This window comes from Echeneis naucrates, chromosome 7 (genome assembly GCF_900963305.1).
Source record: "Echeneis naucrates chromosome 7, fEcheNa1.1, whole genome shotgun sequence".
NCBI classification, from domain to species: Eukaryota; Metazoa; Chordata; class Actinopteri; order Carangiformes; family Echeneidae; genus Echeneis; species Echeneis naucrates.
In genome coordinates, this window is record NC_042517.1 from 11,558,086 (window position 1) to 11,837,427 (window position 279,342).

A 279,342-nucleotide genomic window follows, 5' to 3' on the forward strand; every position below is an offset into this window, starting at 1 on the left:
GAGCAAATGTAGGACATGAGTATTATCAAAACTCTGCTTAGCTGGAGAATTACGTTTCACTAATGTTAGAAAACGGAGTGAATTAAGAGTCTTTGTGTGTTCTTTCTACGCCATTCAGCCAACGAGCAGCGAATCATCAAATGTTTATCGTTAAAACAGGATTATTATGTCTGATGGGCGCTGGGACTTAGCCGTCTGCTCTACATTCGCCCACAAACAACTGTGTTTACAAGGAAATAAATGACTCATTGGTGTTTCAGGGGGCTGAAAAAAGGAGTGTGCTGATGTTGTGGTGTAACTTAGTCGTTTATTTTAATTCCACAAATTTTTCAAAAAAATTACAAAATACTCAAATGGAGAGAACACAGGACTCACAATTTTTCTTATTATTTCTACTTTTTGTTTACATTGTGTCATCCCATGGCGACTACTCATATATACAATAAGCTTCAAGATACCAGTATATATATAAATCTTAGCAGTCAGAATTTACATTCTGCTATTGCCGCTTTGAAACAAGAAGCTAAACCATTGACAACACTTAACATCAAAGGTTTTGGAGACACAAAAAGAGGGAGAAAAAGGCAAGGGTACCATCAGGAAACGAGGCAAAGGAAGATGATGGTGGTGGGGATGAATATGAGTATGTTATAAGAAGAGAGACAGGAGTCAGTGGGAGATGGCAGACAGAGTGACAGACTTTTTGGAGTTTTAGAAATGGTCCGTGAACTTAATGACATTTGCAACTATTTAAATGGAAATTATAGTGCTCTAAGAGAAGACATGATCACTTTAAAAATGCAAAAGTACAGTTTCTTCATTTGGTTAAAAAAAAGCCACAGTTTTCTAAATTTCATGAGAGTTAAAACAGTCTTAGTGCTGGGAATAAATGCACACCTTTATATCATGGATTCAAAAATAAAATGACAAGAAAACAATAAAAAAAACAACGGGCTCATGTGCACTGGTATGACAGATCAACACTACGTGTAACAGTCAGTGGCACACAAACACAGCACTCCTGCGGCCCAGGAGGCTGCATACATCCCTAAGGAACCAAGGCATATGAAAACATTGTGAGGATAACACATTCACACAGACGCACACAATCATTACCCCACTACCCACTGGTGGTCAAGTGTCGGCTGGAGATATGAGCCCTGAACCAGGTGAAGAAAGGGGATACCACTAAACAAACTAGCTCCGACTCACAACCATTCACACATTCAGAACAATCTTAAAGTCCTGTTAGACTCCTGTTTTAGTGAACAATGTTAAAATTCCAGTCCCGACACTTAAAAGGGACTTGAAGCAATTATGAATTTCTTCAGTTCAGCCAAATATGTTTCTAGTTTCCACGTCTTTAAATTCATCATTAAAATCCATATCTGCAAAAACAACAAAATAATGAAGAGCCACTCCAATTTGGTGACGTAAATAATGATTTTAAACTAAAGGATAAAACCTACTGGGTGGATCCTCTTTCAGTGCAAACTTTGTTTTTCTTTTTAAGCCCTGGCTTCAGTGTCCACTCAACAGAAGTCTCAGTGAGCATGTCACCTCTTCAAGTGTATCAAATCATTAACTCAACACTGAGTTTACACATTCGGACAACCTGCTGTGTGACAAAGGTGTGTGGTGAATGGAGGCGATGGGGGTGACAGGTTTATGGTCGATGTGGGACTAAATCTAACACAGTGATGTCAGAGGAACGTCACAACTGAACCACAACTCTCTCAGAAACTTCTCATATAATGCCATGGTGCTCCCCTCTGAAACAAGGGATAATGCTTCAAAACAATTATATTGGAGGTTGAAACGACTTGGTTTGGAGTCCACACTTAGTAATAATAATAATTATAATAATAATTATATGTTTATATATACTATTTACAGACTCAAAAATGCCATGCTGTAGCTTTTCTTAAAATTATGAAAAACCTCCAACAATGTATTAAAATAAATGTTGAATTTAAGATAGCACTTGTTATTTTTGAATAAACTGCCTGACTGGTCTTGTCTTGTCTTTTTTTTTGTTGATAAGCACAGTGTCTTGTTCTAGCACCTACAAAAAAACGTCAGGGAAGCTTGTCATGCAGGAGTCTTGAAGACGTTGTCACTACTGGCTATATACCAAAGAAAGTCAATGTCTTGAAAAATAATAATAATAATAATAATCATAAAAAAAAGTCCTTGACGAGAGCAAAAACCAAATATCAGAAGAATTGTCAGATGATCCACTTTTCCATTCTTCAGAACTGAATGTGTCCTGAGGACCCTGGAGAGCCCTCGCCAGACTGCTCTGTAACTACTTCCTGTGTGCTGCACCTGTCAGCCGCCTCCTCCCTCCGCTGGTTACAGCTGCTTGTCACTCTCCTTCTTCAGCCGGCTGCAACACAAAGAACATTAAGTATCAATACTTCAAAATCAAGGTGGCATTCACCGTTTCTGAGTCTGATTTTGATCCCACCTGTAGTAGTCCTCCTGGCCTGGCAGTGGTCCCCCGTGCATGTGATGGTGGCCGTGGAGCCACTGCTGCTCCATGGCCAGCCTCTGGAGCTCAGCAGACTGGGCATGCATGGCCTGCAACTGGTGGGCTGCGGACATGGGTGGAGGCAGACCCCCCGGTAGGTCCCGTGGGTATGGAGTACCTGAAGGAGGCGCAAACAACGTTTGATCGGAGGATGTGGACTGATGGACTGATGTGGTGTGCTAGTGAAAACGAGAGCTGATGACGGCTCAAAGCTTACCGAACACTGGATGGCGCAGCATCTCGTGTTCGTGTGGCGGCTGGCCGAGGAGAGGGTTGGGGATGGCGCCGGGCGGGTAAGGGAAGCGGGCCAGGTGAGGTCCAGCTGCCAGGGGATCGACTGCCAGTGGGTGGGCCCCAGAACCTGACGGACACACAAGACATTCACCACCACCTTCTGGGTGTCAGAGTCTTAGGTTCAGGGCACACTCATCTCATGACAGTGCATGCTGCAGACATTAGTGATACACAGCTTCACATCATGTTACTCCTCTCAAGGTCAACCAAAAGAGTGCAGGGACCACTGCATATCAATTTGATCTTTATTCGCTGTACAGCGTCTGAAGATATATATAAAAAAAAAAAAAAACTTCAATCCAATCTCATCTCTGTCACCGCAGAGAGAATCAAATTTCCTATAATCTGGTAAAAAAAGTTACTGCCGTTAAAGTCCCGTTGTTCACTCTTCACTGTGATGAGGGAAGTATTATAACTGGATTTATTTATTTACAGAGAGCTTGACTCCGATTACAGCACACTGATTGATGCCCTCTGCTCTATATTATAAAAGCTAATATTGACCTCGTGAAAAATGTATTTCCATCTGCTTCAATTCCTGATAATATATAATTTAATCTGATAAAATAAACAAGTACTTTATTATCATCTTTCTAGTTTTACTTTGCCACTTTTCCCCCAACCACACAATCTTTAAATAAACTTCCTTTAATGCTAAACAACAAAGCTGGAAACAACATCCTGCAATTTTTCTTGCTGTTCCAGCTAATTAAAATATTTCTACTGAGGTCGGTATTCATTTTTTTTCACCAAAGCCTCAAGTAAACCAAAGTGTGTACTGCCTGCTGACATCAGTATAAACCACGTTTTCCTTGGTGGGCTTTTAGATTGGACATCTGCCTTACTATAAATTGATATAAAAGAGGTATTAATAGCATTCATTTGCTGCTTAATACATTAACTGTAAAAAGTTAATTAAATGGAAATAATCTATTGCTCATCAACTTCAAATCTGTTTATATTACTTTTCTAGTGATTTCGTAAACTTTGTGCTGATAATCTCCTTTCCCATTTCAAAATGTATAACAACATGATGATTCACGGTCACATCACAACAAAAAATGTACACAGTCAAGCATTAAATATTCATTTACATATTTTTCTAAGTTCATTTAAATACGTTTCCAAAGGATCAGTGTACAAACATGCTGAACATGTGAGGAAAAAACTGACTCAGTTAAGATTCACTTATCTGTTGCCCCATTTATAGATTAAATTAAAACAAATCAAGTAATGAACAATAAAAGGGTCCATTACTAGAATCATAATGATCTCTCATAAAAGAAGAACTACTGTGTTTGCTGAGAGATCAAACAGAAATGGTTTTCAATGAAAGTGTTGAAGTGGATGCTGTGCTGTGCAGTTTTAGTAGTGTAGTAGTGTGGAGGTGCAGATTTATACAGGCAGGGCTTTCTCTTACCTTGGTGAAGGGGGTCTTGCTGGTGGAGGTGGAGATGGGAGTGAATATGTGAGTGCTGGTGGTGGTGCGGCGTAACATTGAACATCTGTAGACGGGCAATGGGGTCATTTGCTACTGTGGCCATCCTCTCAGCATGGAGTCTCTCTGCAGCCAACCTTTCTGGGTAGCTCATTTCTGGCCGCAGCTGTGGCCCAGCGAGGGCCAGCCGCTCACGCTCTAATGGGTTTAGGCCAGGGTGGAAGGAGGCGAAAGGGTGAGGGCCAGCCATGGGGGGTAACGTGATGGCCCCATGCCGGGCAAAGTGCTCCATGGGGTTCGTAGAAGGGTGGAGTGTGTCCATCTCTGGAGGCTTAACCTCAAAACCAGGTTTCATCCTTTCTCTCAGCTCTCTCTCACGAATCTCCCTCTCACGCATCTCCCGCTCTCGGAGCTCTCGCTCTCGCATGGCTGGGTCAGCGTTGTACAGGCTGGGCATATGGTAGGCCAGCAGTGGGTCTGCAGGGTTGAGGGACACAAAGAAGGGGTGGTTTCGATTTGTGGGTGACATGACGTGGGGTCGGGCGTATTCACTGAGGGTGCGCAGGGCAGGAGTATCTGGGCCAATGTATGGAGGGACAGCTGCAATTGTAGTTGGGGGGCCGTCAAAGGGTGGACGCATGTGGGCGGGGCCAGCCATCTGAGGTTCACCCATTCTGCCTTCATGAGAGGAACTGGAGGCTTTCTGTGAGGGGAGACACGGCACGTTTATTATATTTTTTTTTTCAGAATGTAACCACAGTGAGGGAAACGGGAGACATTATGTAGAAACCAAGTCACTCACCGCAGCACGCTCGGCTTCTTTTTCTCGTTCTCGCTCCCTTTCTCGTTCTTTTTCTCTTTCTCTCTCTCTTTCCTTCTCCTCCCTTGCTTTTTGTTCTGCTTCCCTCTTGGCTTTCTCTAAAGCTTCCTCTCGTTTCTTGGCCAGCTTAGATGAAGCCAGGGGAGTGAAGTAGAAATCTGTCCTAGCACACGAGTTGTAACCTCGGTCCAGGTGCTTGTAAAACCTGCAGCCATAGCAGAGAATATCAAACATTTATCATATTCAACAATTACTCAGAAAAAATAAACGATGCTCCACTTGTAAAATAAGCTAAAGCTATTATTTTTATCTGCAATTCTGCATGTTGAATGGCAGGATAAGGTCCCATTAGATAAAAGACAGCTCGTATCTGAGCTTACACTGCTCCATTATTCAAAGGAAACAAACTCCCTTGCCATTCACTTCTGCTGCTACACTGAGTATGTATTAAAATCCTCATTGCTATTCATTGGTGGCCTGAGAGGCACTTAAGCACAACGCAACTGCAGATACTCATACTCAGATGCCTCTGTTCACTTGTATCTCACTGTATTTAATCTCTTTGCTCTCCATCTCTGATAATTCCTTGCCATCAGCTACTGAGTGCTCAAGGCTAATTGTGGCCTTGGATGACTGTTTTGCTGAGGACATTTGATTTATTGCTTACATCAAAGGCTTAAAACCTGAACATAGGGACTCTCCTGTTGTTCAATGTGTTGGAGTGCTAATCAGCATCCACAGAAAAGACGGTAAGCAGCTCAGCAGATTACTGATAAATAACAGCTTGCACATGTTTCTGTTTTTTTCTTAGTGTTTGGGTCAACACTGGTGACATACCGTGCCGACTGACTGGCATGGCTGGGTGTGTTGACGACGGTTGGCTCTGGCGAGGGGCTTCTCTGTGGTGGTGGGGGGCTCTCTGGCTCTTCTGACTCATCCAAAGGCTCCTCTTTGATGTGGACTGGTGGCAGTGCTGGACCCGGGCCGGCACAAGTGACCGAGGCTGGAAGTGGCATGGAGATGGAGGAGGAAGGAGCAGAGGAAGATGGAGGCTGCAAGCCAGACATGGAGTTTGATGAAGATGGTGGTGGGCCGGTTGGAGGTAGAACTGTATTGAAAGGATGGGATGAAAACGGCTGCGGTGGCCCATTGGGATGTGGGGCTGCTGCTGCGGATGGCGGCAGTGGAGGAGCTGGAGGAGGCTGGTGGCTGGCTGAAGGTGGAAGGCTCTGGGACTGGGTGAGAACTGGAGGCTGAGCTGGGGGAGGCTGAAGCTGTTGCCCTTGAGGCATGAGCTGAAGAGGAGGTGGATGTGCTGATGGAGGATGATGGGTGGATAAAGAGCTGAGCGGTTTGAGGGCAGGAGGTGGAGGCAGATTTGAAGGCATCTGAGGAAACGGAGGTGCAGACACATGGGGTGGGTGTTTGTGGGACTGTGGATTTGGTAGCTGAGGGATGGGCGTGGTTGGTGGGGGCTTGATATGAGGCATGGACAGTGGGGCAGGGGGGAGGGGCTGCTCTCTGGGAGGCTGGCCTCCACTCTGAGCAGATGACTGGGACTGAGAAGGTGGTGTGTGTGGCCTCTGCTGTGATTGGCCAGAAATTGATGGGGGTGGGACCTGAGACTGACCTACAGGGAAGCCCTGTGGGGCCATGGAGTGAGGGTGAGGCATGTGTGATGGACCAGGCTGCAGAGGATGTGGCATGGGAGGCATGGGGCCGTGGTGGGAGCTGGGTAATGACTGAGGTGGGATTGGGGGGCCAGGAGGCGGAGCCTGAGTCATTGGTGAATGTGGAGAAGGAAGCCTTTGAGGGTGGAGGGATGCTCCTGGCTGGATCAAAGACATGGGGCTTGCCTGGGGCAGAGGCTGGGGAGGTAGAGAGGTGGAGGCCACTGTTGGGGAGACTTGTTGGGGCAGTGCAGGGGCTGAGGTTGTCGGTGGAGGAGGTGCTGAAGATGCTGCTGATGTGCCCGGCTGACACTGGATGACTGGGGGGTGCTGGCTCTGCAGGAGCTGCTGCTGTTGGGCAGAGGAATCTGAGTCGCTCTCATTGTCCCGGGGGCTGGGGATGCTTGGGGAGGAACTCCGGTTGTCCTGGTCAATGTCCTTAGGATCGCTACTAAGCTCCTCATTGATGCTACGTCCATCAGAGCTCTCGCCCTCTCCCTCCCCTTCCCCTTCACACTCTGAGGGGGAATCTGGTCGACTCAGCTCCTGAGGAACAGAGGATTGAGAAGGATCAGCATCATGAAACCATGACTATGCCCTTTGAGCCAAATGACTAAGGAAAACAAAGAGACTCACTTGTGTCTTGGACTTTTTGGCACTGGCCCTCTCCGGCTCCTCTGTGTCTGAAGCTCCCTTCTCCCGCTGCCGTTTGACACTCTTCATAGGTGAAGGAGCCTCCTCCTTAATTTTCTGTGGCGCCAAAGCAGTAGAGTCATTATAGCACATTTAACAGGGAACTGCATGCAGAAAAACAAGGTTTCAGCTAGTCTATATTGTGTTTTACCTTGTTTGGCTTCTTCATTGAGTCTGTCTTGCTGTCAGTGCTGTCTGTACTTGCTGCGCTGGGTGAGGTCCGTCCACTGGAGCGCAAATCCTCGTTGGTAGGTGAGGCGCGGCCATCAGGACTGGCTGTCTGCTTCTTACGACCACTACGTAGCGTTGACATCTATTGAAACAGAGTCAACATAAATCATATGGATATTTGAAATAAAAAGTTTACATGGACATAAACCCTACCGTAAACTTTTTGAATACTTTTATGGCTCTAAATATGTGTTTTCTCTTTAATGCTCATCTAGAGCTGAGGTTATTGTTTTGTTGTCTGCCTCTGCATTACACCCAGGAAAACTCTGAGGCTGAGGATCCTGAAGGTGAAAATAGAGAGATAGATGGCAAGCAGGAGTGTGTGCGCACCGAGCCTCGATTCCGTCGGGTCCTCATGCTATGCTTCCCGCTGAGTCCATCCTCTTCCTCTTTGACAGGTTTGAACATAAATGGTGGCGGGTCCACAGGCTTCTCGATGGGGGGCAGCTCCCCGTACTTCTTGAAGTGAATGCGACAGTCTGTGCAGAGCAAGATGTTCTCTCGGCCCCCGTGGTGCCAGTCCTTGGAGGCTGAGGAAAGCCATTTACAGTTGTGAAATAATACACTTTCACTGACAACGAGAAGAACAAACAACGCACAGAACTCTCAGAAGCGTGGTAATAATGTCCAATATGGAGAATATTCTTGAATAACTTTGTAGAGCAATAGCTTAAGATTTTTCTTCCTGCAAGCTGAATGAAGAATTATGAAGTAATACTGTTTTCAGATTTCAGTACTAATAAATTTTTTTATGGGTTAATACTATGAAGCCAAAGTTTTTAGCCACCCTTGTTGTGATGGAAGTAAGTGTGATCAGATGGGAGCGTGGCACTGGGAGCCAGCTGTGTGGAAAGAGTGGAGGGATAATGAGGTGGAGAGAGTGGATGAGCTGTGGGCTCATGTCTGATTTGATCAAATTAGGTCTGACATCTTCTGATGCCCATCTGTCACACAGTGCTGCGTTGTGCAGGCTCACACTGATCACAATCAGGACAGGAATAACCAAACAAGTCCATACGACGGGTGTTGAGAATCTGTAAAGGGAACATGGTGTCTTACTGGTAGTGAAACAGTGGCGGCAGGCGTAACCCTTCAGCTCCTGTTCGCTGTCTTCACTGTCAAAGTCATCTTCACTGGCTGAGCTGAGGTCCACTGGAAAAGAACCAAAGACAAACAGTTCAGATATACATTGCTTTCACAGCAGTAGATATTAGGTCATGCCTCCCCCTTTCCATATAAGGCGTCAAATATACATACAAAACTCGCTGGAGGGGGGACGTGAGGGAGTGTTGACAGGAGTTGAAGCAGTTCGTGTCTTGATGCGGCGGAAGACAGGTTGGCGGCGGTGTCTGCGGTGGGCTCGACAACTGGCTGCCTCTGGGGTTTTCTTCCAATAGTAGTAGAAGGTAATTAGCTCTCCCTGGAAGGAAATAGGAAACGAATGCTATTAAATTGGGTGAATATATCGAAATTACACATTGGCGAGTTTGTAATGAGGTGATGGCATCATTTGACTCTAAAGAGTCTGCTGAATTAAAAAGATTTAAAGTCAATTTTGTTAAAACTTGCTGAGAATTTAGGAAATTGACACTGAAGTATCTGCAGTTGGGCTGAAGAAAATATGTGGAATATATACATTAGCAGTCAGCATTGTATTATTTATACAGTGAGGGACCATGGAGTGAGATCAGTCCATTCCAGGATTTGTAGTTGGCCGGGCATGTTTGTGCTGCGGCCCTGTCTGTCCCAGGATTAGGCGAGGAGGCTCACTGAATGCAGGGATATTAGGATCAGTACATTGGTGGCTGCCTGGGTGGCAGGAGCTTGAATGGGGACAAAAGAACATGTCAGGCAGAGCTTTGGCGCTACAAATAGGGAGTGAAATGGCTCCTCGCCCCTTCACTGGAGGAGTCAATTGAACTTTAATCAAACATTCGTAGGGGCGCGCTTGCCAGTGAGCGAGGCGGATAAATCCAGTGTTCAAAAGGCCTGCAGGAAATCGATACCCAACTGAAACATTAACACATGCAATCATGGATTAGAAAGCACTTTGCTGAGGCAGCCTGTGCATATTAACTGCTGCTTTCCGGCCACACTCATAATACACAAGCCTTAAAAATTAGCAACAGGAGTCAGGGACAATTACGCAGTTTCCTGTTTGGCTTTGCCCTTTTTTGCCCCCTCACCATAAACTCTTACTTGTTAGTGGACCCTCACAAGCTCCATAACAAATGCAATGTGCTGTGGATGTTGGGTGAGCAGTAAGTCACCTGTAATCTTTAAACCCCTGGGGATACTCATTTACTGTCGAAGATCTGTAAAAACTGTTGTTCAACAAAGCTCCCTGGTATTAATGGTGATCGACTGCTTCTCAGCTGAGAATTTCAGTGCATAGCTCAGTAAAACACATCAACAGCTTTGCAGCAATATCTTATAATCCTCCTTCAAATGGTAAAAAATGTCAGGAAATGATTTGATTAAATGATAGACTGTTTAAAATGGCTATAAAATCCTTCTCATTAAGCTCTACTCCATCAGGAACATGGTATCTAAGCAAGCACAAAGGTAATATCAGATTTATTATCTAATTTCATGCAACACAAAACTACTTCAGGCCAGTTGGCTTCTTGCTGTTTGTTGTGACAAAATGAAGGTCAGGGATTGTATAGTCGTTGTCCCTTTATCTTTGTGTTGCCTGAGTACCTGACATTAAGGAACAGGTTCTTCAACAACTCCTCAGTCACTGCTTTGATTGGCATAAAATGCTCGCCTCAGTGGGATCATGCCGGTTTAATAAGATCTCTCTTCATGTGGCTCTTAAGGGAAATTCATATCTACTAGTGCCTGTAGGACTCCATCTTATCAGGCCAAACAGTGCTGGGAACATTTACTGAGGGTGTCTGAGCTCAATGAAATCTTCTCAAATTTCAGGGTAAATTAAAGTGCTGCACTGTGTAATGGCAAAGCCACTGCTCCTGTGTTACCGTGTCCCAGGCCCAATACCTTGTGCTAGTTTTTTTTCCCCTTGAAGACCTCAGGACTTCTGGAGATGAACACATGTGGAGCTGTGGCATATAATCCACATGCAGGATCTGAGCAACGAGGAATAAGTAGGATACTTTAAAGTTAAGATGGAAACATAAACTTTTTAACTCATGGAATATTTGCAGACCTTCAAATAACCCTGAATAACCCCAAAGCAAGAATGGAGCAGTAAACGAGTATCACACCAGCTAAAAGCTCTATTAAGTTGCCATGTGTTTGTGCATCTATTTTAAGCAGTAACAGGACTTTCTAGTCATTTCCCATGTGATTCCCTCTTCAGCCTATCTGGCCAGTTGAGAAGGCAGGACGCAGGTGCTAACTGAGGGAAGGCAGGCGTCCTGATGTGAAATCTAATTGAAATGTGCAGATCAAAAGTTTTGAGTGGTGCTGAGCGCTGGCCTTGCTCTGTGCCTAATGACGATTCTCACCAGTGGCTCTCTGCCTCCTCGCTGCAGGCCGACAACTACACGGACTCAACAACAGCTTGGCAGACACAGGGAAAGGTCACCCTGCCTCTCCATCACTTACACTATGTCAAGTACCATTACATTAGGCAGGGGCCAGCGAAAACATTAACTTGGGCTTTTGAGTGGGTATTAACAGGTGCAAATGGAAAGTGGGAAACAGAAGATGCAGCTTAGCAAAATTTAATTTGTCAGTTATATTGTTACTTTGGAAAAAACACCAGGCCCCTGTTTTAAACAGAATAATGCAGAAAAAACAAAAATGAACAACTCCTTCAGAGCTCACAAACCCAATTCTGAATGAGGTCATGTTAACAAAGACAAGACTGATGGGAGAGGAGTCATACATGGTGTCTGGGTGAAATGGAGTCTAGGATGGCATTCCTGTGGTCGGGACAAGCTTTGGGCAGTAACTTAGTGTCAAAAGGAGACTTGCATTACTTCTGTGAAGGAGCAAGTGTCAAATTTGGTTTCTGTGAAGGCACACACTTTCGAATGTGTCACATCGACCGTGTACTTTTCACCGTGTGCCCACAGCAACACTTTCATTACCTCCGTTTCCCCCCCTTCAGCCAGTCTCTGTGCACCTTTTGAGTTCCCCAGTAAAGTTGTCATTTCCATGTAAAATGAAGCAACATTACACTGGAAACAAATCCATAAACCCGCAGCCAAAAACAGCTCACCTGTATCCGGTAAAAATGCACGGAAATACTTGAGACAGAAGTCTAGATTGGCCCTGGCCTCAGCACCATAATTTCCCCCTGTCCACTAAATCATTGCAGAGCGGTACAGAGTGTGCTGCCGCTCTGCAGAACATGAGATAGTGACAACATAAGCTCAGTATTATAAGGCGTTTTAGACTGCTTCCATCTGCAGGAGCTTTCTGGTTAGTGGATTATCCGACAAGGAAAGGGCTTACCCTCCTATCATGACACTCGGGGCTTCCACTCCAGTTATTGCCACTTAAAATGGTCGTCTACATACAAGTCTTTATGGGTGAAATGGATGTAGAGGTTCAATGTTTTACACAGCAATGTTCCCTTTCCCTACAAACACATCTGAGAAGCATGGCAAGGGTTTCATCCCAGTATTTTACTACTATTATTTTTGATGCAATTTTTTCCGTCGACCCATTTACTTTGACGGATAAAATTACATCAAATATAATCTGCACTCCTTAAAATTCAATGCTAAAAACACTAGAGAATAATTGAATAATAAATATATAGAAAGTATGTACCCTAATTAGAGGTAATATTTTTATTTGGTTTAATATTGTTTAGGGAAAGAGCATAAAAGTCTTGTTATGGCACGGAGATGCATTTTGATCTAAACTGTTTATATGATACATAGTCACAGTTACATTTCACACTATTTGTTACCTCATTTAAATCAAATTCTGCAAGGCCATTGCACTTAAAAAGAGAAGTCCAGGGGGCGGGTGAATGTATCCTCGATCTTTGGATACTAGGATTTTTATGGGTACTATAATTTAGAAATATCATTTCGGATAGGATTGTATTCAGGTTTAAACTCAGCTGCTGCGTTTTAAGCTCATTTCCTTGACTGTAAGATTGAGACTTAATAAGGTTAACCATGAAACCCCTGTAGACCACAGTGTAATTGCGGGTGGGAGTGCAGAATCCTCTACTGGGCTCGGTGGTCCTGTGCGCGCAGGCAGGGCTGAGGGCGAGGGCTAAACTCATGTATTTACACCCTCATCCCCTCTCAGGCCCAGTCCTGAACAGATGGTTTCTGTTTTTCTTGGCAGATTTGTGACAGAGCCACAAAAGGCCCCTGCTTTGACATGTAGCCAAACGGTTAAGGCCGTTACTGGCAAGAGCAGGGGAAGGAGGAGAAAACAGGGGAGAGCTGAGGAGGGGGAGGGAGGGTTGAATGTGGAGGAGAGCCGAGAGGGAGGAATAAAGAGCTAGCAGAGGATAACAATGGACAATCAACCTCAAATCCAACCACAACCCTTCCTAAAAATCTCTTGACAAATAAAAATCTCAGCTAAAACTGCAAAGCAATTCAGCCGCAGCTAGGGGAGCAGAGAGTACAGGGAGCATGTGATTTCTGGGCCCTGGTGGCTGATAGTGGGTTGTGTAAACATCCATTAGTGCAGCATGAACCTGTGCTCCTCCTGCTTCCTCCAGTCTGCAGTCAGTGGAGGGAGGATTGCTTCCTGATTCATTTCAGGGAGGTGAAGGGGAATGTATTTCTCTGAGCTAAATCAAACCATGGTTTAATTATGTATGTGCTCAACCCCAGGAGTTGCTATTCTTCATCGCCCATGACAGGTTGAACAGCGTATCGTTTCAGTGAGTGGTGCTTGACTTCTCTATCATCCTCACTCTGACTGAAACTGTAGGAGGTAGCATTGTAAGCGCTTTGACACCAAGACAAGCAGGCCAGAGGTGTATTTGTGATGCATAGGGCCATGTGACCTGGAGTAGAAAGATGAACATTTATGTCTTTTGACAATGTTTCTACTAAAGCATTTATCTTTAAAAGACACATGAAGTGAAAATTGCACTCCACAACTATGAGCTTGACACATACATTATGAAGCAAGTTAGAGTGATGCTAAGAGCTGGATTTGGATTCATGAATGAAATGCTCTTAAATTACAGTTTGCTTTTAAATAGATACACAAAAAATGCAACAGCAATAGGTAAAATAAATCTAAATGATCATTTATTGAAGTGTATTAAAAAAAGTGGCGGTGTCAGTGGACTTAACTGATTTTTCAATCATATTTTCTATTTGGGGGAAAGAAAAAAAAAAAACCACACACACACAAGTTTATGTTGTGTTTTCATTGTAGGGGCTTTGTGGTTCATACTTTTTATGAAATAAAATCCAGGGGTCAGATATTAAATGCATCAGCCACATGTATATAGTAGATTCAAAAATAGACCTACAGCATAGTGATGCCTTTAAGCCCAGCAGCAGATGATGGAAACTGAACAGTGAAAGGACCTTGGCTGGTGGAGCAGAGTGAATGTGAAAGGCGGTTAAATGGACAGCCATTCCCTGCTGCGTGGAGCCTTTCTGCTAGAGAATGACTGAATAAGCTCTGCTTTCACAGGTCAGGGATGCACATGCTGAAGAATCAGCACTTGTGTTTTTTCCTGCTGTAAGCGCTTTTGCCAATGAAAGCAGATTGGATGGCAACAGTGGCTTTCTGCTGGAGGGTCGATCCTGCGTGTTCTGCGTATAATCTAGTCACCAAAAAAACCACAACTTGCAGGCCACAGAAGAGCTCAATCACACGAGCAGCTCCGTGTCTCTGAGCTGCAGCTATTAGGCTGAAAAAAGATGTTGCTTACAGTCAGACTGTGCTAAATCGCCTGTGGTCTGTTAAAAGAACATCAATACATACTGGTTGAGTTCCCATCAGTCGACAGTGATTTCACTGACTAAACAAGTTATATCGTTTACCAAAACACGGAAGCTGTCCTGTCATACCACTGACAGCTGTTGCCAACTGGACTGGGCCCCTTTAGCTGGTTTAATTAGTGTTTGAACCAAAGTATTTATAATTACACTCATCCCCAAGGTTCTGGCTGCTTAGCTAAGGACAAGGCAATGAATTCAACTTGACGTTTGTACAGATTGTACCAGGGCAAACATCTGCTGTGAGGTTGTGTTGAGAACACTGTTCTCCTGTTGGCCATCCTGTAAATGACAGGGCCTGGGGGGATGAGTGCTCTCCCTTTTTTTTAAATTTTTTGAAAGAACAAGATGCTGCAAGAAACGCTCAGTACATCACCTTCTGGTTGATCTGAGTGCCGGCACAAACAAGGCATCGTTTAAAAAAAAAAAAAAAAAAAAAAAGGAAAGACAACGAACTACAGCTCAGGTCACCCATATGTCCTGAATATTTGAACATGTTTTCCTTTCACTGTGATGCCCCCCCGCTTCACTCTAAATACAATCAGAAGCTTATAATAATACAACAATAAAATATTAGTGCCGCATTGAGAGAGGAAATTACTGTGAACAAGTTATATTTTCAAACAATATGCTGCTTTTTGCACAGTTGAAATCTGACTGTCTGCCATCTGAGGACTTGTTTGACTTGTGACACGAACCCAAACCAAATACCTACTGTGGGTTCACCTGTGCCAGCTTTCCCAAAACACTGTCACTGCACCTGCTGGTCTTTTTCATCTCCATGCAGAAGTAAAACAGGAACCAGCAGAGTGAAAACAACTTCAGGCATCAGCTCAGTGGTTCATACCTGTTTTCCTAGGGTTCTGAATGTAACGTGCTGAGTGTAGTAATAAAATATAAACAAACTTGTTTTTGAAAATTTATTCCTCTATGTTAATATTTTTTATGATTTTCACAACTATATTCCAAAAATAGAAATAGACAACAATGTCACTCCTACTTTTGTGCTAAGATATGTCTGCTGTAATCTTGAAATGTGAATTAAAGCATTGTGGCCACAAGAGAGGATGCAGAAGAACTGAAATGATAGGCAGACACAGACACCATGCTTAAATTCTATCCATGTATAGTCTGACATTGCTACATTAAGGGTTATTACATTATGGTTTTCCTGAGTTATATTACAGTGTTTTTATTATGTATAATATATAACATAATATACTGATATGAGAACGTACAGTTATTATTTTCATGCAATTTATAATCTGCTAGACATAAGCTGTGCTCAATCAAATTTTTGGCATCAGTTTATTTTTGCAGTAATTTTTTCTTTTTTTGCATTTTATCCACTATACACAATAGTTCGCACTCTGTCCTGTGTGAAAATATCTTTTTAAATTGATCAACTATGCCACTGTAAATGCCCCTGTTTAGCTGGACAACAAACAGGGGAACTGGCAAATTTTTATCAGCTGTGGCTGATACAAATCAGTTCTGAAAATAGTGTTATAGAGTATTGATATCCCATTTTCATGAAAACCTCTCCAGTAAAAAAAAATATCAGGTGCAGCATTATCAGCGATCTGCCATTTCAGCATATTTATTTGTTTAAACACTGGGAGTAGCAAGCTCAGGATCTGTGACGTCCTCTCTGGGCTGAAGGAAATGGTGGCTGCAAAGAGAGTTGCAGACTGCCCAACGACACACCCACTTCCCCCTCTGGGCCTTTATGTGACTTTATATAAAACATTCCTGAGTGCTAGTCAGGCCTGGTGTGTTTACACAGCGCTGGGTGCTTACCCTTGGCACTAGCAGCTCGAGCCGTGCTGGCGCTTCAGGGACAGTTCAGCTAATAGGGGCTAGTGGGAGGAACACAGAGGGACGCCACACTGTGTACTGCAACCTCTGGATATAAGCCCAAAGGCTTTATGGCCTGCACTCGGGCTCAACAACAGAGGTCTGGCCAGGACTTGAGGCAGGAACACTGGCATTTCTGCAACATGCCTCTTATTCTGATGGTTTGTCATGCTCTTGGAGACACACAAATGCGTCTGTGACTGGAAATAATGGAAAAAATTTCTGTGCTTTACCAGAGATTACATATTGTTGTGTTCGTGTTCGTGACAGAATTTGGAGATGAGCAGGGAGAAAATACATTGAGCTTTCTTTAGGTATAGACAAGCTCTCACACAGTCTTACAGAAATAAAAACAAGTTCCATCTTAAGCAGAGCTTTTTTTCCTGGTGCGACAACGCAGGCTTTTCAGTGTCTATATTGAGCTAACGCCCCACCTTACCCCTTCTCCTGCGATCACTGCTACACTGCTCATGCTCCTCCAGCCATTTTCTCCTCTTTTCGTATGTTTAAAGGGCAGTTTATTTTCCATTTGCAGAGGGAAAATTAATCTTTTTCTCCTCTGTGGTGGTGGCAGGCCGAGATCCTGGAGGAGGTCTATTACCTCTCCTGCCAAGTACACTCCCCCTCCGGGTTGAATTGCATTAATACCTCCTTTATAGCCAATCAACTGGACTAGTCATATATTTCAAAACCAGTAAAAATAATTGCAGAACCCTCTATGAGGAAACTGTATTCACATACTTTAATTTCTTATTCAAAAGGATGAGACTGGTTTGTAGAAAAAAATGTAGCACAAAAGGGGTGACACTAAAGGGTTCTGGAGTAAAAATGTTACATGATATGTAGAGCTGTTTGAGAAACAGGGTTGACGTATCCTTAGCTCACAGAAGACAAGCAAATGAAGCGGGTGAGAAATATGACTAACACCTTTGATTTTCTTTTGATGTCTGTGTCAGCATTGCAAAGGCACTCTTCCAGCAAGAGCATCCTCAAAGAAATGGCAATGTCTGCACTGTTTTATGAATCAAAATGCATATCTAAGAATAAATTGTTAAGTCAAAGGTGTGGGGGACTTGAAAGCAATACATACGTGTACAGCTGTTCCTTTCAATGACAGTTAAAGTTATATACTTCTCTTAATAGTCTTCCCAGATAATGATTTTCGGAAGATATTTTATATCAGCTCAAAGAACAACACCACAAAGAGTATGTGTTGCTGATTTTTGTTTTCAACATAATCAGGTTTAACAGGCTTAACTGTTGTTAATTATTACTCAGCCTACATTTGACCCATTTGTACAGTGAAACAGGTCACACAGTTGTTGAACGATGATTAAACACATTGACGCATGCGCATGTTTACACTCACACAGAGGAGGGAAGCTCAGACAAGACAAACATCCCTCAGCTTGAGCATAAAAAACACAATATCAGGAGATCCTTCAAGCAAAGGCAGTTTGAATCACTATATTTATTTTCATCAAAAGCTTTGTCAGAGACCCCCCCTACAACTCCAACTATCGTAAAATAATCTGTCTCAAATGTAATCAAAAGAATTCATCCTGCACCAAAATTCTAAATTAAATTGTGAGGATTCAGACGTGACAGCAACAATTAAAGTTTGACATTTTGTTTAAGGATGTCTTCCTTAACAATCCTTTACACTTAAGCAGTAAAGTGTAAAGGATTCAAGCTGGTAAAAAAAAAAAAAACCAAAACAACAACAAAAAACAAACAAACAAAAACCCAAAACAAACCAGGACTATCAATTTAACATTAGCTGGATAGAAAAGAGACTTCTCCTTCGACTTGCTATAAATATTGTCTCACATCACTACATGACATCTGCACAACTTCTTTACTGCTTATGAACAGAGGGCGCTAATCAATGTTCAGTGCCACTTGTTAAGTTTCAGTGACTGACTGCAAAGAAAATTTTGCCTGTTCTGTTTTAGGTGTAACACTTGTTTTTTCGGACTGCCTGAGTAGAGAACTGATGATACTGCAGCACCGCTGTGACAGGCTGCACTTACTCCTTACCAATAAGGCCACTGTTTAACACTTCTATCATTCACACACAAACCACATACACCTTCTTTTTGTTTCAATATTACAAAACAAAAAGACACACGCGCACAAGCAAAGTTCAACAATATGTAGAGAGAAATAAATCTTACCGTTTCTTTGTTGGGCAGCAGCTCTTTCCGGATCCTGAAGAAGTTTTTGCCAAACTGTCTCAACCCTTTAATGAAGCGCTTCTGTAATTTTTCAGAAAGAGAAAGAGAGAGAAAAAAGGTCACTTACTACCTGTGAAGTCAGCTAGACTGCTACAGCTTTAAGTTACTGGCTAACACCATGACAAAAAAACATTGTTTTCATTTCACTAATTTGTGGTCGGAGAGGTTAGGTATGTGTCTAGAAACCTCTGTAGCCGTTTAAACTCCGGAGCAAACGCAGCCATGTCAGGGCAAAACGAGAGAGGAAATGACAAGTAAGGTAGGGAGAGACGCTGAGATTAAGCTTGTCTTTTCATGTGGAGACAAAATACAGTAAGATAAATAAATTAAATCTAAATAAAAAGATAAAACAGTAGACTAAGGGAACATGCAGTTCATCTCGCAATTGAAAAGTTTAAAGTCAGAAGCCAAACTCGGAAGTTCAAAAGCAAGAAAATGCCTTATTTTGCATAATGGACAGTTTTTCTTCTGTCTGTTAAAATTCACCATTTGAAAAGCATGGAGACAATAAAATGCAAAATTGACAACTATACTTTGACAAGAGAGAAAACAGCACGATGAAACAAAATGCAACTTCACAACATAGGATCATATCTGACATGAAAACGGAGGGTGTAAATACCTCCTAATCTCAACAAGCACAAAAACATCAGAATGAATAAATACAAAAAAAGCTGAACAACCTAAATATATTTCTTTTCCTTTAAGAGCCACAGGCTGAGAGCCATAAAAAGCGGAGGCTGAAAACATTCATAGCCAGCGAAGCAGACAACCAACAGATTTACTTTCTTGTTCCAGAGGCGAGCCCTGTTCCTCAGTGATCTCAGTCAACCGTTTCCACCAAGTAACTCCAGCAAAAAGCAGGGAAAAGTCCTCAGGGAGCACAGCACAAATCTCTACCCCCAGCCACAGGTAAAGGAAAAATTAATGGGCAAATCCACAACGTCTCCAATGGTACATAGTTGTTTTTTTTAATCCTTTTTCTTCCTCTTCTTGTTATTTTTTTTTTTTTTTTTTTTTTTTTACAAGCAAGAAATAGCTTGTCACTCTCTGCTCTTCCACTACAAAGGGGAAGGCTTTACATGTGATCTTTCTGCAAGAGAGCCTCTGGTTCGCAGCAGGCTGGAAAACCCGGAGTGGAGTCCCGTGCTGCATGCTGATATCTGGCCCACCACTCATGTCAGCCTGTTGTCAATTGTCTTGCACACTGTGTGAGCAGGCGTCATGTCTCTAACCCCACACAGGAAAAACCCAAGCCCCTGCTTGTTATGAAAACTACTCCAAAGCTGTCCATTTCCCACAGAGGAAACTGAAGCGGTCCTTTAAATTCATTCAGAGCTTGGGATGAACGTGCACACAGAGGCACAAACTCAACTCGCTGCCAGGCTGAGAGGGGAGGCTGGCTGATACAGTTTATGTTGAGAAAGGTCTTGGATATGGTAGAAGGAGACAAGTGAGAGGGAAAACCAGACATGGATTCGCTCATGTGTCAGGACTCCATTTTCCATGCCATGTACAGTACATTATGTAACCACAGATTGTTTACATACTGAGCTTTGGTGGAGAACACAAGGGCAAAATTTACAGAAGTAACACAGCCAGCTGCAAAATGCAGCTTTCAAGGGGGAAAAAAAATGCAAGAAAGAAAGAGACTCCTATTTCAGTACCACAAATGAATGACTATATTTACCTCAATTATACAAATAAACACTACAGTCTCAAGTTTTAGAGTTTTCGTGGTAATTGTGAGGACCAAAGTAGACAAGTATAAGCCTAAGTTAAACCAGACTGAACAAGCAAACCTGCAGACCATAAAGTGAGATGTAAAGGAGTTGACAGCCCGAGACAAGGCCTGTCCTCTCAGTTTCGCGCAAGACAGCAGTTAATTTGCATTAATCAAGCTGAAGGAGCAGCAGTTTATTAACCAGTAGGGGGTGCTGTCTCCAATGCAAGTAGCACCCACGGCCAGCCACAGGAAGGGTTAAGAGCAGATTACAATTTGGACTGTCAAACTTCCACGGGGCTGCAGATAACAGGTGGAACATTATTGCACAGATACAGGGGGTCAGCATTACAAGAGGTTAGGACTAAACTAGGCATAACGTTCAAGTGAAACATTAACTTCCAGCTTGTGTGGATGTAAAAATCAGCCTGAGTCAGTCAAGGGGGAAAAAACCCACGTGTTTCATGTTTCTTTAACAGTTGTTAAGTCAAAGTAGTGTATCTGTACCTAAGTTTGAAGACTAGCTATGAATAAAATCAATTAGACCAGCCCACGCAGCCTGTGTGTCTGTCCTAATTATGTCACCTCCATTATTTTTTCCAACTGTACTATCTACTCAGTCTGTCCGTCCGTCTCCACAGAGCAGCTCTGTGCGTGCTCCCTCTCCCACCTTCCTCCTCCCCTCTGTTTTCTTTCTCTCGGTGGCTCCCTCCTCCCTCCTCTACATGTCGGCTCCAGTTTAAGGCTCCATTTCAGTTGCCTGGGCTCACTGCTCTCCAGACCAGCTAATAAATCATCCGCCAATCTGCTCCCTGAATCGCTCTGCCCCAGCTCTGATTGCTCAGGCCCTCCATTGCTAGGCAACACAGCAACGGAGGAGGGGCTGAGAAAGCCAGAAGCTCTACCAAATGGCCATCCACTGTGCAGAAACAACAGGCTTCTCTCTGAGTTAAGAGCTTGCGCTTTTCGCCCGCCCCAAGTTTCCCCTCACAGCCAAACAGTGCACTATTGTGAGGCTGGAGAGGAGACATAAAAAAGGAGGAGCAGAACGTGGAAAAAAAATTATTCAAAAGGCTATTGTTTTGTGCACACACTTCCCGCTTGATAGTTGATTGTTTGGAGTTGTAAAACTGGTTAAGATAATGCAGACTTATGCAAAGCGATGGTATCATGATGACAAACAGGCCAGCTCTTGCATGAAACGTCATTCCTGCTGAATGTCACTCCATGACAACACTGACACAGGGCTGTCCAACAGCAAACAAAGCTACTTTCACTCAATATGGAGTCATTATACTTGACTTGTTGTTAAAAGCTGACCTTTCCATGCCTGCTGTGTATAAACCCAGCGGGCTTAGGACCATTAGTCAAGCAGCCAAAAGCAATGGGGAAAAAACACTGCTGTCTGTGCTGTCTATGACATATCAGCTTGTAATACGTTTGGCCACAGCATGGAGTGAAGAAATCAAAACAACTCAAAGAAAAAAAAATGTTCAAAGGGCCTTGACACATGGGAGACTTGCCACATCCTTTTCATAGTGATGCCATACATAAAAAAATGTTCACATAAATGAAAAATTGTGCAGGTGATTAATTCTTCCTCCATTCCACCGTTGTTTAACTTTAAGTCTGTAAAGACTTTCTGTAGTTTTATTTCTAAATACAGACCAAAACTCCTGTTTTTAAACGTACCCAATGATAAACAAGGAGATATGAATGACAAACACAAAGACATGTTACTGTGGCAAGCAAAGTAACATCCTCTGCTTCCTTCAGCTTGTATGGATACAAAAGGTGACAGGAAATTCCAGCACACACCCATCCTGGCTGCTATTTAGTTACTAAACAACACTACAAAGCGTTGTGGGCGATGCCCCATAATGGTAATAAAATGCACTGTTGACAGAAAAACTTCAGTGTGGCAAACTGAGCTCCCTCTGTAGATGACAACCACTTAATCTCATCTAATTTAAAAATAATCAACAGCCTGAAGCAAGAGATGCTGGGTGACTTAAAAAAAATAAAAAATAAAAAATCTGCTTGTGTTGTTTTTGCTTAGACATTGTGGCTCAGGATGGTAGGTTTGTGTTTTACCATTGGGGGGTGGGCTTTAACCCCCACCTCTGTACCCATCACAGTGTTGTCGGGGGCCTGCTCCACTCATCCATCAGCTGAAGACACAGCTGAAGATAAGCCGCAGCCCACTGCAGCTGGCTGAGGAATAGACCTCCTGCTCCACAGCAGTCATAGATCAGCCTCCGTTTCTCTGACATGGCGAGACACAGCCCGACTGCTGCGGCGGCTCTTTCTGATTGTTTATATGGCACCTCCTGTTGGCCAACATATTACTAGCACCACTAATTTACAGTAGAGACAATTCAATCATATTAAGTTTGACAGAGGTGGAATTATTTAACCTGTCCAATTTACAACTAGACCAAAACTGGAGGTTGGGCAGCTAAGGATCAAAATACTGATATAGAGTATAACGCACCCACATAAATACCGTTTAGAATAAAATCTATTAAAATGTTCCCTCTTAAGATCAAGGAGTATTAAGAGGAATATGATGGGATTTCCAACAACTTAAACTTGAACACACCGAATAAAGCTTTGTTTGAATTGAATACTGCAGCAAAAGCATAGTTTTTTTCCCCCAATACTATATGATCCCATAATGAATATTAACAACTGTCTAAACCAGATCTCAGTAACTCGACTTTGTTTCACCCATTAAAAACCCTTGGAAACATTTTGATGAGAAACATTTGCACTTGCCCAGAAATAATCAGTTATTTCAGTGTTGTATTAATACAACACAAGATTGAGTCGTCGAACCTGCTCATTTAGTTTCAAGTTGTAACAGGATTTTCGGACCTGAAAAGCAGAAGTTGTTCTCACAGTTGATAATCGTATCCGGTCTGCTAAATGTGGTTTTGTGCTTTGCAGTAAGTACTCACTTACATAGGAGAAATGACAGTGTTGTCACATTTATTGCCACTTTGAAATCCAGCCTCAATGTAGAAACATTTAATATCAAGAAAAATAAATAATCTGTGTCATTCATTAAGTGTTCTCTGATTCTAGTATAAACGAGTTTATTTTTGTCATTAAGAATATTGCACCTTCAAGAGAACGGCTCTGTGTGGGCAGTAAGCATTGATTTTGTATCTGATAAAACATGTACACACAAAGGTGGTGTAGTGAGACTGCCTCTCTCAGCAAACAAAGAGAAAACAGGGTTGTTCCAAGTTTCATTGCCGGTTTCACACATCCATAATAACAGATCAACAGATTTTTTTTTTTTTTCTTTTCTTGGTGGTTGCCCCACTCCTTAAACTCAGAACACCCTGTTGACAACACAACAGCTACAGAGGCTGTGTTTAAGAGCATTCTGATTAAATGTTTTTACTTATTTTGTTTTATTTGATTTAGTTTTCTGTAATCTTTAGTGATCCCCTTTCTGGTTTAAGTGGCACTCACATCAAGTTGATGGATTTTCAATTTCTGAAAGTTGTACTAATAATCTCACAGGGAAAGATGCCTGCCTGTCAGGAGACAATAAAAATAAAACAAACTGTCAGTTTCTTCATAGCTGTAATAAAACAGCTCCCAAGTGATCATGGCACAGGTGTTATCTTTCTGTGGGGTCTGTGTATATTGTGGAGAAGGGTTTATAAATATTTCTATTGCGTTACAGAGTTGAGATGAGGTACAGGATTATGTGCTGCAGCTGCAGGCATAGAGGAAAGAGGTGCGATGGGGTGGGGGCCTGGATAAATCAAAGGGGGGAGGGGAGAGTGACAAGTGACCCTGCAGACAGGCTGATTCTGTCATTTCAGTCGCCCCCGCTGTCACTTTTATTCACACCTCTAAAAGAATGGAGGGCTGGGTTGGAAAAAAAAAAAAAGAGCAGGCAGGAATAATGAAGCCGGTCCTGGAGGGGACAAGATAGAAGAGGGAGAGAGGAGGCAGAACAAGGGTGATGAATAAATGAAGAGCAGCGGGGCTGGTTTCTGTGACTGAGTCAAGGTTGGTGCTGCATTTACACCTGTCCCTCAAGGCTGCAGGGCTGAAAAGGCACAGCTGGTGGTCAAATCAGCGGGAGCTGTGTCCTTGGTTGGCCAGAGTCAAGATGCTGCTCCTCCAGGCTGAAGACAGTGAGAGGCAGGTGGGGCACAGCCAGCCTACTGCCTGCCTCATCCTGGCCCTAACCGTGGCTCACATGGAGTAATCCCCGACAGATCTTCCACTTCTGTTACACAATGCTGTTAGAACATGATGAAACCACTCTGTGCAAGAGTGAATTAAGTCATATTGCCCCATGTTACAAAAAAGATAAATTGCCTGCATGTCTGGGAAACAATTCCAATATTACTGAAGGCCATTTTTCTGTGGAATTGTAATAATATAATTATTTTCATGTACAAAAAATAAATAATAATAATAAAAAAAATCTATCCAAAATCTGAGAAAAAAGGCATTCAACTTAAAATTTCAAACTTAATGAATTGAACATTTTAAAATTAAAATTATGCTTATTTAACATGTATGCATTGTTTTGTCTGGTGTAATATAACAGTGGAACACAGGCCCAGTGAACCTTAATTTGATGATGCTATTAGCATTTTTGCAAAATGATTCATGCCATATAAAATATAAACTAATAATAACAACATAAAATAATGAAGTGATATGTTAAATCAAATCACATAGTACAAATTAAAGTACAGGGCTAGACTGAACCTTCAGGCCAGTATTTCATCTTTTATTAGCTTACTGCAAATGTACTAGTGTTGGTGTAGATATAACAAAAAACTAAATTTAAACTAGGTTTCAGGAAATTTACAAACATGTTTCAGTTGTTGTGAATCAGAAAGCACGGATAAGTGAAGTTTTGCTCTGTTAAATGGCTTTGTCATCATGCATATTGATTGCCATTCCCAAAAACAACAAATAAATAAATCAAAAAGGACTCCTAATGTTATGTCCTTTTGTTAAAAGGCGATCAGGGACTTCTTTAACAGGTTGCTATCTGTTTAAAAAAAATACAAAAATAAATAATAATAATAATAACAATAATTTCAGCTTGGCAACAACTGGACACTGGCAGTTTCTGTCCTCCTGCAAGAGAAGAGATTGTCTGCCTTTTTTCCAGTCTCAATAATACTTCAACACTCAGGGTCTGTCATTGCAGATAAAAACCAGTGCTGCCACAGAAAAAAAGCCATGGTGAATTACTACAATGATCACCTTATTGTCTGAATTGAGTTATTTACAAATTTTACTGTTGAGTCCCTACTTTGTTTCTTAGACAAATGGTCTGTGGTAGACCTGCGGTGGCGCAGCCTGGCAATTAAAGTTCCTGTCAATGTGGTTGTCCCTCACTCTGTTCATCTCTGTGCAGGAGTTAAACTTGGCGCCAGGAAGCATGCATAAATAAAGGCAAATGGATAACTAGTCCACAAAAGGATGGCTGACTTAATTTGTTGTGATTTGCTGTGGTCCTGCCGAGGGCTCTGGCTTTATTCAAATGTGCCCATCATGTTCAATTACAGGACAAATAAGCCAATTCCCTTCCACTGGAACTAAGCGGGTGAGTTCCATGGTCAAGAAAAAACTGCCAAGTTTGAGCATTACAAAACAATATCAAAGTGGAAAAGGGGAGGATGAAAAGCTAACCAGTCTGTGGTGGTGGAGCTTGTGTTGCTCTAAGATCTGCTGTCAGATCAGTCAGCAGTGTTATCGTTAAAAGGGTGTGGGTATACAAACATGCAGTGCAGTATGTCATAAAACACCAAGGCCAAATCCACAGCTCTCAGCCGTTTTGACATGGTATTATCCAGCACTTTCATTCCCCTGCTACCCTCCCTGTTTGATCATTGAGAAGGGCTGCCATTTTCTGATTCCAGTCCTTCAACAGCTGTGGTGAAATTCACATCTAAATTCAAATGGAGGCTAACATTACCAGCCCTCAATCTTTTCCCTTTCCAGACCTCCACACTAAAGATTTATTCTGTGAGTGATAAACAGGATGCAGCTGCTTTTGAGCCTTGAAAGAGCTGGAAACTGACAAGTTTTTACTTATGTCTTCTGAGCCCCGGCCAAGATCCCTGCTCGGTTTTAATGTTCCCAACAGCTCCCTCTAAAGACACAACGCCAGCTGTGACAGACAGCAGGTATCCAGAAAAGGGCCAAGAAAAAATTCACAATATACCCCAAATAATTGGTCATTTATGGACTTGAAATTATTATTTTTTATATCCATGGTAACACATTTCCAAATGAAAAAAGAAGTTCTCTTACCACTTCATCCTCAGACCAGCACTTCTCTATCAGCTTGGGTACTGGTTTCTTCACCAGGCGCTGGAGAGCCTTGCCCGCATCATAGCTACTCTCATGAAGCTGTGGACAATAATACACACAAAACAACATGAATATACCATGATCATTATAAAATACCGCATGCATATATTAAAAGGTGTCGTGTTTATTAAAATGACGAAGGACTTCTGTATCGGCACATTTTATTTTGCGTTGATATAGCATGTTTTATTTTTATGAGAAATCTCAGAACATGAAATGAAATGCTGTGCAAACTACCAGGTTGGAAATGACAGTTACAAAGGAAATTGCTGTGCAGCTTTAAGACCTGTGTCACATTCAGTTGAGTGAAACAGGGAGCTGTGAAGGTCTTCCTCTGAGATTATACAAGGATTGCCAATTGGAATTGCAAATGTGGAAGGTCGAGAGACAATGACTTGCCCGCTATGTTAATATTCCAGTTTATACAGACAGAATATAAATGCCCTGTTTATGATGATTCTAATCTCTTTCTTGTGCTTGATTCCTCTGCATTCATTGTCAATGTGATGGACGAATCTCTAATTATGCCTGATGTATTGTAGGCTTCTCAGGCTGGGTTTGCTTCAGGGGGTAACTTCACAGGCTCTGGGGCTTTATCATTGCCCAACACTGCACATCTGCAGGTTAGCTAAAATACCACAAATTCAAACAAGATTAAACTAAAATTTGATTATTTTTCTGTCCAACAACAGATTCCTAACTATACGAAATGCCACATGGCTACTTACAGTGTTAAGTGCGTTTAAAGTAGTGTCATCTCGAGAGGCTGCTAGGCACCCGTCTTCTGTTGAGCCTCCATCACACATCCCTGCAAAGGCAGCCATGCTCCTGTGAACACAATGTAGATGAAAATATAAAAAAGGGCCACTAACAACTTACAAGAGTTGTCATATCACTTCACTGACTTTAATATCCTTTGATAAATCTCAATAGAGACAACAACCAGGCGTCACATGTGTCACCTGCATGGCTACTCACATAAACTGGAAAAGCTCAAACTGTTTCATTACGTTAAATTTGGTAATGAGTGGGGCAAATCTTATTTCTCATAAACTTGTGCTGCTACTACTTTTATCATACTTAAAAATTTGTATGCACGTTTGATGTTCCTTGTGTGGACATTAGTGTTGTGTTTGTCAGACAAGAATAGATTAAAAAAAAAAAAAAAAAAAAAAAAAAATTCTCAAGTTTTTTTCATGGCTAAAATGAGATGACGCCAAGGTCCTGAAACACAGACTGTGACAAAAGGAACACACTATTTTGTTGTTGAAAAAAGATGAGACTGAATCTACTTCATTATAAACTAAAACAAACAAATAAATACTTAAGTAAAAAGCATAGCATACGCTGCTGTGGTCATGCCAGGGGGACGGATGTGACACTGTTATGAAAAACGTTACGCCACAAATGCACCGTAGAGAAGCTCACAGCAATACATTCTCTATGCAAAACTGTGGCTGCCACACTTCACCACGACTGTCACGGTCTGCAGTAAAAACCTGCAGCCCAATAGACAGTCATCTGACATGTCAACTCATGTTTCAATAGATGTATTCCTGCCTTAGACACATTTCAAAATGGAAGATACATTTATTATGACATGACATGTGTATGTACTTTAATGACAAATCTTATGAGATGAGTTAGAGAAAAGGCTTACATGACATCTGTTGGTTAGATTAGATTGACTGTAAAATTAATTAAAATTAATCTGCTTTCAAAGATCAAAAAATTTAATTTGTTGTATAGAATAAATCTAGACTAAAATATTTTTGGTATTTTTTTTGACTAAAAAGCAAACTTAGATGCTTAGACTTTTAGTTTACTAAAATGTGACAAAAATAAAATAGTGTACACTGTACTAAATGTGACAAACACTAATAAGGTCATTTGATACATGACTAAGGCTAGCCCTAACCTTAAATTAAAAAAAAAAAAAAGTTGACAAAATGAAAAAGAAATACTTGGAACATTTTTACTGGGCAGGGCTTTAAGATTAAACTTTGTTTAACAATCCATTCATATACCAATGAAGTGGACTACAGGTCTGTGAAATTCTACTAAGAATGAAAACAAATATGGTGGATAAAAAAAAGACCCCAGGAGAATTTCTACAACACCGTCACAGTGACAGATTGTGATTAATTACACTGCAGCGCCAAACTACAACATAGAGCTGAAAGCTGTTAACACATGTCACTTCTACTGCAACAACATCTCAGTGAGAGCTGATGAATGATTTCCTCTCATCAAAATGACACTTGATGAAGTGTTATACTAATAAGCAGCATCATAATACAAGTGCATAGGAAATCAGAGAAGTTTTGTCTGGGCTAATCATGACAGTATAGCAGGCTACCGGTGTCAAACTGCTGTTGTGTAGATTCTTAACCATAAGTTTATGGAGGTCTTTATACTTTTTAAGGACTGTGACCACACAGGACAGTTTGGGGATTAGACATTTAATCTTTTTAATCTCTTAAGAAGCTGGCATCTCCATTTGTCTTGGCTCACCTTGCAGCTCTGAGGTACATGAGAAGGTCACAGTCATTGACCCCTGGCATCCAGACCAGCTCCTCATTCTCAGTCACTGCCTGGCCACCAGGAGAGGGGAAAGGCTGCAGCTCTGGGAGCTTGGCCTAATAAGTTCAGGGCAAAAGAGAGTGAGAGATTGTGTCACACTACAAATAGCATGTAGGCCTGAAGAAAATATCAAATTTCACTTTGGTGACTTTCTGTCATCTGCTTTTCACTCTGCGGCTGAGTGGTGGCAGCGTGGAACAGAGACAAGTTACAGCCACAATAATTCAATATTTTATCACAACATAGGATTGGACTACCCAGATCACTTTCTGTTCTTGCCGCAGGTCAGGGTGACAAGAAAATTACTACATTACATTATATTTTGTCAGCCAAACTTGAGACTGATACGTTGTGTTTCCTAATTCCACCAGTGGTTAAGGGTTATAATTCGCACTGGCATCACTGAATGAAGAAATTACCGATGCATCTCTTTTTTTTTTTATTTAGTATTTCCTTTTAAAAATGGTTTTTGTGCATTTGATCATCTAAAACGGAAAGCAACACAATGATTGAGACTAAACCTATAGGTAAGAGAACAGTTTCAGCTTATTTTGTCCTGTTGCTGACATGGAAAGCAACTTAAACCAACACTGGAACACTCCCTCTACTTATTCTGCTTGGTGATGTGTGTGTTGTCTGGTGACTTACTTGGTGACTCGGTCCAACACGGATTTCCCCTTGTGTGCTATTTAGTCGTCTGAGAAAAAGAGAAAGAGAGCACATTGAAACCAAATAGTTATCTGGGAACATTTCAAAGCTAGCTCAAATAAATCTCTCTGTATTGTGCCTGTTGAATCATCTTAACAGCTGCACAAACTCTAAAGACACAACTGTGGATAATAACTGATTGAGGCGTCAAAGCCTGGTAGCAAAGAACATGTCTGACAATCTGATCAATTTATGACCAGGGCAAGATAACATACATGCATATATTCAGAGAGGGAAAGGGTTACAATTTCTATTATGGAAATTGTTGAGGTGAAGTCACATGTAAGCAAAGTGCACAAGGTTTTTTTGTGGAAAACAAATGAGAATTTCAGCAGGATATTCCTGGGCGACTACTGAGCTGAGCAGAGCACATTTGCACGCCTGATATTGCAGATGCAGCAATAAAACAGAATCCCCTAAAAGGAGGAAGGAGGGGGGGCTGGCTCTGGATATGCAGGGCAAAAGCCTCGGAAACGGCTGCTGGTACAAACGTTTGGTAGCCATAGCAACTGCAATTTAATAATAGTGCTCTGAATCTCCAGCTGCAAAGGATTAAAGAAAATGACAAGACGTTCCTTTTGAAAAGCCTTTCCCTCTGTTGCCTAGGTAACAGCGGTGATTTTCATACAGCAGAGCACAGGGCGGCCCAGAATCTGTCAGTGTGATTTGCACCCTGGGAAGCTTGCACTCCATCATGTAGACCTGGAGGAAACCTAAGAGGCCACAGCCCTCTGGTCTCTTTACAGACCTCCAACCACAAAACCCTATGACGGATATGTATTTGACCTAACTCCCCTTTTTTCACAGACCTCCTCCACCTCCTCTCAGACAGGAGAGAGTGATTAGAGGGGTAATCCATATGGCAATGAACTACGGCTGACAGGAGCACTGGCACGGACAATATCAGCACATGCCAAAATGTGAATTTCAGCTGAACAGAATGACCCTCTGCCTGTCAGAACAGACTATTGCTCCAGAACATGTTGAAATACTTCATGGTGTTTTAAAGCAAACATTCTCAGCAGATAGACAAACCAAATTCAAAGCAAATGAAGAGCTGATTCAGATAAAATATCTGAATCATCAGCACTTAAATAAGATTTCATAACACTTCTCCATTTTTTAGCCAGGTTTCTTGTGTTACTTAAACAAAAACAGAAGATTTACTGATTGCAACTGAGTTAAGGGGCAAAAATGGCTAATGGCAAACAATTACTTGGATTTATTAGTGATGAATGAAACCAAAAATGAAAATCTGTTATCTTTGTTTTCATAAATCCACAGTGTTTCATAGCCTTCTGTTAAATATACACTTTTGCTTCTACAATGACAGATGGTTAGAACAAAGACAACATATGTATAATGTAATGAGCAAATATGAGTCTAGTCTGACAGAAAGTTCAACAAACATTTTTGACAACTGGCCAGGTCAACTGTACATTTGGCAGACGGCTGTAAGGATAACAAGTATGGACCCGCAAATCCGAATTAGAACAGGGTGTTTGAAGATGGATGTGTTTTACTCAGAGAAACTGTGAGAGCAGACAGCGACTGTTCAGATGCATTCTGACGAGAGACACATTATGGTTTTATAGTGGAAAGAATATCTCATGAGATTCCATAAAGACTGCTGGCAGAGACAATGTGATGAACAAGCAAAGTTTTAACAAGCATATGATAAAATGTATCCTTTGTTAACCATACTGACACAACCTGCAAAAAAGCCCTAACATTATTATTTTCTTCTAGACATATATATGACTCAGAAGATTGGATGTAAGTTTTTCAGACAGTAATACAGATATGAAAGGTATAAATCTTACCCATCAGTTTTAATCAGTTATAATCCTGTGGCTGGTAATGTTTCATTTTTTTCTCTAATAAACTGCTGGAAGCCAGTGGCCCTCTCAACAAACAACAAAAAACATCTCAATTTGATGCACACAACTGCAAGCACTAATATTAATTTGATGCTCACTCAGCATTAACACACGATCCTATCAAGTAATTGCAGGCTTACTTATTAAACCAAAACAACATGACACTGATCAACTTTGTGTGTCTGTGTGTGCAATCAAGGATAACCCCACCCCCTCCATCAATTTCAGCCAATCAGAGAGCGCGTCTGTGGCACACTGACATAATTGCAACAGAGCAAAAACAGACCCAACTTCATGCTATTTAAGTGCCATAACAAGCAGCTTGTGCACATCACAGCTGGCGACGGAGCCGGCAGAGCTTTGTGTGCAGCCCTCTAACGCTCCATGCGCCATGTCATCCCGACTGTAAACAGGAGCTGCAAAATGGAGCCAGGGCTCGTCGCTCCTGGTGTTATTACCGCCATATAACCGCACCGGGCTCACGGTTATCGCCATTATACGAGCGGGTGTGTCGTAAACACCGGGCACTCATCGGGATGCGGCGGCTGTGTGTTCTTATGGCAGCGCGGACGCGTAACGGTATGCGATCTGCAGTGACAGCCGGAGTGCCCGGTGGCGTCCGCTCCGACAGACAGGATGAGCACTCTGGTCTTTTTTTTTTTTCCTTTCGCTATCACGGCAGGGCAACACAATGACAGTGATGCAGTCAGCTTCACAACAACAACAACACACAGGTTTGTCAGGCGGCAGAAATGAACGAGTCGTGAAAAGCAGACGAGCAGACAGTAATATCGGCAGCAGAAAGCGGCGGAGAGGATCGCAGACCTACCTCCGGGGACTGAACAGATCGTCCATTTCTGACATCGAGCCCTAAGGTTGGGTGGTGACACTGTGTGTGTGCTGCTCGGACGATTTAACTCCCCTCTCCCACCTATTTCTAGGTGCTCAAAATGGAGAACCACGCATTCGCTCCGGAGAGGTGTTCACTGAGCTTGTGCTGTGACCTCAGCCCGCACGTACGGCGTCGCAGGCTCGGCTCGCTCCTCCGCGGACACTACTGAGCATGTGCTGCGACCTCGCCGCGGCGCGCGCGCGCACACACGCACGGGGGGCGCACAGACACGCGTGCAGGATACGGAATTCATCTCTGCTCGTATGTCAGCGCCATAATAAACAAGAGTGAAATTGCGAGGCTGCAGACACCCCGCTCTGAATACCAAGCGATCAGAGCAGGGAGGGAGGGAGGGAGGGAGACTGAGCAGGGCCCTGGAGGAGGGGGCTCCCAACTGGCAGCCCAATAACAAGGCCAGCTGTCACTGCTACACGTGAGACTATTTACCACAGCGTGAAAAAACCCCAAACATCAATAAAATGAATAAATAAAATGCAGAGTTTCATTTGCTCATCGTGCAAGAACCAGACAGCATGTGCCACAAGTGCTTTAGACAAATACTGTGTTAAAGTCCGCGTGTGAGCCCACTGGGGTGACAAACTGTGGGGACAAGGTGTTATTATGAATGTCTCATCGAATCTCAGGAACGTGCACAAAAGAGCAAACATTTTCAAAACATCAGTAATAGTACTACACCCAGGGCAAACTGAACTCATAATCTCAACCCAGTGTATCATCACTCATAATACTGCATGAGAAATATTCAAATTTTGCAAAAAGGACCAAGAATCATTGATGACCTAATGCAGCAGTAATTAGTATTTTGCTTTTCACTCATGCTTTGAATAGTCATTGAAACAAAAGCATAACATTTACTAATAATAAAAACATTCCCAGTAAACTTTGATATTGAGCCCCAAATTCTCATATTCCATTATCCTTATTTTTATTATCCACAACCACACTTTTATCTACTGCGAGCAAAGGCCCTGATCAAACACATGCCTTCAAATACAACTGAGGAGCTACTCATAGATTTTCCATTCCAATCAGATTTTAATGTAAAAGATCAGTCATTCAAAGTTGACATGCAAATTGACAAACAACCAACAAAAGAAAAAAAATGTAAAGCCATGGGGGTTTCCCCTGCTCATTCCCACAATTACAGCACATGAGGACCATTTCTTGTGCACTTATAACATTTTCAGTAATAGTGAGCAGATGGTGTCATCAGACGTACCACTTTGTAACTAAAGCAAAAGCAGAGTGATCATGAGCAATGAAAACATATTTCTATATTTGTCTCCTGTGTTAGAAGAATATTTTTCATTCAGTTTTAATAACATTTTGCTCCTTTGAGTGATATCAAATATCAACAATTTGATGAAACTGAGGCTGTGTATATTGGTGCCAACTAACAGTTAATTTATTTGTGGGTGTTTTATGTTTATTTGTCTCATCTAATTACATTAGCTGTCGCATTAGTTCAGTATGCAGGAACTTGTATAACAATCAGGAAATAAAAAGGACCTTGAAAACATGTTGCATTGTGATAGGCATTTTTCAGCACCTTTGAAAAACAAAATGTTTTGCAGCTGTGTTTTAATTGTAATTATTTCAGTGTTGTATCAGTGGAAGTGGCTCACCTGGTCTCTGGGTTATATCCAAGGATATAGAAGAAGGAGTCAATGCGGGCTTTGAACTCCCTGGCAGCAAAAATGTCAGAGAAGTGGGAAATATTGCATTTCCCCCTGTGAGAGGAGAAAAAAACCAAAAACAAACAAAAAAAAAAACAGGCTTCATTACACAGAAACAACTATGTGATACAATGGGGGTTCATCTGGTGAAGGTGACAAATACAGCAGCAGGGATGTAGTGCCTGCTGACTTTTCTGCTAGATATCACAGTCTGGCCACTGAACTTGTGAACAGCAGCTGAACACGTCAGCTCTGCCTCATCTGCTGCAGCACAGGTTTTGGGAGACAGATGCCACAGACATCTGGAGAGGAATTTCACCTGCATGTCTATCCTCCTAACATGACTCCCCCCCAGGAGCTGCGAGGACAGAGTCTCTGACCACATCTCAATACCATTTCCTGTTTCCAGCACCCCAGTGTCTGGCTTTATCACAACAACAGACATCACAGGCATATGGGGCTAGGCTGCTTTGCAAAGAAACTGCTCCTTCCTCTAAAAAGATTAACGGTGCTAAGGAGGGCCGTCTTCAGAGAGCTGTGGCATTACAGCATCCCACTGGAATTCCCTCCCGTTTATCTAAAGCTTGGAGAGTAAGTCAAATCAAAATGTGCCCTTTGTAGGAGAAATTGCAGCTAATTTGCCCTGAAATCAGTGGTTTCTGTAAGAAATGGCTTTGACTGTCTGCTGCTGTGCTGCTCACAGATGGTTTTGGTTTAAGAGAAAGGGAAGTGGTAGAGGAGGAAAGGGTGGTCAGCCAGGAATGGATGAGGAGACGGGCAGGGAAATGGAACATATGATTTCAGAGAAAGAACATTTTCAAGCCTGTGTGCTTTCCTTCTGACATTATGCACAGAGTGAGTGCTAGCAGCCCTCATATTCTGACAGGTGTGTGTATAGAGGGAATGGGAAGAGTCACTTTCATTAGCCTTTCAGTGCAAGTTGTATATCTTTGCCTATCTAGTATTTTTTGGCTGCACCTTCTCAGAGGAGTTAAACACAGTACATTTTTTACTTTTTACTTTTGAATTAATATGGCTGTGACACTGTGGTTCATATTAAACACAACTGCATCAGAGTAGAGTCTGACAAAGTAGGTAGGTGTTATGCAGTAATCAATATAAATAAAGGAAAGTGATCTAGACAGCACTTGTCTGTGCTGGAATTTCTATTATAAGAATCTTTCAACAAGTATTTCCATTTTCCTGTAATTGACTGAATACATAGCAAAATCTACTCTCGGAGCACAAATATGACTGCAATGCTTTTTAGAATTGCTTCATGGAGAACCGATAGAAAGACAGGAATAATATTTTGCTACTACTGTCTTGCACCTGTTCAGAAAAATACATCAGGATAAAAACAAGACAGTTTTGTTCTTCTATTTCCTCAGACTGGCTTACATGACCCAGGTATTTCATTATAGTTGTATAAGCAATAAAAGACAGATGGTGCTGATCACTGGATTGAGTTTATAACAGTATTTATTCTAAGTATCAGTTATAACTAATGTTCCACTTGAGAGAAAATTTAGAACCCAAATAAAAAAATAACTGTTGGACCCATCAAAAGGCTAGAGAAATGAAACATCATTTTCAAAAAATTAATGAATGCTTATTATTTTCATAGCCACCAAGCTAGGATTGTTTTCAGTTTAGTCAACAACCAATAACTTGATACACAAATGACAACAGAATAACACAAATAGAAGCTGAGTAGAGGAAAAGCCGCAGTCTACTATAAATAGTAGCACTTAATTGGAGCAGCTCTAATATGTGACAACCCTGTGAGAAATTTTGTCCTTCTTCGAGGTGCATTTTCTCTCTTCCACCACTATCAGTAAGAAGCTGCCATTGTCTGTGCGTGCATGTAGATTTATGTGTGTACTTGTATTTGTTTACCTGAGAGCAGCAGCATGATAAGTATCCACATAATCAGAGATAAAGAGTTCTCGACTCCTGACCACTGGGTCTGTGATAACCAGCTCCCGGCCTGAGTCTGGGGGAAGGAACACACAAGTACAGTGAACATATAAGTCTCCATTACATATATAATGCAAAAGACTACCAAACTCATTTATCTATGACAACGAGGGTACAGAGATAAAGTAGCATAGGTATCTCAGCCCACTAATAAAATCATGAGCACAGTTGTGCGTACACTGAAAGTAACAAGTACCTCTGTGGAGGTCAATCTTATGCCAAATAATTCAATAAAGCCCATAAAGTGTGGTTCTCCAAGGAGAGGACATAATGTTCAGTTCTCTAGTGAAATGACCCTTGCGGGGGTTAAGACACATCAGCAGCGAGAGCCAGGACTCGTCATTGACAAATGACCTGAGTTGTTGCGTGCTGTGGCCGCTGTACTGCGGCCTTATGACATCAATTCTTATATTCCCGAGTCCCAGCTGCAAGGATCGACTGCCGATAGAGTGTCAAGTTGCACTAAAACAGCTTCTGGAGGGAACAGCATATGAGGTGTTTGTCTTATAGCCTGAATGATGAGCCTTTTCTCAGACACAGGAGATGCAAGGATTATAGTAGAATGGAAAAAAGCATAGTCTGGTGAGTTGTAATGTGAGTACATATGAATCTGTTCCCTGGTTTCTCAGCTGTTTTTAGTCAGTATATATTTAGACTTGACTGATTCTGTGGGGCAAACTGAGTAAAAGCTCAACCTGTGACAAGAACTGCCAGCTGCTAACAGGATCTGTCAACAGGTGAATGTGTGTTGTTGAAATGAGTACACAGTCTGATGATCTGTCTCAAAACTGAGCTTGAAACAAATCCCTCTTAGGAAGAGTAAAGGTCTTTATCTTTGGAATACAAACAAAAGTTCAAATTAAATTTAGAGCATATACAATCTGTACACATACAAGCTGTTCATAGTGAGAACATTGATTACTGACAGCTACATCAGCCAAATACAACAAAGAAGTACAAAGTAGTTGTCCCTAAGGTAACAACTTAGGGACAACTCTTTAAGGAACTGAGAAAATATGAATAAAGGATGTGAACTGACTGCTCAAACTATTACAAATAAATATCAAATCCAATTTCCCTCTGTGACATTTCCTTTTTGTCACAAGGATTTGATATTTAACTGCTAAAAAGTGTCAGTGCTTATATTCCTGTAGATATGTATGTGTTGGAGTGTGATGAAACCATTAGCACTGATGGTGTTGAGATTATCTGCTCAAGGGCCACATGACACTGCAGGTTATTAACACTTGACAGTGCTGCTCTCTGGCATGAAGGAGTGTTACTGGGGGAACAACACAGCCACAGGATTGGCTTGGTTCCCCAGGACACTGTCTTCTGGTTCCTGAGAGAAATACACTTTGCAGCTACCTCTTATATCTTTTAACAGTCTGGAGAGCAGAGGCAGGTGTGTTTCCTTGTGAAGGAAAGAATCTGAGTGTTGTGTTACAGAGTGAGTCAGTGTGTGCACAGTATATGTGCACAAGTGTGGCCATGATTCAGTGCATACAAGGAAGTCTCACCATTCTCATTGTTACGATCCTGCACTAGGTGCTGGTAGACAGAGTCAGGCACCTCTGACTGGCGGTAGTACCATTTCACATTCATCAACAGATGGTCCCGTTTACTCTGCAACACAGAAAGAGAAAGAGCGAATAAGCTTGATGCAAAAAAGGGGAGATTCCATGCACAGATAAAAAGAAATAATTTAGTTTGATAGTGACATCACAGACCAGCCTCTTGGCAAACATTGACATTGTGCAGATGCACTGTTTGTGCCTCACACTGGCTGGTGCCAAGAAGCATGCAGTGACCATTCAATTAAAAAGGGATTGCAGAGCATTTAGAGCTTTAATAAAGTAAACAATGGGATGGTCGTTACTGGAGTGTTGGGAGAGAACAAACCACGAGGGGCATGGATAAGCATTCAATTTTAGCCATCTCTAACCCTAACCCTAACCCTAACCCTTAACTTTTCTTCACTTTATAAAAATACTCTAATGAACATTTAAATGATCTGATCATAGTATTAATTCACTCATCCACATGGATGAGCATTTTTTTTTTTTTACAATGCTTTCCACATCTACGACTAACATGCTGCCACCTACTGGCCTTGTAATAAACTGTTAGTCAGCAAAAGTCTGCAACTCTCTAGATGACCAGCAAGTGGCAGCACTGGGGTGAGAAGAGAGCTTTTCTATGATCAGTCACAGGAAAAAATAGAGAGCAAAAGGATATGGATGGGGGATGGGGAGGAGGGAGAGGGAGAGAGAAAAAGAGAGAGAAAATGGTAGAAACTGAGGCCAGCACTAAGGTGAGAGATGAAAAGGGCAAAATACAGTTTTCATTTCATGTTATAAAATATTTATTGTGCCTTCATATAAGCCCAACTGACCGTCACAGTGGTTTGAAAAGAACATTAGGGAGACTGCCGACTGGGTGCTGGACTGCGACACAATCCTTTTGGCCCCAGCCATTTTTATTATTAGGGACAAGGTAGCACTGCACAACACTGAACTAACCAAGTGAGACACCTGCACCACCACTGATACCACCCACAGCGTAGAGAAGAAATGAGCATATGGGGGAAAAATGGGGGGGGGGGGGGTTCTATGGTAATCCAAGACAGACAGTTAAATATCTGCTCTTTCCAGGTTCTTAACTGTATCTGTGTGTGTGCGTGCGTGCAAGAACATGAGGTCAGGGTAAAGATATTTAAAGCCTTTACAGTACATTGTTCTGTTATGTCACTGGGGAGGAGACTGAGCACATGCAGCCAAGCAAATCATCACCTCCCTAAACCCTCAAGCCCACCTCTGGTTTTTCAATTCTCTCCATTCCTTCCTTCTAATCTTCCCTTCCTCCTCATTCCAGCCCTTGTCTTTACTACCTCTCCACCATTTTCTCCTCTTCCTTTCCCCTTTCTCCAACCTTGAACAGGGAGGAGGAACGAGTGAATAAGTGAGCCTGGACGTGTTAAACAGCAGCTGGCATACAGTCAGTCAGCTTCATTTACTGCTCTGGGTGACTGTGCGAGTGTGCATGCAACATCACACAACCACACACTTTGCTTGTGATTAAACAAAGAGCTATATTGATGGACTGAGACACCATGAGAATGTAGATATACTGTGTGTGAAGAAATGTGTGCAATGACGTCACGTCCCTCCCCCTCCCAGCAGTTAGCCCACCCATCCCCACCTCTTGTCTATCCAGTGTACAGACACTGTTGCCTTCTAGATTAACAGGCTGCCTGCTACAGCAGTACAAGTAGTTATCTGGTGCTTATACATAATTAATACTTTAAGGAGACCGTAAAAGCTGCCAGTGTGAAACCTGTACATTTCATTTTCTGCCTGTAAAAACCACAGAATCAAACGGGTTTCTGAGAGCTGCCACATCGAGTCTGATGCAAAGAAAAAAAGCAGAGACAGGCAAAAAGATGCACACACACACACGTTTAACACCTTATTCATGAGCCTGCATTATTTTAGACCAACCAAACGAACAAACGCAGAGAGTGATTGTTATTTCAACTATCATCAGTATCCTTGTCGCTGTAGAGTAGCTGCTGCTCTCCAGAGCAGATTGCTGTTTAGAAGCTCACAGCGGCGTTAAGCCCTCTCAGGCAAAAGAGGGGGGCAGATAGAGAGGAAGACTGAGAGTGCAACATATGGAGCACGTAGTGGGAGTGAAGCATAGCTTTCAATTATCACAATTCTATGAACATGCAGGGTGGAAAAATGAGTAGATAACGCAAGGAGAAAATGAAGGGGGATGACAGACAGCTCAGACTCGCCACACGAACTACTAGTTGTATTGTCTGGGTTTAGCTAAGCCTGCTATAGAAAATGACAGAGAAAGAACATATGAGGGGGAACCACAATGCTGAATTGATTAGAGACATTCCACGCTGCCTGTAGAGAGCTGAGCCCCGGACAATGTCAGCCATCTTTGTCTGTCCTGCCAGAGGCTAAACATGGCCCTGCCCTCCCTCCTCCTGAGCCCTAAACCCTGGGAATGCTGTTCACTGCGGAAAGGCCAAAAGACTTACTAACCCACTACTGAGAGAATGAAATGAAACGGGAGCACAAAAAAAAAGAAAGAAAGAAAGAAAGAAAGAACGAAAGGAAAGAAAAGCGCAAGGAAACAGTAAGGGAGTTTGAGGGAGGAAAAGGAGGACAGAGACGGTTGGATTAAGGTAGGAGGAGCAAGACCCTCTCTGTGGTCCCCGTTTCCTCTGACTTAAAATTACAGCTATCCTTCTCCTGCTTAAATAAAACCCCCAGGGTACAAGGCTACCCCTTTATCCACTGAGGAGATATAAATCTGAGAGTCATGCTTTGGGGCGAAACACAATGGTACCTCCCCTCCCTCCAGTGGCATTCTTGGGCACATGCATCACAAAAGGGTTCAATTATACAAAGGCCAGCACTTAAGTTGGAAAATATTACAAGGTTTTAAAATATAAATTTTTTTACAGTGATCTCTGTTAATAAAGAGTAAATGAATGTTTTAAAAGCAGCCAAGACAAACCAGGCATTGTGCGAGTCAGTTAATTCTTTCTTTTGACTAACTAAATGTGGCTGGCCCCTTGGATCCATAATGGCTGTGGAGTTTTCTTTGTGTGGCTGCATGTGTGCAGTCAACTCTGGAGCTGGGGCCTCTGTGTATGACCACACCACTACAAAGGCAAGGGGGGAAGAGCAAAATACAGAGGGCAGACTATCCCTTTTACAAGCCAAGTCTTTAAATCTGAAAAGAAACCAGCTCCTATTTAAGGAAGGAAATCTGTAAAGGTATACACTTGAAGAGATTAAAAAGAATGAGTGTAGGATTAATTCTGTGTTTTCAAGTAGAGAGTGTGAAATCAACAAAGTGCTCTCCAATACAGAACCAACACTTCAAAGCTCAACTACTCCTGTCGATCTTTCGATATTTGAGTGTACAGCAGAAGTAGCAGCAGCAGCAAGCCCCTGATCTCAGTGGCCTTTACAATATACTCATTGCTTTGCAGCCAAACTGACAAAACTAAGGGAACGTTGTTACAACCTGTAACCCTGAGAGCTAAGGCCCTATTCTTCCTCCTCCCTGCACTGCAACACTAGAGCGTTGCTTTAAACAAAACCAGACTCTCCCGCTCCCACATGACAGGCCCCCAGTGCACCTCGTTAACAGGAAACCTCTGTTTATTTTCTCTGCTTTTCAAACACTCTCCTCTTCCTCTGCTAACCCCCCCACACACAAGTGACATCAGCAACCAGGATCTATGACTTCCTTCAGAAGGTGGCAGCCAGAAGTAAGGAAGGAAAGATATATCCCAAAAACCCAGACAAAGGAGACAGTGAGAGGGAGGGAGTGCGGGAGGAAAGAGGGGGAGGTCAAAGAGAGCAGCAGCAGCAGCTCAGTGTTAGCCAGGAATGTCAAGCAGTTCAGCTAGGCTAGGAGGCTGCTGAGCTAACAGCTTAGTTAGCCAACACCCCAGGGGCAGGGGAGGCTCAGGTACGGCAGATCAGGGCTAGTAGCTGTGTGGCATTGACAAGTGGAAGCTCAAAATGGTATGGAAAGTGGATTGTTGGAGTATTCACCTTGTCTGCTGCCAGGGGAGAGTAGGCACAACCAAAGAACAAAAGAGTGATTGTGGCATTTGGAAGCAGAGATGAGATCTTGGAGGACTAATCTGCTGCTCTGACATGATAAGATTAGAGAGGGGAGGCAGGCAGGAAGAGCTGGCTGGGAAGATCACTCAAACACCGCGTAAACACACATACACACACAGACACAAAGATGATGGATCTGATTGGAAGGGTTTTCCACTCTGCTTTCTCTCTTCCTCATTTTGCTTCTTTCTCTAACTTATTTTCTCCCGCTCTCTCTGAGACAGAGAGATCTGCCAGCACACCAGCATTCAATAAGCACTTCCATCTGGACGACACAACACACACACACACACAAACTGAATGTGTGTGAACATACACTGGTGAGGTACAAGAGATCTGCTGTGCTCACGCAATCTTTGACATCTCAGTGACTGACAAAGGAGGTTGTTAAAAAGAAATGCCAGCATGCAGTGTGAGCAAACATACAAGAAAATGCTCTCGCTCGCTCGCTCTCACACACACACACACACAAATAACAGACTTTCAGGATAAGCACAACTATTCTTCTGCCAGCCCTGCAGTACAGCAGGGCAGGCTGGGAATCTGTGTCAGAGGTAAGAGAAAGCACCTCTAAATCAGGCTGTCAGAGCCAGCAGCAGCAGGATTCCACTCTGAAATCCTCCTTTCCTTATGGGCTTCACTGTGAGCACTTGGCTACTTGGAGGAAGGAAGGACAACCTGCCCCTCAAGCCTCCCTCTCTTAGGCACATATAATAACACTAAACGAACATTGATTACAGCGTTTTGGGATAGGAACTGTGCAGTCTGCTTCCCCTGGCAACAAGAACAAATGAAGAGCGTGTGGGAGGTAGAGGGAGGAGGTGAGGTGAGTCCCAGCTGTGGTGGCGGAGCTGGCAGGACCTTTGCACCATGCCTACACAGGGGTGTCTCTCTCTTTGGCTTGACCTGTTTCGATATTAAATCGGCGCCCTCTGCTTTGAACACACTGGGCCCATCTGTCAGCCCGGCTCCATATTGGATTGGATGAGCATTAGCTGTTTCAAAGTGGGCAGATTTGCTCTTGTTGCTCTTATTGTGTGTGTGTATGTGCGTGCGCCTTTGAACATGAGCGCCCATGCCTGCCTTAAATTTAAAACCCCCTCTCAAGGAATCAAGCAGACGCGCCTTAATCACTTTATGACAGATGTGTGTCACTGTACTGTTCGTCAGCATACGCCAATACATCTAGAAGTTCCTCCTGTCATCTAGACAAAAGGAATGATGGTGGCAGAAAGAAAACAGATAGAGGGACTGAGTCACGTGGCGCTCACAGATGATACTAATTAAGACTTGAGGGCTGAGGGCCACAAATGGTGGATCATACTGGCAACCACAGGCATACTTTATACACTAAAGAGTCACAGGCATCACACATGACTGTCACATCTGAGGTCTGCTCATCCAACACATTGTTTCACTCCATGCTGGTAACAAACGGGGCTAATTACAACAGTCTTTGCTTCTCTAACCTTATTTCAGATGCCTAGTGGGAGAGAAAATCAGTTAATGGCAGAAATATTAAGAAAATATATGATGTTGACCACATTGCCCTCTTTCTAGATGGAGAGAATTGAGCTGCTCTCTCTGTAAAATAGCCAGGCAGTTTCCAACTTAAATATTTGTCTTAGCCTCCAACACACTTCTGCTGCACGGTATTTTAGCCAAGAAATTTAAGACAAGTTAAGTGATGGCACAGAGAGAGCAGGACTGTGAAGTCAAAAGGAAACAGGATATAAAGAATAAAGAACATAATTAACGAATAAATATAAAGAATAATTATGATCTTTAACTGCATAACACACACACACACACACACACAGGTACAACCAGGGACCTGAAAATGTGTGTTCAGTGACTTAGGCTACTCCCAAATACAGCCACTACATTCTATTTTTTTATATTGTGAACACAGACAGAAATCCTTGCAGAACTAGCAGGGTGTAGACTAGACTGCAGATCCAAGTGAGACTTCAAACGCAGGCTGTGCAAGGACAGATGGAGGCGGTTAGGAGAGCTCATATCTGGGTGTTCAGATCATAATAGTGACTTTATTTTCTGAGATCTCCCTCTCAACCAGATACACAGCTATAGCCTGCCAGAAAAAATTGTCATTTCTGCCTACAGCCTTTCATTTAGCCACTTCAAAGCCACCTCACTTTGATACCTGGCTATGTGTGTATTAGTGTGTTTGCCAGTGCATGTGTGTTTGTGCGTAGCCCTGGATGTTCTCTTGAGAGCAGAGGCTTGCCTGGTCTCAAAGTAATACCCATGAGTCAGGAGTTAGACACACAAACACAAAGACTGAGGAATGCTGACGTTTTTGGACAGCAAAGGCTTCCTTTGTTTTGCACCAAGTGTTTAAACGGTCTGATGTTTTGTTTGGAACCATGTTTGCCTGTGATCCATTATGCTAGCTTTGCCTTGTTAGAATAGCCTATTGAGCTAATAAGACATCTTACTAAAACTGACTGGACTACTGCTGATGAGGGAGAGAGGGGGACTGCTCTCAGAGAGGGGTGTGCAGAAAGGATATGAATATCAAGCTGTGTGTGTGTGTGGACTTATTGGTCATATTGGATGTGTGCCAAGACAGCTAATCCAGACCCTGTGTCCATGTGCGTACAACTGCCAGTGGTAGCCTCCAGAGCAAGGCAAGAAGGACTTGTGTGGTGATTGAACGCTGTAATGGAAGACAGGAAATAGGAAGGCTGGCTGAAGCCAATGCTAATCGATCTCCAGCCTGGTTATAATTCACACAGGCACACACATACATGGGAGTATTTCACTTTCAGGTGAAAGTATGGGTTAATACAGTAGTAATAAATGTAAAAAGCAAATACAATTTGGCCAGGACGAAGATATGTATGCGTGACGGGTAACGTGGGAGTATCATAACTCCTCAACAGCTCACATGGGAGACAGTAAGGTGTGTGCTCAGATATATGCCACTTTAGAGACTGATGGGGGTGTGTGATTTGAGTGGGATGATTGAGAGCCGTTAAAGAGGAACAATATGTGAATTCTTTAAGGTGTCTCTATATAAGAGCAGCTGTCAGGTCATAGAGGACTTTCTATAGGATATGTGCGTGTCATAAACAGAATAGTCAAAAAGCTCTGTGTGTGTGGTCTATGTAGTCACCTCACATTGACAGACTGATAATAGGATTATATCTGAGCTCACTCAAATAAATTGCCTATAAACACACACACATTTACAACAGTTTCCGTGTAAGAACACAAACACACAGAGAGGAGAAAGAATGGTGGCAATTCTCAGCCGGAGATGGAGGCAAACAAGCAGAGAATAATGGCACAAGCACCCAAAATCAGATCTTAATGCTGTGTGTAGAAATGGACAGAAAATAGAAAAGAGCTCACATCATCACAAGCTTAAGCAGGTTTGATCATATTGTTTTATCTGGCCACTGCTTCTGAAGATATACATCTTTCCGTCTAACCCCCTCTATCTCTGTGTCTGAAGGTGACCTTGCCTGTCTTTCAGTCTCTAGTGATGACACTGGCCCTATCAGTAATACATCATGTAAGCTGTGTATCAGCCAGATGCCACACTAGCTGAACAGTGGGTGGTCTGTCAGGCATGCTTACTTTGTACAATATGCAAATAATCACATGCAAATTACCTACCCATGTGTGTTTCAAAATATCAGTGTGGATGCAAATGAAAGTGGCTGTATTAGTATGAGTGTGAACAAAAGACACTACACTTATAGGACTTTTGCCAAAATATGGTTATAGCTCACCAAATCAAAAGGCTTTTTGCAGTCTGAACATTGTGAAAGAATGTGATTATAACATGTGCACACACACAGGCCAGAAGCTCTGGGCAGCCTCCTGCTGTGCTGCAACAAGAGATGTATTGTAGACAACACAGCTGCAAAAACAAGGCAGGCCTGTTAGAAGGAGCTGTACTGCATGACTCTCAGTCTGGACCAGCAATGACAGCCACCATATTGTAACATTGTTAAAGACTGACTTTTTGATGAGGACACATTTCTGTCTAGTTGTTGCGTAAAAAAAACAAAAAAAAAAACAACCCCCCCCCCAAAAAAAACAAAAACAAAAACAAAAACAAAAACAAAAAAAAAAAACAGTCCCAGAGGATGTTTTCGACTTTAATTTGATGATTACAGACCATATCTAACACACACTGAAAGGCTGAATTGTGATACAAAGCTGTGATGGTGTCATTGGCATAAGTTTTCATAGATACTTCCTACACAACTTAGTCATCGTTAGTTTGCAAGGGATGTTTTGCCTTTTGTTTATCTTTAACTGTCAAATGAGTTAAGGTGGAATGAGTTAATGAGCAAAAAATGTAAATTAAGAAGGTAACAAAATAATAGCAAAACCATGGCTTTAATTGGATATAAATAATTAATGTTTGAAAATATTAAAATGCTTGCGTAAGAGGCAGGATTAAAATGTGTAGGAAGCTATAAATTATTTAATTCAGTAAGGCAGAAACAATGGAAACCCATGCACATACTGTGCTATAATAGCACAGCAGAAAAACTGTGAATGCAACTGCTGTCGTCAAGTGTAAAAATATACCTGAAGACATTTTTGCACAGATTTAACACATTTGTGAGACTGTAAGTGTCTGCATACTCTACACTGACTTAATCACATGCAAAATAAAAATAATTCAGATTAAAGTCCAAAGGAAGATGGAACTGTAAAACTGATATATTAAAATCTTTGAGTTTAAAGTCCAAAGTTCTTTTTTAAATTTGCTTCAGTTGATGTTTATCCTTCATAAAACAATGGCAATGGACCAAGAGAACATTTAGCACAGTATGGTATCAGCGGGAGACTGTTCAGAAAGGATGAGAGAAAATATCATGTCCTGATTTTTTTAAAACATATTTTAATTCCTACTGACCTCACAAACTACTCCACTATGAAATACGCATGGTTACTCAGTAATGCAGTACATGGGAAAAAAACCTTTCAGTGTTGATGAGAATAGTGTCAAACATATTGGTTATTGTTCTCACACACACACACACACACAAACAGCGCACCCACTGAGATATAGCATGAGACAAAGAGGTTGAACAACACACCAACATCTCCACTCTCTGCAACCCAGGCACATCAAAGCCTTCTCCGCCCATTTATCCGTGTGTGCCTGTAAATCAAAAGGCATACTCTGAACATGCACACAAACACACACATACACACAGAGGCTCAGACTACATTTGCTTTGTGCAGCAGCGTCCAGGGCTGGGTATGAGAGGCGAAGGATTTTGCTATAGATGGGGGAATTACTTGCCTCGGCTCACTCTGCCAGGGAGGAGAGGGAGATGACTGTTTACCCGCAATGAGTGAGAGAAAGGGAAAGCAAAAAGAGATGGAACAAAAAGACAGAGGTCTGTCTGAGGCGGTGCTTTCTTCCTGCCAAATCACCTATTGCCTCACATTCACCCTTCACTTTACCCTGCCACCATCACTGAGAGGTGACTCACACATACATATATCCAGCTGTCTTGTTAGATAAGAGCCCAGGTCAATGTAATTAGTTGTAACAGCGTGTTTGGGGTAAGATACAATACTTGGGAAAGGGAGAAGAGTAAATGCACCAACAAATTCAGAAACTAACCGGGTAGAGAAACCAAAGATCCCCCCCGACATGCACACACAAAAAGATCTGTGCATCCCAGTGTGACCATATGGTTTGGTGGGGACTTCCTACCCACCGCAGAGGAAGTGTCCGTTTACAGTGTACAGTTCAGTTGTCCGCCATCACATCCTGTCTCCCAGCTCTAAACAGCCATGTGAAGCCTGCCCAGCTCAGAGCAGCCACGGCTTTGAAGTTAAATCAAGCAGAAAGGATACACAGTTCACCATACCATGCAATCAGCATCAGCATGAGATCTGGTATGGTACACGCAACCTCAAACAAAAAGCAGCAGCAGCATAAAGGGAGAGCTTTATGTACTGTAGCTGCTGGCTTCAGCCTGCCCACTTTCAACTCGTTTTGTTGGCAAATTCTCACAATTTTTCCCCACTCTGCCATGGTGGTGTGATTGACATCCACCTGCCCTTGGGTGGAGGGTGATTAGGTGTTCTTACAGGTAGCCATTTGTAACAGAGTGGATACTGGTAATAGATTGTGTGTGTGTATAGTGATATGATGATGGGATGATCCAGTAGACATTGACTAACAGTCTGTGGAAGACAACAGGGTGGGGGTTATTGATGACTCTTAAACAGTGGATATCATTGCTATGACAGCCCATACATTACTGCTGTGCAGCCACACCTCGTCACTAGAATGGACCAATTGGCAGGCAGCTGCCAAGCAACCCCCCCATCAGTGTTGGAATGGTTGAGGCAGAGAGGGGAATGCTAAATGTGCCACTTTGGCTGGTGATTGACACAAAGCCTCTTGTTTACCGGCGCCACTGAGATTTGCATCTTCTTACTGTTGCCCCTCCCTCTCTTCTTCTCTCTTATTTCTGTTCTTCTCCTCTGCGTCCCCCAATTCATTCCCACACTCCTCCCTGTTTGTGGTGGCGCTGCATGAAGTGGGTATTACCCCACCCTGCTGCTATGATATTGATCAGCCTCCTCCCCCTCTCTCTTCCTTTCTCCCTCCTCTCTTCATAGCCCACTGCATTGATTCCCCCTCTCCCTCTGAGCCCGCCAGCTAGGAGTGATTACACAGGCTACTCACACAGACGGATGCAAGCACACCCACAGACATTAGAACCTTTGCTAGGGATGTGGGGATGTGTAGCCTTGCTTTACTTAAAAGACTATAAAGCTCAGCGGTTGCTGCACCAGTCTAGAGAAAACAGTCTCCTTCTTCAAAGCAAGCCAATGATTTCCAGCTTAACATGATTTATTACAATAATACATATTGTTGCTGTAGCACATAGCATAAGATTTCAGCAGGTTGGCATAGAGCTGGCTGTGCTCTGGTGGTTTTTGTCAGAGCAATGCTAAAGATGGCTGTGGTGGGGCTTGGCAGGTGGGCTCAAGACACCTTGTGATTCTGTGCAGAGCCCTCACACAGCTGATCTACACTCCTTTTAAGGATCTGCAGTGCAGTGCTAAAGTCAAAGCAGTTAAGAGAAACAGCTGAGAGTGGGACTCTGACCAGCATAGACAAAGGATTTTTTAGCAAGAGCCAAAGTCAGCTATGTTCAGTTGTCAGAGATAAGAAGTTTAGGGGATGGCTCCCCTAATTGTGTGCATAGCTACATTGCTTTCATGAATTTCCTCACCAAAAGCTGAGCTTGTCTAAACTGTGCAAGCAGCAGGAGCTTTTGGCTCATTGATCAACATTTCTCCTTTAATTGGTTAAATACCAGCTCTCTCCTGGTTATGAGACAGCATCTCTGCTTACAATAACTGGTAGAGTGCAAAAGGTATTGGATGGGGAGTCCTAGCTGACAAGCTAACAAGGGCAGTGTGGGCCGATGCCACATGAACAACCACTTATCTCTGAGTAACCTCTTTCTGGCAGCAGCAACAATCCAGCAGAGTCTAAAGCAACAGGCCAGAGATTCCACATATTATACACATCCTCACTGCCATTTGGCATTTAACTGGCGTTTTGGTGTGGCAGCAAACAGTTTGCACCTTATTACAGCCAGTTGCTGCTGTGTCCTGAATTAAGCTGGAGATTCACAGCTATCCACTCAAGACCACAGTTGTTAAATCTATTCTGAAGTACATGCAACACCTCCGCCTTTTCAACACAATACTGCATTGGACTGGATGAGAGAGCTCATATGTAAAATTTTGACAAGTGAGCAGAGCCCAAACAAAGATAAAGACAAGGGCAAAGAGCAAGGACAGAGTGTGATCAATGGCAACAATCAATATTCCCTGTGTCTACCTATCACTGTTCAAATTTGTTCTTGTATTGCACTGCAATATAACCTCTTAGAATGGCCCAATGTCACTTTATTTCAGTTGTGTGATGTGAAACTAAAAGAACTGAATTAACTTGCAAGTAACACTCAGTTAGCATCATCCAAAAAGGAAAAGCAGGACTTTGTAAAATAAACAACATTATGTCTCATTATCACTGAAAGTAGGCTCATCTAAAAACCCCTCCAATGACCCAGGGAGGCATCTTTGGAGATCAATTTTTTGGGCCAAAAAACACACCAAAAGACAGTTTGCCATCTGTTAACAGCAAGCTCCATCAGTCACCTATGGGTCCTGTCACAAGTCTACAGCAAGAAGCACTCGTTCCAGAGGTTTCACTGTGGTGCACCCGCTGGGAAAATTAGTTGTATGTTTTACATAAAAGTGTGTATCTTGGCTCTGCAGGGAAGAGAGGACGATAGGTCACTGTCTATAGATCTAGCACAACTCCAACATTCCTCAACATCATCGACTTGGTAATAGGGAGAGCCCCTTACATTCATTTGCCAACTCCATTGCCCACCCCTACAGGGCTGCATATTAAATCTTTCCATTTCACCTGGAGAGGAAGGTGCAGGTAAGAGGCAGAGAAGTGGGAGGTAATCGGGAGAGAGCTGATCTACCCCCCCCCCCCCCACTCTGTCCCCTCTTCCTGGTGTGTGAATGGATTTGGACAAGCCCACGTGCTGGGCCACCATCAGTAATGGGCCAAAATCAGCCCTGCATCTCACAATGCCTTGAGGCACGAGATTCATCACAAGGACCAGACAGTAGAGGAGAGCAAGAGAGGAGAAGTCAGAGAGATGTAGCAGTGGAATAAGGTAGAAAATGCCATAAGATATGAAATTGCAAATGAGGGGAGCCTATAAAGAGTTATTGACCTCAAATGGACCGGGCATTATCTCAATGTACAAATGGGCTTTTAAGCTCAATAGCCCAAGGTTAGCTTGGTATGACATAGTCAAAATCTATATAACTGAGTGCATTAGTCCAACCATAAACTCACAGGCAGCCCCATCAAGATTGAAAAAAGTATTTAAAATGCTCTGGTTATTTCAATTAGCTCCAATGCAAGTGAAGAATAAAACAGCATGCCAGATAAAGCTCCCAACACAGATTGCCATGCAGGACAGTCGCTTGCCTTTACAACTGCATCAGACAGAGGAGAAATGGCTGATAAAAGACATGAGGATTTGAGGACCATGCAAAAAAGAAAAAGAAAGAGACTTAGGGGAGGTCTGTAGTTTCTTAATCATTTCATTAAGATAGTGCTTAGGCTACTTTAACAGTAGGCTTAATAACGAAGGCTTCCCTGCCTCTGCTCTGTACACAAATGTTAACTGTCTACTGAAACAACGACAGCTCTGTTCACAAACACAACACTGCCAAACTGTTAAGTACATTCCTATAAAGAGAAGAACAAAGAGCGTTTGAGCGTGGCGGGAGGAGAAATGAATACAGCTACTGAGGGAATAGAGCAGCTCGGCCCTTTGATGAAAGGAAATGGCTTTACCGTCGCGGATGGTGTTTATATTTTTTCATGGCATACTCTTTCAGATCGCAGCAACAATAAAATCAATTGGTAGTAGCTTGAATCTCAGTGGAAATGATGCTTGGGAGTGAATGAAGCCAAGAAGAAGAGAGATTGGGGCTGAAGTAAATGCTGCAAAACAGCAGATGAGCAGAGGGGATGGCAGAGAATTTATCGGTTTGGAGCAGATGGCTTTTGGTGAGCAAAACTAAGGATTTAGGGTTTCACAAGTCAGAATAATAATGGGTGCAATGCTTTGCGTGTAAACACAATTCACAAAAATGCACAAACATCTAAGTGCAGAATAAATGAAGAGTGTGAGCAAGTGTGGTGAAGTGTCTCCAGGCCATAGCAGCTGTGGTTCACTCAGTCCATGTGATCCATTGGCAGTGACAGACAGGCAAACATAATTTAGACTCGCCCATCAAAGCAAATGCAACACCAGTCGCAGACATTATGGGCGGAAACGTGACGCACTGAATGGAAAACACACAATCCTGTTTCTGTGTCCAAGGAAAGACCTGTGCAGCTAAAATCCAGCAGAAGCCCTCTGTGGGGCTGTTCTGCTCTTTTCCCGTTCATATTTTTTTTTTTACTGTAAACACTACCAAAGACAATCGGCCTTTTTGTAAGGCAGAATGCGAGGTTATGCACAGTCAATCTGTGTGGATATTGGTACATTTTATGGTTCGAAGCATTTTACCATGCCTACTAAAAGGTCTCATTCGAGTGGAGAAGCTCAAGTTGTGAATGGCTCAAGGCTTTTATTTGTTAGTTATGGGGCAGATCCAGTGTTTATATCTCGATGACATGACTGATAAGTCCTTTGGTCCTCTGGGTTCTAAGTTTAGAACAGGCGTTTTCTTGTACATGAACACTGACTAGACTGCATTGTTGTAGAGAAATGACTCTTTAACAGCCATAGTCCCCCTTTCACGATCAAAGTGTTAACATATATGAGCCAGTTGTTCTGCATTAGATTGATAAATATTCAGAGATGGAAGATGGATAAAGTTAGCGGTGAGGCAAGCTGTAACAAATGTCAGAGGGTCTATATGATATTGCAGTACTGCTGCAGGGGAGCTGCTTGAGATGGCAGCCTGTGGCGATGTTGCTGTTGTTTTAAAGGCTGTGTGAGGAAGCCAACTCAAAGGTACGAAATGTAGACATTCCAAAGACCACACAGAAATCCCTGAAATTTCCTCCTCTCCTGCCTGCTCCTCACTCTGACCGATGTCCTTGCTGTTCTCCCCCCTTTCCTTCCTCTTTGCTCTCTCTACCAACAAGAGTTAATTTGCACCATGTGTTCTTTAATGGACAAAGAGGGAGGAAAAAATAGGGCTCTAGTGGAAGCGTGTGAACCCAATACCACTGTAAATCTGCACTTACACAGCACCACCCCCCCCCACACCACCACCACCCTCTCTCATTCTTTTTTTATTGGCACATCACACATTGGACAAGCTGGAAATTACACTGAGCTGAGCTGAGAACCAGTGGTGAGGCACGCCAGATACCCACTTAAGCTGGTGGGAGGGTGGGGCGTGGGGGAGTTGACAGGAGGGAGAAGTGGAAATGTAAAGTGGTAAAGGGCAAGGAGGTGGGGTAAAATTAGCCATCCATTTTCTGAACAGAGGCCAATCCAATTAAAGCTTGACCAATCCACGCAAAAGTGTTTAGTGTCTGGTTACTACACTCAGCTCTGGGTGGCCAGACAAAGCCAAGAGATTCTTTCTGAAAGCAATATTAATGGAGAAAAGTGAAAGGAAATGTATCTCCTATGATATGTACTGTGGAAATCATAAAGCCCCAATGAGAAGTGAGACACACTATGAACATTAACCTACTTCAAATAGACCTTTAGCCCGTAATTTAGTGTGCTGCCCAGCACAGCACAGGAGGAGTCAAGTTTTCCTTTCAGCAGGAAGTCCCGGTCAGGTAATTAAACAGGCTGTCATTATTTTCATAGATGCCATCTAGATAGGGAATTCTGCAGACTTTAACAGTATCCAATCTACCTGCCTTTTTTGTCACCACTGCTACATTTGTTTTCCCACTTGCTCATCAAAGACAGTGCCAAAAAAGATAGCACTCTGTTTGCTCTGCTGCTTTAAAGATAAAATGTAGTGCTCCATGCCGGAGTGCAGCGAATTTGCTTCAGATGTTAGTGAAGACATCAGAGGAGACATTTTCACTTGTGATGTGCCAGAAAAAAAGAAAGTGTCTGAGGCACCACTGAATATTTCAACAACTCAGCAACAAGGGGTGGAATTAGCACTTGGATATATATGCAAGGCTCAAATGTCATCTGTCACTGAAAAATGACATGACAAATTTGCAAGCATTTGTGTTTGTGTGTGAGATATGTAACCAAGCCGGTGAAAGTAAACTCAACTAATGAAACTCTGAGGGGGAAAAGCGGGAGAAAGGGCCTCTCTGCTGAATAATTTAACAGTGGTGGGTCAAAGAGGCGGCTATTGATTGAGCTTTTTAAGAGACTTATGAAAATACTAAGGCTGCTTGCCTGATCCTTGAGCCCGACCAACCCCCACTGTCCGTAGGCTGCACCCTCTCTGTCTAAAAAAAAAAAAAAAAAAAAAAAAAAAACACACACACACACGAAACCCTATTTTGATTTTACTGTGTATCTAACCCCCCCATCCCCCCTCTTCTATCCTAGAGAAAGAGATAATCCTATTGGCTGAACAACTAGTTTCCATAGCAGCATTTAGCTAATGCACGAGGAGGGCAGTGAGGGTGAGAGGAAAAAGTGTTATCTTTCCACAAAGATGAAAAGAGGGGAATGCAAGGGAGAGTGGAAGCAAGGAGCCAAGAAGAGGGTTGGCTTTGCTTTATACCTACAAAGAGTGCTGAACACAGCCTCCACTTGCTGCATCTGATCTGTGTTGTTATTTCAACCTTGCCATTTGTATTGCTTTATTTATTCAATGCTGTGCTTGTGTAGACAATCAATCTAACCTGCCTCCCTAAAGAGAGACAAAGCTCTTTTGCTGTCTGAGAGATGCATGCCTGTCGCCATCTGATTTGAGAAATCCACTAAGCTTGCAAACTGACAACAGTCTTGCAGATTAGGAACACACTTGCATAGAACCAGCAGCTGCTGCAGCTATTGACCCCAACACCTCAGCTAAATGACCCTATGTTTTTACAAAGAATGGCCTTAATGGCTTCACCTCAATGAAATTTCAAAGTGTGCAGAGACAGGGTAAGAGGGAGGATGTGAGGAGAGAGCAGGATTGGTGGGTGAATACCTCAAAGAGGAGCATTAATCAAAATGCTCATAATGGGGAAAGTCACCTGATACTGCCAAAGTAGCAGTAGAAAAAATTCTCTGCTGTGGGGGCAGGAAAGAGAGGAGGCTATTTGTCAAATAAAGGCACGTAATCTTAGCTGAATTAATTTGTTCAAATAAAAAAATCCACTTCATGTGTTAACCTGCTCCAGTCTACCTGATATAAAAAGTATAATGTCAGAAACCATTTCTGGTCCATTTTCCCTTTGAAGGTAAGTGACAATGAATGGCCATTCACTGTTTAGTGGCTGTTGTGCTCTGGTTCTATTGCTTTAAGGCAGCGACTCAATGGGGAACATTACAGGCAGAAGGCTTCAATCAAACAGCTTGCAGCAGGCTCGGCTGACCAGCCGTGTCTATAGACGCCTAGATGCCCTTGTCAAAGCTGCTTCCTCACAGAGAGCACCGAGACAAGCAGACACTTAAGATGGCCCCATACACAATAGTGAAAGCCTGCACCTCCACATGTTCATGCCTACGAAATGTAACTCTGTGCTTACAGCAGCTGAGTGGACCTTGGAATGAAAGGAAGAACTGAACACATACACACACACACACAAAATTGCCCCTAATGACCGTAGCACCCCTCACTCTCAAGAGATGGCAGTGGCTGCTGCTCCACTCGATAAATATTAACAAGAAGAGCGACTGATGGCAGTGCTCACTGATCCATAATTGCATTTCAAAATGTTCGGGGGGGATGGGGTGGAGGGTGGTCACAGGGTGAGAAAAGAAAAGATAAAAAGAGTTCTCAGCCTTCTAGTCAGTTACAAGAGACAAGTGATGCCTGCCTAGCCAACCTTCTACCACAACTTCAATGGCAAGATTTAAATGAGAGAGTTTGGTGCAGCAAATACAATGTTGTTGACTACAGCCTGATGTTTTTTCTCTTATTGAATCACTGTGGCGTGCACCATGGGATACTTTGAAACCACTGCTAGATAAAGGTAGAAATCTGGAGATGGCTCAAAGGGATGGAGGGAAATTCCATGTTCCAGGGCCAAATTGTACATTAAGTGATATTTTTGCATATATCTGAATATGTGCAGACAAGCTAGCCGCAAGCTAATTAGCCAGTGGATCTTCTTGTTAAGCTAATTCGCAGCACTTTGGATTCCATTAGGGCCATACTCAGGATCAACAGAAAAATTAATAACTGCTCATGTTAAGCATGCGTATTTATGCACATATATTTGCATCTTTATCAAACATTTTCAATTTTGGACTTTGAAGAGGTGGCTGTTTCTGAGGCTGTATGAGTACTGACTAAAACCATTGGGATACAAATAACATTTGGTGTGTATTTGAGTAGGGGAGGTGTCCACACATTGTTTACATGACTACTGGGAAACCTATGCTATCATATCCATCCAAGACAAACATGCATTTTAAACACATGTACAGTGGATTTGTCCTAATGACACACCTAAAAACAGGGGCATCAGTAAATAATGTTGAAAGTTTTAGTCTGTCTGCTCATTAAAAGATCACATCTTGTATAAAAAATATTTCTGAAAAACAAGTGTGATAAAATACTGCAGGAACATTTTATGTTGCATTAAAAAAAAGATCTAAAATGACATTGACTAAAAGGAAACAGCCAATTCACAGTTCTCTTTCTTATACACCTCCAAAAACAACTGTGTCACACTACAATGTTAAGTGTTAACCACAGCAAATTGTGAATAGCTTTTTGGTAAGGTATCTAGTAAGTAGTGTTAGTGTTAGTGCTTTCCAATCTATCATTTGAAACTCCTTCAGAACACCAAGGAGATAAAATCTTTTTATAAACACCAGAGAAATTCACTAAGCTCAAAGGAAGAATTCAGTTTATAAATGTAGTTAGTGTTTACATGCCTCTGGAATTACAAACGCTATTAATTCAGTTATCTCAAAAAAATTTATTACAAGATTTAATGGGAGTCTAAATAGATTTGACATATGCAGAGCAGAAACAAATTTTGAAATGTAATATTTCTGCTTTTTTTTGAGAGTCTGCAGTTAAAAGAATAAACATGGGAGAGTGAAAATATAAAAATTCCAGTACAACAGGATGACCCTGATTTCTTAGAAATAGGTTAAACAATTTACTGCGTCTTCTTAATGATTAGACATCCAGGGTACAAGCAAACCTTGAACACAAGATGTCAGGCCACATACCATTCAATAGGGGTTAGCATTTATTGGCAGCTCGTTTTATTTTCAAAACAGCTTTTATTTCAACATCTCATTAATTAGATTGAGACACATCAATTATGTCCAATTACAACCACATGTGTATTGTACATCTGTGGATGTATCATTTCATTTTGATGAGTTTGAAGCCTGAACAAACACTATCACAGTGTGTTTTCACTGGACATGTGTGAATGCACAACATATAACAGATTCACTTGCACACATTTCAGAGAGCAAGCAGAGCACACTCAACCTTGAGATGGCTATAAAGTGATGCTCAGCTAAGGGGCACAAAAAGAAAAACCAGCGCACAGAGTTCATTCTGTATACTGGTTATATCACAAAGAAAACCCATCAGTCTTTTAAGCTCATCAGGCCGGCAACATTTGAGCTGGACTCCTGGCAAGATAATTGCATTGTACATGGCATCTAATTAAATGTCCATAATCAGGGAGATCCACAACTGTGTGTGTGTATGTGTGTGTAAGACTAACAGCAAGAGTGAGGCTCTGTGTGGATGTCTGTTGGTGTACTGGGCTCCTCAATCCCTCATTGCCGGAGGGAGAAAACGCTGCAATCACTCCATTAGCGAACAAGGGAGGGAGACAGGGATGCTGAGAGAAGGCAGAGAAAGAAAGAGAAGCTGATATAGGGAAGGGAGGGAGGATGAAACACAGCTGACTTGGCCAATAACAGCAAATGAGGTTAGATATGAGCAAAGAGGGAAGTTGTGGGAGGGGAGGGGGGTCAATGAGCGTCGAGGACATGGACACAATGACCAGAACATGGGATGGGAGGAGGGAGGGAGGTGAGAGACAGCAAATAAAGAGGACTGGGGATGAGGGGAGAATGACGTGAAGAAACAGACGAATGAGAAAGTGAAAGGGAGAGAAATGGAGACAGAGGAGAAATCCAGGGTGGGAAAAGCAGGATGGATTGGTGAAGTCGGGGTCAATGGGCAGGTATAGCTGCTCTGCCCAGCAGCTGTCAGGAGGCTTATTGTCTTAGGTTACCACTCAAAAAAAAAAAAAACCAAACAAAAAAACAAAAACAAACAATGAATGTTGCATGATCACACAACTTGCATATCATGAATATAAATGACATTGCAAAGACACAGATGTATACACACACATCTACTGCAGGATCACAGTGTTGCTATCATCAAATATAGATTGTAATCACATTACAGGATTGTACACCCAGTGTAAACGGAGACTAGTTCTTTTGGGAAATCATTGATTGTTGGCCCTTACACGACCTAAACAATGACATCAGAGTCAAACAGACACTTTATTACACGTCTTCATACAGGTTTTCTACATACTTATAGTAACACAAGCAAATGGAGTATCCTGAATATATTCAATAATATTTTTATTCACTGCTTCAAACTTCTTTCCTGTCCAGTGAATTCTGCATTGTGTTGTAATGAATTCTTTTCTTAACTCAGTTAGACAACTTAACATTTTAATAACTACTGTTAATTAATTTTTGCCCTTTTCAAATGATTTCATTCTTTAGCATGGAGAGGAGAATTATTCTAATGATGAAGAGTATTCACTTCCGTCTTCCAAATACTGCTGATTTTGGTAACAGTTAAAATGGCCTCCTACTGGTCACCCCTGTATCTGGGCAGACATTTTAGGAGAAAGGCAGAAGACTAAAATCTATATGGCTGGATCAATATGTCACATAGGTGACAGTAGGCACTCCAACTGCCACTGTTGCTTAAACAAATAAAGGGAAATGATTATCCTTAGCCCAGAATGGCTTAATAATACCACAGAATGGATTTTTTTTAAAGTTATTGCTTAATGGCTGTACTATGTGTGTTTCTAAGTAATGGCACTTGGCTTAGAGTCAACCCAACTCAGATACACAGAGAGAAATATATACAGAGACAAAGAGGTGGGCTTCAATCCTTGTTCTTCCCCATGCAAGAGAGATTGATGGTTGCATTCAGGATTTCTACACAGCACTAATTAGATTTGCAGGTCATTAGATAAAGCACAGAGTGAGACTGTTACAGCCTAAAGACTGAGGGAGGAGAGAGAGAGGAAAGACAAGAAGGGTGCAAGAGGGGCAATACTGATGAGGTTGTTGGATTCTGGACCAATAAAATTTCACCCCCTCTGCTGTGCCTCTAACATCCCCCTCCACCATCACCACCATACACACAGAGGGGCCCGATCAATAATTTGCACTGCAAGAAAAAGCAGGAGTCGGAGACAGATGCAGGGAGGGATGAGAGGATAGGAAATAAAGAGAATGAGTTGATGGCTAATGCACGGTTCACTTACATGGGTCTCTAGTTTGTGCTGCCTCTCCTTTCCAATATATTGTAGTGAGAGAAGGAAATGTGATTACACCAAGCACTATGTTCGACAAAAGAGCAGAATGAGTGGATGAGCATTTTTTTTCTGCTAGTGGCACAAGTCTGTGTCCCAGTTTTTAGTGCAGGGTGACTGAGTAGATTTGAGTTTGGCTGGCTTGATGGTAGTTTCTACCAACATTCATCAATTACAACCTAATTCAGCTATCATCCTAAAAGAGGATTTTGTGCTGCTGGTCTAGTAAATAGAGATTAGGAGTTTCAATGTAACAAGCACAATGCCAATCTTTGTGATGTGTAGCCTGGCGACAAAGTGAGCTCATTGACTTGTACACTGTACTTGTTTCGAGAGCCAGCGGGGCTTGTTGTTTTAACATAGGATGACAAGGGTACAGTCTGCTCAAACACATACAGGCATGCAGATGGCTGTTCATTAATTACAGATGGATTGGGGGGGGAGTAACAGAAAGTGAGAGAGACAGAGAGACAAGGAGGGAGAAAGAGAGAGAGGGGACCAACTAATGGAGCCTGTATTCTCTCTCTCTCCCTGGACAATTACCTCTGTTTGCCCCAGACCTCTTCTGACGCTCTTAATCAACGTGCAGGTGCATGCGTTTTTGTGTGAGTGTGTATGCCTGCATGTCTGAGCTCAGGGAGGGGTTTCCTGCCGTCCTCAGCACTCTCTGGTAGCAATCCGATTAAAGCCCTGCTGCTGTGGGGCCAGGCTGCCCTCCCTTCTGCAAGACTCACCTTAAAACCCCTTTTCACACAACTATCCGTCACACACACGTACACAAATATTCACACAAGAAACCCAAGTGCCAACATCCTTAACTGTAATGTACACAGAAAAAATGTATATACATGTATGATTCCCCCTTTACCAAAAGTGATGTATGTGGCCCCTGAGCTGACCTCCAGTCATCACCCTGGCTATTGGCAGCCATTACTCTGGCCCCCTGGGGCCTGACCACCCCTCACTGAGTCCTCTGCATGCTGCTTTCACAACCAATCTGTTAAAGACAAGCAATCTTAACTCTAGCCAGCTGAGGTGTTATTTCAAATGGTACCATAAACCCACTGATTATGTATTTTTGTCATCTTTACCTGCTAAATTGCAGTCACATTAACACAAACCTGCACAATGTTTTCCACTCCCCATTTTATAGCAGTTGGAAGCCATACAAGGGACGAAAAAAAACTGTGATGTTAACAGTGCAGTGGCTACAATTAGCCTGCCACCCTTCGAAGGTCAGTAAAAGGTATGCCACACCAGAAAATGGGGCTCCCTGAAAGCCCCTCTGTAATTTAAACCACGAATACAACAACATTTCACAAATCCATCGGTGGAGGACAGTATTTCCTGTTAGACACTCCATGAGCCACTCAACTCAAAGTGTAAAAAAGTGTGTGCACAAGAGACTGAGCTGCTGTCTGTATCTTTTAGTTGTTTTTATTTATTGATTTGTGATTTATTTGGACAAATCTCTGTAATACTTGTTCACGTTACAGGCCTAGGGCATTAGAAAGTTGCAGAAATTATAACTGGCAGTTATAACGGCCCTCCAGATCAATCCTGTCGTCATGAATACATATAAGCTGACGTCACTTCCCAGTTGGGCATATAGACAGTCAGCTGAGGCCACTTCTGATTGGACATCATGAAGGAGCGCTCACTCTGTTGCTTAATCTGACTCTTACAAAGAGGAAGTGTTTGCTCTGGGTCTGATTACTGCATAAAGTATTTTTTAAATCACAGATTTTTGTGATTTGCTAATCACATCTCAAATTATGAATTCAATTAATCATTCAGCCCTAGTGTGAACACACTTAGTTTAATAGCACAGCACCTTAACAATATATATTGCATGTAAAATGTATCAAACAGTTTGAAACTAGCTGTGATTCATTCATAATTTCCAAAACCATGCTACATGTCATTAGTCGATCAGAAAAAAAAAAGACGAATCCTTTGAATTGATTGCCATTTCCTCTACATAGAATACTAACTAACTAAACTGACCAATTCTGATGAATCAGCTATCCTCAGGAGCAAATTAAAAACTAATTTCTTTCTTCATTCAGCAAAAGAGGCAATTTGGTCACATTGGGTTGTTTAAAAAAAACAAAATAAAATAAAAAAATCAATTGAAAACTGGTGAAGGTCTCCTTCATTAAATCAATTAAGTGCATCGACAAACATCTTTATTTCCATGACGAGCCTTATTACACTGCCAATGATTTGCAAAGGTGTTAATATTCAAGCCTTATTCTTCCAGGGATTTTTTTTTATCTTTCCACATAACCCTTTGAAAACAAATTTCTAGACAGAAACTGATTTTAAATCATCTTCGCTATGATTTTTATTCATTTCTTGACACTATTCCAGAGCGTAACAGAAAACTTGCACATGAATCTCCTAATTATGGTGAACACGTCATTGTGGCACAAATTCTGTTGGAATCTGTTCTCCTTGTGAAACAGTGGTTTGTATTTTCAGCAGGGACATGAGTGGGTGAGTTGGTGCTGAACCACAGGCCAGGACGAGGACAAAGGGAAATAAAACGGGTCAGATATGAAGAAAAAAAGAAAGAAAAACTCACCAGCTTGAAATCCTGAATGCTACAAATGAAGTAGGGAGTGTTGGGCCGCCGACTCTCTATGTACACGCAATCTGCAAGTAAGGAAAGAGAAAAAAACAGTTCGTATTTGAAAGGTGATGTTCGCATTTCCCAAAGCTTTCATGTTTTTTCTGCAGTTAGTCTCAGCAATATATTATTTTGTGTGTTGATACCGCTGCTGAAAAGACATTTTTCTCCTTGAGTCAAATTCAATTGGAATGCGAGTAATAGGATTAAGGACTTTTGGAACACTACAAGGTTGCCTTTCCAAAGCAAACACTACACCCAAGGGGAATTGTGTTATTGTTCCACTCCTTTTATACCCCACTGAGCAATACTAGCTTTAACCCCAACCCACCCTGCAGTGATCACTGTAACCTGTTTCTATAAAATGACTACTTGCCGCAATTGTTTGTATATATGTCCAGTTAGCTTTGGGTTAGTTAAGTAGGAACACAACACATACAAAAGAAAGGGGTAAAAAAAAAAAAGGAATTCATCCTGTGCCTCATTCACATTTTAAAATGTTACCAAATTACATAAGCCTCATAAGTATTAAAAGCAACCCTCTCTTGTGTGAGGAGGTGGCCCTGACCAGCTGTGCAGTTGAATTGAATGTGACTGGTGGTATGGCCAGGTCATGAACCCTCATCCCTTCAATAAAAACATTCACGCTGTAGAGGATAAAAAAAAAACAGAAAAAAAAAAAACACTTCTGTTAAGAAGAGGGGGAGGTGCTGGTGTGAGATATGGTTAATGGCTACTACTGAGCCTGGTACCACATTTTCCAGAAACTGCCAAGGGTTTAGAAATATTATAGAAAAGACAATCTACATTCACAGAAGTCAACTTAGCATAATAGTCCCACAATCACCTTAGCTCTTAGCTAAAATACAAAACCATAAGTATGATCAAACAAAGAAAAAAATATTTCTTTCAATAACAATCTGTAAAATAGAGTTGTTTCCCAACAATATTACACACAGTTCTATTCAGCTGGCAGCAATGCAACAAGCTATTTGAATGCTGCCTGGGTTTGCCTACATTTTAGTACAACAGCGTATGGAGTGCTTCTGGTAATGTTCACACATGCGTAAGGCTGCTGTGCTCCACTACCTCACAGCTCTGCAAAGTTAGATTGTCAAAAGGCAAAGAAAAGCCAACATAGGTGAGACTTTCACCGACATCACAATAAGCTAGTGCTCATTTCACACATGCTGAGCTGTTCTGCACAGAAGGATGGCGCAACCCTTTACCTGACAAGATGTGCAGCTAGCTTTTTTCCCGTGACGGACAATGCCATCATCTGTTATTTATTTGTTTGTGTCAACAGAGTTATCGATCTGGCTGTGGTTTATCTTACCACTTGCAGAGGAAAAGAGCGGTAGCAAAGATATTAAATGGCTCTGACACCCAAGATACCATTTGTAGAGGGGCTGGTATGTACGAGTGCACCCGTGACATCATGGGCTTTGTTTTCTGAGTGGCTGTGAGAGTGTGCGGGTGTGTGTGTGTGTGTGTGTATGAGGAACCCCAGGGTGGGCTTGTTATCTGCTGTAGGCTGAATGAGCTGTTCTAAAGGAGGGGGGTGGTTGGTTGTGGGGTTTATCACCCTTGCTGGCTCTGAGTGACGCATTATATCTCTCTCACTACTGCCCTCTTCTCGCTTGAACCCTCTCTCTCCCCTTTTCTCCCTCCTCTACACCATCCCTGGAAGTCATTTACAAGATAACATGAATGAAAATATCCATCAGTGCTATTGTGTGATCTGTGAGCGACACAGTTGTGTGCGTGTGTGTGTGTGCGCGTGTGTGGTTAGAGAAGCCTGTAGAAGAGGAGGAGGGAGCAGGAGGGAGTGGGGGAGTGGGGGAAGGCAGAGAACAAAAGAGACTAATCTGTATGAGATGACATGTTTTGGAGGAGTCAAATCGGGGGAATTAAGGTTTAGTGTCCCTTCACCCCGTCCGCACGTTCATTTAGAGGCCAGATCTCCGTGTCTACATCAACAGGCATAAAGAACATTCAGTGAAAGCGAGAAAGATAGGTGGTGGGAAAAAAGAGACAGGGATCTAGTTTAATCATTCACAGACAGTGAGCGAGTCTATTCCTTGAACGTCAAAAGCACATTTTAAATTCACCCTGGGCACTAAAAGTCTACTACCTCAAGGGCATTTCTCTGAAAGCAACTATAACACAAATCTCACTGAATGCGAAAGTTAAAAATCAAGTTGACGCTTGAGAATCTGCCCTTTGAACAAAAAGGAGGCAACAGAGCTGGGGGGGGGCTGGTTGGCTTGTCGAAGCGGGGCCACACAGTTCCTCCAGGGTCTGCCTAGCTTGTTAAACATTCCTGCCATTTTGTGCATTTGGAAATGGGTCTCCTCGCTCAAGTGGAGAAGTGGAAAGGGGAGGGACTTAAGATTTGGCTGCGGTGGGGGTCTGAGTGGGGGGATGGGTCTCCCTTAAAAAAAAAAAAAAAAAAAAGGGTTGACGTGTGTGTTAGCTCAACGGATGCATCAGTGCAGCAGGACCTTTGTAGATGAGTGCTCACATTCCGCCAGCGGCCATAAGTTTAATGTCTACTCCCCTCTGCCCTGAAATCCACTGTCGACTGCCACGCCACCCAGACCAATTGAGAACAAGAGAAAGTTCAACACTCTGACACCGGGAGATAATCACCAAACTACTATGCACAGTTTCTCAGACCTGAGCACATCAGTGGAAAACCTGATCCTGACAGTCATTGTTTCCCCAATGACATTGTCACTGCTGCATTCAAGCAACAGAATATTCATCATTATAACCTTGTGACTCACACACACATATACATAGCAATTTTCTCAGCTTCTCATTGTTAAGCCAGCTAGTCTCTGGTGACTGCCAAGCATGTCTAATCTAAAACACACCTAGGCTCAGCAAAAGAGCAGTTCCTACACTCTCTGTATCAGGCAAATAAGATGCTGTTTAATTTGCTGCAGCATTCCAGCAGAAGGGAGGGGGTGAGGTCTTCGCTAATATCATCTTGGCTTTCTTTTACAAGCCAGCAACAACGGAAAAGTCAGATTGAGAACACAGCCATATATGCTGGTGTTTTGTAAACAGTGATGGGGTGTGCTATGGAATGAAATCAACTAAACACAGAAAGAATATGAGTTTATTTTCGGACACAAGACAGATGTATTAAGTCAAGCGAAGTATTTGTTTAAGCCATGCTTGCAAGTTGGGAGTGTTAGCTATGAGGCAGGATGCACCTGCATTGTTAAAAGTGGTGCTCAGCTCAAACTGGCAGAGCTCACACAGCAGAGCAGTGCTCAGCTTTAAGAGAGCTGCTCCCCTTGAGTACACTGATCCTAAAATTAAATAGCACAAAGAATGCAATAATAGAACCACAGGGGTGTGAGGAGGCTAGAGGGCCAAAAAAGACAGCAAGGTTGGGGAAAAGAGGGAAACTAGTGTTATTACTGATCCACCATCAACTGTAGCAGCTCCGTGAGGGAGACCTGCTGATGACCAGGGCTGCCTTGTGCCATTTCCTGCTGGGTCAACCCCTGTGGGGTGGAGTAATAAGCAATCACGCCCCAGAGGCGCATGGACACTTGATTCTTTCCCAAATTTACTTCCCCTCTCCTCATCTTTCAGCCCAACAGATCTCCCTTCTTCTCACTGGAGAGCAGAGGGAAATACCTGGCAAGTGATACTATCAACTCTCTACAATAGGGCAGGCCTACAGCTGACTGAGCTCCTAGGGGAGAACAGAGGCTCTTTGACAACACAACCCCCTCCTCCTCTCCTTTCCCTCTCGGCTAGCCCACGCTTTCTCATTTAGCAGTCGGCAGGTGGTTGGATTTCACTAAAAAGCCCTTCTCCCAGAGTCTCAAGCGTGGGGAGGGATGGGAGAGCAGAGAGACCCTTTTAAAAATAGATCTGTTCAGTTAGCGACAGGCTACAGATTCACAGTGCTATGTTTCTATAAGAGATTACTCCAAAGGCTTGTCCCTCATGTTAGCTTGACTGGAAAGAGCAAACCAATCGACAGCTAGCCTTTGTAGCAGAAGGGATGCGCTATGCTAATCTAGCTGTGGCCTACGGTGTCTTGGCTCTGGAATAACCAGTCCAACACTTGCTCAACTATATTATACCAACTTCTGAAGAGGGTAAATGCTCAAAACAGAATTCAAATATACTGCATTTCAATGAGCTACAATTTTCTTTGCACGGAATTCAATATCTATCTGTGAAAGTAAAAAAGTAAAAAAGGCACTTTAAGTTGCATGAAAATGGTTGGCAGTGCACATTTAAAAAGATGATGGAATTGGTGCAGTTCACATTAAAAGGTAATGAAGTTTGGGTCTTTTATTTTTTTTTCTTAGCTTTTGCATTTAAGACTTGTTGCAAAGGAGTAGGGGATTAAATCAGATAGTCAGCTATGCTGTACACTTGCCTTTCTGGTTATCTTACCTTTCTTTAGAATTCTACTAGTATTGGTAAGTTAAACATTTATAATAGGGCTGTAATTAAACATTGATAGCATCATTAATGAATGTCAGTACTTGCCAGTGAGGATCCTGTACATCATTAGCAATGATGATGGTACATATAACATTTTTAACTTGAAAGAAATGAAAGCTGACAGAGGTGGTAGCTAGTTTGAACAAATGACAGAAGGAGCGTGACCCTTGTTATCCAGCTGCGCAACATTCTGTGTGTACATGACACTTGCAATGCAACATACACATAAACTCACTAGGTTTGTGCAGCAAGCACATGATCAGCTGCGTCACATTCACACTGTGTCTTTCTCTGCGCAATAAACGCTGCGTACACTATACAAACCAACTGCTTTCTCATAAGAAATTACTGAATTAATGCTCATCTCTTCTTTATCAAGGTGATACTCAGGGGGATAGCTGTAGAGGCTATGTTCTGTAATATACACTGAGCTAGAAGGGCAGAAGGAGATGAGGGTGGGGGTGGACAGGTGGTTTCCATTAGCTTGCTCCATTTTAAACAGAAGAGCCAGCCAGTCAGTTAGGAAGGAAGGAGACATGCTATGGCAGCCAGCCACCTGCAGCGCAAAGTAGCGTCCTGCTGCAGTGGAGAGGGGGATGAGCAAATGGATAGTGCTGTTTGTGTGTATTACACTTGCATGAGCTTGGGTGTGTTGCAGCACTTTGCTGGTCATAGAGAGGGGCCATGTCTGTAAGTTTATAGATAAACAATATATAATGGTGTTAGTGTGTGCATGTATATGCATTACACTTGTGAGTGAGCACAAATGCTCGTTATCAGTGTACTGACAAGTTTTTTGTTTGTCTTTGTCCTTCTAAGGTGTCTCCTATTGAACCCCCATGGCAGCGTGTATAATTTCCCAGAGAGACGATCTATAATCTGGGGGTGGGGATGGGGGTGGAGGCTGGCGAGAACAGGCTCTGGAGGTGTCTGACTGGGCCTGGGGAAGTGGTGAGAGCTCAGCCACAAGGCACGGATCGATTTGGCATGTCTGCGTGCACAGCATCGGACTGTTCACCCTAGCAGCCAACCATACAAATGGCCTGGGACACAGTCCTCTGGCCACCACCGCAGACACACTACTCCATCCTTTTTAAAGAGCAGCAGAACTAGATTTAGCTGCAGGTCCACCTATTGGCTGAATATACTTCTCCTTCCACCTTTTCCCATCAAATCGATGTGCATTAAGCCGCCTGAACCCATCTTCAAGGGATATAAAGGCTAAGAAGAGATTGGTGGGTGGCTGGGGATTGGGAGTGAGGAGACAGATTCGATAGTAGCTTACCTGTTATTTGTTACATGATGACATGGGCCTGTATGCCTCTAAAGCTCCCTATGACAAAAGCAATCAAAACAATATTTTCTTTCAATTTTTGCATTGCTTTCTGTTACAATGTGCTTTCTCTCTTTCCCCCTCTTTAGGGCAGTGTAAAACCCTCTCAGAGGGTGGTCAGTTTTACATATTGTCTGTCACTAGTCGGATATAAAGGGATTTAATATTTAGTAAAACATAATCCATAGCAGGCTTTTTGCCTGACTCAACTGCACAAATCAAATCTGATTGCAAGACAGTTGCTGCCAATGGCCAAGTGGGAGGAGGAAAACATGCATTGTGAATGCACATGCATCACTGCAACAATAAGCTGATGAGACAGCAAGAGGTTGGTTACTGAGGTGGAGGATCTTCCAATTTGACAGTAGGAAGTAAATTATAAAATAGTATACCAACGCTGGGGCCCCCACTAGCCAATCTACCTCATCCCTAATCTAAAGCAATCTAACAGCCCCAGTTAACTTTGTGGGAGCAGGCCACAACACTAAAGTCAATCTAGACTTGTCAAACTTATTGAAGAGAAAGACAGGAAACATAAATATTCTCCATCAACTCAACAGTGGTTATGCGGTTCACTTGGATGTGGTAATATAAATATTTGGCAGGGCTAATCCACTGAGACAGTTGAGTTTGTTTATATGCCTTTTGAATGTTTCATTGATGTGACTGACTGCTTCCTTTTCTTCACTCACCTCTCTCTCCACCTCTTTTTTCTGTACTCCCCCTTTCTGCATGGTTGACTATGAGACAAAGCGTTGGTGCTCTGTCTATTAAACATGAAATGCAGAGCAAAAAAGGTTTCAAAAAAAAAAAAAAGGAGTCCATCCCAGCGCGTAAGATGGACAGAAATAGAGTGAACAACAACAACGCTTTAGTTCAGTTTGACCATAGCATACCTCCTCTGATACCTGCACAGAGATACTTAAATCAACCAGATTATGCAGCTAGATGAAAGGAACAAAGGTGGGGAGATCTGGCTGTTTCACCTACTTGAAGGAGTCTATTTGGTAGCAGCGGGGTAAAAGTGGAGGGCTGTGTGTTTGTGTAGGCAGCTGGAAAAGAAAAAACCAACACACCGACAGTAATTTCCTACATCTTCCCATTAAGTACCCAAGCAATGGGCCCCCCTACTCCCCTTTATCACCTGACCTTTTGCTAGCTGCTACATAAATGAAAAGGCATGCCGACAATGATTTAGTTGCAAGGCGGATGGCACTAAGCAGCAGGAGAGAGAGAGAGTGGTTTACACACACATGACCAGCTAGCCCTGCTTCCTACTGACAGTGAGTGTTGACACCACCTCTCTCTAACACAGCCAATTTATAAACAGTAGGTGAAAGACGGGCCATGTTTACAGCTGTAGAAAAGGTTGGTTCTCTTTTTAGCCTCATTCATCCAATATAGAAGATATTATACTGCAGACAGGACATTGCTTCAAGGAACCAGAGCACCTTTTGGCCCGGGAGAGATAGCATACTTTCAGTGAGTCAAATAGTGTTGGGATGAAATCATTATCATGGCTGTCATCACATCACATCATATCACATCATATAGTGAAGCACCAATTTGCTTTATTGACTCAGCCCAAGACAAAGCATAGAGTGGGTCAGGCTGGAATTGATTGTATGATGCATTGGCCTCTTGCCTGAGGGAACACTGCTGTTAGAGTTGTTACTTTGGAGAATGTGCAATCCCTCAGCAGCTTATTGCAATACATGGCTGTCTCCTTAAGAGCCAAAAAAAGCAAAAATCAATCATTAATCAATTAAAAATGAGTCTTGTCTATCTGTAATTCCTCACATAAGCTTATTGAGAATACAGTGGAATAAAGTCAACAAATGAATGATGTTTATCAGGTGGTCCAACATTATTATCAAAAACCTGTTGTGGAGATTGCTGTCTACTCACTGCAATTAGTGACCATACCAATGAAAGTGGTTCACCTGCTGATACATTTAGATTAGACAAGGACTTACCTCCGGGTCTGTAAATAACATCGTCTTCTGTGATGAAGGATGTAATTTCTCCGTTCTCTGTGCGCTCATAGCGTGACTTTTTCTTGGGCGTCTTCTTCTTGCCCTTCTTGCCGGCCTCCTCGGCCGTACCACTACCTCCACCTGTGCTGCCATTGTCGTTGTCCTCATCCTCACTGTGCTCGCTCTCTGCATAGTTCTTGGCCCCACCTTCCAGCGTGCAGCTGCGCCGGGGCCTGGAGCTCTCACTCTCACGGTCTCCCCGGTCCCCGTCCTGCCGGCGGGACTTACTGGCCTCCCTCTTGTCCCTATCCCTGTCTCTGTCCCTGTCCCGCTCTTTCTCCCTCTCCTTCTCTTTGTCGGCCGTCATGATCCGCCACGTGCCTTCCTCAGTCCTCTCACGGCTGGGCCTCCGTGAAAGGTAAACTGTGAGCCTGGGCTTCAGTCTTCTGAATTTACCAGTCAAATCCAGGGAAAATTTGGCCACACCAACAACCCCAGTGTTTCAGAAAAGCTGTGAATAAAAGAAGGATTATTAGCATGAGGCTGTGTCAATATCCTTACTGTACAAAGCTACACATCATAAATAGAATTGTTTTGTGCTGGAGGAGATCTTTTGTGGGTGAGAAATACAGGCAGCTGTGCTAACTCTTCTGAACATCACAGCAATTGTTGGCGCTCCCCTCACAACCCTGTATACTCAGGAGAGTGCTGAGCAGCTTTATCAAAGAACAGAACCTTCTAGCTTCCTCAAACATTACCATTCTTTCAGATAAGCATGAAAACAGAGTTATTAAAATGTAAAAGAATAAAAAAATAAATAAAATACAGTGAGTAAAGCACAAAAGATTGCAGTGTGTAGAGTGTTTGTACCACAATAAGGTCTTGAAAGCGCAAAAAGTTAGCTCTGAATTGGGGATGCAGCCAACAGAATTCCTCAGAGATAATGCATCAAGGGGTTTTTTAGCACAAGACGCAGCTTGTAGCTCACAATGCCACAGGAGAGACGCAGCATAAAGCTCAATGACAGAGTTAACTGGCTAGCTTTTCTGCAGACCATCTGTGATGATACCAGGCTCAATTTTACTTGTGTGTGGTTATGTGTATATGTGTGTGTGTGTGTGTGTGTGTGTGTACGCGCACGTGTGCCTATGTGTACTCTGGCTTACTGGACTTCACCCAACCCAGCTCTCTGCCCTGGCTGACAGTCACCACTGTGTTAATGTAAAGTGACAGCTCTGGAGGGAGGAACACAGCAATCCACTGGCTAAGGAAAGGGAGAGGGGAGCTAGTCATTTGCCATGTTCAGTCCACCTCCATTCTCAGCTATCGTCGTTTAACTCAAAAGAGCTCAGTGACCACTTTCTCATGCCATAATGAAATCCTCCATGAACAGTGAAGTGGGTAAAGCTGAAACAGCATGCTGTCTGCACTGCACTACCTCGACACAATGTGCCTACAAAGGAGGCGCCTCATTTACTGCCAGTGTTTGCCCCCCCACTCCACCCCCACTGCAACAAATTAAGTAGAAATACTTATTTCAGCCCCCAGAGGGATCAGACCAGGCAATCACCACCCGCGTTACCATGGTTGTGATAGGGCGGAGGAGAGAGAGAGAGAGAGAGAGAGAGAGAGAGTCAATAAGGAGGGAGGGATAAAGATTAAGCCAGGTAAAGAAAGCAAAACCAGTAGGTAGTGAAAATGATACAGAATGTCTGAAAGAGGATGTGCACTTATTGAGACAGCTAGAAAGAATACAAGGTGAAGAATAGAAGCAAAGGGCCAAGGTAGAAGAAGATTTTTTGGTAGACATGCACACACACACACACACACACACACACACACACACACACACACACACACACACACACACAAAATGGAGCACGTTTGACTATGGCACTCCTCAGCAGCGGGTGCTGTCATCTCGTGAGCAGACACCAACTGACAGGGCAGCTGCTCTTGTCGTCGGCTTCAACACAAACACCAGGCCTGATTAAACCGCAGCCTCGTCACAGCCCCATTAATCACCTAATGATGAGTTACCACGGCGACCACTGGGCTGCCAACGTATACACACAAGAACACATTAGAGCACACAGCAGACGCAAGGGCTCAAAGGAGCTCTAACTTGCATGTGTCTGCAAGGACACACATCAACAGCGGATACACAACTCGACTGGTCTGCCAAAATATACATTGCACCCACCCCCCAATCCATATCCAGCAGCCTGAGTTGGAGGTGTGAGGAACATGAAAACATTGATGAAGGTACCATTTAATAGCTCAGCTATAATCCTGATGACTGCCAGACTGTGTATGAGCTAAGCAGCTCTTCTCTCCTCTAATCAGTAACATAAGCCTCTTGCACTGAAACCAACAAGGGCTGAACTGAAACAAATGGAGGGTTGGCCCGATCTCCTTTGATGTTGTGTGGGCAGCACCAAGCCTCCATAAGTATCTTTAAAATCTAGGTGCTATTACTTTGCATCTGGATACGCTTTACATAACTGTGCCAATCCAAGTTTTCTATCTCCAATTACCTCGCTGACGTTAACATTGTGTTCATTAACCCTCACGTAACAAAAACTCCTCATACACATATGCCCTTGCTAGTGCTTTATTGTGTTAACACTTTTACTGGTCAATTAACATTATGTTCAAGTGTCTATGGCTAATGTGTTATACAACAGTAGCCATAGCTTGATACAGATAAAAGAGCAATTTGAAGCTGAACAAATTGAGTGAGTCAGTGTGAAGTGAAGTAGTAACACTGTGGCAATGAAAAGTCATAATGCATTGATGGCTGAGAGGGAAGAGAACGAGACAGAAAGTGGAGACAGAGAGAGAAAGCGAGGGAGAAGGCTCTCCACCCACAATCGGGGAAACAAAGTGCTTAGTAGAAGGCAGTGCTGGCTGCCTGGCCGATGAATAACACTGTGAGGGGGCAGGTGAGGCTTGGAACTATTACACATCAATCACTAGGCCAGGAGCCTTTGAGAGATACCAGCTGTCTTAATGGAAAACAGAAGGAGGGGGCAGTGGCTGGAGAGGGGTTGAGGGGTTCCCAGCCAATGGCACCTAATCCACCATTTACATTACTGCTATGGAGTCAAGGGCTAGCAGCCAGTGGGGCCCTGCTCAAATGCATTTCTCTTTTCCGTGCTGGTTTAAATGAGACCTCTGGCCTGAGAAACCACACAGTTTGTGGCTCGATTAACACATCATCCCCCACAATGGCCACACAGCAGGTTTCTGTTACTAAACACTGTTTCTCTCTCTCTCTCTCTCTCGCTCTCCCTCTCTCCACTGAACAGCCTTTTAAAAAGCCATGTTTTATTCATTCCAATCACTCCCACATTTACCCAAATCCATGCTCGTCTCCGTAGTTATAATCAAAACCTGTCCAAGGATAAACATCCAAATTATCACACTTGAATTGATGTATATGGTGATAAAGCGGTAGGATTTTTTTTTCCCCCTCCTGCCAAATTTTAGTAATTGATTATCCTGGATTATGAATTTACCAATTCTGGACATTTGTTCATATAACATTTTGTAGAACAAATAATACAGAGACTAAGAATTTCTAGATCTAAATGCAAAATGGACTCAACTACAATAAAAACTAGCACAGTGATCCACTAAGTTCTTGGAATAGAGTGAAAAGTCATTCATAGCATATTCAATTGTAGAATTATGAAGTAGCAACATATGATTGGCAAGGATTTAGGGCCGGCTTTGCAAAGGGATTGAATGAAATACTCACATGAATACAGATTAAGAGAACAATTTTAGCGTTAATATACACAGGGTTATTAACAACAAGGGCAACTCAAATTGATCAGAATAAACCAGCAAGATCCTCAGCAGTGCAAGGATCCTAGCTGTGGTGATGTTGAGCTGTTGCAGGTTTTCGTCAGCTCAAGTCCATTACTCAGTGCGATCCAATCTAAGCTGCCATTCAAGCCCCATAGAAACAACAGCACAATGAAAGGCTCAGCTGGAGGCAAGGGGCAGGCCACTTCATAAGAGATTCTCTGTGGTTTGCACCCTGCCTGCTTTGTTTTACCTGCTGCAATCACGGCTTACTTTATACTCTGAGGCCTTCTCTGTTTTAGCTCACATAGGCAGGGCAAAGACACTTGTCTGCTCCACTTGTTTTTCAATTCACTGATTAGTAACCACATCTTTCTTCCCTCTGCTAAAGCTGTGCTCACAAAGATTCTATTTTTAGCTGGCATCCGGGGTTAGTTTAGTAGGTAGAAGCCATGCTTGAGAGAAGATAGCTTGGGGCTTTCCAACATCAACATTTAAACCTGCCTTGAGACTGCCATGGTAAAAAGCAAAACACTGCTACAGAAGAACAAATTCTCCCGTAGAATGACACTGTGGGCAACAGTAAACTGTCAGTGTCTACAAAGATAAACTATAAAATATCCACATGTCCCTCGGCTAAAATTGCTTTTAATTTGTTCTTTGTGTAATACAAAGGGCTATTCTGCAAGTCAAAAATATTTTCTGTCCAACAGTCCACAGGTACTTGCAAGCACAGACAGAGGTATCAGACTGCATGCTCTACAGGGTCTAAGCCTCTACTCCATCTCTAAAAGAAGGCAAAATCCCCCCATAGTCCCTGTTTGTGTGCTTTCCACAAGAGCTCCAAATTACCCCGAGGGGGCCGCTCCACAACCCAAGATGTCCATTAAGTACAGTGTCTGTAAGAAGGACCTCATTTCACAGCCTAATACCAGCTACTTCAAGACACAGTACCTCTCGGTCTGGCACGTTTGTCAGGCTAGAGCAGAGCTGAAGGCCATTTCAGCAGCTCTGACTGCTTCACGAGGCATCATGTTTTGACATGGCTCCTGAGGGAAACACCAGGGTTATCCATTGTCACCCTTCCCCTATCTACTAAATGAGGTGCTTTTGAGAAATGTAATTGTGAGACTGCTCACAGTCACTGTAAAGGAGCTCTCCCAGGGTGTAGCAGGAGAATGTGAAATATGCAGTGGCAGACAGCGTTATCATGATTATGGCTCTTAATTTCCTGTACATTTGTTGATCGCTTCCTTTTTTCTTTCTTTTTTTTTTGACATACAAGAAAGGTGCCTAATTGGAAAGGATTTCTAGTGTCTCTCACATTTGGAGATGTACTGACAATTCAATTTTTTGGTGAATTATGCTGTTGTAATGGAAATTTACGCAGAGGTAAAAGTGGAGTCAGGAAAGGCACAAATATACACTAGGGAATCATTCAAAGTTGACTTAAACTAAGAATATATCTGATTCATACGCTGCTTCAAATATTTATCTGTATAATATGAAATAAAGCTCTGGGTGGGCGGTTGGTTACGTGACATTTCCTCAATCTGATGTATATAGTGAAAGGCTTCTGAGAAAGAAAAATGTGATTTTGTCTTGTGATAAAATGAAAGGGCTCTTGAGATTTTAATATTTAAGCACTAAATCATGTACCACTTCCACTGATACTCTGCAATCAAATATCCCTACTTCCTCCTAGACCTGCCAAATGGTAGTCAAAATGAGTGTGGGAGAGCAGGAAATGTATAATGTGGCTGCTCTACATCCTCCAGCTAGTCCAACCACTATGCCATACAGAGTGACATACCAACAACGAGAAAAAAAAATTAACTAAATCTAATAGATAGGGCAACCCTGAAGTTTCACACTGACAACACAAGCCAGCAGGGGCGTTGAAGGATGCCTTCAAGAACAGCTCCCAAAAACAAGGCCATTAGGTCAGTACATAAAACCAACTCTCTGTCTAAATTATTTAGATGTGTGGTGGCAAAGTCGACTCAGTCCTTGAGCAGATGGTCGTGAGAGGAAGAGGTGGGGAGCATGGGAGCATGGGAGCAGGGGGCAATCCCTCCATTCAATATCTTATAATGATCTGAGCCAAAAAATACCTCCACCTCTAGATACCATAGGATGGTATTAACTCTAATTAGGGAGGGCTATTGAATCATATGCCAATGCCTCTCCTTTAGCCACCAACCGTCACCCATCCTACCAACATGACTTACCATCGTAGCAAAATGAGAAAAAAAAAAGGGGTTTTACAACACATTACATCCTTGCATCTTTGTTATCCTCTGTGCTAATTTCAGAATTTTTGCAGAGCTATAACTCACAAGTCAATATGCAAAGTCTGCAAATAGACAGCGACAGTGAATGTTTGGCAATTGGAGATGTGTTTGTTCAAGGAAAAGTACAGGTTTAGAAAGGAGTCAACAGGGGAGGTGATTATAGGAGTGGAATATTCAGTCTCGTCATCCACCATCTCAGTTGCGCAGGCCAGTGATCCTAGGCAGACGGGAAAGCTCTCTGTAGTGTGCATGAGGAGAATATTATGAATCATGAGTCTGCGAGGCCTCTGTGCAGCTAGCCATGCGTTTTAAACTACAGCCACAGACAGGGCTGGGTAGTAAACACTGCCTGAATTTGCATGCATTTTCTCTATCCTCATCAGGGGGGGAAAAAAAAAAGTTAACCTAGGGCTAACATGCAGTGGCTGGGACTGGGCCACTGGGCATACAGCTGCGGAAAATTAGTGCACACTGCCACAAACACAAAGGCCACACACAGGTAGGCTGAAAATACACATAATTAATTTTTAAGAGTCTGAAGAAATCAGACCTGTATAGTTTACTGCCTGGACCACAAGGAAATGCCTCGATCCTCACTTAAAAATACACATCAGCTGGAAAAGACAACTAGCATTAGCAAGCAGGAGCCTAGAACAATGGGCTTTTGGGAAAATATGAGTGTCGGGATAATACACAGTGTACAGTGGTGATCCACAGATTAACTCAGCCTCTTCATGTGTGAAATGGAGACTTGATCCCTAACTGATAGTGCGTTATGCCTCCAGCAAACACAAGCAGCATATTTTTCATTGTTCCAAATACCTAACAACTGCAATATATTGGATTACACATTGCATCCTTTGCTGTACAACAACAATGGAATATTAATACTACCAAAACAACACTGCTCCAGTTGACGATATGCCTGCTGTTGTCTTCTTTAAACCAAAAGGTGAACTGAGCTGGCTGCGTGCCTGACTGGCTATGAAGTAGTCTCACATATTCTAGGAATGTTAATGTCAGGCTTTGACCATGGCCAACTCACCGACATCTGCTCTAATCACTGGCGCATTAATGGCAATAGAAACATTTACAGTCTTTAAAAGCACAGACAAAATCACCACAACCATTTGTTTCCTTAATATTTAAACAAATTGCAGATGCAGAAAAAATAACCCCTAAAGTGCACTTAATTATCACAATGTTATGAGAGACTATTCTTTACTAGCCTCATGTTTTCACTGTGTTTAAGCACGCCATGTGCTGTGCTCATGCATAGGAAATAAGCCTCTAGTGCTTCTGCCGTTGCAATCGGTGGAAATCTAGGAGGGCAGGTTTGTGGTGTTACAGCCTTGTTAAAATAGCTTCCCACTGCATCTGCAAGCTTATAAAAAGTCACTGAGAGCATATTCACTACAGTGCCGCATTCATCTGTGTATATACACGTGTCAATCTAAAATGTGTAGGCCATTGACACGCACTCATACACACACACACATGTATATAAACAAAAAACAAAAAAAAAAAAAACCAACATGCTGCTACTGAGCAACTGTATTTGCAGTTTAGGTCATGCTATGTGCTCAGCCAATAAATGGCTAGAGTGTAATGTGCCTTGACCTTCTATCTTTCTTTCAGCAGCTCCTTACATATATTGCTGTCTCTCCTCATATATCACTCAGGCAAATGGCGCCCTTCACCCTGCTCCCTCCTGTCCCCTCCTTAAAAGGCCGAGGGGACATCTTTGCCTGCTGTACTCAATTGACAGCCTTGGCAGCTTCCTCACCAAGCATAAGGGGAGGGGAGCAAGGCTCATTGGGGGGAAATGGTGCAATGAATAATTATGTTTCATAACACCCCCCCCCCCTTTATTAGCATCAAACAATAATTAATGGGGAACAAGGGGCACACTGAAGAGTCTGCTTTTCACTTTCCAGAACAAGTGGGTCAATATGCCCTTCAACCCTTTTTCTCTGCTCAACGTCAAAGCAGAAGACACTTCCTCGTCCCTCTAAAAACATGGCCTTAGTTTATTTATGATGGTAGTTGCTTCGCTAGAAAAAAAGCATTTCTGCTACACTCAGCAAAACTGGCCAGATCACTTTACACAGCAGTTCACTTCCATCACCACACCTCTTCTCAGCAGGTCGACCAAACAATTCAATAATGAATATGAAATGCCTCCTAATTTATGTCTATGGGAGTTAGAGTGGCTGAAAATATGGGCTATTGGACATGGACTTGACTTGATTAAGTTTTTGTTTCACGTCAAATTAAAAAAAAAAAAAAAATCTCTGATCAGCAGTAGCAAAGCCAGTCCTGATCAAATTAGCTTTGCACTAAGAGCTCCATTGATCTTGGCACTCATCTGTGCAGATGAGGCCCGGAAAGGCAGCTGGTAATCCAATAGCTGGAATGGGAAGTACTTCAAGGACTCTGCTGTGTTTACCCACCTATCCTCTACACAGAGAGGCAAGATGTTAGTGCATGCCACTCACTGGACTGATTGGAAGCCACAGGGCCTTGGGAGCTCTAGTGAAATGAATAAGAGTTGCACTGTGACTCGAAAGTGAGGTACTTGAAAGCTGAAAGTAATTGCTTTCACCGCAGCTATCGTGCAATGAGTAAATAGGATAAATCAAGCAAAGACGAGATCAACGTTTAAATGAGGTGGCAGTGACTTACAAGTTCTAATACAGGATTCAATTCATAACTGCAGCCAAAAATCTAAAAGCAAAACTAATATCAATTTAAAGATGCTATTAACTGAAGTGCGAAAGTGTAAGGTTAGGGGAGTCTGTGTCAGAAAAAAATCTGTCTAAACACTCGCTGCAGCAAGCGTTGATGCAAGTCTTGGAGATCTATCTGGCATTAAACCAAGCACATTCAACAAGAACTCAGAAGACAGGTAGCATGTGAAATGAAACAGAAAGACGATGGTGGTAAAGGGTAAAATGTACAGCTGTTTTGCTTTTAGAAATAGTTGAAGCGAAGTGCACCTCAACATTGCTGCCGCGCATCAACCATAGTAATGCTGCTGCCATAACAGCTCTCTCTCTCACACACCCCCCAATCCATCAAGGATTCATAAGTGAATGCTCAATAACAGACTGAGTGCATTTCTCTCCTTTATATCACTGCAGTGAGAAAAGAGTTAGAACTCTTCAGTAAACCACAGACACACCACAAACACACACTACTCTCAAACAACACTAATAACCTTGGGCTGCCTACCAATGCCATGACTTTATGGAACAGTAAGGGCTCTAAATAGAAGCTCAATTTCTCACCAGCAGTCTTTAACAGCTCTATTTCAGCCACCCTGTGATTAAATATTTATGTTAGCAGAGCGGCAGATCATAGCAAGGTGATAACCATTTAAAAATCCCAATCTGGGGCTTTTTCTGCCCATCACACCCCACCTCACTCCACCGCTGCCACAACAAAGACCTATTTTTAAAAAGATTACCTACAAGTGTCCCTTTAATCAGTGCATGGAAGAGCTGTAGAAATCCCTCAACAACAGTCCCAAAGGAATACCTTTCTCTGAAGCCCTATCAGGAAGAGGATCTCCTTCACCGACAGCAGACTGAGTGGGAGTGTGTACGTGTGTTTGAGGATCAAAAGATGTGCTGCTACCTTGCTATGATGTCCTCTCCAACAATCTCAGAACAAAGGCCTCCATTTTGAAGTGGAGTTATGATGGCACAGGGCTCTTAAGGTCCTCTGTTGCTGTTGTGTGTCCCATTGCTGTCTATCCTCTTTGTTAGCACGCTGTTTGTTATGCTAGCGAGATAAGCCACTGTTGTGGGTGGCTGGGTGTAATACAGCAACCGGTGTACTACTTGAGTGCCAAAGCCGACAGTCTGTGGGAGGGATTGTCGGCATTATAGATCACTAGGAGGCAGATGTCCAGCCTTGCCCTGACGCTGACTCAAACACGAACCCTAAAAACCGTGTGTTTGCAAACTGGACTGCTTCCTGGTGGGTCTCAAGTTGATCTTTATCAGACCAATAGAGACAGCTCACTTATCGTAAGAACCTTCATCTTTTACTGCTGAGCAGCTTTGTTATTTATGAAACATAAGAGGTGGAAGTCTCCCCTGCTACAGTGTGATAAACATTACAAGATGTCTTGTGCAGACAAAGCAACAACCTGATTCCAAGTGTGTAGAAATTACATCAGGCAAGACCAAGTGAAGAAATGTGAGGTTTGTATAAATGCATAAATGAATGGTGCAAATGCCTCTGGAGAGTAGATAACTGGCAGGGCACTGGCAAGCCACGGCATCATTACCTACTATAAAAGCATTGAGAATCTCCATTACACAATTAAGTGCCATGCACCAATAAGCAAAATCAAGCCCTTTAAACATCTGCTGTCTGTAACTCTGCCTCTCTTCTCTATGATGCACTGTCACAGTTAATGATTTCTTCAAGAACTTGGATTTCCACATATGATTTACATGTTCGAGGTGCTTAGTTGAGCAGTTGTAGGTTTATAAAAGCAGCCATTACTGTTGAGCTGAATCCAAAGAGTGTGTGGGCAAATCTTAGAAATTGCATTTCAAAAGCTAGGTTGATCAAGAGGAAACAGACAAGGTATCAGCATACCGCTTTTCAGTTTCATGTTGTTTACATATCTGGATTGTGCAGTCATTCGTTCCAGTGAGAATCATCGCCAGCAAAAACAATTACACTTCCCCCACCCAAGCTCAAGTCTCTCTCTGACTGCATCGACTCAGCTTGACAATCAAGCCCATTAGACCTTTGTGTGAATTAATGCCTGTTAACTTAAAGCACTGACACCATCAAGAATAGTCATTATCTCGTCTTTTTAGCATAAAAAACAGGAATGATTTGCCGGTTCAGAGAGATCATCTCCCTACATGCAGCCCGGGGCAGCCCTTTCTGTCTAACTCATTATTTTTGGTGGAACAAGGCCACTGATGAATCCTGCTGGATTAAATTTAAGGTTCTCTCATTATGACCTGGCTTACACACAGCAGCAGACTGCTTTAAGCTGCTCTTCTCACAGACAAAGGAAATTCAGTAACTCTGAACACTGTAAATATACGGCTGAATCTCACTCAACTGAACTGTAAAATCAAAGTGGGATTGTTGGAGTACATCACTCCCACGCAGCTGCACATTCAGCAGTGAGAAAAGCTGTCAAATGTTGGCTTTTGGTGGATACTAGTTGAACTGACAAGGGCCAGTGATACACCATGAGTGATAAAGACATTCATTTCTGCTTAGAAAGGTTTTCCAGATGTGATCATCCGCAATGCTCCAGTGCTTAATTTCTGGATAAAAAGAGGCTGTTGCTGTGTTTTCCCCATTTATGTTGCCTGGGTGACAAATTAAAAGCAGAATTGCCCACACAACTAGTCAAATGAGTGAGTGACAACAAGTCAATATTTTCTCATTGTGTGGACAGCAATATATCTGCACAGTAACGGGCTGTGCTTCAAGGCTTAGGCAGTGTTACACTCAGAGCATTATACGGATAATGTGTCAATAATCTGGCTCGCTGCAGCTGTTAAGAGTAGTGCCAATAAAGACGCAGTATCAAAAGACAACCTTCACAAAGTATGGGCTAAATTACCAGCTCAACAGACATCGTCTAGACACTGTACTTCAGACAAACACACGGTTGTGTAAAGACTACAAGGCAACACAGTAATTGGACATTGATCTGTCGAGGTCTAAGGATAAACCACTCATCCTAGGAGCAGCCGTGAAGGGAAAAATATGTAAACACACCAGCTTCACCGAGAAATGACAGAAAATGAATGAATTGAGCTCTGTCAACTGCTGAGTAGTGTGCTCAAAATTCTGATTCCTCTCCATTTTCCTGTAGTTCTTTGGGAGTCACTTTGGGTCACAATTATCTTGTTTCTGATTATATGACAAAAAAAAACCTGCTAAAAGCTAAATTCAGAAGCAGCAAACACCTTGACAAGCCTGGTTAAACAACGGCAAGATCAATGGGAAAGTTTATCAGCAAATATCACCATTGGCTGCCTGGCAAGTAATCATTAAGGAATGGCAGTGTTGCATTATTCATCAGCTAATGTATAATTCAGACTTAACAGCAGATTCTATGCATAAATAAAGATGTGATACATTTAAACACATTAAATGTTTACTCGCTAAAATAGGATATGAATGTGCCACATGAATGCTTCAGCCCACTGCTGTCACTTTATTACTGTAGGGACACAAGGTGGATACTGAAATATAGACTGACAGTCCACTCATCATATCACACACAACACCGGCTGTTGATTTCAAATACATGGTGGTGTGTGTGTGTGTGTGGGGGGGGTGCTGTTTGGGTTTAAAGATCTATAAAGATCTCAGAGAGCATTTTTATTTTTTCCCCATTCTGTTTTACTGAGTGAATGATAAGTAAAATAGCACATTTTGGCTTTACAGTAACACAAATTGATTTTTGGCACATAAAGATTTCCTGTCTTCCCTTGACAATTGCACCTAGGCTTGAACATTGTGCAGATATTGCGAGGACATTCTTGTTTAAGTGTCAAAGCTGGTGTTGGGGGGTTAGAGGACAGTCAACAGGGCGGACAAGGAAGCGCTGAGGACACACAGGCTCCATCTGACGGCGTTCAGAGCAGGCGGCCCTGTGGGGAATCGCCATTCCACTTTATGACCATGCACTGAATTAACGAGGCCAGATGTCCACCCACTTAACATGTGTGAAAGTGCCCTCCGATGGGCTCAGCTGCTTTAAGATGTACAGAGAGGGGGGAAAAGAGATAGGGCCTATTTTCAATTATACCAATTTCTCACTCATCGTTGACTCCAGAGGTTTGTGTTAATTAAAGATATCGGTGCTTTCTCTATGCACACAACAAACTAGAAGACATTTTCTCTGAACAATCAAAGCACCTCTCCATTCCTTCATCTCTATTTCAGTAGTCACCCACCAGAGGGTACTGCATCCTTAGCACTGCTGCAACAATTTCATGTGTACTACGTCAATCTGCGGGTAATGGATTCTAATTGAGTCACTGGTACATCACTTAATGCAAGGATAACAGGTCAAGAAATGCCCAACTAACTTATTCCATTCAGAGATAAACCCCTTACGACAAATCAACAAAATCTGATTCATCATCGTTACACAAAATCATTAGTCTTGTTCTATGTTGGGGATTGGAACTGACACCAACAATCGTATGGAAGCCATGACTTCTCATTGATTCACTGTCCGGCTTTATGACAAGGCAGCTCCTGCATTTCTGTATAGTTACGACCAAAAGTGTGAGGGTAACTGCAAGCAGTACCTTTTATCCGGCTGGAATTGATGCAATCAATCCACATCTAGAGCTAGAGCTGTAATCTACCTAAATTTACCCGATCAGCAATTTACAGTTTATGTTTAATGGGTCAACCATCACATTTGTTTTCATTCATGTAGGTCATTATCATAACAATAGGGTCATTCCATTGCAATTACAATAGTAAACAGTTGAGTCATTTTGACTATTACCAAAATGGAAACAGTAAGACCCCAGCAGACACACTCATTAGAAAGAAAATTAGCAGCATGCATAACATTACATCAGTTACAAATAATCTTTCTCTGATTATTTCTGCATTACATCATACTGTAAAAGAAAGGAAAATAAACAAACAAACAAAAACTACAGACAGTATTTTTCTGCCAGCCAGCAATTGACATCATCCTGACACAGTGAATAAAAAAAGGGGCAGAGACACAGCATGGTGCGATCCCGGTGAGGGCCATCGTGCAAGCAGATTAAATAACGTTTTTCCAATGGCCTGTCAAACATTCAGCTGCCTCTGAGCAGCTAGACAGCCGTTACAACCTCACTCTATGAAGCATCACTCTCTCTCTATGGTCAGAAACAGTCTCTTTGATCTGGATATCGCCCCTCAGATTCCTCAGAGGTGACAGTCATACATGCGCCTGTGTGTGAGCTGAATGTTTACTAGCTCTCTGTACCTTGTCAGCAGTGAGTCTTGTGTTTGTGAAGGGGGGTGACTCACACTGTTACTATGCTTCCTCGAGTTAACATGAATCAACAACAGACTGCGGACTCAGATCCAGATCAAATTGCACATCAGATTTAATTTCCCACAAACACTGGTATGAGCACTGCAAATAGAGCTGATGTGAAATGATACTGGCAGCAGTATAGCTATGTGTAGATAATTAAGATTTAGGCTGCTATGTTCTCATCTGATAGCAGTGTTACTGTTAAACACTCACTGCTCTCTTCTCATAGAAATCCCACACTGCAGACGAGCCCAAGCTCTTGTGTACAACTCCATTAAGAGGGCTGACGACCACTTCCCCTTTCATTCAATCCACAAGTAGTGAAACTAAATTGATATCATAACCTTGTGGAAAGTGAGGAGGATGCCATTTAACAAAATTTGTTCAGAAAATACAAGCTATGCAATTTTTCCCACATGACAGTGTAAGCTAGGCTCATGATTTCATGTTGGGACTGGTGAGCATTGCACAAATAGGCCAATTGCTCTGATAGAAGACTATTGTACTTGAAATACCTCTAGTGTGTGACATGGTCAGATTTATGTAAAAAGCCCCGGTGTTACCTATAATCAAACTTTGCATTACAAAAACTTTAATTTTAATTTCACAATGTGACAAGTGATAAGTGGAAACACCTGAAAATCACCAGTGAAAAGGCTTGTTGACTATAAACTATTAACACCTCATATGTTGATACTAAAATCAAAGATCATTCCCATTTCAGAGAAGAAAGCACTAACTGATAAATTAGTATTCATTGTTGAGAGTGACAGGAGCATCATGAATGCCAACCACTGTTACATTTTTAATTGCAATTAGACCTCATGACTTTTACGAACAGTGACTGCACCTCAAACATTCAAACCGTTTTAAGGTGGAGTAAATATCCTTTATGTTCCAGCAATGGTCCATTATCCGTTCTGCTTGTGTCACACATTAGCCTGTGCAGTGTCGGCACACTCAAGTGGATTAATCACATCTGAATCATTAGGCTAGAGGTCACTTCTTAACTCTAGCAAGGGGACTAAAAAAAAGGCACAGGAAGGTGGGCATGGGGGAGATTAGCTCCTCATAATTAGCAATGCAATATCTGAGTCTATGTAATAGCTCAGTGAAAAACCCACCAGTAGGGGATGGAATTGTTTTTATATGGCACACTGACACCCCCCTATCCTTCACAAGTTCTCTATTTCGGGGGGTGAAGCTTTTTCTTTCTTTGTGCTTATGTGGCCACAACCCTGTGGATTCCACTTCTGACTTGAGTCACATGAAGAAGACTGGATGACCAGTGTTCTAGCAATCTAAGTAACCCCCCCCCCACACACACACACACAACTGGAAAACATTAGATAAGCTGCCTTTCAGACAAATAACTGTAGTCTGCTTACTAAGCTGCCCTCTCATTAACACACACACACACAACAAGCACAGGGACAGCCCCCCCCCCAGCCACAGTGAGGGCTGCATGTGCTTGGGCCAGAGTTCATAGCCTCTGGAGTGCTGAAGGGGGGGGGGGGGTCAAGTTAATTTGGTGATCCTTCAACAGTTTGCAACTGGTGCACATGATCCCCCGTCTTTCTTTAAAATAAATAAATAAATAAATAAATACAACACTCAGGCACTTTCCATCACTCCAGTCCAATAATCAATTTGTGACTGAGCCAGGCCAAAAATCCTTCCTTTGAATGGAGCTTTGGGGAAATCCCCCCCCCCCCCAAAAAAAATCTATGCGTCACTGACTCATCAAGATTTATTTCAACTTTTCCTTCTTCTCTTTCTTTAAAAACTGACTGATAGCTCACGTACACAGACATGTGGCTTCCCAGCTTTGATGCTTGCTGGGTAGCAACGTTGCCATCGGATCCTTCCTTGTCTTTACTTCATTACTGCTCTCACTTTAAAACCATTAGCTGCTGGAGCTGAGTTTCGGGCTGCCCAGGTCATGGAGGGTCTGCTGCTCAGTCCTCAGAGGAGCCAAGTTGTACAACAAAGCAGCCAACTTTCAGCTCTCACAAAACATTTGACTGGAGGTCACACGCGCTTCCTGCTCCGGATATAAAAAACAAAACAAAAAAAAAATTGAAGGCAAAGAAAGTGTAAGCAGCTTGCGTCCACCGGTCCAGCCTGAATTCCACTCCTTTATCTCCCACACGTTGCTCTCCCCGTCTGCGCCCTCCTCCGCCAACCACAACCATCCTGCAATCTTTTTTTGTATTCAACTACTCACCCGCCAGTCTGCTGATTCTCGGAGTCCCGGCGCCTCCTGCAAACAAGTTGAAACGCGAGTTTTGCCCGAGATGACCCACCGAACTTATCAAAAACAAACAAACAAACAAACAAAAAAAAAACACAACACAAAAGGGACTAATCCAACAGAGCGAGGAGACGGACACTTCTATCGCCTGTGTGTGTGTCTGTGTGTGTGTTGGTTTTTTTTAAACCCCGCTGCCAGCACGGAGAGACTCAGCCGAGCACTTGCTTCAACAAAAGACTGTTTCACTTTACTGACAGAGTCGAAATCGCGGAGGAAAAGGACTCTACCGATCAGCCAGGACACCCCCCCCCTCCCCTCTTCTGGAAAATGCTCCTGTTCCCTTTGGCCGTGTTGTTGTCGATGATAGTGTCCACATGAAAAGTAACACAGCGCTGTAATAGTTATTTCGAGGGGTAGGAAACCAGTGAGTTCGCCGTTTACAGGCTCCGCTTCCTTTTTCCACACACACACACACACACGCTTAACCCCCCCCCCCCCCCCAAACACACACACACACACACACACACACACACACACACTCTCTCTCTCTCTTCCCTGCAAACACACACACAGAGACTATCCACACTCTTCCTATCTCCGTCTCTGTAAACTCCCCCCGCCCCCCTTCAGCTGTTCAACAGACGCATCCACATGGCTGACCTAGTCTTTCTTTATCCAGACACTAGTGAAGGAGAATTACTCCGACCACACTGAGAAAAGGAAAAAAAAACACTGCGAGCGAAACAAAAACATGGACTGGATTCAAATAATCATCAGGGACAAAGGGGTGGGGGAGGTGGGGTGGTGGCGGGGGGTTGCAATGGGGCTCATGATTGATGGTGGCCCCGTTGGGACACACTTCGTGCACCGTGCGTGTCAGCCAAAGTGGCCCGAGCGACCATCGCCACCAAATCAATGACAACGCTTATGGGAATGTGACAAACACTGAGGCAGGACAATAACAGCAGGTAGTAGTAGTAGTAGTGCTGCCTTGTAAATAATGGCGTTCAAGCCCTTTTTCCTCAATATAAATCCACAGCAATGATGGCACGTTTCAATGGCTAAATAGATGATCACCAAACATTAGTGTATATGCATCTGCTGGAAAATACACAAGAGGGAGGGGCTGAATGCTGCCCAGGGTTGTGGAGCTCATTTACATTTTTGGATAATTAATTAATTAGTCACCCCACCCATTAAAAAGGCAGAAACAAGCAGGGTTGATAATGTGAACAGTCCATTAGCAGTATTTGGAAAACTGACTTTAATGGTTAGCCTGCACATCACGTCAAATGTGATCCTGGTTATTTTCCAAGGTGTCAATAGTATGTCCTACTGCAATAGGACATACCTGACACACAGTTTGTGTTCACTTAGAAGGGGGGGGGGGTAAACAAATAAATAAATCAGATAACACCCCACACATATGTAAGAAACATAAGATGGAAAGTAAGTTATAAATGAATAGGGTGATTTTCATTTTGGTGAAACCGCAGTGACATTTTTTCATTGTCTTAAACATGATATTGGATCAAATCCAAGTAAGTACATCAAAACAGCAGTAGTCTGTGCGTTGGGTTCTTTTTGCACTACAGCCAAGCATGGGCAGCAGGAGAGACAGACAGTAAGGAAACTGAGTTGAGGATGGTGTGCAGGGGGTCCTTCATTGTGCTCCAAACCATGTTTGTTGTCTTCTTTTCAGAAACAGAGGGGGTGCAGGCTCTGCACTGCAACAAAGTGCTGCTAGAAACCATTTCCAGCTCCTGAGGCAACTGTCCTGAGAAGTTGTGCCTCCCACCCCCACATAGGAACCTAATACCTCAGCAGCCTCAGCCCGTCCCTTATCACTGTATGTATACATTTGCCAAGGTCAATATTTATGATATACACACTCACACAGTCTGTGTCCTTTCCTAAGTGATGCAAACATTCAGAGGATGCAGGGCTGATAAAGAAGCAGGAATGCAAGTCTCTTTGTACAATCCTGGTTTAAAAGGAATACAAAGGCTGCAAAAAATATTCAATCGTGTTCAGAGAAGAAACCAGTCAAATGCCAACATTTCTCATTCGGTTTGTCAGGCATATGTTGGCCTAAGAAAGCAGTGAAGGTTGAGAGCAGTGAATCCTGTCTGAAGGCAGTGCAATGCAAAGCTGGATTTGCTGGCAGGGCAGGCTCCCCTCTCTGGCAGATGAGATCCCATTATCAGGCAGACGAGAACTCCACCTCCAGGATTTCACAGCTCCTCTGTTTATCACATGGCTCTGTCAAGTTGGGCACCATTAACCGATAATGAAAGGAGACAACCGGTGCAGTTACAAGCAAAGCACTCCACATTCTACAGGCCTAAGCATGTATCTGGGAAGCTGACTGTGTCTATTCAATTCTGTTCAGCATTCAACTGGCCCATCACAATACCTTTTCCCTAAGCACCCTCTTCTACAGCTACAGTGCCTTCGATCCAGGCAGAACAAAAACTTGTTACTTGGTGCGTCTTTGTGAATTCAGAGGAAATAAAATCTCACAGAGCTGCACGCTGCTCAAAAGAGAAAAATGGCACTTTTGTGACACTTTTTCCTGAAGATTATTAAAAGAGAACAATATTTTCTCAGAGCTAACAGAACCAGTGCAGTCGTTTGAGGGAGGGGAAAATTTTACAATAATCTGACACTAACTATCATTTTAGCATGTTTTCTTCCCCATTCACATTCCACAAACATAATTAGTACAAGTGTTACTAAACAAAAAGACTGCAAGGGTGCCACTGAATCAAAGGCCAACATGGCCCCTCCCCTCCCCAGCCTGACTAGTCCATTTATGGTTTATAGGATTCTGTAGCCACTTACGCTCATTAAAAATGAATACTTAACAAAAGCTGCGGCTGACACACACTGTTTTCTTTAGCCTGATTTCTCCACGCCAGTGAAAAACAAGCCACTCAGAGGCGGCAAACACTGAGCAAGTGAGGGAAAGAAAGTGCTCAGCAATACAAATAAGTCAGCCAGTAGCTGAAACAACAGAAAAAAAGTGACATGGATGACTGAGCCAAGCCTGTGAGAGACTTGGCAAGCCTCAGAGGCCCTGGCCTCTTAAGCACTCATATCTAGTAACTTCATTTAATACACTCACAAGGGATGAGAGGACAAGTTGAAGGAAAAGGGGATAGAGAGAAGAAAACAGACTTGTAAACCAAGGGGAGGGTTAGGTTGTGGTGGTAGTGGGGGTGTACTTCAGAAGCTCAATTTTAACACGCGACTAAATCTCTGCAATGTAACAAGCTAACTTCCCTGCTGCCAAAACATAATACAGTGAGGAAGAACAGATGTGCTAGATTGAACCTTGAGACCATTTTGCCGTTCTCAGGCAGGTATTATCTACAGGAGATGTTCTTCACATATTAGAAACTTCAACAGTGCTATTCCAGATGGGGCTTTAAAGCAGTGACTCTCATTTCACCACATGTACTATATCCATAAAGAACAAAGACTCTGTGTGACTGCTGCTTGAAGTTACTGTTCCTCATTCTGACGGCAAGTGCTGATAAACCCCCCCTTCCCTCCCCTCCCCTCCCACCCTGTTGGCAATGGGGTGGGGGGCAACTTCAAATCATTCATTGTCCCTTTTAGCCTTCATGGATTCTTAAGAGAGCATTTTACAAGTTGGGGAATCCAAAGGGAAAACAGGGTCTTACATGACTAATTAAAACACAGACTTTGCCTGGAGGGTGTTGGGGAGAAGGGGAAGCAATAAAACAATCCTATCCAATCTCCCAACAAAGTAACTCAAGGAAATTACTCAGCTAAATATGGTTTAACTACACGCTTGTGGATGTGAAGATTCAATGTTTTCAAGGACTATTGCTTTAGCTAAAAAGAACATTGCTCAACAGGATAAGCTTTCATTCATGAAAGAAAAGAAAATGGACCTTTAAACAATAGACACTAGACTTTTCTCTATACAACAAGCCCTATCAAGGTGACAAAAGACTAAGTGAAAATAAAAATGTCCTTTGGAGACAATCCAAAAAGACCGAGTAATTAAGCTGCTACCTAGCAAGGCTTTGTTTGTGATCATTAACACTGTTGTAAAAATGTGAAGGAAGCCAAAGCATGGTATTTCACTTTAGGCAATCAGTACAAGGTCTAGCCTCACATAGCTATCTTGTTTACATAGCTATTTGCAGTTACATTTGGCAGCCTTGTAACACTCTGAAAACCAAGACACTTGTAGGCTACATATGTCTAATCTCTTTGCCAAGCTACACAAGCCAATCAAGAGAGTGGAACTTGCTTGCAACAGCCATTCGGTAAAACTATTGCGTTTAAAAAAAATTGTGTAGGTAAATCTTTTTCCAGATGGAGATATCTGCTACCTGGCAAAAATTTCAACATTAGTGAGTGAAAGTGCATTTTTTACAGAAAATCTTGGTAGCTCAGTTGGAAATGTTGCTATCTATGAAGAAAAGGAAAAAACTAAATCTTACACTATACCTACATTCATACAGAGGTCTATCTTTTCCATTACATCACATGTTACTGAAATGAGGAGAGAAGCTAAAAACTGGTTTGTGAAAGCTTTAAGAACCAGAAAGTATATATGGGTATAAAATCAAATATATAGACAATGAAAACAGACACAACGAAATGTACACGTGTAATACCTTAGATGATATTTCACAAAATCACTGATTTTCCACAGACATTCTTCAAGCCCTCACATGGACTGCCTGTGTCTGTCTGATTCTTCAGGCAAAACAGGGCCTCATTCATCTGAATAAAAGAGTGCTTGAGACTGCCATGGCTGTACTGAGAACAGGCTCTGAGGAATGAGACTGTATTTCCAAGAGGGCCACGGAAAGACAGAGTACAGGCTGTGGTGCAAAAGAGGAAGTTTACATTTCAGGCAAATCCTTTTGTGAATAAAGACACGGCAAGATAAACAAACAGTACATGTGTCTCGCGCTCAGCTCTGGATCCAGTTAGGAAAATCCTATTCAAGTAAAGTGAAACTGTGTTTAAAAGCAATCAGCAGTCCTGGAAAGGCAACAGGGTCCATGATCGTGAGAGTAAAAGAGAGCGGCGGTTGGGGTGTGTGATCCCCATGTGGTTACTGTCTCTGGGCTCATCTGCTCTGATAGCCAGTGACTGCTCTATTGCAAGCAGAGCACATGGCTGTCTCACCTCCTTACACTGCCACCCTATGGACAGTGAGCTGAGGTGCAGCTTGACGCTGTTGCTGTGCTGGAAAGATGGGGTGGGGGTGGGGGTACTGGGGCTCATATCGTGTAAAATGAAAATTAACTCCACACATGATAATTCATGACATGCGTATTAAGATGCTCAATATGGCGCAGTGGCCCACAAAGCTGTACCCTTTTTCCCCCTCCAGTACCAGTGCTTATTCAGAAATCAATTATTATCCTCTGGTCATGCATGGCCGCTCCCAGTGTGTAAGCTAATGATTCAGCCATCTAGTTTACAGATAGATAGCGATAACTAGAATAAGCACATCTATTGTAGGTCACTCGAATGAGATTCTCCAGCCCTTCAAGATAATTTTTCACATGTTGGATTATTCCAGCCAACTCCCTTCACATTCTTTTTTTTTTATTATCATTTGGCATGAATAATAGCTGAGAGGTAATCTCAAAGGCAAATGTACGGTCAGTATGCGAGCACTGGGTGTGGTGAGAAGAGGATATGTGTGTTATTCAAAGAGACAGCACACACAGAGGGTGTCGAGGCTGTGTTACGAGATTAGGCTGTTTTGTGGGAGCGAATGGGTAAAAATCAGTCTGTGTGCAGTCAGAGCAGACCGTTTGGAGATCACTGCTGAGGTCAAGAGGAGCCACTTAGCTGTGCTTTGGCCTTCCAACCCCTGCAGCGTTCAGAATCAACCGTTCCACTGTGGGAGTAGATAAAAAGCTTGGCAGCAGACTCGCAACTGGAGACAGCTACATTTACTAATGCATGAAGGCTTTATTTATGGAATTTTAAAGGTACAAAATGGAAATTAATGGGAATAGGCAAGAAGGTGGGAAGCTCACTCATTAGCCAGAATATATATTCAGATCCCCAAAGGCATACAACCTTTCGTATAGACAAACATGGTAAACAATCCAGACTAAAAAAAAACATACCTCCATCTATCAAAATTTTTTTTGAAGGTGCTTTTAAAATTTTCAATTTTTCTGTCCAACTATTATCACTATAATTTAAACATTTGGGCTAAGGGGATTTACACCAGATGTGATACTGCCTTTTTTTCTCCTCACTACGCATTATATTATATTACAACAGCAGTAAGACATGCAGAATGACTGTCCCTTTGATGTCTCTGCTGAGGAGATAATGTGCTGAAATCTGAGAATGATACGTAAAGTGTCATTTACGATTACATGGCAAGCCTGCTACACTTTGTCTTTATTGTTTGGACTTATAAATCAACTGAGCATGGAAATGTGTTTCTCATTATGCTGTTGTGGATACACAGAGAAATATTACTTTTTTTATTTTTCCAATTTGTTCATTTTCGATCCACATATTCTGCATATCACAAGAAGCATCTAACATATACTAGATGCGTGTGTGTGTAAATAGTTTTTGTGTATACGGGAGAAAGAGTGTGTGTGTGTGTGTGTGTGTATGTATAAGAGATAGCAACCGAGTGGGATAGACTGGTGGAATGAGAGATAGAATAACACTGATGATATTCGATATGGAGCAGAATGGAAACCCAACATGCAGAATACAAACTGTTTTCATAATAGGAACAGGAGGGAATAGAGAGAGGAGGCTTGATGCAGCATTTGCTCCTTAAGTCAACTTGCTGAAGAGGGATGGGAGGAGGGAAAGATGGATGGCTCAAGAGAAGGAAGGAACGACAGAGCAAGGGTGGGGAGCACTATCCGTAGCTCTCTCTATTCCTGCACACGTCAGCAGCAGGAGGGCAGGGATGCGCGGAGGCCAAAGCAAGCCAATTACCAAACTCATTAAGTAACCTGCTAGTCGGCTTTGAACTGCAGCCCTCTCCATACCGTGTTTGGCTTTTTTGCCGCTATTGTGAATGTTCTCTCGCACCTTTTTTAGGTTACAGAGGGGAGTACAAATGGCATAACAGTAATCACATTGATTTGATATGCGCTAATTAGAATCAAAAGTGCAGCACAGAATCACCAGCGACAGTGCAGAAAAGCAGAATTGGTATCGGTGGCTTGTCATACCATTGCCAAAATAAATGTATTACACCGGATGGAAAGGAAAGAGAATGGCCTGCACATAAAATGGGAAAATAATGCATCAAGACACAAACACAAGAGTGGGTTAGCATGAGTTAGCAGTTAAAGGACAAATGAGCAGTGACAGGCTTGAGCTGCTCTCTCCAGTAGAACAGAACATATCAGGAGTGATGGCTGAGAGGGGAAGGAGGAGGCTGGTGCCGAAGACAAAGCACAACAAGGGGAAAGGATGATGATGGAGACGCATTAGCCAAACAGCAAAGCAGAGCAGGTAGAGAACATGATCCCAGTCCACTGGGTGGGGCAGGAGTAGAAAAATTTTGGGGGAAGGCGAGGGGGTTAGGGCATAAAAAAATGCTGCATTAGTCAGCGCTCCAGTGTCATAAAACATTGTTGACTAACCTTGACTGCATTCACCTCCTAGTTCACTGCCACACTGCCTCTCAACAAGTATTGACAGAACGACAGTCTGCAAGAGAAAAGCTGAAGGGAAAAAAAAAAAACACAGAGGAGAAGGGAAAAAACATGAATGATGTGTAAATGGAACAAATGAGGTGATAACAGCTTGACAGTAGAGGTGTATGCATGGGTGAAGACGGCTGCCATATTTGGCATCATGTAGAACACATGGCGAATGTAACCACTGAAAGACATGAGGGTGAACAAAAAAATAATACCATGCACAGTGCAGTTAACATTTTGAATGAGGAGATTTAGAGCATTTATTCTAAGCCAGTATTCATTTCCTTCTTCTCAATAAACCCTGGAATAAACTCTGGATACACACAGACTCATACCTGCTACACACGGTAAAAAAAAAACAAAAAAAAAAAAAACACAGACACACACACGCAAATGCACAAAGAAGCACACTCACAGTCCCCCCCACCCCCAAACCTCCCCCATTATCCCATGAGCCCTCTCTTCTCTGCCTCACTCGACAAGAGCTTGGAAATAAAAACATCACAGCTCTGCCTCGCAGCACCTGTTCAATAACATTGACATTTCACATTCAGCACTGAGAGATTCCCTGCATTTACTCTCTTTAACACCCAGAAATGCAACACACAAGCACACACACTACAATCTGCTACACTTCAATGTAAGTATTTGAATACTACATAGACCAGGAATGTGTTTTTGTGCACTTCTATTTTGTGCGTGTGTCTAATCAAGGCCGAGATACAACAATCAAATTAATTGTTTTTCAGATTTAGGCAGATAATTTGTCCTTCTTGGACAGCTGCCAAAGTATTTTCATGACTACTGCACATTGAACCCATATCACATCAATCTATTATTTTACTGTTATATTACTCAATTCATTTGTGCAAGACAGAGTTACAAACAAAACAAAAAAATATTCTGAAAATCAAACCAGTTAGTTTAATAATAACAGCGAATATGTTATGTGTTCATGATATATAACATGTATGTCTATTTATTATGAGTGTCAGAAAATGAAGGACTGAAAATGAAGGCAAGATGAATATATAGGGCACTGTGATGAATGTGTTGGATTTGTCTGTTATTTCCATCTAAAAAGGAGGGTGTGGCTGATGTCTTAACCAAATATATCTATTAGCAGCAAGGATTGTACCAAGAAAAGCAACATCCAGAGATATTTGCCAGATGTACATAATTATATCTGCATTATTCATTCCCTGCCTCTGATGCAGTACATCTCCTGAATTCAGCCTGCATTGGAAAGTGAAATGGTTTGGCTTTGAATTTGAAAATAACACCTGGTGTGCAGTGAATAAAATCAAAGTATTTCCATCCATGCAAACTCAGCACTGTTTGATGGCACAGCAAGCAGGTTATATTGTTGTCTGACATTTGGAGGAAAGAAGTACAACAAATAAACACAGCAACCATCCAGATAATGGTGGAATATTTATATCAGCTCCATGATCAAAGACGACTTTGAGGTTGAAGATGTTTGATTTATACATATGGCTTGATTTTGATTTTTTAGATGCGCCTCGAAACTATAATGCATGTATTTATACAATAGATGCTACCTGACAACGAGATGAAATGTTCAGCTGGCCACCAAGTGCCAGGGGCTCAATGGCGTCACCAGGTGGAGCCTAACCTGGGCGGCTGAGCAGGGACATCTGTATGACTGCATTAGAGCCATCAGAGAACCGACATAACTACAGATTAAATGGTGGTAATGCTGAGGATTAGATTCATGTATGAATAGCTCACATTGATTTTACAGTCCCCTCAGTAACTCTGGGATTACCACAGTGACCGACAATATGGCCATCAAATGCAGACATACAGGGACTCATCTCCCACTTTTTTTATTTTTTAACCCTCTGAAATCAGTCTGTGACTACCTTATCTGCATTTTAATCTTCTTATATCCTGACCTACAGGCTGTATCCAAACAGCACAAGCCATACAACATAATTCCTTTAGCTTCCTGCCTGTTCAGTCTCTCCAAGAATAGCAAGTACAACAAGTTCAACAGGCCGAGGAATGTCCGCAAGATCATATATGTGCCCTAAGAGTTGAAAGTCATTACATGTGATCACCCTGGGCTTGATGTGGAAGATGACAAACTAGCAAAGCTTCCCTACTTTAGCTGCTCACTCACTTTGTGAATAAGCATGTACTATTGCTAAAATGTTTTTTAATATATATATCTATATATATCTATATAGATATATATATAAAATTTAAAAAAGCAATCGCTTTCCCTAAATGACAGTTTGTTGACAAGACTATCCTAAAATCCTGTGCTGAAACCACAATCCCCGATGACTACTGGGGCCCTTTGGAAGCTTGATGACAGGGATGAGCGCCTTTACTTTCATGAATTTTGTCCATCTATCAGTCAGTGTCTCTCCCTGTCCGCTACCTTAACACATGGCTCACACTAACTACTTCAGACACCTCCGCAACACAACACACAACAAAGATAACTTGTTCTGGATCTTTACTATTGCCACACTAAGAGGTGGGTGTCGACTGAGTTGGAATATCAGCAATTTACAAAACAGGTTTCCACCAAGAAGACAGACTGCTGACTGCTGCAAGAGGTTTAGTCCAACGTAATAAAAAAAATTACCACTTGGTAATTATTTATGTCACCATATATACCAAGTGGTATTTATGTGTGTGTGTGTATATATATATATATATATATATATATATATATATATATATATATATATATATATATATATATATATATATATATAGATGAGAATTGTCCTTTTTTATACATATACACACATTTCCCATCTCAAGTTAACCTGGTAACTTGGACAGCATTAGCAACCTGACTCCATCATCCAAAATGGCTGCATTGGTCGTCATGGCTGACCTTAGCCACCTATCAAGCCAAACAAAGTGATTACCTTGTGATTAGTGTGAATTGTGAGGCAGCTCCATTAACCTTTGACAAACAGTATGGAGGCTGCAGTGGCAAGCCAAGTGGAACGCTCTCCTGACTACCTCTGAAAAAGACATGAGTGAGGTGAGTGAGAGAGAAAGAGACAGAGAAACTCAGTGTGACAACAGAGCAGCTCCTATTAGGTAAGCACATTGAGCCGTCAGGCCGGCACATTCATCAATACACACAACCCCAGTCAGCAGCACCAGCAGGCTTGCCTGCTTTTCTACCGTGCTACTGTTACCGTGGTGAGATCGGGAGGGTGGAGTGATAGAGAGGCATTTGTGAAAAAGACTTGGAGCACTATTTGCAGCATTCGGCAATGCAAATATTTCTATGCATGGTTTGGGTGGTTTTTAGTAGCATTTTGTCTACCCTAATAGATCAGTCATGGGATAGAGATATCATTATCATACATGCACTGCAATTGCCTGGACCCAGGGTGTGCCAAGATCAATGGACAGTGAAATTTGGATCAATTGATTAGTATGCTGCTGTTAAGCTGCTGAAACATATTTTGCAAACAGTCAATGTGTTGGATGGGCTATGAATGGATTGGGTCTTTGGCTGCTTTCAGAGTGCAGCATCCAGGCATGGGGTTAGGCAAGGGGATCTGAGCCATATGAGAAGTGAGCTGTATTGGCAGAGCTGACGAGCTTCCTCTGCTCATCTTAATGTCAACTACCAGCAAACAGAGCTCAAATTAGGACTTGCTATTTAACATTCCTTTCACAATCAAAGCAAATGAGTACTTCTATATTTATATTGTCCCTTTATCGTTGTGAGGAGTTAGTTCACCACCATGGAGGTTTTAATTTAAAAACTGTATGACCCGCATTGAGCCAAACTTGCATTTGGTGCAAAGGCAGATTGGTTTTATTCAAAGTGCATGGTGCAATTTAAATACAAACCATCCTCATAGCAAGACAGAAATGAACCATCATAGTAAATTTGACTCCAACAGCACTGTATTAATGATAGTCTTAGAAATGTAGGACATGGTATTATATTCACATTTAAATTATTAGGCTCAAGTATTGAACTACAGTGGTGGACAAAAAAATATCTACAACACAACTATGATGCAGCTTAATGTACTTAAACTAAACCTTTAAGAGTTTAGATTATAATAATAGATAGATAGATTAATTGATTGCATCAGACTAAAATCATTATGGCATTTTGTCAATTAAAACTAGAAAGAAATTAAAGCATTTGAGAGGACTTACATTTGACTAAAACTAAAAGGCATTTTCGTCACAAGACTAAAGATTAATGAAAATTGTCTGTCAAAATCAACTTTGGATACAATATTAACTGCAATAACAAACAAACAAGCAATGCCAAATATATATATTTAAGTATAAAATTCCTTTGAAATTATTTTCCTAATTGGTTAATTAATTAATTAATAATTAAGTGAATGACTAAGCAACTGAAAAATAGATACTTGTATTAGCTTCTCAATTATGAAACCTTGTAGTTTCGTCATTTTGATATGATGCTGTGCTACGACTCTGTAGTTATGCTGTGCCAGCAAAACACATTTTTTCGTTTCAATAAATATGTTTATAAACATCCTCAAGGGCTCTGGGAAGGTGTTCGAGGACATTTTCCAATTTCCTAAGAATCAGTGACCAAAGAATTTAATGATTACTCAAAAACACGACTTGAGTTGCAGCTCTGGTTCAATTAATGCCATTGTTGTTGTTAGCGGAGAAAATACCAAAACCGGCTGACTACGTCATAATAAATAATATAACAAAACAGGAAACAAACACAAAATTGACACAGAATTAAATCACTGTCTCTGATAAAAATGCATACAAAGGTTTCATTTATTGTAGGGTTACTGCCTCCAATTGCATTATATTTCCCAAATACTAATTTATCACGTCACCTTCTGAACAGCATTCATGCTTGAATCATAAGCCCCCTCTTTTCTTTTCCTGCCACTGACTTGGTCTCAATCATGACTGTAATTTGAGAGCAGCATGATTGTGTTAGGAGTAGCTGATTGCTCTGATGAGCAGAGAGCGGCTGAAGAGAAGAAAGTGGGCCATCTCTGTCGAACAAATAATGACACCAATAACAACCAGGGTGATATGAGGTTGTCAAAGAGACTGTGTCTCTCTTAAATGAAAAACCTGTCACTCATACAAAATGCAAACTCGCCAAAAACAATCCTGTATGAATTTACAAAAACTTGAGCCTTTCAAACAGTTATATTTTTGAAGTACAGCAGCAGCAGCTTCTAATCATTTTAGTTAACACATTCTATCCACATGCTTAACCCTGCTTGTAGCTTTGCACTATCATCATCCTTTAGGCAGCATGTTGTACCTTATTCGGGTATACAAAGGCTAATGCATCTAAATCACACCTAGTGGACTTGAATGCTTGACACTAAGCTTCCTGGCCTACTGTAGCTAGCTTGAGTGGGCGAGAAATGAACCTTGTTATATGTCTTGACACTGGGCCCTGCTCCCTGGCAAATAAAAACATGCCTCTCACTTACTGGCTGCCTGCGCCCACAGCCCCATACATCAGCATTATAAAGGAGCTCAGCAGCCTCAAGGTCAGCTCAATTTCCTCCTGCCGTTATGAAGTATCAGAATCACAGCGAGAGGGGGCACCCACACACATGTAAAGAAATGATTTAGGAAGCAGAGAAGGGGAGGGAGGGAAAGAAGAAGGGGGGTGGGAGAATGAGAGAGAAACAGTGTGTAATACATTAGGGAACTGTGACAAACCACTGGGAGAGAGCCTGCCTCTACACGAAAGATGTGAGTGTGGGCATTTGTGAGAAAACCTAGAGAACATTAAGCATACTTGCTCATTCCACACACACCAAGCGAATATACTAGTCTGCAGTATAAGTAATTGGATTGAACAGTTTTTGTTTAACAAGCTGATTCCACTTGTGTAATTGCTCAAGTGTACTCTGTAAAACTACAAAGCAATTAGACCTACTGAATTATTGTTTCAGAAAATGTGAATACAATGTTTACCATTCACTGTAATTAAATTCTCAGCTGTTACATGGGCATAGCAGCGACCTAATGCAAACCTAATGCCTTTGTTCCTTTTGCGATCTGGGCCCATTCATCACATGCTCAAGCAATTTGATAAATTACACAGGAGCATGAAAGCTGATCATGTGCAGAGCAGAGAGTGTGGTGCCTGTGTGTTTGCCTCTGACTGAGTCGGCAGTCATCCTTGGCTGCCTCACTGGCTGAGGTTTGACATCTTCAGCTGAGAGCCTGGGGAAATAACAGCAAATTCACTTAATGGCACCACCTCATCTATTCCTCATACAGGGAGAGGAGGGAGAGAAGAGGGAGAGTTCCTTGAGGTGTCACAAAATGGCTGTATGCTCTCGGCCGGGTTGCTGTCTGTCCCATCTGTGGGGGTGCAGGTGTGTTGGTAAACACTGAGTGCATTGAGATCCATCACTGGCCTTGGTTGGCCACCAGCTGTAATTTGCAGTCAACTCTGACCCTTCACAGAAAGCCAGCCTGCCTATGCTACCAATGTAAAGCTTTTTGTGGTGACAGTGCAATCTGGTTTGATGAGTGTGTGATTGTGTGGTTACATATGGGCATATGTGTGATGACCTGTGCGTGCGAAGACAAGCATGTACAGCCTGAGTCACGACACACATGGCTGGTGGTAGGTGGATGTGGCTGTGTAAGTGTTAAGTAAGTGCAAGCGAGTATGTTTGTGTGTCCACAGGAAGTGCTACAGAGTGAGAGGTATAATGGTCCCACTCCATCTTTCTGTGAGGTATTCCAGAAGAATCCAGAGCAGAGCACAGTAGCTGGGGAGAAAGACTGGACTGGCTTGCCTTTGGATAAGATCTCAGGGTAACGGCAGGTATGCATCACAGCACAGCCCCAATCCCCTGAAAGCTATTTTCAGAGCCTCTGACCCCAACATGACTGGCTGGATGACATCTCTGTGCCAGCAACACAGGAAGAGCAAGACCCAAAACCACACTGCTTTCTCTCAACACTCACAATATTCCATTCCTGTAGCCTTGAACAGCTGTTACTCTTCATATGTTTTACTAAAAAGGACTCAATAACTATGTATACAAGAGTGCACTTCCTCAATAATTTACCTAACTGAAACAATATTATGAATAATAAATTGCCATGTAAAAATTGTTTTCCAATTACCCAAACCTGAATACGGTCATATTCGGAGAAAGCATTAGCACATTAGACACTTACTCCAATTGCCCTTTTAAACTGCATTTTGGATATGCCTACACTCACAGAGCATCAACAGAATGCTTTAAGAATAATTTATAGTCATATGACTTCTTGATATAAGGCATCAACTGATTCATTTAGTTTTCATGTGGGTGCAAAGATGTACAATATAGTGTTATTACAGAGTCTGTACAAAGGTTGTAACACTGATGTAAAATCACGGAGAAATGGTAGGAGGCAGATTACTGAAAGGAACATAAACATGGGAAATAGTAACCTACATTGACAGAAATATATATAGGATAATGTCAGTAGACGAATGCAGTTGACTACACAAATGCATCTCGGACTTCAACCGCTTGATCATCTCAATTGATCAAATATTGAATCAATTATTTCATTACCTAAAACCCAAAGAGACACTTTCAAGCTAGAATGCTTAGCTGTTTTGCTTAAAAATTTGTTAAATGATTCACGGATTATCAGAAGACTTGGTAATTAATTTTCAGTTGCTTGATTATCAAAACATGCAATCACATGCAGAGCTTGGAGATTATAATTTAAAATGTGACACAGAGAGGCTGTTTTGGCTAGCAGACGTGTCATCATTGGAGGAAGTGTTGAATAAACTTGACAAAGGGAAAGCAACACACTCTTCTGCAGTTAGGTGAGCCTTTTTTCTGGATCAAAAGGCAGAGGATATCATCAGCTCGAGCAAAAATCAATCACTCTTGTATCACTAAGACCACACTGTGCTCTTTGCATACATTTCCAGGAGTGATGTCTGTTAATAGACTGGCTGATAACAGCTGCATAATATTTATCAGTGAGTTCAGTGGTGCTGGAGAAGGGAGACGGATGCCTTCTGTGTGCATTCTTCTTACATAAAGCTCCCTCCTATCCCATCTGAATGAATTGCTTCCCACTACTTGGCTCCCCATGGTTACCTTGTCAGCCTCCTCTCCATCTCAGTTCTACACACCTGCACCTGACACTGTGAGCGTTCTGTCACCCACCTCTCATCATCTCCCTGGAGAAAATGTTCAGCCCCGCCCTGCAAGCTCCCAGCAGCTCCTGGGGCATGGGACAATTAAAAACAAGGCAGGAGCTCAGTCGAGCTGTCAGGCTGAGTCTCAGATGGGACCTCTCCCGTATCGCTGCAAAAGTGGGGAGGGGAATTTGGGGTTGGAGCCCAAAGAAAGTAATATACTATGTCTGTTGTACTTGAGATCAACATTCAGTCCAGTGAAAGGTGATGGCAGCATATCAACACCCTGAAAGCAATGCAGCCTGGCTGGAGCGATATATTTGGCCTTAGAGTATTCAGACATTGCTTGACTACAGGCGGAGACACACACACACACACACACACACACACACACACACACAGATATAGTCTAGTGTCAGCCAATTACAAGCCTGCCCTGACTGCCCTTGACAACACTCCCTAACCTCCCTCTACAATCCATGTCAAAACCCTGTGCTCCGATTTTTTTATTTTTTATTTTTTGCACCCCTTGCTCCCCTTTTTTGCTTCTTCTTCTTCTTTTACTCAGAGTCTCTGTCTTTAGGGTATGAAATATTTAGCAGCCCCATCTAACTACACCTTCAGGCACCGAGTCAGAGCTGTCTCCCTCCCCAGGTAAGGAGTAACGAGAGAAAAAGACAGAGGAAGACGGGTTAGTGTAATATCTCATCAACATTATTAAATCATTTCTCCCCTTGGCAGTCCCTGGGTGGTCTCGGGTTGTGTTATTTCTCAGTCAGGGTTCAGTGGCCTCAGCTCCTAGGGTCGAGTTTGGCCGTGCTGCGAGGCGAGTGCTGTGCTAAGCGGGTGTCAGGGGAGTTTCCCCTCAATTAAGCAAAGGTAAAGTAATGCCTCTCACCACGGTAGCGCCTTGAATACATTAGTCTTGCTGTCACCACAGGCTAAAGCATCAAAATGCACAAAGAAGACAGACAGCTGGTCGCCTCAACACAACTGAAGCAGGTTAAGCAAACCACCATCAGGATTGCACTGTATTAAAAAAAAAAAAAAAGGGTTTGTTCTACGTTTGACACCAGGCACATGAAATGGCCTGCAGGATGTGATCTGAAAAAAATTATTTATATTAGTGAATACATGCATATAATCAATTATATTGTACACCAAAAGAGTAAACAGTGCAAGATCATTTTGTTTTAGAGTTACTGGGAGTTAGGCTAATGAGTTTGTATTAGCTGTCTGAGTGGATGACACTGGAGGACAGAATCATTGTTGTGTTAATTAAACCTGAATGAAATGATGCTGATGAAAAATTAGCATGACCCATAGCCTCAGATAGCCCGGGATACTGCCAGGAAATAAGCCTCACAGCAAGCACACTTTTTAGAATCAAAGCAAATCATTTGAACCAATTCTCTGATTAAGTAAAAGTGGACATCTGAGGAATCAATTACAATTACAGAGAGTGAACTGTGTTTGTTGCAAGATGAATTAATCACAAAAATCCAAGCACTGTCAACATTCATGTGAACCTACTTGTCTCACTTCAAAATAAAAAAATAAATAAATTTTGACACAATCACCCCACTGGATCCAAACGAACTAAGGGGGTTAATAAATATGTCAACTGCAATAATGCCTTCTTTTGTTGCTCTTTCTGTGAGCATTACAGTATACTGGACAGATGTATTGAAAAGGGCTGACTGATGGCTTTACTGTAGACTGTCTGTCCACCTCTTTCCCTTATGAGACATGTCAATGTAAAGAAACATGAATGCAGCAGACTGTCCTCCATTTTCTCCTCCTGTCTTCCTCCTCCCTTGTCAGAGGCAGGGAGAATGACGCAGTAAATACAGATGCTGTGCACACCGTAATTCAGGGGCCCAATGTCTTTTATCTGCCATGACAGCTTCTGCTGCTGTCGAAATCAAACGCCCGGGCGCGAGGAAAAAGCTAGTATTCCCTTTAATAAACTGCCAGGAAGAGCAGAGTGGGGCTAGAAAGGGAGGCAGTCAGCTCTGCTTTGCACTGGCCAGGCTTCGCTAAGCAGCAGCTGAGGGGAGAGGAAAGACAGAAATGGGGAGAGCGCTCCTTCAGGCATTAGTCGGTATTATGCCACTCAGGCATCCAGTATCATACACTTACCAAGAGCCGTCTGAGCCGATTGGTCAACGGGGAGTGCTGTGCGCGGCAGAGATATGCACACCGACATGAGGACTAGAGTAAGAGATGGTGGGCAGCACAGTCAGCACCTGCTCCCGGACTCATCCACAGCCCCTTTGAGCTGCCAGGGTCAATTAATTACATCCCTCCCTTAACGCTCTCCATTAGGATAAACAGAAATAAATGAAGAGCAGGCTGACAACAAGGAGGGTTCAGAAATGCCCCCAAGTATCATCAGTGAACAGGTTCTAAAATCTTCAATCGATCTTCAGTCTATACTAGTTTCACATAAATTGATAAACTGAATACTTTTGTTACTGTGTTTACTGTACAAAATAACAGATACATTACTTTGAGCATATTCAATTACTTACTGATTAATTGGAAAAACAATTAGAGATAAATCAAAAATAATCTCTCATAGATACAAAAATAATCAAATGATCAAATTAAGGGTTGCCAGTATCTTTGTTTGTCAGTAAATAGGACAGACAGATCCTATCTCACCAAATTCTCCCACTGATTCATTCTGTGCCTGCCTGTGTGCGTGTGTGAGTGTGCGAGTGCCTATGTGTGTGTTGGACAGAAGGATGAGGAGGGCTGCTGCTTTGGAAATAGACAGCTTTTTGTTCTGACCCCACAGCTGTCACTTGCATAAGAGAGCCAGTCACTGGCAGCACACATAAGCATTTTCCTCACTCACTGTCTCTCACACACACACACACACACACACACACACACACACACACACACACACACACACACACACACACACACACACACACACACACACACACACACACACACACACACACACACACACACACACACACACACACACACACACACACACCCCTTGACATTGCAGCAAGCTTGAGCTTTAGGTGCCAAGACCCCTGAGGATACTGTTATGATGCACAACTGCATAAGATGAGGAGGCAGGAGGGGTAAATCACTAAATACCTGGTCAGTGTTTAGAGTCCCACTCTGCCTCGGTGGCCCTAACACCATTAATATCCTTCCTTTAAATCCAATTATGAGCCATGTGTGTCCACATCAATCAGCCATTTTCATTTGAGCCTGTGGTCTTCTTTATCACCATTACTGCTGCAGTAATTGAGGCGGCGCTATGGAGAGGCTGTGCAGTTTACCTCCATCTGGGAGGTCAAGAGGAATGCAATTGGTTGACAATGATTATGCTCTAGCTGATTAGACTATGGGCTACCACTGAATATTTAGCACTGATTACACTAAGCCCTGTAGAGAGCCATGTGGCTCACTAACAAAAGAGACAAGCCACAGGGCAGGGAGAAAATGCTAACAATCCGCATTTGGTAGTTTAAACAGGCCACCTACTACTTTTAGTGGCTGGATCAATGTGATCAGCACATTTTGTGTTGTGGTTAATAACATTGTTTTTGTTTTAATATTGAGCCTTTTGTCATGAAAACAAACTATGCTGAGCAAAATAATTAGTTTTTACCAACCATCATGGCATAAATCAGCTGAAATCTTCTGAAAAATAATCAGCAGGGAAACAAAAATAATCAGTGTGTAGAGACATTTATCATTGAGGAAATCCCATTGCTGAATCTTCCAATAATTATGGAGGTATATTTCTGCCCACATGACAGGAAACAATGTCTACAACTTATGGAGAGACAAATCAAAACATTTTAAAATATGTAGACATATTAACAAATTATACACAAAATTGCTCCTATTGCCCTGGGGGTATTGTAGCATTTTTTTCAAATGTAAGTTATTGTGATATTTACACCGAAACATACGTGTGACTGATGTGAAGATTAAAGAGGAAACATGGCAAAGATGTGAAGCGAGAGAATGACAAGCATGGTAAAAATAAGAGAAAAATAACCAGGAGAAATGAGAAAAAAGGAGGGAGAGGCAAAAACAGATGGAAGAAGGCAGGAGGACATGCACTTATTTTCAGAGCTTTAACTGTCTTGATCCTTAATAAAGAGGTGAAACTGATAAGGTTTATGTCACACAGCTGCCTGTCCCTGAGAGCACAAATCACAGTCAAGTCAGGTTTCCTTTTTTCCCCCCATTTAAGAGAGCCAGTTCTCTCCTCACTTGTCTTTCACTCTCTCCTTTATTCAACACTGCGCAGCCTCCTAGAGCGCCTGCTTGTCAGAGTGACAGATGCAGACACGACCACTGACCTAAATCACTCTTTTCCAGCACATTAACCCCTGTGCCCCTACACCTTTAACGCAAAACACAAAACACCAACATAGGGAAAGGCTCCAATACAGTCCTTACAACACTGGCCAATTAGAAATACCTACAAAATCCACCTACTTTATTATCAACTCCCTCTCTGAATGCATCTTATTCTTGAAATGCCTAAACAGGACAAGGGGGGAAAAAAATCCCATCAGGCTAATAAATCAGCTTCTGTTTTTCCTGGAGGGATTTTTTTTCCATCCACTATGGTGATAAAAAAGATGTGTGGGGAGTAGGGCAAATAACATACTTGTCCACCAACATGGAATGGATCAATAATACTTTAATTATTAGAGCCCATGTTTATGAATTGCAATAATCATTCATTAAAGATGCCGGCAGCGGCAACCAAGCGGCCAGCCGGGCGTCAGGGCTGCGTGCAATCGTAGGAGAAGGGAGGGGAGCGGAGGACTAGCGTAAATGATTCATGGTTTGATATCTCTCCTGTATAATGGGTTCCTCCGGGGAGTTGCAGGGGCTCCACTGCAGTGACTGACTGCCTGGTTCGCTCTGGCTCTACCCAGGCTGGTCCTGCAACCGCTGCCTGCTGCCTGAGATTAAAAAAGCCTTGCCTACCACAAAAAGCAGCTCAGTGAAAACAGAGAGCCGGGATGTGCTCATACACACATAAAAGGAAGCAACATGATTCAATTTTGTCTCACAAAGTATCTGGGTGCCTGCAGGAGTGAAGGATGGAAGACAAGAAAATATCAAAACCCTTCCAGAGTGAACACGCTGCCCGGAGAAATACTGGGGATACTAACATCTAACGGGAATACACTAGCATTCCCAACAATTGGACTGCCTTCACAAGCCAACACCCCCACCCTACCTTACACCCTGTCCTCACCAATGGAAAGAGAGAGGGAAAAAAATTAAGAGATTAAGGTTGTAACGTGTTGGGCTAATCATAACATAGACAGTTTAGTGCCATCTCACATAATTAAATGCTTTGCACTTACCACCTAATGCATACTAATTTGGAACAATCCACTCCTGGAGTTGGCAGACCATGAAGCTCCCTGCAAAGGAGGTGCTCATTTCTCTCTCTTACCCTGTGCGTGTATGTGTGTGAGAGACATGCACACACACACGCATTGATTTGCACAGGAGTAAGGTGCTAAAGGTCAGGCCGTGGACTTGAAAGAAAAGGTCAAGCATTATTACAACATGACTAAATAAACAGGCTGTACACAGCCCCCAGCCAAGCCGCTGTGCTTGCCGGACATCTCTATATACACGCCATACTACCTGTCTGTCTGGCTGGTTGGGATTCAGCTTCATCCCTTGTCTTTATCCACATATCCCTCCAGCTCTAAGACAGCTGACATGGGGACTGTCATATCCTGCCTAGATTCTTATCCCCTGCTGGCTTTTTTGCTCTCTTCCTCCTCAGTCACAAGCACACACAAATATGCACACAAAGCAGAGAGAAGGAAGCAGGGCTGCTGGGGCGTGCTTTAAAGTACATTAATATTAATTGCACTAGCTGGAGTGATTACACAGACAAGATGCCCCTGTGAGGGAGCTGGGTGCAGGCAGCCCCTGCTTTTTGTTAGCAGCATCGAATTGAATCACTTGTTTTATATTAGATGGGGTCTAGCCTCGCCGGCAAGAGGAATTTGTGTTTGTGAGTAGTAACTGTGTGTAGGTGTTTGTGTGTGCATGCGCATGAGCGTGGGTGTGCGCTGAGTGATAAAAACTAGGCAAGATGAATTATTAGGCTAGTGGCAACATCAACAGCAGCAGAAATGTGCTCCAAATAACACAGAGTGCTTAAGCGATCCTTCTTTTATCTCTCCTACTACTCCCAGCTTGGCTACCTTTTATGTCCTCCACACAGAACTCAATATTCTGTGAGCAATGAGCTTTGCTAAAGATGTAAATAATCTGCTGTCCTGAGGAGAATACTTGCTTTTTCAGTACAGTGGTGTAAAAATACAAGCCTGGGATGCAGAAGCCCATCGCCACCTCTAAGCTTCTTTCTCCCCCTGTAGGAAAGGCAGGTGGCTGTAGGCATCAACAGATGACAGCTATATCTACAGTTCTCCATTTTTACCTCTCTCTCTTTCTTCCTCTTTTGTCAACTGCTATTGAGAAGCCTGACACTGTCATTACTGCTGCCTCACAGTAGAAGGATTTTGCTGTATAGTTTTTCACTCCTTTTCCCATTTCCCCCAAGACTCATCAATGCCCCATTACCAAGTCAAATCATGTGGTGCTGCAGAGATTTGTTGAAAACCAAGCTTGGAAGCAGACACACACACACACACGAGGATTCTTTCAGGAGCCCTGGGAGGTTTTCCACCAGCAGCTCCACAGGATCACATAGAGGGCGAGGAGGTGAACAGAGGAGAAATCACTGCTGGCTAAATGCTTGTGAGTGGTTTATGGCTCAAAGGGGCAGAGAGGTAGATAGAGATGTGGTAATGCATCTCCCTGACGCGCCTTTAAGCAGACGACCAGACTGTAATCTCCAGGGCCCACTAGTCACACATTATTGTTTCTCATTTCATGTGTCACAAACAATTACAACATGCCTGTCATTTTCTATTCCCCATTCACTATTTGCTTATAAACTAAATATACAGAAATCTACCAAAATATTGTCCACTTATGTGACCTCCATCCTCCCTAGACAACCACACATTTGTCCCCTAAGCTAAATTCCCAGACAAGGACACATAGTTCTCACTTTCATTGTCTTGATTTCTCAGTGGTGGACAGCAACATTGGGATAGCGGGGATAGGTAGGAAGTATGATTGAGAAAGAGCAAAAAAATCTGTGTGTGTGTGTGTGTCCTTTTAGCCTTTTAGTTTTCTAAGCTTATTTTCATCCTCTTTACAACAGCCACTTCACAGGAAAGAAAAATGACCAAAAAAAAACTATTGGGAAGAGTCAGGCAGAGAAAAAAGAAATAAAGAAATAAAGCAGCATTGTGCATTGTTTCATGTACAGGGTTACACAAACCTGTTGTTGATTAGAGGAAAAGACTGAGTGCTAAATACAGAGGAAAAAGACAGAGATGACTGCTGGTTCTCCTAAGAAACTTAGGAGGGCTGCCAGGGGTGGTGGTGAATTTCTTCCTTGTGATAGAGCCATCACACTGAGGAGTGAAATTTAAACTCCTGCTGTCAGGAGAATTTTTTTTTTTTTATTACACTACATGCATATTCTCCATGTGCTTGTGCATGAGTGTGATGTAAGGCCAGACAACACCTTCCTCTACTTACTACATTTGGTGTTTGCAGTGAGATCTGGCTTTGTGCCAAGCAGATAGTTTGCTTTGTGCCAGAAATAAAAGAAAGGAGTGAAAGACAGTACTCTCCATGCGCTCAATCATAATCATTGAATCTGTGCATAAACAAAACATACCCAATCTTGATGAGGGAATTGCACTATAGCACCGCACAATTTCATCTGCCATTTGTGTTGTTTAGAAACAAACAAGAGAAAATCAACACGAAACATTTTTCACTGGATCCATCCTGTTGGAATAATCTGAAAATTGACAAGCACTTTATCGAATCATCCTTAGTGGCACCCCACTAATTTCTAAGTGAGGAGGCAACGAAGGAACTTTTGGGGGGTTAGACAGGAATAAGCTCAGATGACCAGGCTTTAGCAATGGCATGCCAAATAGCTTTTTCCTCATATGAGAAGGTGCAGAAATATAGAGAGGAGGAGGAGGAGGTTTTGGCCTCCTAGTGTGCTGCTATGCCCCAGCTCAGCTAAGTGACAGTGAATCCTACAGTGAGTCGATTTGCTGCTTTTGAGTGCCCCGAAACTTGTCTGGCAGAGTGCTCGCAAGGGAGAAAGATAGATGGGTGAATGTGGGGACTGAATTTCACCTCTCGCTGTCTTCTATTTGTCCGTTCATCCCTGGAGGCTTTTGGGCTGCTTAGTGCAACAAAAGGAGGGAGGAGGGGTGGGGGGGGGTCTTTGCAGCAATACACAGACTAAGCAACAGTAGAAAGGACAAGTTTGCAGGTAAATAGTGAGGAGCAGCTGGCTGGGAGCTGAGGCAAGCTTAGGTTTCAAGGGAAAAAAAACAAAAAAACATCAATCATCACTGACTTCTCCGGAACAACAAAGATGCAGCTTATAGCAACGGTATTCAACTTACAGATTCATCTTATTTTGTATAACAGCTACTTTACAGGCCTACACAAGCTTTAGTTAGCATGAAAACAGTAATACATAACCAGTGTATTCCCCCAATGTCACATTCAAAGAATAGTTGTGTTACTTCACAGACACACACAAACAGGTGTGCAAAGCAAGATTTAACCTGACTTTTAACTCCACAAATAACCAAACAATGCTGTTTGAATATGGGCAGTTGATGACAGGAGTAATTTGCCACATCACTAGTTTGAAAAGGAGCACTTGAAGATGACAAAGAAAGACAACTTTATTGTCATCTTAAAGAGGATCTATGAAATCAACGGGAGGAGATCAATGCTGTCTCTCCCTCTCTCTTCCTCTCCCAGCACTTTACATAGGCAGCAATAACCATCACAGAGGCTATCATCTAGCTCACCGATTTCCTGTGCAGGACTCCCAGACACCTCAAGGCAACAAAGCTTCTCTCACTCCATCAGTGCATCGGTCACATCCACAACCTCACACACAAAGGAGGAGGAGGTAGAGAAGGAGAGAAGCTGAGGGGGAGAAAATACCTCAGGCAAGCCAGATCCAGATAGAGAGAGCTAGAAGGGAAGAAGGAGGAGGAGGAGGAGGGGGTAGAGTAGGATGGAGGGTGGGGGTGGGGAGCAGACTAGCAGTGTCTTCATTAGAGTAGAGCAGCTAGTTCTGGAGTCGACTAGCCAAGACTAGTATTCAGAGCTGGCCATCCTCTCAGTTAATTAGGATTTCTGCTGCTTCATTTTCGGGCGAGGGACAGGATGTTGGAGTTTTGATTGCCTTTTATTTCCCAGTCTAGCAGCTCAGCTGCCTCTGCTTTATTAATGGGAGATCGAGCAGATTTACAGCTCCGCAGCAAACATCAGTTTCAATAATTACAAGAAAACTGTTAGCGGAAACACAATGAAACACACATTGCCACCATCACCACTCCAACCCCCTCCCCTCCTTCAGAGGATCTAATTTCCATAGATGTGCCCTTTTCATGATTGTATATTATTGAGATGTTAAAACACACATTGATTTGACTCAGTCACACTTAACTCTTCAAACACTTAACGGCTAATCCCTGGCCTGAAGGGCAAAGCAAATGTTGTGAATGTTACATTTACATTCAATGTTCAAATCTCAAAATTATTGTTGTAACAAAACAACACACATTAAAGATGATTTACAGCTTGTTAAATAGACTGGTCAGAATCCGAATATATTTAAAAAAAAATCATCAAGTTAATTGATGGGATAAAACATATTTAGAGATATATATGGGATTACAAGAATAAGTCCTTTTATTAGCTATATCTTTGCACTCTGCCTAGAATCATGCCTAGAAAAAGATTTTAATGGTTGACAAGATAGGCTACATGCATTTTTGTGACCAAACTGAATGCTGGCCTCAAACAGCTACAACTGGGAAAGTGAATAGACATCATGTTTTTAAGGCAACCAACAGCATATTCAGAACAGAGAAGCACAGATTTCATTTGAATGAAATCAATAATTGTGTTGACTTGCAGTGTATTGCTTTCTTGTCTTCTCATCTTGCTTGCTAATGTTTCTTTCATGAGCCAACCCACTGCTGGTGACATTATAGCTACAGCACTTCCACAAGTCCCCAATGGATCAGTGAAAATGGTTGGCGTAAAACACAATTAGCACGGTCCATATGGCTGCTAGTGGAGGAGGAGCAGGAGAGGTCCCACGTGGTCTTCATAGAGGCTCGCTCTTTTGTTACCTTTAAGATCAAACTGTTGTCATAATAATGGGGCCATTTCAATTTTTTGCTGCTTGGTTGTTTTTTGTGAAGCAGCACTACTCCAACAGATCCTCAGATTGTGGAATGATTCTTGGCAAATAAATCGACCAACCTTGGCTGATAACCCAATCAATAGCTCCTTCATTATGATTAATGGCTCATATTGGACAATGGGGAAATTTAATGTGAGGGGAGCGTTACTTCCTCATTTCAGTGCTCAGCCCTATTGATTGGTTATAACCTCCCTTTTTGACCAATGGAATGTGCTGATAAGAGAAAAATGTGTTCGACCTATGTAAAGTGCGCACAGAGAAAATGATTTACTGTGCTCTGGGCGCGTCTCATTCACTGATAGCTCTGTATGCTCGGCCTGACAAGCATTTTCTTGCCTGAGAAACGCAGACACCTTTTACTGAGTAGAAGCGAACAACAACAGCTTGAGGCAACAGATTTATTACAAATTGATCTATTAGATAGCACTGCTGTGCTTCACTGTTTTCTCTCTCTCTCTCTCTCTCTCTCTCTCTCTCTGACAACCTTCCCCTGATGGTAGCTACAGCGTATCAAGAGTGGAAGTGCTACAGTGGCAAATCTAAACCCAATCCTCAGAACTCATTTTCTCTGTGCTGGCTGCAGAAACAGTGGTACAGAGACAAGATGTCCATGCTTAAACCTAGTCGATCCTGTTCTAAGTCCCAGCATCTAAACTGAGTCTCAGCAGGCTCAATAGGTCTGTCTGACCTGCAAGGGCAAGCAAGGACACAGTTTACCGGAGGCATCTCGTGAAAAGGAGAGTGGATAGAGGCCCAATGTCACCGTAGTCATTTCCTTATGGTTATGTGAACCCAGAGCTCAGCGCTGGCTGCTGCGTCTCCATTAAAACTTCAGTCACACGTCTGTGCTCTGCAAACAAACTGCCTCATGTGCACCTTCACAACATCAGCACAGCACCCATATTAGTCACAGGGGCCACAGAGCTCAACCAGCAGATTGTAAAGAGATGTATGAATGATTTGTCTCATCAACAGTGTTGAAAATCAATGTCCTATTGCACAGGAAAAACACATCAACAGGACAACACTGAAGACACTTTCAATAAAGACAAGTTGTCTGGATAATAGACAGTTGTTATTGACACACCTCCCTGTAAAACAATCAATTAAACCAACTGCATCTTTCAGACTTGCTAATCAAGTTGGCTCTGTAATAATTAGAATATAATGGCTTTTTACCCTAATCACGGCATCAGTGTACAGATCAACTGTGCTCCCTAAGCTTCAACACTATAGAGTCCAACCTGAGACTGGTCTATTATTAACCAAATGTGAAAACTCAGTCACCATTGCTGTTTATAATTGGTCCAATAGATCGATGGAAACCTCAAACATCACAAGCCTGAACAGAATATGACATGCTCCTTTAGCTGAAGGTTCGGTGCACAGAGCAGAGGGTATGGCATGTTACGTGGCCTGTTTAACAATACATGTGTGTGCTGAAAAATACTGCTGTCAATAGTAACAATGAGTGCTGACAGAAAGCTGCACAGACTCCATTGTGCTCCTTTGCTTTAATCACCTCCATCTTTCATCTGTGCTATGCAAGAAAAAGAGTGCACAGAGAAAAGGGCTATTGGCTTCTGAATGGTGTAAATTTGTGTATCATGGAGGGGAAAAAAAAGCACCATCTAAGGATGCTGAAATATTCCAGAGAGAGTATATACATCTATATAAACATCTCCAGGCAGGCAGCTGCAGGGGGGTGTGCACAGTAAAACACTGGCATGCATTGTTTGTGTTTCTGCACCACTAGCGCCATGCCGTGTCATTACATGAGGCAATCTCTTACCTAATCAGCACTGACACACACAGCGGCAAAGCACTCCTCCTCATCTCTCTCCCCCTTTCTCTCCCTCTCCTCAGGGGCCAGCCAGCTGATCCTACACCATTTCATTTTCCTCTTTCACTGAGATGGCAAATGGCTGACTGTTATTTTTGAACGTTTTCAATTCATGCTTTTTGGCACTGTAATTGACTAGGTTCTATTATTAGCCCAATGTGCTCAAATAGTGAAAAAAATGGGCTATCGTGTGCAGGCTAAGGTGTCCTTTAACTAATAATTAATGAGATGCATGAACACTCTAGTGAAATGTGGAAAAACTACCAGATACTGATGACGAGAGTTAAAAGCAAAATATATCAGCCACCATGTGGCCACGCAAAACATTCATTGTCTAACATTTTCTGTTGCTTCATAGGTCCTACAAACTGTAGCTTTGCCCCATTTCCAGCTAATACACTCCATTCTACAATCATAAATGCACATAAATCACAGAAAACACTAAAATGTGGTGAGTTGCAACACTTAATAGTTTCATGGCCATGAACCGGCATACAAAACTGAGCAAAGCAAATATGTGAACTACAAAAACTTTTGCTTTCATTCTTTCTTTCTTTTTTATGTTGTACCTGCTGACAGGCAAGGCAGCAACACAAAATACAATGTGTCTGATTAGTTGAGATGTGAATGCAATGCCAAGCTGATCCAATAAGACAAGAAGGCATATGCAGGATGAAGTGAGACCGACTTCACCATGACTGAAATCACAGAGGGGGCAGATTTGATCACATCTAGTACATCAAATACCACCAGCAATATGTAGCTAGACAGCTCACAATTGTTAACACAGATAGCGTTTGCCGATTGTATCTCCTTGGCACAATTGTGGAACTGCAGAGCTAGGTCCGAATCAAACAAAGATGAGATATGATGCAGCATGCTTGGATCTACTCTTATGAGAGGTGAAGGGAAGCTGTCAAAGAACACAAAACACATTCAGCATCTTGCCTCCTCTGGGTTGCTGGGATAAGCCAGGAAAAGGAAAAAGGTGGTGGTGGGGGCTGCCTCATTTCTGCCACGGTGCCCTGTGCGTGTCAGTCCAATATCTTAAAACAACACATGCAAGGCTTTGCTACAGCCAATTACCCGGCACTTGGCACAGGAACTGAAAAACATCTTTGGAGAACAATAAAGAGAGCTTGGCTCACTTTGCGTGCTGTCAGTAAGTGCTGACAGATTGTTATTTTTAATGAATATACAGCACTTGAATGGCCCATCAAGAGGTCTTTGAGTGAACATTGCTCCTTTGTTCAAAGCATTAATTTTCTGTGTAACAGTCAGATATCTTGCAATGAAATTGATACCTAGCACTGTAAAAGAAAAAGCCAAATCAGTTTATCTGCTTCCTAGCTTATTGTCAACTGCCTCCTCCTTGCAACACTGATGTATACTCATTAGGATACAAATACAAGGTAAAACTCTTTCTTGATGTCACCTGATATCGAAGGGTGAATGATTTCACATGATCTCCTGCGTTGGTTCTGAAAATTAGACTTTTCACTGTTTATCTGCCAACATAATTTCATACTGTATGTTAAGTCCCTGAGCAAAACTGTTTCAAACAGAACAGAGCATTAGCCTTATCAGCTGTCTTTCAAAAACAATAGGGTAAAATGTTTTGTGTTTTTTTGTTGTTGCTCAGCCCCTGCTGTAAATCACAATCTTGTGCACTATGGTAATGCAATGCCGCACTGCCTTAGTATACACTATGAGGGAGCACTGAGACTAGGCACGAGCATAATAACAGGGAAATCATCCTTCATGACAATTCATGATGAAAAAAATGTAGTGATGGCATCTTGGTGAAAAACAGCAAGGTGCCATTCAAGCACAGCATGTAAACATTGAATTCCTGAGCATGTGTATTGACAAATCACCCAACAAAGAGGTGTCAGGGCACAGTGAAAAGGGATTTTCTTCAACATTGTGCAGCCTTCCATTTTCCTCATATTACTCACAGAGCACTGCCATTGCTCAAACACACATTAGTCATTAAAGGAAAATAGCAGGGTTATTACACTTATCATTGCTCTGCTGCTCCTACAGCCACTGAGCTAGATTAACTTCTCATGGACATGGGCGTGTCAGTGGATATATGATTCAAGAGCCACTCTTAAGATTCAAACTGAAAATACTATAAAACATCCTGACTTCCTCTGAACTCCCAAACAAATGTGGAGTAAAATTAACTTGAACAAATGTACAAAAAATAAAGGAGATCAGAATAACACAGAGAAAACAAACACCACAAATGGGGTCTTGGCTGAAAATAAAGAATTCTCCTTTAACAAAAACCATAAAGCTAACAATGAGGCGTTTCTCAAGAGACTTGCACTAAAACAGTAATCAACATATAGCCTGTAATGGCAGACCTCTGTAACCTAGCCAGCATGTTTACAGTCTAAGTGGCAGGTGAAGAAAATTTAAATCATAACCACTAAGCTACTGGCAGACATAAAAGCAATGCAAACATCAGATGTGCCATGATGCAAGACGTATGGAGCTAAAAACTTTGATCGAGGTGATGCTTTGGACTGGAAATGCAATGAACTGATTGAGGGGATTAACAAGTGTATTTTTTGAGAAGAAAAAGACAAAAACAACACTGCACTATTCCTGATTTCTGACCATATGGGAGTATGTGGGTGTGTGTTTTCCTGCCTAACCCTCTGCTACTAAACCCTTGCATGTAAAAGACATTACAAGCATGAAGTAACATGTGTACGAACTTTGTTTTTCAGCTAAGTGACATGTCATTATCAGGAGCCCTGAACAGATGGCAACGATAAAAAAGGGATACAATAACAAAACCTCTCCGTGTTAAGATTGTTTACATAATGTTTAAAAAGACAGTGTGGGGCTAAGAATATCCATGTTTTACAATGCAGCTCTGTCAAGATCTCAGATAATTCATTAAAGATTTCTTTCAGATTCATGTTTTAACATTTTGACAAGTTAGGGAAAAACAAGCTTTGTTGTCAACATTTAATTTGAGTCCTTCAATATATCTTGGCATTAATGTAGCAATACAACATTTTCTCATTCCTTTAATCACTGAACTTAGTGTATTTTTATTAGATGTGGTCAGGTGAACAATTGTGCATGGCTATTTAGTCTGCAAGGCACAAGACAAGGAAAGCAGTCAGAAGTTAGCCATATACCTTCATTAAAAATAAGCTACTTACTTGTATTTGCTCTCCCCTTAGGGCTGGAGATATTAAAATGTACACGGCCAATCGACTTTTCAAAAGGACAGAGTATGCATGGCTAAGAAAATGAATGCATCTCCTTTTTGTTTACTATTCTCGAAACTCATAAGTCATGATAACTTTGACTAACCGCATGCAAAATTTCCACCTCGCTGCTGAGAGCACAAATCCAGCAAACTACGCCTTACAGAGTCCCAACTATAATACTGCTGCTACTACTTTCAAACTACACAGCCTGCCAGAGGTGAAAAGTGTTAATGCCAATTCTGCTACTTGTGTTTGTTGACAGATTCCTCCCATGAGGGTTTTTACAAGACTTGAATCTTTGTTTTCAAAAGTCAACACTGCTGAGACGCTGACGGGGTTTATATCTTTGATTAAAACCACTCCAGCAAACACTCAAACTGTACGCTGGGTAACAATAATTGAGCACAAGTCAAACACACAAAGACAGCAAGTTAGCTTCGCCAGCTAACGTTTCCGTGAGCTAATGACAATAGCTGAATGGGCTCAGACTACTCCCCGCAACAATGATCCAACCCTGGGTAATTCAAAATGGGGAAAACGCTCTCTTTGGTGCATTTTAAGGAAACAAACTCATTAAAACCACAAAGCGCTCATTAAAGATGAAACCACGCTGTGTGCATTGCACGGTGTGTGTGCTAACCAGTGTGAATGACTGTTTGTGTCCAGCCATTACTCTGCTCCTGACAGCCCCAATCAGTGCTAGCTAACGGTAGCTCATGGTAACCAGCAACAGAGAGAAGTCTGCCAGCTAACGAGCTAGCTGATGCTAATGGGCAAATTAGCCAAATAGCTAGCAAGCAAGAGTGTACGCTCACAGTCCAGCGTTTACAAAAAGTAATTCGCTATTTCTCCCTCGTTTGCTGGTGGACGTGAAATGCAAAGAACACGACTGGATGAAGCTCACAGCACTTACCTTCAAGAGCTTGATCTACAACATCTGTGATTTGTTTGATGAGACTGCAACAACAAACAATGGCAGCGGCGGCGGCAGCAGCGGCAGCAGCAGCAGCAGCAGCGGCGGCGGCGGCGGCAGCAGCAGCAGCAGCAGCAGCGGGGGCAATTAGCCAACGTTAGTTAGCCAAGTCGCCACTACAGAGAGTAGCAGAGCAGCTGCAATGCCACCTGTGTATCTGTTCTGGTGCAGCTACAGCCGACCGGAGCACGTTTGGTGTGATGCTGTCATAAATACATAAATGATGGACTTTAGAATAAAGAGGGAGTAATCGCTGCCGGGATGCTCAGACTAGTGTGTGTGAGAGGTACTCAGCATGACAGCATCCTTCTTCATCTTGGGGCGAGAACAGTTGGGGGGCTCTCAAAGTTCAACCGGTAAAATATCGTCACCCACTGGTCAAAGCTGGGAACATCCACCCAGAGACTCCTCGGAGCAACACTTGGTCCATCCTCATCCCTGGAAAAAGCCTGGGACAATGTCAGACTGTTCGGAGTGTCAGTGACGAGAAAACAAAAAATTAAGAAGAAGAAAAAAGAAAACCAATGTTTAAAACTTCGTACACGAAGTCTATGTATAGTATATATTCAATTCGTTTTATTTGTCATATGCATTAAAAGTACCATTTACAGGAAGTGCAATGAAATGCATTTTGCCAGACATCTCTTCAACCGTAAGATAGAAATAAAAAAGAAATAAATAATAAACACGAATATTTGTATGCGTGTATACATACATACAAACACTTACTTTATTCATTGCATTGAGGACTAGAGTAATTCATTATTTTTCATTCATTTTCACCACTTCACATTACACAATAGAATAGTTTGATGAGGAAAGAGCAGCAGCTGAATACTGGGGTTTAGTATGGGTACAGGATATTCACATGCATAAACCACTGACCTTCATTTGGAATATTTGTTTACTTCGATTCTGATTAAGGACAACAATAGCTCCTGTCATTTACCCTGTAACCTTAACCCTCTATAACAGATGTAACTGGACATAATCTGCTCAACCAGAGTGTACTGTACTGTGGAATGTACAATTGAAGTTCAAGGCTATTGCTATTCGGTCGTTGTTGTTGTGGCACGTGTAAATCTTATCAGCATACAGTCAAGTTAACTTTCAGATGTCAAGTGGTGAAACACTTGGACCTCAAGATGCTTTTTTTCTTGAGCTCAAGGGACATGCGACGCACATTTACTACACGGATTTGACCACTAGATGGAGCAGATCTCAAAGAAAAGAAATTCAGCATTGCAGTCAGAAATCCTGGATGACTGCAACAATCCACACTGGTACCTTTAAGAAGTTACACACATTTTCTTTCTAAGGGGCTTAAAGGGATGCGAAACCATTTAATTCTTCTAGGTGTTAGAGATTTCACTCACTGATTTGTTGCTGAATGACATTTACAACAGCTGATTGAGGAGTTTCCAGTTTCTGTGATATGTAATAGGTTGTGTCTTTGTACCAGTGATTTGTAATACATCTGCTTGGTGATGGGTAAGCAATGAAAACAGGTTCAGACAGAGCGCACACAAAGTGAAGTGGTATGGCACAGACCCAGCTGGCAAACCCCTTTGCTACCATACTACTGGTGAATAGACCTTCATTTATCTTGGTGAGGCTCAGCATAAAAAGAGCTTGCACAGAGCTCCTGGATTCCTTTACCCAAGGGAAGGACAGAAATGGCATCCCAGATTGCAGAGCTCATGTTTCTGCCTCTCCGTGGCACTCAGATTACATCACACACTTCACATAGACAGGAGAAGGAACTGAGGAGCCCTTTACTGATAGATATTTACCTACAGGGCAGATTTAAATGATTCGTAATGCATTCTGAAAATTCAAGACCAACAATGAGAAAATTGTCATGTGAAATTAGATTTATTTATTAATTTTTTTTCCTTTGTTTTGACCCTTCGATCTTAAACTGATTACTTCAGTTTTAAATTGACATTTAACCTGATTTGGGAATACCAGCATTATACAAATGAAAGCACACATAATTGTAGTTTTAGCATTAGACCAAGGATGGGAGAAAATAAATAAATCACCAAACACTTCAAACTATATTGTTTATTACATATTTCTGCCAGTGCTTACAGCAACACAAGACCTTGACAGATTGGACATATTGCAAGTACAGTACTCTTACCACTTCTGGCAGAGCCATACTAAAGTTACAGTAGCTCACTAATCAGTAGAGAACAGAGTATCACAACAACTTACGTGACGCTAAAGAAAAAAACTCTTACAGTTATACTGACACAAACATCAGGACAGACACTATTCAGGGGCTAAAGCATAGTTTTATGACCTGAACTGTGGTTGTATCAACCACAGACTTGGACCTCAGATTTCCGTGGTGTTCTCTTCATCTTCCCTCCAGGCAGGACAGAAGACCAAACTTGGCGCATATGTGTGGGGGTTACTTATGAGCAATGAACACACAGAGGCCCAACGAAGACCTGTTTAGATGGGGTGCCTGAAGTTCTGGCCAGCAAAACGGGCCTTATCCCCGAGCTCCTCTTCAATCCTGAGTAAGAGAGATGACAGTTTGTTAAGGTGGATTGATCTACAGAACCAATAAAGTATGCATGTGTTTCTGGACTGGACTTACCTAAGCAGCTGATTGTACTTGGCTAATCGCTCAGATCGGCAGGGTGCGCCTGTCTTGATCTGATGGGACAATTAATGACATAAAACCAAATCTGAGATGTAAAAACTAAACTGGTGGTAAGATTTGGATCATCATCTTAATCTTTTGTCAGTTAAGACTTTACCTGGCCAGTGCAGAGCCCGACCACCAGGTCAGCAATGAAGGTGTCCTCTGTCTCTCCAGAGCGATGGCTAACCATCACACCCCAGCCATTGCTCTGGGCCAGCTTGCAGCTAAAAGAGAAGACATACATGACCCCTGTAAGTCAGCTGACACTTTATTTACTTTTTTATATTTTGGCAACAAATAGGATCCCACAATTGTGAACACTCACGCCTGCAGGGACTCTGTGACAGAGCCAATCTGGTTGACTTTAAGCAGCAGGCAGTTGCAGGCCTTGTCAGCCACACCCTTGGCAATGCGCTTGGGGTTGGTCACAGTAAGGTCATCACCCACCACTTGGATACTGGTGCTAGCTGTGAATTTGGACCATGCCTCCCAGTCATCCTGGTCAAAGGGGTCCTCAATAGACACGACTGTTAGAGATAAACAGAAGCAAAGAGAAATGTCAACCACAACAGATACAACAAAACACCAGAGCTACTGAAAGAGACTCAAAGAAGGATAAAATCTGGAATGGTTTCTTTTCCTGACCACTTGAGGTCGGTAGAAACAAGCTGTGAAGTGCTCTTTTATTCACACTAGGTATGTGCTAATTGAGACAGTAGTGCAGAGAACATTTTTAGAAGAAAAAAAATGCTCATGACCTTGATGAGAGAACAGTACCTTTTCATGCATGCATGATTCTATTCATATTATACTGCATATATACTACCCTACAGTCTGCTAGATCAAAATTTGTGTAAAATCAAGTAGCTTCATATCATTCCAATCTAATTATCTAAGTTATCCTGCAGTACTATATACATGTCTACCCACCAGGGTAATCTTTGACAAAGCTCTTGTAGAGGTCTGCCAGTTTGTCAGATGAAATGTAGCGGTTGGGGTCATCAGGAGACTTGAAGTCCAGGTCGTACTTTCCACCCTTGTAGAATTCAGAGGCAGCCACATCCATGCCAATCACAATCTTATCAGTGTAGCCAGCCTTGGCGATTGCATTCTTCAGCAGCTCCAGAGCTGAAAGATGGGGAAAAAAAAAAAAACATACTACAGTAAAAATGTGCCCAGAGATGTTGCTGAGAAAATTAAAACATTTGCTTTTTACAAATGAGTCACCTCTGAAGACTGCCCCACTGGGGCATTTGCCATTTCAGCACCATGACCTGATACTGGAGTCAAAGGCTGACAGTCAAGGCACTCAGTACTGAACTGAGGCCTTAATTTAGAAAGCATATGTCAGCCCAAGAGTGAAATGATAAGTGAAGTACTTTTCCTGGGAAGGTCTAAGAATGTGCTCCTTTTGGAATTGTCAAAGAGTGCAGCAATAACGTTTGTTGATCAGCAACTAAATGTTTCTTAAAATAAATAAAACATTCAGTTGGACCTTTAATCGGTTGCTTGGAATGAAATGCTTACTAAAAAACAGCTGTTATAACTTTCTGTTTGCTCTGACCTTCCTTGTTTTCCAGGATATTGGGGGCGAAGCCTCCTTCATCTCCTACATTGGTAGCATCCTTGCCATATTTCTCCTTGATGACATTCTTCAGGTTGTGGTATACCTCAGCACCAATACGCATGGCCTCTTTGAAGCTGCTGGCTCCCACAGGGAGGATCATGAACTCCTGCATGGCCAGCTTGTTTCCTGCGTGAGAGCCCCCGTTGATGACATTGAAAGCCTGAAGGGGAAACGGAGAGGATCCACTTTCAGCCTAATAGATTCTCAACTGGATAGACTTTTAAAGAGAATTTAAGAAACACGACTTAAGCGCTTCAACTAATATACTCACAGGGACTGGCAGGATGACTTCAGGGTGGCCAGCCAGGTCAGCAATGTGGCGGTAGAGAGGAACGCCCTTCTCTGCTGCACCAGCCTTGCACACAGCCAGGGAGACCCCCAGGATGGCATTAGCACCGAACTTAGCTAAAGGAGAACAGACACAAATATTTAAATACAGGGTCTTTCATGACTACATTCATGAATTATTCTTGTTCTCTGGTGTCTATATTGATCATTGTTTGAGCAGTGAGTATTTTCATGCATGTTGTAAGTATTCACTTAAAAAATGGTTTCTGCTGTCATAATCTTATAAAAAAAACATCTTATTCACTGCTCCCTGTGTAGCAGACATTCAGTAATTTACTCTGGAGTGAGCAGTGAACTGGCCTTTATGACAACTGATCAACATCATTTTGGGAAAGGACAAGTTTCCATAAGATATTGGAGGAATTTCATAATAAAGCCATAAAATAGCTAACTTTGAAGTGAGAAAATGCTGAGATATTATGAATGAACATGAGGCATAGTTGCATACTATATTTATGTTATATTTATGTTAAGTGGATAGAATTTTATTTCAAATCTCTAAAGTTTACAAAACTGTGCACTAATATTGCCAACTTAATTTGAGAACACATGTTATCAGCCTACATTTGTTTTCTGTTCCATCCATGTCTAGCATCAGCTTGTCGATCTTCTCCTGCTCCACAACACTCACATCCTGTATTAGACATAATACAATATGTTACACCATACATTTAGGAGTAAGAATACAAAGATTAAACTCTCACACATTAGTTCAGAACACACTCCAATAATGTTAGATTAATCACAGCATATCAGAATTATACCACCCACACTCTGCTAATACAATGGTGAATTGTGAATTTAGGTGTGTTATGTTTAAAAATGCAAGGATTAATAGCAATCAGCTTCTCAACATGTTGGTTTTCTGTAGTTTCTTACCACTTGTCATTGAGACTGTGTGTTGCTGCCAACGTTACTAATATGCTCACATAATTTTTTAGATGAAATTAGTAATTTAACAATAATATTAATCAAACAATAAATGGTCCTACCTTGCTAACCAGTGCAGGTGCAATTGTTTTATTGATATGCTCAACAGCTTTTGAGACACCTGCAAGGGACAAGCACACTATGACTGACCCAGACAGAGCAGGATCATGCAGCTCAGGCAAACAGATGACCACAGTGCATCCCATCCAATCTTATGACTATGCAGAGTTAACAGAAAATATTATCTTGCAACCATGACCAAGACTGTGATGTTATCTGGTATCATCTATGATTGTGATCTTTATTATTTTTTTCTTTTTAGATCTGTGAACATCTGTTAATGCCTGCAAAGGTTATATTTCAAAGGCAAAACCATTCTTCATGCCGCTGTGCACAGCAATGCATAAGTCAGTCTGTTATTCCACTCTTTATTTACCTGGTTACACAATGCAGGGGCCAAGAATTCATTTACATATTTAACTGCTCTTTTGACTCCTATCAAGAGGGGGAAAAAAATGGAGGAACCCGGAAATGAAGCAGCGAAAAATTAGAATAGACAACAGAATGATATAGTATTTCTAAAGAAGAGCAGAACAGAAGCAACCAGACAGATAAAGGAGTCAGGAAAGGCACTTTACCTTTGCCCATATAGCGGGTTTTGTCATTGTCACGGAGCTCCAGAGCCTCATAGATACCTGTGGATGCACCACTAGGCACTGCAGCTCTAAAAAGACCTTGGAGAAAACAGAGAATGTTTTACTTTTGCTGTGCCATTTGCAGGACAGAAAGAAAGACAGACTGCAGTTTGATAAATTATGTAATTTTAAACATATGAGCCTTTATCATTGCATCTGACTGACTTTGATGCGTATAAATAAGACGTGGAATTCATGCAGCTCAGGTTCTATTTACAAGAACATGTTGGTCAGGACATTGAGTGTAGGAGGGGATGCTTAGTATTCACAAAATCACCACCAAGTGAAACGCAGTGGAGGCTCAGCTGTTGCCCTGCCTCAGTAATGCTGTCCATTGTTTTATGTTCAAAAGAGTGGGGAGGAAGTTGTACTGGCTGTGTTAAAGAGGGCTAAGATGTAACAAGAAAAGACAGGCTGCCAGTGCAGCTGTGGGAGTATGCGAAGCCATGGCCATTTAAAAAGACTAATTTTGGTTTCAACCAATCAAATGGAAATTTGGGATGAGCACAAATGTATTTAGTTTGTCCAGTAGACCAGCATGGATGGTCTGCTGGACCAGTCTGAGGCGATAAAGGACAGGAGGATAGAGCTGCTGTCTCGACTGTGAGCTCAGGCTTAACGCATCTTCTGTACTGAGAAGTGGAGCAAAGAGATGCTGGGAACGGCCCATCAGGCTCTGAGCTGAAATGTTATAGCCTGTCAGGCTTTCACATCATGTCTGCATTGAATTTACCAGGTCAAATTCAATCATAAGATTCATCAGTAGAATAAATGTAATGGTTTGAGTGAGATTGACTTTACATTGATGAAATTCAAAAGCATATTTACAAATAAATACATTTAAATATATATTCTATTTCAGAGAAATTACAACTGAGACATTACAATTCAAATGAGAATAAATGTCTCTCTGGATTTCTGGAGCTACTGAAATTACATCATTCTTACAACAAGCATTTTCTCGTATGCCTTTGATCTTGAGGCAAGCTGGTTTGTGAGGAAAGCTGGTTACATAATACAGCAGAGCACATTTATTATGACAGACACACTCTGGGTGCTGCACTCACTGAGCCGTTTATGCCAAATCATGCCTGCTGGCCTTAAAAGAGTGGGCTGTGTCCAAAAAAGGGAATAAAAAGGTGCTATTTACAGTAAACTGGAGCACATAGCAAGGGTTAGGGTTAAAACTGGGGCTGCAGAATATGGCTGTCGATTTCCTGCCACTGCGTTAAGGCCTGTCAGTCTGCTCCATTCTCTTCCACGTCAATGGTCATTCAGGTTGCTTCATCAACATTCTCGGGACATTTAATTGGGTTGAGTTGTCCTTTTGTTTTATCTCACAGAGCAGAATGGATTGCCAAAAAACCTCCAATCCAGCCATTAGTTAATTAAATAAACAAATCCCAGCCTTTGGTCACAGTACAGGTTTTAAGTGTTTCAGGTTCATTATGTAATGTATCTATGTATCTATGTACTCTAAATTATAGTACAGCAATACAGTGAATTTTATTAATCTGTCATCAATACCTTCTATGCAATATTCCAACTCATGGGTTTGCTAGTGGTGCCTAATGTATAAACTATTAGTGGTCCAAAACATAAACTCTTACAGTAACAAAAAGCAGTACAGGCAGTGTGGTATTACAGGAGCTATTTTCAAACATTCATCATCTGATCTGCCCACTATGGTCCTGGAGCTCACACCAGAACACTGATACTCACTCAACCATCACTGTCTAGTCTTCACCAGCTTTATAACTTGATTAGATACAAAAAGAATTTTACGAAGAAACAAATATGTTATAATTGCATCTTTCACACATATTCAGCAGTAATTGCAAGTTTTATGGTTTTATACAAAATTATGGTTGACCTTGAAAAACCTGTTGTACATCGCATTAAGGATGTACAGAGGTCTTCCCCAGGTGGCTGGGTACATGTGCCAACATTGGTCACAATGTTAAATTGAATGTAAAAATCACAAGTATTGGCCATACAATACCTTTCTTGGTGTACAGATCAACCTCCACGGTGGGGTTGCCACGGGAGTCAAAAATCTCACGGGCGTGGATCTTCAGGATGGACATGGTTCTGGATCTGCAGATGAGACAGCAGAAAACAGAGTTTGGTATAGCGCAGTCTCATGGTCCAAGCAGACAGACAGTGGCTATGCTGCAGTGCTACTGTCTGCATTTAAGCTTTGAGCCAAATCAGTGAAAACTGTAATACCAACTAGAAAATTCCAGGGAAATTTTGAAGTGCCACGGGACCCGGGGCCCGTCGTCCGTCGCCCGTCGTTTGTTGCCCTTCGCCCGTCGCCCGTCGCCCCTCGACTGGACGAGCAACCCGCGTACCGTCATGCTGTCGAAAGCCTTCCTGCTGAAATTTCCGCTCGGAGAACCGATTGAGCTCGATTCAATGAGTGTGTCTGTATATCTGTCTCTGTGTATGTCTGTGTAAATGTGTGAGTGCGTGTCTATATCTGTCTCTATTTGTGTCTGTGTATATGTGGGAGTACGTCTGTATATCTGTCTCTGTGTGCGTCTGTATATCTGTCTGTATCTGGCATCTCTATATCTCTGTGTGTGTCTTTGAGAAGAAATTGAAAGTGATGGCCATAGGCCACAGACAGAGTGAGATGAGACCAGCATGACAATTGATCTGTGATTGTGTAGTAAGCGTAGGAGCTATCATAAAGCCTGTCGTCACAAACAGAGGTCAAAGTCTCGTGACCTTTTTAAACTTTGAACGGAGTTTCTGTGACAAAGCATGACGAAGCAGTGAGGCTCCAAAGTGGGGTGGGTTTGATCCACAGACCTGATCTGTATATCTGTCTCTGTGTATGTCTGTGTAAATGTGTGAGTGCATATGTCTATCTGACTGTATGTATGTCTGTGTATATGTGTGAGTGCGTCTGGATATTTGTCTCTGTGTGTGTCTGTGTACATGTGCGAGTGCGTCTGGATATCTGTCTCTGTGTGCGTCTGTATATCTGTCTGTGTCTGCATCTCTATATCTCTGTGTCTGTCTCTGAGAAGAAATCATTCAAAGTGATGGCCATAGCCAACAGACAGAGTGAGATGAGACCAGCATGACAATTGATCTGTGATTGTGGAGGAAGCGTAGGAGCTATCATAAAGCCTGTCGTCACAAATAGAGGTCAAAGTCTCATGACCTTTTTAAACTTTGAACGGACTTTCTGTGACAAAGCATGACGAAGCATTGAGGCTCCAAAGTGGGGTGGGTTTGATCCACAGCAACAGCTTCACATAGACCTGAGCTGGGAGAGCTGCGGTCATCACGGTGATTTGAGAATTCGCTCAGGTCAGAGCTCAGACTCTCCCATGGCTTTTGACAATGCGCGTGTCTGTATATCTGTCTCTGTGTATGTCTGTGTAAATGTGTGAGTGCGTGTCTATATCTGCCTCTATTTCTGTCTGTGTATATGTGTGATTGCGTCTGTATATCTGTCTCTGTTTGCGTCTGTGTATATGTGTGAGTGCGTCTGGATATTTGTCTCTGTGTGTGTCTGTGTACATGTGTGAGTGCGTCTGGATATCTGTCTCTGTGTGCGTCTGGATATCTATCTGTGTCTACATCTCTATATCTCTGTGTGTCTTTGAGAAGAAATCATTCAAAGTGATGGCCATAGGCCACAGACAGAGTGAGATGAGACCAGCATGACAATTGATCTGTGATTGTGTAGTAAGCGTAGGAGCTATCATAAAGCCTTTTGTCACAAACAGAGGTCAAAGTCTCGTGACCTTTTTAAACTTTGAACGGACTTTCTGTGACAAAGCATGACGAAGCAGTGAGGCTCCAAAGTGAAGTGGGTTTGATCCACAGACCTGAGCTGTATATCTGTCTCTGTGGATGTCTGTGTAAAGTGTGAGTGCATCTGTATATCTGTCTCTTTGTATGTCTGTGTAAATGTGTGAGTGCGTCTGTATATCTGTCTCTGTTTGCATCTGTGTACATGTGTGAGTGCGTCTGGATATCTATCTGTGTCTACATCTCTATATCTCTGTGTGTGTCTTTGAGAAGAAATCATTCAAAGTGATGGCCATAGGCCACAGACAGAGTGAGATGAGACCAGCCTGACAATTGATCTGTGATTGCGTAGTAAGCGTAGGAGCTATCATAAAGCCTTTTCTCACGAACAGAGTTCAAAGTCTTCTGACCCGTTTAAACTTTGAACGGCGTTTCTGTGACAAAGTGTGACGAAGCAGTGAGGCTCCAAAGTGAAGTGGGTTTGATCCACAGACCTGAGCTGAGAGAGATGCGGTCGTCACGGTGATTTGAGAATTCGTTCGGGTCAGAGCTCAGACTCTCCCGAAAACGCTCCGAAAAGTGGCTTTTGACCACGTCCCGAACTACTTCGAATTGCGAGCAAACCGTAGCTCCGGTCCGAAAAACGAAAACACCGTGAAAGACAGAAGAGTCTGGGGATTCTGACAGTCTTATTTGAAAGGAAAACTCCTTAAAATGAGCGTGTAGGGACAGTGCAAAGACAGAGTGAAATTGTTTTTAGCGAAACCTTGATTTGCATTACAGTCAATTGGGCCAAAACCAGGTGTTGCTGACGCTCTGAGCCCTCCAGTTTAAATTTGGTGAGGAGTAGAGCTCTCAAACTTAGATTTTATGAACCCCAAGACCCGTGTCTACGTTTTGACAAAAAATCTTTTGTCTCCCTTTCACGGTTTGGCCGTGAGCTCGAGTTAAACATGAAAATGTCGGTTACTTTTTCACAGTGCTCTCACTCTACTTAACGAGCGGTTACACTCTAACTTTGAGGAAAAAGTGATTCGGACTGCTCCTTTGAGAGCTCGTAGTTTGAAAAGTGGACTGTTTAGGAGAAAAAGGTTTGATTTTGTGGAAAGAGCACAAGATTTCCTCCGTTTTAAAGTTTGAATGATATTTTTAGGTGCACGTATGACTGAGCTATGCGGATGAGAAAAAAGGTGAATTTTTGAGGCGATTTTTCGTCGTCTCCAATGCATTCTCTATGGAAAATTTCGGCTGGTTTTTTTGGGAATAACTTTGGGAAAAATCGGAATATCGACTACCCAGAACTTAGCACGCTATTCCCAATCGAGCCGCACGTTTTGATATATATATTGTTGGGGTTCGTTCAGTGGTACGACCCGCATTAACGGACGAAAAAGTGACGGAATAATAAGAATAATATTAATAAGTATGGAGAAGATTAAGTAGTGCCTCGTGCTATGCACAGAGGCCACTACGAAGTAGTGTCCTCTGTGCTTATAGCCCGTGGCACTAATTAACGTCAGAACAAAATGTAATCTAATTTATAGCCGGACTTTGGAGACAGACTGCAGAGACATTAGTCACAGAAATATGTGGCCCATGCACCAAAAAAAAAAAAAAAAAAAAAACCTCTGCGGTTCCTTCAGTTTACTCAATTTATCTGATTGCAAAACAGCGTTGAGTGCACTACTGCCAAACACTTCAGCAATAACTCCTGATAACATGAATGAAAAGTCACAATAAGAAATGATAAATGAGTTGCCATTCACAATGCATGTTGGTTAAAGGATTTGGTTGTGGTCTAATCTCTTGAATCCCTTGTTATTTTTCAAATTCCAGCAGTGGAGGTCAGAGAAGGATTTGAGCCAGACAGACCATGATGTCTGCTGCTCTATTGATTTACATTTTTTTTATCCAACTTGCCCTGAATCTATGGATCCACTCACTCATCTAATCACTTTAAATGCAATGTCCAAAGCTGAACTAGAGAGTATCTACATTATGACTAATGGAAAATTCTTTGTCCTTCAAATTTAATGTGGAAACTTGCCCCTGGTTACAAGAGACAAAAATACTAAAACACAGTGGAAGTATTCTACGGTTTACTTGGGATGGGTATCGAATGTCATTAGTTTTGTTGGTACCAACCAAAATGTATCTCTGGCACAGTCATCAACCGCAAAATTTGCATTTAAAGTCTGGTGAAAATTGCTCACTTTACATACTCTGTGATCATATCGCAAAATAAACATTTGTTAAGATGTATTATACTTCATTCATATGTTAACAGTTTAGTGAATTTGACTTCAGAAACTTAAACTGAACCAGTCCTAATGAACATAAATGTAAACATTTGGTCCATTAACCCATCAACAGGCAAATATTTGACAATATACAAATATTTGGGGAGACTGCTCTGAATTTCTCACTATTTCCTGAAATCTTTTCGAGAAAACAAGACATGTCGTGGGTGTCCTCAGCACATAGTCGAGAAGATTTCTACAGAATTGAAGTTGTTTTTGCAGTCAGGTTGCTGTATAGCTGGTGAGCAGCAAGGAGGCAGCCTGGCAGCACAAAATGGCACCTACAGATAAATAAATAATGAAGGGTTGATACCTGATATGTTTTATAAGCAGCTAAATTAGAATGACCTCTGGTTGGACTGCACGAATATAGCCATAAGACATAGTAGTGTTTTGCTAGTGAGATTAAATTCAACGCATAAGCGCAGGAACACCTTTAACCAACAACGTGCCCATTCAGCCTGTGCAGGTCTGCAGGGCAGAGACGAACACCGGGTCTCCGGCGGTAATCTTCCCGTGTTCGTCGGACACACCCCCGTTTCTGCCGCAAGCAACATGTGGCGGTGTCCGACATCCATCACCTCCCTTCTGCCTTCAGAACGGGAAAAAGACCGTGTGCTGGAAGTAGAGTTTGGAACTTGACGCCCACCCACCCCTCCACACAGGCTGCAGCTCTAAATGGACAGACATGTCGCCAGCTGACGGTCAAGTTAAAAATAGACCGGGGGACTACAAACTGACCACTATCAGCCATCAACTGGCGGTCGACCCGCGGCGGATAAAAAGCAGAAAAAAAATGTCTGAGAAGGACGACACTTCGAGGTCACCGTCGAGAAGGAAGAGCAGCACGCACATATTTTGAGAAGAAGACAAAACGGTTAGTTTGAGCAGAGAGTGTTTTAGGAGTGGCTCTGTGGGCTGAGCAGCCACAGGAGGTAAAAAAGCAGAAGAAACGGAGGCGGCGTTACCTTTCCGACCTAACTGTGTGCAGCGACGGAGATGCGTCTCGCTCGTGCGGACTGGCAGGCAGAGAAGGCGCTCGTGACGTCCCGGGGTCGGTGATAAGTGGACGTAATCAGGAAGGAACGGGCTGCGGAGCGACGTGATTGGCCGGCGCTCCGGCTCGTGCGGACGTTACGCGGTGGGCTGCACGTTCACCACCGCGAGGAGTCACACGGTTCGGAGGAAGAGGATGTGGATTTGGTGTCTTGGCAGGAGCATCACTTATAATAAAGACGGCATTCAAACGTACAGGGAGCCAAATGTGTGTGTGTGTGTGGGGGGGGGGAGGGGTCTAATTTGGGGGTGGATTATGGGGAATGTATTTTATCCGGAAGGATGACGCAGAGATGTGTACGTGCGGAGCATCAGGCAGTCATCCCCGATGCGGTAGTTCGTGCCTGGTCACATGGTACGTTTTCTGGTACTGACTTGTCTTTTCCTATTTGACATTCACTAAAATGTCAAAAAAGGAGAGACTCACTTAAACATCATAATCATGAATACATCTATAAGAGTGTAACTCAGAGGGGCAACTGGACATCATTTGTACATTTGGAGTTGAAACAGTCACAGTTCAGTCCAGCACTTGGAGATTTCATACATTTCATACTAAGCTAAGTATGAAAAGGGAATTGAGGGATTGTTCACAAAAGATATAACCTTGACCTTCAAATCCCCTATCTGTTTTAAGATGCAGTAATGCACTTTGTAATGTTTTTTTTTACTTTTTTTTTTTTGTCTATATCAACACATGATTTATTCTTCCATCAAAATGGTGGTATGGGCATAGCAGTTTACCATTCAGAGGAACACAAAACTAAAAAGTTTCGATATGCATTAGGACGTGCAACTGTCATGTCTTAAAACCAGGGACTGCACCAGTAATTCATTTAGAGACTTTTCTGCAATGAATCACAGAGTTTCCAACAGAAGTCTGACATCTCATCAGCACAAGACAGCGGTTTCATGCAGCTGCGCAGTGCAGTGCAACATCCACAGCAGATCAGAGATGCTGGAGTTCCTGTCAATGGCGTGCTGAAATCCTGCTGCAGTGACCTTGAGACTGACAGTATGACACCCAACTGCACCATCTGCTGGCTGAATGCTCTCACTAAAAATGCCCCCCGGCATATAGTTTACTAGTATTACCAGGATAAGAGAGATTACTGGCCCCAAATTATTCAGTTGTATTCCTAATCACAGTAAAAAAATGTACTTGACATTTTTATATCTTAAAATGACACACTTAAAGAGTTACTGTATCTTTTAAATGAGCCTTACACTTATGGAAGCAGTAATGGACGAACACCTTAAAAACAGCCAAACTTCACACAGTGGTTGAATAAATGTTCAAATGACCACACCAAAAGTAACAACGTGTGCTTTAACATTTAAATTTATATACAAGTACAGAAATGTGACAGACAAAATGCTCTTGAGAGGATAGAACAGGACAGGTAACACAAAACAACGAGCCAAAATATTCTTGGACCAAATGCATTTGGGTCAGTGCCACATAGCCTTATTTGGGAGGCATTTGATTATTTTAGAGTGCCTGGAGTAGTTGTTAATTTAGTAAGAGCATATTTCCAGGATATCAGACTATGCTTAAGTACAGCAGGCTTTACAACAGGTTGGCAGAGGCTAGAAATAGATATTATGGCAGGGTGTACAATTTCTCCTTTAGCATTCACAATGGCAATGGAGGTAATAATTAGGGCTTCTAGGTGGAGAGAGGTGACAGGATGGGATGTGCCTTACATTAATTAGGGCATGCATGGATGATATGACGTTGATAATTACAACAGTGCCATGTATGAAAAGAATACTTGAGAGACTTAGTAAAAACTTAAATTGGGCTAGTATGAAAATCAAGCCTAGTAAGTCTAGAAGTATCTCAATAAGTAGAAGGAGATTAAGTGATCGAAAGTTTGTAATAGATGAAGAGGAAATTCCAATAATTAAGGAAAACCCAGTAAAGAGTCTCGGTCGGTGGTACAAGACAGATTTGCATGACGGAGAACAGGTAGTGCAGTTTCGGAAGGATATTGCTGAGGGACTGGATAGAATAGACAAATTAGGGCTTCCAGGAAAGTTGAAGCTGTGGTGTTTGCAGTTTGGATTATTTCCCAGGTTGATATGGTAACTGCCAGTATATGAGATTCCAATATCTCCTGCAGAGAAAATGGAAAGACAAGTAAGTTTTTACATTAGGAAGTGGCTAGGTGTTCTGAGATGTTTAAACACTGAGGCACTTAATGGGAAAGGCATACAGCTCCCAGTATCTAGTCTAGTGGAGTTTAAATGTACTAAGGTTGGGACAGAGCTCCTGTTCTCCTGATCTGGGAGTAAAGACGTGGTAGTTAGTAAGGTGGTTCCAAACCCAACCAAGGGGAGCAAATGGAAAGCAAAAATGGCAGTGCAGGAAGTGAAAGCAACTCTTAGGCATACGGAGATTGTGGGTAATGTACAGATAGGCCGGGGAGGTTTGGCACTTGGTCCAGGCAAACCGGTGTGGAGCAGAGCAGGTCCCAAAGAGAAGAGGAAGCTGGTTGGAGAGCGGGTGCGCAGACAGGAGGAAATATTAAGGAGTGCGTGGGCAGTGGCTCAGGCTAAGCAGGGACAGTGGTTGAACTGGGAAGGTGTAGAGAAGAAAAAGCTTAGTTGGAAAGAGCTGTGGAGCATGGAGGAAAGTAGTATTAGATTTTTGATAGGTATGATGTATGATGTAACATATAATGTATTGCCAACTCCCCAGAACCTAAAACTCTGGAGACACGCTATGTTCATTGTGTTCAGGTACTGCACACCTAAAGCACATTTTGTCATGTTGTAAAGGTTTGCAGCATGATCTGCTGTTGCTTTGCTGAGGGAGTTAGGAGGAAGGGGAAAGAGGTGAGATAAATAGTGAAGGAAATGTCAGATGAGGCAGTAAGATCCAGTTGGTGGATTTGGATTAGAAGAAGTAATAGTAGCTGGGGGCCCAGCAGGGGGAGCTCTTAAGCTAGACAGACTCTAGGGAGAAGCAGAGGAAGAAATCCAGGAAGAGGAAGTGTATTTAAGTGGAGGGTGTGGCCTGCTTGAGCCTCTTTGAGACCATGCGGTTAGTCCAGGTGAGTTGGCTTGTATTGGTTTGATTATAGGACTGTTCAGGTGAGTTTGTTGGCTGAATCTGCCAGTGTAGCTTGTCCTCCACCTCCTGCACCCTCTACACTTTCATGTCCCCTACCTGAACCAGGGTCTGTATCCCCACCCCGCTTTCTAGTTGACGGTAGTGTTGTTTGAGATAGTTGTCTTGATATGAGGAGTGGTGATGGCTGGCATCAAGGGGTGACTCTGGGACACCAGTGATCACTGTTTAGCCTCCTGGAGGTGTCGTGGGACTAACTAGACGAAACACCGGTGAAAGGAGGTTCCCACCTGATGGCCCCAAGGACATGTTAGCTATAACTGCTCACTGGCCTAGTTAGATATTATCTTTGGGGCACATAGGGCAGGGTGGAAGTTAGTTGTTAGGGAGTCTGAGTCTGGTCCATTTTATGTCACAAGTTTCTTGTTTACTCAAAAATCAAAATTCATATAAATGTCTAATCTGCAAGTTAAGTTCATTATTAATTTTAACTAAAAGGCATTTTTAGGCTTCACAGCAGAAATTTGAATTCATTTTAGAGAAGCATGTGTTGTTCACACGGTCAATTTTTTTTTTTTTTTTTTATTCAAATGTACCAGCAAAATCTGACATGTTGGAAGCCATGAACAAGAAATTATTTAGGTAACTCTGCTCTGTACATCAAATTTTCAAGAGGGTACATTTTTGGAAACACTTGCAGAAATCTACAGAAACCACAGATTCACAAACAAACTTATTTGAGCAAGAATCAGGCCTATGTGGAGCACTTTAAACCAATATGCCAATATGAGTGCCACCATTCATTTGAAAATGTCTGTCCTGAGGAAAAAAGAAAAGGTATTCTTGGTCCCAGACAAGCTTTGTTCAAAATTAACAATGGTTACCATCAGGATTCATGAATAATTCATTAATACTTGACTAACTAGATTTATCTAATCCAATCATTACAACAACTGTAGATTTGTTAAATTGTGGAAAATCTCCCTGGCGCGCGCGTCCGTGCATGTCCCCTCCCTTGCACTCACAATGCAAGAATGTACAGTGTGGTTCATAAGTCAGAGAGCACTTTGTCACTGTCAGAAATGTGAATGTGGTCTTGGGAACTTGGGAAAAATTGGGAAATTGGGAAAAATTAGCTAATAAACAAGAAGCACAAAGTACTGTTGGAATTCTTCCACTAGAGACCGTAAATATGTCAATAAGATTCCATGCCTTTGCGAGACACTTCCCTCTGAGCCAAAAATCAAACTTTGGGGGACACTGGAGAAAGAACACCAACAGGCCATTCAATGAAGCTCTGATTGAAGTTTCAGGGCAATCAATCTGTGGGATTTCAGTCTGGACCAACCAAAAGGCGAGAGGAAACTCTATCACACGGGGGACAAAAGCTCTTCTTGTTGATATGATACCAAGTTATCTTAGCTTATCACAAAACTGGAAACGGAGCATATCTATGTCTGCATTAAAGAATATCACCATGACCACGCATCACTCTTAACCAGAGACACTAATTTCCTCCAGTATTTTGCCCGATTGCCTTGTTACAACTGAGAACCAATCATATTTCTCAAGATGAGTAATTCCTGAGAAGTGTATTTCTCAAAAAGATGAACTTCATTTACTTTGGTTACATATCTACTCAGTTATTCTGTTAGTGGTAACCCAAGTGTCTGCCACCTCACTGTACCCCCCTCCTCTTCCAACTAGCTGTGAAATGCTTGGTCACAACTGCACTGGCCAAGACGAAAAAGAGACACATTGATCTGCTGCATGTTGCTGTGAGTGAACAAAGGAGGTTTCCCATGAGCAAAGTCTCTGCACTCTTTAACACTTCTAAAACTTTAACTTTTAAAATGAGGCAGACTGGGTGAATGAGGTGTGAACGCTGGTTTATCTTCCTCACCCCAGCTTCAAATTTCTGAGTAATATTCTAAACAGGACCTCCAACTCCTTTAACCCCCAACACAGATCTTAAGGTCAAGAAAATTTTTAAGTAAAGCAAAGCAGGAATTTCTCCTTTTTATTCTTACAGTTTGACCCATTTCCCCCAGTGCAGCTGCTCAGTGAGTCAGACTGTGGTTTCACTGGGCAGCTTCCAGGTGTGAATGTGTGGAACTGTGTGAGCTGGGCGTTTCTGGAAAGATCCTTCATGCTCAGTGGAGCCTGGTTGAAAAGGTAAAAGGATCTAAAAGCCATCAAGTCTCTCTCTGCAGTGGTATTCCATGATATAGAGGATGGATCTAACAGTCAGCATGCTTTCATGTATATAACACTTTTAATAAAACTTGGTTGACTGTGACATAAAGTTTTTCCACACATATCTTTGGCCCCCAGTATGAAGCACAACTTCCTAGAAATTTGACATTAATCAGAAAGCACTTTGACAAAAGTTCAGAAAAAGTTAAGTCACACGATGAAAAGCCACTTAACAGATACACAGAAATAAACATAGTTTTTCCGTCCAGCTATCTTGAGAACCTTTTTGGTACAGTTCAGAAAAAGAGGCTGCACTGACACGCACACAAGTAATTTAAAAGAATAAACCAGCAATCTAGCTCTATCACTCAATTTTCACAACAGCATGTTTAAGAGGAAGTGAATTTGTTTCATCAGATCAAAGTTTGTGAACGCCCAGTGTGCACACAAACTTGACTTCCCTTTATGCTGTCAACAATTTTTTTTTTTTAATTATTTTTTTTTTTATGAATTTTAATGACCCGTTTCAGGTGGTCAATAATATTCTTAAATTTTCATTGCATACTTTGCTTGAACGAGGTCCTCCTGTTTAAAAAAAAAAGAAATGTTTTAATTTGTCTGTGCAACAAGTCATTATGACCCATAGTTCGCTGTGGTAATTACCACAGGAGTTTAGTGATGTAGCATCTTAAGCAGCAAAACAGTCACACAGTTGAGTGTTCAGCCAGTGTTCATCAGTCAATATGGCACCTAAGATTTTTATCAATATTTGTCCCCAATGTGAAATTTTGCTGACCAGGTTTGTTGACAGGCAATCATGGTGCCCTCTCTAAGTAGAGCTCAATTTTTTTTAAAAGACTATTGCCAAAAACCTAAAACACTTTACCAATATTTAAGTTCTAGCCATTTTCCTGCTAAACCCCGTCTTGGGTGACTTGTTTTGTTTTGAGAGGATAGATCTTTCCCATGTTTAATACTATTGTGTATCTCAGTCTTTTTCATTTAGTCAATTTCATGCTTTTTGTTCCTTGGGGGGGAAACAAAAAAAATGTCTTCCTATCCAAAGGTCCCTGCTGGGAAGATGGAACTGCAGTCATGCAACAATTACTTTTACACATGTTTGTGGAAGCCTGTGGCTGAAACAGTCATATGATTTGCATTGGTCTGTTAACTGCATTGCCATGACACATCAACAATCTACCCTTTTTTGAACACTTTTGGTTTAGCAAATTTTCATCTGGCCGTTAAAAAAGGAAGACAACGCTGGAAAGGACAAATTTAGGATCCCCTGTAGGGACTGTCCTAGTTAGGGAACTTGGGCACTCACCTATTATTTATTGTATACTAACCAGTTGTTAGTTGATGTATGTTGTTTTGTTAAATTCATATGATGACAGGATCTGGCTGTTATGCTCTTTTTGTTTATTATTTTTCTGATACCATTGCATGACACTGTACATACACTCCGTGGCTGAGTCATATATGTCAGCCTCACTGTATGTGACTTTTAAATTACTGGGCTTGGCTGGGAGAATTACATTGTTAAAGTTCCTAAGACTTTAAAAACTATGATTGACCTCAGGGTAAAGATGAACCTGGTGATTTGCTAACATCTTAGGATCATTTCTGCAACAGTTACAGCAAGTTAATCGCGTATGGCACTCGAACATCAGCCCCCTAATGGTCTCATACTTTGTGTATGTAGAAAACGCTCACCACCACCATCATCATCATAATCTCATCATGTTTTCTGCCTCTGGTTTATTTCACTTTTTAAAAGAATTTGTATTTTGGCACAAACAAAAACCAACTGGTATTGATTAAGTGCAGATTGCAGAAAGGCTTCAAACTCCAGTACAGAAAGGAAAGAACAATGAGAGAGAGAGAGAGAGATAGCGATAGATTATAGAGATATAGAGATATATAGATAGATCGATCTATCTATATATAGAGACCAGATTTGAGAATATTTGTCTTCTCACTAACTCTCAGCAAGAAAAAGCAAATATGCATATTACCAAAATGTTGAACTCATCTTTGTTTTCACTTTCTCTGTCTCTGTGAGGACATGTTCTCCTCCAAGGCCAACCTGCCAATTGTGTGCTCACACACCTCTGAGATTGACAGCGCTGGCACTTGAAGACAAAGTGTTGGACATGTTATAACTGGTGTGCATCAACAGGTGATACTCCTCATATAATCCTATTGGTTACAACTGGCTCCATTGCCAACTGTTTTATCAGCAGCTGTGTGCATTTTCTCAGAATAACTCAGCTTTACCAACTTAGTGCAACGTTTTAATGGGAAATAAACTTTCTCCATCAAGAGTTAGTCAACCCAAGCTGAAATACTTTGATTGCCAAAGAGGCTGCACGCAGAGGATTCAGCAAGGTAACAAGTTGTTTATGTCTTGTCTCTACACAAACACAATATTAAATCTGAATATAGTCATAGTTGTCTAGAAGTGACAGCCTTTTTCCCACAAGGGAATATAATTTCCCTCTAGGTATTTACCAGACATGATACCTGCAGTCCTGGCTGGCATGACAACAGAACAACATGTAAACAGATTTATTTGTTCAAACTAAGATACATTTTAATGTCAAGGTCTATTTCTTAAATTGTTGGATAATCAAGAGTGTGATTTTTTTTTTTTTTTTTTAATGTGATTTTTATTTAATTTTATTTAATTCTTTTTTTTAACTATTATTATTTACTTTTATTTTTAAAAAATGAAACCTTTTAGAAGTGCTGTGGGCGTTCACAGCAGAGGTTGGAGCGCCTCCCTTCACTTTAAATCCAGGACTGAAGCCTGGCTGAGGTGCCAGAGTCCTGCAGCTCAGCCATGGAGCTCCTCGCTGCGTTGGTCTCCGCTGTTTTGGTCTGTGTCGTCAGAGCTGGGATTCCTCATGATGGGATCCACTGGACATACACAGGTAGGTTTGCTTTTTTCCCTCTCACCAAACTAATGATAAAGTGACCAAACTGGGTTGAATGAATGCGTAAAACCTGCGTAACAACGTCCCCAATGCGTTTTTGTTTTGGCGTGTAAGCAGAAAATGCACCTCTTCAAAATGAGCTGTTATTTCTAGTAGTTATAATTATAATCCGACATTTAGTCAGCGGCTTTTCTTGCCGACAAACTAAGGAGGTGACGCTGTCACACTCGGGCGGGCAGAGGACACTTTATGAGGCGTTTACTGCTGCTGTATGACATTATTCTGGGTGAATATTACGAGAAAACGCACATCAGCTGCAGAAATATTCAGGTGAACGTGTCTTATCGCATCGCAAACAGGAGCGACAGCCAACATAATGTCATTTTTCGCTCAGACACTTTTTTTTCCAAACTGGGTGATTTTTACTGTGCCAATGGTTTTTCGGGATCTGTGTTTTCTTGGAATAGAGGGAGCTTTGGATCAGATGCACTGGCCAACCAAGTACCCTGCCTGTGGCGGGAAAAAGCAGTCTCCTATTGATATCCAGCGGCGCAACGTGAGACACAACCCAGACATATTACAGCTGGAGCTGAGCGGGTACGATGCCCAGAGAGGGAACTTCCTCATGTCCAACAACGGCCACTCAGGTAAGACAAGCCAGAGAAGTCACAGCATATCACAATCTCATTATTTACTTTGTCAATGCACCATGAAGAAAATTACATTTAGTTGGAGAATTTCATTTTTTTTTTCTGCCCAACTTAAGTTTGTTGTTGGAGAAAGTCAGTGCAACTCTCACCCAGCCTTAAAAAAAAAAAAAATGCAAATCCATTGTCATTAAAACCAATGACTGCCCTGAGGACATGGACATAAAAATCTGAAATACTACAATAGTAATGTAAAGAATTTGTGATTTGTGTTGCCTTTGGTAAAACGCATGCACAAAAACAAAACAAATCGACATCATGTGTTTCCACCAGTTCAAATCGACCTGCCTCCTTCTATGAAGATCACCAAAGGCCTCCCAGGAACATACACAGCCGTCCAGATGCACCTGCACTGGGGAGGCTGGGACCTGGAGGCCAGCGGGGCAGAACACACCATAGACGGCATCCGTTACATGGCAGAGGTTGGCTTCAGAAAACACGATGATGAACTAATATAGGCTATAGATCAGCCGCACAGGACAAGCCTTCAATGCACAATACGAACACCCTCCTTACATTAAAGCCTGAAATGAAGCAAACCAAGTTTGTTTAGTGTGTATGAAGGTTGACTGGAACGTGAGTCACAGTGTGAAAATCAAATTTGCACAGAATTATAACAGTGTTGAGCAATAAGTTAAGTAATAAGTAATGAATTTATAGTGTTTTATTATTAGACCTTTTATATATATTTTCACTTGTTAAATAGTCTTCTGAACCTTAATTTCACAGGAACTTAATTTAAAGTTAGTTACTATTTTTTCCTTTGTGTTTGAATGTCGGGTTATCAGGTATAGTTTGGTATCTAATCTGTTCTGCATTGTCTTCCAGCTCCATGTTGTTCATTACAATTCTGACAAGTACAAGAGCTTTACTGAAGCCAGAGATAAACCAGACGGGTTGGCAGTACTCGCCTTTTTCTATGATGTACGTAAGCCGCAAGCCACCATGTTTGCCCCCCCCTCCTTTATTTTCTTCTTTGTCTGACTTCAACATTCAGAACCAGACGGCCAACACTTTCAGAGATGTGACTGCCCGTTCTTAAAAGTATTTTAGTAGTAGTAGCATCTAATGCCCTTTGAAGTATGTGATCCTGTGTTTGGGTCATCAGAGGTCAGCCAGGGAAAAGGCTCTATTGGCATCTTGAATGGGCACTTGTTTCCAGAGGAATGCTCTGGATCCCCACTCTGTGCTGCTGTGGGAGTTTAGCTGCAGCTATCAGTCAGTGCTCAAACTCATTTAATGATATTAAAGAAAAATGATGTGTTACCTTATCCGGTCTTTATGCTTCTTCTGTTAATGAGATAAGATTAAAGCTGATGCCTGTTATCTGACATTGGAGAAACATTGTACAAAGTCTAACAGCACAGAAAACTTAAGTAGCAGAGTGGCATTAACTTCCTCCTGCTGCTTTGTACATGTGGTAACCTGTTGTGCGTTTACTGAGAATCTGTTACTCATGTTGTATTCTAGTAGTCATTGCTGTTTGATTTTTCCTTTTTATTGATTTTTTTTTTATCCATTTTAGCTAACACTAAAACCGTCAGAAACATAACATCAATGAGAATGTGCGTACTTCTTTTTTGAAATCTCTTCGGATCATCTAACCTGCTCTGTCTGTCTTTGTTGTAGAGATGCTGCCATGTTCTCAAAGGTTAAAAGTACTTTGTCAAATAGAACATGTGGTCATTACATATTCAAATGACGGTTAAGCCAAAATAATGTGAAGTTATAATGCAGCAGAATCTGTCCGTTAAAGCTAAAAGAAGAGACAATGATTCAAGTTAAATGTTTCTATTTTCATGAACTCTTAAGTTTGACGTGGTTCTGGTTCATTTACAGGATGGGCATTTTGAGAACACCTACTACAGCGATTTCATCTCCAACCTGGACAGAATTAAATATGCGGGCAAGTTATACTAAACCACAGAGGTTTCTTTTTCTTAAGGACTTCTTTTGTAAGCAATCAAAAGTTTATATTCAGTGTTGCTCACCAAAATTTACTGTGTATCCTCAAGGTGGAAACAGACAAACAGACCTCAAGCCACTTTTTGAACAGTTCAAAACCTAAATTGTTTACATCTGTGTTTACTTGGTAGCAGTCTTCATCTGCGCTGCATTTGTTTTGTCTGTTGGCACTTGTGCAATAGCGGGTCAGCCTCCACGTATGTACGCATGAGGACACACAAGCCAACGTCTCCATGTGACACTAGTCACACATTTGACACGTCTCCTTTAACTGACCTTGAGTTAAGAAGCATATTGTGACCCCAACAATTTGACCCTGACAGGTCAGTCCATGAATATATCGAATATCGATGTGCGCTCCATGCTCCCTGAGAACCTGAACCATTTCTTCAGATACCAGGGCTCCCTCACCACTCCACCCTGCTATGAGAGCATCCTCTGGACTGTGTTCGATACCCCCATCACGCTTTCACATAACCAGGTGTGGCAGAGTTTATGAAGGATCATGACATACTACTTCGTCATGTTTGAAACCAGAAAGTCTCACTTTGAAAGACGTCTTGCTATTTCATACGTTTGCTTTTTTTCTCTGCCATCTGTTTAGATCAGGAAACTGGAAAGTACTCTGATGGACATTGACAATAAGACCCTGTGGAATGACTACCGCATAGCTCAGCCACTCAACGACCGTATTGTGGAGTCATCCTTCCTCCCACGCCTTGGCAAAGGAAGTATGTAACATGTTCATCAGTGAGATTACACAAAATGAAAATATCTTTTTTTGTTGCTCTTTATTCCCTGTTTTTCTGTTGGGCATGACCAAACGCCGGTACATAATTATTCACCTTTGATTTTCAGCATTTTGTCGACAAGATGAAATTGAATCTAGGCTCTTGAGGATCGAGGGTCTGATAACATCTCTTGGAAAGCACATACATTCAGGTAACTCACCTTTTAGCCATCAAAACAGCTAGATGACTAAATGTGTCTTGGAAAATCAATATTTCTCCTGTATTGTCTCTAGGTATATACAGAAACTCGAGACCTTCTAAGTATGGTGAGTGCTTTTTTTATTAATTTTTTTATTTATTTATTTTTTTTTTATCTTTTAACTTAATTTGAGATGAAACCGTTTTGTTTAAATGTGGCTCTGTGAAGATGGTTAATTCTTGGTTTCTAGCCTGATTACACAATTTCTGTTTCCCTCAGAGCCTAGTGGTCTGTTTCCTCTGGTGCTGAACTTCCCAGAAAAAGATTCTGGAAGTTATGCTTTGGTTCAGGTCAGCCATCCCATGGAGCTCAACTCCTTCACTGTTTGCATGCATGTCAAGCCTCGGGTTGACAGCGTCCACACTGTCATCTCCTACTCCAGCAATGGCAACGACAATGAGCTGATGATTTCAATTGGTGAAGACAGAGATACGAGAGAGGTGGGTTTCTGGATTGGCAATGAGTTTGTAAACCTGCCGCACAACTTCCAGTCCCACGACTGGGCCAACTACTGCATCACCTGGTCGTCCCACACTGGTGGTGTGGAGCTGTGGATCAACGGCATGGTGGGGGAGCAGCGCTACCTTAAACGTGGTTACACAGTAAGCCCTGGTGGTGTCTTCATCCTGGGCAAAGACCAGGATGGATTACTGGGGATCTCTAATGCTGATGCCTTTGTGGGTAAGATGACCGATGTCAACATGTGGGACTATGTGCTGACCACAGCAGATATCCGGGACCAGATGTCATGTGAGAGGAACACCACAACAGTGGGAAATGTGTTCAGCTGGGGAACCACTAGACTTAGTCTGTATGGGGGGGTACAGCTGGATAGTGAGTACAGATGCTCTTGAGCCGCAGCTGCTTCGTTTTGTATGAGCTTTCAAATATTGCAGTAAACTAAAATATCACTGCAGATGGTGGGAGTGTCACCAGATTGCTGCATATGTCATTAAATATAAATGTCTTTTAGACACCTGTGAGTCAACATTTAATTCAAGCATTATTTCATAACCTCCTCTGTGTATTGTATTGATACCATGAATAAAGACTTACAAGTGACTTGTTGATTTGTTTAATGGCTCACACTAAAATTTACACTTCAGTAGTATTCCTGCCCAGAGGTCAGCCTTTCTTTCTCCAGCATGCACAGAAAGGAAACTGTGTAAATGTTCTTTGTGAAATAAAAATAATAAAAAAAAAAGCAGAAATGTTAAATGAAACATTTCCAGTGCATTACAAGCCCCCCACAGAGTGAGGACTTCCTCTCCTCTGAATGCTATGATTTTTCTTCAGAAGGCCGCGACCCTGATAATATCCTCTGGGCCTTTGTCGCTCTCTTTCATGGACAGATCCCCATCTCCCAGTTTAATCACTACTTTGTTCCTCTTGGCGAACATCTGGCAGACCTCCAGGAAGGTCTTATTCTTGGTCTCTGGGACCACCAGCCAGATGTAGACCAGTGTGAGCAGACAGATGAAGGAAAAAATGATAAAGCTGTAAGGGCCAAGGCCTCTCTGTGGGAGAGGGAGGAAAGGAAACACGATCAGTGTTTATATTCAGGTGGAACATATTGTAAATGCAATTACATAGCAGTTTATTAGGAGCATTCAAAACTAATGCAGTCTGGCACAAAAAGCAGTAAAACCTTCATGAACATTGTTATGTTCAGTTTCGTACTGTTTAATGGTTTAAAAGAATCACGATTCAGCTTCATGAGCATTTTGGAGGTTTCAATTTGTGGTGCTATATTGTTCTGCACGACCCAGAGTTTCTATTATTTGCGCTATTCAGGGTCTGCTCGAACAGCAGTGGTGAAGTGAAATGAGGTGACATGAGATTTACAGGCCACTTTTATTGGAATGCTCTGTTTTGGTTTCCTTTTCTCAGACACATTTCCTCCTTGTTTGCTCTTTGGTCTGAAGATGTATTCATGAAAGGAAGTAAATAAGACACAAGAGTCATGTTTTTGTGTATCTCTTGAGACAACCACACAAAGCAAACTGGAACAGACGCAGTGACAAACTGCTCCCAATAAACGGCCATGATCATTACCCTGAAAGAATCAGTGCGACTGTAGACTCTCCTCTGCACAGACAAGACTCAGCAGACTTCCAGGTGAAGTTAAAGGAAGTAAAATGTGTTTTTGAGAACAGTGAGACTACAATATGCAATTGTAATATGATAACATGGGGAAAAAGTCTCTTACAAAATATGTTTAAACGCTATTAAGGATATTTAGCTTGTTATGGAAAACAAAGTTTCTTTTGTTAGGTAAAATGAAAAGTTTATATACAAACCTATAGTTATTCCCAACACTTTGCCAATGATAATAGTGCAAAAAGGATATTGACTAATTTAGGGAATTGACTTCTTACACATCTGTAATTACGCTTGAGATGATTCACGTAAATTTCAATTCTTGTGAAATTGTGTAACTGACCTCAAGGAAGGGGAAGACAAGGCCAACGGTGAAGTTGGAAAACCAGTGGACTGATCCTGCGACCATGAAAGCAGCTGGCCTGGCCGACTGCCTGAACATCTCAGTGGTCACTACGTAAGGAATGGGACCTGCGGAGCACAGATTAGGTCAACTAAACCACAACCAAAACACTGGAGACACACTACCACTCGTCTGGGCGGAGGATGCTGATGTCCAAAATAACTGATTTACATCATGTCTCATACATCTGGTCACATCCAAACAACACTTCAGCTAATGGAGGACCCTGCTGTAATCAGTGTGGGTGCGTCAATGACCACTGGTGGGGTCCGACTCACTGGGTCCTATGGCATGTCCTATGACGTAGATGATGACACAGCTGATGCTGATGTATGGCATCCACGTCACTGTCTCCTGTCAACACAATCAAGCAGCTGCTGTTATCATTATCCAGATGTATTGACATTTTTCTGCCTTGTTTACGTTCAACGTTTGAATAGATAGTTAAAGTCCCTGCTCTCTGCTGTTTTGTTAACTTGTGTTTTTTTTGTTGTTTAAAACGATGGGGGTCTGGGAGAGCAGCACCAGTTTTGTGGTTCTATCTAATGGTCAGTCTCTTATATTTCAGTGGTGAGTAATTTTTAAGTGTATAATATGTACCATTATATAATTGTAATGTAACAATGGAGACACGTTGTCTGATGTCTTGGTTTTTTACCACTGATGTCATAATATTATCCCTGTTTGTCCTGCCTGGGTTAGCGTCTGCTTTGGACTGCTTGGTCTTGTCAGCATGTTGCTGATGTCTGCCTCGGTCTTTAACAAATGTTTACTTTTCCTTTGGCTTTGCTTTAATCGTTCTTCCTGTGAGTCAGTGTTTAATCCAAGCTATTGCATGTTTTATCAAACTATTACACACTCACATTACAAGAAGCAATCAACAGTAACATTTAAAGGTGTTTTCCTCCATATGTGTTGAGTCAAGCTTGAACATTTATATGATGTCATAGTTTCTTCTCTGGATCTGGCACAAATGGCACGGACAGAGCCGGTGGAGACGAAGTCATTCCAACCCTCTGAAACATTATGGATGCTTTAAGGCGTTGGATGTCAACCCGAATTTGAGCCCTGTGGTCTCCCCATGGCCAGTTCCATGGGGAGTTGTGGTCTTATATCACTTTCTTTTTATTTATTTTTTGGTGTCTCTGGGTTTTCTACTCACAAAAGTTCTTTAAGGATGCTTTTATACTGCTGCTGGCAGAACATCACCTGGGTGAATGTGGGCTGCAGACTCAAACATTATATCCAACACTGTGACTTTATTGAAGGTTATTAATATTTTGTTGGCTCATTAAAATTGTGGGATCATGAATTAAAAAAGCTCTAGGCCCAACACTTGTAATTTAATGTATATTTGACTTACTTTGACACGCAAACTGCATTCTTGCTATAATACCATTGTACAGATCAATGTTCTATTTACAAAAAATAGACAAACCAGCGACAAATCTGTTTTGCAAATCTTCTGTGACTCAAGACCCCACAACAAGTCACCTAACCTCAGGGCTCTGAATATATTTTCTTCTGTGTACAGAGCCACTAGAGAGCAGCAGAGTAACGTGTTGGAGGCACATTTGTTACGGTACCTGGAGGTTGAGAGCCACAGTGAGCAGCACACAGCCTCCACAGCAGATCCCAAAACCACAGAGGAGGAGCAGCCGTCGCCCTGACGCCTCCACGATGAAAACCTGGTGGAACAAATTCTGTGTTTAAAACCTGTTGTCTCCCGCGAATGCGATCAAACACAACAGACTTCAACTCCCCTCCTCAAATGCTATTACTGAGTTGTTATGAACAGGGTGCCTACAGCAGCGATGGTCATGAAGACATTCACTGCTCCTGTTCCCACTGTGACGTACTGGATGTCATTCTGCTCAACTCCTGCGGTGGCATATATGCTGTCTGCATAGTAATAGATCTAAGAAGGGAGACAGAAATGCATGGTGGCTATCGTATGCTGTTTCAACAACTCATCTGGTGTTGAGTTTCAAAGAGACAAGAAAGGACAACTGGATGGGCACTCCTCACCGCATTCACCCCAGACAGCTGCTGGCCCATGTTCATGATGATGATGGAGGCCAGCTGCCATCGGAGAGAGCGCTGGGACAGCAGGCTGAGCACAGACAGGTGTCCCTCTGCCTTCTCCGACCGGTCCTCCAAATGCATTTCCAAAATCTCTGCATCCACGTTGTCCCAGCCTCGCAGACGCTGCAGCGCTAAGGTAGATGACACATGCAGAATAGTGTAACATGCATTTTCTGCCTCTAGATTTCACTTACCATCTTAGCATCATGTCTCTTAACCATTCAAACGCACTTTTCACACATTATACATCACCTTTCCTTGCTGTCCTCTCATCTCCCCTCTGAATCAGCATGTACCTGGGGCTCTCTGGGAAGAAAGGCAGCAGCAGTAGCTCTATCAGGGCCGGGATACCAGTCAAACCTAGCATGAGGGGCCAACCTTGGTACAGAGGGAAGCGAGACATGCATTTAAACCGACAGACCAAACCAAACAGCTCTGTCGAGTCTCATAAATCAGCTGTGTTGGATTTACTTCTGCAGCTAACTGAGAGGGCGAGGATGATCATTTAGTACTACAGCAGTCAGTACCTGTGCTATTGCCCAGTATGTTTCTGATTCCCAGCACTTGTGCACTGAGGATGCCGATGGTGATGAAGAGCTGGGGTACGATGCCAAGGGCTCCCCTCAAGTTTTTGGGAGCGAGTTCACCCAGATACATGGGTACTACATTGGAGGATAGACCTACCGGTTGTGAAAAGGCGAGTAAATGAAATCTGGTGACATTTTGGTGTTGAAGAGTTTCATAGTTTAAAAAGAATATCTAACCTGCACAGATGCCCACTATAAACCGAGCCACAATGATGATCTCGTAAGACTTGACGATCTCACTGACACCCATCATCACCGCAGGGACAATGGAGAAAAGGTTGTTGAAAAGGAGGGTTCCCTTCCTGCCACAGGATGAGAACATTTTAGAAAAACATGAATGCAGTTTTACACCATGCTTTGTAAATGTGATATATCGCTGTGATGGGACAAAAGTTGCCATGTTACCTCCCTAGTTTGTTTACCAGAGGAGCCACCATCAGGGAGCCAAAGAAACCTCCGAGCGGATACATGGACACAGACAGAGACCAGAGCAGAGTCAGGAAATTCTCCTCCAATGGCTGACCATAACGCTCCACGTAGGTTCTGTTATAGAACTGCTGCATGAACTGAAGGGAGCAGAATAATATTGATAGAAACTCATCACTAAGACTGGACTCAGTCTTGGCTCAGCTGTATGTCACACTTCAGGTTTTGATTCTTTGCCCAGGTTACCAGTGATGGGGAGTTGATCACGGCAACATTATATCCATACTGGAAGGATGAACCAAACGCAGATATGAGTGTTGCCAGTGCCAGGACTGCAGTCATTCTCTGTAAGGGAACATCAGTGCACTGTGTGAAACCTCTGCAGACAATACATCACCTGAAATATTACCTGGATTGTAAACTCACCCCTCTTCTTTCCACAGGCTTTTTCCATTCCTCATCCACTGCCATGGCTGTGCTTGGACGTGTTTACAGGTTCAGCAATAATAACAGCACACTTAGTAAATACTGCACCACTGCATTCTGCCTGCCCTTTGGACACAAGATCAGAGAGCTTATCAGCGGTTTACAGCTTCGTCCAAGTTATCGGTTCTTATGCTGCTGACTCTTCTCTCAGGTTCAGGAGGTTTTGTATGCAGTGCACTGCTGTTATTAAATGAGGCCTTGAGCTATGTGTTGATATGTGGTGCTTTTATGGCACAGCTTCTTCCTCTTGGTTGGTTCCATTAATATCATTTACAGCTGTCTTTAAAAGTTTAGTCATATTATCATCAAACATATAAAATCAGATGAGCATCTACTGACAAGCTGGATTGCACAACAGGTTTTGATTACAAAATGACACAATGCTGAGATCACAAAGAGCTGGAACAGCCCTCAGTCTTGATCCTAGTATAATTGGAAGGATTTATCTGTTGTCACACTCAAAACAAGCCATCTCAAGATGATAACGTAATAGTCCAGTTTCCTGCAACAGCTCCACAGCTGCAAATCTGTTCTTGTGTTTGCTTTTGTCCTCAATTTGTCACACGCTGCTTTGCCTCTTATCTCTAAAGCGGATTTTGTTTGTCAATGCAACGGCCCCCAGGCTGTTTCAGTGTTAAACTGGTTGTTATTGACTTCGGAAAACGAAATACAGCCAAATGTTTCTGTGAGTAGATACTGTGGGTATAACTACAGCTCATATCTCTGCACTCAGAGCACACTGCCATGTGCTGTTAAGTAACAAACAAATGTATCAACTGGAATATACACTATATGAAAGACAGTAAGATCACAAATGGTGGTGTTTTGTTGTGGCACCTGGACGGTTGCCTACCTCCCTGTCCCTTCATCATTTTTTCCAGGTCTGCTTTTAGGTCCACTTACCTCTTTATGTCACTCTTTAGTGTGAATGTGTTAGTGTTGGAGGGGGGGCAGCAATTGATTATGAAAACAGGACTGCGACAAGCTCAAACTAAAATGATTTAATTGTTATTCTCAAGGGAAAGCATCGAACATTGTGATACAGAATGACTATATGGTTTGTTATAGCCTGGTGGTCTCTAATATCTCTCATGACGATATAACCCCCCAATTAGTCTCTTATTGTTGGATTCAGTTTGGAAAAACTTTTTTTTTTTTTTTGCCGACAAAATTTGTTCCATTAGTTTTTTTTCCAAATAGTTCAAGAGAGATGACAAATGAGCAATGTTGTGAAAACTGATGGAGTTTTAAATGTTTTGTACCTCTCCAGTCTGTATTTATTACTATTAGTTTGAATCCCTAAAATTTAATGATTAAAGGTTTGCCATGAATTTAGTCATGGATTATTAACATTTAAAATATTCAGAATACATTTTTGAAATTTGAAAGTGTCTTTCAGTTAAAAATGTAATAAATTTAATAAAGATGGTACAGTACTTTGTTTTACATGTTTTGTTTTGTTTTTTTCAGCCTTTGCAGTGGTTAGGGGCTACTTGGCTGAAAAAAGATTTCACAGAGGGGAAAACAATGAAGGTTAACAATCACTGGTCTCGACCAAGTCAACTCCTGTTGAGGGCTCATGTGACCACCAGAGGGCCCCTTAGAGCACTTAAAATGTCCCTCATGAGACCTTACATTTTATATGTGGGCATAACGTTATGACCATCCATCTGATATTGTGTTGGTCCCACTTTAGCTGCCAAAACAGCCCTGACACACTGAGGCCTGGACTCCACTAGACCCCAGATGGTGTGCTGCGGTATCTGGTTCCAAGATGTTAGCAGCATGTCCCGTAAGTCCTCTAAGTTGTGAGTTTGGGCCTCCATGGATCGGATTTTTTGTCAAGCACATCCCACAGATGTTCAATTGGACTGAGAAGTTATTACCTTAAATTCGTTGTTCTGTCTTGAAATAATTCCTGAACCATTTTTGCTTCGTGGCACGGCGCACTAACCTGCTGCTGAGTCCACAGCCATCACAGAATATCGCATATTGTTCTAACATCAACTTTGAGGACAAAATGTAACTAATACATCACACCCACTAACAGGAGCTATGATAAAGTTATAATCAGTGCTCTTACTTCACCTGTCAGTAGTCAGAATATTATGCTTGATCGGTGTTTATATCAATAGAGGTTGCACCAAAATGCTAACCTACGTAATAATAAGGAATCAAACTCGGACATGGTTTAACATGTCTACAGTTGGCACACAAGGGCTGAAAACTCCAAGTGGAAGAACAACCCCTTTGCAATTTAAAGGCTGAGAATAAAGATGAATGGACACACTAAAATAAGGAAATGATAAATAAACATGAATGTGAAAACAGAAAGCATAACCTGAGAGATTACAAGCTGCCGATACTACTGGTTTAATCAACCAGCTGCCTCTCAACGTGTACATTTGATTATTCAGATTAATCAGATTATTTATTATTATTATTATTATTTTAATTCCACCTACAGCCCCCTGAAAGTCTCAGGCCCATTTTAGATCATGTTATAGGGGGACCGTTGATTATTTGCAGTGGGAGCAGATATGCCAGGAAACAGCTGTTGGAGTTAATATTGTGGTTAGTGTTATCTTACTGTTGTGCAGGCAGTTTTGATAACACTCAGAAACATCTTCCTCAGTTCTTTAAGTGTTTAAGTGTAAAAATTATTCTGTCAATGTGCTTAGGAAATGGCTGCTTGGACCAATGGGTGGGTGAATGGTCACCTCATGCACTGTGGTATAGTCCTGTACTCTATGACTTAATGGATTAAGTGGGCAGAGAGCCAGCAGAGGAGAGAACAGAAGCCCTCAAGTGTTCATATCGGCTCCAGTTACTTCAATGTCAGCCAAATATCTGAACCAACACAATGGACTGATTTGTGCAGGAAATATGGACCTACAGCAGCCTCAAGGACAAAAAACTGTTCAATGACTGTTTTTGCTGCCATCAGCATTACCAGGACTCCCCTCCTCCATTTTTCCCAGACATGGTATCTGGACTGATGTCACTGTTACTGATGGTCCTGAGAGAATGAACTCTGCACTTTGTCCCATTACTTTAGGCCAGAGGTAAAATTAGACTGATGGAAAACTGTTTATCTCAAAGAAAACTTTTTTTGTGTGGGGGGGTATATTTTCAGTATAAACACTGAAAAGTCCCCACCCTCTGGAAATGATATGTGGGAACTTAATGCTCTCCGTGCTATTATGGACAGAGTTGATGGGCCTCTGGGCATGGAAAATCCCCCCACACCTCTTGCAGTGACTTTAAAAGAAGATATTACAAACAGTCCTAAAACGAATCTGCATCACTTTGTACTTGTTTTGTCTCTCCTTATGGTCAGTCAGCATCTCTGTATATTTACTTTGATTTGCTTAATGGCTGTTTTGTACTTTTTTGATGCCTTTTTTTTCCTTGTTAATTTCCAATTTCTGTGAAAGAACAGGAAATAGTCGCTTCAGTTAAAAGGTTTGGCTCAGGTAATCCTCCCATGGCGTAATGACAAGTCTGCCCTGTGGGTTATAGAGTTTTGTTACAAATATATAATCCACTTCTGCCCTGACTTATTCAACAGAGACCCTTTAATAAACATAAATCCACCTGCCATGTTGCCATAAACATAAGACCTCCTAAATAAGCTTTACCCTCGTAGTCAAACAAACTATTGTGTGTAGTACAAGATTCACTGTCAAAAAAGCAGAAATTGTCCTTCCTCACTTTTGGCAACAGCCACTGCGGGAACGAATCTTCTCTTGATGTACCTCATCATCTCATGGACAGGCTCATTAAACCGCAATGCATCTTGAGATAATATTTAAAAGAGCTGAATGAATTAAAGGAGGTGGCATTATGGTTGTAGATTGGGCTCATTATGAGCCCCGGGGGGGTTCAGTGGGTTCATACGCTCCCTGTTTATGTATTCAGCCTGTAGCTAAGTCCAGCAAACTGGAGCCAAAAACAGCAGGGGTCAAAAGAGAAGTGAGGCTCATGAGAGAAGCTCGGGTTTCAAGGAGGAAGGATGGCATGTGATGACGCTTCATGCAACCTCCTGACCACAATGACTACAACAATGATGTGTTCATGTTAGTGATGCATCGCATCACGATAACCTTATGCAATTGCTTCATGGAAGAAAGAGAGAAAGAAAAAAAAAATTCCGATTAGGCAAGAAATAATTGGTCAAAAATAGATTACTATATGTATTAAAGTAAATTAAGACTGAGACTTGTTCTAATTCAAACTTCACTGAATATTTTGAAAATGCACTGGAAAATATTTAAATCGCACACTATACTGATAATCTGTCCAAAAAAGACATTCGTGGAACATGATGATTTTAACAGAGCGGTTTCCTCACTAACAGAACTGCAGCTGTGTTTATTTTGAATCTATGCCACTTGAAACAGACTTTATGGTGAGATATTCTCACCAGAAATTTTTTTTTTTTTTTTTTTTTTTTTACTTCTCTTCATTTGTAGATTTCAAACACTCATCGATTTGCAAAAATCTTACTTATATACTCAGAGGACCAAGACGAAAACCTAAATATTAATTCACAGTGATGATGACAGAATGTGAGTGAGTTCAGGGCAAAATAAAGTGAAGCAGTGAAACTGTCCTTTGTGTGCCATTTTCCAAAAAAGCAGACCAAAGATCATATTAAAGTGAAATTTCATTTTATAGTTTGAAGGACAGCACATTTATACAACTACAGTACGAGGTGATGTGAGTGCAATTTATGTAACATTCAAAACTCTTCACATGCTGATTTACTACATCACCCACAGTGCCTGACTTTCCTGTAACACAAATGTCTACCTGCAGATCCTAAAGCCCTCCACAGGCGCCCACTATGATGAGGTTCAGTGTGAGGTGGAGGCCATCTGCTCCCTTCACATCAGCCTCTGTCTCTCTTTTCATTCAAACACTCAAGTATCATCTGTCGGTCCTAGCTTGACTGGTGCCTTCCTCTTCTCTCTGTGAGGAAGTGTCCTGTGCCAGCAGCTGCCTGTGAGGGGCGCTGTGTGAGTCCTGTGCCTCTGCCCGACACTTGCTGCAGCAGCAGCAGCAGCAGCAGAAGAGTGCGTTGCACAGCCGTGTGCGCAGCGGCTGGGTGAACAATACAAACATGATGCAGTTGGCTGCTCCCTGTGAGGTGTTGCCAATACCCTGTTGAGTCAAAACAGAGCTATTGAATACAAACATTATTTTTTATTGCCAAATGGATTATATTCACTTATAATTATCAATTGCTGTATTATTAAATAAAAGATATTTTAAATACACTTAAATTCTCTGAGGTAATAAACTGTTTGGGAGCTTTTACATCAAAGTTTGTTTGTTTGTTTTTTTTAAATTTCCACCCATGTAAAGGAATAGTTTTTACGGTGCACTATAGAAAAGCCAATGTTAGATTTTTTTTATTATGAACTTGTGATGATTTACAGGCCAGGTCACTCCTCCATATTACATTAACCCATGATAAAGCTGTCATAAAGACAGAACACACACATAAACATCTAATAGAAGAAGCAGCAAATCAGAGGAAATGTAAACTGTACAATAAGAGTTAATATCTACAGGGTCAGCTAGCTTCATGTACACTCACATGCAGGGTGACCAGAACTGGGCTCTGTCTTGCTGAAGAGTCTGCAAGCAGCAATATGAAGCGCACTGTGCTCCAAATACGCAAGGCGATGAAAATGACAGGAATGAGTGTTAGCTTCCTATCAGCCATGGAGGAGAACGAATGGGCCAGAGGCCTCTGGGCCAAAATGGGCCGGTACTCAGACAGAGCTGCATGCTGCATCAGAACCAGAGCACAGTGTTAGACCAGGGGTTATTATCAAAGTCAAATATTTGGATGGAAAATATGTCAGAGAAGCACAAATGCAAATCAATAAATATGATGTATAATTAAGAGCAACATGTCCCAGTCCTTTGTCACCATGGCTGCAGCAGAACTGTAGCTTTGAGATCGAAACAATAAAAATAGAAAAATAAAACGCATCTGAATCTGCAGATTAGACTTTTCCTTTCAGTGCTCTTTCTTAACCTGGTTTTAAAATTTCTAAACTTTTTTATTTAAATCGATTAAAACATAAACATTCAGAGGGTTGTGCAGCTCTTGCCAAGGGCCTGCAAAATACTAAGGCATTGTATACATATTTAATATTTCTCATTAAATATGGAGAATTAAACATGAGTACCTTCAGGTTTCTTGTGGGTGGGGAACCGAATTATGTTCATGAGAAGACATGAACATGGAGGGAGGAAAACATGTACATGATTCTGTTGTTGATGCAAATGACTACTGGTCTCATTAGAGCGAGCAGTACATTTTCTCCACAGGTCTGACTCAGCCCTCACCGCTTTGTGGATGTGCCTCTTGATCAGGACGTAAAGGACAGGGAGGATGAGATAAGCCAGGAACTCCCAGATCTTTCCTGTCAGCAGCATCCATAGGACCCGGTCCGTTTCATGGATCCTGACCCAGCACCAGCCCACCGACACCTCTGATGCGTCGTAGCCAATCTTGTTCAGGGATACGGCTGCAACAGTGACGATCAGAGGAACGCCCCAGCTGGACAAAAAGAGGATGTTTGGAAGACTGACTACAACTTCCTCAAAAGGTCAGCTTTCTATTTTTAACATCTCAACTTAGTTTGTATGCAAATGTTTGGTGAAATGAACAGCTACAATTATTGCAAAGACATGTGACATCATGTGATAGATTATCCTGTGCTTAAGGCTTTTGTGCCTTACATAGTGCAGGCTGTCAGGTCAGTTTTAAAAATAACAATCTGATTTCAGCACTTTAAGAGCCAGTGTTTGCTGTTTTCCCTGAAGCAATACATCTCCTCTTACAACACAAAATAAAGTAAGTTTGTACAGAAATAGGTGGATGATTATGAATACCATTTTGCTGGAGGTTTTTCTGCCTGTATAAATGAGCAGCTATGAATGGCTCTGCTGTGTGAGCTTCATTTCAATTGAGCATTTGAGAATTCATAAAAACAAAATGAAGATGACAGCCACAGACATTGTTGTGAGGTGCACCCAGAGGGAGAAATGTTCTGTGTCCAAAAATAGATCAATTATACAGTGCAAAACCACTGTGACTAAACTCTTAGCATCCTCACAATCAACATGGACGGTTCAATAATGTGCAGAAGGGTAACAGATTCAGAACATTCAAAGAAAGGTGAAGGAAACAAGTGATTATCTTAACCTTTGGCAACCTTCATATATATATTTGACCCAGAGCTGGGCCCTCATTAAATTATGGATTAATTTTCAAAATTTCTCAAAATAAGCCAATTTGTGGCCAAACCAACAAATGGTTTGGCTACTGAGCCTTCGTTAAGCCCCGCCCCCCTTGGTTACTGTTGCTATGCCAGGCTGTTCTGTTGTTTGAAGTTCGGTAGGAAAATGTCCGTCAGCATCAGTCCGCTGATCAGAAAGGAAAGGAAAGGAGAATAAGAAAATAAAGGGTGAAGACACTTTCTCAACAAATATTTTTAAAAAGGTGGTGACGGTGAAGCTGGGATGAGAAACGAAGAGCAAGGTATAAAAACGGGGCCGTTAGCTTGTAAGCTTATAACGTAAGCTAACTGGCCAGCTCCAATGCTAACGTCCATTAGCCTAGCTTGTATTAAAGCCCGACACAAAACGTTATCTTAAACAGAAACAGCTGAGTTTGGGAGCTCCAGTAGAAAGTAACAGAGAAAGTGACATGGGGGGCAGAGGAATTTATTTAAGTTGTTAGCGTCATTTCTGCACAAAGATAGTGACCTCAAACTGAGAAGAAATACTCCACCGATGATGAGGAGTTGGACCGTGTTGTGAGTGATGTCCACAGAAGACATCCAAACTCTGGATACAAGCTAATGTGTGATCCAGGTAATAATACGGCCACGATGTATGAGGAAGAATGAGCCGATCGTTATGGAGAAATAATCCAGGTAGGATGAGGATTATACAGAGGTCTGCCTGTTACAAAAACAATGAACGAGTAATGTTAGACAAGCACAAAACTACTGAGTAACGAGAGCATCAATAGAAATGTAGTGGAGTAAAAAGCACAATATGTCCTTCAAATGTAGTGAAGTGAAAGTAAAAGTATCCCTCAAAAATAATACTCAAGTAAATCACAGAAACTCAGAAACTGTACTGAAATAAATGTACATCGTTGCTGTCCACCCCTGCTGAAGACATATATAACTGATCAGCTCATAAGTACTGGGTGAAAATAGTATAAAAATTTGTAATTTTTCATTTTTGGCTTTTTGTCCAATAGAGTTCTGCCTAACTCCATGTGGGACATCAGCAACAATTCAATGTGTTTAAATTTGACACATGTAAACAAAAAATTGCAACATATTCTTAATAGCTACATTTCTGTTCCTTTTAAAAATGTTTGCTGTAATCATGTGTTTCCACTGAAGGTCATAATGTGACTGAATGAATGGGGTCATCTCAAAACTCCACCAGAAGTGTAACAAACACAAGAGCGAAGTTTATGAAAATATGTTTTATGTCCCTGATTTAAAAATTTTGTGGTAAGTTCTCTTACAACCTGCAGACAATTACTATTTTTATTTTGCTGGTTAATTTATTCAAGGCAAAAAATAAACTAAAGGTCAGCATTATTTAGATGTGAAATAGAGTAGAAAATGTGTATCGCAGGGCCCACAAGTCACACTGCATGTCAGGAGCAAAAAGCCTTAAAGTCACAAAACTCTCTGCAGACCTCTGTGATAAAACTGTGACCAGCTGAAAGCCTTGAGTGTTCTCTGGAGCACAGCAGCCTCCATAAATTGTGAAATGGAAAAAGTACGAGTTTGCTGTCCAGCTAAACTGACTGCCCTGGCTGGAAGGGAGACCAAGGACCCAACAGCTCTGAAATCTTCAGCAGAGCTGACAGAATCTGGAGAGGCCGAAAATCTCAGCAGCACGTCATCAATGAGGTCTTTATGAAAAGAAATGGACTGAAAGGAAACCACGGAGAAAAAGGCTGCCTGTCTGAGAGCATGATGAATATAAAATAAGAAAATCAGTGGTCTGCTGAAAAGAAATTCAAGCAACTGAAAGAAAACTTACAAAGCTGCTAAAACGTTCAGAGAGAATATGAAGAATTAAAAAAGGGTTATGAATTCTTATTATCTGATATTGAATCATTAAAATAATATACAGAGTGTGTGTGTAACACGGGCGGACCGTTGCAGACACTTTACAGACGGTCCCTAACTTCAGTTTATCGCTCCTGTTTTAGAGAGGACGACCTACCTGACCAGGTGGAAGAGCGGCTCCAGGCTGTCGGCCCCCCTCTGGCTGCACCTCACGATGAGGACGTAAAGGTAGACAGCGATGGACACGGTCCAGAAGAAGGAGCTGGTGTTGGCGAAGGTGGACACGGATCCCTGGACCACACAGTCCACGGAGTCCGTCTGGAAAACTTTCCAAACTCCGAAGGCGTAGGAGGCGGCCGACAGCCAGTCCGACAGCGACAGGTAGACCAGCAGCCGGCGGGGGGTCGTCCTCAGGTCGGACCACAGCAGGAAGGTGACGATGATGAGGGACGAGCCGGCCAGGGACAGCCCGCAGGACACCAACACCACCACCTGCTCGGCCAAGTAAACAACGGTCCGGTTTCCCTCCTCCATGTCCCCGGTGAGATCGGACAGAGTCCGTCACGTCATCCCGGCACCAACAACAACAGCACGCGTGTCCCAGCTGGATTTCACCGTCCCGTTCCCGCTTTGAACCCGTCCAGCCCTCAGACTTGGACTCAGATCTCTGAGGCGTCCAGACCAAACTTTACTGGGAGAACTTAACCCCTCCCTCCCCGGAACAACCCGGACCAACCCGGAACCTGAAGCAGAAGTGAGTGACCGAGCTGCAGACGGCCGGACTCATGGAGCTCTAAATTTGGCTTTAATGAACTTCACTAGTGTGACCTGAGAGGAAATGTTACATCAGGGTCTGTCACATGACAGCCTCTTTAAACATCTGCCCCCCCCCAGACACACACGGTGAGAAGATCCTGACATGACACATGAGCACAGTCAGACTACTTCACACTCATTATCCCTGCTGGTATTTACATTTGATATATCTCAAATAATCTTTGTGAAAACTCATTGTTCCAGCCTGGCAATACAGAGAGATGAGCTAAGGTAAGAAAATTATCCACAAGCACATTTGACATCTAAGACGGTGAATGGACAGATTTTATGTGTTTATTTGTTCAGTAAAAATGCTGTAAGCTTGACTTTAGGGCTGTAGTCAGGCTCTATATATTATCATGAGGGCCACAGTTCACATCTAACTATTTTTGATCAGGAAATTTGTCTGCTCAATAAAATGTCACAACTTTTTACAAATGTCAAGGAGCCCCAGGTTTTATTTTGGTCAATCAATGCTCAAAATCTCAAGGTAAAAATTGCTAGTTAGGCAAATATTTCAGTCAGCGATCTGGAGGCTGTGCCTGATTTGAGGTGTTACTCAAGCACTAAAATGTTGTCTGTAAATTGTGAATTCATTGAACTATTAATTTAACACAAAGCCATCTATAGTTTAATCAACACTGAGATATTACTGTCCCAGGTCTGAGTTGCTCTGCAAACTGGTGAACATGCAGAAACACCATGTTTAAACGTTTGGAAAGAAAGTAGCCTGTAATTGAACTTTAGAAGTTAGCTCACAGAAACACATTGCATTATCCATCCAACATGTAGTTTTCTATTGTCGGATTGGAACGGTCACCCTCAACAAACTGGAAACAGCTCAGCCTTCTTGAATAATAAAACAAATTTTAAATGGAAAAATTACAATGAATAGAAATTTTCAGCTGACGGTGACATTTTGCTTCAAAGTACATTTCCTCATTATCACATAGTTCATTGGGTCCTAGGTTGCCATTAATTGTTGGGACATTATTGATTAATGAGAATGGTCTGCCTTCCTTTGTGAAAAGAAGCTGATTAATTCTTTGCTGGTTTTTGTTATTGTGGTTTGCCAAAGTGCTGAAGTGCAGGAAGAGTTAAAGCCATAAAGTGGTGACCTTGTGAGAGTTACTGCTTCTGCTTCGCTGCAGCTTGGAGGAACTGCAACCCCCTATTTTTGTGTTTACAGCAATGCAGTGGCAAGCTGGTCTTTTTCCAACAGCCTGCTGCAGACACATTTGCATCTGCATCCAGCAGAAGCATCAGTTACCCAACAAAACTATTTTACACAAAGCAAGTGTGAAACAGCGAATGTACAAAATATTGTGTTAGCAAGGTATGATGTCTGAATCAGGAGCAAACTGTACTTTGATCTGTTTGTTCTCGTTCCCTGTCTGTCTTGCTCCCTCTCTGTGTTAAAACCTAAATTAGTGTGCACTTGGCATCCAGGTCATCCTCATCTACACTCATTAGGTCTGCTGTGTTTGCATTGCTGTGTCTTTTCAAGGGTCTCACAGAGATTGTAAAAAGTGCAGGGTGGTTTATGCAACACCTTTCCATAATATATAGGAATGTCCTTACATGAAAACAAACAAGGCCAATTAATGAAAAAGTCTTTCAGTAACTTTTATTTGCTATATTTATTATTACTGTTTTATTTTCTTTTGTTTGTTTGTTTTTTTTTACAGCTTTGATCTATGAGTAGAAAAACTTTTAGGCTGAAACTAATAAATTAGAAAATAACCACATTCACAGCTTATGTGTCAGCAAATAGAGAGCAAAATAAATGTGAACAAAATGCATTTGCAACAAATAGCTAATCACAAATTCAGTAAACCAAGATATATTTTGTGAATTAAATAAATTCTAAACTTCTTCAAACAGTGCAGGTTTTAGAAATTGCTGCAGTGTTTGATGAACAAAAGCGTGATTGGAAGTTATGCTTTGAGTCACAAGATGGCAGCAGTGGGACATAATAGGACAAAACAAAAAGGAGAAGTTGGAAGCTTTGTTCACTTGTGAATATGAAAAGGGTTTAATACACAAAGGCCATGCTCTTAGTAGATCTATCTTCCATGAATTCTCAATCAGGTCCTCAGCTCTGGATCACGTCTACAGTGTCAGCAAACATGTAAAAAAAACTTACAGCCGCAGCAGGCTCCTTGTCTGCTACAGTGCTTATTTATGCTCATCCATCCTCTGGGTTTCCTCCCTGTGCGGGCTGCAATCCCAGGGCCTCTTATTGCGAAGAATTTCTGCGGCAGTATACTTGCTGATTGCTTCGTTCTCACTCCTCACAACAACCAGCTAAGACACTGCCAGAGAAACACCCACAGCACCTGCGTCTGACTGCTCCGTCTCTCCGCCTGCCTCTCCCCGGGCAGGAATCCCGATTCTTTGTTCCTCACTCTTCACCGTGCACTTCCCACTTGAGGGTCTGGTATTCTGGACTCTCCTGCCTCTCATGCCCCACCTGCATTGTGGAGGTTGTTGGAAGGCCTCACACCGAAGCCCCCTGGGGATGGTGGTGTGGTGCTGCGCCAACATCCAGCGGCTCTATAAGGGAAGTAGGAAATGACAGTTGAGAAACAACTGGTTCATATAGTCACTCTAAATTTCTTAAAATCCCAGAAATCTTGAATGATGGTTTAAGGAGACACTCCTGCCCCACCTTCTCCAGCCTTATGTAACTGTGATGATTGAAGTGACCCAAAGCTTACTCCCAAACAGATCTTTGACACTCTTCTAGCCTTTTGTGCAGCATCACTTTAAGTGTACACAACTTGGGCAAACACAAACACCCCCAAACTCAGAATAGACTTGCCATGACTCATGATTTTGCAACAAAAAGCTCAGTTTGATTTAGCTCTTGTCTATTTGTGTGTATCTCTTAGTTCACATGGATGCCATATAGCGTGTGTGTGTGTGTGTGTGTGTGTGTGTGTGTGTGTGTGTGTGTGTGTGTGTGTGTGTGTGTGTGTGTGTGTGTGTGTGTGTGTGTGTGTGTGTGTGTGTGTGTGTGTGTGTGTGTGTGTGTGTGTATGTATGTGCTCCTAAGGGACAACAACTAAAATCCCCCCACGCTATCACTTGTGTTTGCTCGCTGCAGTGCTATTTTGAGCTGGCTGACCGTTCCATACTGTCCTCTCCCTGTGGACTCTGCTTTGCTGACAGGACAACATGGGTACTAGAGAGCAATCTGCAGTCACTAGCAAGAGAGGGAAGAGGGGGAATCATGATTGAGACAGAGAGGTGTCAGGAGGGATGCTTGGAAAACACATTTGGCTGAGCGTCTTTTTACGGGTGTAGCTTCAGCCTTGAGTTCTGCAGTGAGGCTATTTGTGGCCCTCCATGTCTGCTTTTTGCTGTATTTTATGACGCATTTTTCTTTGGTTGTATAACTGGAAATTCATCACTTGATTGGTGGTTGGAGCATTTTGACCACATTTAATTTCGAAGAAAAAAAACAAATGTTTCTAAGAAAGATGTTTGTGATAGTCCAAGTTTAAGTTTTGACACAAGAGGCCCACTGATATTAACACCAAACCTTTATTTCTCTGCCCTTTTCTAACACACATGAAAAACGAAGAGACGCCTCTTAACCAGCTTCAGCTGGCAAAGAGCTGTTTCCATGTCTCTTTCTGTCTTTGTGGCAGGCCAGACACTGCTGCCACTGAGCACATGATGACAGGAATTCCTTCCTGCTCAGGGCTTGATGTAATCCCTAACACAGGATTGAGGAATGCCAGTGAAAACACACTGCTTGCTAAATGAATGAGTGACTGCCTCACTGCTTCACACTGCTAACAGCAGCAGCAGGAGCAGTGATGAGCCTCGACTTACAAACCTGTCCACAAATTTGTTTCAGGCCTCAGGCTGGGTTTACTTCTGCAGAAAAATTGTTGTCTTCCTGTTTCACTGGCCAAAAAAATTGTTATGGGACATTTAACTGCACATATGTATATTGCATTTTTTATTTCAGTAGGGGCTCAAAGAGAATATATTTTAAGACAAAAGCAGTGTTAATTAAATATAGGGTGAAATTATAGACATTAGTTAGAGCTTGAGGCACATATGGATGCTATAACTGCATCAGGACCATTTTTTTGGTTTAATTGCTGTATCATATCACAAAAACCCAAATATTACAAAGTGAACACACACAGTGAAATCCTCAAATTGAAAAAACTCAAACTGGGAAATGTTTTATATTTTTGTTGAAAAATGTCATCAATAATTACTCAAACATTAGAATAATTTCAAATTCAATTCCAGTTGATCTACAAATCAAACAGCTGTTTGTACTCAAACGATGATCAAAATGACAGTATATTCAGGTTTTACTTTTCGGCCTCTTCAGCAGAACAAAATATTATTAGGCTCAATTACTTAATTTTTTTTTTATGATGTAGTTCCTATTGAAATTTTAATGTATCTGTGTGTGTGTGTGTGTGTGTGTGTATACACAATTACGCACCCTCCTTCAGTCTTGTCTGCTTTCATCTTTATGATGTGTGGGTGCTCAGGCCCACAAAAAGTTTATATAAATATTTTTTAATGAATTAATTTGTTTTTTTGTGCACTACAATGGCAGTGAACACAAGCAAATTTAGAGATTTTACTTTATCAGATTATTTGTAAAAGATCAAAGGTGTAATTTCAATTACTGGACCGTACAGGATCGTTGTGCAGCTACTAAAATCTTCATTCTTTACAGGCCTGCAGATGATTCTTATTAGCCTTTAACTAAAGATTATTACAATCATCAATTAAAGTGCTGAATATTTTTCGTTTAGCCTGCAACAAAAATCCATCACAATTTAGCAGAACTGAACTTGACACCAACTATTTTGTTTTGTTTATTCAGTTAAAAAAGCCCAAATTTTAAACCAAAAAAGGAGAGGAATCAGGCAAATGTTCATTCATTCATTCATTCATTCATCTTCTACTGCTTATCCGTTTCTGGGTTGCAGTGGGTGCCTGAGCTAATCCCAGCTCACCCTGGGTGAGGGCAGGGTCACCCTGGACAGGTCTGTAGTCCATCACATGGCCAACACACAGAGACAGACAGAGACCAACAACCTACAGACAGTTTAGAGTCACCAATTAACCTAAACATGATGTCTTTGGATGGTGGGAGGAAACTGGAAACGCACAACCTTCCTACTGTAGGGCAACAGTGCTAACCACTACTGTGCTGTCCTTGACAAATATTGATTGGAAAAATAACTGAGACAATGAGTTGGTCAAGAAAATAGCGGAAGATTATTTGGGAAGATCAATGAATCAAATTTCAGCTGTGAAATGTTCATACCGTGCAAGTGTTGGCTTCTGGTGTTATAACAACACATCTCATTCATAAATCTACAGTTCATGGCATGAACTCCTCAGCAACCATTTCCCTTCACATAACCAAAACACACACACACACACACACACACACAAACAGTATACACCTCAATCCCAGACCCACCTACACTTCCTGAACATGCTGGATTCCTGCTGTCAGGCCTCAGATGGTAACAAAAAAATCACCAACCCTGCACACTGTCCTTTACATCCTCGCTCCTCTGCGCTCTGCGTGTCTTGGTTGCTCTTGTGTCAGCCAACAGCCAACAGTCACGCTTTCCTGCCCCCCTTCCATTGCGCAGACCTAATCATCTTATGTCATCTTAAGTATTTTCACACACTACACATGGCACACACTCGGTGATGACATGCATGTTGCTGGAGCTTAGTGTCTTGTGACATTAATATACAATTGTGAATATAAATTTTTTTGGTGTTTAAAATCAGTTATTCAAAATTAACACTGGAAGCATTTGTACTTTGTACATAATAATGAATATAAATTAAAATGATTCCAGAGTGGACCGGGCAGGTACCATCACTGCAGACACCCAAAGTGTTCAGACTGCTTCCCTCTGGTAGGCGCTACAGAGTTCTGTTCAACAAAACTGCCAGACTTAAAAACAGTTTCTTCCCGCAGGCTCTCTCCCAGATCTCCCCACAAGCCAACTGACAACCTGAACATTTGCACATTACTGCACAATTGCACCATATTCCGCTACAATTACTTCTAATTTCAGTGTATGTATGTATATATATTTATACAGTACAGGCCAAAAGTTTGGACACAATTTTCCTATTCATTTGTATAAGAAGGTTTGTCCAAACATTTGGCCTGTACTGTATACACGTATATTTCTTCATAATTTTTTATTTCTTTTGTCTCTCCCATATCATCTCCAAGATAGAAACACCGGAGTCAAATTTCTAGTATGCGTACACATATCTGGCAATAAAACTATCTCTGATTCTGATGAAGTATAGAATGATTAGCGGTACTAAAACTAAGGTTGTGACATTTATTTTCCACACTCACTTTTTTAAATTGTGTTGCCGTATTGGTATATATGACTATTGTTTGTCGAATTGCTGTGAGTTGTGAGTAATAATTCAATGGTTCGAAGTCCCACACACACTGTGCACTATCCCTGGTTACCGGAAAACAGAGTTGCCCCAGTAACTATCTGCTTGCTTGGCCACAGCCAGGTAAAATATACAGTTTATACTGTACAGGAATCTAAATCATCTGACACGCCTGAATGATTAATGTATTTGAGTTTTGACGAGCCCACATGAGTTTCTAGTGTGGAGCTAATCAGTAACGTGTTGCCAACATTTAGTGTGGGACAATTAAGGTTGTCTTTTGCTTTTCAGTACACAGTGTGTGTAATCTAATGACACTTCCTGCCGCAAACGCTTCTCTTTTCAATCTACTGCACCATCAGCCATTACAAATTGTCACTGTGTGACCGGAAACTCAAATCGCTCGTTCTCTGTCTTGTATTCAACCACATGAGCATCAGTTAAAAGAAATGAGAAAGACTAAATTCTTTATCTCTGTGGTCTCTGCTTTTCAGGAAGCCTGCTGCGTGTCCTGATGGAAATGGGCCTTTATTCAGAAAACAATAGCAAAATCAGGATCAGACTCTGGTGAGAGAATGATCGCTGGGTCTCTGCAGACTCATGGAGGGGTCACTGGTGGTGCTCTGTCTCTGCGGAGGTTACTGGGCCACTGTGACTGGAAACTGTTAGATCATAACCTTTTCTGTAGTTACCATGGCATCATGTTAGCATCAAGACTCAGCTTGGACGCTGAGCTGTAAACTTCAAATTACAATTTACTCATTCAACCAACATCATTATTAATTATCTTATTAAGATGATTTGAAGGCCCCATTTTAGCATCTTTCCAAATTAATTAGTGTTTCTGGGTTAAAGGTGTCCCGTGCTGTAACAATTCATCTAGACATTTATGCTCAGTTGTTCTATCATAGGGCTGTGCCTTTTTATTAACACACACTTCTGACACTCACCAAGTAGCAAAGAAGCAGTTGTGCTCCTTTCATGCTCGTCTCCAGCGGGTGTCGACATCCACATGGCTCTGTCGGCCGGTGCTGCAGAGCTGTCCCAAGCGTGTGGGTCACCTCTCTCTGGCAAACTGGTGACCAGGAGTGTCTTCTCTCTTTCCCTCTCAGTGGCTGCCTGTCTCTGCTTCACTCAGTCAGCACAACAAGTCAAGGCATGTTCCCACACGCCACCAACAGCCGGACCTGGTGTATGAGCCTGATCCTAGACCAGAGGGGGAGGAGCAGAGAATCAGAGAGGGGGGAAACCCAGAAAAGACCCAGCATGACTCAGCCTGCTTCATTCGGTTAGCATGCACAGCTTCTGATTTGAACACTTTAAACACATGAAGAGTAGATTTTTTGTACAAAAGCAGAGTTGTTGAGATGAAGTGAGGGCCGATAGCAACTGCCCGTAAAATTGAAAAAGAAGAGTATTTGTGAATTGCACTGTCTCGCCAGAGTCCTTGTTGTTATGTCATAGATCATGAAAAAATCTAGCTCCCTCGCAGCCACTGACTTCTTTCCCCTTTTCACACTGCCTGTTCAGCTGGTGGAAACACTGCTCTCTGTCTGTCTTAGTTAATGCTAAAACTTCCCTCTTTTTCTGATTGCAGCTGAAAAGGTTAAATCCAATTTAATATCTAAAATCCAACCACAGTGTTGCAGTTCATTCATACTCCTATTAGTAAGCAGTCCTACTTAATCTTCAACACAGCAGAATGAATAGTTCATAAAGGCTGTAACTGGGTACCAGCACAGCATACTAATGAAAGCTGCTGATTCATCAAATCGTCATGTACAGTACCCGCAGCAGGTCACATCTATTAGCCTATATATAAAATGTGAATTATGTGGATGTGAAGGTCTGGAAAGGAAATGCATGAGCAAAGGTGCTGAAATTTGTAAAATTTTCATATTTTCCTGGAGCAGTGGCGTTTAATGTCACATCAGAGGTGTATCTACAAATGGAAGGTGTTCAGCTAGACGTGTTAAATTGTATCAAATGTGCAGAATCATCACCATCGAGAAGGGCTAATTATGCAGAGCTGCTCGATGAGAGCTGTTTTTTTTTTCTCTTTTACTAGAGGAGGGGTGATGCCAGTTCATCCCTGCTGTAGTGGAAGTTGATCACTAGGCAGATTCTGGGTGCAGCGGCAGGAACCAGCTCAGCAAATCTCACCTGCTACAATATGGTCTGAGTCTGGCTGCCTGAGTATCTCTGCCCTGTACAGTGCATCACTGGTGCTGCACTCCACTGCAGCCTATCATCACACTGATGAACTTATTAATGAAAGAGCAAAATCACCATGATGTTATGATCACAAAGAACTTTGAGATTTGGTTTTTCTCTTCTGACAGCAAGCAGAAAAGCAGAGCAACTTAAAAAAAAAGAAAAAAAAAAAGCAGTGAGGTGCATTACCTGCAGACAGTTGCTGTAATTTATTGGAAGTGATGATGCGGCATTGCGCTGCACAGCAGCTATAGGACAAAGAGCCGGCAGTAGTTTCGCCAACTGACTTGGTTCTTTATATGTGGAAGAACGAACTATCTGAGTGAAATATAGACGATGAACTCGCTGCCTTGTGCTTTGCACTTTAAGAGCAAAATCATTACATAAAACTGTAATTTATTTGTCTTCCTACCTGGGACGGAGACTGAAGCTGAGGCCTCACACTTGCATCTGTGTCAATCGAGGTGGGGTGGGGGTTGCAGGAGGTGGAGGAGGACCCCCTAGCCCAGCAAGTTCAAAGCTTGCTGCATTGATTACATCATCGGAACTGGAGTGCTGGAACGGGACAATGCACCATCAGAGTGGGGGGTGGGACAAACGGCTAATCTCACCATTGCCTCCCTGTGGAGCTCCATGGTCAGAGTGTGTGTGTGTGTGTGTCTCTGTCTCTCTCTGTCTCCAAACTCAGCTTCGTCTGGCCCAGAGTGAGACAGCCTGCTCTCCCTCATTTCACCACTGTGTGTCACGTGACTGAAAGGCTGTCTGTGTCTGAGGAAGAATGGTCATCTTCATGTGCATACCCATGTTTATCTGTGTGCCTCATTGTGTGTGTCTGTGTGTGTGTGTGTGTGTGTGTGTGTGTGTGTGTGTGTGTGTGTGTACACTTGTGCACGTGTGCCATTAGAGGCCAGCACTGCAGGAACTCAGCTGCTGCAGGACACTGCAGGATTGCTGTTCTGCTGCTGGCTCACTGGCTCTTCCTTTTTTTTTTTCCTCTCTCTGTCTCTCCTCTCTCTATTCACTCAGGCAAATTGCTCAAGGAGGATGGTGAGAGCATGTGCTGCATACTTTTTCAGCAGGGGAGAGGAGGGCTGAGAGGAGGAGAATGGAGGGGGGTGCAGAATCACAGAGGTGCAAAGCATGCCGGTGGGGCGCTGTGCTGGGCAACTGTACCTCTGAGAGACACTACAGTAGAGAAATTGGAGACGACGAAGAAGAGGAGGAGAGAAGGTGGGAGGTGTGGGAGGTGGGGGAGGGCAGAAATGAGGTGCAAGGAACATCAGGTGAGTGCGGCAATTTCCTTTGCTGGCAGTGCAGCACCCACCCTGAGTGAGAGTGTCAGCAGGAGAACTGCAGATGTTCAGAGATGATGTCAGGCTCCGGATGTGGCACGGACCTTTAGTGCCGCTATCACTCTTCTCCCTCACACCCGCCTGCCTGCAATGGGGAGAAATTCAAAGGCCAGAAAGATGCTCTGGACTTTAGCCTCACAAAGCGCCAGATGACAACGCAGAGCCACCTTTTTCAAGGTCTTAGCACAGTTACCTGAGGTGAACTCAGCGCTGACCAGGCTAACACACAGGAAAGCCTACCCGTCTGGTTTCACCACTCAAATCTCCCAGATTGGTCTCAGATTCAGATTTTGAATACTTTTAGATCACGCCTTTTTAGCCTACTCTCATATGGCCTTTGAGAAGGCATAACAGGCAAAAGTAGCAATATTGACTTTTAGGCCAGAGAGATACTGCTGCCGCTGCTGCAGTATTATTCAGTGAATGAGTAGATGTGCTGAGAGAGACCTTTTCCTTTCCCTTTAAAAAAAAAAAGTTTCTTAAAAATGCAAACACGAACAGCCTAATGCTCCTTCTCTCATACAATTTGTGCCATATCCGCCGATTAAAAAAATAAAGCTGCACTCTGCCCTGGTATCCTCTTATAGGACAGCAGAAAAAGTCCTAGCAGCTAGAGCACAACTTCACGACTGCAGCACAGCTTCCCTGTCCCATGCAGGCCACTGTAGCCTCATTCTCATTTCCTCATTTCAGCACTCAGACACTGACAGAAACAGACCGCTGATATATATCTTTCCCACCACTTTCCAGAATCATATTCACAACTAAGACATGCTGCTAAATAAAAACCCTCCACTGGATGAGAAAAGTAAAGAGCTTGGGACTATCTGTACTCTCCTAACAGCAAAGTCAGCAGGTAAAAGTCTCCTTTAGTGGAGGGAACTCTGTGCATCCTGGTTAGGTTTTTTTGTCCTGTGTCAAATAGTCTCTTAAGCAGCCGCTATCTGACACGCCGGCTGCTATTTCCAGCCTGTACCATGTGTTAAACATGGATGAGGGAGCAGAGGAGCCTGACTGCTAACTGACTGGCTGTCTGGCTGGCTGCTGCCTGGTTATTACTGGTGCAGAGGAGGCTGAAACTGATGAGACACAAGCAGCCTGGCGCTACAACACTGACATACATATATCAACTCCTGTAAGGCTGACAACTGTACTATCATTTGCAAAGAGGAAGACATATGAGGAGACAACATAGAAGGTAAATAAGATTAGATAGGAAATAAATGTATACCTGCTGATGAGTCCCGGAGCACATCACACACCGGCAGGAGAGGATGAAAACTTCTCTGCACTCACTCTGAGCCTCTTGGTCACTGGTGATGTGCTTTCATGGCGCGGCAAAGTTGACTGCAGCATTGCCTCCTGAACAGAATGACATTGTTTGCACTCTCTCTCTCCTTCTCCCTCTCTCTCCCTCCGTCCTTCTCCTCCTCCTCCTCCTGTGTGCGCTCACTCCCCCTCCTCTTCTTTGCACGCTTGCTGGCAGCATAAACTGCACAGCTCAGCAGTGTTCCCCCATTGCCGCAGCAGATCCTGCATGAGCTCTGCGTATCTGAGTGGGATGGGACTTTTAAAGGGGAACGCAACCTCCAGGGTCAGTGTGTGCACATCCTCGGTCCGCCCTCCTCTCCTCCCTGTCCTCCTCAGCAGACCCCCCCACCCCTACCCCAGCCCCACCCCCAGCCCTGCTAATACCACTGAGAATCATCAATGTAAAGGACTCCTCACGAGAAAGCCCCCCTCTATGCACTCATAACCCTCCATGCCATTTTAATAATTTTCACACTTCAGCAAAAGCTGCTTTGAGAGGTGAGCATACTCAGACCTCCATGAGGAATAATTTGCTCCTTAGAGAGGCCATCTCCTCTGGTGTCCTCTGAAAAGTGTCCCAATATCTTTGAAATATTTCCAATGAAAATGTTTGGATATGTCCAGGAATGAGTCGCAAAAAGGTCACACTTGAACTATTGACTTCATGTGCGCAGGGTGTGACACTGTGTCAAGACTTGGTCACCGTATCTATAACGAAGATGGGAAATTATCACCCATCCAGGTTATATAACATCATCTTTCGTGTTGATTTATGAAACTGTGAAGCAGTTCTTAAAAACACATTTCAAGCTAAATATATTAAGAAAGTGCACAACATAAGACTCACCACACTGATGTTCATTGCGCACACAATCATTTCACATTATGATCAATAATCATGCGATCAGTGAGTCGACGTCACTAACTCAAAGCTGCCTCATAAAGTAAATGCCCTTAATCTGCCTACATTTCATTACCCAAGGTGCACTGCTCTACTGGTGCTATTCTGCAGTGCGCTAAAATGTAGAAATATCTTGACCAACCAAATTTGTCTTTTGCTATTGCACAACTCTTGTTGAAAGTGAGATCATCCATCATTTAGTCAGCCAATAGGGGTGAACTTCTTTTCCTGCAACAGCTTTACTTCACAAAAACGCACAAGGCGTCCACTGCATGGGCTTTCTGTGGATAATGGTTTCTCCATTTGAAATTCAGTGTGTTTGAGGTATCAGCGCCTTGACTGTTCTCTGCAGCAGTGCAGCGCTCTCTGCGTCTCACTGCAGGAGCAAGGCTTTTTTTTTTTTTTAACATGACTTTCCGATGCCTGGGCCCCCACTTGAACCTTGGGATCTCTTTGTCCTGTGGTGCTAAATCGAGACCTGGATGCTTCTCACATTAATCCTGAATCCATCCAGATAAGGTATACGCTTACCTGCTGTCGGCAAATTGGACTTTGTGGATTATATCAGGGGTTTTTCCCTAATTAGCTTGTATCTCTGCTCTTATGAGATACGCCACTGCTGGTACAGATCACTGAATCAGCAAACTCACATAATGGAACATCTCTGACTATTGGGGATCAGCTACACGAGGCTTTGTATGAGCGAGTGTCAGCATAAATCATAGGTTGTATATCATGCAAAAATTGTAATCAGCTGAGAGTGAAGCATCACTCCCTGCACAAAAGATCTGCATGCAGTGCTGCGACTGCATCACTGTGCCGAGCCTCACAGCAGCTGTCCTCTCCCCCGTACTCCGAGACACCAGGGAAAATGCCCCCACCAGCATATCCCTCACATAACCCATGGCATTCTCAGTAATGGCATCCCTTGTGATGAATAAGCCATGAGTAGGGTCCCTTTTACATGTCCTATTACATTACCTGCCCATGCTTTACCTGGCTGCTGTCACCTCATCGCCTCCCACTCTCCACTCCTCTTAATATCTTCTCTTGTTAGCCAAGCCAAGGGCAAAACCTATAAATGTGTGTTAAAGCTCATAGATCATCTGAGTGTAAAGATTAGCAGTTGAGTTGTCTGTGCAGCTCATTGAACATGTACGTACACGGCCCGTCACTCATGTTTATGAGTCACATTATGGTCCAGGAAAACTACGGGAAGTGTTTACTTGACGATGTGGGCTTTTTTCTGCACCTGGTGTCATAACAGGGCATCATTGACTTATACCTTATCACACGAGCCACAACAAAAGTGATGCAATGCTCGTCTGAGGTGAAAAAGGGTTATCCGTCAGTCTTGATGCACGCAGATAATGCAGTTAACTCTAAACATTGGCAGGTGAGTTTGCATGTCTTTTTTTTTGCCATTCACAGCCAATTCCTCGGCTCCATTGATCTGTCCAGAAAAGATAATAGACACATTGATTCACATGCTCAGCAGCTTGCTTGGTTTACACATCAATTCAAAGTAATTCTCAATAGTCCTTAGTCAAGGGGGAGAATTGCCTCAACTGATGACTGACTCCTGGGTCTTTGAAAACGTAGACTTAAAAGCTAAGCTGTGAAGATGCATTGTCTCTTTTGGGTGCACAGAACGGAAGAATTTATTCCTGAAAATATGACGACATACAAAACATTTTGACCAAGCCTCTGGGGGAGCTGGGATTTCAGATGAAAATTGGAGTCAGAAGGGGGATATTTGAAGCTAGTTGGTAATAAATTAACTCTTAGATTTGTCGCGCTCAGTTCAGTCTCTCGGACACAGAGACGGAGTAAATGATGAGCTCCTGACTTGTAGAAGACGGGACGTGGTGTGTTTCACTGCGCCACAGCTTCTTTGCTGACCTCATTTTGTAAAGCTGAGCAGATTCCTCCCAAGGCCAAGTGGAGTGAAAAAGACAAACTGTCAACTCAAAAACAGGTCAAATGTGTTTGTACAGGAATGATTCTCAGCGCACAGAAGTACAGTTTACAATTTTTATTCACAACAGATGAAATAGCCAGGATATGGCTTATTTCACTGACAAGGATGCTCTCTTTTTATCAAAGATTCACTTATGACATTGCTCGGCGTGACATTAAAGACCCCATTCTGAAAGGCAGAGCTGGCTCCAGCAAACATGAAGTGCAAGGAGTCATCAGTTTCTTCCTTAGTATGAAAGAGATACTAGTGTGAGGTCTGTGATGGACTGACATTAGGGTGAGTAGCTCAACTTCTGACAGCTGGCTGCTCTGTTGTGTTGAAGGAGCTGCAGCTCTGTCTGCTGTCTGCTTTCTATATTAGTGCTGTAGCAGAGCAAAACACACAGATCAGCCTGAACTGAGAGAAACTTCAGCAGGGAAGCCGTGATTAAGATCATAGGGACAAGATGTCATATCTATTTCAACCCTCTATAAAAAATATTTGAAAAAACACACAAACAAACTGACTATAAAAATCCTAAAATGCATTTTGTACATTTTTCTTGACTGCAGTGAAATGTCCTTTTTCAGGGGCGGGTAAATATTTATTGTATGGGGAATAAAGACTATTATCTGATGACATTAGTGTGCAGATGCTGTAAACCAGCCAAATTACACCTGTAAATATTACGTTTCACGTCTTCACTCCAGACTGTGGCCATTTCACACTGAAAAAGCCAAAATGACCATCTTGTAAACAGTCAAGGACCTCATTTTTATGAAAAATTTTCTTTACAGGGAACTGCCACAGTCCATCCCGGTAATGCTGCTGTTTTCTGAATGAAACATTCATGATTGTCAGTTGATGAACAGATTCCATCCAGACGAATTCGGTCTCCAGTGATATTTGTGTGCTGTTTTCATCTGCAGAGATGGCGAGTCACCTGCTATTTTGGTCCTTCTCCTTGCTCCCTTGTGTTTTGCATTGCAGGTTCTTGTAGATGTGTTTTATATCCTGCACAATAACTCGCGTCACCTGGAGATGTGTGTTGACTCTTGGCCTACATTCACTACTACCATTTATTAACGTCAAAAGCAGGTATCGTATAAGGCACAAAGGTTTCAGCAGCAGCAGCAGCAGCAACTCTGGTGAGGTTCACGACATGTGCGCCGTTTTTACCAAGAACCCAGAACCACGGAGAAGTGTGCTCCTTCACAACAGGGTCACAGACTCAGAGGTAGGTGGAAAAAAATGAAGGTATGACATTTACTTAATGGGTGTGTTAGCATACATTAGGGCTGCATTTTGCTAATTTCTTTAGTAGTCAAAACAAGTGCATTTTGTTTTCATCTATAAGGTTTGTCTTCGCTCATACTGGATACAAATATCCAACAAGACTACCTAACTGTCAACTGTCATTTGAAGGATAACTGTTTTTGTTATTGTCAACCAAATCCATGCAAAGCAGGAATCAAATTCTCCAGCCTGCGTGTAGCTGTCTGCTCTGGGTTACTAATGAAGATCAAAATCTGCACTGATGGATCACAAATATAAAATGTTATTTTCAAAAGGTCCATTGGTTTCCATTGGAAAAAAATTCCGTTGGTCCAAAGGTCCACTGGAGGCTTTTCTTTACATTCAGCAAATCTTACTGAATCTTTTACTAACCCCTGTTTCACCTGAAGGATAAAACGTTTGTGACGTAGTGAGTATTTCTGCCGTTTGTGAGATCAACTCTACATGAACTAGAGTGTGTTGATGATGGAAAATATCACCCAACAGTGTAGTTCAGTTAAGTGTTTAATGCTGTCTAAGAATGGAGATTTACAGCACAGAGGAAAAACTTCACAGAATATATTTGTTAGTTGGATCAAGTCTGCCTTGTTTCGGTCTTTTCACTGAATTTGTTGACAATAACAAAAAAGTGAAATATGATCAGACTGATCCTTTAAAAATTAAACATTAAAAGTCATAAGTCATTCCTTTTTGCATGCTCTTTTCAAACATATTTGTGTTAGAAAAAGCTGTTTACTGAAACAAAATGCAGAATCAAAAATCAAAGCCAATGCATTCATATATTTCAAAGCAATTGTTGCAGATAGTAAAACATATAACATATAACATGTGCCTGTGCCCCGATTGGGCCACTGATGTGTTGAAATAACATCATCATCGTGACTGACTTTGTTCAGCAGATCACAGCCACTATGTGACTGATCTCCTGACCTGTGTGTCTTTGTGAAAAATTTGTGCCTCTGCTATCAGGCACATTTATTCAGTCATGAAGGTCCCCTGACTCAGCTTTTAAATCCCTGGCTTTATATTACCTTGTGTACACTGAAAATCCTTCCACAGATTTTCGTACAATACACTACAGTAGAACTATTTAATTTGGGAAAAGAAAGTGCTGCTGTTTGACTGGCATGTGCAGCGTTGGATACCAGGAGTCAAGGTACCTGAATTATGTTGGGAAGGAAAAAAGTCAGTTAATGATGATGAAGGCAAATTAAAACACATTTACTTTAATGCGTGTGATTAATACCAAGCTCACGCTGTGATCTCATCAAAGAACAGTGGGCTGGGCATCAAACGTGTGTTTCTTTACACCTTCATCCACCACAGCCAACAGGAAATGGACCAGCAAGAGGGACCTTGTTTCTGGACAACTCTGTGACGTTCTGAGGTCGATGAGTGAAATTAGAAGTTATGATGTACATTCACTGATTTCTGTTCAAATTTTTTCTGCTCTATAGGAAAGTGTCGCCACTGCCAGTTACCATTCTGGATGAGCCCAACACTGAGCACATGGACACACATTTGCCTTATGGAGGAAACCAGGAGAGCCTCAACCACGTGAGAGTCTGTATCTGTCATCTGCCAAACCACTGGGTGACGGATGAAAAGGCCTGGCCTGCGTCCTGGATGCTGTCTGATGAGCTGAGGATGACCTACACCCTACCAGAGTACAGACGTGGCGGCCCTCTCCTGGCTCTGTCTGTGGATCAGGGTGAGCTCTCTGGGTCTGCCCGTCTACTGGCACATCAACCAGCACAACCAGGCTGTCAGTGACGCTGTGAATATACTTGGCTTCCCTGCATGTCCCAGTATGGAGAAGGTGTCATTGCTACTCATATGCAAGGACAGTCTGAGTAGGTCAAACTAAGGACACTTAAATCTGTCAGATGATTAAAACCACACTGGGAAACTGATGATTTATTGGAAACGTGGAAAATGTAACCCACACTATCTTTGTTCTGTGACTTGTTTCTGTGAAGTGTTCAAAATATGCTGCATAGTGTGGTCAAGTTCTCATTTAAATAAAAAAAAAGGTCAAAATTTTGTGTGGTGTAGATTTTAATGAATGTGTCAGCTATAGTGTCTTTTGTTCCCTGCAAAAAAAAAAAAAGAAAAAGGTATACGAATGTCTCCCTCGTGAAAATTCTACAAGGACAATAGAAATCTGCCTTGGTCCTCTGGTGTCTGCTGAGAGGCTATTCTTGAGGCAAAGACCCCCCTAATCTGCGGATCATCCAAGGAGACGCTCATCCACCTGGGACCCCTCCCTGGAGGTGTGTTGTTCCACTGCTGATTGCCTCTGTGTTTTAGCAGCAATGCACCATTCAAGTCTGCAGGCAACTTGACAAATGAGCAGCGGTCTGAGCAGAGGGGATGCTCGTACTGCACCACACATCCTGTCCCATCCACTTCCCCCTGTCCCGCAGTGGTGCACCTCTCTTAACGGACACCTTTTCCCTACTCCAAACCAGCAGGTGCCCTTCTCAAAGTCAAAGGGCAGCACAGGCTAAATATATGTTTGCTGACATATGAACCTACTGCAGATTTAAACCAAGTCGATCAAATAAATCAAATATATCATACACCACATTACAGCATTTTAATATGTAAAATAATTATTGGAAGTTTTAGGTTTAATATTAAAATGCTATAAAGAGAAATGAATGAATGAATGAATGACTTAATAGATTTTTGATTGATAATAAGGTTACTGCTTAAGTTTACTCTTTTGATCACATATTGTAAGTTGCTTTTGAAGCAAAATGCCAAACAAAATGGTTTGTTTCAGCTTGTGAGGATTTGGTGATTTTCTCAGCCTTTATATCAGTATACAGTGAATATCTTCTGCTTCTGGATTTTAAGTTGATTAAAAAAAAAAAAAAAAAAAAAGAAATTTTAATTTAAATAAACACCTGATTGATGAATTATGAAAATTTTGTGAACCAATACCATTTCAAAAATTAGAATTTGTGTCAGCCTTATTAGTTGGTTTTGTGTGAATTGCTGTCAAAACAATGTGATTCTCTAATCTCTCAATATATTCTCTCACAGAAAAGATGTAAATATTACAAAATGAAATAGAGTGGGCAATAATAAATTAAAAGAACAGCGTGCTGTGTTTCCTCACTGGACTACTTGAACAATATAAACAATGTTATTATAAATAACCAAGCAGATCTCTGTGTCCCTGAAGTGAATGAATTTTAAAATCTCACTGTCCATGCAGACAACTCTAATAACCGGTAAAGATTATTTTTATCACGCCTAAGAATTTCTGATATACGGGTCTGGACTGCGTCGGTCTTATATTGCAAGCCAGCCACTGAAACATGGGATGTCTTCTCACCTACAGCATGAATCTATTTGAGTGCTCAACCTCCAAACTGTCAAAGGGGTGTAGGAAGATTAAAAAAAAAGGCATCAGGAGGGTTTTATGCAACCTGCAGCAGCTGCAGAGTTGTACTCTTCCAAAAGCACGTTTGTGAGTCAGACATAAGAAAAAAAAAAAAAAACTCAGAACATGAAGTACCTGACAACTGAACTAGTTCACAGGCATTTATCAGTATGGAGCCTTCAACTGCAGCCACTGCTTGAGGACAGCATCCACCAACTGGTCCTCCCCACAAACTGCATCTGATAGCGAGTGAGGAGCAGAGTGTCTGACGCAGCATACGATCATTCACCTTGGCTGCCTGTGCTGCTCGGACCTGCCTTGGTGCAGCTGTGCACACACATACCCCCCCCCCCCCATCCTCTGTAGAGGCAGTGCACTCTGCCAGCCATGGAGTGGGACGCACTATTGATCCTGCTGAAATGATTGTTTCTAAAAGGGAAGCAGTAAGCATGTCTGCACTCCCCTCCTCCAATGTGGAGGGGCCCTGAGATATCACCAGGCTCAGCACATTGCACCATCACAGCTTGGGAAAATGGGATTTTCACTGCGAGATGAGCTGAGGGGAAGGTAATTCAAGTCGCCAAGCTATGTTCCCGAGCAAGGTTGTAAAATGAGCCATATTACCTTCAAACGTCTAACACACTGGACAAATAAGGTCATTTTAAATCTCCCATTAATCCCAGCCTTTGTCATAAAGAAATCAGACACCAAACTGGAAAATATGCATGAATTTAAGAGTTAAGAGGGAAGATGTGTACTGTTCACTCAGACATTCACTTTTGCATCTCATGCCATGAGAAACAAATGCAACTTGTAAGATGTCTTTCAACAATGAGTTAAATTCTAAAAGAAAATGATAAATGAATGAATGTGTCAGTTTTTGCAGACTGGGCTTTAAAGCTGTGAACCAGGAGGTGTCTCCTCCAGTGAAACCACTAGATGGCAATCGTGTCTTTTCACTGACTCCGTTGAAATATGGTGCATATGTCCGTGCTAGCTCACACAAGGCTGCAGATCTGGAGGAAATTCTGAGCAGCATTCACAATAATCTGTGTCTGGCAAAGTAAAACAAACAAACTGGGGTTTTGTATTCACTGAGAAACGGATAACTGTGTTTGACTTATATTTATAAATGGGCCATGTTGTTGTATTGGAGCTCCCGTTACTGAGAATGCTTGTTGGAAAGATTAGAAGTGACTGCATCAGACGTCCAGGACATGAAGGTCGTCACAATGTTTGTCATCTCGCAGGCTTCAGTGTGTCAATCAGTGAAGTGTGATGCTGACCTACTGAGCAGCCACCGATGTCAAGTCAACGTCAATCTTACTTAAAAAAAAAGTTGTCAGTGCTCGCCTGACATGGACTGAGTACTGAGGTGTAACAACAAGGTAAAGTATTTCAGTGAGTGAGTAATCATTGTCGTCTGGTGCTATGAAGTCAGTCACAAGCTGTGTGTGTGTGTGTGTGTGTACTTGACAGTGTTGATTATCAATTATGATTCCAGTCATTGTCATATATTATATGCACACCATAATAACACAATCCTATCCAGGGATACATTGCAGGAGGATATAAAATCACAGCAGAACACTGTGTAAACACACAAATATACCCATGTCACAGAACAAGACAAAGTATAAACCCAAAGCAGCTTCTTATGGTCTAACTATATACAGATTTGATATATCTTATTATAAAAGTGACAGCCATGTGAATGAGCACTGGCTTCGGGATGTCCTACCTGACTTATACAGCATGTACTGTAGCGCAGTGTCTGCAGTTTCGGTTACACACTGAAAGATCCTGTTGTGTTGATCACGTGAAGTTAGTTTTATATTGAGAAGCGCAGGCGTGTGGTGTTTTTTTTTAAACTTTCTCCATTTTTGTTAAAAGCATTTAATTTATAGATGAGGAAATTGAAACCATGGTTGTCTTTTTAAAATGGATGTGCGTGTGTCTATTAGCTGAGAAGGTAAAGCTGTTTGTGAAGTTAGTCAATCTATTTAGTTAAAACATTTTTCAATAATAAATTTTTTAAAATTCGAAACTGAATAACTAATACCAGATTCCCTTTTAGTACTACTACTAACACAGGGTTAGTTTTTTTTGTTGTTGTTGTTTTTTGTGTTGTTTTAGGTACTTCACACATAAGCACCATGTACAGTGGGGTTTAATTTTGTAACAACATTTTGTTATCAATCACAGCCATCAATGAAATATAACCCTAACAAGACAGTGTGTGCTAAGAAGAAAGTGTGAAAAACAAAATTTCAAAAATTCAGTTTCTAAGTACAACATATACATGATTTGTAGTGTTTTGCTCGTTGGTGACAAAATTGTGAAATATAACACAAATTAAAGCAAAATTTTCCACAGATGATTGATTCTGTTGATTGTGTTAATGAAACATTTAATTTCAGTAGAAAGTGTTGAGAACAGTTCCTTACTCCCAGCAGATGCTGTTAAATGTCTCATTTTGTCCTCCCAACTGTCAAAGAAACTCAATTTTCTGTCATGTGTTTCAAAGAAAAGCACATTATTTTTCGACAGAAACGTTTAGAAATTTTGAATAAATAACAACCTGGTGTAACTGTGTGTCTCGGTGCGGTTGCATTATTATATGAAAATCAAATTAAATAACGACAAAAAGCCGCATAAACTTCAACTCCAACGTGGAACCAACTTTGCTGCTGGCTGCCGACCGTCAGCAGGGAGGTCCTAATCTAGCTCAGCAGCTGGGAGCGTTTGACCACGTGATCCGAGGGATGTTAGCGAGCAGCCATCATTCACCGAATCCATGTCCTGCCTCTTATGGCCAAAGCTCAGACGACGAGGACGCGAAAGGCACGATGGAGTGAGTGAAGCGTGTGCCGCCTCTCCGGGTCCGTCCTCCGCATCGCTCAGGTTTGTTTGCGGTCTGTTTTCCGTCTCCTTCCTCCCCGCTGCTCTCCGTTCACGCGGTGCTGCCGAAGAGCTTGTTTCGGTTTCAGTGTTTGTCTTTCCAGCTCGTTTCCACGTTTCGCATTAAAACGGGCCCCCGGACCCACCGGACCTCCGGCCCCCCGTTCCCCCGGTCCTCCGGGTGCTGACGGATCTCCCGGTCTGGCTGGTGTTGGCCGCCGGTGAAGCGCCAGCCGTTCGCAGTCGCAGCTCGTGCTAAAGCTGACGCTTTCTTGTTGTGTAACAGCCGCTCGCGCTCCAGGTAAACACAAACAGCGGCTCCTCGAGGCTTGCTGGAACGCTTGTGGTCGCGCGTGGACCTTCCTCGAGCCCCCCGTCCCACCAGAGCGCGTGCGAAGATTAGGCTGCTCCTACACGAGCTAGCACGACGAGCTATTGTGGTTAAAGTGTCCACAAGGCCACGTCCACTCAGCTGCGTCTTCATTAGGGACAAGTGCACCGGCGTTACGGAGGACACACTCTGCCAGGACAGAAGTGACGAGTTCAGACTGTTGGTCCATCTTCATGCTAACTCTGGAGCTCTGCAGGTAGACTGCCTTTAGCCGGACATTGTCCCGTTCGTCCCAGTAAAGCTGCAGCAAATGTTAGAAGTGCCTCTGTCTCTTACGTGTCACTGCTCAACGGCATCAAGTCATATCAACCAAAACTGACCTCTGTAGCCTCGATGATGTTGGGATTTCTTGTAGAAACGTTTTATTGGATTGTATCTGTTCCATGTGAACCTAAAAAACGGGCACACTCCTAATTGGTGAAAGTACATACTGAACAAGTGTCAAAACAAAAACATCTTAATGTGCACTTCATCATGTGATAAGTCATGGCATATTGTTAGACTATATAATACTCAAGCCTGTAGTACATGACACATTCAGGCATTTTGGTACACAATGCATGATGTTGTCTTCAGTAAATTATGAGCTTTATGGCCTCAGCAGGTCAACAAACAGGCTAATACTTAGGTTCAGGTGGGCCCAGTCTAAATTGGGCCTCACAATAGACAAGTGTTTCCTTGGCCCAGCAAATCCAAGGAGCCCTTCCTCCTGCATTTAAATCAGCTCCAAACCAACCCAGGGGCCCAGGACCCCCAAACAGCCCAGGCCAGCGTCCCAGCTCAAATATTTCCTCCACAAGCCACCTTTTATGCTACTAATGGATATGTTTGCTTTAAAGTCCAAGGCAAATGTGAGAAGACCTTTCATTGTTCTTAGTTTTGATTTGCATATTTTGTACGTTGTAAGGTGGCCCTTTGCCTCAGGGAGAGGAAATGGTAAACTGCTGGCTCAAAGGCTGTGCAAATTAACATGTTTCATTCTCCCTCAAAGCTGGACAGGCATTGAAAACAAGATTGTTTACATTCAGATGCTGGCCACCCGCTGCCTGCTTTTTCTTCCCTCCTGTTTTCCAATCACTGAAGAGACATGACCCATTTAAATGGTTGTTTACTTGCATTAGAAGAAGCGCCAAAGCACTTCTCAATGAACTCTTGTCTACAATTCAATTAGACTGGCCTTCCCAGCAGCAGTTTTCCACATTACACAATGCTCTCTACAGCCTCACTACAGCACAGGCCAAAACATGAAGACCAAAGAGCAGCAGTAATCACACCTGCAACCACAAAAAGTCACGTCATGTCTTTGGGTTACTGATCCTTAATGTGGAGTGAGGTATATGAGGCAAAATAGGGTTTTCACCATGACTCAATTGACCTAGCACTATACTGATGTTGAAGATATCATTCAATTGACTTCGCTAATATACTTGAAGTGCGCTGTCACGGCCATGGTCTATTGTAAGGCAGTCAGAGAAGGAAAGTGCAGCAAATATTTGTCAGGCTTTTATCTAAGTTTCTGCCTTCTTGGAAATCTGTCTGCCAAATACGACTGAACTGGCTCTTTTTTTTTTTTTTTTTTTTTTGTTTAAGCCAGACATTTTATTACCACTTTTCCTGCTTCCCCCTGACTAGGCAACCATATAATAGGAACTGGCTGGAGCTTTCCCCCTTCTTCTTTCCTATTTTTGGAGTTTGTGGCAATATTTAACTTTGAGAATAGCTGAGTAATGTTTCATCTCATTGCGAGTAATAGGGCCACTTTCTTTTGCTGCATCTTTAGGTTTTCTGAAAGCCAACACTGAGAATTAAAACGGCCACAATCCCACAATGAAGATGTTGTTTTTTTTTTTCCATCATAATAGTTTTCACCTGAATTATCATAACCCACATATGGATGTTTTCAGGCAGTGAAAGAGTTGCCCCCATATCTAGTTGTCAGACTTTTTCTGTTATAGCTGCTTAATAAGTATCCAAATTGGCAACATCCTTACGTCACACATTCTTGGATTGCTTCTGGTTTATCAAGAAAATCTGGGGACATTATGCATGAAATTGAGAGCAGCTAATCAAATAAGGTCTCACTGTTGTTTTCATGTTTGTGCCCTAATCCTGAATGAGTCACCTCGCAAAAAGGAGCACATAACACCAGTGTCTGCCAGTTTAGACAAGCACTTCTCTGTGCATTTTATGGATCTGAATGTTTTCCAAACTTCATGGAAACTCCTGAATCAAGAGAGACTGTTGATCTTTTATAGATCAGGTAACTTAATAATGTAGAAACTTGTAATGTTTCACTGACATGTTTTCTGTTTTTATGTCCGGCCTCAGTTCTTGTGTAATGATCAGGCCATGGTGGAGTTGTGATGTACTACATTCTACATACACAAATGTTTACGAGTACAGTCACAAGACGTAAATAAAATATTTTTCTAATCCAGCGATTTCAATGAAAAGCAAGGTACTTAACAATACAGATTCAGTAAAAATGTTTTTTTATTCAAGCTGTTCAGTTTATTGATGTGCAGTCTACAATCAACCAATGTAACCAGACATTTTTTAAGTGATCGCTGTCATGGAAAAGGGTGTATATAAAAATCTGACAGTTGACAAATGTTGTCTCACATATGCTGTCACACTGCCCAACCCCAGTTAGTCGTTTGTCAAGAAAGACTTTGTACATGGCAGCCAAACCCTGCAAGTTATTAAATCTTTAGCTGCAACTTTTCAATCTAGCCCAGTGTATGATGTTAATATTCCCGTCCAGTATACAGGGATTTCTGCTGTTCTACATGGATGTAAATAACTTGAGCATTTTTTGTGCTTCATTAGAATTTTTGGCTTTAATAAAGACAATGCCAGTGTCTACTGCATATCCACATAAGTAGTTCAAACACATGTGCCTTCCCATTTAACCTAAGGTGTTGAATGCAGACAAATATCTTAAAATGGCAAACAAGTGGTATATAATAATAATAATAATAATAATATTCTGAACTCATCAAGGGCTTGAAATTCAATAGGTCATAACTTGTACATCTTGTGGTGATGTCATTAATCAGAGTAAACGAGGAAACCATGTCTCTCCCTTCAAAGAAATTTTTTAATACACCCATATTCAATTAACTGCTCTATGAAAGCAAATGACTAGTAATTAAAGAACATGACTGTGTACAACTTGTCTGATCCCCACAGGTAGAACTTAATGTCAGAGAGCTATTGGGGAACTTGGTACTTTCGGTCAATGTACTCACTGTATCATTTGTATATTAACTGGATTTGTGTGCATTGCTTGACGGTTTTGTGTATTACTGTAACTATACATGTGCTGCTTGCTAAAACAATTCTCAATGACACTTGACTGATTTAAAAAAAAAAAAAAAAAACGGATTTAATACAAAGGCTATTCAATCTGAAGAATAAATTTATGAGTAAGTGGCAGAAACTTGTTGGTCTCGTCTGTCGTGTTGACTCAACATCATAATGAACTGGTTGGGAAGAAAAACAACATGGGTAACTGGGCCTTGGTGAGCCGATACTGTTTTGTAATGATAATGTTATCAGTGTAAGTTTAGATGTCAGATTTCTTAGGTCATGGGACACTGCCCTCTATGTGTGTCACATGAAAACAAAGCCACTTTTGAGGCCACTTAACTGCAGTAATGTCAGCTACTGTCTTCTGATAATCAGATAGGCAGAGTTAAAACATTGAGTGAATTTTGTGTTTAAATGTAAACATGGACTGTTACATTGATATCCATGTCTGTATGATGTCATTATGGTCGATGTACCATTTTGTTGTCAGAAGGCATCGTGGCATGATAAGGCTGGTCCTACATTGTGTTGTATCTCTTGTTTGTCTTGTATGGGATCTGATATTTCCTGACATTCCCTTGATTAGTGAATAATCCACTGTTGTATTTTTCTTCATCTCCTCTGATCTCTGCACGTAGGGTTGATACAATACCTGGTTTGACTTTCGCTGTCTTCGACTATTGGCAGACGGAACTTGAACCTGTTCCCTGGGGTTGCAGGAGCAAAGTGGAGGAGAAGGTTTGAGGCTGAGCACTCCCCCCATTAGCATTTCAGGAGGAGGGGGGAGGAGGCAGCAGAGGAGGAGGTGGAAGAAGGAGCTGATAAAACGACCCCGAGCATGGGGCAAAAAGTCCCAGGTGGCATCAAAACAATTGATATGCGGGATCCGGCATTCAGCCCCCTGAAGCTGGAGCTCCAGGCCTTGAGTCACACCAAACCGTCTCGACTGGATCTGCTGCTGGACATGCCACCGGCCAGCGTTGATGTCCAGGTGCAGCACTCATGGAATAATGATGACCGGTCTCTCAACATCTTTGTCAAGGACGATAACAAGCTGGTGTTTCACAGACACCCTGTGGCACAGAGCACGGACGCCATCCGGGGCCGTGTTGGATACACAAGGGGACTGCATGTGTGGGAGATCAGCTGGGCCATGCGTCAGAGAGGCACACACGCTGTGGTTGGAGTGGCTACAAGTGATGCCCCGCTACACTCTGTGGGGTACACAGCTTTAGTAGGAAGCAATGCTGAGTCGTGGGGCTGGGACCTGTGCAGGAGTAAACTCTACCACGATGGCAAGAACCACCCAGGAAAAACCTATCCAGCCTTCCTGGAGCCAGACGATACCTTCATTATACCAGATTCCCTTTTAGTAGTCTTGGACATGGACGAGGGGACTCTGGGTTACATAGTGGATGGACATTATTTAGGGGTGGCATTCAGAGGACTTAAGGGCAGGAAGCTATACCCAGTGGTGAGCGCTGTGTGGGGACACTGTGAAATTCGAATCCGGTACATGAATGGTCTTGATCGTAAGTACAAACTTTTAACCTTTTGGAATCATTCTTGGTTAATCCTTTCTCTCATGAGCGGCAGTGTTTCTTGCATAATCAGACATTTATGGAGGCAATAAACAAAGGTGTGCCAGCTGAAGATTTGTCATATTAAACAAGACATTACTGCAGATTGCTTGCTTTGCCATTCGTTTTACATGCAAATTAATATTTCATTGTATTGCTTCCCTGTTCTTTCTCATGAGGATGTGTCTGTATCCTGTTTTTAGGAAGAACTTCAGATATTTCATAGTGAGGAAAGTGTCATAAACTGTTAACTTTATCCATTACCTCCATTTTTTTTCCTTTGTTTTTGAGTTAGGATGCTTTGCCTCCTTTTATTAGTGTTAATTTATGTCAGTTAGGGGTTAGGGTTAGGATTATAATATTATTAATATTAATCCTATTTATTCCACTGTAAAAGGGCCATGAGCTTCCAATGAGGAAATGTAGGTTCTTATCAAAACATGGTGTCTTACCCACATGTCCCAAGTGCTCTGTGCTCATTAGATTTTTATGTTCAGCTAAGATCCCTCGACCTACTTTAGGTCTTTTGGCGGACAGGGGTGGGCTACAGATGGAGTGGCAGGCCTTAACAAAAACAAAACTTAAATTTTCATACAACATTGTTAATAATGTTGGATGTGCAGTGGGGAAATCCCTTTATATTGAAAACTAATAAAAGAAGTTGATTTTAATATATTGATGACTTGGCTACAGTACACTGTATTATTTATTTATAAATAATATATATATTTAAAAAAAAAAAAAAAGTATGAAGGGAAAATACTGTTCCCTATTCACATTTCCATTACACACAGCCACACAGATTAGCATTAAGATAGCAAGTGTGCAAACTCAGTCACATTCTGCCTTTGTAAATGCAACAACAACAAAAAAAAGCTCCTCCTCACACCTTCTCTCGTTTCCTTTCAGCCGAACCACTCTCTCTGATGGACCTGTGTAGGCGGTCGGTGAGGGTGGCATTAGGAAGAGACCGTCTGAGTGAAATCCATAGACTGCCGCTGCCGGCCTCTCTCAAGAACTACCTGCTCTACCAATGATGGCGCTGACAGTCACAACTTGCAGCACACCCTCGTCTATTTCTGTTTCTCTGGGATCCTTCTTGGGTTAAACCTGTTTGACAACATTGTTCAAACCTCCAGGACTGACTAGGCCTCTTGAATGATTTAACAATTATGCTTTCTCTGTCATTGGGTGGACTTGTTGAGTTTCTTATCTTTTTTTTTTTTTTTTTTTTTTTTTTTAAATAATGACTCTTTGCAGTCGTATTCTCTAACTTTATAAAATCAGGAATCATTGAGCACTATGCACATGCTGATCCAGATAATGCCATGACAGTCACCATATTGGTGTACCACCTCCAGTTTGTAAGTTGATGTGGCATATGTATAGTGAGTACTTCTGCTGTGGCCTCCAGGCTTTGATTATGAATTTCTATCTTGTAACCTTTTTTAAATTTAGATGTTATTGTGCATAAACAAAATTGTATCATGGAAATTGAGCATGGCACTGAGGTGCTCTGTTAGTATCCAACCACAAGGTGGCATCACAATCATGTCAACTTGTTTGTCCCATCAAATTGAGAATGATAGCATGAAATCTGAATTGTTTTTAGAAAATTTAGTTTTTAAAAATGATTTTCTGTTCAAGATAGAAATGAGATGCTAACCCCTCCGTTGTGAGAATGAAATGCATTGTCATTGAATGCACTGTGAGTAAATCCCACCACTTGCTGTGTGTGTGTGCGCGCGCCATTGCTTACCATCAGGCATCTTACAGGAACATTATCAACTGAAATTTTAATGGAGAGAAAATGCCACTGTGACTATTTGTAGCATGCACCTGCAGGAATTTTCTCGTAATACAAGCTGTCATTTTTTTTTTTTTTTTTTTTTTTTAATCTTTTGTCACACCTCCTTTTTGTAGTTCAGTAGTTTTCAACCACAAGCTGTTGAGACCCAAGATATTTGTTTTTATTAATTCAACCAGACTCATCGGCTGATTTCACTGATTTGCGCACATGAAGCCAGAGAATGGAGACCAACTAGTGAAACTGGAAACTTCTGTAGAGTAGTGGTTGACAGTAATGAAAACCTGTCATGAAGGGTCTCACTGCCACATAGCTGAGAACCATTGATGTAGTATTTGTGTTTTATGAGATTTAAAGGGTGGTGGGAGGGTCGGGTGGGAACACTCTACATTTGAATGGCATTGTACTTGACTCAATAGATTTAAGGCAACTTAATGACAAAAAGACAATCCACAAAGTGCTGCACAAATGTAAAAAGGTTTGCCAACATATTGTCAAATGCCATATCATAGACCTATTGACTGTAGTATTTTATATATATTTTTTCCTTTCTTTTAATGTGCAGATATGGTACAGATTCAGCATCAGCTGGATATGGACAAACTGTGCCACACCTTACTTCTCCTTGCTTGCAGCTTCCATTTTATTTGTATTCTTTGTTGTAGATTTGTTTGTAAGTATATATTAAAGATTATTTCAAATTATCCATTGTGCTCTGTACAAGAGTTTAATGTAGAGGAATCATATTAACAAGATTTCCAATTTATCTAAATGTTTCAAATGGTGACCTCAAAAGCAGAAATGGAGTAAACTCAACACTTGAACCTTATAAATCAATTTGTGATGCTTCTTACTAAAGTAGAATATATTTTGCGTTTTGTTTTTACATTAATTGTTCATCCTCTTGTAATCTACAGGGACAGACCTTGTACTCATGCTTAATTAATCTCCTAGGGGAAACTAGTTTTTTTTTTTTTTTTTTTTTTACTCTGGTACTGAAATAAATTAAAACTGAAATATTACAAGAAAATGTAAACAAGTTATAGATTAAATAGGCAAAAAGGCCTAATCATATGAAGTACGAAGTGAGAGCTAATTACGGTGAGGGACCTATGAGAAGTAAAACATTATAAATATTAACAATATTGCAGTATATATTGAGGACTTTCAAGTCAATGAAGATGCAGCAGAGATGCTTGGTTCCACAATAATTCACAATCACAATGGTGATTATCAGTGTTGGATTATTATTAGCCCATATGACGACTTCGACATACGCCATGAACTGAAGGGAATATCCAGATGTGATTGTTGTCAGATCCGGGTCTACCTGATGGACCGCTCAGATATTAAAAGCTTCTACAATTGATGTTTGATACTATATGCATTTATACGGTCGGCATTTTTTGCAGGCTTTCCGTCATATGGAAGCTGCAGTCTGTAAAAGTCTATTGAAGCAGTTTTGTTTTCAATGTTTATAATGTACTTAAACTCTTCAAACGTCATAATATTTTCATTAGTGAGGCAAGCCGTCCTGTCCTCACTCGTCCTTGTTTCCTATTGGTCGGATGCTGGTGACTCCGCCCCTTTATGCACATGCGCTGACAACCAGAATGGACCGACCTGGGTTGATTTTGGGTTGATTTACTGAGCTGATAACCAGGAAGACGGGACCGAAAATCGTGATTGAGGATGTCAGATTAGCTGAATCTGAATGGGCCAAACAGTGAAACCATCAGTGAGGGGTTCCTGCCTGTTTCTGCTTCATCAGTCTCTGACCACTGTAAAGGTTTCACTGATACAGAAACGGAGACAGCTTAATGCCTGCAATTATTCTCAGCTTTCTACTTGGACTGCATATCAGTCTAAACGGGAGTGAGAGAAACCCAGGCAGATTTAGAAAAGCACCAAATCCTCAGTGGGATCCAAGCCACAAGTTCAAAAACACAGAGGTGAGATGACACAACGATTGAAACAGAAACGGCTCTTTAAAAATTTTTAATGAAAAATAAATAAATAAACATTTTGGAATCTCAATTTTGGGAGAAAATGCCCTGAAGCTGCAGGTTTCATATTTGGTCACTTGGTGTCAGTGTTTCACAAAGCTATACAACTATTAAGGCAAGCTGTAAAAACACACCATTGAAAGTATGCTGAGTCCAGATTCCTTTTGAGTACGATAGAAGTACTATTTACCAAAGAGTCAAAAGAGGAAAATGTACACATTCTGCAGAAATATAGCCCCTAAACTATCATCACATATTAAGACATTTTTATTATGGTTAATAGTGTTTGAAAGCTCATAAAACTCATATGCAACATTTTACTACATACAACTGCTCAATCTAATTAGTTGTGAGATGATTCATGGAGCAGGGTTGAAGAAGAACATATTGCTGTAAGATAAATATTAATGAAATTATTGGACAATGCTTTGCTAAAATTTCACAGCTCAGAAAGGCTGAGAAAATTGAACCAATGTATGATTTACATTGTGCTTGTGTAACATTTCTTTTTAGAAGGTAACCAGTAACCAACAATCTGAAATAAATGAAGTAATTTAAAAAAGACTCAAGTATACAATTGCAAATGCTCAACTATAGCACATGTATCCTCACTGTTGCCCTTGAGTCGATCAATAATAATGTGCAGTTACTCAACTTCTGTTGCTAGAACTAAAATACAGTATAATTTGTGTGTGTTCATTACCTTACCCACATTAGGGGTTTATTCATTGAAAGACACTTGAATCAGGCCGTTAATGCTGACTAGACTGATAGAGAGAAAACTATTGCAACACTGAAGGGATGAAAACATTGGAATAATGTCAGTGTTTCCAGGAGAAACAAGATAATTATACATGAAGTATAACTTGAAAACAAGGTGAACAACATGTTGTGAAATTGATTGAAGTCAAGTACAACTGGTTTGACGGCAGAGGTGTTTTTGTGTCGACATATAAAAGAGTATGTTATCAAGGTGATTGCGTACCTTATTTTTCTGCAGCTAAGATACCCTCAGGGTCACAACTGTCTACATTCCAACTTTTACTACACAGTGTTCATTGGTGGGCAGCACGCACCATAACATCATGCATCATGTGCTCATGATGGCAAGGCTAACCCTCAGAGTGTCATATTTCCCCAAGGTCAAGTTCTTTGTTGTCTTGTGGTGTTCTTGTTGGCGAGAATGTGTTTTTTGATCATAGTTTTTCTTTTTTTTGTTTGCTTTCCCTTATTTTTGTTTCATATCAGAACTGGAAGAGGCCCTTTATGAGTAATAAGGCAGGGGGGCACAAGTGTTATATAACTTTGAGATAAGGATGCAGATCTAAATGTACCATTTTAGTATATGATCACCTTTGCATCAGCTACCAGACATGCAAAGTCGTTCAATTTGCATTGACTACCTTAACATGAAATCAAAATGATTAAATTGATAGTTATGATGTAATGCGTCAAAGATTAGTCATGCTGTAACCATCCATATATAAATGTATTTGGATTGTGTTTTCCTGTTGAGCTGCAGTGAATAGTAACATGGATATTTGTGGATACTATGGAAGACGACTTGTTTAGTTCAAACAGCTGGAGTCTTATATAACATGGAAAAAATGAGATCCTTTACTTAAAATCCCAGCAAGATAAAGTCATTTGTAAGAATTTGGGTTAAAAATTTGTGATGGGCGCTTTTCTTGGTTTGCGAACCTTTTATACATTCACCTCACAAAGTTATTGAATAATCTAAATGGTTAATAATGAAAATACTTGTCGATCGTTGGAAACAGCCCGAAAGTGCTTTTGTGATACAAGCTAAAACAATGAGTCTTTTTTAGGCCCATGGTCCCTCTATGGCACAAAGAAACGACATGAAGAATGGGGGACCAGTTACAGTTTAAAATATCCTCCAAATGAAGTGAATGTATTACTAATCTGCAGTTAATCGGATCATGCAGAGATATGCCCGAAATCACACTTTATTCAGGCTGCGGGTGAACATGTCTGTAAGTTATTAAATGTTCCGATCCATACAGACACTCGTGAAGGTCAGGAGAGATTCGGGAGTTCGAAGTGTTGTTTTTAAAAGACAAGTGTTTGTTGTGGGTATCAGTTGTGCAACACTTGGAATTGGCCAAAGACACAAGGTAGCGAGCACATGTGCCAACGTCACGGACAACACCCCCGTTCGTCCCTCTGACGTCAGAACGAGCCATCTTCAGGCCACCTTGTCGCCCCGCCCCACGCTGACAGCTTCGCCGAGCCGCTCCGGGCACACGCACGGACTACCGCGGGAACACGGGGGACACAGCACGTTTTCTTTAACTCAGGGACGATTTAACATAAACACAGTAAGATTATGGTGGCTATTTGAAGAAAAGATGGCGCAGAAAGACACGTTGCTGCATCTCTTCGCGGGGGGGTAAGTCCTGTTGACTGCACCGCATCCAACCGGAGAAACGAGATGTAGAGCTGAGATATGAACGTAACATTCAGCGGCAGCTGTGTTTTTGGCCAGTCGATGATAAAGTGAGTGAGAAGCCGGCGTGAGAGTCTACATTTTCAGCCTTCAGCGACTTGCCGCATCCCGAGCTAAACTACATAAAGGCGAGCTAGCTTGTATTAGCCTAATACAACGTTTAGCCTTTCAGCGTGCTTCTTTCACCATTTTCTTCGACAGCGGATAAAACTCTCATGCCAAACTATTTGTGGTCACCTTTTACGTTTATTTTACCCACTTATAACCATTAAGCCAGCTAACGTCGTCTCGGACAATAAGCCGGCCGGCGAAGTGTCTTTGTCAGTCCAAGCAGGTCACATCCGCGCGGAAGTTTGCTGCCGCTTCATAGCTACCGTTAGCAACAAGATTATTCAAACATGGCTGCTTTTATGTCCTGGGAGTCGTTTTCAAATTGCGCGTTAGGTCCAGATGTTTTAGATAAAACATTTGTGATAAATTGCAGCTGTGATGTGTAACCCGACGCCGTGAGGTGGCGGGGAGTGAAGCTGGCTATGTGCGCCGCAATGGCTGGATCCGGAGCAGCAGTCACGGGAGTCGGACCTCCAGAGCTGAGGGATGCTGTTACGTAACATTTATCCCGCAACCAGCTGCACGTACGGATGCCAAGAACCGCCTGAAGACCACCGTTTCATGGCATCACCGCAGTCATGCCGTGCGGGTCTGTGCGGTACCGTCCAGCTGGGAGTTTACAGTGAGCGTTAAGGTCACATTAAAACAACTCCGGCTCGTTAAAATGACGCCATTTTACCCTTGAAATGTTATGACCAGCCCAATTTAGCTTCGCACGGGAAACATGCGACGCGAACATGTGACATTTGAAGTTCAAAATCTGATCTAAACATAATAATGCAACGGAGTGAGTATAAACGGCCTTCTGACAATTCACTTGACTTCAGTCAAAGTTTTATTCCACTTTGGGATTTTAGGGATTTTATGTGATAGGGTGAATTAATGGTTGAACTCCAGAGTTAGGTTGTCACTAACTCTAGTGTGAACGCTATTTAATAAAAAACTGTTCTTCTATGGGAGTATGTGGATGTGTGTGATAATATAAACAACACTGAGCACACAATGGATTTTTTTCACGCATACATTTCCTTGTTCTTGTTTTTTTTTTTTTCTTAATTTTAAGCAAAATTCAATGCTTTTCTGGTCAAACTGGAGGCGTTTAGTGCGTGTGTTCTGTAACAATAGTTAGTGGTGGATAGGTGTGACTGAATTAATGAACAATTAGGTCAGGTATTACTTTGGTAGGATGTTTGACTCTCTCCTTCAGGCATGACACAGTATAGAGGCTTAGTCTAATCTGCTACACACTTCTAAGATTGTCACCGACAAGGTTGTAGACAAAGTTAATAAGGGATGTACCTGTGTGATATTAAAGGAACTAAGCAAATTCACTTCTTTGTGCTTAAAGATCTTTCCCCAGCCAAAGAAGTCTCTCCAGGGGGAATAAGAAAATCTGAGCTGGAAGACACTTGGCTAAAAGAATTGCCACTTTCACCAGAATTGTTATTTGCACTTGGCCAGTGGTTCCTCAGCTGTGTTATGACTGAAAAGTATCCTACTAATCAAGACTCATTGAATTAATAAATAATCTTGAAAATAATAGCAACACAACTTTAGAAACTTTTCTTTTTAAAAATACATGTATTGAGCAATAGGATATTGTTTACATCCCTTTTTATTGCGCAAAACCTTAATATTTGGGAATATCAATTTTCAGGTGTAGTGGTACGGTGGGAGCCATCGTGACCTGTCCCCTGGAGGTGTTGAAGACCCGGTTGCAGTCCTCAGGCCTCACCCTCCGGCCCATATTCCAAGTCCAGTTGGGCACCCTAAGTGGCACTGGAGTTATTCGACCGGGGGCTGTTACACCTGGACTGCTGCAGGTTCTACGGTAAGATATCTGTGTTTTTGGACAAAAAGAACAACAGCATGCTGTCTCGGTTGTTCTGTTAGACATGTGTTATATCTGCGAACAAAGTGTTCCCTTCCCACAGTGGGTATGCTGTGTTGTTTACTCAACCTAACATAGGGACACACATAATTATTACCTGCTGACTTTGTCAGTTGCTGCATGGCAACCGATGGAGTTTTACCTTGTAGAGACTGTATAGGTCTCAGGCTTGTCTAATGTTTTTATATACATGTATTAGCACATTTGTCAAAAAAAAAACAAGCTTGGTGTGTTGTTGTTGTTGTTGTTTTGGTTTAGTTTGTAGAAACTTTGAAAGAAGAAAGCAAATGACAGCTTTACTGTATACTATATAATAAATACTTTATATATTCCCAGGGGAAATTTGGTAACAGAAAGCCTCTAATCCTGTCCTACATAAATTTATTAGAATATTTAGTGCCTTGAGCCAGCTGTTGTGGTTGTCAAAACATGCTTCCATGAGGCCTTAAAATGTGATTATGATGGAATAGTTTTTTGATGTGCATATCTTTAGGTCTTGTACGAGCTGCCAAGGGGTGGTGAAATTTAGGAAGGGGCCCAGTGGGCCAAGAGAAAGGAGGGAGGATTTTAAGTAGGGTGCTGCCTCAGTGTTATATTACACGGAAGATTAAAGCCACAGAACCAGTCTGAACTAGTGTCTACTGAGGCCATTAAAAATTGTATACATCTAATAACAAGTTTTTCACATAAGGCAGCAAATACTTTTCCTTGTCATTTCAGGGCTTGTTCTTGATTCTCAACTTTAGCCGATACAGATTTATCTTTCAGGTGTATTGGGTTGTCTTTGAAATCTCATGCCTGAGTTTATGTAAAATCCCCAGAGCTCAATTACGGGTTAAACTCCTTGTGAAGCTTCTCAGACCTTGTGACAGAAGAATTTCTCTGTTTGGGATCTATTGCTGGATGGTAGCGTGAGAGAGACACAAATGCCCTGTTGCTTGGCGAAAGGGAGACCTTGTCATCTGGAGAATGAAGGTCACTGCCTTTGAAGAGTTAAGTACTTTGGGGATGTGGCTGACGTGACAAACCAGGCCCCTGGAGGGGGGGGTTGACGGCGGTGGCGGTGACTGGGTTCAGTTTAGGAACTTAAGCAAAACCAGCTCAAGTGACCAAGACTGATGTAACATTTAAGATTGTTGCAGGCTTCACATATTGTATTCAAACCTTCGGTAGAGCCTGCAGTTATCCTACTGACTTTTGCTGTAGCAAATGTCGACAGTTCAATATTTACGGTCACTGTGTATTTTAAAAAAGTTCAGTCAGTTATATCTGCTTATTTTATTTTTCATGGTTTGATTCTTTTATTTCAGGTCAATTCTTGAAAAAGAGGGCCCTAGATCACTTTTCCGTGGTCTGGGACCAAACCTTGTTGGTGTGGCTCCCTCAAGGTACAGTGAAAACAGTATCTACACACTATATACACTATATTTGCTCTAATGTGTCATTGCTATCCATCACTTCCATCCATCACTTTTCTTTTTCACTGCAGATTTGTCTGAGTTAATTATACCACTGAATGGCAATACTGGTCAATAATGAAACGCAATTGGAAAAAGAACTGCTAACAACACCAAAGCAAAGCCTTGGCTGCAGTGTCTCCCTGACAGACTTATTTCTGCATATCAGTACACTCCAGAATGTATCATTCCCTAGCAGCTAACAAAAAAGAAGGAAGCAGTTTTGTCTTTTTTTTCTGAAATGGCTGAAAGCCTTAACTGAGTGTATAAAAATAAAGATGTTTATGACTTCTAGGCCCCTCTGCATCCCTCAAAGTTTTTGCAAATCAGCTGGTTACTTTGTTTAGCTTTGTACCTGATGACATAAATCTCAGTTTTGGGAATTGCTTGGGAACACGTTATCAAGTTTCAGTTTCACCCTTGTTTTATTTTGAGTGAAACAGATAGAACTTTTCCACATGGACCTGTGACTGATACTCTTGGAAGCAATGTAAAATGCATCAGCCATGAAATGCTGAGACTTTGGTAAAGTGAAAGGGGTCATGGGTCACCTATTCTTTAACCATGGTTAATGAGTAGCTACAGCATCAGCCTTTGCTCAGTAATTCCACTGTGTCTCTTTGGCCAACTTGGGCAAGCTTAGATCCAGGACAGCTCTGTCGTGCCCAGTGCTTATTCAGCCTATTCTGGTGCAGTGACAGTTTGTTCCAGAAGGGAAGCAGAGGGCAGGCGCTGGGAAACAGACTGCTCTGGATATATTCTGTCAAAGGCTCATGTCAGCCCAACTGAACTGTCATACACCACATTCACATGCATTCATATTTAAGCTCTATGTGTACATTTTTACAGCTGTGTTTGTGTAGAGTTGTCACCAGTATGTTCTCTGTTTCAGAGCCATTTACTTCGCAGCATACTCAAAATCAAAAGAAATGTTCAATGGGCTGTTCGTACCCAATAGTGGAGCAGTGCACATGTCCTCTGCTGGTGTTGCCGGTGAGTCATTTGTATGTTCCCCTTTATTCCATAAAATATCAAACAAAACAAATCTTTTTGAATTTTGTAAAAAGAGCATTAATAGCTTTAAAAAAGCTTTCATTTATTATGTGGTGTTTGACTACAGTTCATTTTGTATATGTTTATTTTGTTGCTCCCTGCACATGCTGTTATTTCACCTAATTAAACTATATTTCCTTATTTTGTGCTGTGTACTCAGCTTTTGTTACCAACTCTCTGATGAATCCCATCTGGATGGTCAAGACAAGGATGCAGCTGGAGAAAAAGTGTGTAACTTTTTCACTTCCACTGTTTGTACTCTGACTCATTTAGATGACACATGAAGGTATTTCATATAATGTGACCTTTTGACAGAAACATTTCACTGAGCCAGTTTTTGTGACTTTGTCCTTGGGTTACACGGTCTATGGGACAGAGCGTGTGACTTGGCGCCATAAATACACAGTGCTGACGCACTGTACTGTGTCCAGAGGAAGGGTCTATATTTACATTATAAAGTACAGGGCAGTAGTATCATGTGAGGTCACTGGAACAAGGTTTTTGAAGATCATCTGTCTTGTAACACAAAATGTTGGCCGTAAGAATTAAGGGTCTCAAGGAGTGACAGATTTTACTCATTTAACCACATATGATGTTTGTGATTGAGATGTTAGAAATTCAACAGCTTTTGTCATCCTTCAAGTATAAAATGCTAAAACAATAGTGAAAACCCCCTTCTTGTCTTAATTTTTCTGAGGGCTTCAGCCAGTGTCTGACTTATTCGGGTCTCTCTTGTGATAATTGACAAATTTGGCATTAATGAGTCTGGCCTGTCTGATCTTTCAGAGCCAGAGGAGAGAAAAAGATGAATGCACTACAGTGTGCCCGCTATGTTTACAAAACGGAAGGGGTCCGGGGCTTCTATCGAGGCCTGACTGCATCTTATGCTGGCATCTCAGAGACTATGATCTGCTTCCTCATCTATGAGACACTGAAGAAACACCTTGCCAACAACCAGTTCACCTCTCCAAACAATGAGAAAGAGAAAGGAGCATCAGACTTCCTCAGTTTAATGATGGCAGCTGCTTTTTCAAAGGGTTGCGCGTCCTGCATTGCCTACCCTCACGGTAAACACAAGCATTGTTTTCTTTTCACAACAACCTAATTTTAGGTAGAGGTGTTTATATTAACTTGTGCAACTAATCATTTTTTCTGGTTTGTCTTCAGAGGTCATACGGACAAGGCTGCGTGAGGAGGGATGCAAGTACAAGTATTTCTTTCAGACAGGGAGGTTAATAGCAGTGGAGGAAGGCTATGCAGCTTTTTATAGAGGACTTGTCCCACAGCTAATTAGACAAATCCCCAACACAGCCATCGTCCTCTCCACGTATGAACTCATTGTCCACCTGCTGGGAGAGTCCAAGTGAAGATGCATTTAAAGTTTGGCTTTTTGCCAACAAAGCCTGGGACATGCCTGGGAGGAGACTATTGGAAATGCAGCACACACTGTACATATTTTGATGTGGTGCTACAGAGACTTTAATGGTGGAGCTGAAGTAGGTTGTACTTTCATCCAAAGAGCTAATTAGACATGTTTATTGAAAGCTTGCCATTAGGAGTTTATCAAAATGTTAAGTTAACTAAGTTATTTTATGTTTTGTTATTGTATGGAAGTGTTTGTTCCTTTTTGTCAGTGGTATATGCTCCATCACACATGACTGTACAGGTTCATTTAGTTAACAAAGTTATTCAGATGACATGCAAGTAATACAGTCATTACACTGTTGCAGTGTAATAACCACAGACTGTTTTGATTTTTTTTTTCACAAAAAATTAATAGCTGGTTTTGAAGTTGAAGTTATTTTCATTAATATAAATATATACATATACAGTTTTATCTGTATTTTTTTTCTTTGTGAAAAAGACTAAACTTTTACAATATGACATCGATGCTGTTTTGACCAGTGGCTCAATAAACTGCATCTAGAAACCACATCAGTTGGTTTTTGACCTTCATACTGGCATCATTCAATAATCTTCCTTTAGCTTGTAGCAAGCAGAATGGTACAGCTGTTTTACTGTCAATATGGCTGTTTCTGAACTGAAATTCAGGTTTTGTGCTTAATTTAATTGACGTCCTGCAGTTATTGCAAGATGCAGGGGCACTGCAAGATACATAAAATCTTTATTCCAGAAACAATTAAGGAGCACAGGAAGGAATTGTTTGTGTATGCAAGTATACATGAAGGTGTGGCAGAAATCTGTAATGGCTTATAGAGTATGAGGAACAACACCCAGAAGACACTGTATTGTAGGACAGAATCAACTTTCAGGAATTCAATACAATTCTACTTTTAGGGTTCTCACATGCCTCTAGCGACAAGTACAATGTCTTAATGTTGAGTAAAAGAACTTGTTTGCTTGCTACTATTAATACTACTATAGAAGGATTGCCAAGGAGTTTTATAACCGTTTCTTTCTGCATACCACTGTTTCCTAAAGATATGTCACTGTTGCCCCCCCCCCCACTCAGATCTGAAAAAATGCCATTTATATGCCTACACAAATATTTTTTGTAGGCAAAAAAAACATTTTTCATGTTTCAATTATTTATGACAGTTTACAATTTTTTAGACATGATGTACACAGCCAAAATTAAATATTTGTCAAAAGCGCTCATCTTTGCAGAACTGCTCTGTTCAGCTGTCTGACTTCGTATTTTTTTTCTTCCCTTTTTTTTTTTTTTTTTTTTTTTTTTTTTTTCCCCAATTTCCGATTTTTACCAGAACCCATTAACATGAAATCATATTTACAAGAGAGACTTAACCAAGTTGGCAACCACACAAACACACCACATATTAAAATGCAGGACAAAACAAAATACCACATGTATGACATGACAGCAGTTGAGCTCAATGACCTCATAGGAAAAACCACAATCTTTAAAGTGGAATTTTTTGACTGGAATAATGGAGGGAGTGACTTGGACGCTGATGTTGTTGGGAGAGACTCCTGCTGTTTTGGCATTATGTTTTGCAGTAATGTCTCAGTTGGAAAATATATCTCCAGAACTGCAACTCATTTTTCAAACTTGAGCTGGGTTTCTCAAATGCACTAGTATGTGATCATATTACAGGAAATGGGAAAAAAAAAACAACAAAACAGCTACCCTGACAATGGAAAAGCCTGTCCTGTGTTACAGGAAAGTTGTGCCAAATTTATGTTCCACTAGACAGTTGTAGAATGAGTCACTTAATGTGTTAAACCATTTGAGCAGTCAGACATAAGTCAGCAAAAATTCTTCTTACCTTGTGGAAATCTGTTCATTGATTTCCCAACATTGCCATCTGAAAACCACAAGAAAAGTTTCATGACCTCAAAAGGTTTTCAGCAGAAGGGTCGCACCTTGTGCTGGTGTTAAATTTCTGATTGGGAAATGTATTCAGGTATCAGTGATTTCTGTCGACAGCATAATATGTTATAACCTTGATTAGCATGAAAAATAATATTTTGAGTGAAAGCAAACCTTAGCTCATGGACCTAAGTGAAGCACACATATAAGCAGAATTGTTACATGTTATCTATTTTGCAGAATGATACAAATGGACTTGAGAATATGTTTTGCACAAATCATGATTTTGTACCCTGTGACTGAGAGTGACATACAAAAGGAATAATTAAAGTGACCAGTGATGTTTTCATCCAACACAAATCATGTTGGGTGAAAACATTGTCAGCATGTCAGTGTGAAGCCTGAAAAACTTCCCACCTTCCCAATCAACTTTTTAAGTACTGGTACATGATTTATTAGGCACCAGTTAAAACATATTATAAAGAAACTGTTTTCCCAAGATCTGTGGACATGAAAGGAGCAAAAAAGATACAACTCCAGACAGTCAGGGTTTTTAGATGAAATAAAGCCCTTTTTTTTATTAGATGGCAGAGACCAGGCCATGTAACAACCTCTATGCTCTTCCATCGGTCCATTTTCGTTACTTTCCCAGTTTAGCCGGGGATTTAACAGTTTTGGCCGTGGCCGGTGGGCTTCGTGCCGACAGTCTCTGCTGCGCAGTGACCTCCGTCTGCCGCAGAGCGAGTGACCGGGACTGGTGACGTAGTACGGCGGCCGGGCGGCGCGTAGCGTAACAGTCCCTCTCCAGGACGTCTCGCAGGTATGGGAGTCGCGAACAGCCCCAAATTATTACGAGGCGAGCATTAGTTTCTATCGGACCACCGTGTCCATCATGCCTCTACTAAACTTAAACCCGCACCGCTGAGTGTTAGTGGATGAAAACAGATTAGCTCCCGGCCCAGTTAGCGAGTCCCCGTCTGTCCCGGTGTGTTAACCGATTAGGTTCCCCCCAAATTCCTGTTCCCCTTTACGCCGATTTACTGCTGAGTCGTGCGTAGTTGCTATGTTACCGTGCGTACTTAAGGAAGAAACGCAAATAGAAACACAACTGGGTGTACGGAAAGCTAAATGTGACAAACCAATGTGTAGGTTACTGGTATGTTATTAATTATATAAAAAAAAAATTTAGATTTGCATTTATTCGGCCATTCAAATGGACTGCTAGCTAACGAGTTAGCATGCTCGACTGAGTTGATGACATTATTTTTGACGTATAACGTTCATTTGGAAACGGGCGGAGCACCTGTGAATGACATATTTCTGCTCCTTGGAAACGCCTACTCACTTTAGCATATACACAACAAAAATTCAGCGACAAAGCATGGTATTTATTTATTCATAAAAATTATATACGATTAACAGGCGTGGACTCGGAGCTAGGAAGAAGACGTCACGTGGGGTGCTGGAGCCAATCCCAGCTCACGCTGGGTGGGCACGTCATCACGGTTAGGTGACGTAAATTTGAAGCGGCGATATAGCGCAAATATGTACACGGCAATTCGAGCAGCGCTGTGGCACAGTGGTAACGCTGCCGCCCCGCACCAAGCGCCCCGCGCTGTAATGCAATGTTGTAGTGATGTAATGGCCTGTAAATATCTGTACATGGTGTAAATGTAACAAGTAATGTCTGTAAATGTAATGTAGAGTATGTATGTTATGTAATGTAATGTCACGCTTCGATTCCCGGTGTGGGCACCTGAACAGCTGACGGCACCCCTCCAGGGACTGAACAGACTAGACAGTACGAGATCACAGACTAGACCAGTAAAAGAGCGATGAGATGGTTTGTTTATGGAGGAAAAAGGTACACAACTATTTTAGTGAAACATTATGTAATATTTGAGTTACATAAGCTTCTTACTTGTTTTCATCCTAATTGTAACCCCCCCTCCAACAAATGGTTTGGCCGCCTATCCTTCGCTAAGCCCCGCCCCCATTGGTTACTGTTGCTATGCTGTTGCCTGTTCTCTGTTGTCTGAAGTTCGGTAGCAAAATGTCCAGCCAGCATCAGTCCGGTGATCAGAAAGGAAAAGAAAGGAGAATAAGAAAATAAAGGGTTAAGAAATTTTCTATACAAACACTTTTTTAAAAGGTGGTGACGGTGAATTTGGGACGAGAAACGGGGCCGTTAGCTTGTAACGTAAGCTAACTGGCCAGCTCTAATGCTAACGTCCATTAGCCTAGCTGTTAAAGCCCGACACAAAACGTGATCTTAGACAGAAACAGCTGAGATTGGTAGCTCCATCAGAAATGAAAAGACAGAGAGGAGAGGGCTGCAGCTGCAGTCAGGTAACTATTGGTTATCGTTCATTTGGAAACGGGCGGAGCGCCTGCGAATGACATACTCTTTGGAAACACCCACCGGATAGTGTCCATATTTTTCATAATTCACGAACTTTACCCTTATGGAGGAAAAAAGGACATGTACACAACTATTTTAATGAAAGATTATGTACATAATTGTCATTGTGATGATCAGCCAGTTAAACAATGACTGACAATACCGAATGTAATAACATGATCAAACCAACAGGTTTTCGCTGCAATCTCGCGCACATTGCCATTAATTTTGTACCACTTCGCTTTCCGTAAAACCAGTTGTTCCGGGTTGGTCCTGTGGGCGGTGCCAGTTAACACGGCTTTTCGAGGGGAACAGGAATGCCAACGGGGAAACAAATCGGTTGACACACCGGTCTCTAGTCCCGGGCTCGACACCAGCCGGCTCATGTGTGGTACGGTGGATGTCTTTGGCCGGCTGTTAGCACCGTCTTCGGGACAGCAGCGGGCATCCTTCTCTCCGGGCCGTCCGGAGGAGAGGTGAGGAGGGGGACGATGCTGGGATTCCTCCACATCTTCCTCACAGGTGAGCCCAGGAAGCTAACACTTAGCCGACCAGCTAGCTCGCTAAAATCTTGACAACTGTAACAGATACTACGTTACATCTAGCTCAGAAACAAACTGCGGTTCACGAGATTGTATCCTTCACTAACTGTAATAGGAAATCGGGTTTATAACGTTAAGTAGCCGCTCCCCCTCCGTTATCTGAAACATTGACCTGTTGTTTACATGGACACATGAAATATCCAGCAGACCACCTGAAATGACTTCATTATGATACGGCTGTTCTGGTCTGTCGAAGCAGGCGCTCCTTCAACTGTTCAGTCATTTTGAATAGAGAGGTGATATAGGTTAGTGAGTTATGAATAACAGGGAGCGATCTATTTAAATATCTCAGTTTCATGCAGCGCATCTGATCACAGCTAAAACCCAGTAACTCATAGTAATTCTCGTTCAGGAAAAAGGTTTTTGTGCTTGTGTTTTGCCAGTGTTTTTCTCCTTCATATTGCGGCCTGATGTCCTGGACAGATTAGACGACATGTTGAAAAATAAACCTCCAGTTCGGTAGGTGGTGGTAGGGAGACAACGACGGCCTAAGCATGAATGCTGAGCCAAGTTAAGACCCTGAAGGTCCAGTGTTCATATTTTCTTTTTCCATTTTGAAGCAAAAATTCTCGGTAACAGAAAGGAATCACGATGTGAAAGTAGTAAGGACTGACTGTGAGAGCCACACTGACGGTGGAAATGGAGATTTCAAGAATAAAGCCATAAAGTTGTCATATTGTAAGACTATTTATATTTTTATGAACCGTTATGAGAATAGGGTCACAATTTCAGTGGCTTATTTGTGAAGAAAATGAGCAGTCATCAGCGGTAACATGAGGATCGCTCTTTGTTAAACTTGATTTAAGTAAAGGATTCGCAGATCTCTTGACTGATCAGCACCATATTATCAACACCGTCAGAATTTTAAAAATGACTTTACTTTCGTCCCAGGTATTTTAAAAAAGTTGCCACAGGTACTGCAAAATAATATCCTTTTACCTATAAAATCTCAACTTCATGCTCTTGATATTTTAACTTTTTTCTCATAAAATCACGACCTTACATTCAAAGTCTCAGGAATTACATACCGTATTTTTCACACTATAAGGCGAACTTAAAATCGTAAAATTTTCTCAAAAAACGGCAGTGCGCCTTATGTGTGAATTCTTGTTGTGCTTACTGACCTCGAACCAATGTTATGTGGTTCACTGTGCTCAAAAATCTGTCAAAATGTTTTAGTGCGACTTTGGTAAATGACGAAGCCGCTCCTCTTGATGTATTGTGGGAGCATTCCCAGCTGACACAGGGACGTTGTGTTAACGTTGGTCCTTGGTTGGATATGGGCTGCAACGTCAGACAGCGTTAGATAAGTAATTATGTAGTGCAAATTCGACTTGCCTTACTGTTTTGTTTCGCTTTATATAGGTTTTATCATGTGCCTTATGTATGAAAATAGACCCGCTCATTGTTATTGTGCCTTATGGTAGCAAAATACAGTATATAGATTTTCCTGATAATAATTTCATGATTTTGATGTCCACGCAGGTGTGTTAGGCGCTCTATGGGATGGAGTTAATGCCTTTGGTAAGTCAGGTATTGAGATAAACCTGCTACATCCTCTACCATTCCCACACTTTCTCTCTAAGTAATTTCTCTTTGGCCCACAGGTGGGATCAGACTAATAGATGGGGAGAACAAGTGCTCTGGGAGAGTTGAGATACTCCACCATAATCAGTGGGGGACAGTGTGCGACCATGGGTGGGACCTGCGGGAGGCGGATGTGGTGTGTCTGGAGCTGGGCTGTGGTTTAGCTGAATCTGCCCTTCATGGTTCAGCATTTGGTTCAGGCAGAGGCGAGATCTTGCTGCGGCATGTCCAGTGCACGGGCCATGAGACCAGTTTGACACGTTGTGCTGTTGTCCTCCACAGTAACTCTCACTGCACTCATGAGAATGATGCAGGGGTGAAATGCTCAGGTGAGGCTTAGGTCAGATGATGCATTTTATCTACCAAGTAGTTCACAGAGTGATTTCTATTGTGCTGATTCATAGAAGCTATGAAATGCCTACCTTAGTACATAGTAGACATAGTAGCTGGAGGTAACATCGACTCCTATTAACTCGATATTAAATTAAATATTTTCTTATAATGGATATTCAAGTGGCATATGGAGAAGATAATACTTGTAAGCATAATCTTGCACAGAGTAAAAAAACAAATACCTGGAATACAGACATGATGCAGAGCATTAAGGTAACATACATTTTTAGAGTAACTGTATCCATACATCCATACACACGCAATCCCACAAATCACTGTCATGAAGTCAAGATGGAAACATCATTCTCTCTCACTATGATATATAGATTATTCCTGTCATCAGAAATCTCAATCAAGCCTCTGTGACTGCTTGATCTGTGGTGCTTTAGAGTTATTAGATTATAGAGTATTATTTATTTGTCAGTTTAAAAAAAGTGACTCCACTCATACAAAATTATTACATACAATTTCACCTTCTCTATTCCATATGGTTGCCAGATAGATTTTTTTTTTTAAGAAACAAGGAAACACCAAAGAGCAATTGGGTGATTATACATTGAGATTATATGTGGAACTAATTTGTACGTCGTAACCTCTCTTTGCTCACAGGTACCCTTTTAATGCCCACACTCTCCCTGCTGTCACCTCATACTGTGTTCTCACCTGGAGAGGCTGTACGCTTCAGCTGCAGTGTTCTGCTGGGTCACCACCTCAGTGACTTCCATCTATACAAGGCAGGAGTCTCCACACCGCTGGTCACACAGAGGGCAGACCAAAGCCAGACCAGAGTGGAGCTGACACTGTCCGATATAGAGACTTTCCACCAGGGCAGTTACAGTTGTCGGTACAGGATCAAGGGTGGTTTTCCCACTCAGTTGCTCAGTTCTCCACCCAGCAACTCCATTAAGATCACTGTGGGTGAGTCATAACCAGATCTAATGTGAAATGTGGAAAAAAACTACTCCACTCTTCTTAGGCTGAGAGACCCGTTGGTGACATGTTACTGTGACAAACTCAGTCACAATAACACTCTCCATGTAATTGCCAGCGTTCTAACAGTGGAAACAGTAATCAGATAAATGACCCGCTCCCGAAAAAAGTAACGTGATTTATTTTAATAAATTATTCAAAATCTATTCCCATCACTGCTTCTCAATTTTCAGAAATCTATGATTTGTAGAATATTTTGTAATAAAAAAAATCTGAGGTAGGAGGGAAGTTCTGGTTGTAATATTGTAATGTTGTTGTTAGTTTCAAAGGAGTCTTTTCAGAATGACCTCGAATAACATATTTCTTTATATGTATGATTATAGTGGAACTATTAACCCCCCAACACTGGTACAACACATCCACTGAGGCCCCGGCTGGTTCCGTCATTAAAGGCCACAGTTTTAATATCACCTGCTCCACCGCGCAGCAGTACCCTGGAGGCTCCTTCCAGCTGCGTCTGATCCGCTCCAATGGCACAGTGCGCCAGTCCCTCCCTGCCCTCACCCCATCTGTCACTTTCACCTTTCCCAATGCCCAAAGCTCGAATGAGGGTTACTACTACTGTCTGTATCGGGTGCAGCTGGGGGGACGCACCTTTGTGTCCAGAGAAAGCCAGCCCCTGCCTATAGCCATAAGAGGTGAGGAGTGATTTGATAGGCTAGATAGATTATGTATATTTTAGAGATAGAGGAAGGTATTATGTGTTGTGTGCTGTAAATCTGAGTGGCTAAAAACCTGAATGATGCAATAATATAACTTTAAATGAGTTAAATTCTATCTAGATATCCCTGGCACTTCTTCTCTGTATTGATTTAATGTTTTACTTGATCACAAATGTACCTCAGCTTTACAGTAAGTTGCAACATTTGATGAAATTCCATTTATGAAAACACACCTGGATATTACTCACGGATCATTCCTCTGACCCCCAGACCCAGATCCAGTCCTGAGTCCAATGGTGATTAGCTGGCTTGTGTCTGGGCTGACGTTTGTTATAGCTGTCATTGTTATCGTGATTGTGGCCAAGGTACTGTGTAACAAGGAGAAGAAGCCCTCTGAACTGGAGCGAGAGACTAGAACTTGTAAGTTATTTTTTCTACCATAAGATGTTTGTGCAGAATCCTCTATGTGTACTCATATTATTAAAGCTGAGCATTCACTATATGATTTATGGAACATTCTTGTTTTTACAGGTGTGGACAACACTTATGTTGCCTTAACAATCAACAAGCTATGATGGGATATGCAGGCAACAAATAACTAAAGGTAATGGAGTTTATGATGAAAGGGTGTATTTCCCACCTTAGAAGTTTACATAAAGCAAAGGGTATTTAATATTTTCTTGTATCTATCTCCTGCCTGGACTTAGTGTCTTCGTTGTGTTTTGCAAAATCAAATGAAACCCTTGACCAAACACAAATCTATATGTCCATTTCACTAATGCCTTAAAAAAAAAAGCCCCATCACATTTGATCTAATATTCAAAGCAGGAGTAATTTGATGCACATATTTATTTTCATAGAGAATGAACGAGTAGCAAATTAAACTAAGATTATTTTGTGTTTCTCCTTTTTAGCAAAATCACTAATGAGTGGAAAGCCGACAGCCTCACACTGTGTCCTAAATGGATTAAGACGGCAGGAGACGTCATACAGAACCAAACGGCCTGGTTGGTCCGGCACACCTCTGGAAAAGGCAGCAGCTGGAGCCAGAGCAGGACAGTCTGGATGAGGCACAGCTTTCACTGGATACTAACACAGACCCAACACTGTCCTGCAGTTTGGGTCTTTCTTAACCAAACTTCAGGTTAGTGTTCTGGGGTCCGATTCAGAAAGGAGGTTCAACAAACTCTGACTGTAACCCTGAACTCTGAATTGGGAAACTCTTGAGTTCAACTATAAAAAGCAAGGGCCCAGAAACTATGATTCACCATGGCAACAGGTGAAAACGAGACTTTTTTCCTCTCTGGATTTAGAAATAATCAATGAATTTACGGCGAGTTTGAACAGACATTTCCCAAAAAAAAGAGAGAAAAAAAAAGAAAGACGGCTTCAGCAGCTAAAGCGAGAATTGACGTAGGAGAAAATGCTGCTTGAGTCAAAGTGTTATTTTTAATGTAGTCTATTTATTTAATATTTAATTACACTTATAGGTGAAAACTGGTGGAACTGTATTGAACATAAAATTCATTTTCATTTAGGTCCAATCTCTTGGGATTCGGAAGCATCTTAAAATTAAATATAAGAACATAATTCAAACAGGTAAGACTCAGGTGTTATAGTCTCGTCGGAGTCACGTACCCCCCAGGATAGTGCTTTCATAAGATATAATGGGCCGAGGTCTATATATTTTCTTTTATATATTTTTTATAGATTATTTTATTTAGCTTTCATGGGTTTTTCCATTTGTCCCAACAGATTCTGATGGTAATATCTGCCTTGTGGAACCTCATGCCACAACAGAACTCCTTGCAGCTGTAAGTAGGCTACACAATGCTCTCGAGATTATGCCCAATAGTAGTCTTAAGGTATACTGAAGCATAATGCTCATCCTCACAGGATGATGAAGACACATTGTCTGCAGTCACAGAGAGGGATGCATTGAAATGGAACATGCAGAACTTGAACTGCCAGATTAAGAAGGCAGGTCTGGAAAATGAAATACTGAAATACAAGTTATTGGTGGGTGCATGGTCGCAGGTGACCTGGTTTAATTATTGGAAAAAACAAACAAACAAACAAAAAAACGGCAGCGGTGTAGTGGCCTGGGGCCTTTTTTCGTGGAGTTTGCATGTTCTCCCCGTGCCTGTGTGGGTCTCCTCCCACCATGGAAGACATCATGTTTGGGTTAATTAGTGACTCTAAATTGTCCATAGGTCTGAGTGTGTGTTTGCCCTGTGATGAACTGGCGACCTGTCCAGGGTGACCCTGCCCTCACGCAGGGTGAGCTGGGAATGGCTCCAGCACCGCCCGTGACCCAGAAACGGCTAAAGGGGTGGAAGATGAATGAATAAATAAATAAATAAATAAATAAATAAATATGTAAGCACTGGAACAAATTTAAATCATCTCCACCCAAGCTTGTCCTACACTGGGCCACATTAAGTTGGGTCAGGGGTCAAATGAGTGGGAATCCCCTTTTAACCATAGAACTCCTCTGTACGTAACATTAATTTATATCACAAGTTTATATCACAAAGTGCTTTACAGAGGCATATAAGAGCAAGTGTACTGTAGACACATGAGTGTATTGAAGGAGGGACACAAGTGACTTGTTTTGTACCAAGCTGTGGACTGCTGACCCCATCCCAGTCTTTTCAGGGTAGACTCACCATTTCTCTGGACCACTTTGCCTGCACATTAGTAGTAAAATGTGGAGGATGGCATAATCTTGACAGTGGAGTGAATGAGACATATTACCTGTATGACATTTTGAGACAGTGGTCAACATACCTGAACATTGATACTGTGGATGGACTTCACATTCACATAATCAGCTTCATTATGTGAAGGAGTGGAGATGCTAATGTTAGTGCCATCGATGCAGCCAATCACATTTGGAAACTTGGGAGTTATTGAATAGAACCTGATCCCGACCTGGTTAGGTGCACAGAGTTAGTTGCTGTTGTAACCGATGTCCCTTTCTGAAATAGAAAAGTTTTCCTCAGTTCAGGTTTAACAAATTCAGAGTTTTCCCTAAACCTGCTTTGTGAAACGGGCCCCTTGCAAAGACACAAGAGATATTAGACTATTCGATCATTTTGTTATGAGGTGTCAGCTGGTGGCCATAGACAACAGACAGACAATGGAAGCTATGTGTGGTTCAAAGTCAGTAGTGGTTCAGTGGTCTATTCCTGAAACCAGCTTTAACTAACTCTGAGTTGATGAACTCTAAAAGGGGGCTTTCTGTTCCAGAGCAGCTGATGTGAGTTCAATTGACTCTGAATATCAGAGATGACCCACTGACCTCTTCACTGATGGATCTTAAAAGGTCATGTTCTTAAATCGTGAATAGCAATCATCTAATGAGAATCTTCTGTCAAAGTAATGATTTTAAAGTGAACCTGCTTTGATCTGCACTTTGATGTGGACAGCGCAAACGAGTATTTGGGGGATTGCGTCGTCCTATGTAGAGGCAGAGATGTGATGAAGCTCAGGGTTTGTTGAAGTGAAATAGCTTTGCATAGTAAGTTACCAAAGTCAATGAGTCAGATTCAAAGTGACGTCTGTTTCTGGAACAGAAACCCCAACGTGCTCTCTGGATTAGACCCCAGATGGATTTCTGAGTTACTCCAGTATAGCAGGAGCTCTGACCCCAGATGTGCAAAGTGGACCGCTACAAAAAGCTAAACTGGGGAAACTGACATGACTTCTTTAGATGTCTGTGTATCGCCTGTTCAAAAACATTGTTTTCTACTTATTAACAATTAACACTACTTACAGGCTTACTATCTTATATTATTGCTTCCATAGATCAATGATCCTCATGGATTGTTTTTGTATGTTAAGTGTTACTCGAATATGCATCTTATGCCATTAACTACATGTACTGCACTTATTGTGTATGTAGAAACTAGAGTTGATTAAAATGTTGCTATTGGAGTTTGTTTCATTTGCTTTTTGTTTAACGTACATCTATAACATCAGATCAAAATACATTCAGTAGAATCACAAAGCTTAAAAATAGTGCATCCACCAGTTTATTTTTGTATACCAACCATTTAAACATTAGTTTTGTTTGAACACCCTGAATAAATGACTATTTTTAACCTTCATATTTGGTATTATAGAATGAAAATTCAAAACATCAATGCATTGAGCACTGCAGGATATATGTTTGGATTTCACAATACAAAAGAGTAATATATCAAAGGAGCATAAACATTACAGCGTGGATAAACAGACAAAAACCCTGCTATTTTTACTAAAAACTTTCCCCCAACCCCTTGTTAAACACTGACAAAAATGTACATTTCTTCTATATTTCTCCTCTAAACCAATGGAGGCACTTGTATTCGAGCTGGTCTGAAGCATGAATATAATTATAGAACTGCCAAGGAGGCAGTTTGTTGCCCCCAAGAACATAAACCACAAAGATTTGTTCTTATTAACTGTATACAAAAATTCAGATACACCACAACAGTAAAGAAGGGACATTTTTGGATCTTTAAAAAAAAAACTGCCACAGTATCTGACAATAAAATGCAACATGACAGAGAAAATTAATGGAATTTAAAAGGTAGAGTTTTTTCTCTTCATGGCATCTGAAATTTGCAATAAATTTTAAATTTTAAATTTAAGAGCGGCTTCTTATCTAAATAGAGTTTTACATTTTTCTTTAAGATCAATAAACCAAACTATACTAAATGCAATGTGCTTGACGGAAACTGGTTGATCATCCATCCATGATATGTGAATGAATGAAAGAACATATCACTCTATTCCTTTGAGGGATTCATTGGTCTCCATATTGGAAAACACTAAGTAGAGGAAGATTGCCACAGCGAGGAAGAACACAAACTGGACCCACAGTGGGATGAGGCGAGAGGACTTTGGTGCCTTCGGAGCTGCTTGAGCAGATTTCTTGGGTGTAGATCTCAAATGGGCACTTTCATAAATTGACGCGTTGTACGTGGAAGGCCTGGTGAATAATTAGAGGAATTATCAAATACAACCCATATTAAGTATAAATTAATTAGCTAATTAATTAGCAGTGAATATGTCAGCCTGTCCTCCACTGAACCCAAACAGGTACTTACTCGAGTTTGAGCCTTGTAATGTTGGCAAAGAGGTGTAGTGTTAAGACTTAACATGAACTCAAATGCTGCCCCCCTCAGGCAAATCAGTGCATCAAACATCTGAAAGTTAAGTTTAATATCCAGACACAGGGCTTAAAGTAAGAAAAAATCCTGAGCCTGAATTTTTTTCCTGGGGGGTGCAATAGTAAACTATTTAATTCTTATTCTGAATACAAAATAGGAAACAACCTAAGTTGGGCAGCTAAACTGTAGTTGGCCTCACATCAAGAAGGACTACTCAAATCCTCAGCCTGGGGCTTTTCTGTGTGTAGTTCCGTGGCATCCTCTCACAGTCCAAACACACGGCTGTTTAGATTTATGACTAAATTTTCTGATGCAACTGTGATAAATTTGTTTGTTTTTTGCCTCTCCTTTTCGTCACGCCCCATTTTTAAGAGTTGGTGGAATCTAAATGTCTAATGGTGCGAAGTAACTTTGTGAAAGTGAACTTACTTTTCAACAAAACTCCTTTCTCTGTATTCAGGCTTTGACCTTATGCAGGCTGAGTAGGACATCCTGCAGAGAGCAGAATGAAGCGTGTCTGTGTGAAGGTTTTGTATTTGTATCAACTTTGATGACAACAATTGGTATAACTGCAACTTACTCAGGTTCAAATTCTCTCTCAGTCCATCCTGGTCTTGAGCTCATAAAAGACCTACTAGACAGGTAAAAAATATAAAATGAAGTAATCTTATTGATACAAACTGATTTGGATTTGATTAATTACCTTAAATATATTAGTAATTCAGTGTTTGGATGTAAAAGGAGCTGATGAGGAAAAAACAGACCTGTCTTCATAGTCTCCTGCACCCTCGCTCCGAACCTGCCAAATTTGAAAAAATTATACATTAAATTTGTGTTGCTATAGACAACACATATATACAAGACCAATAGCTTTAACTGTTAACTGCAATTAACATGTACATGTGCATCTCTGGCTCTTTTTGTGGGATACCCTCCTCAATGAAATGACTAACTATTAACTTCCATTTTACCTCAGACACATATGAGTCCAATAAATATCATTGACTGGACTGCTCTGCTTATATATTCTCTCCTCTCAGAAGTCGGACCACTGAAACCATAAGGTGATGCACCCAAAGTGTATTTTTAATCTGAGGGGTTAACAGAGAACTTCAGTCATGTCTGCCAGTGATGGAGAGGACAGGTTTATAGATCTGGAGGATACTCACTGGAGTCCTGTAGACGTAGGTAACTTCCTCTTCTGAAATAAAAACATATCACACTGTGTGTCAAATAATGTGCAACATTTTCTCCACTCAGTAGTTGCCGCGTTTATCTTATGATGGAAAACTACTGAGTTGATCTGTAATATTTGTTATTATAGTTAGATATTAAATATGGACTACTGGGTGAATGTCTGAGCTCAAGTCCAGCTCTGTCAGCTGCAGTTCATCTGTCACCAAGGAGCTGTTGTGTTAGTGTTCACACTGCTGTGTGTGAAATGATCAGTATTTCAGCTGACAGACACAGTCAGTCGGTGAGATCACATTTTGCCCCCCACAGCAGCAGGTTTACAGCAGGGCGGGACTGTTGATCCCTGCACCGGGACCGGGACCGGGGCCGGGACCGGGGCGGGACACTCACCCTCCTCCCTGTAGTAGGTCTTGTCACTTGACGGTTTCCCTTTGGCCATGGCCTCCTTCAGCTTCTTCTCGTACAGTCTCCTGGTGGACTCTGAGGACAGAAACAGACAACAGACAGTTGTGGAGCCGATCCTGGCGGCACGGTGCTGAGTGAAAACGGGCAGAGGGGCTCACCGACCACCGGTCCGTGTTTGATCCCGTACTCATCCAGCAGCTCGCTGAGCTCCTGCTCGGACTTTCCGCTGAGCGACATCGTCGGTCGTCCTTTCACTTGTTAATGTGGAATTAGCTTTTTCTGTCGTTTCGGTTGATCTGCAGTTTCACTTCTCTAACTGAAGCTCGTCTCTCTCCGCCCACCGACACACGGCGGGAGCTCGGTTTGTTGCGCGAGCGCCAGCGACCGACTTCAGACCGGCGCGGATCTTTAGCGCCGCCCCCGTTTGTCTGGCCAGGTCAAAAAAACAATCGTACCATTAGGGTCGTACGTCACTTCCGTTTGTCGAATTCTTCTTCGTGTTTTTCCCCTCTCGTTATTTGTTTTTCTCCAACAAAGCTCCACCGCCTGCAGGAGGACATTAAAACTTTACTGATATAAAGTCACCACCACCTTACTAATGCTGCTGCGTTATTCTGCATTTTTTACATTGATGAATGTTTTATCCACTATCTATAAATTACTATGATCAAAGAAGACCTTTACATTTTAGTTTACTTTTTATTTTAATTATTATCACAGGACATTAATCAACCTTATCTCCAGTTGCCGCAGATGCAATCGTGAAACCTATATTCATAATAAAGTTCGAAAAATAATAGATTTTTGTTTTTGATGCATTATAATGCAGCAGCATCAAATTGTTTTTCCTGATTACCATGGGCTTCGTTTTAGCCATTTTACATAGTCAAACAATAAAATTTCTTGGAAGTTAATTACACGTTTTTTGTCTATGAAAATTTTAAATAAAATCAAAATTTTCAAAGTTACTTGTTTGTTTAACTTATATAACTTATATATTAATTTTATATTGGCAACAGAGTGAAAAGGATGATTTTATGTTGACATGAAGAGTTACTTTATACCTCAAATAACAGGGACGTAATAAATGTCAACATTCTTATTAATAAAAATATTGCAGAAGTTTTAGTTTCTGTCTAAGTTTTAGCCCTGGTGTAAAGGGAAACAACTTAGCTGAAGTTCATTCAAACATACCAACATCATTTCACACAATAGTTTTTTATTAACCAAAATTTTTCATATTACAGTTGCAATAAGTTGCACTTCAGCTTTTTTTTTTTTTTTGTCTTTTTTTATTTACATACATTGTCATTTTGTATATTTCTTTCATCATTTGTGACCATGTTTAACCATTGAAAAAGGATTCTAGGCTGAGCCAGTCTGGTTGTCCACTGCCCATCCAGAACATCAGCAGTCCCATCACTGTCACCAGACCCATCTTCAGCATCAGCTTCAGCAGATCTAGACACTGCAGGGAACAAAACAGGTCAGTGGTTGAAAAATGTACTAACCATTAAAGCATCTACCTGTTCCAACCATTAAGTGAAAAAAGAAATGGGCTCCACCGGAGTCTTTTGGTTCCAGTCAGGCAGTTCCTGCACACAGAAAGAAACAGCTGAGACAATATGTTCATCTGTGCATCTGTTTTCATGTGTGACCAAATGCAAATAATTCTTTTCTCACTTTAGGTGTTTCTGCAGAGCTAGGATCCTTCCTCTCACTGTGAAAATAAGAGAAAGAAAATAAAGTTTCTGGGTAGATCTGTCAATCTCAGCCTGTTACTGCTATTGTTCAAGATGCAATGTTTAATCCAGGCAAAGACTTCTGCTTACCAGTCAGGTTCAAAGTTAAAAACTTCAGAAACTGGATCTGTACCAAACTGAACTTTTATCTGCCTCGCTAAAAATTCACAAATGGAAGCACATTACTCATACAACACTTAAAATGATTCTGTAATGTAGACGACATCACGTGCACTGACCTTCCCTTTCATTCACCCCATCGCTGTCATTGTAAAACTTGTCAAAAGCCTCAATTCTCTCTTTTCTTTCTTCTTCTCTTTTTTTCAGCTCCAACTCATCATCTGGGTGTGACAACAGCTGTCCTAGCTCAGCCGCCTCTGAGGCCTCAAGCTCAGTGTTGAAGAAGAAGTTGTCATCCAGGGAGCCCTGGAAAAGGGGGCTTGTGGTTTTGCTGTCGTCCCTCTGTACCACTGAAACATTGTCCATATCTTCTGCAGGATGCTGACTCACATCTGAAACAGGTAGCTCTGCCGTGTCTGTGTCTTCTGGGGTTAACAGGTCCTCAGACACGATGGAAGCAATTTTAGACACATCAAAAACAAAGCCTTTGTTGGGATGTGATGGATGCGCTCTGTCGTTTGAGATGTGATGATCATCAAAGTCCTGTTCATTTAACTTATCCAAAACTGTAGCAAATGTCCAATGGAAATCGTCATCACTGGAGCTGTAGGAGTCATCCTGACTCATCTCCCCTTCATCATCACACCCTCGTACAACAGCATCGCTCCACACATACTCACATTTTCTTCTGTCTTGTTCTCCAGCTGCCACATCAAAACTGCTGAACCACTCTGCATTCATCTCCAGGTCTCCGCTGTACAGATACTCGTCTCCCTCCTCACTTGTGTCTTCATCTCTTGCTTGGTCTGTCACCTCTCCGTCCGGGAAGATCTCCTGCTTTGTAATTGAACTGCTCTTGGACGTATGAGGCATGGCATTTGGCTGGGTTTTACTTTCTTGATTTTTGGCTTCATTGTCTACATATTCACACGAAGAAAAGTCTGAGGGATAATCTGCAAAGCTCTCACCAGCCTCTTGATGTTCCTCTCCTGAGAAATCTTTCATTTTCTCTCCATATTCTTCCATATCAACTTCATCTATGAGGAGCTGGAGATTTTGAACTAATATTTCTGGAAAATCCAAAGTGGCCGTTGCAGGCTCACCTCTGTAAGGATGTTCAACCTCCAGCTCAACGCACAGAGCAAGAACATCTTCTTCTTGTTCTACTTTCATACCCGCACAATCAGACGAGTCTTCTTGCTTGTCTTCCTCTCTTCCTTTTTCATCTCTCTCAACCCCATCACCTTTTACCATCATCTCATCGCCACGTTCAGGGATTCGCCCAAAATAGGACGCCTCCTGATCGCTCTCGCTCTCACCTCGGTCCTCGTTTCTAACTTGAAGTTTTTCAGCATCCACCAGGGATGAGGGTTGTCCCTTAGCAAAGATCCTGTCCTCTTTATTACCACAGTAGACCTTTTTGTAGCAGAAAACTGACCCCAACAAATCACCTTGTTTTCCTGCGCTTACATCACTTTCTTCATCTTCTCCATCTTCTCTGGAGACTGAGCCTTCTCCATCTGGGCTTGTGTAATCTTCCCCTGGTGCCGTGCATGTGTTCATGACACTGACCCCAATACCTTGAAAATCCTCCTCCTCATCATCATCATCATCACTATTGTCCAACTGCTCTAATTCAACATTTTCAGCCATGTAGAGTTCTTTGGGTTCTTTACTAGACAAAGCTGTCGCTTCAGCAGTTGCTTCATGGTCTTTGTTTGTTGGTAAATTTTCATGAGGATTACCTTCTTTCTCCTCCTCATCATCATCACTATGATCCAACTGCTCTAATTCAACATTTTCAGCCATGTAGAGTTCTTTGGGTTCTTTGCTAGACAAAGCTGTCGCTTCAGCAGTTGCTTCCTGGTCTTTGTTTGTTGGTAAATTTTCATGAGCATTACCTTCTTTCTCTTCCTCATCCTTTTCATCGGACGTCAAATTCTCAAAGTCCAAATCTTCATTATGAAATGATGAAAAAGATGTTTCTGTAACAACATCATTATTTGAAATTAAATTTTGGAAATAGTAAAACACAACAAAATATTGAAACAGGATTCTTACCAAAAAATTCATCACTAAGTTGATCAGAAAAAAAGGGTTCCATCTTTGCAAATAGACAAGTTTAGAGCTTAATAAGAGTCATAGCTAGACAAAAATTATGCATTGCCATCGATAATCTTCCTCAGAAAGGAAGAGAGCTCAAGCAACTCATCTTTTGTTGCTTCGAGCAGCTTCCTGTTAAGCAGACGCTATAAAGTTTGCATGTTAAAACTCAAGTATTTGATTTAATCTATGACAATTAATGTCCTCATTTGGTGCGTATGCCCTAGGAAAATGAAGATATAAAATTGTATGTGATAAATTTGTTGATCAAAAGTAAATCAAAAAAGTAATGTTTTATGTTCCCATTTGAACGTACCTTCATGAGCTCATGAAACGATGACAGCTTTGATGTGGTTTTGGTTTCAGATGCACAACATAAACTCCAGCAGCCAAACATGCAGATAGTTTTTGCCGAAACAGTTAATGTTTATTGTTACCTTGTGTAACTGAGACGGGTGTAGTGACACTATGAAGATTATTTGAAGTCATAAAAGAGCAGTGCCTATCTTCCAAAAAGTCAGTATGATACTTTGATTTACATTGATACTTTGATATACTTTGTTGATGGTTGATTATAGCTCATGACGGAGGAGGTATCGGTGGTTGGGCTTGAGGTCAACTTCTACTGGAAAATGGTCACTCACCTCAAGAGCCTAAACAGAGCCACCAGGAGATCACAATTAATGTTCATGTCGGCATTAAACTGAACCAAAAGAAACGTTTACAAGGCAACAGGTTCACCTCCTCCTCAGTGAGATGGAAACTCTCTTTAAAATTGAAGGGTTGAGCTGAACCGGGCACAATACTGAAAATAATTTCGCGTCCATGGACAATTATCCTGTTTGAAAAAGTGAAAAAATTATCAGAAGAAACTATTTTGTTTAATCTGCCTCGTGCCTGCAGGACCTCTCCATTTTTGTAATCGTGTTTTCAGGCATCACCGACCTGTCATAGGCGCAGTGTGTCTTCTGCCGGACAGTGGTGTCTTGTTCATCTCCAATTAACCAATGAAATTTGGGGTCACTCCTCAAGCGCACAGCTCTCCAGCCCTTCATAGTAACGTAGCTGCAGCCAGCGTTGAGGTCGCCAAGGATCATCACATTCTGATGTGAATGAAACACAGGTCGAACTCATGATTTCATCCAGTGCGAAAGATTAGACCAATGTGGCCAAGATGAGGCGCTCTGACCAAGATATCATCCATCCATCCAAGAGGCTGCAGCCAATCCCAGCTGACAGCGGGAGAGAGAGGAAAGAAGCAAATAAAAAAAGCCATAATGATCACAGTAATATGGCTTGACCTACATTGACCTTCCACTTCTTGTAAATCCCGTTGAAGACAGTGTACAGTTCATCCATCTCCTTCATGGCAGTTTTTGGACAGGTGTGTTGGCCAATCAGGACAAAATCCTTTAACACTGGGAAAACACAAATCACATTTACCACACTTCAGTCCAGAGAAGTCAACATAAACTGATGAACCTAGTTTGGTCTCTAACTGGCAGAACTTGAACCATTCTGCTTCATTTACTCATCACTGATGGAAGATGAGGACGACTCAACTCATAAAAGTATTCATCCACAGAAAAACTTAAAATTATTCATTCATTTTAACATTATTTATCATCATGTCCTTTTTTTACTGACTGTCTTCTTTTGGGCTCACTTGTACACACGGCAGACATGACCTAGATAAATATCTCTAATCCAGTGTATCCAGGTTTCTGAAACCAGTATATAATGCTTATATTTGCAAAACAAATCAAGGACTCTCCAGAAACACTGTGTTACTTGAGTGCAACGTGGTGCCATTTTTCTTGCATGAATTTCATTTAATCTTACATGTTGTGGGAGAGTGAAAGCGGACGATGAAAGGCTCTCTGGAGAAAGCATCAGTTTCCCTGGTCCCTTCCTCTAGTTTATGATACTGATATTGCTCTTTGACTGTCAACACATTGCTCCTGGAAGAAAAGAGAGGAAACAGAGGAGGTTATGTGACATTGGCTGTCAACAGTGCTGGCTCATGTTTGACTGACAGCATGTGTTACCTGTAAATGTAGACATACTGCTCCTTGTAGGTGTTCCTCCCCAGCCTTTCACTCTCCACAAAGGAGTATGAATTGGAATAGTCAAATCTGCAGATAGCAACACCAGCCACATAAAAAAAAAATAAATTTGTCATAGCTGCACGTTTTAGACCTGTAAATGATTGTACCTGTTAAGCTCCTTAACCAAAGTTTGTATTGCTTCTCCTTTAGAGTCTCGGACCTCCTGAATAAGACACAAGTCACATCGAGAGAGGATCTTGGGAGCAAAGACAAAGAGAAAAAGGTGAGTCAGCAATGTCGATGTATTTGGATGTTGCTCTAAGCATTGTACACATACAGTAGATTACCTTCAGTAGGATCCCCATAACCTTCTTGTTGTTTGCCTTTGCTTCACCAAAACTCTGAATGTTGAAAGCGCATATTTTCAGTGAAGATGTAACGTTCAACGCACACAACCCCGAGACAAACAAAAGAAGTGCGGTCCTCATGTTGTTGTTATTGGATGATGATCACTCTGTAAGTAAAAGAGAGTTTGCTGAGATCCTCTTTGTCGTGTTGTGAAAGATGTTACAAAAAAGTGCAGCCACACTACCGACGCCACAGGCCCTCACCTCCGGTGCCAGTTTTAGCAGGGGACTGACCTCAGTCAAGCAAAGAGCCATCCCTTCAATGCTGGTGTATTTGGGGAAAATGCAGGTAAACGTGGGTGAAAGGACAGGAGCTTCAGATCTGTGTGGTGGATGTGCTGTGTCAGTGCCTGTGGAGAATGGCGCTTTATCTGGAAAAGTTAAAACCACTGAATACAAAGGACAATGGCTCCATCCACTCAGCTATGAGCCTGTTTTGTCTCTAAGTTTGAGTGTGATCAGACAATAGACCATGTGTCATGCCTGCCAGCTTCATGAACATTTGTGCAGAATTTAGAAGTTGAGCAGCTAGTTGGTGCCGCACAATGAGCAGGCACCGCTGAGACCACACAGTCCCAGTTTTAACTGTGACACCGTGGCTCTCCATCACAACGACATGAATGCGAGAGGTGCTGTGTATCTCGTTTGCTCTTCGTCAGAATATAATGTATGTATAATGTAACATATGTAACATATAATGTATAAAATACATTATTTTAAAAATTAGATTGTGTTGCATTCAACTCTTCTTCTACAGCATCTCTGCTCATTATCAATGCACTAATGGCTTCAGTAAAACTCAACACTTCACGCACAATAGCTTGTTGCACTTAAGTGTAAACGCAGAAACGTTTTATGAGACTGTGCATCTGTGTGGTGAAATACTTCATTTGAACATTGACATTTTTAGATCATTTATCTTTCACTCATCATATTGTATATAATCACCTGACAGCTAGAGTCAGATTTTAAACATTAAAAGAAAGAAGTTCTGAGTGTATAATTGACTATTAAAGATTAAAACCACCTCAGTTTCCAATTTGTTGTCAATCAACCAGCTAAGATGATAACAAGCTGCTTAGTACAACAATAATAATGACCCAGTATTACATTATGACAGGATTAATTTTATTATATAACAAATATGTACTTTCTGGTTACTGGTTGCTTATTTCTAACAGCTTTTACTTCTAGCTGAATATTTCCAAGGTGGATGTATTACAACTACTACTTCAGTACATTATCCAAATGTAAACTCTCAACTCAATTTGCAACATAAATGTTGATTCTTGTTTTTTTTTGTTCATTTGAATATATTTATGTAAAAGTGGCACAACATGGAGAATTTTGAACAGTTCTGGTTGTTGTAATGATTATGTATTGATGTATCCAAACAAAAATATAATAAGATTACAAACAGCACACACATATTGACAAAGTACTTTTAATGTAGTTGTTGGGTGTAACTAGTTTTATATCAATTCAAAGCTCCATGATATAATAAAAAATATGGTTTCTGCTTTGTTGACTGGGTATCTGTTTACAGTACAATGGATGCTTCCAATTTTTCCTACTCATTATTCTATTGATACGATCGGCTCAAAATGTCTTGTACCGTACATCCTCCACATGTCAACACACCCTGTTACACACTGTCAATGAAATATAAAATGGAAACATATCAAAGGACCGAGGCCAATATAAATCTTATTTTAAAGCTACAATAATATTGGTGAGCACTGACATAATCATGTTGGTCTGAAACAGCCTGAGTGTCGAGGAGAAGCCATTTCCAAAAGGTAGTCTTCTACACGTGTCTCTATGTCTGAGTACAGGTCTTCCACTTGCTCCCTGAAAGGTGGATGCCATAGCCACAACATAACAACCCCCGCCACAGCGAAGAGGAGGAGGAGGAAGAACACATGCACCTTCCACCGGGAGTCAGATGATGCCTAAGCAGAGGATGGAGAAAATATCGGAGTTATGCTTTGTTGTAGATACTCTGAGAGATACCGCAGCAAAGATCAGGCAAATTTTCAGAAAGTTTCAGAGACATTTTGGTGCAGTATAGTGTATAGCAAGTATAAAATTCTTAAAACTAGTTGTCTGAGAACTGAAGGCCAAATGACAGCATTTGAGTTCGACAAGGAAATTAGGTCTCAAATTCTCCTACCACACACCCGCATACACTCACCGGTCTCCTGCGTCGCTGGCTGAGTTGCCGGAGTTCATCCCTGCACTGCGACAGCCGGGCCTGGCTGGATTGACACTCCTGCTCCATGGTATGCAGCTCAGACTGCAGCTCCTCACACTACACACACACACACACACACCATATGGAATAATGTAGATTTGTATTTGTTCCCTATCCATTTAAAATGTGCTATAAAAGTTTATTTGTGGCACACACAAGAAAAAGCTTGTGAGGGAAAGTTGACTCAAGTATTGACGTTCATTGTTTTTTTGTTTTTTTGTTTCATAATATGCTCAAGATAAAAATGATTCAATTACACTATATTACCACTTTATAGAATTATTATAAAACATCTTTATCGTGTTTTGTTAATATAAATGTTCTTTCATCAAAGGGCATTATGAGTCACTTCCTTCACAGCAAAATGTAATGATGCCTACAGTCTTTTTGACTCATTTACTGTGGATTCATCAATATCCACAATATAATTCCCTGTGTGGATTAAAGAAAGCAGGGAGGTTTTGAATGTGCTACATTAAACTTCGCTATCCCCACGTTACCTCTCTCTCCTTGAGCTGGAGTTTCTCCTTAATGTGACGGAGCTGCTCCTCCACCTGACTGTCTCTCCTCTGTGTCATTTGTGTCTCTGCTTCCTCTGATGTCACACAATCCTGCATCACAAAGTCCTGGCTCTCCGTGTTGCCATCTACCAGGAAGCAGGAAGCAGTTTAAAATGAGAAATCCCCATTATCTCTGCAGCATTTGAGAACTGCTGTGTCGATTCAGGATAAATAAAAAAAAAATATATATATATATATGTATATAGTAGCTCTAAATCTAAGCTTTGTACCTCTAAGCTGCTCGATTTCCTCTCGTAAAATCTGGTTGTCCTCCTCCAGAAGGCAAATGTTGTACTGTAGCTCCTTCTTCTCTTGTTGTAATAACGTCACTTCCTCCCTCAGCTCGTCCTCTCTGGTCCTGGATAGCTGTGCAGGACACACACACAGAGTTTTCACAACAGCTGATTCTAACTTCTGACCATGCACATTTCTAGAGTAAACCATACCTCCACTTGGCTGTGTAGCTGCTGCAGCTGCTCATTACTGAGGTGCTGCTTCTCTCTGAGCTGTCCAGAGCTCAGTTTCAGCTCCTCGTACAGGTTCTTCCACTTCATGGCCTCGGCCTTGGCTGTAATTAGCAACCCCTGGCCAAAAATACACAGTGCCTTCAAGATTCAGCCACAATACTGACAATGACTTTCTGATGTGTGAACACAAACTTATATCACCGAAAAATAAAAAGTCTGTGTCATCGATGTTATGTCAAACTGAATGTGTTCCATTTCTTACCTGCAGCGTCTCGGCCTTGCTGAGTGCCTCAGTTTTCTCTTGAGTGGCCTTCTGCAGGACGACCAGGGCTTTCTCTTCGTATATCAGCTTCTGCTTCTCCATCTGTACTACTAGTTTCTTTAGTCCATCTTTAGGAAACTTCTGTAAGGACACAAAACTACTGAGTTAGAGTGACAGCGCAGAGCCAGAGTGGCTGTTTTACAAAGGACCAATCGTTTGCTGTGTGACACCCATTAGGTGATAAAAAAAGAAAAACCAAATTCTCTGGTTACATATTTTACCACAAGCTGCTGTTCTTACCTGCAAGGAGATCTGCAGCTGTGACTCCAGAGCCTTGATCTTGTTTCTCAGTAGATCTTCATTGCAGCGAGCCTGTGTGGGTTAGAAAGGAAGTGAATGAGTGTCAGATAGAACATCAATATTGATGAACTAAAATCTGTGGTAGGTTACTCTGTCACAGCGTGTCCTCACTGATGCAACTTGCTTTGTGCACCAGGGATCACAAGATTGTCTACATATGCTACAACGACACAGTGTTGCAGTAAATAAAAGGTAATGAGCTATTTAATAAGAGAGAGAGAAAAAAAATACAGCTCACAAACAAGGATTTGAAGCGAAATACCTTCTTCTCAACTGTTCAAAGCCAAATTTAAAAAAGGAAAGCACTAATAATTCCTTCTGATTCACTGCAGCCAGAGTAGTGTAGATACAAGAAAGCTGATGATGATGGATGACACCTACAACAGCTAGCAGCTGGCTGCCCTTTCTGTAAAAGACTGACAGCTGGCTCTCCTCCTCTGCAGTATTGACTAGAGCGGAAGCAGGAAGCTTCAAACCACAGGCTGCATAGGCACTTCCTGAGGCAGCCATTGACAAACGGTGTGCAACGCTGGCAAGAAAGGCTCAGTATCAACCAAAGAAGAAAAGTCCAAATGAACAGCAATGCTAACATGATGAAATGCCAATACTGACATCTGTTTGGTCTGTGTGTTAGACTGAATTAAATGGCCTGCTTTTGGAGACAGAGTCTTACTGTCCAAATTGTGTTAGAGGAGTTCAGAAGGTTCTCTGTGCTCTCCTGGAGCGCTGCCAGCTTCTTCTTCACGCTCTCTTCCCTCCACAGAGCCTCCTGATAGAAAACAGACACACACATACTTATTGCAGCTACAGACTGCGAGCAGCCGGTCAGACCTTAGTGTTTCACCAGATGCTCAACATCAGAGATGAGAGCTGAGGGTTTAATTCCACAACAATGATGCTGATCAAGCTCATGATGTTATACAAAAAAAAAAAAAAAAAAACTACTCTAATGAGGCTGAAAAGATTTGTGCATTAAAGCATCATTGTTTCATTGAGGAGGATGTTATTTCTTCTTTAAGAAGTCACAAATTCTGCCTTTAAGAATGAACACTTGGGAAGATTTGGTTGGCTTACCTGCAGGTAGTCAGCTAACCGCTGCACATCCTGTTGTGAAACAAGAATAAGTTAAATTGGGTAATTATTTTTTATGTATATAATTTGCAGATTATGCCTTTAAAATAGCAGCGTGAAACTCACTGATTCTTTGACAGTGATGAGGCCAGACCTATGAAAGAGAAAATGCCACATTACAGACACATAAAAACACTGATCACAGATTTTTGTGGGGTCATACTCACTCTGTCTGCACACTGGCCTCTCCAAATTTATTTTTTGGGAGATATTTCTCGCCTTGGCGGAAGAACTTCTCGTGAGTTTTTTCTGTTCGAGTTCTTGTTTTGGAGCTTGTCTTTTGAGCTTTAAGAGGGAAAAAAGAAATTTTCCTTCACTGGTATGAATGATCCTGAATGATTGTCTCTATTTTATGTGACAGCCCATACTTTTGTCTGTCAATTTCCCCTGCTGACTTGACTCCATCATCATTTGTGTGGAGGTAGATGGTTGATTCTTTGAATGGCCTTTCTCTTGTCTCGTCAGTGTTTCATGCACTGACCATAAAGAAGCCTGAGAAAATGAGAGGAGAGAGGAGAAGATGCAGGAATTATTACGATGGACAAATGTGTAAAATACTCCAAATAATGATTTTTTTATCTACCCATGAATAGCTGCTTGGACTATCAGTTTGGCTGCTGCCTGATGTTGAAATCATCACCTTTGAATGTCCATTTGCTATGTGCATTGTTTGGATATTTGTATGAAACATCTTCAACTGGCTGCTGGAGCTATGATGTTTTGGTGAGAGTGTCGGTGCTGAAGGTTTCGTTCTTGGCGACAGACCACACAGCTCTGGGCTCACCGATCTCCTCCTCAGAAATTCTAGATGCCTCTTTTCTTTCAGTTCGTTTTTTATCATTCGTGTGTCAAACTCTCTTGTTGGGCTGCGACATGAAGTCACATTGTTACGTCCTCGCAGGTATTCGTGTTTCTGTGCTCGGACCTCTGCAATTCGATCAAAGTCTTTCACTGGGGAGAGTTTGAATCCAGCCAGGGCAGCCATGACAGCAACTCTGGCTGTTACAGGGCCTTGAACCTTTAATGATAATATACAAGAAAATTAATTATGAATCTCTACAACAATCAAATATACAACATATTAACAACTGGTGTGAAACCATAGCATTTGCTGATAAACTATGTTGTTATGTAAATATGATTTTCAAAAGCTACATGTGCTGTATGATGAATCATATGTTATCGCTTAAGAAACTACCTAAGAGTTGTAAACTATACGTTTCTGAAGCTGTTAAAATTACTATTGAAGTTAAAAAAAAAAACATTTGTCAGACACCATCATACATTTACATTTATCAGGTCCAGACATTTTTTTTATCTCAAGTCTTTTACCCGCTACACCAAACAAGAGAATTAATGAGCTCGATCATGAGGTTGTAAATAAAAAAAATAAAAGTAAAGGACACTTTGTGTAGCTTAGTAATTACCATGACCGTTGAGAGTGTGTTGGAGTAGAAGTAGCTACATGAGTAGCTCTAGATATAGTAGTGTGCCATTCCAGTAACCATGGTTAAAATGCAGGTTATGGCAGCTGTTGCTGCGGTTTCATTGCATTGTTGGTATATTTTTTGAGTAAGTTCCTTTAATTATATGAGTATCATTTCAAAAAGATAGACTAAACCCAGGCACCAGTTGTTTGAGGCTTTGGAGGAAAAAATGTACAAGATAATGCAAAAACAAAATACTTCCAAATAAGCTGAAATAAATGAATCACATAGCTCACCCACTACGCCATTCATTTGGTGAAAATTCTTTAAGTGCTGCCCGAAAATTCATCAATTTTCTGCCTTTTCTGAAATAATGTCCGGGGGATCTGTCTGTGTTTCACATGTAGCTGTTTCAGTTGAGCATAAGTTTACAGGAAGTGAAGTGAACCACAGCGTCATATGTTCCTCTATCTCACCAGCCACTTGCACCAAACTGATGCTATGAACGGGTGTGCCCCAAGATTACAGACAGACCTAATCAATTCCTCTGCCATGCAGTCTTGGATAAAAGGCACCACCAGGGACACGGTTCTGAGCTGAATGTGGCTGGATCCTAAATATTTAAATTTTTTATAAGAGCAGTGTTGTTTCTCATTGATGTAGGTTAAGGTCTTAGATATGAAAAAGGTGTAAATGACCTGAGAGTGGTACAACTGTAAATAGAAAACTGTGTGATGGACACATGCATTAAACTGTACCTTATTTTTATGTCTTTTATGGTGTTTATTGTGAATTGTGACAGAGCTAATATGAAATAAAAAAAAAGCATTTATAGAAACAAAAGTGTACCGACAATTTAAAAGGTGAAGGGAAAAAACAGTTTCTCCCAGATCTCAGTACAACCATGAGCTGATGTGGACTTTGGCTTAATAGTTTTCCTGAGACTGATCTAACTTTATAATCTTCTTCAGCCGTCATAAAAAAGTCCATCTGTTCTTTACACCGTCTCGTTACCCCCAAAAAGTGCATTAAACTTTGTGAGGTCCTGGTTTGGTGAGACAAAGACGCCCGTGTTGATCCCGACTCTCCCTTGGGTGCGCCCTCTTCTGGCTCCCGTTAAAACAGGTGCGCCTTTATACTCTCGCGAGATTTCAGAGAGCTTTCTCGCGTGTCCGCCATCCTTGGGCTTCCTTGCAGAAGGGCACAGAGAGGCCGAAAGCAGGCTGCCCGGTGGAGCTACAACTCGGCACTTTCTTCTTCAAACATGCTGTCCAGGCTCGTATTAGTTTCAGGTACGGACCAATCTAGGTTTTGAAACGCTAACAAATCTAATCCAGATGCGATTCAACCAAACAGTCAAGCAGGAGAAGTAAAAGTTTAAGTGAACGTGAAGGGTAAAGTGAAGGCCGCACATTGAATGAGATGCATGCTAATGCTAACTGTAGGCAACAAGGGAGGCATCTGCTCTTAAACATTTGTTCTGAAACTGGAGCAGCAAAAAACAACAAGCTTTCCTGTTCTGTCCAGACACCAGGCCCGGCGTGCTGAAGCCATAGTTAAAGGGTAAACATAAACATAAACATAAATATAACGTTATCTCTGCACGCCTGCAAATGTCACCTTATTGACAGCTAGCCTTGTCCGGCTTTGAGCTCTTTACCTTTCTTGTCGGGCGAAACACCGCCGACCTAATCTGTCCTGTCCAAAAGGTTTAACTTGCCATTTAGTAGGTTTTGGTGAGGCCGATCTGACATTAACAGGGTTTTGCTGGCTTTTACAGTAAAGGTACATAAACGCTGTTTTGTATGATCAGCTGTGCTATTAGTCCTGTCCTTATGAAAGTTACAGTTCTAGATGTTTGCTGAAACAGTTTTTGAGGCAAAATTAATAAACTGGAAATAGAATCAACACATTAAGTTACTAAAAAAGTCGCACTCGTTGCAGCCGTTTTCTTTAAGTCATTGTTCTATTATTCAATTTTATGCAGCCAATTCCCTGAAGGGCAGTGGGCCTCTTGGAGCTGGGTAAGTATCTTCAGAAATTTTTGTATTTATTAATTCTACTATTATTATATACTACTGATTTTGGCACCAATGAAACATGTATTCCTGAAAACTAGTTCTTTTTTCCACGACAGCCTGATCCAGGCATCCCGTTCCCTGAAGACATCATCTCAGAGTCTGGCCCCACTGCCCCCTCTGCCAGAGAAAGGAGGCAAAGTCCGCCATGGCATCTTCCCAGAGGAGTTGTTCCAGCTCCTCTACCCCAAAACTGGAGTCACAGGTCTGTAGAAGAGATGGCCTCAGTAGATCAGCCACCTGTTGTTCGAACACAGGCAACAGTGCTAACCAACCACACCACTGTGCTAGCCTACACTACAACATTTAATGAGCAGATAAACATACCATTTAATAGAAAAGTTTGATCCAACTGAAAACCAAAACCTTTATCAAGAAAGGGCAAACAGAAAAGATATAAGCTTTTATTTAAGTATGTTTTGTAAGCAGACCTTGAGTTTTCTGGGAGTTTATAACCGATACATTGCCCAGGAACACTCACTGCTGCTTGTCCATTTTATGCCAAGTTAGCCTTAGATATGCTACAAAGTAAGGTGCAGTTGCACTAGAGAAAGAATGGGCTGTAGTCACTGACCCGCTGTATGAATTTGTCAGGGATTGTGTGTTTTTTGAAACTTCAGCCTGCAGCTTACTGTGTTATCCCTCTGTGCAGTGTAGCTGCAGTGTTTCTCTGTAACATCACTATATTGGACAGGGGACTGGTATGTTTACAGTGTCTTTGCTCTCAGTGATGTGACATGAACAGTAATCATAAAATTTGCTGCAAATTTACTTTTGCCAAACCCAGTACACTGATCCTACAGGACCATTTCCCTTGTCTGTTAAATATTTAGCATTCATTTGATAAAACAATTTTAGGTTGTGTGTCATTGTCTTAGTGAACCTTTTGAATGCATTTTAACAGAATTGTGATAATACTGACTAGTGATAGATAATGATGGTTGTACGTTAGTTTTTTTTTTTATATACTAGAATTGTGTTTAGCGTTCTACTGAATATATTATTGCAGATAGTAGAAGTGTAATGTTAGGGTTAGGCTAACCCTAACCCTTAAGTTAGGTAAAAATTTAACGCAACCTTGGTTGCATTCATGGTTGACACAGGCTGCCTTTTTTTTTTTTTTTTTTTTATAAATATTCCCATTTAAAAACCCAGGGTCAGAGAAGTTTATTGCAGATGTGTTTTTCATGCTTTCAGAATTTTTTTTATCATCTCACTGAATGTCCAGATATCTTTCCTTTTGCAACCAGGACCTTACATGCTAGGTACTGGCCTCCTCCTCTACATGCTGTCCAAGGAAATCTACGTCATCAACCACGAGACCTTTGTTGCTGCCTCAATTTGCGGTGTCATCATTTTGGGTATCAAGAAATTCGGTCCCAGTGTTGCAGCTTATGCTGACAAACTGAATGAGGTACACAGTCAACCGTGTGTGTCTGTGTGTGTCTCTATCTATGGTTAATGTGTGGTACGTGTGGAAAACATGACTTGCTTTCAACAGGCTGCGGAGTTTCAATAGAAAGTTGTTGGTCCTCTTTAAACCTTTTGTATTTGTGTGTGTTTTTTCAGGAGAAAGTGGCTAAATTTCAGGAGGTGAAGGACGTTGCCATGTCCAGTCTGACTCAGGCCATTGAGGATGAGAAGAAGGAACAGTGGAGAGTAGAGGGAAGATCAATGCTCTTTGATGCTAAGAGGGTAGATATTTGCCCAGTATCTTATTGTTATACAAGACATACACAAGACAGCATGTTTAAATGACACCTAAAAAAAAAGTGGCCTTTTAAAGTACATGTAAACATGTTAGCTGAGTTGAAATTCAACTGAAAATTGTCGGACTAACACACCCAGATAATGCGATTGAAGGCAGATGTACTGCTGCATGTCTACGGACAATCGGACTGGAATCGGAGGAGGTCATTTACGCATGTGCCTAAGTTTCGTGCCAAGCTATGACCCGGAAGTCGACTGGCATTTAAAATGTAAATGCAAACATAGGAGGTCACACAAAAGCAGCCGGCTAACGTGGTGAAGTTGTGTACAAATTTACAAGGTGACTGACTGTCAGTCATCGTGCCAGTTTACCTCTGATTTGCTAACTTGCTAGCTCACTGGTGTTTGTTTCTTTCCACCCCTGTTGTGGTCTGTGATGTCAAAGGTCAATCAGAAGTGACCCATTACCTACAAGTCGAAAGAGTGCATATCGCCACCTATCATAGCGGAAGTGACATGATTTCACTCCTGTGCATATATACTGGCACAAGGGCAGAAGTCCGATGAGATGGCTTTATCGAGCTATAACCATAGCTCAGTTTAACTGCATGTAAACGTGCTTATCGTGACACCAGGTATTTGCCCTGGATCTCTTGACTCAGACTTCCAGGAGTTTAAGAGGTGTCATCTTCTAAACTTTGGCATTCACTGACCTCTAGTGGCAACAAGTTGAAATTGCATCATCACCACAGAGAAGCCAAAAAGCCAGCTATGATGTGAGGAGCTGGTACAAAATGATCTCTAGAGAAAAGCAAGAAGCCATAAATAAATAAATCCTTATTCAGATTTTGCCATTAAAAAATGTATCGTTGGCTCACGCTGTTGAATTTACTTATCTTTGTCAAAGAGCCTATTGGACAGAAACTGCGAATCAGCATATGACCTGTTTTGTTGCATTCTGATTCCACGTCCAGGTTTAATTGGTATTTGTTAATTGAATGTAAATATCTAATTTAACTTGCTTAAAAATAATATTTAAACCACCTAAATCTAGATGGCATTGACCCCTCCTCTCTCTTAGAACAATGCAGCCATGCTGTTGGAGACCAACTACAGAGAGAGACTACACATGGTGACCAATGAGGTGAAGAGGCGCTTGGACTACCAGATCGCCCTGCAGCATCTCCACCGCAGGATGGAGCAGGAGCACATGGTCAACTGGGTCGAGAAGAGCGTTGTTGGCAGCATCACTCCACAGCAGGTTAGTTTGTAATTTCTGCCTCCAGCTCAGTGAAGTTTGTCAATGTGGATATGGAATCTCTGTTTTTCCAGAAAATTTAGTTTTGAATTTTTCATCCCAGGCTTGATTTTGAATAAATACTTTCATCAGGGTCAACAAATTTTGATTGTACATAGGCCAATCTTTCTGAGTACTAACTACAGACAGTAACCAAGTGAAGAAAAAGCTATCAAAGTGTCTCATTGTGTAATTTCCACGTGGACCAAGTTTTCTCTGGCAGCAAGTTTCTTTTAATCTTTTTCAGCTACTCATCTGTGCCTCTTGGCTGCTGAACAGATTACTCAGGAGGTGTTTCTGTTTCAGTGATGGGAGAGACTTTGGCTTACGTTTTACACTTCATGAATTTATATTTCCTCTCTGGCAGCAAAGCATGTTATTTCACCCAGCTGTCAGCTGTTAAAATATCTCTTGGGCTGACTAACTCTCAAAGACAGACTCTGCAGCCAACCAGAATAAAGATTATGCTTTAATTTCTTATCTATATTTGAAAACGCACAGGTTTACTTATATTCAATTACATGACAGCTATTGCATTATGAGTTGTAAAAAAATTGAAGCTTTTGTAGGAGGTAAAGAAATAGATTCACAATAGTAAAATTATATTCATCATGCCATTCACTGACCTTTGACCCTGCTTTCCTCCAGATGAGACTTCAGGGCTTCACATCTCTTTTTCTGCTTTTCAGGAGAAGGAGAGCATTGCCAAGTGCATCACAGACCTGAAGGCTCTGGCCAAGGCCACTCAGGCTAAAGCGACAGCCTAAACTGCCCAGTCTTCAGAGAAGGCTTTAACCTCTAACCCCAACACACTGAGCTAAGACCAGACATTCTTTTTCTTCAGACAATAAACTATTGTCTCTGTCAATGTTATGGGTGTGTACAGTATTTACACGTCAGCTGATAGTAAAATAAATGATTGTCTTATTCAAACCCCCTGACTGTTTGCATGTTTACTTGCTTTGGACACACTAAACTTATATAAGCTGTTATAGTTTCTTGGTGACGTTTTGTTTGCGGAACAAACCTATAAAGTCAACATTTTACAATCATGATAGGTTATATTTAAACCAGATTTCCTAGCTAAGACCTTTGATCCCTCTAAAGGAGATGTTGTAAAGCTTTTCTAAACCTTTGGACTCAGTGAGCCACAGAATTGCTGCCTGCCGTCATTCCTCAAATAATAACCTTCAAATTACAAGTGAACCCATCCCTGTGTCTCTGTACCTCCCATCACATCATTGAACTTTGAACCTGATGGCTCCAAGCAGGAAGTTGGAGGACATTTTTTTTTTTCACTACAGCCTCTGTGAAGACTAAATGCTTTCTGCTGTCAGAGGTGTTACTGGATCTATTTGAAAGGAAGGAATGACAACACTGGAGTAGAGCTAACACTGACAGGTGACAACTGAATTGATCAGTTTCGTGCAGGTGAGATGATCATAGTTTTTAGTAAGGCGGTTTGAGGTTCTGACAGGTGGTGGTGTGTAATTTACGAAGGGAAATGTTTGCTCTTTTATAGAATGGGTGGTTTTTGTCGATAGATCACAAATGCTACGTTGTGTATAAAAAAAAAAAAGATACATTTTTAAACTTTACTAATGTGATTTGCTGCTCCATTTTTCTACGATAGGCTCGATTTACTTAATAATCTATTCATAAATGATCAACTAAAAATCAAAAGTCATAATGGTTTTCCAGATCCAAGTTCAGTCAGATGGTAAAGTTATAAAGACTGTTAGTGGTTTTTTGTCAGTTTAAATCTTGATTTTATTATATAATAAAGGTCTCGTTGTGTAATAACTGAACTTCTTCATATAAAGGGTTTATTGTTGATTTTATTCCATAAAACAAGTTTGTTCAAAATGTAGTTGAACAGTAGCACAAGTAGGAAACACACCTGTTCAATTGCAGAAAGTTTGAACTTTTAAACACTGGCCACACCAGAACGGCTATCATTGAAGCAGTAAAACGGACAAAGTTTTTTACCAATACTGAATTTTATCGCCTTTAAATCAAAATATTAATTTATAAGAGAAAGAATGTTTTTTTTTTTTTAAATAAAGGATAAGAATCTGCTAATATCTGAAATAAATACTTCACCATAGTAGTGATAATACGAACACAGGTTCTACAACACCAAGTCTCCACATTAAATGTGTAATTGGATATCATGTATTGTGTCATAGAGAATAATCTTTTCTTTCAGAACGGAGCTTCTGAGATGCTGAATGATCTGAAGGTTTAGTTCATCGAAAAAAAAAAAAAAAAAAGTCAGACACTGTTTGAAAATGTATGGAAACAGTGGCCCCTTCACCTACTCCCCAAGGTTAGTGAAACATAACTAGCAGTTTCGTTGGTCTTTTGTTAATAATGTCACTGTTGTAAATTCATTAAGCCACTTGAGGACAATGTCTTCACAGTACTCTATACACCTGTTAACACCCTTTCACATAAAACAGGGCTGTGATGTAACTGCTGTTCCTTTGGCTTGTGTACTGTGGGTCACTTATCTTCAAGTTGCTATAACAACAGTTTAGAAATATGCAAGCCTTCGAGGCTGGACACAGCTATGAATGTGTCCCACCTAGTATGATAAGTTATCTTTTATTGCCCCTCAGGGGTTTCTCACAGGAGGACCTCCCTCAGCAGAGGCGACCTTTCCAACAAGAAGAGCTCAAAGGTGCGCCGCTACAGAGAAATGGCATGACCAGACCCAGTGGAAGACACATATACAGTATGTCAATAAAGAAAATGACATCACACTTTTGTCTGACTGTATTAAAATTGTACTTTTTGACATTATCATTGACATTTGACAAACCACACTGTTCTTAACATCAGTGCAGAGGAAGGAGTACTCTGAGTTGCTAAACAAAAAACAAGAAAACTTTCATGCCAGAGTGGAGGTAAGTGAAACATTGGTACCAATAAATGTATATGAATACATTCAGCTCTGTTCATGACCTCACATCGACCCCACAGCATCTGTTCACCTGTGAGCTGGACGGCCGGGAGCTGAAGACAGTGGACAACTGTGTGGCCAAGCTCAAGAGGCTGCATGCCAAAAGTCGTCTGTGGCCCCAGGAGATGATCATGGACATCCAAGGAGGATACTTACTGCTCAGCGACATTGAGACCAAGGTATTTTCCAGAAAAATGATTTAGAAAGTCTTCCAAGAGGCCCTAAGTCAGATATTAGACCTGTCCACCACTGATATGTCAGGGTCAGTGGTTTTAAGTTCACTAATATCAGAAGTATAAATTTTAATTGAATAAATAATTAAGAAAAATATTCTGAGACTAAAATATGCATAAGTATCAGTGCACAACTGTTCTAACTAGGGCTAAAATGTCTGCATTCATATGCTCTTAACTGATAAAGATAAAACCTATGAAGAGCTACAATGGATGAAAGAAACCTGACATCAATGAACCCAATCTTATTTAGGTCTAGGTCTTTCTCTCACTATTGTATTTTTTAAAATTTATTTTGTTGTTTTTTTCCATGTCAGTTAAATTCACAGGGCAATTTTTCTAAATGCCTTTTTACTGTACACTGAGTCTTTTTCTATTGATCGTTAACTTCTTATACTCACTTTTCATTTCCTTGTGGATCAAATGTTTCTTCGTTTCAATCTGATTTTCAAGACAGAGCTGGAGGCACTGCCTTTGAGTGGCATTAAGCAAACCAAAGCTGTACTGGACAGCTGTGCCTACAATTCCCTGCTGACAATAACTGTACAGACGCACAACAAACCTGGCCCTCAGGTTTTCATGTTCCAGTGTGAGGAGACCGGGGTGAGTCACATGTCACCGCAACCATCAGCGAACTTAACTTTAGCCTCCTGACAGGATCCAGAGACTTGAGGTAGTGTTGGCCATGTTGGAGAGTGGGATCACTTATCATGGACACAGCTATTTGGTTTTGTTGTTTTGTTTTGTTTTTTAAATGAGTTTGATGTAAATCAGGTCTGTTTTACCAGGCGCCGATCATCAAGGGTGATCTGGATCAAGCAGTTCGGAGAGCAGATGGTGCTGTGGAGCTGGGCCAAGCGAAAAATGACACAAGGTGGAGCAGCACGTCTGAATTTCAATAAACCTAAAATCTCATTTATGAGAGAGCGGACATTTAGAAAAAAAAAACAAAAACAAAGCTACATCCATTGACTGCTGCCTGTTGATGATTTCAGGGCTAGTTTCTGGCAGGCTGGGCCTCGACCTGTACTTCGAGAAAATACCCCTCCACCACATGATCCCCTGCCCCCACAGTGGGGCAGCAGAGAGCAAGGTATATTTGAAAACACTGGAAACTCCCCTCAATTTGAACAGCTGTGCTCACCAACAGCTGATGTTCTTAGTTTCCTCAAACATCTCACCAGTCCAAGGTAGTGATGTGTGAAGATAAGAGAAGTTGAAAACTAACCTCCAGGGCTGAGGTTATATCAATGCTTACCGACCAACTCTTTTCTCCATTTGACTCAGAGAGTATGCCTATCCCACGGGTGAGCGTCCCACCTGATTTTCATAACTCGCAGAGCAGCCCCAATGTCCTTCCTGAGCAAAGAGATACAGAGAGGAACCTGGTCAGTGCTGTTGCTATTTACATAAAATGGTGAACTACATCATCACTTAATAGTCACAAACACCAACCACTGTTTTCGCAGCAAGGGAAACATGATGGTTTTTAAAAAGGTCTGCTCATATTTTATTTCTTGCATCTATCTGTCGACAGGACATATTAAACCATGTTGTTGATGATTTGGAGATCTTCCTGGCCAAAGTGTATGAGGCAGCAAATACAACTCCACCTCAAAGGCAAACGAGTGCAAAGAAAAATATGTTCAGGAAGAAAAAATCAAATAAAAGTGGTAATATTCCCAGTTTATGAAAAAGAAGTACAACAACCTCTTACTGGTACAGAAATGAATATAAACATTAAAGCTGTCTTAAATGTATCTCTCCAGCAGCAACACCTCCCAGTCTGCCACCTTGGGAGGAATATACATCCTGTCTCCAGAAAATCAAATACGGATTGAATCTGCTGGTAAACTCAACTTCAACTCTTTAAATGTCTCCACACAGGACATGTTGTCCTTGGTGGTTATAGGAGGAATAGTGTTGATGGATGGTGTGATTGGCTGAAATGCTCTTTTGTACATCCCAGGGCCAGCTGAATGGGTCTGAGATCTACCCCAGTGTTACAGATTACGTCCACATCTTCTTCAACATTTTACAAACGGTGAGCTCCTGCAGCTGTGGTTCTTTTATTTTTATTTGATATTCTCATCTTTGACAGTAAATGTCAAGTTTCTGAAAAATACTGTCAGAATGCCGATTTCACAGACGTGATGGACGCTGTAGGGGTGGGGTCAGGCACAATGAGACACCAACAAAGAATCCATCTCAGTTTGATTTATTTGCACTCCTCTTCTTAAAGGTATTGTGTGTATAGAGCAACCAAGTGGAGGCTGACAACAATCAATGCTGGTTACTTATCAAAACAGAGTTAGAAATAAAGTTCTACATTAATCAATTAAAGCAAACATATTGGCATCATAACTGTAGCAGTACACAAATCATACTAGTCAAATTCCAAAAAAAGTTCCAACATCAAGTTAGTAAATGTCAAATTAATAAGGAACAAAGAAACTTTAAATCTACAAAGTCAAACAATTAATGTCAGAGAAGCCCAGCAATCTGCTGCAAGACGCACACCTGAACTCACTCAACTATTTATCAGCTCAGAGGGAGCTCCTCCTCTTCCTGATCCCAACCTGCTCTTCACAACATTTTGTTTCACAGATCGTGCCTCAGTATCCTGAAGACATGCCTCTCACTGTGGTCTCTCCCCTGCTGATTGAGTCAGCCATCCAGCTGCTCAGCCAAGTTGTCAGCCCAGAAGAGGACCGCCTGTGGATTTCTCTGGGAGACCCCTGGAACATCCCCAGGTAGGACAACCTTTAGAAGCCTCACACAGCTGGTTACCTTCCTACACACAGCACAGCTGACAGGCCTCAACTGGTCATAGTTCACCCTGCATTCAGAGAAATGGTAGATAATTGTAAATTTACAATATAGCTGATAATAATTTGATGAATTTCTTAGTTTGGAATAATGTAGTGGATGAATTATACTTTCATCCCATAATTATCAAAACATGAAAACGACAAATCCAGCTTCACTTTCTAATAACTTCTCCAAGGGACTTCTTTTCTTCTGCATTTGTGGGAGGGAGTCGCTGAACCAAAAGTCCATTTATCATCTTGATTAATATTCCTAGCTGCAGTTTAATGGGAAATACATTTGTTGATGTATTACTGTAGCTGCACCACAGAACACTGAAACATTAATCATTACAACCCAAGAAGTGTTTTAGTCATTGAGGCCCTCATTCAAGATCCACTTAGAGAACAACTTGACACTCTGGGAGGAACACTTGTTCCCTGAGTTAGACTAGAAGATATCAACGTCATTTTAATGTCAGTCTGTAAAACATCAAATCACTAACCTCCCTCAGTCTGGTGAATGTGTCTGGCCCACAGACATGCATATATGGCCCAAATTCCCAATTTCCCACTTTGTATGCAAATTAATTAAAAACATGAGACACAATGTTTTATTCATGAGATTTTGTGGTACTTGCGGATTGATTTTATTTATTTATTTTTGGCCTTTTGGACAGAGCATGGCTTGCGGTTTCTTTTTGTTAGCTAGGTTTAGGCTAAGCTAAGCAAACCAGATGTCAGTTTTATATTTACCACGCAGACATGAGTGAATTTTCATATCTAACACTTGGCAAGAAAACAGTAAACACGCCTTCCCTAAATCATTGCTGATATGTTGTCACCTAACCCTCAAACTAGCGACTGCTGCTCCCCCCGGACTGATACAGGAAATGCATCATGAACTCAACTTCAGCTGAGTGTGGTTTTGTATTTACCTGACAGTTTCCTGCACTCTTGTGATGTCACAGGTCTAACTGGGTGCATGGTGATGTGCCACCTTACATCCCTGTCTTCTATAATGGCTGGCAGCCGCCTCCCCCATCACAGACCCCTCCTAACAGCGGTCCACCGAGCAGGAGCAACAGTCAGCGCTTCCCGTCTGGCAGACCCAATGGACAAATAAATGAGGTTGAACTGTACCCATACATCTACTCACCTTCAGGGTTTCTGTAACCTTGACCAAGAATGATGAAACCACTATGGCATCAAAGTCTCCTGACCAGAGATATACCCACTACATTGCCCATAACTGAGAAAGAGTGTCCACAAAAAGGGCTGAGCAGCTGCTGCAACCATAGCGCTTCTCTTTCAACACCATTTGAACACATCTACAGGTTTTACCTGACCTGCAGATAGCCCAAATTAAACTGTGGTGTTCGCAGCTTTCAGCTTTAGCAATGTTTGGCGATGTCTCGATGGTTCCTGAGCAGGAAGTGCAGCTCATGCACTCACACTCATGCAGCTGTTGTTTTTCCACATTTGATTTTCAGGACCTCAGTAGCTATTGTTCAGCAACTGCACACACTCTCTCCCTGCCTGATGAGTTTGGAATAGTTGAACTCTTAGAACCATTATGCATCAAAAAGGATTTGCCATGCCTGTTATAAATATAATCACTGTTAAAATTAGAAAATCAGTCTTCAATAAATTTCAATATAACTTGAAACATCCAATTTCTCCTATGAAACTATAACACAACTGTTGTACTCACTCAACATTGTCATGTATTTTCTGCCGTTTACAGCCTGTGACCAACAGTCCATGGGCTTCACCAGCACCATCACGGTAGGTGTTATTACTCAGCAGTAAACAGAGCTTCACGATCAGTTGTGGAAACATTTGATGACTGAGAACTCATTATCCTTTGTTTTGGTCAAAATGTATGTCCGCTGCTGTCTCAGCTCCAATGAGGCTCCACTACACATGCGCGTCATATACAACTTCATGGCCAGAAACAACCAGGAGCTGAGTGTTATGAAGGGTGACACAGTTCAGGTAAGACAAGGGGGGAATAAAATCATCAAAAATAGAAATATTCTTCTATTGCTGCAGTGCAAACAGGTGGAGCCAACGTCTGGGTTGTTTAAATCTTCACATGCTGCACTGTTCTGGTACACATGTCCATGTTGCCTTTTCTTTTTACAGGTAATTCAGAAATCCAAGCAATGGTGGCTTGTTCGTAATGCCCGTCAGGAGGAAGGAAACGTTCCTCAGAATGTTTTGGAGCCAATTACAAGTGCTGGGCCAACAGAAGAGCCAATGGTGAGCCAAGTGACTGATGAATCTGCTACTTAACCTAATTGTCAGACTTCATAAACAGCAGTTTATTCCTTTTCAAACGCAGTGGGAGACACGAGGCTCAGGGACTTTGGACATGTCCTCCACCTCTGCAGAAGTCAAAGCCTGGCTCCAGTCCAAAGGTTTCTCCAAAATGTGAGTTACATGAGCTAAAGCACAAAGACTTCCAAGTTGTCCTTAGTGTGAAAGGCAATGAATTGCGATATTCTGTTTTATGATTTCACATGAGCAGAACAGTTGCCAGTCTCGGAGTGTTGAATGGCAAACTGCTCCTGGGGATGTCTAAGGATGAGATAAGGGCTGTGTGTCCAGAGGAAGCAGGCAAGGTCTTCTTCCAGCTTCAGGCCATCAAATCAGCCATTGCAGTAAGTAACACTTCACCTGATCCACAAACACGCTCATAACCAACTGCAACACGAGTTATATTTATTTCTGTTCTCTCCTTTCAGCTCGCCAGTGAACCATCAGGCATGTACAATGGACACTACTGACAACCGATTTAACGGCACTTTCACTTTCCATCCACAGATTATAGTGAGTGTAATAGAGAGTAGTGGGGTGAAATTTCATTGTCATAAATTTAACATGAATGGCTTCTTTCAGCATGAATGAACTTGCATTACATACTGTTAGTGTTTTTAGGGAATGAAAGTTATTTTGACATGTATGACCAGAAACAATTACCTGGAATTTCTTTTACTCATTTTAGTAATTTCTAAACTGTTCAAATGATAAAAATGAAATGTATGCATAAATTTATGTTCTATTCTTGTTATGACTATTAAACCATACTGAGCTTTTTTTAATAGCTACATCTAAAATACATATTCTTCAGCTGTATTACTTTTTTTTAGTTAATGTCCATTAAGATGTACATTTTTGTACAGGCACAAATGTTTGAAATCAAAATGAAACAGTTATTCAAGGATTATTTAATCTATCAAAAAATTATAATTTCAAATGTAATAAAAAAAAAAAATTAAGTGCTTGAAATCAAATGTTCTTTTCTTTATACAAAACTGCAAATATCAACCTTGGGGATTAAAGGTCATGAAATCAAAACAACCAAGCTGCAAACGGCTTATAAAAAGTCAAACAGTAAAGACTGAACTCTTCTGTAGCTCAGAATTTAAGGTTAAGTCAGTTGCATTTGTGAATATTGCTTCATTTTCACAATTGTGCGAAGGTGCTATGTCATTTATTCTTTCTTGTTTCCCCATTTGGCCATCTTGTTGTTGACAGGAGTCTTCATGAATCTCTCTGACTTCATGTATGCTGCAATCTGCTCCAGAGCCTGTGATGATGATTTACAACACCATTTAAAGAAAAATACTTTTCACATGCATGTCACTATAAACATGCCAAGGCCATCCATCCCTGACATACAGACACTGTGATAACTATAACAACACAGGGGACGATAAAAAGGTGCAAGGCTTTACATTTCCAGACACAGCATTCAGTGCTAAGTGTTGGATGTGCTGTTGACGCTTCTTACCTCAAAACGGTCTAAAAGATCTTTGAGGTTCTTGAAGTCATCCAGACACGTGGGTTGAAACATCCTGTGCTGATCCAACAGCTCGTACATAAGGAAGTCCACGAATGTGATCTGTTGTAAAGAAAAGTTTTACTGAACATGTCAAAGCCAGCATTAAGGATTGTACTACAATTTATAGCTGCAGTAATCAAATGGATACATGCAATGCCAAAGCTAATTGTAAAAAACCCAGATAAAATTATCCAAGTTCTTCCTCAGCTATATCAGGCTTTAGCACCTGAAGAAGCTCATCGTATCATCATCTGTCACCATCATCTCCCAGCATCTGAATATTTCTCAAAAGATGAATTCTAGTGTTGCTTTGTGTTGACAAGATGTGCAAACTTTGCAAAGAACTTTGCATATCAACCTTCAAATCAAACCATCAACATTGTGTGGTTCTTCATCTCGTCATGTTGCTTTAGCCCAAAATATGTATTTCTGCAGCACAAAAAATGTGACTGGGTCTGAAATATGTAAGCTCCAGTCTGGAAGGTGAAAAACCTTGTTGCCAGCAAACCAATTCCTGTCTCCCAAGAAAGCTGAGAACTGCTCCAGGGTTTTTGGCAGCATTTCAAGGTATGCTGGCTTCATCTTGTCCTAATGTCAAAAAGGCAACAATAGCGTTAGCAGAGATTTAAAGGTGCAAAATGACATTTAGCATTGCTTGTCTTTTCATGTAGAACTCACAAAGTCAGTGTAGCAAAGTCTCACAAAGCCGTTTCTGAAATCCATTGCCTGGTTTTCCAAGATGTCCACGCGGATCTTCTCCTCCTCAGTCTCTCCGCCTGTTAAGAGTCAGGTTTTAGGATTGCAAGACTGAGATGATACTCATGCTCTGACTGTGGTGTATTTAAAAACTTCAACTGAATGAATCAATGAAAATATTTGTAAACCTTTGCAAAACAAAATATTAATTTTTAATTCAACACAATACTTACACATATTGTGCTTACGAGCAATGTATCTCATGATAGCATTGCTCTGGACTATCTTCCTGTCTTCATCCTCCAGGTAGGGCAACTATGGTGAAACGTTCATAATGCAATCATTATTAGTTAATATTTTATATTTGCCAAATTTGTAAAGCAATTTTCGCTGATTAAAATACTCAGTCAAAAGGTTAAATCTCACTTACGTTGGGAAAGTCCATTCCAAGTTTTTGCTTTTCATCAAACCAGCAGCTTTTATCATAGTTTGGAGCTGTGTTAGAACATATTAAATGAATAAGTAGGTAAGCTGTGCAGACACTTGCACCACTTCTTTGGTTATAATTACAACATCTCTTTTTCTGTTAGTTGAAAAGATAAGTTACCTTCCCCACAGACATAAAACTTGTCTTCGTACTTGGTGCCAGTGTACTCCAGCAGCAGTCGGATGGGCTGAGCGAGCTGCACATATGTTAAAAAAACAAAACAAATGGAAGAGATGCTGGTGGCCTTTTAGCTCTTATATCAACACAGTTGACGTCTGAGGATTACACATGCGTAAAAACTGACGGCATGCATTCACCTTCTTACTCCCATTCCTGGATTCCCAGATGAGAAATTTATCATTTCACCCTTATCATTGCCTAATGCAAAACTACAGGGCATCCACAAACACAGGCTCTGAGAGGTTAAATGATCAGTTAGACATTTCCCACAGATTTCCAAATGTTGAGTTTTGTTAGGCTGTCATTGTCTTACATAATTTAAACAATTTAACATGATTTTATGTCTTGACAACGTAACCTCGTATTCTAAATATGCATCAACTGGACGCCACAAAACAAAAAAACTCAGTACAATCTAGCCGTGTGCACACCTTTTAACAGCATTCAGGGTTTCTACAAATATAAGATGGCTAAACATAATGTATTGATGTTTATCATCAAATTCCTGTCACTCTTTCCCAGCTGTAATATTATATTTCTTACTATTCACATCAATCATGGATAAAGATCATAAGCAAACAAAAAGATGACATTAACTTTACTGTGATGGCAGACTTGATTTTTGGATTTATTTCCAACTAATTCTTTCTTTTTTCTCAGCTTTACAAAAAAAAAAAAAAAAAAAAACACGCTCAGATTGCATATGAAAATGGGGGTAGACACTGGACTGAAGACTAGGAACAGAAGGTGCCTTCATCTATTGACAATCAGGGTATTAATCCAGTATTTGTAAAAAGAACTGAATTTGGGTAGATGTTAGTGTAAAAATGGCTTTAATTCTCACTTCAGTGAAAGTTTTGCGAATTTGTTAAAGGTCTCCCTCTTTAAAGATGTATTTGACTCAACATGTTAATTTCTTAAAAACATGTTCTCACTTAGAGGACAATAGACAAATTGTGGTGTGACTGCTGTGTGACTCACTGACTACCATAAAACAGCAGGCCACCTTCTCCTACTACTAGCTTTTCTTCTGGCTTTGACGGTCGTGACCAACTCACTGCCAACAAATTATTTATACCATTTATCAAAATCACAATAAAGTGTTGCTGAGCTAAAACATTTTACAGTTAGCTGATAAAATTATTGCAGACAAAATTTAAGACCTCTTTCTTCATTCACTGAAATTAAGTGCTTTTTAACCTGCACATGAATTAACTAGTGATTATTTTAGGATATTTCACTTAAATCTGACATCTGTTAAAAGTTGCCTGGCAGATTGATCTGTGGAATCCCACAATGTAAATGATAAGTTATTTTGCATTACTTGAACTGGGCATGTGACACGTTTGAGCTCTGGACCCCCGGTTTCATTCTAGTGCTGGGCGGTATACCGTTTCGTACCAAAAACCGGTTTTTATATTTGTCACGATATGAATTTTTCAGATACCGCCAACAGTGGTTAAACAGCCTAAACAGGTCCAAAACGCAGCGTGTTGGTAAATTGTTTCACAGTGGACCCTTTTCATTGCTGTGCTGCTAAACACGCATCGAGTTGCTGAGCGTGGTGGACCTGGATAGAGAAAGCTCTGAACGAGCTGTAGCAGAAGAACTTTTTCATTTAATGCAAAAGTGGTGGAGCTGAAGTTGTCGCTAGAGGTGGTAACCCTTGCAATTTGCTGCTCCACCTTAGCCGCAAACATGCATTGGAGTACAACACTTCTTTGTCAAAGTCTGAAAAATGTGTTAAACAAAAAGGTTCTATATTTTCACTGCAACTGCCATATGCTTCCTTCACTACTTTAGTTCCACCATCTGAAACCAGACTATGGCTGTCCAACAGATTTATGAGGCTACACATTAGAATATTATAGTTTATACCAACATATCTGTTGGATGTTTTGCATCAGAGATAGAAATTATATCATGTAAATATGAGGATACTTAGATACACGTAAAATGTTGGTGTATTTTGACTGCTTCATGCAATGCATGCGATTCCTTCCCTTCACAGTGCAAACCTGTAGGCTGTTAATACTTCTGCACAATGCACAATAGTCATGGCCACGGATTGGAACAGGCTGTTCTTAGCCAATAAGCAGTAAATCTCTCAATCAGTGAAAACACCGTGATACAGGATTTTGTTTCATTCACTGGTTTCGGCTTCATTCGGCCTAAATGTAACAGCACCATGACTCCGCCAACAAGGCTCTTCTGGAGAAAGCAGCCATGTTGGTTGGAAGCGAGCTCGTGCAGCTGGTCCGACTGTGACGTTGACCTCGGTTCAAAAGTTGCCGGCTGCAGCGCGTGCACGAAGGGTCGCCATTTACGTTATTAAACACGTTATTTAATAGGCCGACGTTAAGCAGCACAACTTAAAGCGGTGCAGAAAAAACTGCGACCAGCGGCGACACAGAAACACAACTGGAGTCCGTCTGCAGGGACGGCGGCCGGACTTACCCCGCGGATGTCCCAGTAAACCAGCTTCATGGACATTTTCGGTGACTTTGGGGACCTTTTCGACGAGCTGGAGAAGCAGGACAGACAGCCCGGGAGGAGGCGGGAGGAGGCGGGAGGAGGGACGCGGTGGGCGGGGTGAGTCGGCTCTGACACCAGCTTAATGTCCGCAGGTTTAAAGGCCCAGCCGCGCTTCATACGGAACACGGTGGGATTTCAGTGGAAAAGTCACGAACGGGTCTACCATCGAAGACCGACATAAACCGACGGTCCTCGTTTTTTTTTTAGTTCCTCCGTAGTGTAAAGTTTACAGGTGAACGTCGACACCCTCTGATGTCTACTTTATGTCTGAGTGATGTCGTTTTGCCTTTTTGTCATGCAGCATGATGGTCGTGCAAGATGCAAGTCTGGGCTTTTCCATGACCCACAGATGAAATCAAAGTGTAAAAACTGAAAACCCACTAAAAGAATGTAGCAGGATTAACAGCATTAACTTTTTACTTAAGGCCACAGAGGAAGCTGTGCACAAGAAAAGTGGTTGACAAAGAAATATTTCATTAGAAATGGTAAAACACGATCAGCTCAAATCACACAAAGAGTGTGTGGCAGATTTGAAAGGTCTGGGAATCACTTTCCTTGTGTGGTTATGTACAATGTGTGATCTGTGGAGGGGAAAACTTACATTTCACTACCAGACATACTAAGTCCTCAAACACATCACACAAATCAGATTATTGGGTTAGAAATAGTTTGTTTGAGTCAGGAATGCATTATTGGTATCCACATCTCAATTCTCTCCAATCTGCTAAGTGATTGGTCTGAATTTTGCGTTGCGCTTTCTACCCACTTTCACCCACATTAAGAGTAAAGAGCTCGATATGGAAGCTACACAATGCATTCATTGTTTCACTTCTCACAATCACTTACTTGCTCACTTACATATTTATACAGAAGTAAAAGTAATAATCTCCTTCTGAACCTCAAACTTATTATTTGTATTCCACAGTTTTTATTTTCAGAAGACATTTTTTTGAAGGTAATAAAAATTTAATTGAGGCAAGCACACCAACGTGAACAACATTTATTCAAACAACACATGTAATTCTCTGTTGAGAGACAAGGGAGACACGTAGTGGTTTGAATAGAAACAAATAGCCCTACTATAACATTAGGCCCCAACTGAAGGGAGGAGATTGAAACCAGTTTGTCATGTAAATCCACTTTCACCTTAAAAATGACATTATTCATGGTTGGTACTGGTTGAGAAAGGAGCAAAACCCGAAGGAACAAATTAGCATGCATAAATTATTGGACTACGAACCAGAAATGAACGTACTTTAAATACTTCTGTGTAAAGGACAGATGGTATCAGATCAGTAATACAGTTCTGTTGACACAACGTCACAAAATAAAAGTCAGTATAATACCACGCTATGAAGCAAGTATGCCTTTACTGCACACCAGAAAAACATATTAACGCGCTTTCATGCAACTCTATTGAATCAATGTAATTACTGTACAAAAAAACCCAACAGCTGGAATATCACAATGCACAGCTGTTGGATCATTGTCAGTGGCAAGAATACGGACGACATAGACCAGTTTTACAGCATGGGGTCCTCTAGACGATTGCAGTAAAAGAAACATCAACTCTGAAAAAAAAAAAAGAACTTGAAATATTTTTAATTAGACCAAAAACATGTGTCTAATTTGTTTAATATTATATTCTTCAAGTTTTTAACATCACAAGATTTTGCTGATGGTTTGTACTACAGTATGTTGAGTGTTCAGGGATGTATGTAGGACTGCAGAAACACTAAGTTCGCAGTCCTCCTTACCCTTCACTCCCCTCATCACCCAAATAAAGTTGTTTTTCATTATTGGGATTGCTCACATTTTATTTATTCATTTGTCCGCTCCTTCAGTTTGGCAAGTTAAATTTAACTGGAACAGCTTCAAAACTAATTGTTACAGCCAATTAAGTACAGAGTGAATCAGTTTACAGAACCATCTGTACTTGACTGTTCCAACAGTATAGCAACTGTACTGTAACTGTCTGTCCTTTGTAAACGTGTCACTGTATAGTTCAGAATGAGTGGGAAATTACAGTGAATATTTTGATCTCATCTGTGACCAGTTTTATGTTTCGAACTTTAGAGTATCAGAAAGTGGGAAGTAATAGCTGGTGCCATCAGTTCCTTAGCAGTAACAGTGACGTTCTACCGAAAATAATTATGTCAAGACACTGGGTTTAAAGGCAACATAGTTCTCAGCCACCTAGTCAGGAACAACTATAAAAAAGTTTTATTATATCATTTTATTTGATGTTCCCATATAGACGGGGATATGAATCGCCATGTGCCAATAGAGATAGCATAATCATGACCACATGAGTCATTTACAGCCCTGTGTGTAATAAAGAAGTTTTTAACTTGTCCATTTTTTGGACTTCAATTGGTCAGTGTTGGTTCTGGTGTATTGGTTTCCTGTGTTGATTAATGGGTTGTATATTCTGCACTTATTGGAGGAAATGCAGATAACTTGATATCCTGACTAAATGTATTTGCATTAAAAAAAGAGAAGAAATAAATAGATAAGGACATACAGTGAGGCCATCACAATAAACCCAACAAAGAAACTAAAGGAAGTAGACACCTTAGGTACACAGATTGTACTGTCTCATATTGCCTCAGTAACAACTCTTCTTTCAATAAAATCTTTCAATATTGCTGTTCTCTTTTCACAGATGTGATATGTTGTTATGTTAATCTGTACAAAGTCCTGATGTGAACAGACGGAATGTAGTGGGAGTTTTATTTGTGTTGTGCTGCATGTTCACTTCTCTGCCTGCACAGTTGCCATACATAGACTGCCCTCCTCCTCAATGGTCTCCAGCTCATCAGTGCGGATAGCCTGTGTGATTAGATTCAACTCCTCACACATGGTCTCATAACGGTACGCCACACGGATGTCTGGTACATTGGTGCGTCTGATGTCATTACTTTCCTGTCCCTCCTTGATGTAGTGTGGGCCAAGCCAGTAGCTCTTTATCTGATTGAAAAGAGTGAAATTCAACTATCTGTAGAACAACTGGCTGAGGAGGGCGTAATTGTAGACAGTAAGACTGGTTATTATGCAATGTGCTGTAGGAATAATACCTTGTGAGAGAATCCACTCATCAGCACACTGTTTCTGGCCAGCTCACACATGTCACAAGAGCTCAGTTTCCACACCTGAGTAGCAATGCTGTACTCCTCCATCAAGGGCTCCTACGCAGAGCAAGAAACATCACAATCAAACTTAAAAGCATTTCTTTGCAACAGATGTGTAACAGTTTTTGGTGAAAAAAAAAAAACAACCCAAAAACTACATGACGTGGGAAGTGTTCAGGGATGTTGCCTGGACTGTAGAAATACTGGAGTCAAAGCAAAGTCCACCTAACTCATCACGTCCCTCAACGCCAGAAAGCAGTCACGTATTTGTAGTTAAACCTCGAGCAACTCTGTTTTACTTTTACTGTAAATACATCAAAGTTGATTCCTGTTTAATGTTAAATATTATTTAGGATTTCAGCCCTGGTTTGTTTTTTTAATGATATGATGAACCGGATTTTTTAATCTGAAATGATCACTCTAAGCAGAATTACAACACTACAAGAAACTTAATGCTCAAATGTGTTTACAACAATTTATACAATTACATATCTACTAGCTTTATGTGTCCAATCACAGTGAATAAGGCATTTATGATCTGATTAAAAAAAATGGTACTATCAACATACTATCATGCTTACACATCATATTTCTGATTTTCAGAACACCAACAACAACAACAACAAAAAAAAAATCACTGACCTTGGTGAAGTGAAACTGTAGAGGGTCGTCTGTGGACAGAGACACCATGAGGCCTCTGGACAGGTACTCTGGCAAAGGGTTGCGATGGTAACTGAGGAACAGGCTGTTATTGCTGAGGGGGGACATGGCGATGCCTATCTGAGCCAAATAGTACAGATACTGCAGCACGGGAGCCTGGAGGCACATAAGGCATGATGCTGAGGGTTGTACTGTTGCTGAGAAGTACATTACTGACAACAATGGGACTGTGCCAGATAAGAATAAACTAGCTGATCTAGTTGGGCCTGGCAAATTCCTAATTCTTCCTCACAACCTGTCAAAGGGATAAATTCTCATATGTGTGTGTAAAAAAAAAAAGCTGTTGCTAGTCTACTGATGTCCCACCTTCCTAAGCAGCAGCCCGTGGGAGATGTTCTCTGACAGCATGAATCCTGACACCAGGTGATGGATTGGCCCTGCCTCCCCACAGTGAGGACGGAGGACAAATGACTGAAACCCCTGCTGCCTGAGAAGACAAGACACTGAATTACAGGCTGACTTTAAAAGCTTTACAGGAGGTTAAATGTCTTTGTTAAAACAACCAGGAATAGACATCATGGTGGTTCACCAGTGACTGAAATTTGAAAGCGATGAGAGATAAAGGATGCATCCCTAAACTTCAAATCAGTTTCTACTATGTCATCACAACCATATAAATATAGCATTATTATTACAACACTATGATTTCAAATGCATTCAGTGAGAGGGTTTCAATCTACTGTGTTTCAGAATAATACCATTTTATACATTCTCTCATTCTATGATGATGATGTTATTTTATTCTTATTTTCAATATTGATTATGCACGCAGCAGGAAAAAATGTCCAACTGACATTTTAATATAAATATAAAGCTTTTGAAAACATAATGGAGTTACTCAGTCCTAACAATTACTAAGCTTTCTGAACTTTAAGATACTAAATAAAACTACAATCTACAGCTGTATGCCTCCGCCTCTCAGACTAGTTTCTGAGAGGTGGAGGCTGAGCTGAGGGGTGGTTACTAACCTGCGCAGGTGATTCAGCACAGTCATGTTTGCATACATATAGTAGAGGTAGTAGGAATAGGGTGGGTTGTCCTCCTCTGTCCAGTTGGCTGGCAGTGGACTGTCCAGGTTGAAGATATGTTGCTCTGGTTTTGACTCATCATCCACACTATCAAAACCCACAACCTGTGTGCAAGAGGAACAGCAGACCCATGAAACCCTCTCAGGATTCATTACCATAAATGTGAAAGCTGAAATACACAAATGCACAGAAAAGACTGTACATGCTGGAGGAAGAGGTGCAGCTCTGGGTGGCTGCCAGGGTTGACTGTGACCTCAAACAGAGGCATAAAGATATTCTCCAGCATCTCTTGGAAGTTGCACAGTTGTTTTTTTGTGTGGTAGACATCACTATAAATAGAGAATAAATATATATTGATAAATCAGTAGTGGTATGATAAAGAATGTATTGATGCTTTGCTCATACATCTATGACAGATATAAAGAATAATTAGAAATTAGTGTAGCTGTCTACACTTAACAAGGGTTACTCAGAAATGGATATTCAGGTCATTCAAGGAAAAACCAAAATATCCCTGAAGCATTATTAACAAAAAGCTAATTCAAGAAGTATGTATGATTTTCAGATTCATAACTGAAGAATATGGTGTGGAGTACAAACCAAAGAGAAATCCATTCAATATGGCACCTAATTTACTTTGGCTAATGAAAAGATTAACCTATAGAGAAAATTCTAATAACTCCCCCCATTTAATTCTCATTGCACTTGCATTGATTCGAACTGCTTTGTATTTTACTGTGTAATTTTAGAGTTAACTATAATTTGTAATTTATAAACTGTGCATGATTTGTATTTGCAATTGAAATGATAGAAATTGAACTATAGCTGTCAGATAAATTTCAGTAAAATTTCCTGAAGGTGTATAAATGGTATAAAGTGATAATACTTAAGTAAAGAGTAAGTATCTGAACATTGCATTAAAGTCCAGTAGTTGAGTGAGTGTGTAAAAAGGGGTTACTCACAAGAGTCGTGGGACTTGCACAAGCCAGCGCACATTGTTGGAGTAGACCTGATGTTTGACAGCCCACTTGGCCAGTTTGTCCCATTCGTTTCCTGAGCGTCCATAGATGGACAGCCTAAGCTCCACATTCTGGTACTTGCTCTCCTCCAGGTCAGCCATCACCTCCTGAGTAGCAGTGGCACAGGCAGTCAGCAGATGGCACCAGCTCCCAATACAGTCATCAAAGGACAACAGTTTTAACAGGCCAAGTTATTCTTGATGAGCTTCAGTGAGCACCTTGATGATGTGACCAAAGTATTTGCCCTCGATGTGGTTGTCCGTCTTGATGAAAATCTCTCTCAGGATGGACTCACCAATGGGATTGTATTTGGCGTTGAACTTATCGAATCGATGGAACGTGTTACGGTCCTGCAAAAAACAGTCGAAACATTGTATTGCATCTTTCATTCTCCAAAGTCTTCAGTAGAAAAAGATGGTGTCTTCAGCCTGAAGACACCATCTTTCAGGAGGTACAGGATTTTGCCAGGAAGAGCATCTGAGATGATTAGCTCTTTATCTATCCCCCCCGGACTTACTGCGTGCATGTCCAGAGTGTCCACACTCAGGTCAAAGGCTGTCAGGTTCATGCTCTCAAACACCTCCATGAGTGTCTGCCCTTTGCCTCTTTCCACATGAACAATCTCTTTTGGATACTTCTTCATTGCCCTTTTGATAAAACGCAGAAGGTGTTTCTGGTTCATGCAAGACGAGGCGTGGATATGTGTGTCAACCTGCACAGACAAATAGTATCAAAATTACATAATGGAACCTGGTTTATGGTTAAAACAAATAATTCTGATTTGGAAAAAGTAGAAACAGCTTTCAAGTTCACCTTACGGATATTATAAAAGTCTCGATGTGGGACTTTCTTCTGTGCTGCCAGCTCTTTCATCTCATTCAGCAGAATGTGCATCTGGAACTTGGAGCTCAGGTACTGAAGCCGACGGTAGCAGAAAGACTTCCTGTAATAATAGGATGCAAAACCAAAGAGTTTGCATTCATAAAATTCACTTCACAATTTGGTATTGATGTGACGATTTAAAGAGGACACAGATGAAGATTAAAAAAATTACTCGATCACCGCTTGAAAGTTTACTTAAAGATAAATGCACTTCTACTCACACTGGGCCGTTGATAATGAGGGCCATCATAACGTTCATATCAGCTATGTACTCCTGCAGGTCTGGATATGGCAGGTCCATCTCTGTGCTCCTGTGAGCAACATAAAGACTGAAAACTGCTGCCAACAAAATGTGTGAAGTGAATCTAAAAAACAGATGAGCGTCCTACAGCATAAAGCATGCATGCAATGTGATCATCAGAAACATCTCACTTCTCCATGATGCTCCTTGTTGTGTACACATGCATAACGCCATCCACCATCTTGCAGCCGTAACCCAAGTCAGGGGGCATGCTGGCAGGGTCCTGGTTCTCATACGGGTGCCTCTCAGAGACAGGTGGGTGCACTGTGGCATCTGAGAGGTGAGAATTTCACACGGGATCACAGCTTTGAACGAGGTGAAAACTCACGTGCGGGGGGGGGGGATGTAAACAAATGGATTGTGAATCTGTGGTGTGCCGGGTTACGTCTTAATGTGAGTGTCACTCTATCTTGGGGAAAGGATCCTTCCTCTGACTTCCTGGCTGAAGATATTTTGCCTGTTTTGGGTATTTTTGCTCATCTGAAGTGAAGGTCTACAGATGTTGTACACCAAAAATACTGTAAAGCTCTATCTGGGCAAATTTATAGTTATTTCAATGTAAATCGACTTCATCATCATTGTTATTAAATATAAGTAAAACGCTGTCCACATTGTGGGGATCCAGAGCAACGTGAAGTGAATTACCCTCAGTCACTGTGGTCTCTGGGAACTCCTCATCATAAACATCCAGGTCCAGAGGTCTCTCACTCAGCTCCTGCAGGTAGCGGGAGGTGGTCCTGCAGAAGCTCTGCAGGGACAGACCCATGTACTTCTGTCTAATGAACAGGGCCTTCACCACACATTTGGCCGCATCCAACAGGTCTGTGAAGGGAACCTTGACAGAGAAACAACTGAATGAAAACGGCTGAACGTAGAAGCTAAAGTCTTCCTGGGTTACTGCAGTGACTTACCCCACATTTCTCCTCTCCAGAAATAGTGACTCTCTGGTACTCGCTCTCTGGGACCAGCTCCCTCTCTTGCAGGTCAGGAGCTTGGCTCTGCTCCTTCATGTATCTAATGATAGATCTATAAGTTAATAGTGTTTCTACTGTTTGCTCTGACAGTTTAATGACTGTAGTCAGGGGCCACACTCACTCAAGATCGGAGGCACTGTCAGTTTTCATGAACTCCTGTTTTGCTCTCAGGAGGATGTCAGGCTCAAACCTGAGGACAGAGCTCACTGTAGGGTCATCAGTGGAGAGTCTGACTGCAAACATGGACAAATTCGCCTGCGTATTAACCATCTATCACTTTCACTTACTTGATGTCCTGGCTGATCTGCCTTTCAAGGCGTTGACGTCGCTCTTCCAGTTGTTCAATCGGGCTGTCCTCTGGAAATTCATAGGGAGCACTACGCATCTCACTCTCTGCCAGGCTGCGGGAGAAGAGCTCCTTCACACAGTGAACAACACCGTGAACATCACAAGTACGTTTAAATTTACTGTATAAGGTTAAAAAAAAAAGAGCACAGTTTCTGAGCACTGACCTCTGCAATCTCCTTGTATTTGCCGTCCATTGATGTACGCAGGTCAATCGATTGCTTCAAGGCCACGGGGATCCCAGGCAAGGAATGCTGGGAAGTGAGGAGGTGGCGGCCACCACGGAGATCAACTGGAGATAAACAAAGCGGCAGAGAGGGGAAGAAATCACCAAAGGGGGAAGAATGTGGATATCAAGGAATAATCCAAGCTTTGTTTTGGCATTTGGAAAATGACAAGTAGTACATTAATAACGCAAGTAAAAACAGCTAAATTCAGTTTGGAACAATGACAAATCGCTTTTGCTTTCTGCAGAAATGTCCTATTATCCGTCAATAAGCTTATCAAGCTTGATAAAAAAAATATAGCAAATGTCTTCATCTCTTACCCAGCTTGGAAAAATTGAGCTAGAAATAAACATGAAAGTGGTAAAGTAGCTCATGATGAGTGTGATGAGTATTCCCACTTGATGATTTTTCATTCCTTCAGCATATAACAACTGCACAATAACCAGAACAGTTTGCAGAAGCTTGTTGTTCTTTGTCCACTGTTTGTGCCTTCAGACACAATGGAGCATTCAGGTGGAGAGCCCATCTGCACATACATCAGCTAATACCCTCCATTGTTGCCATTTTCAAGACTCACGTTTTACACAAACCCGCTTGTAGTGGAAAGGCAAGGATGTAAAAAAAAAAAAAACAAAACAAAACAAAGCATAATGTTGTTGGGAACAACAGGAGTGACGGAGATGGTAAGCGATCATCAGTGAGAAACAGGTGTATGCTTAGTAGTCTGTCTGCTATATTAATCTTTGCTTTAAATTACGCACCTGCCTCTGAAATATTAATTACCCTGCTAAATTTTTCATCCTTTGTGTGCTCGAGTGTCAGTGGACCTGCAACCTGTCAATATTCATAGAACATAAACACAAGTTGGGGTATGAAACCTGCATTCTGCCAATGAAACTGTATCACACCACGTCTGATTTATTTAACACAGCATGTCTGGGTCTGCCTGCTCTGGGGGGGACAGCACAGGAGACCAGAGAGTCCAATTAACTGAGTGGTGAGGACTCAGCAAAAAGCTTCATTCAAAGGAACACATAAAGAGAAAGGAAAAGATGGCGTGTGCATTTCCTGTTTTATTTTGTATTCTGTGTACTGCCATCCTCCAGTATTTTTCCCGCCACTGTGAGTGCTGTCTCCACCCTAGTTCACCTGTGTCTCATTCCCCTTTCTTTACCAAATTGTGAGGGCTTTATGCTGATGGCCTCCTGTGTACTGCTGGTTTTGGTATTTTTCCTGATTCTGCCTGCCATTTTGTGGACTTTGTACTTCAGCCTTGCTTTTCTTTCTTACATTTGGGCCCCCACACACTGGCCCTTCGCATCTGGCGATTGGAGGAGGTATGTCTGTGCGATGTAGTGGCTGGCTGAGAGGTTATCCCTGATGTCGGTTCGAGGCGTGTCAGTTTGAGATAACAGTGGACAGTAGCGTGGGGAGCAAGAGGTGACCAGCGGCAAAGACATCATGCCGAGCCTCAGTAAAGCCAAGCCCACCCGACCTCGAGCTAATCCCCTAATGGTTGCTATATTTGGATTAGCATCTATGATTATATAACAACTCACCCCCCCCCCCCACAGTTGAAGAGAAAACCATTCAGAAATTAGAGACAACCATATTTCACGTGATTATATAGTACAATGTTGCTGGCTGGGGTTTTGGTCTAACAGGAGCTGGAGGAAAACAGACATTGGACGAGTAGATGAGATTTGAACTGTCTCCACTCTTTATTCAATGTCTTATGTTCAGTCTAAGACAATATATCACACAGTCTTGCGCAACTGCCTATTATTGCTGCTGGGCCTCAAAACAAGGTCAAAAAGTATCAGTTTGCTGCGGGACTTCCGCAGACATGCATATTTCAACAGAGTATGGTGATTGTAGTCAAGCTCAAATCGGATAGTGGAGTGTGAAAGGTCCCTGGGGATGAGATGACATGTGGAAAGTCATCTGAAGCCCAAATTCCTGAGTTTGGGGGGGGGGCACCCAGGAATCAGGGAGACATCCTGTGAAACTTCAATCTTCAGTCTGAAGCAGTGCCTATTATTCTTAATTTCTTGCCATTTTCTGTAATTTTGGAACAACTTCATACTGGCATCCACAAGTTCGTATGATTTCAGAATATCTACTTCTCATTATAGGATTCCCTTTCTTTTATCCCTTTCTACCTCCTCCTCCCATCAACCACTGTCCACCTGCCACCAGTGAATATGCAGTGTTGGTATTCAGGCCACAACAAATGCCAGTGACTCACAGCTTGTGTAGAAAAGCTCTTGGAGTAAGGAGTTGGACAAAAAAAATATGAACATTGAAAATAGTATAAAATTGGCCATATTTTGATTTAATTTGAGCAGAATTCAAGCTTAGATGCTACTATGACTACTAATAATTGATCATAATAAATAACAGATAACAGGTAACTATCATGGCTTAATGCCCTGGCCCCCTTTTGATGTTTGGATTGCAGCTGTTTTTGATTTTGTGATAAAATCATGAGCATAAAAATGTTACAAAATGCCAGTTTTCTTAGGATAATAGTTGCAGGCACACAGTCCAGCATAACTAAATGAAATCTGGCTACTCATGCTCATACAGAGACTCTGGTGCAATGTAAAGCTCTAACTGTGGAACGTCTCCTCCAGCATCTCTCACTGGCTTTGCATCAAACAGCTGATGACTCTGAAGACATGTAATTCAAGTCCTTGGTTTGGTGTCTGCAGCTCCATGAAGTGTATGGATGGTCAGTGTAGGTCATCTAGTATCAACTTCCACCCTGTGTTTACTTTACTTCTCTCAGCACTATTGAACCGTAAAGATAAAAAATACAAGATACGTATAGTTAGAATGACCATTAACCGTGAACACAAACGTTTAGGTAGCATCTCACTGCTGCAGGTGCAGTCAGCACAATTTTCATCGATCTGCTCAGCCTCTCAGCTGCATCTTCCCACCATCCTCAAAAGGCATGAGAGAGCTAGTTTGTGGGACAATGAATCAACACACAGTCTCCCAAGTACAGCAAAGACAGCACTGCTCAGGGCTATTACACAAAGCCATCAAAGGAGAGGCAGAGGAGAGTGGCAGTGAGTGTGACAGAGGGGAAAGGAAAGGGGGGGTTGGGAGGTCAGAGGGAAGGAGGTAGTTTGTGCTTTTTGCACAGAGTGAGGGCAGTGGAGCGTACCTGTCTCCTCAGAGCCTGCGTTAACCAGAAGCTAGCAGGGCCGAGACAGGAGAGAGAGACAGAGAGGGGGAGAGAGAGGCCGTCCTGGCAGGGAGATGGAGCATGCCAAACAGCAAACGGCCCAGGATGGCGTCTGCTGTCTTCTCAACATGGGTTAAACATGACGGGGAGGAAGGATGGAGAGAAACAACAAAGTAACACTTGAAGCGCCCAGTCAAATGACAACACTGGCAAAAAAAACCAAAACAAAACCCACACACACATGCTGTCATGTCAACACAAACACACTTAGCGTCAGACACTCATCTCCTCCATTCCCTTAATCTGTCCCTGTCATACATACAAAGAGCTGGTCCGGCAGATCCATGAACTCCCCCTCACATCCCAGTGTGTGACCCCCCTCTGCTCTGTCTGCCTCCTGGTTCAGGCCAGCTGTCGCTGCACTAGCTGCCTCTGGAGCTGATCCTCTTCATTTAAATGCCTCTGACATCTATCTGGACTGTACCACAGCAGGGAGAGGAGGCGGGGGGGAGGCCATCTACACGACTGGTGGATATTGACATTCCTGCTGAGCCTTTCTCTAACGGCTCCCCCCTCTTGACTCTTGATCATCAGTGCTATATTTTGCTGAGGAGACCATGTGTTTAGGCTGTTTGTGTTGTCCATGTGTATTTGTGTGAATAAGATGGCGCTGTCTCAGCAGTGAGCTTTTGAGATGTCATGGTTTTTTCTTCGCCAGCTGAGTAGCTGTCTAATAAATGAGACCTTGCCGCTCACACGAACAAAATTAAAAGGCCAGCACCTTTTCCCCAATTATGGATGTAGCAGTGACAAACCCAGATCTCTGTGAAGCTGAAGGTAATGCAACTATGAGTCAGACATATAAATGTTTGTGAAACTCAACGTTACTCTGCAATCATACCGTTTCTCCTGTCTTACTTCTGTCGTAAATTTAAATTTTGTGTGGATGGCAGCCATGACTGTATGAGCAAAAAAACAAAACAAAACAAAACAGTCCTTTTACACCTTTTACTGGTGATTTCAGGTTCATTAAAGTTTGGAGAAAACGGGTCATGGCAGCTGAAGAATATGAGCTGTTTAACCAAGTTATCAAACCAAAGTTACCAAATAAGACCTCTGGCAGATCTGAGTATCAGAGAGGGTCTTCAACTTTAGAGAGAAGAAACAGTGCTGATAGCCTGTGACTTATTTCCTTTTAAGGAAGGAGTAAAAAGGAGTAAAAGAAACAATTAGTACAATCTATATGCTTGTTTGTGAGAAGTGTTTGCACTGCCTTTGTTACCGGCTCTTGCTCAATATTGTGTAGGGTTCACCTCAAGTTATCTTATCTAGGAATTCAAAAATGAAGAAAAAATCTTTGCCTGGACGCAGGATCTTATTCAAGGTTTTCTTAAATGCCTTTCAATAATTTTCACATAATTTTCTAGAACAACTAGACTCTAGATACTAGAGAAACAAATAAAAAATTTATTTGTTGAACTTATTTTATGTCTATTCGTGAATTACACAAACTTAATAAAGGAACACATCGCCCAATGCACTGCATCTTTGTCTGCTGTGTTTTTAATTGTTTAACTAGATTAATCTTTAATATCTGACATTTTTTTAGCAGTTTGATTGTATTGTTTCCTTAAGAAATTTTTATTGTACTTCAATCAGGGTAAGGATGCCCCCCCAAAAAACAGCAGTACATGTCTGTCCATAACTGTTTTCACAGATACATCAGGCTTTGCCTACACAGAAAAGAGCTCCGAGGAGGATAAATTTACTGCTGGTTTTGGTCTCTGTAGTGAATTATTTAACAAGAATATAAGTATAGATTATTTTCAGCCTTATGCTTATAACAGCCGCCAGTTATCCAAATATGATTCCCATAAAACTTGAAATAATATGTAGAAAATTTCACACCTGTGTAGACATGCAAACATAAACAATAGCTGAACATCTCCCACATCATGTAGTGAAAATGAAACATATTTTCCTGTTCTTCTAACGCACAAATAAATAGGTGTTCTTAAACTGGATTGCTCTGGTTTTGATAAACTGGACAAAAAAACATGGAGTGCTCCTGGGAGTCAAATGTGATTCAAGCAAATTATCACTCAGCCTCTCAAGGTTAAATTGAGGTGTTTTTTCCCCCCCTCAGGCCGCAAAATTGCTTTTGAGAGGAGTAATCAAGTTGTGTCCCCAAGAGAAGCCCAACAAAAAGTGCTGTTGTTGGGTGATTCATCAGAGAGGCTGCATTGATTTAGACCAGGCCTCCCTCTAAAGGTCGAACGCTGCATCACCACCACTCTGCACCAGCTCATCAGGACGTGAAGCATTCAGTCAACAAGCACATGAAACAAACAGCCGAGAGCCCTGCTGTCCTCCGCTTCCATATTTTAAAGTACGGCAGAAAAATATACTCAAGCATCAAAAGCAAACTATTTGTAATGTTTACATTATTAAATGCAATATAGAATCAGACATCATCTTTCATATCGAGCAATCAAAATATCATAGTCATTTTGTTATATATTGATTACAATTTTTATTTTGTCCCTCAGTTGATGAATAAAAAAAGGTAACAATTTCTGAGTTCACAGTGTCCTCAGTTTTCTTATTGCTGAGTTCAAAAATGAAAGGAAAAAATTTACATTTTTAAAAACTGCTTTCAAGTTTCATAACGTAATTAAAATGAATTCTGTAAAAAAAAAAAAAAAAAAAAATTGCTCAATCTGAGGCAGAACTGTTTTTCTCATGGCTCCTGGGGATAATGGATCATCCGTTATCATGGTCTCCATGAGAACCTAATTTTATTGAAAGGGGAGTCTGTGCTGGAAAACCAATTCAATTTGTCACAGCACAGATGATGGGGAACGGAGTGAAGCCCATCGGGAGCTCTGCGTCTGTGACACTTGGAGAAAATGATTGAAAGGCCCTACTGTGGTTAGCTGAAATAATGCAGTCCGCACAGAGATTTCACTGAGAACAGGAACTAGACTGGATCAGTCTGAGAAACCAATAAATCAACAGCATACACATTCAACAGGGGTTTCATCCTTGTGAACACACGGAGGAGAAAGGGATCCACTGCTCATCACAGCGCAATACAGAACAGCACAATTTATCCCTGTCGCTGATTACCCTTGTTCTTCTGAAATGTCTCTAGTATAAAAGGAAGTGTAGTCTGCTCTGATGTTGAGCATCAAGACCGACGATGTGGCTTCTTTTCATATACTGACTATAGCATAATACTGGCATAACTGGCAATAATAATCTGGCATTTATAAGCAAGGTAAAAAAAAAAAAAAAAAAAGACACGTATGAATGGACAACAAATGCAACTAATACAAATAACAGATGACTAATGCACAACTATAACTGCTAAACCATGTAAGTATTAGGAGTGTAAACAGATAATGCATTATATAGTGCAGCACATCCTTCTTGTGCCCTTATATCTGCTTTCAACCAGTTTCTGGTGAAATATTTTTCATAAAGTCTCCTGCATGTAAACTGATAGAGAGACTCATAGATCAGAGATCACTGTACCTTTCAACCAACTCTGGCTCTCCACAGGTGGATGTGTCTCTGCAGTTTATCTACTGCCGTGCCAATAAGTATGAGCAACAACACAACAGAAAGGTGGTCCCACCCAGGGCCCAAGTCCATCAGACAGCTAATGAGCCGGACGTTCACTGACAGACACACAGCCGTGCTGCAGATGCAGCGACTGAGGTGAACAGATGAGGGTGTGTTTAGGTCGCAGGTGATCATTTATTTGCAATTTAAGTGATTACAGATTGTGTTGCAGTGCAGAGTGACAGAGCTTCACATTTAACCTGCCATTTCTGTGTTTTGTTCACAGCACAGACCCTGACATTGTGTGGACTTGTGATTATTTCACAGCAGTGATACAATGATAGGAGGTGTGAATGCCATGTGGGCGAAGTACAGTGTGTTTAGGGAGGGGTGTTGTAAATCAGCTTTACCAGCTCAGTGACAGTATTTTTATTGTTTTATAGTGTGGTATTGAGCCCTTGTAGAGGTGGAAGCTAAGCCTATATTTGTAATATTAATAATATGAAGCATTTATGTCTTAGGCTGGTAAAATAAAGGAATCTTCACCACAATAAAAATGTTACATTCACATGACTGTCTCAGTAATTGTGATCTAACAATTATATAGATGCTGTAGTTTGTACTTAGGGCAGCACAGTGGCATAATACTTATCAGTGTTGCGCCACAACAAAAAAGCCGCAGGTTCGGTTCCTGGGCCTGAAGCCTCCCTGTGCCGAGTGCAGAGTAAATATTGTTGTGCGGTTAAATATTTGAATATTTCCTCTACAGCTGATTTGTGATGGGAGAACCCCAACTGTACAAAAGAACAAAAAACAACCCAAACAAAACAACAAAACAAATCTAAATCATTCTGTTTTACTGGCTCATATTTGTCATGGGTTTTCAGACACTTATGAATAGTTTTAATCCAGTTGTTTCATCAGTGTCATTAAAATAAAGCACTCTGTCTGAATTTGTTTAAAAGTATCACAGTATTTCCTGGGAAAGTTTTACTTTATATAATATTACCTTTTTTAAAAAAGAGATTTCTTCACTAAACATCTGCTGCTACACTAAGTTGTTATAATTTGAGCTTATTTAGGTGAAATGATGTGTGAAATAGCATTCACAAGCAGAGACGATACACCCACAGATCTCTTCTCTTCTCTTCTCTTCAAACGCCACACTCCTTGTATTAATATCCTCAATAAGGACGATGTGGCGCCTCAGCTCCCCTCATAAAAAAAAGGTGTCTGGTGGACATGCAGCAGTATGTTATGTGTATACGGATCAATGACATTTTAATAATTCAAAGTATTTTCTCACTTAAATATTGCTTCAGTCCTCTTAATCTACTTGGCTCCGCTGTCCTGATTGATCAGCAGAAATCTAATTGGATTAGGTCGAATGTTCTATATTTAATTTATTAAACTACAGTCAATTTAGACAATCAATAGGCAGACTAGTGAAATGAGGTGTCAAACACTATAATTTGTTATCCTGTCGTAAGCAGTTGCGTCAGAAACAGAAATAGCAATGACTTTATTAAAGATGCATTAAGCATTTAAAAACCTGACATTAGCAATTATTTAAATAACCCCAATACAAACAAACCATCTACTGCTGCAGCCTGTTTTTGATACAATATTGTGGTGTACTGTGGAAAAACTGCCCAAAACCAGATAAGTGTTTTTTTGAGAAAAAAAAAAAAAGAAAAGAAAAGGAAAAAAAGACAATGAGTCACTTAAATGTCATCTTTGCCTACTCAGATGGTTTCCTGGATGCTCTAGCAACCTAAAAAATTTTTATAATAATAATAAATAAACAAATAAATACAAAAAATACAAATTTTATCCTAATGTGCTTCTGCAGAGACTTTCAAATCAAATCCTGCAAGCGCCAGGTCAGTCTGTAAACACTGCACAGCTCCTTTAATGGTACAATTAAAGAGGAGGGGAAAATAACGATCTTTGCCAAATATAAATAGCCTAAAACAGCCTATCTATTAATCCCAGACCCCGCAGTGCAATAGCCACAGTCAGCGACAAGCTGTGGTGATCACAGACAACATCAGACAACACATCAGTATGTGTGTGTGTGTGTGTGTGGATGTGTGCATGTCTCACAGTAATGTCCCTGTTGTGTCTCGGGTGGTGACCTGCGTGTGGAAGATTCATTTAAAGATTCAGTCCAATTTTTGGACAGTGCTGTGCATACATCTCAACCAGCTGTTTTTCAGGGCCTCAACATTCACTTCACGCTGTGAAATTGTGTCATGACATCAGCATTTATTTTATATGCTTAATGAAAGGATATGAAATATGACTCCCAATAATAACAGTAATAGCCTGATGTCAAGATACTGATGGTTTTTCACTGCAGTATAAAAATATCACTATTTGAATGATATTACTATCAATTTGTTGAGCCCGATTTTGTATATGAGAGAAAACGTGCCTGAATTTAGAGATGACATGAATGAATGAACAGAGGGAGCGTCGTTTTACCACCTGGTATTTTGTCCTATGGTCATTCTACACTCTTTGTAATTTGGATGAAAGGCTGATCAGCGTGAGCAAACATCAGAGAGGAGGCTAATCCTTTCATTCAGCTGGGGATCAAGTCCTGAGGTACCAACCTACATATTATTCTCTTCAGGCCACACACTGACATCAGACATTAGTCAGAGCAACACATATCTGTTCTCAAAGGAAAACCCTCCACAAAGGACACAACACAAACTATGATTTTAGGCATTTTTTCCACCATATGCAAGATGATTCCAAATGCTGTCAGAGCCAGAGGGCGTGTGCCACATATAGTCCTTTAAATCCAAACAAAATAACTAATAGAATATGAGTTTGAGACATCTCAGCAGCATGAAAATGGTTTTGTTTACAAATAACCTTGTAAATGAAGAATGAAAAGAAAAGCTAGAAGAAAGCACACTGACATGAAACTGCAGGGTATGAATATTGAAATCATCTAGAGAGTGCCGCTGTTGCACCTCCCTCATCAACAGGTTTGCATATCCCCAAACTGTTTGTAGACATTAAAAGTGTTAAACCTTGTGCTTTTCCTCTTAGGACTCCAAAGGGAAACTGGTCAAATATGAAAAATTATTCAGAAAGTCAAAAGGGTTATTGTGAAGATGCCCAGCTTCAGCTCTTTACCACCTTGGGTTCAGTTTATGAGAGATTCTTCCTTCTGATAAGCTCAAACCGCCCCAATCTCCCTCCACTCACCTGTGCCGGCTGTGTACTGCAGGCTGCCCCGCTTCCTGAAGGGGGAGAGGGGCTTGCTTATGGCTCCGGTGGCCCCAGCCGTAGTCCCAGGGGGCATGTTGGAGGACATGTTCCCAGGATTTGTGGTTAAGCTTAGCTTGGATGGGTAAGGTTGAGCGGAGTGAATCAGAGCTGCAGAGGATGGAGTGTCGGGAGCTACAGACTAACGGAGGAGGAGGAGGTGGTGGAGGAGGAGAAAATAAAGGCAGAAAGAGAGAGTAGAGGGAGGACGTGGCACTGATGACAGGAGCTTGAGGGGCGTTTGACTGCAGTCAGCGTAAATCTGTGTGTGAGTGTGTGTGGGCTACATGCCTTTGAAAAGGGATTTCCAAAGTGGTTGGTCCAGTGTGGGGTGCTGAGCATCCCTCTGCAGTGAAACAAGCCCCGCCCCCCCCAAAGACACCCGTTTCCGAGCTGAAGCGCTGATGGAGGCTGGGAAGGTGATGAAGAGGTTCGGCTTCCCCACGCATCACGTACAAACAAATATACAAAACACACACAGACGCACACGAGAATGCACACCAGCTGCGTGCAGATCAGCTGTTGCCAGGACAACCACAAATCTGTGCAGGCAAACCAGAGGGGGGGGGGGAGTTGTAGTTATGTAATAACAGTATTAATAATGATGATAATTATGATGATAAACACATCAACTAAAACGTTCGAATGAAAAACCACTAAAACATTTCAGTAAAATTCTTCCTGATCATCTCTGAAAAACAAAACTCAACCCTTCCACTGAAGGCTTACATGGGATGTAGATCTGAAATACTGAAAACAATATGTGGAATCTGTACTCACTTGTACTTGTACTTGTACTCACTGTACTCACTCATCTGTACTCACCTTGTTTGTGCATAAATGATGTGTTACCACATTCTTGAACCTGATTGTAACTGAAGAGACTTGTGCAGCCTAAAAGAATAAAAAAAAAATAAATGAATAAATCACAGATTAGATGAACATTTTGTTAAGAATCAGATTTTCTTCAAAGTAAAACCAACTTTTTCTGTCAACCCATAAATACTGAGTCAAAATGAATTTATTTAAATTGTGGAAAATATGGTTTGGATAATATGGATTAACATATTTCTACATTTTAACCTACCCACAGAAATAACAACCAGAAATAACATTTAACACATCAAAGCTGCTTCCAAAACACACATCTCCATCACTTTAAATGAAACCCAAGTTGCCTTTTATTAGGTTGCATTATTAAAGATTTCATGCTTGAGGAAAAATCTTCTTGGAAGGTTAAATTAGTTGGAGGCAGCAGAGGCACTCACAGTGTGCGCTACCACACTGAAGGAGTGAATATGGAAAATGAACTGGCTGTGAGAGGGAGCCTTGGGCAGAGGATGTATACACTGTGTGGCCAACGCCCTCTCGTGGTTTTCATGGGAAAGTAGTGAAAGTGACTGCAGCAGACTAACAAGCAAGACAAGCAAGTTGTAGAGAAGCTGCTCAGTGACGTCATGAAAGTGGCAGCACAGAGCTCAGACGTTCAACCACAAATAACAAACCATCTTAAAAAAATAGTGAAATATTAATGAGTATCTTCCCTGATGAAATCTCTTGGATGGATCATTTCCTGTGTTTGCAACAGGGAATGTTTCGTGCTTTAAAGGAAAAGTGCAGTTTCAACGTTTAAAACTAACCCTAAAAATGACTCTGAATGATTCAATATGGTGAAAACGTTAGACGACAACAGACGAACATTAAGAATCACAAAATGCTTTACAGTCATTCAAACTGTGCATCGTGAAAATATTGAGGAGACTTGTTCACTAGTTGGTTGAAAGTCAGACACTTATATTTAATATTTGACTGTAAGGACAATAAATGAGAACTGTGTGGAATTAAAAGCCAATTTATCCATTATATGACAAACTGACGATAATGTGTGGTCAGTGAGAGCGAACATACAGGAGCATGATGCTGATGACAAGTAACAGCAGGAGACGGATGTTTCACTGTGACATAAACAGTCAGACAGGTGATGGAGTCCCAAACAGCCTGATGTATTGTATGCATGAATAAATTCACCTTAAAGCCACCCGTGCTACTTCTTTTCACTCATTGCCTCTACAGATAATCTGTCTGTGGTTAATCCCTCTTTAACTGCAGGGAAATATGGGCTGACGTCAGACGCACCGTTTCCTCCTATAGAACAAATCCACACATGGAGCCAGTGAGGACCCAGCTTGCCTTGCTTTTGCTGTCAAAGTGGGGACGGAAACGTTGCACAGTTCAGACAAGACGTAGACACAGACACACATTAAACTGGGGAAACTTTGTTTGTGGGAGGGACATTGTGAGATAGATAAGATTAAAAAAAAAAAGAAAAAAGAAAAAGAGAGATCTGATATAAAGTTGATGAACCAAGGATTTGGTTTATCCTTAATGTTCAGGTCACGCAGGAAAAAGCCCACATAAATAACTTTATATTCCTTTTACAGCAACGTTTTAAATGTATGGCTTATTCCACAAAATGTGTAATTTGTGTGAAATGTGCAATTTGTCTCATCTGCATTTTTTCATCATTGGGATCTTGAGTTTGCAGAGGAATAAAGAATGACTGTTTAGAGCAAGCGCCAAAGAGAATCCACAGGTTTTTTTGTTGTTGTTTGTTTTTATACAAGGGCATCAATTTATCTGTAAAATCCATAACTAATCATACATCAGAGAAAAAGAACAGCTTCTCCATTTTATTCTTTTGCTTTTTGCTAATTTCCTTTCTCCTTTAAATTTTTAGCTAAGCAATACAAATTAAACTCACACCACATAAGATATATAGTTATGTGCATATCTCAAATTCATAAATGAAAAGCAAATTGCAGAAAACTACATTTCAAAACATGCAATCAGACACTTTGCCTCTTGAGGAAATTAATATTAGTAGACTTAGTTCATATTTTTCATGTACATATAAAGTGATCATTATCTGGGAAAGCGATGAGGCAGAGAAGAAGAATGACATTATGGCAAGAATCCAGAAATTGAACATGAGCTCAGCGGCTCACCCAGGAGCTTCTTGCCATGATCCTTTGACTGGTGAGTTGCCCACAACTTAATTACTTTTGTTAGTAAGAAATCTTTTTTTGGTTTATACGTGTATATGATGTTGTTGATATCCACTTTGAATCAACTGATACATTATAAGTAAATAAACCAAAGCATCAGAAAGATAATATAAGTTGTTCTCTATGATTATTTACGATTGATTACAGTCAACGATGGTTACGGAGATGGTTCAGGAGATGTTTTCTGAAAGAGGATTAACAGCCAGTATCAAAACATCTAGTGTAAACACCCTGTGGTGTCATTTCACCACTTCTTTATTTTGCAGACATGTGTGAAAGCCTGTTGACCAAAACACAGGGAGGGCACCTGATCTCTGGCAGTGACAATGCCAAAGTTGGGCTCACTCCTATCTTGGCTTGTTTGTGTGTTTGCTTAAAGTAGTGCTTCAAGGCTTACATGGTGTCACGGACATCAGCTCCACTTTTTCTTTTTATGTCTTAAATTTTGACACAGAAAACAGTAGCTGTGTAACTGACGATGGTAATGAAGCATTACTTGGATTTTGTCCAACCTTTCTACACCACAATGTATAAAAATGAGTCCTACATGCAGAGTCCACTGCGCTCATCAGCCAAAAAGACGACGCGTTAAGCCCCTGCCTCTCAGGTTGATATAAGACTGTGTGGTTAATCTTGTCAACAGATCAGAGACGGTGGGGCTCAGCACAAAGCGGGGCTACACCATCCACCTTGTAATGAGATTGGCTACCATCACTAGATGTGCTACACTGATTAGCCTGCTTGGAAGCGTCCTGGGATTCAGGCCTGAAGCACCCTGCCCTGGGCCATTAGTACTACATAGCAAGCCCGAGTGACTCTGGTGTGATGCTCTGTATCTGAGGACGGCACTGGGCTCTTAATGCAGCAGGGAAAAGGAAGTGGATTTTTTTTTTGTAATACATTGATTGTATTCTAAATGTTGTATAAACAAATAGCGAAACAAAACAAAAGTTTTTTCTTTGTTACATGTCAGTTAAAAGCTTTAATTTTATCATGCCAATGAATTTTTCTTGTTTTCACCATCATTCAGTACATGTGCCACACTTTGTCTGCACAGCTGCTTGCTGAGCCTATGTGACCTTGACTGATCTGGGACTGTCTGGCTGGTTGAAGGGCAGGCCCAAATTCTGTTAAATGTCTTTCATCTACAATACATTCACAGAGTGAACTATGTAAACATGCAACACTATTGTACAGCCACATCATAAACAAAATGATCAGCCTACATCTATTAGAGTCCTGCCTGATTAATCTATTGATCATTACTGAAATCATCTAATGGGGCCAACCAAACTTCAAGAGCAACATTGAACCAGTTTGGTGTCTTTCAGGATTTGTACTGAAATAATATGCCACTTAACAGTTTCCCACAAAAGCCACAAAAACACAAAACTCGTGTTCTGACAGTAACTCTAAATAAGAAGTCTCTGAAATACGCTGAATGTACAGATACAGAAAACTGTATCAGTCATTACCTCACACGTTTGTGTCACATCATAGAGACTCATTAGTGCATCCTGGGAAGACCCTTTGAATGTGCAGCTCCAAATGTAGAACAGGCAAATCAGCCTTTCTTTATTTGGACATTAAAGTTGCTTAAGTGAATCAAATTGCAACTGATAAAGACCCGGTTGACGCAGTTCCTCTCCAAAAATACAGAGCAGTAAGCTCCATTCTGACTGAAATAGTAACATCACTAGCAGTCAAACCCGAGTTTAAGTCTTCCAGCATGCAGGGTAGGAATGTAACAGCCCTGGACACGAGGCCCAGTGACCACCACCCGTCAAATAACTACTCCATTCCTGCAGTAAAATGCTTATTGTCATTATATGTGCTCTGACTAACAGAAGACGGGGACATCTTTTCAGACAGGCTAAGTTATTCTAACGCCCTCAAGATTATGTAACTTGACAAACACATTTAGGTCATGTCATCAGTGAGACCCCCCCCGAACACTGTCCAGTGACAGTTGCTCTATTTAGCAGGAACCACACCACCTGGGATTTAAACGTCTTAACTATAAGAAGTTTATGAGACCTTAATGCCTCCCTCCATGCTTTGTCCATGTGACTTATACTGAAGGCAGCAAATACAGAGAGGAGCAACACCCGCACACCGAGTGCAAAAAACACATCACAGATACTGTATACACCCACACACCCACATCCACAGACGGCTGTCTTATATCTTCATACATACATAATTTTGTGTTTATAAAATATAAACATTCAAACATATCAAGTACTCCCTGACGGAAAAACTATTCATATCAATGACTTTCACTGTTTTTTTTTTTCTCTTTTTCTTTACATCATTCACTATTGCCCTTGTTAGGCTAATTGGATTGACTGACCAATCAGGAACAAGCCCCTCCTAAGTCAAGGGTTTAACCAGAGGGAATTAAAGTGTGGCTCTTTGACAGAGCTACTCAATTGATGCGATCCTTGAGAAGGCACCATCTGATCATATAATCAAGAGCAACTAGCAAAGCCAAGAAGGCTCAAGCACCTCCCTCCCAATCCCCTTCCGCTCAGAAATCGCCTTTCAGCACGATTAGTGCTGCAACAAGATTCTCTGCAGTAGCTCACAGACAACCGTCAAAATTTCCATCCTTGAGGACCTTGAGTTTGCAGAGGAAGAAATGGGTGCGGGAGCAAGTGCTGAGGACAAAAAGTCTAAGGAGTTGGAAAAACAACTCCAGGAAGATGCTGATAAGGACTCTAAAACAGTCAAGCTATTATTACTTGGTAAGTGGATTTGTGTCTTCAGCCAATTTAGATCCAAAGAGCTCAGAGTGACAGATTTTAGAAATACACAAGTTTTGTAGTCTGCCAATAGGCAACAAGTATGAATGGTGTTTGAAAAGCACAGGTAAAAAAAACAAAAACAAAACATGATTCAGACTTAAGGAAGGTGTTGGGGATAATATGTTGCTCTTTATTTGTCCCCAAATGGTTTTAAAAACATTACCAAGTTGGAAAATCAGGTAACAGATGGATGTGTACTTCTGAGTTTACTGACTGCATATTCCTTACATCTTGGATATGAGCCATCTGATGTGGTGTTCATCCTCTCTGGCACATCTGTTCACTCCTTAGTTGGAATTTGGATATGGCTTAGGGGATAGACAAGCTGTGCAGATGACCAGTTTGTGGATAAAGCCCTGCATTAGTTTATTAGAAAGATGGGAGGGCTGCTTAGGCTTGTGCAAAAGGACATTTTTGAGATATAAGGGAGAAGGGCAACAGGTATTATAGCAATTACACACAAATAATAATACGTACATATATAGCACTTTTCAGGGCATGCAAATGTGCTTAAGACGGTCAAAGATGATATGATGGTGAGAGCAGGACAAAACGCTACTTTTTGAATATATTTGCAACACAAAACATTCTAATAATAATTCAACTCATAAGTGTGCTGAAGGCTGAACTTCATTAATAGATTTTAGATTTATACCAGTCATTTGTGGTGTGGATACTGCACAGACTTGAGCTTGTTGAGGTTCAGGATTAGATTTTTACTATCATGATGATGATATTGCTGAATCTAAAAAAAAAAAAGTTGCACAAAGGCCGCAAATATGATGGCAATGGAAACATCTTTGTCTTTGCTATCCTTCTCTGACTACATTTTAGGAAATAATGAAATAATGAAAAGGCCAACTGATATTTTCTTCATGTAAACCCTAAAAATGAAGAAAAAAAAGAACTTCAATTCCAATGGAAGGACATCAGTGCTTAAAAGATCATAACCTTTGGTCTAAATGAATCGCAGCACAGCAGTGATACGCCAATCCGATTAGCTAACTGGTTTATTGCAGATCCACTTCGTCAGATCTTTGTTGATCCCTTGCACATTAAGTATAAAATGTGTTTTATTTGTATAATTCAGCGTCAGTAAATATTTTACGGGTCTACTGACACTTCTGGAGACTATTAATGAAATTAGAATAAAATTGCTGTTGAATTTATGCAAGAGTCACATTTTTAATTTAAATATAAACATGAGAAAACAATGAAAAACAATCTTTGCAGACCAAAGACATCGGTGTAGCACTGGTGGTGGATGATCAAGCATATAATACATAAATGTGTTAGCACAGTTTACTAAAAATGATGTAAAAGACATAAATTGCTCAGCTTTTAAATGCATTGATTGAATACATAGCGTACATACATATACAAACTTATCTGTGAAACAAGGTACAGACACTTCATTCACACTAGATTTACAGCATTGTTTTATCAGCTGTATCCAGTATCAGACCTGAATCTGTGGATAAATCAAGATAGTGTCTTCTTCTGGTATAAAATTGTGAGTAGAAAAAATAAAAATAACAAGCAGTTACTTGGAAAGATGCTTGCAGCTGATTTTTGTGTCTTGTGTACAGATCTTGGCATGTCCCTGGATGTCTATGCTGCAAAAAAAATTGCTTTTGCAAACAGTCCTCCATCTGAAAAATATAGCAGAAGCCTAAATATAATATGTTACAAAACTGCTTCCCAGCAAATCCCCCTCCCCCTACTTTCCCCTGAGATCTCTATGAAAGCTGAAATCTCAAGGTTGAGGTTGCGGGAAAATGTAATTCTCATTGCACAAACTGAGATGATTCTAAGAATATGTTTACATATTAGAAATGAAAAAAAAAAAAGGTTAGGTCTGAAAAATTTGCACAATCTCACTGAGTTACATTTTGCATATGTAGGCATTTTGCTCTTGAGAGCTCCACACTAAAGCATAAACTCCCAGTAACTTCCCATACTTGTCTACAGCATTTACTGTGTCCTCTGCAGGATACAGTGCTGCTATTTGAAAGCCAGAATTAATGTCACTGCAAAACTAAAAGGCACACTCTCTAATGAACGCTGGGATAAAAGCAATAATGAGGGGATAAAGACACACTTCATACAACCAGTCACAGCTGAGGAACCAATTTTAATATTGGTGCCATACCACTGTTAGTATCCTGTCACCAATAACAGATACTAACTTTCTCATGACTTCCTAATGACTGCTGAGAGGGCTGGATGGGACCATATGAGTGACGGCTTGAGGACTTTAAATGCTCAGCAGTAAGTCTGTGCACGGAGCTTAATGTGGCTCCGGTGAGCAGGACAACCAGCTTTGGTTGCTCTGTGACGTGGTAAATTCCCTCTGGCCTCAGTTAGCTTACAGTGCTGCAGAGAGCCTGATCTGCCTGCAAGCTTTTCTTTAGCCAGAACATCCAATTGTGTCACTTGAACTATCCACGAGGTGGAACAACATAATGTATGTACAGCTGTAATGTCATTTACAAGAACTGTAAAAATGAAATATTTTTCCTCCTGTCCAATAACAATCTTTCAAAGGTTGTAAATGTGGAACCTACTAAAAACACTGGAGTTCAGTGGGTTTTGTGCATAAAAATGCAGATTTTCTGATGCGACTGAAGTTGACAACTTTACAGCTCAGCAGTAAAAAGAAATGTAACACTGGGGAGAACTTTGCATCCACAATTTTTTCACAACCACTTAAACTGCTGCTTATCAGCAGAACATAATGTACATTATATGAGTCTGTCCTCTCCATCACCACAAGGCATCAAGCTTAAGCCTAAGGTAAAGATTTACTGTCTGTTTGCATGAAGGTGCAGTCAGCTGTTAGTGAAATGCTTTGGAGTGGATTTCACAAATAGCCTGATATTAGCTTGTTATGATGGCACAGGTGGTAACTCACAGACGAACATTTATTCTCTGTTGTAGTGAAGGCAGACATCTCAAAAGAAAAAAAACAAAAAACAACTCATCACTATCCAGACAGACAGTACCTGTCTCAAATTATATATTTTTTCTGTATTGGACAAATTGCTTCTGTTTGTATCAATAAATCAGTTTCTTTGAAAACACTATGGTGTGTTTCAACACACAGCATAACAGAGAAACGCAGCCTTTCTGGAGTTGGTGTTAACTCTGTCTTTTCTTCTAGGTGCTGGTGAGTCAGGGAAAAGCACCATTGTAAAACAAATGAAGTAAGTATTCATTATACTATACTATACTAAGCTAAGTGCAGCTTAAAGTTCAGTTATCTCGGTCAGGAAAAAAAAAACAAACAAAAAAAAAAAACAGCAGGTCAAAGCCTTGCTCACTTCTGTCTGTTTCACTTGTACTGAGGCCTTTTACAGGAGGTCAACAGGGCAAACATCTGATTACTGTCTTGTCAGCACATGCTTTGTGCGTTTAGTTTCACTGTGGCAGCGAGGCCTAAGTGAGGTCAGAAACACACCACATGGTGGCACTGTGAGAGCCAGAACCAGTGGATACCCAGACTCTGTGCACTATAAATGCAACAAAGTTAGAGTAAGATTACTCAAACAAGTATTTACTGGTTCCCTGGTTCAAACTCTTTTCCCTTTTTGCTTTTACTTGTGCACAGGATTCTGCATCAAGGAGGTTACACAAAAGAGGAACAGATGGAGTTTAGGGCGATCATCTACGGCAACATCCTGCAGTCTGCTCTGGCCATCATCAGAGGCATGGAGATGTTGGCCATTGGTTTTGGCTCAGCTTCTGGACAGGTCTCATATGACACATCAAACTTGTCAAATCACTAATACTCATAGAATAAAATTACAGCAATCACACCAAAATGCTGGAGTGTGCTGGGGCTGATGGATCTTTTTTCTGTTTGGATGAAACCACAGGAAGATGCACAGAAGCTGCAGAACTTGTCAGACTCCATTGAGGAAGGCACGATGCCCCCTGAACTCGCTGAAGTCATCCAGAAGCTGTGGAAAGACTCTGGTGTGCAGGCCAGCTTCGAGAGAGCTGCTGAGTACCAACTGAACGACTCCGCTGGCTAGTGGGTGAACACCCAGTGGTGCAACCGATGCACTAGTAGTGTCATAAACTATTCAAACTAAAGGGTGATGTTTATGAAACCCAGTGACGTGCTCTTTGTTCTGCCATCATCAGCTACCTCAATGAAATGGACAGAATCTGCAAGCCAGACTACCTCCCCACTGAGCAGGATGTGCTGCGATCTCGAGTCAAAACAACTGGTATCATTGAAGAACAATTCTCCTGCAAAGAGTTGCACTTCAGGTGAGTCACAGGTAGATTCTGTAGAGGAGCAGCAAAAACTCCCTAAACTTCACTGCGGCATCCAGTAGATGCTGTCTGACTGACTTTTTTCTAATTTTTTGCGGTTCACAGGATGTTTGATGTGGGTGGCCAGAGGTCAGAGAGAAAGAAGTGGATCCACTGTTTCGAGGGTGTGACCTGCATCATCTTCTGTGGCGCTCTCAGCGCATACGACATGGTGCTTGTAGAGGACGATGAAGTGGTGAGTGGGGACCAACCAAGCTCAGCATGAAGTATTTAAGAAAAAGCTTTCAGCAAGATGTTCACCCTGTTCATTTGTCACCTCCACAGAACCGCATGCACGAGTCCCTTCATCTATTCAACAGTATCTGCAACCACAGATTCTTCGCACTGACTTCCATCGTGCTTTTCCTCAACAAGAAGGATCTCTTTGAAGAGAAGATCAAGAAAGTCCATCTGAGTATCTGCTTCCCAGACTATGATGGTGAGACCAACTGAGGCTGCTTTCACTGAGTGCCTCAGTTTGTGGGAGCCTCAGGTTGGATGCAGGAAACAATACATCAGTGGTTTGCTACGAAGCCTCAGGCTCTGATTAGTTGATAACCAGGTCAGCTATAGGATCACATTTTAAAAGCAGGAAAATAGGTAAATGTCACTATGATACAGACAGAAACAACTAAATAAAACTTATTTAAGACAAAAACTGTGAGCCCCAAATCAAAATATTATCATAAGCCGCTTTCCTTTAACATTTTTCCTTTAAGTTTGCGTTTCATTCTCTTATTTGTTCTCCTTTAGGACCTAACACGTATGACGATGCCAGCAACTACATCAAGACGCAATTTTTGGAGCTGAACATGAAGAAAGGTGTGAAAGAAATCTACTCCCACCTGACCTGTGCCACAGACACAAAGAACGTTGAGATTGTGTTCAACGCTGTGACAGACATCATCATCAAAGAAAACCTTAAAGATTGCGGTCTTTTCTAAGCAGACTTAAAAGAGGTGAGCAGTGATCACAATACATCACTAGTGGAGACTTTGTTGATACAAAATAACAGGGTCCAGATGAGGTGGACCCCTGGCAATTCAATTTAACACTTAGACAGCAAATCATATCTGGCCAGACGGTGTTGCCAAGCAACAACTTCTGGCCACAAAGCAAGCGAGAAACTCAAACCACAGTGAGTTAGACCGTTTGGGACTGCTAAGGATGAGGAAGATAATGAGAAGCACGAAAGACAATTCCAGTAACCATTTGTCTATTGACTCTGTTAATCCCAAAGCAGTAGATTAAGTTAACATTTCATTTTAGAAATGCATTCAATTTTGCAACCGGCAGATTATTGAATTCCCAAAATCCCAAATGTAGCAACCATGTAAAGCAGGTAAATATATTCATCTATGTTCCATTTAAGGTGGTTTCAGGAACTTCCTTTCCCACCGTGACCCCTTACATATTGGCAATAACTTGGAAGATGACTGATGGAGCACAGAGGATCCTCAATTTGTTGTGTTCATGCCATTGCTTCCATGCCAAGTCCCGGTCCTGGTCCTTGACTGCTCCTACAGTAGAACCCTACCATCTTCAACAGTACGTCCCTGCAACACAGTGTATTTCCAGCTGGGCTCAAACAACCACTGAGTCACCGTATATCATTTTTGTGGACATACAGCTTTCTACAAGATTCTTGGGTTTTTCTAAAGTACAGTATTTATCTAACACCAGAAGCTGCTGGTTTTAAGGTTTGAAGATGAATTAGTTGCTTGTTCGATGCTCATTGCTTCCTTTTGACAACTGTGTTGTGAGATATTTATTATTTATTATTAAAACCAAAGCTCTGTGACATTAATAAAACAATAAAAAAAATAAAAATAAAACATGGGGAAATATAATTTTAAATAGCAACATTGCAACCTTGTTTTTGTTTTTGAGGACACTAGTGTCTGTGGTCTTGATATTTTAACTGTAAAACGTACCTGAGAAAATAACTCCGATATTCCCAGTACTTGCAGTACATCCGGATTACAAACCAAATTATGTATCTAATATTAATAGTGTTAAAGTATTCAATTCACATAAGATGAATAATTTTCAGAAGGTCAAACATGGTAGATGAACTTTGTAAATAAGAGTAGATAATTAATTATATTTTGAAAGATAAATCTATATGGAAGTATATGAGAGAGGGAAACACTAGAGGGATGATGCTTTATTATGAAAAGGGAATGAAAATCTACTGAGTTTGTCCTTTCTTATGAAAAGTAGAAGCATGAAATAAAAATGCATTAACTTAACTTGTGTCTGTTTCTTTTCTACAGAATCAAATAGTCATTCAGTTAATAATTGATATTAAATTAAAGCAACAGGCTGTCAGCACTGACAGATTGCCCTTCGGCTAATACTTGCTGGGGACAATGGTGCTGTTGTATTATTTCCCTGTTCTCATCTGAGGGGAAATGACAGTGTGCACTAACCTATTGCGAGAGCAAAACAAATTAAAGCAGGGATGGATCTGATGAGATTTACTGGGAGATTGTGCAGGAACAGATTTGTGATGTTTGGAGGCATTTATGTTCACGCAGATCAATTTGATAGGATGCGAAGACTGGAGTGAAAAGCTGAAAGGACAGAATGTCCTTCTTCTTTTGGACTCAAATTTCATGTTGTTTTTAAACCATGGCAGAATAGAGCTATGATGGGTGTCTTACTGAGGTTTTTGGCTTCAGGACTGTCTCCCACAGTTTTGATGAAGTCTCAGCTCCAAATAACAGATCAAAGTCTTGCGAAACCTGCAGGGGATGAAGCTAGTGTAGGTGTACCTGTCGATGGTGGCCAGTGGGAGGAACTGAATATTTTCATCTTTACAAAGCTGTCTGACACAGAGTAGATTATAAACGGAATAATTGTGAACCTACCAGACATTTGTCTCACCAAGATACCTCGGGAAAACGGTGAGCTCTGTGCTGTAGCGCTCCACCCTTTCCTGGGGGAGGACATCATTGGTGTCCTGTTGATGCCCGGACCCAGCACATACTGTTTCAGTCACATGTCGGGAGTCTCCTGTTGAGGCTCAGGTGGACTCCCGTTTCAGGGGTGAGGATGATGCCATCAAAGCCTCTCTCTTATCACTTGTTTTGGACCGTCCTGTCTCTTGTCCCTGAAAGGGCTGCTGGACTCTGACGCGTGAAATAAGTTCAACAGCTGTACTCCCGATTTGTCCAGGAGAAATCCATCTGCCTCAAAAAGCTGCCTGCTTTCCCCCCAAATGTGGAGTTGCTCCTTGGTTTTCCCTGATGAGAGGTCCCAGTAGGGAGACAACTGTGAGCCATACTGCCCCCCTGGGAGCAGCCCTATCCGCTGTCTCAGAGAAAATCAAACTTCTTCGGTCATTCCTTACTTTGGACCGGAGCGGGGTCTAAGGAGACACCTGTCCCCATCGCCCCAACTAAATGCTAATGCTAATGCTAACGATATACGCCAAGCTTAAAATGTTCAAGTTTATTGAAGTAACATGAGCTAACATCTATCGCCATCTTTCGCGGTGCGTGTCACGACTGAATCAATTTTTTAGAGGTTATTTCCAACACTATCATGCCGCCTCTGTGTAAACTTTGTTTATTGGTCCGCCGTAATTAACTCTCCGACGTTAATCAATATTTTCACTGTTTAGTTCCGGGGCCCACTTCTTTCTGATGCAGTTTTCATTTATGCTTCATGTGGACGATTAATGAGTGTGTGGTTGTTTTGAATGTAGGAACTTTGTTGTCAATAAAGAAAGCCATTAACAAAGAAAGCCATGAAAAGGAAAATGTCCTCCAGTCATGTTTCTGTCAACCTTCCTTCCACACACACACACACACAAAGATGTGTCATTCGTGAACGTTTTGTTCATTCAGTCTTCGTTCAGTCTCTGGTCTCTGGGAGGGGTCCAGTCTAGTCTCTGGTCTATGGGGAGGGGCCCAGTCTAGTCTCTGGCAACTATCATATGATAATCCACCCATCTACTACAATTTAGGGTCACCAATTAACCAGTTAACCTAGACGGACCACACCTTTGTATTGTGGGGTGACTGTGCTAACCATTACTATTCAAGACACATAAAAGGTTTACAAACAGAAAATAGGCTCAGCATTCAGGAACTATATTGAAATGTATGTTGATACTTGTGGCACACTAGATATCGTGCTAAAACAGCTCCACTTTAGGGGATCCGGCTCGGGGTCTTCTGTCCTGATGAAATTCATAAAAGCACTATGTTGTGATGTTGAAGGAAGAAAAGAGCTGAATAAAGCCTGTCCATGTGTTCACCTACTCTGCCTCTCCTCTTTTGTGTGTGCTAAATTAGCCCGGACTGCTAGTTACCATGGTTACCAGCATCAACAGGCCAAGCTAAGGTGAAACAGACTTAGCTTTTTAGCTAGCTACACTAGC

The 279,342-nt window shown here is 41.6% G+C and overlaps 17 protein-coding genes across 33 annotated transcripts; 7 read left to right on the forward strand and 10 right to left on the reverse strand.

Moving 5' to 3' along the window:
• Nucleotides 1-287: 287 nt before the first annotated feature.
• rerea (arginine-glutamic acid dipeptide (RE) repeats a) lies at nt 288-118,599 on the reverse strand. Of its 5 annotated transcripts, none has more exons than XM_029505617.1 (23): nt 118,490-118,598; nt 93,920-94,000; nt 69,872-70,382; nt 62,036-62,106; nt 38,031-38,136; nt 36,430-36,526; nt 34,480-34,584; nt 30,002-30,050; nt 29,285-29,409; nt 27,499-27,598; nt 26,711-26,809; nt 18,622-18,702; nt 8,937-9,099; nt 8,739-8,831; nt 8,010-8,209; nt 7,600-7,761; nt 7,392-7,505; nt 5,923-7,301; nt 5,068-5,290; nt 4,248-4,968; nt 2,751-2,924; nt 2,471-2,651; nt 288-2,389 (listed from the first exon to the last, which is right to left on the reverse strand). In XM_029505617.1, exons 3-23 carry the CDS (start codon nt 70,236-70,238, stop codon nt 2,356-2,358), a joined length of 4,644 nt encoding a protein of 1,547 aa, XP_029361477.1. In that variant the 5' UTR covers nt 70,239-70,382; nt 93,920-94,000; nt 118,490-118,598; the 3' UTR covers nt 288-2,355. The 5 variants fall into 5 exon arrangements, with proteins under 5 accessions (XP_029361477.1, XP_029361480.1, XP_029361479.1 ...); XM_029505620.1 differs by having other exon boundaries at nt 2,751-2,894; nt 118,490-118,597; XM_029505619.1 differs by lacking the exon at nt 93,920-94,000 and having other exon boundaries at nt 118,490-118,599.
• A 2,002-nt stretch (nt 118,600-120,601) lies between these two features.
• Nucleotides 120,602-132,001, reverse strand: eno1a (enolase 1a, (alpha)). Of its 2 annotated transcripts, none has more exons than XM_029505430.1 (12): nt 131,848-132,001; nt 126,811-126,905; nt 124,752-124,847; nt 124,176-124,234; nt 123,748-123,817; nt 123,107-123,240; nt 122,773-122,995; nt 122,139-122,336; nt 121,534-121,735; nt 121,324-121,432; nt 121,161-121,219; nt 120,602-121,076 (listed from the first exon to the last, which is right to left on the reverse strand). In XM_029505430.1, the coding sequence occupies exons 2-12, from the start codon at nt 126,893-126,895 to the stop codon at nt 121,013-121,015; spliced, it is 1,299 nt and encodes a 432-aa protein (XP_029361290.1). In that variant the 5' UTR covers nt 126,896-126,905; nt 131,848-132,001; the 3' UTR covers nt 120,602-121,012. The 2 variants fall into 2 exon arrangements, with proteins under 2 accessions (XP_029361290.1, XP_029361291.1); XM_029505431.1 differs by lacking the exon at nt 124,176-124,234 and adding an exon at nt 124,550-124,608.
• A 7,484-nt stretch (nt 132,002-139,485) lies between these two features.
• Nucleotides 139,486-144,870, forward strand: ca6 (carbonic anhydrase VI). The gene is made up of 11 exons (XM_029506535.1): nt 139,486-139,598; nt 139,954-140,143; nt 140,614-140,793; nt 141,127-141,275; nt 141,682-141,777; nt 142,693-142,759; nt 143,142-143,299; nt 143,423-143,549; nt 143,677-143,760; nt 143,843-143,875; nt 144,028-144,870. Exons 2-11 carry the CDS (start codon nt 140,053-140,055, stop codon nt 144,660-144,662), a joined length of 1,620 nt encoding a protein of 539 aa, XP_029362395.1. The 5' UTR covers nt 139,486-139,598; nt 139,954-140,052; the 3' UTR covers nt 144,663-144,870.
• Nucleotides 144,871-145,100: 230 nt separating this feature from the next.
• On the reverse strand, nt 145,101-149,880 carry slc2a5 (solute carrier family 2 member 5). Its single transcript, XM_029506829.1, has 12 exons — nt 149,836-149,880; nt 149,656-149,754; nt 149,389-149,549; nt 149,161-149,285; nt 148,924-149,076; nt 148,649-148,774; nt 148,340-148,527; nt 148,119-148,229; nt 147,898-147,999; nt 146,590-146,665; nt 146,252-146,379; nt 145,101-145,325 (listed from the first exon to the last, which is right to left on the reverse strand). The coding sequence occupies exons 1-12, from the start codon at nt 149,878-149,880 to the stop codon at nt 145,101-145,103; spliced, it is 1,539 nt and encodes a 512-aa protein (XP_029362689.1).
• A 4,677-nt stretch (nt 149,881-154,557) lies between these two features.
• Nucleotides 154,558-159,841, reverse strand: gpr157 (G protein-coupled receptor 157). Of its 2 annotated transcripts, XM_029506866.1 has the most exons (4): nt 159,181-159,841; nt 156,262-156,475; nt 155,501-155,695; nt 154,558-155,061 (listed from the first exon to the last, which is right to left on the reverse strand). In XM_029506866.1, exons 1-4 carry the CDS (start codon nt 159,555-159,557, stop codon nt 154,828-154,830), a joined length of 1,020 nt encoding a protein of 339 aa, XP_029362726.1. In that variant the 5' UTR covers nt 159,558-159,841; the 3' UTR covers nt 154,558-154,827. The 2 variants fall into 2 exon arrangements, with proteins under 2 accessions (XP_029362726.1, XP_029362727.1); XM_029506867.1 differs by lacking the exon at nt 155,501-155,695.
• A 21,617-nt stretch (nt 159,842-181,458) lies between these two features.
• Nucleotides 181,459-189,508, forward strand: spsb1 (splA/ryanodine receptor domain and SOCS box containing 1). Of its 2 annotated transcripts, none has more exons than XM_029507062.1 (3): nt 181,459-181,603; nt 185,942-186,835; nt 187,793-189,508. In XM_029507062.1, the coding sequence occupies exons 2-3, from the start codon at nt 186,142-186,144 to the stop codon at nt 187,918-187,920; spliced, it is 822 nt and encodes a 273-aa protein (XP_029362922.1). In that variant the 5' UTR covers nt 181,459-181,603; nt 185,942-186,141; the 3' UTR covers nt 187,921-189,508. The 2 variants fall into 2 exon arrangements, with proteins under 2 accessions (XP_029362922.1, XP_029362923.1); XM_029507063.1 differs by having other exon boundaries at nt 185,991-186,835.
• A 3,437-nt stretch (nt 189,509-192,945) lies between these two features.
• slc25a33 (solute carrier family 25 member 33) lies at nt 192,946-200,248 on the forward strand. The gene is made up of 7 exons (XM_029507325.1): nt 192,946-193,109; nt 194,935-195,108; nt 196,479-196,556; nt 197,518-197,618; nt 197,839-197,905; nt 198,465-198,745; nt 198,846-200,248. The coding sequence occupies exons 1-7, from the start codon at nt 193,069-193,071 to the stop codon at nt 199,043-199,045; spliced, it is 942 nt and encodes a 313-aa protein (XP_029363185.1). The 5' UTR covers nt 192,946-193,068; the 3' UTR covers nt 199,046-200,248.
• A 3,406-nt stretch (nt 200,249-203,654) lies between these two features.
• Nucleotides 203,655-209,784, forward strand: LOC115046465 (uncharacterized). 4 transcript variants are annotated; one of them, XR_003840928.1, is made up of 10 exons: nt 203,655-203,893; nt 205,459-205,497; nt 205,581-205,889; nt 206,563-206,871; nt 207,267-207,581; nt 207,876-208,025; nt 208,137-208,209; nt 208,520-208,749; nt 209,361-209,419; nt 209,502-209,784. XR_003840928.1 is itself a non-coding variant. In XM_029506863.1 (8 exons), the coding sequence occupies exons 1-7, from the start codon at nt 203,863-203,865 to the stop codon at nt 208,178-208,180; spliced, it is 1,197 nt and encodes a 398-aa protein (XP_029362723.1). In that variant the 5' UTR covers nt 203,655-203,862; the 3' UTR covers nt 208,181-208,209; nt 208,520-209,784. The 4 variants fall into 4 exon arrangements, 1 of the variants encoding a protein (XP_029362723.1); XR_003840927.1 differs by having other exon boundaries at nt 208,520-209,419; XR_003840926.1 differs by having other exon boundaries at nt 209,361-209,784.
• Nucleotides 209,785-211,624: 1,840 nt separating this feature from the next.
• On the reverse strand, nt 211,625-214,915 carry LOC115046336 (emerin). 2 transcript variants are annotated; one of them, XM_029506643.1, is made up of 7 exons: nt 214,522-214,915; nt 214,349-214,438; nt 213,934-213,965; nt 213,529-213,563; nt 213,345-213,395; nt 213,194-213,256; nt 211,625-212,583 (listed from the first exon to the last, which is right to left on the reverse strand). In XM_029506643.1, the coding sequence occupies exons 1-7, from the start codon at nt 214,598-214,600 to the stop codon at nt 212,376-212,378; spliced, it is 558 nt and encodes a 185-aa protein (XP_029362503.1). In that variant the 5' UTR covers nt 214,601-214,915; the 3' UTR covers nt 211,625-212,375. The 2 variants fall into 2 exon arrangements, with proteins under 2 accessions (XP_029362503.1, XP_029362502.1); XM_029506642.1 differs by having other exon boundaries at nt 213,345-213,398; nt 214,522-214,913.
• A 686-nt stretch (nt 214,916-215,601) lies between these two features.
• On the reverse strand, nt 215,602-218,687 carry LOC115046335 (FK506-binding protein 5). Of its 3 annotated transcripts, none has more exons than XM_029506641.1 (6): nt 218,645-218,687; nt 216,345-218,210; nt 216,196-216,262; nt 216,047-216,083; nt 215,929-215,958; nt 215,602-215,831 (listed from the first exon to the last, which is right to left on the reverse strand). In XM_029506641.1, the coding sequence occupies exons 2-6, from the start codon at nt 218,032-218,034 to the stop codon at nt 215,709-215,711; spliced, it is 1,947 nt and encodes a 648-aa protein (XP_029362501.1). In that variant the 5' UTR covers nt 218,035-218,210; nt 218,645-218,687; the 3' UTR covers nt 215,602-215,708. The 3 variants fall into 3 exon arrangements, with proteins under 3 accessions (XP_029362501.1, XP_029362499.1, XP_029362500.1); XM_029506639.1 differs by lacking the exon at nt 218,645-218,687 and adding an exon at nt 218,287-218,428; XM_029506640.1 differs by lacking the exon at nt 218,645-218,687 and adding an exon at nt 218,287-218,417 and having other exon boundaries at nt 216,345-218,180.
• Nucleotides 218,688-218,900: 213 nt separating this feature from the next.
• On the reverse strand, nt 218,901-220,864 carry dnase1l1l (deoxyribonuclease I-like 1-like). The gene is made up of 8 exons (XM_029505432.1): nt 220,724-220,864; nt 220,544-220,632; nt 220,377-220,463; nt 220,171-220,289; nt 219,634-219,746; nt 219,274-219,431; nt 219,070-219,166; nt 218,901-218,981 (listed from the first exon to the last, which is right to left on the reverse strand). Exons 1-8 carry the CDS (start codon nt 220,862-220,864, stop codon nt 218,901-218,903), a joined length of 885 nt encoding a protein of 294 aa, XP_029361292.1.
• A 1,027-nt stretch (nt 220,865-221,891) lies between these two features.
• On the reverse strand, nt 221,892-227,677 carry traf3ip3 (TRAF3 interacting protein 3). Of its 2 annotated transcripts, none has more exons than XM_029506664.1 (14): nt 227,541-227,677; nt 226,458-226,835; nt 226,186-226,309; nt 225,985-226,102; nt 225,884-225,911; nt 225,761-225,790; nt 225,360-225,455; nt 224,627-224,698; nt 224,327-224,467; nt 224,044-224,181; nt 223,828-223,963; nt 223,538-223,683; nt 222,978-223,094; nt 221,892-222,735 (listed from the first exon to the last, which is right to left on the reverse strand). In XM_029506664.1, exons 2-14 carry the CDS (start codon nt 226,800-226,802, stop codon nt 222,532-222,534), a joined length of 1,695 nt encoding a protein of 564 aa, XP_029362524.1. In that variant the 5' UTR covers nt 226,803-226,835; nt 227,541-227,677; the 3' UTR covers nt 221,892-222,531. The 2 variants fall into 2 exon arrangements, with proteins under 2 accessions (XP_029362524.1, XP_029362523.1); XM_029506663.1 differs by having other exon boundaries at nt 226,401-226,835.
• Nucleotides 227,678-228,419: 742 nt separating this feature from the next.
• On the forward strand, nt 228,420-233,270 carry atp5pb (ATP synthase peripheral stalk-membrane subunit b). Of its 2 annotated transcripts, XM_029506576.1 has the most exons (7): nt 228,420-228,536; nt 229,232-229,268; nt 229,382-229,527; nt 230,573-230,736; nt 230,892-231,017; nt 232,114-232,293; nt 233,019-233,270. In XM_029506576.1, exons 1-7 carry the CDS (start codon nt 228,509-228,511, stop codon nt 233,094-233,096), a joined length of 759 nt encoding a protein of 252 aa, XP_029362436.1. In that variant the 5' UTR covers nt 228,420-228,508; the 3' UTR covers nt 233,097-233,270. The 2 variants fall into 2 exon arrangements, with proteins under 2 accessions (XP_029362436.1, XP_029362437.1); XM_029506577.1 differs by lacking the exon at nt 229,232-229,268 and having other exon boundaries at nt 228,509-228,542; nt 229,351-229,527.
• A 1,344-nt stretch (nt 233,271-234,614) lies between these two features.
• On the forward strand, nt 234,615-241,595 carry eps8l3b (EPS8 signaling adaptor L3b). Its single transcript, XM_029506764.1, has 19 exons — nt 234,615-234,658; nt 234,951-235,066; nt 235,174-235,238; nt 235,315-235,473; nt 235,981-236,130; nt 236,316-236,401; nt 236,523-236,620; nt 236,815-236,915; nt 237,065-237,200; nt 237,297-237,376; nt 237,497-237,571; nt 238,135-238,280; nt 239,306-239,465; nt 240,082-240,122; nt 240,239-240,332; nt 240,483-240,599; nt 240,682-240,770; nt 240,868-241,000; nt 241,085-241,595. Exons 1-19 carry the CDS (start codon nt 234,621-234,623, stop codon nt 241,124-241,126), a joined length of 1,926 nt encoding a protein of 641 aa, XP_029362624.1. The 5' UTR covers nt 234,615-234,620; the 3' UTR covers nt 241,127-241,595.
• LOC115046415 (glutathione S-transferase Mu 3-like) lies at nt 241,041-246,117 on the reverse strand. 2 transcript variants are annotated; one of them, XM_029506765.1, is made up of 8 exons: nt 246,005-246,117; nt 243,488-243,563; nt 243,311-243,375; nt 243,114-243,195; nt 242,863-242,960; nt 242,677-242,772; nt 242,134-242,244; nt 241,041-241,929 (listed from the first exon to the last, which is right to left on the reverse strand). In XM_029506765.1, exons 1-8 carry the CDS (start codon nt 246,038-246,040, stop codon nt 241,834-241,836), a joined length of 660 nt encoding a protein of 219 aa, XP_029362625.1. In that variant the 5' UTR covers nt 246,041-246,117; the 3' UTR covers nt 241,041-241,833. The 2 variants fall into 2 exon arrangements, with proteins under 2 accessions (XP_029362625.1, XP_029362626.1); XM_029506766.1 differs by lacking the exon at nt 242,134-242,244.
• A 2,236-nt stretch (nt 246,118-248,353) lies between these two features.
• On the reverse strand, nt 248,354-264,820 carry ampd2b (adenosine monophosphate deaminase 2b). Its single transcript, XM_029506075.1, has 18 exons — nt 264,698-264,820; nt 254,650-254,774; nt 254,425-254,555; nt 254,259-254,327; nt 254,075-254,177; nt 253,809-253,998; nt 253,295-253,436; nt 253,084-253,173; nt 252,794-252,923; nt 252,498-252,692; nt 252,199-252,330; nt 251,924-252,087; nt 251,164-251,290; nt 250,902-251,065; nt 250,240-250,360; nt 249,856-250,029; nt 249,160-249,270; nt 248,354-249,052 (listed from the first exon to the last, which is right to left on the reverse strand). Exons 1-18 carry the CDS (start codon nt 264,804-264,806, stop codon nt 248,837-248,839), a joined length of 2,493 nt encoding a protein of 830 aa, XP_029361935.1. The 5' UTR covers nt 264,807-264,820; the 3' UTR covers nt 248,354-248,836.
• A 5,643-nt stretch (nt 264,821-270,463) lies between these two features.
• On the forward strand, nt 270,464-275,896 carry gnat2 (guanine nucleotide binding protein (G protein), alpha transducing activity polypeptide 2). Its single transcript, XM_029507356.1, has 8 exons — nt 270,464-270,569; nt 273,793-273,835; nt 274,240-274,381; nt 274,508-274,665; nt 274,779-274,907; nt 275,019-275,148; nt 275,238-275,391; nt 275,706-275,896. Exons 1-8 carry the CDS (start codon nt 270,464-270,466, stop codon nt 275,894-275,896), a joined length of 1,053 nt encoding a protein of 350 aa, XP_029363216.1.
• Nucleotides 275,897-279,342: the final 3,446 nt, after the last annotated feature.

Excerpts from the sequence above, each read along its gene's own strand:
- rerea (XM_029505619.1), bottom strand. The coding sequence starts at position 70,238 with ATGACGGCCGACAAAGAGAAGGAGAGGGAGAAAGAGCGGGACAGGGAC. Across the intron at positions 36,527-38,030 it reads GGATCGTAACAATGAGAATG|ACTCAGGCCGGGAGCTGGTT; the intron begins GTGAGACTTCCT and ends TCCTTCCCCCAG. Across the intron at positions 27,599-29,284 it reads ATGTACCTCAGAGCTGCAAG|GAGCATGGCTGCCTTTGCAG; the intron begins GTGAGCCAAGAC and ends TTGTGTTCACAG.
- eno1a (XM_029505430.1), bottom strand. The coding sequence starts at position 126,895 with ATGTCCATCCTGAAGATCCACGCCCGTGAGATTTTTGACTCCCGTGGC. Across the intron at positions 124,235-124,751 it reads AACCCGCTATATGGGCAAAG|GTGTCTCAAAAGCTGTTGAG; the intron begins GTAAAGTGCCTT and ends TGTCCCTTGCAG. Across the intron at positions 121,220-121,323 it reads TCGGGCTCTGCACTGGCCAG|ATCAAGACAGGCGCACCCTG; the intron begins GTAAAGTCTTAA and ends TTGTCCCATCAG.
- ca6 (XM_029506535.1), top strand. The coding sequence starts at position 140,053 with ATGGAGCTCCTCGCTGCGTTGGTCTCCGCTGTTTTGGTCTGTGTCGTC. Across the intron at positions 142,760-143,141 it reads GGACAGAATTAAATATGCGG|GTCAGTCCATGAATATATCG; the intron begins GCAAGTTATACT and ends TGACCCTGACAG. Across the intron at positions 143,550-143,676 it reads CCCACGCCTTGGCAAAGGAA|CATTTTGTCGACAAGATGAA; the intron begins GTATGTAACATG and ends TTTGATTTTCAG.
- slc2a5 (XM_029506829.1), bottom strand. The coding sequence starts at position 149,880 with ATGGCAGTGGATGAGGAATGGAAAAAGCCTGTGGAAAGAAGAGGG. Across the intron at positions 148,000-148,118 it reads TCTTCATGACCATCGCTGCT|GTTTTCATCGTGGAGGCGTC; the intron begins GTAGGCACCCTG and ends TTGTTCCACCAG. Across the intron at positions 146,380-146,589 it reads AGGACATGCCATAGGACCCA|GTCCCATTCCTTACGTAGTG; the intron begins GTGAGTCGGACC and ends TGTGCTCCGCAG.
- gpr157 (XM_029506866.1), bottom strand. The coding sequence starts at position 159,557 with ATGGAGGAGGGAAACCGGACCGTTGTTTACTTGGCCGAGCAGGTGGTG. Across the intron at positions 156,476-159,180 it reads CCGCTCTTCCACCTGGTCAG|CTGGGGCGTTCCTCTGATCG; the intron begins GTAGGTCGTCCT and ends CTTTTTGTCCAG. Across the intron at positions 155,062-155,500 it reads CAGTTCTGGTCACCCTGCAT|GGTATTGGCAACACCTCACA; the intron begins GTGAGTGTACAT and ends TTGACTCAACAG.
- spsb1 (XM_029507062.1), top strand. The coding sequence starts at position 186,142 with ATGGGGCAAAAAGTCCCAGGTGGCATCAAAACAATTGATATGCGGGAT. Across the intron at positions 186,836-187,792 it reads GTACATGAATGGTCTTGATC|CCGAACCACTCTCTCTGATG; the intron begins GTAAGTACAAAC and ends GTTTCCTTTCAG.
- slc25a33 (XM_029507325.1), top strand. The coding sequence starts at position 193,069 with ATGGCGCAGAAAGACACGTTGCTGCATCTCTTCGCGGGGGG. Across the intron at positions 193,110-194,934 it reads CTGCATCTCTTCGCGGGGGG|GTGTAGTGGTACGGTGGGAG; the intron begins GTAAGTCCTGTT and ends ATCAATTTTCAG. Across the intron at positions 196,557-197,517 it reads GTTGGTGTGGCTCCCTCAAG|AGCCATTTACTTCGCAGCAT; the intron begins GTACAGTGAAAA and ends TCTCTGTTTCAG.
- LOC115046465 (XM_029506863.1), top strand. The coding sequence starts at position 203,863 with ATGCTGGGATTCCTCCACATCTTCCTCACAG. Across the intron at positions 203,894-205,458 it reads CCTCCACATCTTCCTCACAG|GTGTGTTAGGCGCTCTATGG; the intron begins GTGAGCCCAGGA and ends ATGTCCACGCAG. Across the intron at positions 208,026-208,136 it reads GGAGCGAGAGACTAGAACTT|GTGTGGACAACACTTATGTT; the intron begins GTAAGTTATTTT and ends TTGTTTTTACAG.
- LOC115046336 (XM_029506642.1), bottom strand. The coding sequence starts at position 214,600 with ATGTCGCTCAGCGGAAAGTCCGAGCAGGAGCTCAGCGAGCTGCTGGAT. Across the intron at positions 213,399-213,528 it reads GCAGGAGACTATGAAGACAG|TAGGTCTTTTATGAGCTCAA; the intron begins GTCTGTTTTTTC and ends TTACCTGTCTAG. Across the intron at positions 213,257-213,344 it reads GAGAGAGAATTTGAACCTGA|GATGTCCTACTCAGCCTGCA; the intron begins GTAAGTTGCAGT and ends TGCTCTCTGCAG.
- LOC115046335 (XM_029506639.1), bottom strand. The coding sequence starts at position 218,329 with ATGGAACCCTTTTTTTCTGATCAACTTAGTGATGAATTTTTTG. Across the intron at positions 218,211-218,286 it reads ACTTAGTGATGAATTTTTTG|AAACATCTTTTTCATCATTT; the intron begins GTAAGAATCCTG and ends ATGTTGTTACAG. Across the intron at positions 215,832-215,928 it reads ACTGGAACCAAAAGACTCCG|TGTCTAGATCTGCTGAAGCT; the intron begins GTGGAGCCCATT and ends TGTTCCCTGCAG.
- dnase1l1l (XM_029505432.1), bottom strand. The coding sequence starts at position 220,864 with ATGAGGACCGCACTTCTTTTGTTTGTCTCGGGGTTGTGTGCGTTGAAC. Across the intron at positions 220,633-220,723 it reads TTATGGGGATCCTACTGAAG|ATCCTCTCTCGATGTGACTT; the intron begins GTAATCTACTGT and ends TTTGCTCCCAAG. Across the intron at positions 220,464-220,543 it reads TTGGTTAAGGAGCTTAACAG|ATTTGACTATTCCAATTCAT; the intron begins GTACAATCATTT and ends TGCTATCTGCAG.
- traf3ip3 (XM_029506663.1), bottom strand. The coding sequence starts at position 226,802 with ATGGCTGCCCTGGCTGGATTCAAACTCTCCCCAGTGAAAGACTTTGAT. Across the intron at positions 224,182-224,326 it reads GCAAGGCCGAGACGCTGCAG|GGGTTGCTAATTACAGCCAA; the intron begins GTAAGAAATGGA and ends ATTTTTGGCCAG. Across the intron at positions 223,684-223,827 it reads GGAAATCGAGCAGCTTAGAG|ATGGCAACACGGAGAGCCAG; the intron begins GTACAAAGCTTA and ends GCTTCCTGGTAG.
- atp5pb (XM_029506576.1), top strand. The coding sequence starts at position 228,509 with ATGCTGTCCAGGCTCGTATTAGTTTCAG. Across the intron at positions 229,269-229,381 it reads AGTGGGCCTCTTGGAGCTGG|CCTGATCCAGGCATCCCGTT; the intron begins GTAAGTATCTTC and ends TTTCCACGACAG. Across the intron at positions 230,737-230,891 it reads ATGCTGACAAACTGAATGAG|GAGAAAGTGGCTAAATTTCA; the intron begins GTACACAGTCAA and ends GTGTTTTTTCAG.
- eps8l3b (XM_029506764.1), top strand. The coding sequence starts at position 234,621 with ATGTATGGAAACAGTGGCCCCTTCACCTACTCCCCAAG. Across the intron at positions 237,201-237,296 it reads GAAAAAATCAAATAAAAGTG|CAGCAACACCTCCCAGTCTG; the intron begins GTAATATTCCCA and ends GTATCTCTCCAG. Across the intron at positions 237,572-238,134 it reads TCTTCAACATTTTACAAACG|ATCGTGCCTCAGTATCCTGA; the intron begins GTGAGCTCCTGC and ends TTTGTTTCACAG.
- LOC115046415 (XM_029506765.1), bottom strand. The coding sequence starts at position 246,040 with ATGTCCATGAAGCTGGTTTACTGGGACATCCGCGGG. Across the intron at positions 242,961-243,113 it reads TGCTCGTAAGCACAATATGT|GCGGAGAGACTGAGGAGGAG; the intron begins GTAAGTATTGTG and ends GACTCTTAACAG. Across the intron at positions 242,773-242,862 it reads GACTTTGCTACACTGACTTT|GACAAGATGAAGCCAGCATA; the intron begins GTGAGTTCTACA and ends TTTTGACATTAG.
- ampd2b (XM_029506075.1), bottom strand. The coding sequence starts at position 264,806 with ATGTCCTCCAACATGCCCCCTGGGACTACGGCTGGGGCCACCGGAGCC. Across the intron at positions 253,999-254,074 it reads CTGGAGAGGAGAAATGTGGG|GTTCCCTTCACAGACCTGTT; the intron begins GTAAGTCACTGC and ends TTCTCTGTCAAG. Across the intron at positions 251,066-251,163 it reads TGCACCTCTTCCTCCAGCAT|GTTGTGGGTTTTGATAGTGT; the intron begins GTACAGTCTTTT and ends TCTTGCACACAG.
- gnat2 (XM_029507356.1), top strand. The coding sequence starts at position 270,464 with ATGGGTGCGGGAGCAAGTGCTGAGGACAAAAAGTCTAAGGAGTTGGAA. Across the intron at positions 274,908-275,018 it reads TGCAAAGAGTTGCACTTCAG|GATGTTTGATGTGGGTGGCC; the intron begins GTGAGTCACAGG and ends TGCGGTTCACAG. Across the intron at positions 275,392-275,705 it reads CTGCTTCCCAGACTATGATG|GACCTAACACGTATGACGAT; the intron begins GTGAGACCAACT and ends GTTCTCCTTTAG.